The sequence below is a fragment of the Battus philenor genome, unplaced genomic scaffold (genome assembly GCF_028537555.1).
Source record: "Battus philenor isolate CCGP_79_NKW_IND1 unplaced genomic scaffold, ilBatPhil1.0.hap1 SCAF_25, whole genome shotgun sequence".
Classification (NCBI taxonomy): domain Eukaryota; kingdom Metazoa; phylum Arthropoda; class Insecta; order Lepidoptera; family Papilionidae; genus Battus; species Battus philenor.
The window spans coordinates 2,652,798-2,941,155 of record NW_027181688.1 but is presented as its reverse complement, the minus strand read 5'-3'; the positions used below and the strand labels follow the sequence as shown (position 1 = coordinate 2,941,155).

Genomic DNA, 288,358 nt, shown 5'->3' with positions numbered 1-288,358 from the left:
ACTACCTTCAGACAATATTCCAAGAAGGTCGGCGGCTTTCTTCTTTACTTAACAATGACTCGATGTTACGTTGTCATCCGTTATTCGCGCTATGCGGGCTGTCCATTGTCATTTCAATTTGCCAAACCTCTGATCTTTTTTGATTACACCAATAGCTCACTTTGCGTCGTGGTTACGTTCCAAAAAAACACGACGCAAATTGAAACGCCGCAAAATGAATTAAGATTTTCTATAGCAAACCATGTAAAGATCGATGATAGGTTCCAGGGTCACGAAAATAAAACTTTTTAAAAAGAAAATTGAACAAATTAAACATTTAAAAAACAAACATAACTCTGCCAATAAATAAATTGGAAAAATATATACCTTTATTGTAACCAGATACAACACGTTAAAATTTATATAAATTTATTATTTTTACTAAGAAAGCACAACACACTACGTAATTAAAACTGAACTCCAAAATTATCAAAACAGAGTGAAAATAAAACTGTATTAAAATTGCGTTGATTTTTAGTTAGAAAGGGAATTCCCGGGTTTTGATGGCATGGCGCAACAAGAAACAAAAGTGTTGCCGTCTTTTGGACAACAAAAGAAAATTTCAAAAAGAAAATTAAAGACTCTAACCCAAAACAACGCAACCTCGAAAATCTAACGACGCACAGTGATAATTAGTACTAATTAAGCGGCGACGCAACTTCGAAAAAAACACAAAACGAAACGACGCAAAGCGAGGTATTGGTGTACTTCTATTTCTCCACAGATCTCCTCATTCCTGGTTCGACTTGGTCAGGCCCGTTGAGCGTGTGAGCTTATCAATGAAGCCAAGAGTGAGACACCACTTTTCAGGGTCGTTATTGTTTTGATTAGTGTTTCCTAACGTAAGGCCACCCACACCCAGCAGTGGGGCAATTTGATCGATAAGGGATGCAATTCGAAAGTGAACAATACATGAGTTTAACCTTTTCGCTTTTATATAAAGACTATATTTGTTACAAAAGGCACAAAATTTTAGAAAGGCTGTAATGCATTGTACAAAGAAAAGGTTAGTTAATACTGGTGTAGATCATAGTAAATTAGAATGTTGCGTTCAAGCTGACCTGACGAATTAATACATTTGAAATATATGAACGCATCTTTACTTAATTTTACAATAAAGTGACAACAATATTTTTTTTAAGTGTATAGATTATAGATGATATATTTAAAGTTACCAGCAACAACAAAAATTTATTTCTATTGTTTCAGATGTTTATAAGTAACGGTCACAACTATTTTAAGATTTTACAATACACTTCTGTGATTTTTTTCTAAATTTTCCTGTAAAATATAAAAAGATAACCAAAGCGTTGCTAGAGTTTCTTCCTACATTTCTTCTTCTTCCTTCTTTTCCACGAGATATCCCAGACCTTCCGTTCCTTACCTTTAAATCTAAAAATAAAATAATGTTATTAAATAACCTTATTATACTATAAGAAAGTTTTTTGTTGATCTAAATGTGTGGATTTTTTTTTGACTCATTTACATGATTTATATTATAATAAACACATAAAAATAGTTAAATTTCATTTAAAAGAGCAACTGTTGAGTTTCTTGTTGGTAATTTTCAATAGATCTGCATTCCGAGCCGGTGGTAACTTATTGCTTATAATGTTAAAATAGCCGAAGATTCAAAAGCGGATGTAAATACCAATTTTAATGAAGATATTTTGAATTTGATTTTAAGCGCTAATGCGTAAAGTAGGAAATAAATCTATATCTTATTGAAATATATATACAGGTGATTCGATAGAAGCCTTACTGAATGTACAACAAATTAGTCAGCAAATGATTTAGAGCTTGTACTTCTATTTCTAATGTTCTGTATTCGTAAGTCTGAAGTCGTAAAATAGCTACTGAGATATCCCCCCATAGTATCGACTTTACCTACTCCTTTTCAATACAACCTATTCTTCTCCGGAACGCGCTCCCCCTCGATATTAGGATGATCAGGGATCGTTGCGCATTCATCGGTTCGAGAGCTGTCGCTTGACAATCTGACGGAATTTTCACGATAGCTGGACTTTAATATTTATTATATTTATATGTATATATATATATATGTGTATATATATATTTTTTTTCTCAGCATTCTATTAACTCGTTCTAGGACCATTGGGTTCATAGCGCTGTAGGAAGTTGGAATGTGATACTTTTTTATTTTATTTCTCGTGTTTTATGATATTAAATACATTCACCTACCTTTATTAATGTATTTCTACACCGCATAGCGGTTAACTGGTAAAGAAAGCCTTCGGCATTAAGTTCGAATTTAAACGAATATGTATAAATTTGTATTAATAAATAAATAAAATAATTACTCTGAAATATGTCAAATAAATTTACTTTTTCTATTGTAATTCGATCGGCCAATAACATCAGCCAGTATAAAGTCTGTAAGGACAGGTATTTAAAAAAAATAATATGTAGTGTTTCGAATTTTAAAAACGCTTTTGTATATTATCATTCAGTTATTTATTAAACTATTATCTTCTATCATACATTAATTTACAGCTAAAATTTCAGAGATTTTATACTTGCAACCAATCATTTTTTACTTTATAGTTTGTAAAACAAAATTTGTAATAGTTATTTACCTCGTTAAAGTGAAAATGCTTGAAGATATAAACACACGTTAGACCACGGGAAGCCAGACGATAGTGGCCAGTCTTCCCTGAAGCGTTATCTAAGCCATAATACCCAAGGAATGTTAAAGGAATGTATTTGTACGGATTCACGTGTCAAAGTCAATGCTTCGAACGCTCGTTAAAGATATTTAAGTCGTGTAAACATATTACAAATTTAAAATTATATATCTTTTTAGCAGTGGTGGAGTACTGAGAATTACGATCGTAGGTTGCGGGTTCAATTCCCAGGATATAGGCTTATATAATTCCCACTTTGCATTAATTATATGGAATTGCCATTGCTTTCCAGATGATGAACAGTAGCGTCCTCTTCAACCCACCTACCAAGTGTAGCGATTATGGTATGTCCCCTATGTATAGATATATTTGGGGGGAGCCTGTGTTTTGCAGTGAACTAGGGGCAGCAATGGCTCTTGAGAAGGAAGGATTTTCGACTTGGTCAGTTGCTTTTGTCTGACTCATTCATTTCTGGATCATTCCGAAAAGTGTAAAAGCTGGTTGAAGAGGTGGCGAAAGAAAAACCATTACTCTTCTATGTGGCGTTCACTGTAAAGTCGTAGTGGTCTTCATAAATTACGCATTAAAGAAAAAAAGTTTTAAATCTAAAAAGTATTTATTTTGACTTTTAGCAAAGTAACGAAAAGAGTCCATATTAAAAATAACTATAATATTTAATTATCCGGTGTAATCAAATTGATCAAAAAAACAAGTAATTGCGCGGAGTAAGTAATTTTGATAATGGGTGTGAACAATTATTTCAAAAGTCACTTTTATTTTTAAATAACGCGGCTTATCTATTTGACGTCTGACAGATTCTTTGTTTAAATTAATATTTTTAATCTATGGTTCAAAAATACAAACATAATTTAATAATACAAACATGTACAGGAAGTCAATAAACATTCTATCGTAGTACAGAAATGGATAATTATTTTTTTTTTTTTTCTATATACTAGCTGCTCTAAAACTTTGTACTTTCAAAGGTTGGACGTCCAATAGAAAAACTAAAAAATATAAATCTTTTTCACAGCGATAATTCCATTTATAAATTTCGTGTTTTAATTATAAAGATTACTTACTAAATACATTATCTGTTACGTATACTTATTGTATTGTAGTAATGCACACAATTATGGTACACGATATATTTTCTATATTTTTGTTTTATACCTTCTTCTTTTTTTTAATTTGATAGACGGATCTTGGTTCTTCTACGGATCTCCTCATTTCAGCACACGAGCACGAGCATGAGCACAGCCCTCTCCATTGCTCTCTGGTTGACATTGAGCCATTCTATGAGGCCCGTCTAAGTCACCACGTCACGGATTCGTATGTCATTACTGACAAGAAAAGATTAGAATGCAAGAAATGAACCTCATAATGGGTTAAGAACGAATCCAAGAGCATCCATTAGAGCTGCAATGTTGTGGTTTGAGACAGGAGGAGAAATAAAATGGAAGAGGAATGGGAAGCAGAATATGCAGTGAGAAGGAAACCGGTGATAACAATACAGATGTATATTTACGCATATGTTGTTAAGTATGCTGACAATTACTGATAACAGGCCATTAAATGTAATGATTCAATTCTCGATATATAGAGAGATCGCCTCTTTGATGATGACGAAAGAGAAACGGGCGGGATTTTTCTGCAATAATGCAGCAAGATAGTAATGGAAGTTATTCGCCAAAATATAACAAAAAGACAAAGTGAAGTAAAATATTTTTATCACTTTGTTTTTTTTTTTACAAAATTATAATAAAGAAATAAGGAAATAGAATCGAAACGTTTAAAATTCAACTACAGCGTGTTCAATGAATCAAGAAGAAATTAAACGACAAATAAAAAATATAAACTTTTACATACAATATTATAAGTAAAAGAATGTTTAATATGAGATAAAAGGAATAAAGGGATTCATGAAGATTGAAACAGGACGGCGCAATTAAAAAGAACAATTGAAAAAATATGCACGTGAATGTCCTTGTTCTTAAACGTGATAGCGTAAATGAAAGTCATCAATAAATAAATTTTAAAATAAAAATTAAAAAAAAAACTCTAAAATAATGAGCGATAATCCGTAACGCCACAAGTCTATTGGCTTTATCAATGATTCTAATTCAGTGCAATGTGAGATGTCCATCTTTTGGATGGATTACCTTGTTCTTATCGTCAAATACAAATCTTATGCACGTCTAGGCTGGCCATAAATATCGTTGTGATTAAAAACAAACAAGATATTACTTTTGAATTCGGAATCTGTCACTTTTATTTGATCATTCATTCTGTTTTCTGATTTTCGCGCCAATATACCGTAAAATATTTTGTGATATTAAAATGGAGTGGTGTGATAAAGAGAAAGTAGGTATAATGCGAAACACAATTTCTAAATTCCTCCATACGCTGGGTATTAGTCAAATATTTGTATACCGGACTATTGATAGGTACAATGAAACCTTCTTGGTTTTTTTTAATTCTAATTTGTATCGCTAGTGTTTTTTTTACAGTATTTATTTTTCGCTTTAACTAAACGCAGACAGTTGGGAGAGGGTTGCCGCTATTTGATACGGATCTTTCTTCTCCCAGCTGCACGACAGCGTTTTATAATTTTTTACAATTTTTCTTACACAATTTTCTCTTATGGGTAAATACAGCTAAAACTTATACATATTAACAATACAATTTTGAACACTCAATTATATATTAGTTGCTACATTATTTTATTTCAAGTCGCTGCTCAAGCGCTACAGACCGTTAAATGCCTTGAGATTTAGGACAATGTGCCGGGCCAACTCATCAAAAGATTCTGCTGTAGATTTTTTCTTAAGAAGGTCCGGTAAGTTGAACGGAGGTATATTAAGGTTTTCACATAAGGTCACGTGGTTACGTCTTTTGGATGCGAATCGGGAGCAGTGTCTGAGTAAGTGATCAAAAATCTGTACTGTGGAGTCGTCACATGGGCAAGTCTCATTATCGAACCCTCTTGGTTTGTTACAAAAATAGATCTGTCCAATCCATGTGGTGTTGGTGTGAAAAAGGCTATCAAAGCTATAAGGGAAGAATATGAAGAAATTCTGTCCGAAGGCAAAAGATTTGATCTCGGGATATGAAAATAGCATGACAGAGTAAGGCTTACTTTAAATGCTATGATAATAAGTATCTAAAACAAATGTAGTGCATGCTGCTATTGAAAACTGGCCTCAAAGTTTAAAGGTCTGTATTGCAGCCAATGGAGAATGCTTCAAAATAAGTTTTATGTATTTTAGTGATTGTAATAAATGTTATGTGAAATAGAGTTGTTTTTATTAGTATCTATATTTACGGGAAAGCTAAGTAATCTTACAAATGGTAAAATTTTGTGAAGGTTTTGATAAACTTGTAACTACAGAGAGAAATATCAGAATATATTTAAAATTTGAGGTTTTTTGCGTATGAGATTCAAATAGCGATTGGTGTGTAAACAAGCTAGGGTGTTGCAACAATTGACAACGATGCCAATATGAAAAGTATTAAATTTCACCCCACCGTCCATCGACCCCTGGTGTATCTTGTAACTTGTTCTATCGTTTCTTTTTTATAACAAACTACACTTCTTTTAGATATGATATTTAAAATATCATCGTCGTCAATCATCATCATCAAAATAACTAGTCAATTGATAATAGGAAAAATAGAATAAGTAAAGTGTAGCAATATATTATTAAAGCACAACCCAAAGAAAATTGTGATAAAAAATAAATAGAATGAGTCAATAATAAAATAAAGAAAAAAAATGTACCTAGCCACCTAAGAGTAATAAGATGATGGAAGGAAGGCAATGAAAGCAAGAAGGAATGAAAGAACAAAATGAAAGATATGATGGAAATAAGGTAACAATAAAAGAAATTGAGAAGAATGACAGTGAGTTAAGAATAAAGATGAAAGATTTGAGAAACTTATTTGTAAACAAAGACCCTGATCCCAATTAATTAGGGGTACGAGAGGCCTCCAATAGCGACGGCCATAAAAAATATATCATCATCGTAGTTTCAGCTTATATACGCCAAGGCAACGCTATGCTAGGCAGTCAGGTTGGCTAGGACGCTGCTGTCCATCATCTATAGAACCTTCTTTGTCTTTTGTAACGAGTGGCGATCCTATATGATCAATGTACTAAGTGTTAATTATATAAGATTGTATCCTGAGAATTTGAACCTATGACCTATGATCACAAGTCACAGTCCTCTGCCGCTAAGCTATCACTGGTCAACTAAAATATTGTAGTAAAATACGCGGCGATAAATATTGCACATCGAGTTTTGGAAAGAGACAATCGGCTAATTTCTTCGTAGAGCATTATCTCTGTCCCACACTACCTATGTGATGTTTTGTCAATCGTGCGACAGAGCCGATTGTCTCTTTTCAAAGGTCGATGTGCAATTTTTATTGCCGGGTACAGTAATGTTTTTTTCAGATTTTCTACGTCTGCTATAGAGTTTGTATTTATAAAAGTAATGAATTTATAATTTATTTATCAGCGATAATTTTGAAATACTTTTACATCTATTTTTAATTATATAGAATCGTTCTCAAATATGTTACATTGATTTTTTTTAATACAATGTGGCTGGTCAATAATTTAAACAAATTCTGCAAGGATAGATAGTAAACAATATTAATTGTAATATGTAAATAATCCTAACTTTAAACATACTTAGTCTTACTTTATTATCATTACATCATTTATTATTTATGCTTATAGTGTTTTCATTAGTTCTCTATAGATCTGAGGCATTTCATCCGAACAGATGATGACCTCAACATGACGTCAACAATGATGAAGAGATGTAATTCATTCAAATAAAAAAAAATTGAATTTGAATTTTGACATTAGTAACTAACCATGCTACATTACATATAGATCTAAGTAGTATATTTTGAATTCTATGCAGTAAGAAGAATAGATACAATTGTACATGAGTCCATAGGTGTTTGAGAATTGTTTTATATATTAGTGGAAAGAATTAACTAGAAGAACCTTAAAATATGAAATATATTAATATATACAGATATATATATGTTTATGCATGTTTAAGTATGTATGTTTAGGTACGTTTCTTCGTAAATATGTATGTTTTGCACACGTCAACTACCAATTATTAGTACTTCTACATTTTCCATACTATGGTTGTCTGTAAGAGATTGCCTCGTGTGATAAGACCGCCCATTGAACTTTTTTGTATATTATCCTGAAACTATTTAAATATATCCCAAAGTACAATAAAGAATATTAAATAAATAGGTTGGAAGTAACAAGTATCATTTACCGTTCCATCTGCACCGATTTGATTATAAAACATAATGTACCTGTCATAAAACTCTGGGGTACCGCGTTTTCCAATATATTATTAATTCCACGTGATCCGCCCCTGTCGTCGGAGCGTGAAATAAACAAGAAGTGGGCACTATAGCTGAACGCAATCACGCCACATGTGCAGTGCACAAGTTTTGGAGCGCGGTGTGCCGATATCCATTACTGGCAACCCCGCGGTGAAAATTGGCGGGCTCCAAAATGCCAATAGGCATAGATTAAAAATTGTTCATTATATTTGCACGGTTTTCTCATCCACAGATCATACTATTTTTTTTTTAATTTAATTAAAAATTAATTAAAAATATATAATGTATAAATAGAGGTAATTGTAACCGCTGTGATCTATTCTTTTATATGGACCCATTTTTGGCAGCCTCTTATACTTCTCCTTTTACACAGAGAAGACTTTTTGCGTTCTAATCTTTTATCATTCTCAATGTGTTAATTTTTTAACCTTCACAGATTGAACAGGCGAGTCAAAGATGGATCCGGATCCAACCTTGGTTCGCCCACGCTGTTCGCGGGTAGGGAGTGGGCGACCCTAAGAACGGGTGTTGTGGTGTGATGAGCAGTGTTTTGTTTTATTGTGAATGACGCAATGACCTGTGCTAAGTGTCGCAGGTGAAGTGATCGCTGGTGCCATAAAACATGCATTTCAACGTAATGTATCGCTTGTATATCTATTTTTATTATAAAAATCATTTTGTTTTACAATAGATGAGCACAGAAAGTATAAAAAAAAAATTAAAATAACCTGGAAATGTTGACGATCACGCTTAAGGTCGAGACCGCATGATAAATTATTTTCCTTTCGGCTACCGTGCCGCTAGTGATGTACCGTGCATCAAAATATCGACTTATCGATATTATATATTTATTTTATTATATTAGTTCCGTTTATTGTAAAATACGGCGATGTCTGAAGACAAGGATGTTAACCAGTGACGTTGATGACATACGGAACAGAGATGTAGTCGCTTACGTTGTGCCTTATTATCGGCAGAAAGTCCCCCAGAAAGCAATGGAGAGGGCTATGCTCTAAGCTTTGCGAGATCAAATCATAAATGAGAAAATCGTCAAAAGAACTAAGGTCACTGGTGTAGCTCGAAGAGTAGCCAGTCTGAAATGGCAGTCAACGGGTCACATCGCCCATATACCTGATGGCCGTTGGGATCGAAAGGTTCTGGAGGAATAACCACAAGGCTGTAGACATGGCGTGAAAAGGCCTTCCACTACGACATGTTAGGTTTCAGTGAAGCAACTGGATGCAGGAAGTGTAAGATCAGCTATCGTGGTAAGCCTAATCCTTGACGTGGGCGCCTATCTGCTATAATTATGATGATGATGACCGCATAGATTTGTTACAAATTACTTAAATAATAGGCTCACTCACTAATTCAGAATAAACTGCAAAAATTCAAAAGGTAAAAAAGTGACAGTAGAATATGTGGCGGAAGGCATTAGTTCATATCATTACTGTAATTCCTTTTAATAATCCCTCTGTTAGAACATAAACCCTAAGATCCTCTCATTCTTGAGGCCAGAACGTGGGAGAGAGAGTACAGCCTGTACTCTAATGACTGCTTACATTTTAATATCTATATACCAAAAGTGAATTTAAAAAATATTGTCAAATTTAGGAAGTAATACTATATTAGCTTAGGTAATAAAAGATCATCATTTCATTTCAACCGAAGCCTTTGAGCTGTTAGATAGCTAGGTTTATGCACCTTACATTGATTAGGTTCAAGGGTCCTTACGAAGAGACCTTGTCATGGGCTATCATCTCGATCGACGGTTTAGAACAGTGATTCCCAAAGTGGTCTATATCGACCCCTAGTGGTCTATGACAACCTGCAAGGGATCTACGTCAGCGAAAAAAAATTTGGGGGTCCATGAAATGAAAATGGGGGTCCACGATAGTGGATCTCAACACACACACTGATAGTACCTATTTACTTACATCATACTATCTTATAATATCAAAACAATTACATTATTTATAAAAGTACCTAGAAGTAGTATTTTGAGAGGTTTAATTTAAATTCAATTAATAAATGTATAAATTAACATGTGTTTTTACTTTAAGTTTTTAACACTAAACTTCACTACAGTTAGAAATTTACAGGAAATCAATATCAGGTAATTAGGGGGTCTACCCAACACGGAAAAACATGGCAAGGGGTGTACGACACAAAAAGTTTGGGGAGCTCTGGTTTAGACCATAGACCATTGACATAAACCTCTCTTGCAGATATCTATGGGGAGATATACAATAATTGCATCGCTTGGCCGGTGGTACAGCTATTATATTGTGTTGTTACAATACGCAGAGGATTCTGCTGCCCATCCTCTGGAAACTTGTTTGTGAGCAGTGGCAATCCTATATAATTAATGCACAAAGTGTGAATTATATAAGACTATCACGGGAATCAAAACCTACAATCAAAGTCTCAGTCTTCTACCGCCTGGCTACCCCTGCTCGTTTAGATAACATCATTTTGTTCGCTTTAGTATTCTGACTGCTAAGGGTCGAATATCTACTTGGTTTACCTTGTCTTGTCTACCTTATCTAGGTAACCTTACTACTACGTCGGAAAGTGTTAGCTCTGGGAGAAGTGGAGAAAGTAACTCCATAAACGCTTCTAATTAGAATAATCTGGGTTAGCAACCCTTGTGATACATGAGTCCACCTAGTTCCAGACGGGGCCGGTTTTCAAATGTCTAAGTTTAAATATTTTTTTAACGGTTTTATTTAGTTCGACCCGTACGGAATTTGTTTATTTGGGTCAAAATTAGAAATTGAAATTTAAGCACCTTCCCGTTGTCATATTGATCTGAAATTTAGTACACATTTAATTTAAATGACAAAACAATATAATAAAATCAATAACATTATAAATCAAAGATGGCCGCCGATACAAAATGGCGGATTACATATTTTTCCTTAACCCCCTCAATATGAGTATCAAATGAAAGGGCTACACTAGTAAAATACGATGATTATGTCAAAATTTAAAATTCAAGATGGACGCCGTTCTAATATGGCGGACTAGGTACATATTTTTCCACAGCCACCACAATATGGGTAACAAAAAACCGTTTAACTTAAAAGTTTTTTAAAAGTTTTTATTTACTTTCCCCATCTTCATCTTTTTACATACTTACAATCCATGCAATAACCGGAAAGTTTACTAACTAAATTAACTTTTACTAAACTAAATTCACTAACTTAAAATCACGTCGCGTCAACGATAATATTTTTTAAAAGGCACATCACTAGCGATTCTTAATCAAAAAGATTTATTACCGCTTACTACAAAACGGCCATAAAATACGGCGTCCAATTTGTACAAATTATTCCAAAAAAAATATAAAGTAAAAGAAATAATAATAAAAATGTCCACGGCCGGATTAAACGTGATACAGATAAATAAATTTTTGCATTCTATTAGTTTTATTTATCTATCTGTGACGTAATAATTTGGTATAGATTATTTAGAATGTTAGTTTGTTATAGTATCTGTGCTAATAGGTCGGGGGAATAAGTTCCATCGTTATTTTATATGAAAATTCAAAACGAATTTTTTTTCGAAGTTTCATCGGGATGTGTGGTATGATTTTTTTTTCATCGAGACGCGTGGTATTGTGGTAGTTAGAGGATGCTGCTGTTTATCCTCTAGAAACTTATATGAACAGTAGCATTCTTTATATTAAATGCACAAGTATGATAAGTAAGAATGTATCCCAAGAATTGAATCCGCAACCTACGATCGCAAGTTCTCTACTGCTGAACTACATCTGCTTATTCATCAAACTCAGGATTCCAAGCGAAGGTGTCCTTTCGGGAGGCCTTATGTTTGGTCACTTCGTGAAGCGTCCCCTAGGCTATCTAAGAACTCCACTGCCTTCCAATCTGGTAATAAAAAATATAATGAAAGATAATAAAAAAATAAATAAAAAAATTAAATGGGCGCCATTTTAAAAAAGTGGATCCAAATTGGCATATCCTTATATATATATATATATATATATATATATATATATATATATATATATATATATATATATATATCTTCACTACACATGATGGGCTAAAACGACAACGAGAATGAACAATTATTTAAATTTCAGGAACGGAGAATTATATTTTTATTATAATAAAAGGCTATATTTCTTCAATCATTTTATTTTCTTATTTAGAAACCTGTGACTTCATTTTGGTGTCTTTTCAATGGTGTGTAGGAAGGTGCTGAAAGAGAAAGGTAATATTATTACAATATATTATTTATGTCGTCAATGTTTATATTATTCTCTTTAAAGACTACTAATGTCATTCCTCTGCTATATACAGAGTGATTGGAAATAGTAAAACCTTTAAAGTAGTAAATAAATAAATAATTTTCAGTCAATTAATAAAACAGCAAACCTTATTCTAAAACCTGTAGTTTCAGAGATACGACAAATTTAGTGTTTTTTATAAAAACTCAGTTGATAATAAAAATAATTCTAATTTAATAAAAAATTGCAAAATATCAATGAATTATGTAAAACCACGAAAAACCAAAAAGTAATATTTCATGACAGAAGGCATAGAACAAAAAAGTATTTTATACAATTGTTGACATGATTATGGCAAAAAAAAATATAAAAAAAATATAAATAAATACTTCGTTTTAAAAGCATTCTGAAAAGATATATAAAGTTTCTTAAGGTTAATATTACATATTCTAAATTGCACTTGTTTGTTTTTTAATACATAGTTGTAACGGAATAGGCGTTTGTCTCCCATCTCACCTGATAGAAAGTGTAGATACAAAGGTGGTACATGCCCATCCAAAACAAACCTGTTCACTCTACTCTTAAAGGCTCCAGAGTTCAACTCATCAGGAAAAATAGACCCAGGCAGGTCGTTCCAAATCTTGGCGACTCTCACCAGATCAAACAGTTTAGTTCGACTTTTGGGTATGTCAACAACGTATGGATGAAACTTTTGCCTGCGCCTAGTAGTCCGATAAAGGAATGGAGATGGCTCGATCAGTTCGAAAAGAGCCATCGATCACTTTCCAAAGTGTATGCTATAAAAAACCGATAAGCTGGCAACTCGACGATGATGTTAATGTAAATTGTTTATGAGCTATATACACATACGTTTTACACCACCAGTCACCCTGTATATATAGTGGAGAAATAACATATATAGGAGAATAGAATGTCCATATACAGCGGGATATTTTTGTGGTTTAAATTATTGTTTATACCTTCATTTATACCGAGAACTGGCTGATATTCGACATTATTACAATTTAAATAAAAACAACATCTTTCCGAAGATTCTTCTAAATATTTTTCCTCGAACAAAAAATATTAAACACACAGACAAATTTATTTCAACAATATTTTAGGTTTAAAATGCACCAGTGTTACAATGTTAAAATATAATTTATCTTAAAACCATCGACCCTGGTTGGAATTCCGCAATTTCCGGTCTCGGTGTTATTACCGCATTATTTATGGGCAGTTTTTTCTTTCTTATTTCCGCCGTTGCCTTGAGTTATGACGGCTTTTCCACTGTATCTTTAGTTTGTCTATAAAAACGTTACTGTCAACTGTCTGATGCAATTTATCTCGTGTAATACTTATTAAACTTCTCTTTTATTTTGGTTCTTCTATCTCTAACCACAACATTGCAGCCCTGATGAATACTCTGGAACTCGTCTTGAACATGTTTTTTTTTTAACTGCCCCCGCTATTGGGGGCCTCTCGTATCCCTAACTTTTTGGGATCAGGGACTTTATTGTTCAATAATTTTTTTAGTCTTTTCTTTATTTATCACTCTCTCTTTCACGCGTCACAATATCTTTCATTCTTTACTTTTGTCCTTCACAATATCTTACGTTTTGCTCTTTTATACCTTCTTTCTTTCCTCGCCTTTCTTCCATCATCTTCTTAATCTAAGGTAGCTAGGTACTCTATGGGGTTCGTCTACAGCCTTCAATCAACGCTTTTCTCTCTATATACAAATCCTGATGTAAATTAAAACACATGTCACTAGCTGTGAAATATTTGACGTCAAATAAAACAATATTTGAAGACGAAGGTCTTTTTGCCAATGTGTGTTGTCGATGATGACGAACGAATTCTAGACACGATGGAACTCATAAAAAGGCTCAAGGTCACCAAGGGAGGAATGAAGAGATCCAATTAAAAAATGAGGAGTACAAAAGAACCAAGATCATCGACGTAGTTTGAAGATTTGCCCGTCTAAAATGGCAGTAGACGGAGTACATCGTTCAACTGATGGCAGTTGGGGCTGAAAGGTTATCTCCAGTATTTTTCAACCTTTTATATGTCCGACCATAGCTTCTCTAAAATTCTTGCGCCCTAACATATATATTTTTTATATCAACGCGAAAGGTTTAAACTCGTATCGAAGCCACTTTCGAATTGGCCCCCTTTACAATCAAATTGCCCCCCTCTTTGGATCGTGGGCCAAGCGTTAAAAACACTGATCTATAGCAACCACATATAATGTCATGAGAAAAATTCCTGATGATTAATTTGACAGAAACTTAAATCAGATTGAACTTAACTGTATTTGCATTCTTATCTAAAAGCTACGAGAGATCTAAAAAGAGTCGTTCAGCCTAATTGCTAAAAATTGCGTTGGTACCAAATTTCACAAAATTTCGAATGGTGAAATATGTTCATATGCTTGTGGAATGTGCCCGAAATATCTATCTGTAAGCTTAGTATTGAAATCCTTTGCCACTTCGACAACAACCTTCTTCTCCTTCCTTCCCTTTTCCTTTTATTTGGGGTCGGGTCTCCTTATCAATTTGCGCCAGGCCACTCTATCCTGGGTTGTCTCTGCATCAAGTTGAAGGGTTTCCAGTTCCTTTCCGATATTAGACCACCACGTAGCTTTTGGACGCCTCTTGGGAATTCTTCGACAACAACCTTATTATTATTAAAATTAATAAAAATATATCCCTAACATAATAATGTTATGTAGTAATATGATTTGTAACGATACAGTGATGGTGCCGTAACAATATAAAAAACCTCCATAGTCTTCAATTTTAAAAAAAGAACGAACTCGTTTTTTTTTCTTTTTTTTATAAACTTTTTTTGGTCACTTTTACAACAGACAGTAGTAGAGCAATTATCTCTGATAGTTTATTGTCATTTAAAAAATCCTTTACAATATAAAAAGGTTTTTTTGTAGGTCTTTGTTTACTGAACTTAAATTTATGACATACCATTAAGAGAGAGTGTATACAAAGTTGTAAACAAAAGAGTAAATAGTTTTATGGAACCTAGTGTAAGGTATTACACACAACAGGGGTGGCCAAACTGCGGCCCGCGAGCCTTTGTACGATTATTTTTGGCTCCGATAGATTGTCGAATTATTTCAATATTTAAATTTATATAACCTATGTCAGCTGCTGGGAAATCGAAACAAATTACTGGTGTAAATAATTATTATATTTCACCATAAAATTAGCGAAATCCCAACACTGATCATAATTAACTAACCGGCATCTTATGTATTATTAGGAGTGCTGTCATATACGCGTGCCATTATGTCAACTGCAATATACCTATTTTATACTTTTACATATTTTATACTTTTGTCATATAATTTCAATAAATATAAATGCTGTAATTTTCGTTTGCGTGTTTTAAATGCGCATTAAATTGCGGCTCGCGAAATGTTTTAAATTTCGAACAACGGCTCGAACTATCAAGGAGCTTAACCACCACTGGTATATAGCATAATAAAAATAACACTTTTTAAACTATAAACCACAGATATTGACGAGCTTTGATCTTTTTCTTTACCATCAATAAATCGATTTATTTTGACATTTTGGCTTCCGTTTTGGGGATCCCTTGTACTTCCCTACCACGTATGAGCCGGCACATCATTTACACAATTTTGGTTATTTCTCTGTTGTCGTTTTCTTCTCTTCTATTCCTTTTCTTTCACCGTTCCTCCAGAATACTGTAACAATTCTTAATTTTGTGTTTTTAATCTATATTTTGTAATTTTTTAATTTATTCAAGTCTTGTTATTTATTTCTATTTCACAATTTTCATTTAGGCTTATTTGGTTAGTTCGAAATATTTATCTCTCTTCTATAGATTTACGTCATTTCTTTTTATTTTTCTTTCGATTATCCTCCTTTAGTACTTAAAGATCTGGTGTCCTCCCCCTTGGCTAACCAGCGAGACGATCCTCCTATCTTTTTCTGCAACCGAACTGGCAATTTGTTCGTTCCTCACCAAATACGGGTCAGCCTGTGACTGTATGCGTCATGGTCTTGTCCACTCCGAGGTCACAAGAGCATGGAGTACTCTCCTAAGTTTAAACCTATGAAGGTACTGGGGGAATGCCACGAGTCCTGTGAACTTCTGGACCAGAAACGTGTTCAGCTCAATCTGATGAACCACGCTTTGGGCTGAGAAGGCGTCCGGGTAAAACTTTCGCCCAGTTCTCATAAATAAATATAATAATATATGAAAGTGTAATCTAATAACTTGTTAATATTATTTCTACAAAAAATAAAAATGTTCTTTCTTTATCTACCTTCAAACAATGATCTCTGTTAAGAAGTTCACCTGCTGGTTTTAATATTGCAAACGCAATATTCTTTCAATAACAAATTGCTCTTTTTCTACTTCATGTTTATCTCGCATGTATTTTGAAGACCAAAATATTTGTTTTAAGAACCTAATTTTAAATAAACTTTATGCCTTTTATTGTGTACGTAACATTGGAAAGAGATATATTATTAAATAATTAATAATAATAAAAAAGGACTATGTGTGGTCTTATCTTTTCAAGTAAAGACATTTGAAATTGGCACTGGCTGGCATGACAATTCTATGTCGTATATTGAAAAAGTGAAGCAGACTCACTTTTATTACAGCAGAGTAATAAAAAATAAATGCAAAATTAATGAATGTGAGTAGCAATAGGGGTGATCTTATCACAGATTGTGATCTTATGTTAGGTCTCCTTTCTTTCGTCTCCTATCTCCGATATCCCTACTCCGATCTCCAATCTACGTCTCATGTCCTCGGTATCCGGTATTCTGTCTACAGTCTTTAGTCTCTTGTCTCAGGTCTCCTGTATTTTGTCTCAGGTCTTCTCCGTTTTTCTGTCACTGGTCTCCGGTTTCCGATATTTGGTTTCTGGTTTTTTGGTCTACAGTTTATGACAACGTACATATTCAAGAAATGGTCGTTTCATTTGTAACACAGTAATGGAAGAACTCTTATTGTATGAATTAAAATCAATTTACCTCACCACCAGCGGCAGGTCCGAGGCCTGGCAGAGGTTGTTGTGACCAAGTCCACGGCCACGCTCGAAGCCGTGAAGGACGACGGGGGAGCTGGAGCCGATCTGGTTTCGCATCTTTACCGCGCTCTCGTACAACTAAAATTTAAAATGTTAAAAGTCATTTTTCAACATTGGAACTTTTAACAGAACTCTTATTGATCGACACTTTATTTTATTTTTGACTCTACTCTGCTTCTCAAGGTGGTATAGTTGTGTAGAAGAAGAAGGGTGAAACTCTACAAAAACACATCTTATAACAAAGTTTATCAATACTGATTTATATATATACACTTTATCAGATATATACTAAATAAAATCACAATAATAAAACGACACTATTGCCAAGGATTCTTGTCATTTAAATATTCTGTTCTAGTAACTGCCGATTAAATCAGTGTTACTATGTTAGGAATAAATCAATTATGGCTCGACGAATTGCATCTTTGAAATGGAAATTTGACGGCGTACATCATACGTACAACTGTCGGCCTTTGGAACCGAAAGTTTCTCGCATGTCGATATATATATATTTACATATTTATATATATATATATATATATATATATATATATATATAAATTTATATATATATATATGTATATAAATTTATATATATATATATATATATATATATATATATATATAGGTATGCTTTCTTCCAGTTCAGAACATGGAATATCTATACTCCTGAAAGAGGTTATCATTTTCATACCCACCGCTGGAAAACAAGCATCATTTCCGGGCATCAATGTTACCACGGAAACTTAGACCTGGAGGGATTGGTAAATAAAAAGTATTTTTCTGATTTTTCTTTATACTTGTAAATATAACAGGATTATTACTTAGAGTCCAAAGGTTTAAATGGATGAATCTATATTAAAAAGTTTTAATAATTTTACAATCACAATTATAGGTCAACACTTTTTTAATCACCTATGTACACCGGTCAATTTGAAATGTTTTACAATTATTTATTTTTGCATTTTATCAGACGGCAATTACTTTGAAGGCGATGAAATTGATTTGGAAGAATATATAAAATAATTACATTTTATAAACAGATTAATCTTACTTTTTGATCAGTTTCATTAATTTATATTTTCTATTGTAATGCGACATGCCAATAACTTCTGGCAGTACAAAATGTACACGGACAGATAGTAATTCATAATTAATTTTAATATGCAGTATTTCATAGAAGATAATTTTTCTTACTTAAACCACTGATCTTTATATAGGATGTCCTATACATTAATTGACAGGAAAATAGTATATTCATTCACCGTTTTAAAGCCTTTACACCTATAACCAATCATTCTGTATATACTACAGGTCTAAATTTACTCTCATCTTTTTCTACTGAAGATATATATATCATTAAAATAACTACATTGGATCATTTCCACAAAAAAAATGGAATTTTATATGCAAACAACGGTTATAGAAAAATTCACCTTAACAGCTAGATCATAGGGTACAATTTTGTCGCTTTTAGAATGCAGAATGAGGACAGGTACGTTGGGCGCCATCGCGAGGTACTGGTCCGTGGTGAACTTGTACTCCGATGACGCTGCAAATGGCTCCAGGAAGGTCGTCTTGTAATACGGAAGCCAGGACACCAGCTGTTGATTCAGGGTTGAAGCTTATACAATTCTAACTCTTCATCCTCTGCTTACATATCAAATTATAAAATGACATTAAGAAAAACATACATATTATGGGGACCACAAAGTAATGTCGTTTCTGTCGACGTATTTTATAGAAAAACTGATAGATTTGTTACCGCTCCGGCATTGATTTTGTACACTTGACGGTAAAAGGTTGTTGATAACGAAGGTAAACGTATTGTTGATTAGAAGTAAAAATTTGTTAAAAATGTAATTGTGTGAATTTAACATAAGAAAGCAACATTACTTTCCAGTTCCCCTTAAATATATAGCAGCATCTATCAGCAGAAAAGAAGAATGACAAGCTTCCACAGTTAATATTGTAACAAAAGACTCCCATGCTGGGATATTAGCAAATGCTATCTGTAAATCCATTTAATAAACGATCTTTGGGTCTATGGGGTCTTTGGGGCGCTATCTTAATTTTATTATATATATATATATATATATATATATATATATATATATATATATATTTATGTGTGTGTGTGTATATGTGTTTGTGTGTGTATATACACACATACATACAGTGTTAAAAATATGAGTTGACACGACTAAAACCCGTCAAACCTTAGAGAATGGATGGCATTCGATTTCCTCGATGAGGTTGTTAAAAGGAGCCTCCAAAATGAGAGCATAAGGCGGGGGCAGATTTTTCTTTTCTTGGTCCAGGTTTCCGCTTAGCTGAGATAAATGTGCCACGAGATGCGCTGCAACTGCTGCTCCTACGAACCAAAAACATGTTTTTATTTCTTCCTTTCGGACTTATCCTGACTTACTCCTTCACAATTTATATCATTCAGCATACATTTAACATACAGCATTCGCCCACATTACATTTAAGCATCGTCTCCCATTCCTCGCCACACTTTCTTATATACGGTTTTGTTTTGACTAAATACGTCACTTACCACCCTGCAACAAAACCGCGTGTATGTAATATTCAAAAATGGAATGTATTTAAATCAATTCTATTTTTTGTGCTTATCTGTAATTAATCTCAAACTATAAGCAGATCTGTTCCTTTTTCTTTATCTCGTCTATATCAATCCTCAACAGGAGATACCTCATCTTTCATGTTGTTATACTTTATGACGTTACATTCGTTTAAGGAAGGTGTCAATGACAATTATTAATACAGACTACGTAAACAAAGCGTACCTAAAGAATGTCCCCATATAATAACGGTTGGTTTGTTGCCTTTGGAGATAGACTGCAATACCCATGAATACACGTGCAAGGTATCCTCCACTACCCCGCGCTCTGTAGGTCGTATACACGTCGAGTCTCCGTAACCTGAAAAACAGTGTAAAACGAAAGAAGCGATTATCGAAGTTTCGAAAAAAATTGCTGCAGATCTTAAAAATACATTGAGTTATTTGTATGTACAATCAAAGTGAGAAACATGATCGATGTGACCAAGGCAAGCAATGAAATTATAAAATATGTACATCTATTACGATATATAGTGATTGTTTAATGATGGTAGAAGTGTGAGTGGCAGCGATGACAATGTTGTTTAAGCTAAAATTGTCCCTTTGTTTTAATCTTAGCTCACTCTTCTTATACTTCACTTAATATCATTCACTCATTCTTTTTTTCCCTAACATTATCTCTCATTCCCATTCATTCCTTTACCTTTCATACATCGCCTCTTTTCGTTCACCATTCCTTCTGGAATACACCTTTACAATATTCAATTTGTTTTCTATATTTATACAATAGTGGTGTAGCGGTGATGGTGACGATAGAGGATTTTGTGTTGGTGGTAGTATATATGATGATGATTGTAATATTAGTGGTGGTATACTTTTAGTGCGTTTCTTAAACTCGGCTTTTGGTGTCCATAAAAGTAAGCAAACAAAACAGACCTCTGTAGTCGAACGTGATGACGTGGAAGTTCAGCTCTTGGAACACCTTGTACATGCTGAGGCGGTGGGGAGATGCGCGATGGTTGCAGTTACCTAAACGTTAAAGTTAAATTTATACCTAACCGTTTTATTACACCTTAGTGCTTTTTGGCTCTTGGCAAATGCCAACTTATAATTTCACGGGGCTGGCACTGGCGGGACAGGCAGCAAATAGCTTGGCTTAAATCTTGCCGCTGTCACACTAGAAGATGCATACCAATCTTCTGCATTGCAAAGTGGTAGCTTTGACAAACATCGACATAACGGTTGACCTTTCTATTGATACAGTCGAAACCCTTTATGATATATTATTTTCGCAAATGTGTAAATAGCTAGTATAATTTTTTGCAAATACAACCAATTCAAATTGTCAAACGCGCGAAGTTCAAAGCTGGCTGTTAAACGCGCGAATTTCACAGTGAACTGTCAAATGCTCAGTTTTAATAACCCATACATTTCGTTAAATCCTTCAAGTTTTTTCGCAATTTTTAATTTTGTTCCTTTAAGAACCTTCTACGAAATATTAGGAAATTTATTCAAGGTCTATTTGACCACAGATATATAGATGCCTAAATTAAAAACCAATTTATATCACCGCTTAAAGACAAAAACTTTGCAAATTAAATAAAAACCTTACCATGACAGTAAAGTACGACGGCGTTCTTCGTTCTTTTCAGCTCATTCATTAGCCTCGTCTTTGAGTCCAACTCCTTGCGGACCACGAACAGTTCTTTGAACAGCGAGCAGGGGACAATGTGCCATACGCCTTAAAAATACACTACATGTTATGTTTTTATCATTAAATCTATAGCGTTCACTAGAATAATGTTTTTCTTCTTCATCTTCTTGGTTGTTTATCTTCATTACTAAAGGTCACGCGCTTCCTGGATCAAGGATTGGACGAGGTTCCCCTCTACTAACTAAACTAAACTCATTTAAAACAGACGACTCTACCACTCCAGTTCTCTATTTCTAAACCAGTATACGTAACCAGAAGTAGGAGGACTGAGATTATAGCTTTCCACGAGAGATGTAGTACTCACCCAATTTCACTTTACATGTGTCGACTTTCGAGTGAAAGTCAATAGTAAAGTTCCTAGCGCCGATAATGTCGCAACTCGATGGATTGTCGTAGTCTAAATTTCTCGGGTAATTTACTGGAAATAATAAAACATTTATTCATTTTTATTATTTTATCAAATTTTTTTTTTTATTTTTTACAACGACATGTCACAGTAATGATAGCCGCCAGTTACAGTAACAGTTTTTAAATTTTAACAAAATGCTTGCACACAAGAAAAATGAATAAGACATTTACAGTTTAAATTTTTTTATTTGGCTATAACGCTTATTACGCATACCTTTATTAATATATAAACATTAGAATAAAATGAACAAAAAGTTTAGCCAAATTAACCAAAAGTACTCGCCGGCGCCTGTCAAAAATGAATAGCAATTTCGTCTAATAGAAGAAAACTTAAAGTATTCCCAGGCGCAGTAATTATTCAAAATTGTTACGACTAAAAACATATATTACCAATTTAGATATGATGTTATTTCGAATATGCACCAACTAAAACCGATAGAATGTTTCAGATGCTTGACAGTGTTTTATGTCTTTTATTTATTTATTTGATGATATAAACCCCTTGGTTTGTTTGAGGCTAGCCTTTTAACTAGGCTTTTCTATACACACTAAGATCTAGGGTTTTCTTAGCAACTTTTCAGTCAGACTGTAATATCGGCGTGGGATCTCACTCGACAATAACACCCGTTTAGCATTCAGATTCCAAGATGACCGAAAGATCCGTACCTCGTCTGGATCTATTATCAAATTATAGGGAGAAAATTTATCTAATAAATACTCACTGCAATTGGAAAAAACCATCTTCCGCTGCACGCATTTGCTGTATTTAAACAGCAGCGGTAGAACTGCCACCTGCACTACCAGCAGTCCAGCCGTCAGTGACGCGCCAGCCATCAATATACCTCTACATCGACATGAATATGTTTGTTAACATAATATATATAGTCCTTTCGCGTTTAAATGACGAATATATAAAGCAATTTCAGCTTATACTAGAGATTATAAATACTAAATCATAAGCTTTTTTAATGGAATAAACCGACTAGTAACATTCCTAACTTAAGTCCCCTAGCGATTGCAGAGTTCGACGGCCCAATTCGGTAAAATAGTATAAAGTTGTCTGAGCCAAGCCTTCCCTGGAAGCCTTAAGATTCGTTACTTTAAGAGGTCTTAGGCGTCCTCTGCGTTTTGTCACCTTAAACTAGTGGAATCTGCAAATGCCATCTGGGCAGTAGTGACATACACACCAAAAAAAGAAAATGTGAGCATTTTATACGTATCTTTTGGCTCCATAAAATGAGTTACTCTTTGGTCGGTAGTTGTGCATTATTTTACGAATGAAAAAAAAATGTCCAAAAAAAAATTCGTTAAAATCTTCTTACAATTTGAAATAAGTGATTACGAAACTTGCAAATGATTAGCTATGTTCTTGTATTAGGTACATTTTAGAAATATCAAAACTCGTTGGAGATTTTTGTGGACTTTACACATTGAATATAAAGCTTTCTCTTTAGTCTAAAAAGAAGTAAAAATATAATACACTCACCCTAATACCATGATTTGTGTTCAATTGAATTTTATATCTTGTACATTGACTTTTTTTTTCTTTTTACAGTGTTATAATCGAACATTTTTAATATTTACAATTTTTAATGATTTTCGAATTCATGTTGGATATATCAATCATTGTAATTTGTCATTGTTGACGGACGTAATAACATTGACATGAGATTTTCGACTTTCAGGACATAGACTATAGGTGTTCAAGTGTTATTTGCCAAATAAAACCTTTTTTGTGTTAGTAACATTTTTTATTATTATTATCTTGTCTGCATCCAGGGACTTCCCCAAACCTTGTCTATTTCGTCGGTCCTCCTAGTGGGGGGATACCACGCCGAACCTACCACCACATGGTCGTTGCTATTCGAGAACCTTTCGGAAACACTTTGTTCATAACAAAACTGTGCTTCCAAGGGTTTGGTTATAAGTTTTCCACCATAACTTTATTGGCATTAAAAGATTTCGTGGGGTTCCAACAGGACCTCAGCTCGACAGCCTCCGGTAACATTGCATGTGATGTAACTACCAAGTTGAAAGTTTATTCACCCCCAGCCAATTCAACTTGTCAATATTTTGGGATTTGTCAGTTGCTTTCGTCTACGCATCCCTTCTTAACTGATTTAATCGTATATGGTCAGTCAACGCTATCACAGAACACAGAACAACAGGGCCTCGAGGTTCTGAAGTGGAGACCACAGACTAGGAAACTCAACAAGGACAGATGACTTTGTTAATATCATCAGAAGATCCTGGATGCTGGCCGATTTCTACCGGGCCTTTTAGAAATGAGAGAGGCCTATGTCCAACAGTGGATTCAAAGTCTTGAAGGTTCCCTAACGTACTATTTTAACGAATAAAACTACACAGACGATAATCTAAGTTGTTTCGTGTATACTGTGTTCCGTTTTTACGGGAGGGTACAACTGGCGCCCAACATGGGCCCTCTCCTCGAGGTTTCTTATATCTGAAAATATCATGATATTTGGACGAAGTATTTTTGATCTAATGAAGAGTTGGTAAGCCCATGAGTTAGTACAAGATAAATAGTAGAAGATATAATAAAAGTGGTTGGAACACACTTTCACCCAGTCCTATTGGATATCTAATGGGTGGCCCATGTCCAGATGTGGATACCCTACAGATGAAATAATGATTATGGTTCCAATAAGACATTCATCGACCATATATACTTCCTTTAAAAATAAAAAACACAATTTTTGTGAAACAGTTTATTAAACTTAATAAAGATAAATTAAATAAATAGTGTCATAAAGCGTGACGTCATCGTTGCTCTGCGTGCTCCACACTCGAAATTCTAAAGCGAAGCCTTATTTTCCATCAGCGATGATTTTTTACGAATTCTCTGAAATATACAAATTGTAAAAAAAAATATCTATATAAATATGCGACAAACATACAATTAGCAATAAAGAAATGGTTATGTCATTAAGATAAATTATTTATATACGCTATAACACATACAGGATGATCGGTTACGGTTACCAATGACGCATATATACAGTATGATTCTTTACAGCTAATTTGCTTCTTGACGGTTGGTCCTGCGCTGTATTTAGCGATATTTTAACTATGTTATCAATCTACCTAATCCCTCATTACCTCCACCTATGCCGCGTCTACTGGTCTACGTATGGTAGACCATATAAAAATTTAATGGTATCATAAATAATATATCACTTTCGTATTCCTACATATTCAAATTAATTAATGTTTACAATATGTCCATATATACTCTGTACTAACAGAAATTATTGGCCAGTTGCATTACAATAGAAAAAAAAAATATTAATGTAACATATTTCAGAGCGATCACTTTATACAGAATCATTGAAAGTAGATATAAAAGCTTGTCTTTTATATGAGCTATATATTGATCTCTTCAAAGCTTTTACGCCTGTAACTAATCATACTGTATTTAAGCCAGTCTTTTGTAACGTGTTTTTACATAGAGACACCTTTACCTTTGAAAATATAATAAATATTCCTCACTATTGTCGTATTAAGCGACTATAATCAGGCAGAATTTACAAGATATTCATAGAAATGCTAGTTATTTTCATGCAAGCGTAACTTTTATTGGCGAGAAATATGATGGCCCAGATTGATTGAAGAAGGCGTATTCATATGCATGCAACGGCAGAGACTACATCACTGATGGTGTCCGAATTTAAATCGGCGTTCGAATTTAAATTCGACGCGTGTGAATGATTAAAAAAAAAGTATTGTGGTTGTACTGGCCAGCAATATGGAACGTGAACGCTACATATTCAATGACAAATATGACAGATGTCAAAATATTGACACATGTCAAAATATTGACACATGTCATAATCATTTAATGGAATCAAAAAAGGTTGCATCAAAATTGAATTTTCGTGGGCAACGGTTGAGTTCAATGATATGGTTACTTTTACTTGTCGTGTCTTAAACCGAAATTGATTTTTTTTCTTAATAGAATTAAAATGTAGAAGTAAAAAATTGTAACTGTGTTATTAAACAAACTGGTACACATATGTAAAAATGAAAAATTTTAAATAAAATCAGTGATATATTGTAAATAAACTAGAGCTAACTGCAGTGATTGAAGATGAATGAATGGAATAGAATAAAAGAGAAAGATAGATAAAATTGTGGAGTGGAAGAACGGAAAGACAGATCATGTGATGTATGAAAGAAAAACAGGAAAGAAAAAATTAATGAAGTAAAATAAAATCCCCGTTCCCAAATAAAGAGGGGTGGAACGAGAGATCCCCAATAGCGGGGCCATAAAAAATCGAGAATGATTCCCTGAATTGTTAATTCGAATGAAGTGTGAACCTTCTTGTTCTCTGAACCTTGTTGATCTGTTTAGTTTAAAACTCACCCAACCACCTCAGAGAGGTCTGCAGCATTGCAAATCCACTTGTGGCCAAGATTTTCCTTCTTCTCATACACGTGAAGCTTCACCGCCGCGTCTCCCTCAGACCTGGACTCCAGTATCGACTTGTACAACTGTATATTAAAAAAAAAATTACATGGTAAATCAAACATGTACAGTATGATTGTAAATAGATGCAAAAGCATTGTGATGAATGTGTGTGTGTACCTTATAGCCGACAAGGAAGGGAACTATAACGTCGTCCTTGGCGTGCAGGATGAGGACTGGCAGCGAGCGAGCGCGCCGCAGGTGCGTGTCCGAGGTGAAGCTGTGCTCGCAGTCGTTGGCTGCGCGGAACGGTTCCACGAACGAGCTCTCGAAGTGCGGCAGCCATATCACCAGCTGAAACGTGGCTCTGTGTCACCGGTGAACGCCTTCATCATGTCAGACAGACACCCACCATAACTCATAGGCCTACCCCAAAAATCGCCATGATGCATACAGTGACTATTTAATGGAATTCAAACGTTACCTTGCGGAAGTCCATCCTAAGTAAGAAAAGGACTAATATTTAGCAACTTCCGCACATGAAGTTGTAGTCGTGCAATGCAGTGCACCGCCCGCCAGCCCGCTGATAAATGCGCATGCGGCATACAATGCGAATTACACAACTGCCACCGTCAAATCACTCAACACGTGTTTCACCCATCCACGGGGCATCTTCAGGAGTTATGTTGCACCAATTAATGCCAAATAGAGAGTCTTTCATACATACAGTGAATTTCGGACCTTGACATCATTGAGGGTCGAGGGTCGAAAACCTTCCGGCCCAAAACTAACATAGAATTCAAAATATCTATATTCACGTGTGAAGATACGTAAGACTAGCACCGGCTTGAAATGATGTATATAAGTTATTATAAGATTAATTGCCTTTGCAAGTGGATGGTTGGCCACTTCATCAGCTATGTTGTTGAATGGGGACTCCAAGATCAGACCCTTCGGCTGCGGCAGAGGACTCGGACGCTCTAGAATCTCCGTGGACAGCTCTTTGAGGTTTCCGAGAAGATGCGATGAAATTCCCGTACCTGAAATAAAAAATAAATTGAATGATTATATATATATATATATATAATCATACATTGGAATTGTACTGTTAGACCGTGAAGAGTGATACTAAAGTCCATCACCATCCGAAAAAGGGGCTTCACCGTCCGCGCTTGAATGTACGACAAGGAGGCATTCGGTTAAGAAGCTTAACGTTATTTGTACTTTCGATCTTCACGAATCAATCAAACTTGTACTGTTCAATCGTATTGAACCTGTTCTACCTTAAAGAATTATACTTTTAGTAGGATAATCTGAACTGATGAATCATGAGGAATAAAACAGAACTTGTGAGACAAACATTAAACCGTATCCAAGCACCGGTAACATTAAAGGAACGTTCACATTGATTTAAAAATTATTATATTTGCACGTTAAGGTAACATTTGTACATAATTTACCTGAAGAGATGTGAATGGGGCCATAAAATATAAGAGGCTTTTATATCTGTCGTTGGTTAAGCTTATCATCACATATATACCTAAAGAGTGTCCCCATACGAAAACAGGAGGTTTCTCCTCTCCTTTCTCCAAGGTGCTGTTCAACCAATCGTACACCATCAGGGAGTCTTCCACCACGCCGCCTTCGCTTGGAGTCAAATTTGTGGAGTCTCCATAACCTGAAATGAACTATTATCAAATTATAGGAACCTAGCCATCCAATAACTAGAAGAAATCGCTTTTTAAATTAATATTTCCGTTCATACTAATTGCATGCAAAATAATGAGTTCAATAAATAAAAAGACAACTTACATTTTACGCTTAAAAAATAATAAACCTTAATATTTTGTAGTCATGATGCAATAATTTACAGTAGCGTGTAGGGATTTAATGAGTCAATACAAAGGAAGTCGGGGTAAAGTAAGTCAGAGTTTAATAAATTACACTAGTAAATAAAGATTTAATGAGTCAAGACAAGGGAAAAATATAGTGAGTCAGAATTTAGTTATCGTTAAATGACTCGGTGGTTGGCACTGGTCGGTGTAACATCTCCTGAGAATGCCCCGTGGAGCGGTGAAACACATGTCGAGTGTATTAACGGTGGTAGTTGTGTTTCGCATTGTTTGCCGCACGCGCATTTATCAGCGGGCTGGCGGGCGGTGCACTTTGTTGCACGACTACTGCTGCATAGCGGAAGTAGCTATATATTAGTCGCTTTCTTGTTAGGTTGGACTTCCGCGAGGTAAAGCCTGAATCTATTAGAAATAAAATAAAGGAGTAAAGATATAAAATGTCATAATTTAGTAAGTCGTGATTTGTCGAGAAAAAGGGAGTCAAATATAGTAAATCAGAAATTAGCAAGTCATGATTTAATAAGTTACAGTAGTAAATAGGTATTAAATGAGTCAAGACAAATGAGTTAACATATAGTGAGTAAGAATTTAGTGAATCATCATTTAATAAGCTACAGAAGTAAATAAGACTTTAATCAGTCAAGACAAGGGAGTTAAAATAAATTGAGTCGGAATTTAGTAAGTCATTATTAATTAAGTTACACTAGTAAATAAATATTTGACGAGTCAAAATAAAGGAGTTGAGATATAAACCGTCATAATTTAGTAAATCGTGATTTAATGTGTCAAGAAAAAGGGAGTCAAATATAGTAAATCAGAAATTAGCAAGTCATGATTTAATAAGTTAGAGTGTAAATAAGTATTTAATGAGTCAAGACAAGGGAGTTAAAATAAATTGAGTCAGAATTTAAGTCAATTATGTAAATAAGGATTTAGTTGATTAAGATGGCGTCACATAAATAGATATTCAAGACCACAGAAGAAAAAATATTCCTTAATTTTTGAATTTTCACAACTTTTATAACATATCTTTGTTCTATTTTTTACCATGTTACACTCATAAATTGGATTTTAAAATTTCTTCACTATTTTTAAACATAAGAGAGAATATTAGATCAAAAAAGAAATCTGTAATATTTTTGTGCAATTCGTTCTTACGATATGTGTAAGCTTTAGTAAAGAGATGCTAGCAGACATAGTTAAATAAAACATTACCTCTGTAGTCAAAAGCGATGGTGTGGAAATCCATTTGCTGAAAGAACTTGTATAGCTGTATCCTGTGGGAGGCTGCGCGGGAGTTGGAATTACCTACAACAATAAAATACTACTTAATTACATAAGTCATAAGGAAACTACTGGTAAGAAATCGTGCCCCTGGACAAGATATATAAACTTGTTAATGTCATCGGAAGATGCAAAAAGACTACTTCAAACCGTTCCTATTGGAAATCTACGAGGCATATGCCCAGCAGTGGATGTTTCACTGCTGAAATAATGATAATGATATGGAACGAAATACGTCATCTTAATTAAGAAAAGGACCAATATTTAGCCACTTCCGCACATGCGCATGCGGCAAACAATGCGAATTACACAACTGCCACCGTTAAACCACTCAACACGTGTTTCACCCCTCCACGGGGCATCTTCAGGAGTTATGTTACATCGATTAGTGCTAAATACAGAGTCTGCATACGCATTTATCAGCGGGCTGGCGGACGGCGCACTTTGTTGCACGACTACCACTGCATGTGCGGAAGTGGCTAAATATTGGTCCTTTCCTTATTTAGGATGGACTTCCGCAAAATAACGCCTGATTGCATTAAATATGACATCTTAATTTTTTAATGAATACATTAAACTATATAACTTATACAAGGTGATTTATTACGAATTTAAATTAAAAGTTTTAAAGGGGGTATTTATAGCACATTTTTCAGCAGAGTGCTTTTACAATCAGCCTGTATAAAGTGATCAAATAGTATTTGTATGTAGTATATATTTAATTTTGCGGGCATATAAAATATTGACGTCAATTATAGATGTAAATCCAGACCGTAGTCCACCTGGCTGCCCACTGTCCCGCATTCGGAGGACTCCGAGTCGACTCCGAATGCCGGTTAGGCAAAAAGATTGGGGCAGGCGACCATCGCCCCCATCATGTTAGAGGAAAAGAAAAGAAAATTTTTCCTCAACTACTGTAAGAAGGTAGCCAAAATAACAATTGAAAGAAATCTTAATTATAGGTTCAAATATTGTCAGATAGGAAATTAAATACTAAGTATGTACTAAAGTAAAGAAAGAAATTAAATTAAATTGTAAATAAAATTACTGCAATTAGTAGAATAAAAGATAAAAACTTTGAAAAATATATGTAAATAATAGAATGTAAAGCTGCATAAAACAGATATTTAAAGATAATTGTAAATAAAGATACCTAGAATGTAGTAGTTGACGATGGTTGTATGGCGAATAGAACGGAAGAGAATGACTGAGAAAATTGTGGAATGAAAGAAGTAGAAAGATAATAAAAAAGAACGAAAAAAACCAATAAAACAAATTAACGACCCTGTCCTTACCAAACACAGGGGTACGAGAAGCACCCAATTTGGCCATTCAAAAAAAATAGATGTAAATCCATCGTATGATGAATAAAGAATTTTTGAGTTTAAATTTGCTATACTTGAAAAGACACATAAAAACCTAACATTCATGATTTATTTAGTGGAACCAATAAATATTTTTGGGTTTGTTAAACCAGTACCTACCGTGACAGTACAATATCACAGGGGTCTTTGAGTTGGCCAGCTCTTGATCCATGGCTGCGTGAAGCTGCATCTTATCACAGTTGCTACCGAAGCTGCCTTTCATATGCTCGTACGTGCTCTTTGGCAGTATATGCCAGATGCCTGAAAATATATTTTTCTACGCATAAAACTCACACAGTGATATCTGATCATTATCATCACAACAGATACTTGTACAAGATTGAAGAAACTCAGGAAGAGAATGTAAATGGTAATAGCGATATCGTCTCTGTATATCAAGAGAAAGTAGAAGTGGAAGTACAAAAAGTGGAGACCGAAGTCTAGCGTGTTGAAGCAGAAGTGCTGAAAATAGAGACAAAGGTAGCAATAATCGAAACAGAAGTAAAAGCTAGGGACAGGAAAGTAATGTCGCTTTATCAAGTTCAATTCACACGACAACATTTTTAACAATTTTTTATTTCTAATTAACAATATATTTACCGTCGTTATCATATAATTGCATTAAAGTACACAAAATTTTAAATGCGGTAAAAATCAATCAGTTTTTCTATAGAAACGGCTTGACCGACTTTTACCAAATTTTATATGCGTATTCAGTAGGTCTGAGAATCAGCTACTATCTATTTTCCATACCCCTAAGTGATAAGGGTGGTCCACCCCTAATTTTTTTTAGACAATTTTTTTGGTTTTTATTTTATTATGATACAACATACAAAAATACATATAACCCTAAATTTTCACCCTTCTACGATCAACCCATATTTTTTATTTGTTAATAAAAAACTAGTTTTTTTGGCAAAACAACGTTCATCAGCTAGTATATATCTAGATTTCTACATTGAACTGTCATAATCACAACGTGTCTATTCGCATTGAACTAACATATATGGACTCGCAGAGTTTTCTGATGAAGAATAACTTTAATATTCAGTTAAATAACTCACCAATACTAACTGGACACTTGTCTATTTTCGAATGGTAATCCAAGCTGATATTTCTGCCTCCCTCTATACCGTTCGAAGATACATCCTCGTAGTCTATACCTAGAGGCCATTGTACTGAAACAAAAGGTAAAATATCCATGAAGTGACCGTACTGTTGAAATCTGTTAATGAGCTTCTAAAAATGCAGAACATATTACATCGGTCAAGTGAAAACAATAAAATACATATTTATTTATTCGAATAATCCTTGATAAACACTTTTGCAAATATTAAAACATTGATACAATGTATATTTAAATATGTATATATACGTATACTAGTTTTTAATGGAATCAGGCGTTACCTCGCGGAAATCCATCCTAAGTAAGAAAAGGACCAATATTTAGCCACTTCCGCACATGCAGTGGTAGTCGTGCAACAAAGTGCACCGCCCGCCAGCCCGCTGATAAATGCGCATGCGGCAAACAATGCGAATCACACAACTGCCACCGTTAAATCACTCAACACGTGTTTCACCCCTCCACGGGGCATCTTCAGGAGTTATGTTACACCGATTAGTGCTCTACTCTCGTACTCTGTGTTTGGCACTAATGCATGTGCGGAAGTGGCTAAATATTGGTCCTTTTCTTACTTCGTATAATAGTTAAAATTATGTCGATAAATTAACCTAGAAATGTCAGATTTCCAAGCAATATTATTGTTAAGTACTGTGGGTTCTGAAAAAAACACCACTTGTTCACAAGAAATCCTTTATTCACAAATCATATGGTCACCCTACTTTAACGCAAAGTATACTTTCGCTTAGTCCGAGCTTCGCTTTCGAATAGCTCAAGGAATCACTGTCCAAATAACTTACCAAATAGTCACTTTGTATCACTAATCGTAGATATTAATCTTGTAACTCGAAAAACAACACTGAACTGTCTACATGGAGAGTACACCTATTTATACAGGCGTCCCTCGTATAACACGGTTAATTCGTACCGTGCTATATCGAAACCGTGTTATTCGAAACAAGGTATACCGTGTAGTATCGAGACCTTGTCTTGTGTTATATCGAAACCGTGTTATACGAAACCTTGAAATAATATAAATAAAGGCAATGTGTACCGTGTTATATCGAAACCAAATCTTAAGGTGTAAAATTTTATGATAGCTGAAATTTCGTTCCCTTCCGTACCTTCAAGTTTTTATTAAGAAAAATAAATGAAATTCAATTTTATGATGAAATACAAAAATTAAAAAATACAACAAAAAATATATTCAAAGACTAATAATTATAATTACATATTATAAAACAAGTAGAAACAGCTTATTACGATTACAAAATTAATTTTCATCATCACTCTCATCAGAAATTACAGCTAATCTACTTTTTTTTCTCCAGGTTGGTTGAAACTCCTCTTCACTAGTTATTTCTCCATCATGACAAAGGTTATCTGACGTAGTAGCAACTACCTGCCTATTTCGATCTTGCAATTCTTTCAGAATTTCTCTATAAGGAGCTAAAGAACTATTCAATTCTCTTTTAAATTTTCCGCTACGTACAACTGAAGGATCTTTTTCAACGAAAAATTTTTCCAATTTTTTAGCTAAAGCTATTCCTTCTTCCAGATCAATTAAATTTAAATGAGGAACCGTTGTAATATTACAAATGTTTTCCGAATCATCGGGGTAATCGAAGTTGGAGTTATTTAGTAGTTCAATTAGTTCTTCCTCATTCAAAGTTTGCTTTTTTACTATGTACTTTTTATCACTTTTTACTTTACTTTCTAAAATGTTAAAAAGAAAGCAAGCTAAAACTTTATCAACTTCATTTACAAAGGACAAAACGCATATGTACTTTCACTTCTCAAAACGAAATGAGATATTTTTTGTAGCAATAAATTTGGGGTATTCCCCTTATTGAACGGAAAAAAAAATTCAAATTTCCAATGCATATTTTTCAAAATCGTGTTATGTATTTCAAAACCGTGTTTTACCGTGTAATATCGAAACCGTGTTATATTAATCTCAATTCTTGTACCGTGTAATATCGAAACCGTGTTTTACAAGTACCGTGTTATACGAGGGACGCCTGTACTACAGAGAAGGTTCTAGTAAGTTCGAGACAGTACTTGAAAAGAATTTTCGAGAACCGTAAACAAAAATCTATAAATAACTTCAAAGTGACGCGTGTTCACGGCAATTCTAGATCCTAGGGTTCCGTGTTTATTGTTAAGAGGGTTCTGTAACTTATGTTTTGTAACATTATTCTATTCTCTCTGATTTCCGAAAAACGTATTATCACCCCTTTTCTTTCACCAAGTCAGTGTGCGAAACTGAAAAAATTTGTTTAATAATTTTTCCAGTTTCACACGTGTAGCCTCTTACTGGCAAGACTTTACTAGTGCGTCCACACGTTTTTTAACAGCGGACATTCAACTTGTGTGTTTTTATGACCACACTTTTTTTTCTTTAACAATATCATATGCATATTACGTAGTAAATAAAAAAGATGATTTAAAAATTCTTAGGTACTTTTTTTAAAAATTATCATTTACACTGACCAGTTATGTGAACACTTGCACTACACTAACACAGTGGCGGACCTAGGGGGGGCGGTGGGTGCGGTCCGCACCGGGCGGCACTTACCTAGGGGCGGCATTTTTTATATTTACTTATAGTTTTAAAAAGCAACCTATTCATTTCATATTTATTTTCTTTCTTGAATAATAAATGATAACTATGATTATTAGAAGAAGAAAATAGTAAAACGAGATCAGATGCTGAAATATTACTCAATTCTTTTCTATGTTACCTTAATTTATGGTAACCCGTCCTTTTGGAAATTATGGACGCTCAAAAATACCGGCATTTAAGGGTTAAATGTCCACCAATGCCATATAAAACTAAATTCTTTGCAAACACATTTCATGGAACAAAGAAATATGCTGGTACAAAACGCATGATATGATGATATGAAACATGATAGCAGCCAAAATAATTTGTGAAGAGTTGTAGATATCGACTGAGCGTCGAGTTAGAAGGAGAAAAAATATGAGTGGGGAAAATAGAGAAGACGTGGGGCTATCTTTAGAAGAAGAAGTACAAAGAGAAATGTTTTCATCTATGGACAGAATTTTAAAGGAAATAAAAGAACGCTTCGATCAGTTGCATGGCCTTGTAAATAAATATTCGTTTATAATACCGTGTAACCTACTAAATGAAGAATTTAAATGTCAAATAAATGACTTGATTTACATTGATAAAGAACAGTTCCATATTGAAAGAAAAAGGATCCAGGTTTTTATGGCCGTACCTTCACTAAAAAAAGAGGCAAAACATTAGAAAAACGGGGAGAAGGGCCCTCTTGATCTGCTAAAATTTATTCAGCAGTATAGGTTGGAAAATTCTGTTCCCAACATTATAATTTTGTTAAGAATTTTTTTAACAATTTCAATCAGTGTCGCAAGTTGCGAAAGAAGCTTCTCAAAATTGAAGTTGATAAAAAATTATCTTCGTTCTACAATGAGTCAATTAAGAAGACTACAAAATCTTGCAATATTGTCAATAGAACAAGTAATTACAAATAATATAAATTTTGAGAGCATTATACACGATTTTTCTAGTATGAAAGCTAGAAGAGTAGATATTATAGAAATATATTTACGAGTGCATACAAATATGTCTAAAAAAATTACTCTGTGTATTATTAATATTGATTAAATAACTTAATAATTTATTTATGTGTTAATTATTTATTTGTTTATTAATTTATAAAAACCATTATTTGATTGACTTATAATAGAAAGGGCGGCAAACTGTAGATCGCCCCGGGCGGCATAAGTTCTAGGTACGCCACTGCACTAACATTTGTAGGTCGAGGATTCGATTCCCGAGGTACAATTTTATATAATTCACAATTCGTGACAAATATATCATTTTCACTGCTCACTATGTTTATATTTATATGATGAATAGCAACGTCCTCTACGTACCTAATACCACACTACAATCGCCAACCCGCCTGCCCAGAGGCGATTATGGTATATCTCCCCAAAAATATCTTAGGGGAAAACCTAGGAGTTGCAGTGAGTGTATATGAGGTGAAACGACGACAGGCTTCCGCCAGGTTTTAGATGTTGATTCTATGTAGAAGAACCTGACAAGAATCTTGATATTTACTCTTTGATGATTGACCAAGGCTGTATTTACATTTGCATCTGGCGTTAAAATCAGGGAGGAGACAATAGACTCCCTGATAGGCGAAAAAGAAACTAGGAAAGAATTCCTCGCTTGTTGCAAGAAAATAGTTAAAAACGTTGTACAAAAAAATAAAAATCCAAATACACAATAAGAAATGTGATAAAATGTGATAAAATAAAACTCAAATGTGACATATGTATTAAAGAAAATAAGAAAAAATGTAAAATAAAAATGTAAAAAGAAAAGAGGAAAGAATAATAGATGAACAGAGCAAAAGGGTAAGAAAGTAGAAATGTAGCATGAAAGATAGATAATAAACCGAAAGAGAAAGTAAAATATAAAAGAGAGAGAAAATAAAAAATCATGTGAAAAATTAAATTGCAAATAAAGTCACTGTCCCACCATAAATAGGGGTACGAGAGGCCCCCAATAGCGGGGGTCATTAAAAAAAATTTACATTTGCAATAATTTTCCGTTATGCCTTCCAGCTATTACAATAACGCTGACCATTAAAGTTTATATTACCTATAGCAAATATTTATCTAACACTAAATCTAAAACTATTTTAATTGTGTTGTAAATAATACAAATTAAGTTTGAACTTTGCTCCGTCCAATTATATACATAACGAACACTGCATGATAACATATCAATATGATAATCAATACTGTTTTATGTATAGTTTTAATTTCTTGATTTGCACAGTTATTATTTAGAACAGATGCGATTTTATTAAAAATTTTAAAGCTTTAGGCTTAACAATGAGGCGACCTAAATATCGTCTGTCTGTTCTGTGGAGGTCCCACACTGCGGTGTACATTTGTGGTCTTAACTCCAAAATCTAAAGGCCCTTATATGTAGCCTGATATTTTTGTTTAAATCCTGATCTAATCCCATAGAAAAATCTCAAGTACAGCTTTCTCCATTACTCTGAACAATTGAGAGCTTGCCTATGAGGCTAGAGAGACCTTGTATATCAATTTTAATTACTTATGTACAATACATTGTTCTATTTAAAAGATTACTGCGTACGCTATATCCTGACACCGGCACTGTTTAATATTATATATTCCATTTTTAAATTTGTGTGTACCATACACTATTTTTAAAAATATTTCTTAATCTTTGTTTTTACATATTCCATTTTCAGATTTGTGTGTACCATACACTATTTTTAAATAATTTTGTTGTCTTCGCTTGTATATATTCCATTTTCAAATGTGTGTGTAAAAGTGTACTATACACTTTTTTAAAACAATTTCCTAGCTTTTACTTTCTTATATTCCATTTTTAAGTTTGTGTGTACAAACCCATTTTTTAAATTATTTTTAGCCTTTGCTTTAATTTTCCCGGTATTCTGCGATGACTAAAAACCGCTCGATATCATTAATCCGTTCTTATCTATATAGATAGAAATAACGATAAATGACAAAAAACAAACGAATCCGTGAGGTCCAATATTATCACTTGAAACTATTTATTTATCATCTGTAACCACAACAACAACTACAAACTATTTTATCGATCATTTAGAGGCCACTGACCGTTTAATTTTTAATCATAGATTAATTATCACACTGTTGCGGGTCTATTTCTAGATAACAATTTTTCCGTTACCTTAGTTATTAAAATGTCAAATATTTAAAAAAAATGATTGGCCTGTCGTAGTCCAATAGAAAAAGGAACATTTAAAACATATTTTACATCAATCACCATGTTATAATTTATTGATTTAAAACAGTGATTCCCAAAGTGGTCTATATCGACCCCTAGGGGTCTATGACAACCTGCAAGGGGTCAACGTACGAAAATTTGGGGGTCCATGAAATGAAAATGGGGGTCCACGATAGTGGATCTCAACACATACACTGATACCTATTTACTTACATCATACTATCTTATAATATCAAAATATTTACATTATTTATAAAAGTACCTATGAAGTAAAAAATTATGTTTATTTAATATTACGTATATTTTACATAACAGATACAAAATTTTATTTTGAGTAGTTTTAATTTAAATTCAATTAATAAATGTATAAATTAACATGTGTTTTTACTTTAAGTTTTTAACACTAAACTTCACTACAGTTAGAAATTTAAAGGAAATCAATATCAGGTAAGTAGGGGGTCTACCCAACACGGAAAAACATGGCAAGTTTGGGAAACTCCGATTTAAAATCTTAATAACAAAAGAACAGTTCGTCATCATCACATCAGCGTTACATAAGTCCACAGCTGGACATCGGCCTTCCTTCCAGATTTACCATAGGGACAACTTTAACAAGATCATATGTCCACCTTGTTGGACGTCAAATCAAATTGATAGAACAAATTGTTAATATGCATTCGATTTAAATTTCGAACGTCTTTTATTTTTAATTTTAATTCGAACGCTAACATTAACCCTTAATAACCTAGAGTTTCAATTTTGATACCAATCTTTTAAACCGAATGTTCACATTACTATTAGTTTTTTTTTTATAGGTTGGCTGTACGTATTTTACTGTTGTATAATATTCTTTCCAACGAAATAAAAAAAAACTATTTTTCCCTTCATCTAGACCCTCAAACAAACACAGTAATATTTAAAAAAAATGACTTTCGTAAATCAGGCTATTAAGGGTTAAGATGTAATGAGAGAGAGATACTATCATTGTTGGGTCAAAAGATTTGTAACGAGTCACTATAGATATGCATACCACCTCAATCACACCTGGATTTCATTTTCCACGCCATCAAAGAACAAATACCTGTACAGACGGTCCCTCACCGTCACTCGCATGAGTATAACATCATTGTTTCAAACATAGGCCATCCAATACTGGACATAGGCCAAAGCCATATATTTCCAATAGGACGGGCTGGAAGCGGCGTGCGCTGTGTCTTTGGACTATCTGTCCACCTTGTCTGGACTTCATAAGCCTATGCCATTAATCTCATTTGACCTTAATACACCATATTTAATGGAATCAGGCGTTATTTTGCGGAAGTTCATCCTAAATAAGAAAAGGACCAATATTTAGCCACTTCCGCACATGCCCACTCTGTGTTTGGCACTAATCGATGTAACATAACTCCTGAAGATGCCCCGTGGAAGGGTGAAACACGTTTTGAGTGATTTAACGGTGGTAGTTGTGTAATTCGCATTGTTTGCCGCATACGCATTTATCAGTGGGCTGGCGGGCGGTGCACTTTGTTGCACGACTACCACTGCATGTGTGGAAGTGGCTAAATATTGGTCCCTTTCTTACATAATACACCATATTTAAACATGAAGACAAACAGTGACCAAGATAGACTGAACCCAGAAATAGTTTAGAACTTGTATGTTTAATTTTCGGACCTTTACAGAAGGGTCATGACTCCTATTCCAATGACTGGATATTTTCGGCCTCGTCTTCTTACAGTGGTACACCAATACCTCGCTTTGCGTCGTTTCGTTTTACGTTTTTTTCGAAGTTGCGTCGCTGCTTAATTAGTACTAATTTTCACTGTGCGTCGTTAGATTTTCGAAGACACGTTGTTTTGGGTTCGAGTCTCTAATTTTTTTTTAAATTTTCTTTTTTTCTAAAAGATGGCAAAACTTTTATTTCTAATGGCGCCATGCCATCAAACCTTGGGAGTTCCCTTTCTAACTAAAAATCAACGCAATTTTAATACAGTTTTATATTCACTTTGTTTTACTAATTTTAGAGTTCAGTTTCAATTACGTAGTGTGTTGTAATGTGGTGTGTTGTGTCTTTTTTTTAAAAAAAAGAGAATAATAAGTTTATATAAATTTTTACGTGTTGTTTCTGGTTACAGAAAAGATAATTATTATTTCAATTTATTTATTGACAAAGATATATTATTTTTGTTTTGTAAATGTTTACTTTGTTCAATTTCCATTTAAAAAAGTAGTATTTTCGTGACTCTGGAACGTATCTTCGATCTTTACATGGTTTGCTATAGAAAATCTTAATTCACTTTGCGGCGTTTCAATTTGCGTCGCGTTTTGTTTTGAAACGTAACCACGACGCAAAGTGAGGTATTGGTGTATTAAAAGACTTTGACTTTTATCTAGGACAGTATGAACTTGGATTGTCCTGCATTTGAACCCTGTGGTGATTTCGTGGTCATTAAAGTACTCTCAATTTCACATACCCAAAGTAAGTTAAAATTATAAGCAATACAATAACACTCACCAAAATTAGCGAATATAAGATGACGTCGAAAGGCCTTTGAGTATTTAAATATAAGAGGCACGACGGCAACTTGGAGTACGATGAACCCGGCTGTCAGGGACGCACCCAGGAATAGCACCCTGGAACGAATGGACAAAATTATGAAGCCCCTTCATATATACATAGATCTCCCCCAAATTTCAAAAAACTTCCAATATCACTGAATTAAAACGGTCTTCATTCAGCGTCTTCCTTAACAACGCCATCTGTCCACCTTGGACGTTCTGTTGCACTTGCCGACCCGTGGTCTCCATTCCTGAACTTTAAGGCATCAACAGCCATATGTCCTACACTATGTGGCCTGCCCACTATCTTCAAACTTTTTAAAGTCCCTTTCGTGTCATCTATACAGCGAAATGTACATCAAAATATATTACGGCGTTATGTCGTTACGTATGTTATTTTTAAGTTTGTAAACAACACGTATACATCAAAGCTCTGAGGGTTCCCCCAGGAGTCATGAATCGTTAAATAAGATATTACTTTAATTACCAGATAGGGATGAAGCCATACTGTTAGATCTCTCGAGCTGGCGCTCTGTGACCTAGCGCAAGAACCTCCGGGAGAGTATCTTAATCTGGGCTGTTACTAAGTTCGTGTTCTGGACTGACATCAATAGACTGTTAACTAGTTTAGTTTAAGTTTTATACAACTCAACACATCTTTCTTCTATGCCCGGCGCAATAATTGATGTTAAGATGACCGACTCTTGTATACAGTAGAATAGGTATGCGACGTATTAGATGTCGATGGTGAATCTGGAGCTTCCCAGACTGTTGCAAAGTACGGTGATGGCAGGCGAGACTTAATTGCCCTTGGCAGCCTTGATAATTTGCCGTGTGGACTTTTGACTGACAAAGGACGGAAGCTGGAGGAAGTGACTTATTTGAATGAAGACAGTCTGGAGTGTCATGATCTCGGAGACACTTGACACATAAAAAAAACTTGAGATTTGCGTGTTATGTTTTTACAGTTCCCACTGCAGGACGCCCGCCCGAGAGGGTCAAACTTCGATTCTGGTTATTATTGCATGTCTAATGTTACTACTGCTTCAAATAATGTGTGACGACTTATATAATTTGTTCATGAACGCCTTTGTTTGTGGAATAGAACTCCTGGTTGCGTCGTTGTTCGTGAACCTTCGTAAATTTATCGCGTATCTTACGTAATCAGAGCCGGTCTTTGGCGGTGGGTATTGCTTTTGCTACTGGGATATTGAGAAAGGTTTGGACCTGATTTTGACAAGTGCAGGCGTGTATTCAGCCACGTGGTCGCCATCTATATGTAAAAATTGGAAAATATCGAAATATGCCTCGTATTTTCAAGAAAAAGTGGGAGCATTCTCTCATCAGAATCCATATCCTTAATAAATGGGCATATGCAGTACATCTTCTGTAGTCTAATTAAATTGATATAAAGTCTTCCTGATAACAACCTTGCAGTAATTAGAACATTTGTTTCGCGACGCAGCAAAAGCGTAGTGTCGTTTTTCTGGCATCATCTTAAAATCTATACAGGGTGATTTATTGGATATGTAAAAGCATAAAATTAATAAACGGTACACCCTACGCCACAATCAATAGTTTCAAAAATAACAAATATCGTAGTGCAAATGTGGATTATTTATTTAGTAATATTCTTTATTGTACACGCTAGGATACATTTAAATAATTTCATAATAATGAACAAAAGAGTACAATGGGCGGTCTAATCACACGAAGCAATCTCTTACAGACAACCAGAGTATAAAAACAGTAGAAGTATAAATAAATGGTAGGTAAACTGAACAAAACATATATATATATATATATATATATATATATATATATAAATATATGCAAGCATACACATGTATATAGCATATATACTTATAATAAATAACTTATAATACACATATAAATAAAAAAAAAAACAAATTGATTTGGATGCGATCCATCCAAATGTTTTTCTTTTCAGAGTACTAAGTATTAAAATTAATTATTCTTTACTATCTGTTCCCGGAGACTTTGTACTGCTAGAAGTTATTAGCATTTATAAAAGTAACGTCATTTATCCGAATGGTCGAAAAGCTTTATACCTTTTAGTTGGCAAATAAACTACACTCTTTACTCCTTAAAACATTTATACTTATAAATAATCACCTAGTATAAAAATCAATTATTCGACCAAATTTGTGCTAAACGCAAAACTATGAATACATTACTATTGTTTCAATTTTTTTCTCCGTTACGGTACTAATTTTTCATTGGGAAAATAGTTAAATAATTGCGTGGGATAGTAGTAAAATCTTTTTTATCTTATGACGTAATAAAAGTATATTGTGTAAGAATCTCATCTTGTATTACATATATCAGGGGTAGCCAACATATGTATCGTTAACCACACGTGGCCTTTTATAGGATTATTTGTGACATTCGATAAATGTAAGCTGTCTTTTAATTTTTGCGTTTGTCTTTAAAATTTTAAAAAAAATATTGATGTAAAAATTTAGCACTGGCCAGTATTAACTAACTAGCGTCTGAAAAAAATAACAGAAGTGCTGTCACAAATTATTCACCAAATTATATACTTTTATATGTTCTTTTATTTATATTCTGTCAATAAAGTTAATAACTTTTTTACATAAATTTTAAATACCTATTTATTTACGGCTCGCGAAAAATGTCAAATTAAAAAAATATGTCCCGGACAATCTAAAATTCTTAAACTCTTTGGTTCTCATTCTAAAATCTTTGGTTATCCCTGATATTTAGAGTAGTTGATGACAGGTGTAAAAAAATATTAAAATTTTTGTCTGACAAACTACACATTCACTCCTTTATAAATTTTACATCTATTATCAATCATCGTTGATAAAAAGTTATTGCCACAGATATTGCGTTTATCTGTCATTATTTTTTTTCCTATTAACAAATAGTCAACGACCTGGGCAACACAACAGATGTATAAAGCAAAGATTTTTTTTTATAACAATACCTTATGTACCTGATAAGGCGTTGTCGTCATACGCATCTAATTAAAATCTGAACAAAAAGGCAGATTTGATATTTCAAACAAACTGATAAAAAAAACAATTTGTCAAAAACTTTCCCAGGGATATACCTGTTCATATCAATTTTTCACGGCGATTATATGTATAGTGTTTGAATCTTTACGAATACATACAGACAGACACATTTATTTTATATATAATATATATAAATAAGCAGATGTCTGTTTTGAAGTAAGTAATTTCAGTATATATAACCTCTTTGAGTTCAAACATGTTACAGCTAAGCACTATCTGATATACCAAGCCTTTAACACTTTTACTCCAAAATGAATCACCTGTATGTCTCTTTTTAAACCATACATAATGCAATCACAATCTAATTTTATATAGATGTCATGGTGTTGACACATTATTAGGAAAACCCTTCAATAACCACAAACCAAATTTTTCAAATTGCAACCATCATAAAAATTTTCACTTTTCCCTCATAAAAGATGATCTAAATCTAGATTAGAGTCATAAAGAGACATATTTGCCTAAGGTTAATTTGTTAGCTAACTATGGAAAACACTTTAGTAAAGCATTATGTGTAAATTTGAATTAAAAAAAAAATATACCTGCTTATATAATACACGGGTAGAGAATACAATGAATCAGTTTATATATTTATATATTAGTATCGCATTTAAGCCACCTCTATAATATCCTAGCTCAAAAATATATTTATGCAAACACTCAGTATAACATAAAAATACGGAAAACAACTCGAAGGGAATGCTTTTTAATTACCTCAGAGGCTATTTACAGTAATATACCATAATTAATTCCACATAATCTTGACTCATAACTAACAAGACAGTTGTTAAAGTAAGTTCTTTTTACAAGTCTCATTACTTATATGATCTTTATATCTGATGTCAATATGTTACTTTTGAGTTGATGATTCAAAGTAATATACACTACATATATCCAACATAAAAAATAAATCAGTAAAACTTGTATATACATTGTGATTGTTATAATATAATAATTGTATTTGTGTTATTTTTTCTACATGTTTTTATGGCTTTCTGGGTGAATATAATACCTGTTGTAGTTTCAGCCAAGATAAGGCATAGGATGGAGTGGCAATAGGTACAATTAGGACATCGGTGCCCATCCTTATCAAACAAGTGTGAAGTGGCAATCCCATATAATTATTGCACAAAGTGTGAATAATTTAAGATTTTATCCCAGGAATAGAACCTGAGACTAACAATTGCAAGTGTCAGTTTTCTACAGCGGGAGTACCTCATGCCATTAACCATGCCATTAACCATGCCATTAAACATGCCATTGCATGTTTAGTGTGTATAAAAACATTTGGATGCAGTTCACCCATTGGTGAACTTAATGCCTTATTGACATTCTCTATCTGCCAAATGGTGGGGTGTAAAAGTCGAAATTCCAAAAAGAGTAATATATACAAATAAAATACTATTTATTATATATACATAATAAAAATACTCCTGTTATAAATATTCTCTAATAACACATACTAAAGTTGAAGGGTATTTATGTATACATAAAATATATGTAACATATAATATATGTACAAGTAAAGATTTGTTATATGGTATGAATTACCGAATTGAAAGGATGTGGTTAAGTGGGGAGAGTTGGAGGTAAGGAATAGAGATATTAAAATGCACAATTTTCTCTGCTTGCAAATGCTAGCAACCATTTGAGATCAGATTGAGAAGCAGACATGACTGTATATCTGAAATATAAAAATGATTCAAATGCAATTATTGGGAACATGGTCTCATTGTTTGAAATCTGCATTCAGAACAAAGTAGCATAAAGATAAGAGACTGCATACAAATTCTCTTTTTGGCCTGCTGCTTTGTTGCGGAAACCAGCTCTCTGAGACAAAACAAGTCTTGGTCTTGATCAGAAAGAAATTCTTCAAGTAATAAAGAGAATGCTGGATACAATGAAATGCTGGTCACCTATCAGGCGACATAGCTTATTTTAAAGACTCCAGCTTAAATTGGTCTCAATTAGCACACCATGGTCTTGGATGAAATATAACCTATATTGCTAATGAGGGTAAAATTGTGATATACCATTGTGATTAAAAAAGAAAAGTGAAATTTTAAAACTCCTTATTAGGAAGTGAGGTAATTTTTTATTCCTAGGTTGGAAACACATTTGCCAAGCATGTTGTTAAAAGGTTTAGTTATCTCCAAGTTACATATGTTTTTGTCAAATGTTTTAATTTTGTCAATCATCTTGATTGGTGTCAAAATTACTAAATTTTTTTGGAAAGAGGAACCAAAGACTTAACATATATTGCTTCATGTGATTTCCATATATTCAGCAAACTTAAAAGACCAATGCTGTTTTGACCAAATTATGGAGATAAACTAAATCAATGAAGGTCTTAAGAAATTATACTGAGACTATTCCAAGTGTTTTAAGGACTGAAAGGAACATAAGCAAATATGGGTTTTATTGGTTGTTGATAACTTTAAAAGAGTTGAAAGTTTGATTTGGAAGAATAAATTAAAAATTTTGATCCCAATATTATATAGAATATATCTCACAGAATAACAAATTTGTAAAATTTCTGAGTGGATCATATTATACGTAACATTAACAGTAATAAGAAGCTGTGTTGGTTTACATATTTTTTAACTGGACTTTTTAATAAACAGCAAAGTAAACAATACAATTCATTACTAGCTGAACACCTGCTGTATCTGATTATCAGATAGAAAATATAAAGAATCATTGACTACACAAACTACTTAACAAAATACGACTAAGCAAAATACTTAATGTGCAGTATTGTGGGTCTCGTCTGATTTTATAAAGAGATGATATAAACATAATTATTTATACACATTTTATGTTGTTTTAAAACCTATTTTTATATATTTTTAAGTGTTTTGTATATAAAGTTGATCATTTACATTGATTAATGGGACTTCAGTACATTTTTTGTAGATAAAAATAATATAAAATGCAATATACAAAATATAGTGTGTAACGGTAGATATTTTATTGAATGAATATGCATAAGAGAGTCTAGTGAATCTATGTGGTATGATTTTTAAGTGATATGAAACAAAAAGATATTTTAATACAATAAACAAGTCATTGACAAACACTGTTTGCTGCATAAACCCGCTTTATTTGATATGAGTTGGTACAAAACTTAGCCTAGAACTTTTTACAGTAACTATGGACGTGGTCTCAATGGACTTGGTTTATTACATTATATATTCCATCATACAGAAGGTCACCAAGTTTAAAAACTGAGATGTCCAAATCAGATACAAATTGGTACTAACAAATTAAAACATAATAAATGTTCATGTATGTATTGAAGACTATTTCCTACTCAACTAAAGACAATGAGTTGCATCATATAGTAAACCTATATTTATCTCCACACCCATCAGAAATAATGAGCATGCTCTAAAATGCCAATAAAAGCTTGGTTAAAACAATTATAATTTTTAATCAGGTACAAAACACTATCACAAAAACACATTCAAATAATGTCTAAAGAATTATTGAACAGACTTTAAAAGTGTCTACTAGCTGTGCCTGGAAAAAAAATAATTTATAGTTTTTTTTTCAAGGTTTCCAAAACAAATGTAGCCTACATTACTACTTATTGCGTCTGCTACCTACAATTATAAACCCGTCAAAATCCGTACAGCCATTTCAGAATTAAATTTAATTTTGGTGTATGTGATATATACATATTCATTTGCATATAATAAAAAGCAGTTTGGTCAGCAAATAGATAAAGATTTTTATGTTCCATTGTTACTTTTAAATTTATGTTTAAATGTGTCTTCATCTGTAATATATAAGTTTTAATATGTAAATCTATTTCATGTACATTATATTATAAAAAAAATTGTATAAAAGAAAGACAGTATTCTTGAATATAAAATACGTGAATCCTATGTGAATGTCATTATTTTAGTTGGACTGTCTGATATCTGCGAATAAATTATTGATAAAACAAATATAATATTAACAAATTAAAAAGACAGGAAGTTCAGAAATCATTCCAACTTCGTGGTTAAAATTGTAAAAATACATTACGTTCATAGATTTCAATAAAAAAAATAAAAAAACAACTTACAAAATTGCGTAAAGAGGCACACAGATCGTAATCCACAGAGTTTTAGACATTTTAGAAACAATAAGCACTTAAATGTGAATAAGTAATTGAATGTACGGGAAACCCGAATCAAATTAATGCAAGAAATGTGCAAGTGTACTTAAAACCATCCGAGACAGACACGAAAAATGAAAGTAAAGTTACAATTTTTACAGTTATGTGACCAGAGTTAATGGTGTTAAAGACGTTATATTCGTGTAAAATAAAAGACGACACTAACATGAATAACGCGATACTATCCAATATCAGTCGGAAACAAGGCCGCAGTAATTAATGTTTCATTTTCTTATAAAATATCAATAGAACTTTGATCCTTTTCACATTGACAATGAGATGTATGACAATGACAGTGAAAATTACGTTTCGCTATGACAGTTTAATTTTATTTTTTACTTAAGTTTTAAGAGATTTCAGCTACTAGGCTTTTAATTTAAACAATAATGTAAAAAGTTTTTATAGAAATTTGTATAATGTCACAAAGCTCATTGGCCAAAAATGATTGACCTGCATTTAAGTTATATAGAAAAGTTATAATAAACGAGAAAATCGCAATAATTATATTTATTATCTTATAATACTTCTAGCGACGAAAAAGGGCAATAATTTTTGTAGACTTAAAATTTATTAGATATTTAAGACAAAATGTATAAAATAATAAATCATAAATAAATAAAGTTCGTTCTTTATTTACAATTGCAATTATTACATCAAGTTATATAAAATATTTATGTGCAGGTCCGGTCATCATTATTTAAAGTTTTAATGGTTGTTTGCCTTTCTCGTGGCCCTGAAATATAAAGGTTTTTTAAGTATCGTTATTACATTGAAAATAATGAATATGAAAGATACACAAATGGATTATAATTATTGAAGATATTAATTCAAGTTACTTGATGTGTATTTAAATTTATCATAATTTAACATCCACAAAAATATACAGACATTTTGATGGAGACAAATTAAAACAATTATAATCATTATCGTTTTAAATATATTCAAATATAATATTACCTAAATTTTGGAGAGAATCGTCTCTTCCTAGCTTCATTGTTTTCTACAGTCTGCACTGCAGGAAGGACAATCTGCGAACAATATAAGTTTTTAAATAATTTACATACAGATTTTATGTTGTTTTTGCAGTGTAGAAAGAGTTAATAGGCAAATTTATGTCTATTTTGTAATTTATATCGTGTGTTTAGGAAAAATCTGGGTCACAACATTACCTCTGGAGTAGCATTCAGATCTTCTTTAGGTGGTCCATACTCTTTGAATCCAGGGGGACCGTATTCTAAGAACCCTTCAGGAGCCTGTTCAAGAGAGCTGTAAAATGGAAGCGTTGTCAATAATGTAAGTTAAGTCATAAATTAAAACAATTAAACTGGATTTTTTTTGAGCTGTATATGCATATTATGATGAACAAATTGTTATCCAGCCATAGTCTTAATGTTAATTAAATTATACCTATAACCTAAAAGAAGTCACTAACATGGTTATCATAGATAAGCAATAAATTTGAATTTGATACGAAGTAACGAAAGTTTTACATTGAATTTGACTATATTGGCTAAAATTGTGTGTCTTTACTTTAAAATAGATTCTTTATTGAATTTACGGCTTACCATGTTCAAAAAGTTATTATTAATAATATTTAAACTGCACATTATCATAATATTAAAAAAAAAACATTTTTAACAACTTGTATATGTATAATTTTAATTTTGAATTATTTGTGCAGAAGTTAATATCGAACCTTTAATGTCAAATTATTAAATGTCTTACCCGAATGTTTGTAAAGGAAGTTTAGCGAGAGATAATTCTTGGACATTTTCAACCTGAAAATGAAAAACTTATTAAAACTGATGATATTTTTAATATAAGTCTATCTCTCTTGCATTTTTTTGACAGTTGCGTGTCATTAAACCACAATGCCTTATATACTCTAGAGCAGAGGCTCTCAACCTTTTTCTCATATACTTTCAAAATTTAGCTGATTCTGATGGACCGCCAACAGCTACACCTTGTCTCAGCACGTTGAATATAGAATATGCAAGTTTTTGCTGCCTACAATTATAGATAAAGTCAAGTCAACATCTTAGTTCTTCACAATCGAAAACATGTGAACTCCCATTTTTCAGTCACGCCAACTGTGACCCTGGGGGTCTACCTGAACTACATTGGGAGTTAAGGCTTTAGAGGGTATTATGATTAATGATATAATACGCGCTTAGCGAACGGAGCCACCGTCCGAGCACTTTGGCGAGGAAGATGATAGCCAAGAGTGATCGAAGACGATGTATTCACATATGTATGAAGTATTTACAGTTACACGATCATAATCATCTGCAGCCATCGCATCACTGATGATGTCCGAATTCTAATCGGTGTTTAAATTTGAATTCGAACACACTAGAATGATTTATCATAAAAGTATTGTGGCCAGTAACATGGAGCGTGAACGATACAATATAACTAATGATGTAACATTAATGCTTCTAGGTAAGAAACGCAAGTGACGATGGTACACATTATCATCGACAGCTAAATATAAGGTGATCACACCACGTCCTCTTCCAATCCCCATAACACAGCTTTGGAGGTAAATTCATGGATGATATATCGTACTTATGGTAATGTATCGCGGTGGTATGTTTTTCTATAAATATATACGAGCTCCAGTTCAACTCTAAGCCTTTTAGACATAATATCGTGATAAAAACGAAGCTAATAGGCGACAGCGTTCCGATAGTTTTAATGATAGGCGTAAAAAGTAAACTGTACAGTGTTAGTCTGTGGTAACCCTTTCGTTGACTCTATAGCGGACAGGTATCCTATATTGAATAACTCAGAGATATAAAACAAAATCTTTTATAGAATCAGGTAAGAAAACGAAAAAAATACTTTTTTGGCTATGTCGTTTTCATTTATCACCAGCGACAACCATTTCCCGTTTGTACAGGATCTCTTAATAGTATAACTGAAGCATAGGACGTCAATCCATAAGGTTGAAAGAAGACATTGTTAAGATGGCCAGAAGATCGTCTCTGGAAGCAGACCGCTTTCGACCGGTATTATTGCAAATGAGGGAGGCCTTTGGTCAGCAGAGGACGTCGTACTGGTGAAATGATGACAAAGATTATTATAAAAAAATACGTTATTAAGTCTACCTGTTGTTGTTTGATTTCGTTGTCGATATTTATCAACAATTCCGGAATATTTTGAACTATTTGTTCAACAGCTTTTACTTCTGTTTCGAAGGTTTCTACTTTTGTCTCTATTTTCTGCACTTCCGCTTCTACACGCTTGACTTCGGTCTCCACTTTTTGTACTTCTGCTTCCACTGTCTGTACTTCTTGCACTTCTTTCTCTTGATATACAGACAGAATATCGCTGTTAGCGTTCACATTCTCTTCCTGTGCATTTTCGATCTTATCTTGTACAAGTGTTTGTTGGGTTCCGCTAATCTCATTTACTTCTTGTTCTGTAACTTTCTCAGTAACCTCGATCACAGAGGAAATACCATCTGCTACGGATTGAGTTGTCGCTTCGACAGTTTGTTGAAGATCAACAGGTTCTGTGTTAACTTCAACTTCAACAAGTGAAGTTGTTCCTTCAGAATAAGCTAGTACTTCTGTTACAGGAACCACTTCTTGTACAAGCGATTGTTGACTTAGGTTTGCTGAAATAAGTGATAATATATTAATGAAAAAGGAATTGTTGACCCTAACATTATATCGGCGAACAGAAACGAGACCAAAGTGATATTTTGTCGATATATATATATAAGGATTATTACTGTCTAGTGTCTAAACAAATTTATATAGAAAGCTTTTCGACGAATGGAAAAATAAAACTTCAGCCAAGTATTTTTTGGCCTTTCCATGCAATGTCCAGACATTTTTTATAATATGTTTGCCATAAATTTATTGTTTCCATATTTAAATAAATTTATCAGCTATTCATATCTCAACTAAGACTGAGAAATGGTAATAATCACGCTGATATTCACCATATACTTATATGGGGCTTTGGCTTGAACTTTAACATACACAAAACACAAACTAATTAAGCATTAACGAGGTCAAGATCTGGTGATAGAAGCAAATGAAAGCGGTGACAAGTGGTTGGAAAACCTTTTGATCACCGGAAAAGTGAACGGTGATCACGAAGCCGCAACCCTATTCGCTAGCCCGGTCATGGCAGATCCACCGCCCTATATCATAATAGTGTAATAAATAAAAACTGAATAGTGAGGATCGGCGTATTTAGTAACTTTGATTAAATGAAGAATGTTTATTTTGATCAATAAGGGATGCTACTAAAGACAGAATGATATAAATTAATTTTACCTTCCGAATCCTCCACAGTAGCTTCGACTTCAGTAACAGCTGATTCTTCTTTCTTTTCAACCTTCGCTTCAATTACTGCGAACGCTTGCTCCGTGACAATATCTGGTAATCCTTGTTTTGAAGGTTCTAAGAAAATTGTCTCCACCTTCGGCGGACCGTATTCCCGAAGAGAATCTGATCCAGATGCCTCCGTCTCTTGGAATACGACATCTTTGAACTGGTTCTCTTTTGGTTTCTATATAAAAGAATATATCTTTATCAATGAGATGAAACAATGTTGCTAAGCAATCTAGATTATGATGGAAATTTAATGTTAAATGAACTGTTTAAATCATGGACTTACAGAACTTAATTATTAAGGAACGAAATTTGTTACTTGCAATCTTATATTACATGTATGCCCCAAAATGAAGTAAATCCGCATATAAAGAGATATTTCTCATACAGACAGCGTGATAGTTTAGAATCTTGGGTTTCCATTACCTCAACTTCGGATGGTAGGTAGAAAGCAGGTCCCTCTGGCCTCCAACCACTTGGTAAATATGGTCCAGATCCTTTAGCAGCCACCGAGGTAGCAAGAATCGCGATTACTGCAAATATCTGAAAAATTTTGATCGTTAAATTTAAGAAGGGTAACTAGAAAAATAGTTAAAACAGAAAATTTTACCAGAATAAATTTAAACGACGTTAATCATTTATGGTAGTGTGTGAGTGCTGGTAGCAATCATCATCAAATAAGATGCCCTCAAGACATAACGATGATGAATGATGGTCCATCAACTTGTTAAACAGATGACCTTGTGAAGGTCATCGGAAGACGCTGAAGACCGTTACCAACCAGTACTATTGGAAATCTATGGGAGATGCCTATATCCCACGTTCTACAGTTGAAAATGATAATGATGAAAATATTTTTAATAATAAAGGTAAAGGCTTAATACAAAAGAGGTTTCAAGCTAGTTATGATCAGGATGACATTAGATAATTTTTTTAAATTTGGAAATGGAAAAAAAATTAAATGTTTATTTACCTTCATGGCGATAAGTATTGAGATCTTGCTCGAAGACACTGATGTCTTTACTGATAATCCGACGGTATTTATACCATTAATTGCATTAGTATAAAACACTTCCAACAATTCAAGGATCGTACATGGTTAAATATTTGCAGATGGTGTTTTGATTAGTCCATAATTCGATTGGGCAATTTAAATTAGCGATTGATTTTTTGACAAGGATACCAGTTTTTAAATCCGATGTAGATCAATGTTTAATAGACGATATAATCGTATTGTTAAAAAGTCTCTTAAAGAATAAATTTGACAATATGTTAATCGATATACTATATACAGAGCATACTCTACCAGGATTCTAGGATCCTGAATACCGGAATCCTGGACGATTTTTGTCCGGTATGAAAAACCGGTATTTATATAAAAATACCGGTATTTCGATATAACATTAGTTGATAAAAATTGAATTCATGCACAATATAAATATAATTTAAAATAATATCGGTTAAATACAATTTTTTTTTGAAGACAGTAATTCATTGTATTAAAATCTTTTCCGAATAAAAACAGGAACAAATGAAACGTATTTACAAAATGTGTATGATTTCTTAATAACAATAGTGCCGATATGTGTAGAATCAGAAAGAAGTTTTTCGGCGGCTGGTAATATTTGTACGAAAATTCGACCCTCGCTTGATATTGAAACGATTGTTTTAGATTGATTAGAAGCATACTGTATTAAACAAAACGCAAGTTATTTATACTATTTCATATTTCTTGCTTCTTTAATTACATGATGCCATATTAACCTATTAAATGTAAAATGTAACCATACAATTTAATATGTACATTTTTTACTTGCACATTTTTGTGTATCTATCTACTCCTACTCTGTGTAATAAAATAAATAATATCTACTCATTTCAGAACAATATTTATTGGATTTCATATATTCTTTGTTAACAATTCAATATAACAACTGAGGTAAGTAAGAATATAACTAGTAATTTTTTATCAATAATACCGGTTCTGATGCCGGTTTCCCGATATTTCAAATATCGAATACCAGTATTCAGATTTTAGTTCGGTAGATTTAGTAGATTTTAGATACACTATATCTATACCACTATATGTGAGTAGTGATAGCTCAGCGACAGATGACTGTGACTGGCGATCACAGGTCGTAAGTTCGATTTCTGGAATACAATATATAACTCACACTTTGTGAATTAATTATCTGTGATATAAGTTTCCAAAGGACCGACAGCAACGCCCTCTACGTACCATGATATGTATATATGTATATGTATATATATTTTTTATATATTATATCGATTATGTATAGTATAAGAGATTATTGCCTATTCAATGTCTTATCAGGATATCTCTGGAACGATAAAACTTAAAATTTTAAATTTTAAGAAGGTTAAAATTGGTAGGAATATTCGCAATATAGTGGCCACTTTAGATCAGATTTTTTTCAATCCAAGACTTCAGGGGGAGTTCAGTAATAAAGTGTACGTTTTCAAATGATTACTTTAGGTGTAAAACTTGGCAACTATTTTTTAGACCAGGTACTTATAATAATCTAGTCTTTATGCATAGGAATATCAATAAAAGAAAAATAGTCACGTAAGGTTAGCAATAGAAATAAATAATAAGCTTGAATACGAAGGGTTTATAAAGTTAGTAACTTCATTGCGTTAACATCTAATCTTGTCTATGTGCATATTAATAATGAATATAATTAAAAAAATGAAAATAGTGACGTAAGGTTAGCAATAGAAATAAATAATAAGCTTGAATAGGAAGGGTTTATAAAGTTAGTAACTTCATTGTGTTAATATCTTATCTGGTCTATGTACATATTAGTAATGAATATTAATAAATAAACGAAAATAGTGACGTGACGTTGGCAATATAAATAAATAATAAGCTTGAATACCTTTGCAAAGGCTTTATTAAGTTAGTAACTTCATTGTGTTAATATCTTATCTTGTCTATGTACATATTAACTATGAATATTAATAAATAAAACGAAAATAGTGACGACCTTTGCGAAAGCTATATAAAATTAGTTACTCTATTGTTTCAAAATGTTTTACAATAAACTCTCGCGTACAATACCCGGCGATAAATATTGCAAATCGGCATTTAGAAAGAGACATTTGACAAATTTCGACTTCGTAGAACGTTATCTCTGTCGCACGACTGACAAAACTTCACATAGGTAGTGTGGGACAGAGATAATGCGCCGCGAAGCCGAAATTAGTCGATTGTCTCTTTCCAAAGGTCGATGTGCAATATTTATCGCTCGGTACTATAATGACTCTTAATTATTGTGCAATAAATTTTAAAAAGTTACAATTTATTGCACAACAAGTTAATTTTTATTAAAAAGCAATATCTTGTTAACAATACAATTATGATGCATTGGAATTTTTAAGAATAAAACTCGAAAATTACTCTGCTACTTTTATTTCTCTTTTTTCTTATGGCTGCCGCTATTCGTATCTTATTTTATGAACAGGGCTATAATTATCAATAGTTTTTTCATTTTATTTTTATTTAAATTTGTTTTACACATCTCCTCCCATGCTTCGCCACAATTCGTAGAGATTTTTATAATTTACATTTCAAATTTATTATCTCTGTCGCTGTCAGGTTATGGAATAAGTTACCAGAACCAATAAGATGCGCTATCGCTATCAGCAATTAAAAAAAATGGTAAAAAAGCCCTTCCTAGGCTTTTAAAACAAGATATTTTGTAGCGTTTACTAAATCGTATTTATTTAATACCTTTTCCACGTAAATACATATATAGGTATGTATATGTGTAAATATAAGTATGTTTGTATATATTTTTGTGTGTATAGTTACGATATGTATTTGTATATATGTACACCCTCAACTGCCCTCTCCTTCATGTCTCTCATCTCCATTCAAACGATGTCTGGTAGAGATCGCCTCGAGCGATAACACCGCCTCTTGTACTTGTAAATGTAAATTATTTTTTTTTATATTATCTATGGTGTAAAATAAAATGTAAATAAATAAACAAATATAATTACCATTTTTATTTACTTTTATTCAATATTTCTTTTTTGATTTTATGCAAAACAATTTTTTTTCTCTAGTTATTTATGTAATAATTTACACGCAATTAATTGCTGTCCCGTAAATGGAGAGATAAGAGTGGCTTGCTAAGTGGAAGTAAGTAAGAGCATTTGTGACTTGCGTCAACATCGCTTAGCTTTTGGAAGAAAACACTGGACAGGAGATACTTTCTTGCGGTTTTATTTTAAGGTGATGGTTGACGTAATTAGTCAAAACCAAACCGTGTAACACGAAGTGTGGCGAGGGATGAGAGGCCAATGTGTGTGAGTAAAAGAGGAAATAAAGAGAGTAGAATGAGAGAGAGAAAGTGAAAGTAGGAGGGTGTATATCCCTGTTACATTAATAAGATGGTGAAAAGAGTATTTTAAATATAAAAATGCGACAAGGAAAATCGCGGTCCGCTACGATGATATTTCTGGTGAGCTAAGATTTTTTCGGATTGTATTTAATTCATTCATATCCGTTGATGCAGAACCCTCAACCACTGCTTCGTGCAATCTCATCGGTTGATAATTCGAAATCCGCTGGAATTTCTAGTACAACCTCTTTGGATTGGATAAACATATTCCACACATTCAAAATATCCGCTTTGTAAGTTGCGTACATAGACTAGCTTATTTAACTTACTTTAATACCAATAGGGATTGATCTATATTTAATCAAAAGATTAACAATTTCTCTGCGTAACGCCATAACAGTACAACTTTACCAGTTTCATTTAACTTTTTTAGTTGAATTAAAATTTGATATAGGGTGTTATGATAGGTTTACTAATTTTAATTCTAGCGTTTACATGTTGGTAATACAAGTTGTAGATTTACATATAATAATAGTATAGACATATCCAATGTATATACAGGATGATTGGTTATAGATTTAAAAGCTTTAAAAGGTATATCCAAAAACAATGGTTTCATAAATAATAATTAATATATTGATAATATTACAAAAAGGATTAATAAATATTAAAAATAAATATCTTTTAGTATCTGTGGCTGCTATGCAGTCTGCATTGCCTGACAGACATATTCAGAATAAAAAATGCGTGCTGCCTCTTAGTTTAGTTTTATTTACATATAGGATGATTGTTTATTGTTGAAAAAGCTGTAAGGAATAATAAAAAAAATATTTTTTAAATTCGGATTGCTGCATTTTAAAACTAAATATTGTGTTTTATCTGTTACTGGAAAAAAAATGTATTTTTAATGTCCAGCGTTCCAATTTTAAATTAACATAAAGATATAACGAAAACTTGAAAAGTATCAAACTAATAAACTTTTTAATTGACAACACAATTAAAATATATCACGTATCACCGCATCATCTGATTATATTGACATATCTATAGCTAATCGCCTTTATTGTTTGAAGTATATCATCTTGAATGCCCATTAAGAATTGTTTACATTCGTTGCTAGGGTTGTACAAATTTTATTACCATTCTATTTTTTATTATTTTAGTAGAAGCATTGTAAAGTAACCATTCGTGTATGTTTTCTTTACCTTGTATGATATTGGATTTAAGCCTGCGGCTTAAGATATATACTAAATCACAGTTCATCATCGCAAAACTTTCTGGACATGCTAGATATAGCTCCCACCCATAGATTTTCAAAAGATCCGATTGCTAATTCACTGGGCTATATCGGTTATATTCATTCGCCCTCGAATCTTCTCTTTACCGATTCGAATTCGCAACGAATCCCGAATAGTAGAGAAAGATTTTTTACGTATTATCACCATAAATCATCACTATTAACACATATTGTCGTCATTTTTAGGTGATGAGTGTTTTAAAGAATTTATACGATCTACAATCTGTCATCGACACGCAGGAATCCCACACCAGAGAACTCTATATTTACTTCGGGCGAAAGAGGGCGCTCTACAAAATTTTTCACCTTGTTTAAAGGTTGAATATGGTTTTCATACTTTTAAGAATTGGTGTAAACTTTGGACTTCGTATTGTCATTACCTCCAAGACTTACCAGCCCTAAAAATAAATCCCACAAATATAATAATAATTTAAATTGTGAATTTCAAAACACAGCGTGTGACAACCCTAATGTAATTATTGGGAACTCGACTAATTGTTTAACGCGTAATATTTCGCGGGAATTGGCGAACGTATATACGTGATTACATGAAATAATTTTCGTCCCATTATTATTGAAAATTTCGTCGTACTGACTTCTGTCTGTATGTACGTTCTATGAAAGTCTTATGTGAAATAAAGTTTTGTTACAACTATAATGTTTTAAATCATTGCCGTTATCTTTGATTAACGGCCAATCCAAATAATGATCAAAGAATATTAGATTTGAAGAGATAATGTCATCACCATCATGATTATGCCAGCTAATAGACGCCCACAACAAGGCGCAGGTTTCTCTCAAAGATGATGATGATGGTTTCTCTGAAAGATGGTCATATCTTTGATAGAAACCTCATCGGTTTTGCACTACCTGAATGCAATCTTGCCACAACCTTGACTGTGTCGGCTCGTGGTCGTCAAGAATCTTTCGGTCCCAACCTCAACTTCTTCAAATCTCATTTCTACTTTGATCTCGCAGGGAATCTCTGAGCATAGCTTTCGCTATTGGTCTCCTTGTGACCTTGGGCCTTATTAAGTTCATCGTAAACAACCTTAAATAAAGTTTTAGAAATAATAAATAATGTTATAATCGTATAGTAAGTAAAAGCATTTTTTTAAATTCGCACCACAGACTAATAAAATTAATTCATGTTTACTACCTATTCCTGCAGACTGTACGACCGGAAGTTATTAGCCTTCTACATTTAAAAAAAAAAGTATGATAAATTTCAGAGTGATCAATTTTCATTTATCGGAAATTGTCTTTTTGCTGACAAATTAGCTATACTTTCACACCTGTAACTAAACACTAATTGATTTATTGTTACGTACATAAAATAAATGGTGAACTAGTAATAATGTTTTTTACATAAATATATTTATTTAAAACAATTTACATAAATATTTGTAAAAGCAATAGTTAATCTGTACTGGCTGATAATATACAAAGAGGCATTTAAAAAAAGAATGAAATTATAAAAGAGGTTGCGTAGTTAGTAGCCGTTGGAGCGGGCGCGGTGGTTGCCGCGAGCGAAGCCGTTGCCATGGTTACCGGAGCGAAGATTACCAGCGTTTTCGTCGTATCCGCTGCGTTCTTCGGATTCCTGGTAGGAGACGCGAGACTTGAACCCGCTGGTGTCCACTTCTAAGCTCACAGACTGGAAAAATTTGAATAAAATGTTTTTTTTATCTATATATTTATTCAGACGTGGTCAGTTGCTATTGCCTGAATGTATTTATATTTCAAATTCACAAAATCTTTTATTATAATAGACAGATACATGTACTTTTGAATGGTCAATTAGTTAAACATTATAAGTAGCAATCTACCATCGGTTCGGAATAATAAACCACTGTTGAAGCCTCCATAATAACTTTCAGTCAAAATATATTTCTTACGTTTAAAACATATACACCTATACCTCGCTTTGCGTCGTTTCGTTTTGCGTTTTTTTCGTTAGATTTCGTCGTTAGATTTTCGAGGTTTCGTTGTTTTGGATTCGAGTCTGATTTTTTTTTAATTGTCTAAAAGATGGCAACACTTTTGTTTCTAATTGCGCCATGCCATCAAAACTCGGGGATTCCCTTTCTGACTACAAACAACGCAATTTGAATACAGTTTTATTTTCACGTTGTTTTGCTAATTTTAGAATTCAGTTTCAATTACGTAGTGTGTTGTGCTTTTTTAAAAAGAGATTAATAAATTTATATAAATTTTAACGTGTTGTTTTTGGTTACAAAAAAGGTAAATATTTTTCCAATTTATTTATTGGCAGAGATATATTATTTTTGTTTTTTAAATGTTTACTTTGTTCAATTTTCTTTTTAAAAAGTAGTATTTTCGTAACCCTGGAACCTATCTTCGATTTTTACATGATTTGCTATAGAAAATCTTAATTCACTTTGCGGCTTTTCAATTTGCGTCGTATTTTTTTGAAACGTAACCACGACGCAAAGTGAGGTATTGGTGTACATAAGTCGGTGAAGTGATTTTTAATGGAAAATTTCACTATTTAACTTAGAACATGTGATTGTAACAGAGAAGTTAAAAGATGCAAACATTGAGAGGTGCTTCGCACGCTGTAATGAAGATGTTAAGCTGTCTTTGCTTTCTTAACCCTTAAATGCACGACTTTTATTTATACTTTTAAAAAATAAACATCTTACAGATAGGTACACTACAATGCAGAGAAAAATATTTTTATACATGTATAATATTCTCATACTTATTTTTTTTTTCTAACTTTATGTTGCAGCTATACAATACTATGCATTTACTGATACTTATACCGTCTAAGTGGTATGTTGCAGATTTGCATCATTATGCATTTAATGGTTAAAGCCAACTGCCAATGCTTCTATACATGCCAAATCTGGACGTTTTATACGAATGCATCGTACAATGTACGCTTTTTGTATAATTATAGAACAAACAGATACTGCAGCTCTAAGGTCATGTTTGCGCACGCCTGGGTTCCCGATTAATGCGCAATTTTATAGAGCAGCAATCACGTGGAACAAGCTATATAACAATAGCAATGATATTTAACTGTGGTCGCGCGTGATATGTACGCCAGTGGTTTATATCACCAATGGATACACGTACGCAAGAGTGTGAATGGCAAAATAAACAAAAATATATCTTAAATAAGTTTTTACATTAAGCGACTTTTTTAAAATTAGTGTTTATTACTAATCCATAACTGATATACCTTTAAGTAAATCTTGTTACTAACTTACTTATATTCTATGGAATCGCTAGATTCTGAAATAAAATTTATTATTATTAAAATTATTATACATACGTCATCATCAGCCACTGCATTCCTTCCGAAGTTTCCAGCGTTTGAGACATGGATATCTTCGTCATGATCGAATCTCGCATGCGCCCCATGCTCCTGGGCATTGTTCCTAAAACAAAAAGTATTCGATAAATTATTTTTAAAATGTATATTAAAAAATAATATTAAGCACTTCAGTTATAGTTTGTTATTCTATCTAATGGATTCAGGCGTTATTTTGCGGAAGTCCATCCTAAGTAAGAAAAGTACTAATATTCATAGCTACTTCCGCCAATGCAGTAGTAGTCGTGCAATAAAATGCACCGCACGCCAGCCCGCTGATAAATGCGCATAATATATATATATATATATATATATATATTATGCGCATTTATCATCTGTATATATATATATATACAGATATATATTTATATGTATAAATAAATTGTTATTCTGTTTTTAACTAACATAACAAAATAAACATTTAAATTTGAAAATAACTGATATAAATATAATTCTGTATATTTAAAAATGAATCTTTATTTCACGCCAAAGTCGAAACTCGGAAGATAGTTGCGATGTTTGGAGAAGGCCTATACCTTGGAATGGGTGTCTATAGGTTGACATAATGGTGATGAGACGTAAGTAATTAATATCTAACGTCTATACCGAGGTGAAGATTGTTTGAACCAGTATGTTTCATCATCAATATACGAGATTTTTTTTACTATCGACATCTTAGTGCTTGTATTGTCTTAATAATAAACTACTGTTATCTGCGCTGTTTTACATACCTGGCAAATGAATTTACATCATGCTGTAGTCCATGGGTTTCTAGACTTCTGGCGGCTATTACTTCTGGAACACCAGCATTAATACCACCATGTGGACCTCTTGGATATCCTTGTGACCGTCCTGATGGCGGTGGTAGGTAGCTAGAAATGTTATAATCAATAATTTTAACGATCATAAAATTTTAAAAATGACCATGATCATCGGAATTGTCGTCCTATTTCGAAATCTACAGGTGAAGTCTATGTCCAGTAGTAAATGTTCTATGGTTGAAAATATATTGAAAGCAATAATGAAATTAAATTAAAAAAAAAATTAAAAGTATATGTACGAATGTTATCCTACCGTCAGAAATGGAAAATGATTTCATAATAAAACAGTACCTTTTAGACAAAGGCGGTTCAGCGAATGTCATAGCAATCATAGCAGCGATCACAGTTAAAACCTGTAATGAAATATTATAAGATATTATTTAGAAAATATGTTTTCAATGCAATATTACTTGGTCACATCGTGGTCTTAAAAACTAAATTTTAATAAAGCATTTTCTATCTAATTCGAGCGATTGATAGAGCCGTTTTTATTTTAAATTTACTTAAATTCTTGATGAGAAAACATATATATTATTGACTTAATTGTCACTATTTTAAATAGGAACTATAAATATAAAATCTTTTAATCAATATGACACGTATATTATTTATAGCAAAAATTTTAATTTAAGTTAAAATAAAATGCTGAATTAATGCATTTTTAAACTAAATGATTATAAATTCATTTTCTCTTTATTTTACATTAACATAGGATATATAAGAAATTATATGAAATGGGCATAAAAGTCTTGTTATATTGATTTAGTTAATACTGAAAAATAAGGCGATGATCGAATGATCGAAAACACATTATTAAAATAGTAATATAAACTACAATCGTATGGTTTTAAAATTTAAAAATCCATTGAGTCTAAAGAAAACACAAAATCAATATAAAATTCAGGCATCGTGGCGATATTTGTGGAATAAGCATTGCAATGAGCGTTTATCGGCTTACATGATGATAATTCTAACATAGTTACGTTTACAAGTGTATTATAATACTGTCAACTTCTAAAAACAAAAGACTGTGTGTTTTTAAATTTAAACTTGATGAATTTTATTTAATGGAATCAGGCGTTACCTTGCGGAAGTCCATCCTAAGTAAGAAAAGGACCAATATTTACACTCTGTGTTTCGCACTAATCGGTGTAACATAACTCCTGAAGATGCCCCGTGGAGGGGTGAAACACGTGTTGAGTGATATGACGGTGGCGGTTGTGTGAATCACATTGTTTGCCGCATACGCATTTATCAGCGGGCTGGCGGGCGGTGCACCTTGTTGCACGACTACCATTGCATGTGCGGAAGTGGCTAAATATTGGTCCTTTTCTTACTTGATGAATTTTAAATAAATAAATTATTATATCAAAGAACGGCTGGTCAATGCACCATGGAGGGGGCTGTGTTCAGGATTTATCTACATTGGATCACAAATCAGAAGATTCGTAGAAATGGCGAACGGAATTTATCGATATAGCCCAGAAAACAATTGGCAAAATGAAGTGATAGCCACATAGCGAGCAGAACAGATAGAATGGAGACCTCTGAACCACTGAGAGAATAAATGATCCTGTTAATGTAACGCTGGATGCATACTTCCAACTAGTTTTATTTGATACTCCGGGATAATGGTGATGATGATAAAAGAATGAAGATAAATAAGTAATTATTATTTAAAGTTACCTTCATTATTAGTATAATTTTGGCTGCGTTGTCTAAGGAACCACTGTGTATGTCTGATGCTTGTGTCAAGAAGTGTAAGCTTATATAGCGACAAGTGAAACCTGGCAGCAGGGGTGAATTATTACAACTCATTAACAGCACAATAGATGAGCTTTGAAGGGGATTTGTATCAGAACAGAGAATAACTTAGAGTCGCTAGCTAATAATAGTTTTTCAAGTGATCAACTCGTTTTTGTTATTTATTTTGATACTTTATGTTATTTTTAACACGCCAATCATAAGTTGATTCATATTTAATTTTGATTATGCGTAATAAACTTTTAATTATTAATTAAAAAAAAAACTTTAACATGGTTTCTGGTTTAAAAACTCTTAACCCTAAACATGTAGATAAATTAATAAAATTTAAGTTAATAGTGTGTGATATATTTGTGTGTAGATGCGTTACACATTTTTACTTTTCAATTCTTTTAGATCATATCGACTCTATATATCTCCTAGTTCCTCACAAGGATATACCGAAATGACGACATTGAATTAGACAAACAGTTTTAACACAGTCGACCTTACTCCGAATTAAAGTCGTGAAGATGTCGTGAACGAGCCTTTTGACTTCCTTGCCTTATTTGTGGTCGTCTTTTTAATGTTTAACACCTGTGGTAACTAATTTTCAAGTAAAATTTCGTAACAAATTTAGATTTCGTTAAGATATGATTGACGCAGAACAGATGGCAGCTGGGTCCTTAACCCTTTCCACTCCAAGAATGTTATGTAGCACCGATAAAATTTAATTGAATTATAGTATCTTGCGATGCTAGAATATGTTTCATTCATTCGTGATTCAAACATTTTAGTAACAAAAGTCTTTCCTGTTTTAAAATTTTCCGCATAAAGAAGTATTACACCATGTCGAGTATCACTCGACATTGGAGCTTGTTGAACAAAATCAGTGTCGAGTGACACTCGACATTGGAGTGGAAAGGGTTAACTTTCTGAACGGGATACCGTGAAACAGCAAGCGCAGCGTGGAACGTTCACTCATAAGGTAAACAGACGAGCATGTGTTGGCCGCCACCTACTAATACTATTGGAAATCTGTAAGAGAAGCCTTTGTTTCAAATGATGTCGATGATGAACTTTGTAAATTTATGAACTAACATGTATGACATGTTCACATAGTGTACTAAAACACCCTTTATTAGTACTTTTACCTTTTCCATACCATGATTGTTTGTAAGCGATTGCCTTGTGATAAGACAGCCCATTGTACTTTTTTGTATATTATTGTAAAACTTATTAAATGTTTCTTAACGTGTACAATAAAGTATATTAAATAAATAAAACACCACACATAAGCCGTAACATATAAACTACACAAACACAGACATAAAACTGGTTTTACATATATATATTATAAATGTTGCTCCTGAGTAATCCATGTCAGGTAGTCTTCTAAGGCTGAAATAATGGTGACGATGATGGTGAAGTTATTTAAGTCAATAAGTTCATAATACTTTTATAATAAATCCGTTACGCGTGTGACAAGTCTAGATCGCGCGAATCCGATTGTATGTCCAAAAAAATTTTAAAAATTTTACAACTATATTTAAAATTATGAGACGTATTTTAGAATTAAAGTCATATTTAATATTTATGAACTCATTTGTCATGTTTAATTTATCTTTCTTTCTGTAAATCATCATTTTCAACTTCTATCATGACGCGGTTAAGGATGGATGTACCATGCCTGCTGCTTCACTCTTGTCTTGAAGACTCCAAGTCAAAGCTGACTGGGAACAACGATGCCGGTATGCTGTTCCTTGGCAGAATCAAACTCGTCGTGACCTACGTTCGCAAGTCTCAGTCCACCACCGCTTGGCTATCACTGCTCAACTTGTTATAACATTACTACTATTAATTTCCTGTTTTAAATTGAAGTTTGCGTAGAATATCGTTGTGCTAACTAAACATTCTGAAACTAATTATTAGGAGCATTAAGGATAGAGAAATGAGTAGAGTATTAAGGAGTACTCGCTCTCCTTTCAACGATATTGTCAAAGGAGATTTAGACGATGACTAGACGATTACTAAAGTACTTTTATAAAGCCAAAAACATTACTTATGTAAATAATAAAACGCACTTTCTTTCAATTTACATATCTCTGTACCCACCGAATAATAAAATGACAATGGTTTTTAAATATTTACAATCTACGAGTTCTAATGCATATTGTCCTAAAATATGTAATGAACATAAACAAAAGTAACACATATAGTAGCTAAAACAATGAGAAAAATTGTAAAATGTAATGAATGGTAAAATAATCAAATTGTAAAATGTAAAATAGAATATAAGATAAAGTAAAATAATGCGATAAACAAAACCTGTGATATTAAGTAACTAGGCGAAGGAAGTGAGGCGATGAATGAACGGTAGTTAGTTAGGAAAAGAAAGATAGAAATTGTAGAATGTAAGTAGAAGAAAGATAGATCATGTAAAGTATGACAGAAGAACATGGAAACAAAAAAAAAGAAAAAAAATATTAAAGATAAATACCGTCCCTGTCCCATAAATAAGATAGAGGGACGAGAAACCTCCATTAAGCCATAAAAAAATACGTTTTGTCAATTTTTTACATAAATTTCTGGCTAAAAATGGTGGAGATAGGTAAAGTTGTTTTTTTCTCTGATATACACAAAGCGTTCTTTTAAATATTTATATAAATATTCAAAGATTTTTCGGTATAAAATAAGCATTCAAACTATACAAAGATTATAATTTCAAGTATACCAATTTTTGAGATATAACCAATATTTAGTTTTTTGTCTCTCCTTACAAGTTACATTGTCGGACTTATCAATTATTTGAAGTCAGCGGCAATATATGCTTTTCAATATACTCACGTGTTAATTTTTTAATTTAGTGGGCTATGATAAAGTTCATTTTTAAAATCACTAGTTGCAACAAAAAGTTTCAATAGATCAATGAATAATACTCCTTGACTTGGTGGACAGGTGACCCAGCGCTGCTTTCAGCAGATCACCTGTCCCACATTTGACACCATCATGAAGGTGGTACAAGAACCGTCCCCAAGAAATATCTTACGGAATAGAGGTGACATTAAGCCACCACGAAGTTAACATTTGTAGCCTTAATTAAGGAACATCTTAAAAACAAGATCGTCTGTAATTATTCGAAAACAATCTTTGAATTGAAGAATGTTCGAGAAGAAATGGCGGCGGGTCCCATAACTTACCCTTGCAGGCGTGTTTTAGAATACCTTCTGTGTCTTTTGGAAAAATGGTAAAAGTAGTGGAAGGTATTGTCGTCCCCCCCCCCCCGAATAAACTCGTAATAGCAAAAATCAAATTTTACAAAAGAAATAAAAAGCCGAAAAAAGAGAGAGAAGAAAGAATTTCTTTAACCCTTTCGTTACCAGCGCCGGAGTTAGCCGGCGTCCTCCTTGTAATGTGGGCTTATGTGTAGGGATCTACAACGTTTTAAGATTTATCACAGCCAAATAAATTACTATCAATTATCCTAACTTCTATATTTAATTAATATACCAGTAAAATCTTTAAATATGTAACACAAATGAGAAAATTCGAACATCGGCTTACCGCCATGCAATGTGCACACTTCACGGCGCACATGTCCGGTTCAGTAGCGTCACTTCGTAAAGGACTGCGGTAAAGAAAGGGTTAATAACTTTTATTATATTCAATATATGAGGTAATTTATATACCAAATCAAAGCTATTTTTTTCTGCACTAATATCGTACTTGCTCTTACTAGTCTACTTACGAAAATTACATTTTCTTCGTTGTACATTACAAAAGACAATAACATGAACGGAATAAGTTAAGCAATAGAATAATACGGGCTTATTCGCTGGGTGCAACTATATAACCTTATTGTATTATTCGTTATCTCAACAATTTCTTTTATACAGGTGATTGATTGTAGCTGTAAAAACTCTAAAGGTGTTTCTCACCTATTTTCAATTATTCTGTATCAAGTGATTACTCTTACATTAAATATTTTTTTAAATTGAAATGCGACAGGTCAATATCATTACGTTATGTTATTATTTACGAAACTATTTATTTTTAGGTATATATCATATATTGACCCTTTCCACTCCATGGCTGTTATGTAGCATCGATAAAATTTAATTGAACTATCTTGCGATTCTAGAATATGTTTCATTCAATCGTGATTCAAACATTTTAGTAACAAAAATCTTTCCTGTTTTAAAATTTTCCGCAAAAAGAAGTATTACACCATGTCGAGTATCACTCGACAGTGGAGCTTGTGGAACAAAATCAGTGTCGAGTACACTCGACATTGGAGTGGAAAGGGTTAATTGACAGCAAATGTGCTATACATTCATTTAAAGACAAGTAAAACCTTCACAGATGTTTTGTTAACTTTATAATTAATAACTGTATTCTAATAACGATGAAAATAGAATGCATCGAACCTTTTTAAAAATTAGAGAATTACCTCTATCGTCGCTTTACGCGGGTCGGTACCACTTTCATTGTGTTAACAGATTATTGTTTAGACAAAAGTGTTGTTTCACTTTTGTCCCTTAACAAAGCAGTCATTATCATATTTGGAAATGCAATTATTGCGTGATTTTTTATCTATAAACAATCATACTGTATAATCAATCTCTGCTACGCCACTGTATGAACAAAAATAGTTATGTTTCACCTTCTATCATACTAGATAGAAGCATTGCTTGAGTTTCTTCTGCTACTTCTACCGCTTTCCGAAGTGGCAGTAATCATATTACCCAGACAACAGCAAGCGGAGGATCGGCCCTCTCACGCATCCCTATGTCGGAATCGATGAGTGACAGCCCAATCTGAGGTCCACTTGTGGGAACCCTTCAACTTAGACACTCCATGGAGAGTTCGCCGAAGTGAGCTCGAGTCTCGACTCTCCCGGGAGAGCTCTAGCTTTACTTTAAAAAAGTTCTTAGTCTAGGCGTACTCTACGCCCTGCCACTTTATACCTACAGAAGTGCAAATGCCATTTGGGCAGCAGTGACAATCCCTTTAAAAAATGTTATGTTTTATTGATAATTGTGACAGTAATGATATGTAATAAAAGTATTATTCAGCATATTTTATTTTTTTTATTTATTATACATCTCATAAACATAATATAGAAATATTACAATAACTATACAGAAGTTATGTTCATATTTTATTAGGGGAGAGGGTATCGACTTATACAAAAAAAAAGAAATTGTATAAATTACGAAGAATAAATAGTTTTTTTTTTAATTGATTAAGATTGCATTAATAAGTTCATAATAAATAACACAAGTCGTCAATAAGGTCCGTCAGCGGAGAAGGCGGTCGCTGCGTTCGGCGGTTCAACCGATATCCGCGGTCGGAATCCATCTTCATCTGCCTCGTATTCAACCACCTGAAATAAGTTGCGATGTCATACAAAATTTTTTAAATTTTTAGCATATATAAAAACTAACCTAGTAGGTTATAGAATATTTTAATTATTGTTAAATGATGGTTTAAATAAATAATTCTAGAAATTTTGTAATTGGAAAGTTTGTGTAATCGGGAATGACCATGTCTCTGAAGATGATTTGTCGCTATTTTTTTTTTCACCACTATTGGGAAACCGACGTAATCCCACAGTGTACCATCTAAAGCTGCACGCCACTTTAAAGTGTTATTACCTATAACTATTAAAACGACACATACTGACACCTTGTATAAAATGTTTTGTTAAAAATTTGGTTTAATTGTAATTTGTAGAAAACTAGTGTACGTGTCCCATAAATCAACGTCAAGCCAAAATCTGTCGTTTAATTGTAATTTGTACAAAACTAGTGCAAGTGTCCCATAAATCAACGTCAAGCCAATATCTGTCGCTAGGGCAGTTAGTTGATATCGAAACGTCTCATCAAATCCTAGGATGACGACGTAAGGAGGAGGAGGATTTAGTCAAAATAAAATTTGTATAATATCATCATTTTAATTATACGATGTCCACTACTAAGCATAGGTCTACGTATGTTTCCTATAGGATCATAGCCACCAGTTCTTCGAGATGTTGTCTGCCCGCTGGCATTTCAAATCGCCAGTCCACTCCGTCATCTTCTTTCGTTAATCTATTGTACTTTTAATCTCTGATCTCTAAGACAAATACCATGCATAGCCCTCTCCATAGTTCTTTGACCGCCATGTTTTTATAGCGTAAGTCGTCATTGGTAATATACATTGGACGAGATAAAGAGGGACAACATCTCCTCTATAATAAACGACAACCAGCGTATTAGATGTATAGATATTAGCGAAATTAATAATAAGTATAATACTAAGTTTTGGTATTGTATAAGGACATACAGATAATAATTAATATTAAACGTAGAATTCACATATAAGGGTAGATTAATAAAAAATGTAAATAGCTTAAGATAATAATAAGTGGAATACAAGAGTTGATACTATACAAATTTTAGAAAATAATCAAAAAAACTAAAAACTTAATTATAACAGAGCCGACGGTGGGGGATTTTAGTCAGTAAATATCTAACACTGCCTGGGCCCTCCATTCCCAGGCGTCCAATGAGGATTTCCCCCCCGTCTAGAAATTGTAATTTAGTAAATATAGGCTCTGACTAGGTTAGAGGAAAATTTTGTAAAAAAAAAATATATACATTGGTCGCAGACTTTCAGCTATAGACATTGAGGGATATTGTACCATTACTCGAAACTTCGAGAAAGTTCTCGAAGATTCGAATAATGTTACTTTGTTACGCACCTGTTTGCTTCCGTCGGGCAACAGTACGAAGTAAGATCCAGTCGCTTTGTCGCTCTGACGTGTCTCCACATGACCAAAGTCGCTGCCGTTATCGTAGTCACTCACTTTATACGAAAACTCATAGTTAGCTGGTTCCTGTAAAAGAAATTTATTGGATACCCTTTATTCTTTTCCTTGTGAATAGAAGACTGTATTTATATTTTATCTGTACCCTTTAATATTAATTCGTTTATTAAAAAAAGTATCTACAGTGAACACCTGTGTACGATGAAGAATGCGAATGAGGAGAAGAAGTAGCTAGAATCAGATTGAGTTCGCCTATAAATCATCCATCTGATCTGGGAAAATTCCACAACAAACTCAGAGGTCTTTGGCGGTAGAGCGCTGAATGGTTTCCCTTAGAAATTTCAGCTCAGGTTGTTGTTTTCTATTTTACCAAACTGCGAGGGAATATGAGTTCTGATTGTAAGGTATAATACGACTGAATCCGCTGTATTGAGTCTTAAAATAGCACGACAAGGTTGCGTTGACGACGGGTTGACGAAATGGAGCGACACCCCCCTCCGTTTCGCCGCGCGCATACCTAAGGCGCGGTATAGCGGCTTCGGTAATAGTCAAGTTATATAATAACAGAACCTGTACTGTTACATACCTGGTTTAGAAGATCCAAAGCGGCCCTGGCGTATTCATATCCTTGGTCAGAGGAAATTTCCCGAGGCAGTCCGTATTGCTGTGAGGGCATGGCATTACGTGAGGATGGAAGGTACTCCAGTGATGGTGACCTGCAGAATAAGAATGCTTTTAGTCCATCATACGATTAAGTGGGTTTTTAACTCATTTTAATCTCTGGATAATTTGTGATGATGTATATGTTAAGAGAAGGCCAATAGTTGTAGAAAGAACAAAAAGATAAGGAGTTTTCGGTGTTCTCATGCGAGTGTAACAAAAAATTACTATTTAGACTTACTTTTTTATGTTAATCATAATCGTAGACTAAATAAATAAATAGTACTTGTCAACTTTTTTTTGGTTTCGGGGGAAAATTTCTGAATGTTCAAAATAAGTCTGCCTGTATGGAGAACAGGGCTCTTTGGGATTTCTACCCACTAAAACCTTCACGATGATCGGCCTTTGTGCTATGTTAGGGACTCCGGTATATTCATTAGGAACTTTTTAAATCTTTCTATTGTTCCTCCCACTTATTACAACTTATAAACTAACATTATTTGACTTCCATTTACAAAATGCAAAAGGGATATTAAAAGTAAATTTGTCGAAAAAAAGTTCATTATTCAATAAACGAATATTTAAATGACAAGAATCCTTGGCAGTGATGTCGCCTGATTATTTTGATTTCATTTAGGATATATCTGATAAATTGCATTTGTATAAATCTGTATTGTTCATCCTTATTCAAATATGTGTTGTTGTGGAGTTTATTCCTGCTTCAACTCCAACTGTAACACTTTACAAAGCAGCGTAGAGAAAAAAATAAAATAAGTTTATAAGAATAATAAGAGTTCAGATTAAAATTCTAATGTTGAATAAATGAATTCTATCTTTATGTTTATCTTTAATTCACGCCCCAATTTCAGAGTCACTTTATTAGCGGCGTCTTACTATTTCTTCCAACGCTTTATCGACACCGTAATCTATGTTATTAAAATTTTAAAATATTTTATTAGCATTTAAACATACGTACCTGAGTGGAGAGTGATATGAAGCAAGTGCATTGTTACTCAAACTGCTTCTAGCGATATCTTGTTCTATATATCCTTGGGATTTAGTTCTTGTATTTGCACCGTATTTATCGACAATTTCTCCTGAAAGAGCCGTGTTTCTGGCTTGACCTCCATACTGATTCGATGAACGCGGTGATGATTCTTGATTTGCAAAAGGATTACGCTGTGTGTAGGTTTTGGATGATCTGTGTAGATTTGGCTTAAAAGAGTCGCTTTGAAATTTCGGCAATCCGTACTTTTGAATAGGCGCCGGAATTCCTTTAGAAAGATTTCTATTATAAGATGTTCTACCATATTGTTCTGATCTAGCTTCTGGTACACCGTATTGTTCTAACGGAGATGATCTTTGTGATGGAACGCCGTATGAACTTGAAGGATTTCTTGATATTGGAGAACCGTATCTTTGAGATATACCGTTCTTTGCGTTTGCAGATGAAAAGCTTTGATCTAATCTTGATTTCAGTGTTTCTAAGGATGCAGAATTTCTATATGATCCAGAATTGCGTAAATTTGGTGTTCCATATTCTGAAGATAAATGGAAATCTGGTGATTCATAAGCTTCTGAAATAGTTCTAGTGTTAGGTCCGCCATATTGGTTATTAACATTGTCTACGGTATAACTCTCAGCAGATGGTACAGAAAGATCTGGAATGTATTGTTGATCACTTGCAAAATCATGCACAGACTGAGCCGCTTCCAAGTAACTATCTCTGTAAAAAAATATAGAATTTTCATATACAGGAAGATTGATTATAGGTGTGAGATCTTTAAAGAGACAAACGAATTGCTCATTTGTCTGCAAAAAGCTTCCACAACTATTTCTAATAAACCTGTGTAAGGTATACACTCTGATAAAAAGATAAAAATTAAGATAAAATTTGTTTGTTCAACACTGGAACTTTTAACAGAAGTCTTATTGATAGTAAACTTATTATCTATTTATCTTTTTAATCTGTCTTATTTTGGACTCTACTCTGCTTCGCAAGGTGTTATAGTTGTGTAGAAGAAGCAGGAAGAAACTTAACAACAACGCATCTGGTCATCATCTGAAATATGTTACATTAATTCATATTTTCCATCGGAATACGACAGGTCAACAAGTTCTGGCAGTATAGTGTAAAGGAAAACATAGTAAATAATGATTGATTGTAATATGTAGTAATCTGAATTTCGATAACGCTTTATATTTTTGATTTTTGTACATGGTGTACAATTCAAGCTACGTGATCACCCTGTATAAATTAAAATTAAGAACACGAAGGAACAACGACAGTCATTATTCAATAAACGAATATTTAAATGACAGGAATCTTTGGCAGTGATTTCGCTGGATGATTTTAATTTCATTTAGACTATATCTAATAAAGTGTATAAATCTGTATTGTTAAACTTTATTAAAGGATGTATCTTTACACTTCTTCTCCACAGATATTTTACCTTGCGAAGCATAGTCGAGTCATAATAAAATAGATTTAAAAAATTAATAATAATTATTTTAAAAGTTCCAATGTTGACTGAATGATTTTTATCTTTATATGGCTGCAATAAACAAATATTTAAGTTGTTCAGGCCAATAAATATTTTTACGTTTTACTACAATACTTACCCTACCGATGGCTCCGCCAGCACCAAACCAACCGTACACAAAAGTAGAACTAGCATCTGAAAATTAAAGGCGCACAACTTCATTGAGAATAAACATGGTAAAATGTACAAGATATAGGTCATCGGAACACTCTTGATTCAGGGCAATTTAAACTGGTCCTATTGGAAATCTATCGGTGAAGCCTAGTAGTGTTCTAAATGATGGTAGAGATGATGAAATGAATGGAGGAGGTGAAGATGATGAAGAATGGACGACTTACGGCTCAAATGATTATAACGATGAAAAGATAGTGTGCAAACACTTTTATAAATTTGCATAACATTGCCACAAAATAATCTTGAATTATATAAATGGAGTAACGAATAAAAGTTAACTAATATAAAGACAAGGCAATATAAACGGATAATTAAAAAAAAGTATTCTAAAATTTTTTAGTTTGTTGTTCAAAATGGCGTCGATTTCGTACAATTCGCTGCTTTGAAAATAGCATCTATTTGCTACAATCCATTTGGATCTTACTAAAGTGTTATACCTATATTTTTTTTAATATGTATATTCATAATTTAACAAGCTTACAATGTATATTTCGAATTATTTAAACACCTTTTTCTAACTATTTTCATTGTATTACTTTATTTCGTATTAATGATATATTGGAGCACTATACATACAAAGATCTATAATTAAAAAAAAATCTGTTTGTTCTTTTTTTAAATATCTCAAACCGATTTTATTACCACCCACCTTCAGAACCGTTTGAAGTGGACGAAATGTCTAGAGTAAATAATCAAAAATTCAATGCGCTATATATACCAATCGTAACATTAAAAGTTTAAGTTATATTTGCAGCCGAGATTAAATTGGTCAAGAGATTATAAGCTTTAATCCATTACAATAGAAGCGTGAGTGATTTGTTCACATGTATAACGTCGTTGGAAAGCTACGATAGTTGAAGCCTTGTGTGTGACGTCATCGAAGCTTGTGTATTGGATGTTCTGGGCATAAGCCGCGAAACTTTTATCAATTAATTAACAGGTTAAGATTGGGGGAAGTCCCTGGAAGCGGGCAGCTCAAGATGGGACATCATAGTGAGCTTTGAGAAACATGATCATCGCCATTCAATTAATGTCGAAAGAAGATAACTTGCTTGCTTGTGATGCAGCTTCATTAAAATTGACCCCGTGGAAACAGAGGTCCACGGACTAAAAAGTTTTACACTGGCGATCGTACCCCAGTAGCAACGAAGACGTACACACGCGGAGAACTATACCCGTGTAGGTGTATAGTGTAGTGAGTGAGGTGTTGTGTATGTAGCACGAAGCGAGGACTACTCGGCGGTCGGGAGAGACACGAGCCTCTCCGGACCGCCCTCGCTTGAACGCGGGTTAGGCGGACTCGGCCGCCGTGTCATGTGTAAGTAATGAATGACATGTGCATCGAGACCGCTGGGGTTCGATATGAGACGTGTATCCTGGCGTTGAGACGGGAGAGCGGAGATTATTTAAATTCCGCTTTAAGGGCAGCGAGAAGGGCCGAGTGCTCTGCAATACAGGGAAAGCTCTCCGAGGGACCGGAGGCTTTGCGGAGTTTAGCGGCTAATATGCAGACCTCGTCGAGGTCCACATTGGCGAGGTAGCGCGCGAGGGCTTTGAGCTCCTCATCAGGCGAAGAGGACCCAGTTTGGGGTTTGGAGAGTTAAGGAGATAAGCTCGATGATCAACAGTTAACTATAACCTTGTTGTTTCCAGAAGAATGCACTTTTTTTAGTCGTATAAAACAAGTCAGGAGGTCTTTCAGATCTCATAATGCAATGAACGTGTTAAAGTAGATGTTCTATGTATATAAAAAAGTAGAATAGTTCACGTGAACTCTTGTCCGACGAAGCTGCAAAAATCTTAGGGCTAACATTATTAACTTGTTTGGAAACAAAAGGATGAAAATGTTTTATGAATAAAATCGGTTTTCATCATAAAAATAAACTCTTTTTTTCTCTAGTTCATACCATAACTTGAGATTTTACTGATTTCGTTCATCTTTTTATATTTATATTTATAAATGTTCTAATACTTTGTAGTTCAAGTTACGGATTGAGATGTGGGTTGGGACTCCACGAGTGGACCGGCGACATAGTAAGCCGTGGGCTGCATAAGACGGATCTTTGCGGCGTTCTTTGGGAGAGATATAAACGTTATGGGCGTCTATCAGCAGAAAATAAAAAGAAGTATACTCTGTAATAGGTTCATATGCTATGCTACCACTGCTCATGTGGTGTCGTCTGTAATCGATTTCAATTTTTTTTATTCAAATTTATATATTTTTTTATTTATTACTTTGGTATACGTAAAAAAAATTGCAAGAAATATTTATCGAAAACCAAGAAACTGTTGAAAAAAACTAATTATATTTGTTTTATTATAATTGTGTAATAAAATAATCAGATATCTCAGTTTTCTTTTCCTCGTATTAGTTGTTCTGGTAAGAAATAAATCTGCGATCTTTTTTAGTGGCTAGGACATTATTTAACCAGGTCATTAAATCGATGTAATTAATTAGAATTTTAATTTTTCTAATTCAAATTTTGTTTTATATAAGCATACCCGATAGATTTCCTATTGGACAGATTCGAAGCGACATGAACAAAATTATCTGTTCATTTTTGTGATCGTCATATGATATGGCACGTCATACTATTTAGCTTCATCGTCATCATGACAGTCGATATATTATACTCCTTATTGTAATACCATGCACAGTTGGCAACAATAGATTAACTAATTTTATCATAGTTTAGATCAGAGTTCCCCAAACTTTTTTGTGTCGTAGACACCTTGCCATGTTTTTCCGTGTTGGGTAGACTCCCTACTTACCTGACCCCTACTTACCTGATATTGATTTCCTGTAAATTTCTAACTGTAGTGAAGTTTAGTGTTAAAAACTTAAAGTAAAAACACATGTTAATTTATACATTTATTAATTGAATTTAAATTAAAAATACTCAAAATAAAATTTTGTATCTGTTGTGTAAAATATACGTAACATTAAATAAATATAAAATTAACTATAAATAAAATAACATAAGCAATAATTTTACTTCATAGGTACTTTTATAAATAATGTAAATGTTTTGATATTTTAAGATAGTATGATGTAAGTAAATAGGTACTAGCAGTGTATGTGTTGAGATCCACTATCGTGGACCCCCATTTTCATTTCATGGACACCCAAATTTTTTTTCGCTGACGTAGACCCCTTGCAGGTTGTCATAGACCCCTAGGGGTCGATATAGATCACTTTGGGAATCACTGGTTTAGATAAAGATATAACTAGGTCTGTAGCAGTCCAAATTAAACAAAAGATTTAAAACGGCTTTACAATCATATACCATTAGTCTTTCGATATTTTCTTCCTTTACCTTTTAATTATTTATTTTTTAACTCTCAGAGATTTTTTAGAATAATTGTAATTTGTGTCGCTAGTATTTTTGTACAATTTTTTTTTTCGCTTTTACTAAACGCAGACAGTTGGGTGAGGGTTTCCGCTGTTTGATGCGGATCTTTCTTCTCCCAGCTGTTAGTCACAACAGCGTTTTACCATTATTCACAATTTTTCTTATAGGTAATAAACCTAAAAATAATACAATTTGAAAGTTTTACTCAACTATATATTAGTTGGTACATTATTTTACTTCAAGTCGCTGCCCAAGCGCTACAGACCGTTAAATGCCTTGAAATTTAGGACAATGTGCCGGGCCAACTCATCAAAAGATTCTGCCGTAGATTTTTTCCTGAGAAGGTCCGATAAGTTAAACGCAGGTATAATAAGGTTTTCACATAAGGTCACGTGGTGGTCACGTGGCTTTTGGATGCGAATCGGGAGCAGTGTCTGAGTAAGTGATCAAAAGTCTGTACTGTGGAATCGTCAAATGGGCAAGTCTCATTATCGAACCTCCTTGGTTTGTTACAGAAATAGATCTGGCCATCCAGGTAGTGTTGGTGTAAAAAAGACTGTCAAAGCTATAAGGGAAGAATATGAAGAAATCTTGTCCGAAAGCAAAAGATTTGATCTCACGGACAACGGAGGTATATAATTTCTTAGGGATTGCAAACCGATCGAGAATCGAACTTGAAACCTACTGTCATAAGTCACTGATCCACTGTTAGATCAAAATGACAAATGATATTTAATGATTGCGTCCCCGCACGCAATTACTTCGACAAATAGAGAAATAATGCCAAGGCCACGGAGCCTAAACGGAATCAGACTAGATAACAAAGGGACCGTTTGTCACGCTCATCTGTGAAAGAAAACAACACATGACCTCTTTAAACTATTTATTTTCTCATGAAATCATCAGATGACATTCAATTTTACTTTCAAAATGTGCAGCGGTTGAATACATCTCAATTGACAGGGTGGAAAGGTTCGATTCCCAAACAATATCATTAAACCCTAAAAAAACATTAAAAAAATGTTTTTAAAGGTCATCAACATTTGAGCCACGTCCCCATATATTTCCTATAGAACTGTTCTTCATCTAGTATTTTTATGTGGCGTTCTACGGTGCTTTAGAGAAATAAAAACCGCGATGTTTTTAAAATATATTGCTAATTGTAATTGGAATTTAATTTTCCATGTCTAGTTACAGAATAAAACAACGTACGTCTCTTTCGTAGTGCTCCGAAACTATATTAAATCAAATAAAAAACTTATAATTCAGTTTTTATAATGTCTCTCCTGAAACTTTATCATATACTTTCAAACTAGCATCCATAAAGAAACCCATATTGATTGTCTCCTTTATTATAACCTCATTTTCTAAACCACCACTCTTCATCACACTGTCTATAGATGGACCATAGAAATGATGTCCTTTGTATGCTGGTTTGAAATTAACAGCAACATTTCCTCTTAGAGTTGCTTCATATAAAACTTCGATCTCTATAGTGCCTTTGCTTGCTGATAAAACAGCAGTTGCAGCTTGTCCTGGTTGGAGTTCTGTTTCCACTCCACTAGTGGTTCCAACTGTAACAGTTTCAGATTTCTCTTCACTTTCTCCCCAACTGGATGTGAAAGAGAGACCAGTTGTTCCAGAGGCTTTAGCAAATAGTACATTGACGTCATACTCTATCTCTTGTGATACAGTAGTCTCTTTGCTCTTTGACCAACTCGTTGTGATTGTATTCTCAACTGTTTGACTTATTCCTGTGTTGACTTTAATCGTTCTATTCGATGCGTTTTCGAAGTCATGTGACATTACTGTTACCGGTTTTTTAATTAATGACTTCAATTTTGCCGATTTCACTTTCAGAACACGAGAAACTTCTTCCCAATTGTAAGTTTTATACAAATCACCCCAAGGCGTTGGACTTTTTAGGTATACTTTACTGGGTATTCTTTTGTAATGTCTCTTAACCGCTTGTCTGATGTTTGTGTTACCAATATTAAACAGTTTGATTTCATTTTCTCCAATTACGTCGACTTCGTATCCCGTGTATATCACTGTGACATCATTAGAACTTGCACCCACGTTTATATCTAGAGATATTTTAGATTCAACTGCAATTATACAAGTAATTATTAAGATAAGTGAATAGAACATAGTTATAATGTGTAACGACAAGTATGGTATTGAGATGCCCGAATCTTTCTGACGTTAAAATTACATTTTTTTATTCCTGATTTATTTAACCTTTGCTCTTCTTATCATTGTAACATAGTAAATATTAAGATGTTTCGTCCTTATGTGTATTACTGAAATGGATTATTTTATGTAGAATTCGATCAAAGTTACCCACCTTTGACTCGACATCTCTGTTCCAGAACATTAAGACTTTTTTCTGTGCAATATGTGGTCTGCCTACTGCAACTTCTACTTTCTAATACACTAAAGATAATTTTGTTTATTAGTTCGATTATGCTCCTCATTTCTCGACCGAATCAAAATCTGTCTATTTTATTAATAAATAGGAATAATATGACGCGAATAAAAATCATCTATTTCAAGTTACAGGGTACTTGATCTTGTATAATGTTGACAGCTTTACTAGTTTTAACCACCTGGTGGGGGCCCTTGAACGTAGTCAATCTATGGAGGGTCCGACTAGGCGATTTATGAACTCGCCGACCTATCTATCCGTTGAAATTATAATATGTAGCGGTCTTAGCCGAGATCAAAAAGAACAAAATCTACAAATGGTACTTGGGCGGCAATGTTAGCAAACTCAAAAATAGCTTCTTAAACTGTATAAACTATGTTAATTGTGTATTATAAGATACATTCAAACATACTACATAACGAACGCAAAAATTTCAATTTATTATTAAATATAAAAGCAACTGAATCTGTAAGTCGATTGATCATCAATGTGTAATCTTTAATGAGCGTTGTACTTGACCACGATTGATAAGTAGGTCAAAGCTTTATCAATACTATTTACGTTATTCAATCATCATTGATTTACTCGCTATTTCCAATCACAGGGTTAGTTTACTACCGTTAGTTGGAAAGATTGTATGAGTTAAAATATGCGTTTAATAGTTTTTATTGGTTTGATACTTAAAATTGTTTTCTGTGATGCTGATATACAAGTAGTGGTAAAAACTGAATCTGAAAAGGATCGAGTGTTAGTTACATTCAATGGTGTAGATAAAAAAACTGTAACAGATATGGAAGTAAAGTTGTTTAATATAACAGACTACAATCTAAGCAGAGGTGTAAGAATTGAACTAGGTAAAGCGTCTGACGATATATTCTTATACGATCCAACGAAATACGGTAATCTATATAAGAAATACAATTGGTCACCCGTAACCAGAAAACTGGAAATAAGAAAAACAGAAATTGTCGATGTCATAAATGAAGATGTCGTCTTAAAATCACACGAGTATGTTAACAATACAACAAATACAATCAAAACTAAAGCATCAATATATCAGACTGTTGAAAATGTAATCAATTCCTTTTGGTCTAAAGAAGGTTTGCCCGAGGACAACATTATTTTTAAGATAGATTATAATTTCACTGGTGGAAATAAATCGTATCGAAATCTATGGAGGAAAGACAACTTTAGAAGCGCATCTATAGCGTTTGGCACAGTTAAAAAAGGATATATAAATATAAAACCAGGACAGAGAATAACAATCAGGTTAAGCGGAAAGAAAACAATATTGTTAATCAAGATCTATTACGTTGCATCATTAATTGGTAATGTCGTATTAAACTACGCTCATGTATACGGTAAATATCATTTTTGGGCACCACAGATTAAAGATATAATGAAAGCTGCTGGAATTATTAATGAAGTAATGACAACGGAACTAATAGAAGTTCGATGTCACACAGATCCGGTTCTATATATCTTTGACAGTTCCTCTGGAGAACCAGTAAATGTAATAACACCTTTGCCGCCATTTCGTTTTCGGCCTAAATCTAAACAACCTGTGAAATCAAGACAATAATGGTTAATATGAAATTTGTTAATTGAAAATTGGTTAATTGAAAAGTATTAAATAGTGATTGATAAATTAAGAAAACAAAAGTTTTTATTTTTTTACCTACTAGCTGACTATTTCGCGGAGAGAAAAAATATACAGAAAAAACTGCACATGAAAAAAAATATTTTGTTCACGATATAAATCTATGAGGGCTATATTTTTAAGCATGTTCAATCTTTAATGAAGAATTACTCCGTGTCAAAATGATCACGACCCTCGAACATGAAGATGATATGAGTCAAACATGAGAATGATATTAGGGTAAAGATGACAAAGTTGTAGCGCATCAATAATTAAAACAGAGAGGAACTAATTAAATTCTATTTATTGTACACACTGAAAAACATATACATAGTTGCATAATAGTAAAAAAAGCGATCTTACCACACTAGGAAATTTCATTCAGACAATCATAATATGGTAAGAAGAATCAAAAATAACGAAAATTGTTCACTATATTTTCGCTTATTGACCATAGTATAGATGAGATGAAACTGTACTGTCTTAAAGGACGTTGAGAGCGCTGCTTGATCCCTCGCCGCATCAAATTAAAATTGATGACTTACCCGAGCTGAAATTAAAAGTAAATATTTATATACTAAAAGTTTATATTCAATATATTCTTATGTAATATTTAATAAATTTCTAAAGTACATAGGACAGTTATTTTAGCAAACACTGTTCAGCTGCAGATGGCTGTTAGGGCCTTATGATTCTGGAGTGAAGACCAAGAAACGGCATGCGCTGATATCCACCCATAAGGTTGTAGAATTCCTCCTCATCCATCCTCTGGAAACTTGCCGGTAAGCAGTGGAAATCCTGTATAATTAATACACAAAATGTGAATTATATTCTTGTATACCGGAAATCGATTTGGCGACCTACGATCGCAATTTTCAGTACTCTACCACTGTGTCACTACTCCAAATATAATCTTATCACAACTACATTATTGGAGTAAACAAAAAAGAAGACTTTTTTGTTTACTCCAACTTGTTTTTAAGTGTTCTTTATTTATTTTTACGATATTAAATAAATTATTAAAGTGATCGCGATTTTTTTTATTTTATGACGAAGATTTTTTTTTAATTTATTAACTCGTGTATGCCTCGTGTATGCTTAGCCCTGAGTCCTAAGAAGCTGTATAAGAATAGCGTCTAGCGAATATAGCCATTGGTATCTAATAGCTTCATGCGTTACCTCGCAGAAGTCCATCCTAAATAAGAAAGGGACTAATATACAGCTACTTCCGCTATGCAGCAGTAGACGTGCAATGAAACACACCGAGTTCAGTGTTTGACACTGGTCGGTGTAATATCTCCTGAGGAATCCCCGTGAAGGGATGAAACACAGTTGTTTTTCGCATTGTTTGCCGCACGTGCATTTATCTCTCAGGCGGTGCACTTCATTGCACAACTACTGCTGCATAGCGGAAGTAGCTATATAGTCGCTTTCTTACTTATAGCCATTGGATTGCGACAGATCAAAAACTATTGACATTACTAAATAAATTAACAAAATTCGAAATAAAAGTACATGCGTACTGTTGTTAAAATCTACCATAAATAAATTATTGTTTAATTTTCTTAATTAATCTTTATTTACGATTAAGACATTCCTCTTCTACTTTTCAGTTGACGGACGCCCACTGCAAGGCATAGGTCTGCCCCCCAAGTAGGTAACGATCACCGGTCCTGCGCTGCCCGCAACCAACGACTATCGACGACCTATGTCGTTAGTCTACCTAGTCGGGAGCCGCGTCTACCGCTACTGCCACTTCAGATGAACAATCTTTCGCGCTACGTCGTTGATCTTGGTTCTTCTGCGGATCTCTTCATCACTGTTCTTCATTCTCTCTGGGTGACATTGATCCTTATAAAGCCTGTAAGTGACCACTTCTCGGATCCGTATGTCATCACCGGCAATACACATTTGTCAAAGATCATTTGTCAAACATTCTGATATTTTGGTATTGATTAAGACATTAAATCAATAAAAAAGTGGGTACTCTGAAAAATGATATATTTTTTTATTTTCGTTGAATAGATATGTGTGACAAAACTTTAAAGTTTACACAACTAATTAAAGACACGCTGTATAAAGTGATCACTCTGAATTATGTTACATTAATTAATTTTTTTCATATATATAATTTGCAATTATTCGAATTTTAAAAACACTTATTTTATTTTTGTCAACAATTTATTATTTTTTTTTTACATCTATTTCTAATCACCTTTATAAATTGATCACTTAAATTTTATTACAATTCGATAGGTAAATAACTTTTTACAGTATAAAGTTTGCAAGTAGAGATATTAAACAATAAATCATTTTAATATGTAGTAATCGGCATTTTGAGAACTATCACATCTGAAATCATTAATTTTTGAATTGTAGCTGTGAGGTATACCATCACTCTTTTAAGGCTTTTATACCTTTTTTTTTCTTTTATTAATTCTAATTTGTATCGCTAGTGTTTTTTTAAAATATTTATTTTTCGCTTTAACTAAACGCAGACAGATGGGAGAGGGTTGCCGCTATTTGATACGGATCTTTCTTCTCCCAGCTGCGAGACACGACAGCGTTTTATAATTTTTACAATATTTCTACTTACGATTAAATACAACTAAATTTTATACATATTAACAATATAACTTGGATTACTCAATTATATATTAGTTGGTACATTATTTTATTTCAATTCGCTGTCCAAGCGCTACAGACCGTTAAATGCCTTGAGATTTAGGACAATGTGCCGGGCCAACTAATCAAAAGATTCTGCTGTAGATTTTTTCTTGAGAAGGTCCGGTAAGCTGGCTTTTATACCTATAACCAATTTCTCTGTACACAACACTATACAGTCTATAAGTGTTAGGTTTATACGGATTTATGTAAAGAAAAATCATTGAGTGCGTTTAGTTCAAAGTTTTGATATCAAAGCCTAATATTCGACTGCATTCGAACAATGTTTGCGTCTCAACCGCAAAATCACCATCAGCTTTAATGACAACGCACACGCGCTGTGTCGACACGATATATCGAAGGTCCTTATCAACAATAGGAAGACTTCGTGCTTATAATATCGTCATTGGAATTTCGCCCCTATTAACACGCAATAGAGTTCAAACATCAGAGAGGATATCGAAACCTAGTCGACCAATCGGGCTTTCTTCCAGTCGAATTTTGATCAGTATAAATAGAGCTTAATGTTTGAGAGTGTACATTCGACAGCTTTTTCTTATCTAGATCAGATCGACTGCAGTATTCCGAGGTAGGTTTAAATATTTTCGACTGAACTTTATATTGTCAATGTATTTTTGTAATTCATTATTATTTTAGTCTTTATTAAGTAAGTTTAGTAAATTTGATACCTAAAGTAAAAAAAATAATATTTTATTTTTTCCGATTGGTGCGTCACTGTCTTCCCCGGGATATAAGTTTAGACATGTGCTAAAATAAACTATAGTAGTCTGTCAAACTTTCAACCTTTTTATTATGTTTGGTGTGGCAATTGATAGATAAATAAGATACACAGTTTTCAGAGGATAAAGGACAGGGTTATGTACGTGACCCATGTCACTTCATTACAAACTTTTTAAATTCCACAGCCGTTTTATGCTATCTAGATAGCCTATCTCGAGGTATCCGTTGACCACGCTACCCCAGAAAATCTTATAATTCTGTCTGCCTCAAAGTAACTGAAGCTAGAGGAAATTAAAGCCTTCCATCGTAAACACGTTCGAATCCGTACCTACCCTTTTTATATTTTTTTTACTTGTGAGGAATTCCTGGATGGGATACCCGTCCACTTTGGGGGCAACGAAAGACTTATACCGGACTCCTACCAGCTAAAACCTCACGGTCTTCTTGAACGCCTTTTGTTGAAACTACGAAAACGCTTTCGCATACTACTTCTTACTTGCGGCAGATCACCCTGAATTCAAGGCCAAGCTAAGGTTGGAGAAAGGCGCGGTATAACACCATCCGTCATCCAGGTCTCCGACTGCGGATAGTGAGCTCAGATGTTTTTTCTCTCTCTTTCTCCGCTGTCTTCTTCTGCGACAACACATTTTGAAACGAGAGGTCATTCCACACAGTGTCGATGAGTTCTCAGCGCAGCTGTTCCCAAGCTGTACACTCCTCAAGCGTATGCTGTATCCTCTTCGCTACCACAACGGTTGCATATCGTTGACGGTTCCACCTATGCGAAACAGGTGCCAAAGCACCCATGCCCTAAGAATACCTGCACCTGCACTGCCTGGTCATCCGAACCTTCCCTAACATAATACAAACCTTGTTTTTATAAAGCCAATACATATTTTTGTGCCGCAACCTAACAGATCATAATCTGTTGCCTTTCAAAGAACACCTGGAAACCAGTAATACCATTTCTCGTTTCAATGTAACATGGTACAATCTGAAGTTGATATTGTGGTATAAAATCTTGTCTGATCTATTAATTTTTAATAAATCGTAATATATATTTATTTTATTATAAATTGAACAAGTGTAATCATAATGATTGTCTTTGTTACAGGGAATAGTTGAAAATGGTTAAGGTAAGTGGAAATTATTTTTCTTACATAAGTACACCAGCATTAAAAATACATGTTGATTTATCAATAATGCTTCTATTATGTTCCTTTATAAATGACACAACATTTAAAATTAACATTCTAAAAAAATACGAAGAAAAATAAATATCGTAATAAAAATATCCGGCATACGACTTTATATACCAAAAGAGGTTTTAATGTAAAAATATTTGCTCCTGTATCTTCTTCAAAGAAAGTGCCTAAAATATTCAATTAAAAATCTGTTATGGATACAGTGAATTATTAATATAGTTAAAAGGCTGTATAAGAGCCGCGAAAGGCATCAATGGCAGGCAATCGTGAGATAGGAGAGTGTAACCTGACATTTGTCTGATAGTCAGGCCCACGCGGGATGGCTTTTATGGAATCGAACCAGTAACCTATGATCGCATATCTCAGACCTCTACCGCTGGGCACTGCGATCTGGGTCCACTGGGCTAACATCATATAGTGTTAGCATATTGGAACTATCTGGAACTCTAGCATATGTGTATACGTGTGTATGTTTGTCACATATATAACTTTAATATGATTACAGATGATAATCGTGATTCTAAGCGTGCTATCGCTTGTTCTAGCTGAACCACCGCTCGGGTAAGTTATTGTTCTAATTTTGTTCAATTGTTTTATTTGTTTAATGTTCTGCCTGTTTGCCACATACTTTACCAGTAGTAAAACTATTTCAAGTGGTTTTTTATTGAAGATCATCAAGTAAAGAATTACTTGGTGAATAGTTCTACCTACTATATAACAAAATGTTGTATATTTTTTTTTAATTTTGTATCTGCTTTTAAATACACTTAGTAATCTCTCAGACGAGTTTTTATTCTTATTATTTTATATCGTTTACACTTAACTGTACACCAAAACAATAGGCGGTCTTATCGCTCCAGACGATATCCTACCAGATATCCTTTGGATAAGCATGACAGACATGAACATGGCAGTTGAGGGTGTTCATAATAAAAAATAAATATATTAAAATATACTACACATATCAGTATATAATACACTTGCACACACACACATAAACGCTCTACATTAACTCTTTTAAAACCTTTCCACCTGTATCCGATCACCCTGTATAGGCAGTCGTTATAAATAAAATGTGATATTTCTACATTTACAAATCCTGCTTTCAGAGATGGCTACGAACAGGCCCATAGGCAATATCTACCACCAGACTTCAATGTACCATCAGCACGAACTACCAAATCCTCGTATAACGATCTATCCCGCCAATACCAAGAAGCAGGTGATGAAATATCCCAGGAATATGGACCTCCTAGCTTCCGCAACGAAGTATCCCAGGTGTACGGAGCACCTTTATCAAGAAACAACCCTTCTTCCACATATGGAGTACCAAGTACAAGAAATTCCATTCCAAATGCCCACATCGGACAACATCAATCTAACTCAGGAATCTCCCAAGTTTATGGGGTTCCGTCTTCAAGGAACTCCATATCAGATGTCTATGGCGCTCCTGTACAGAGGGTTTCTCAGCAATATGGTGTACCGGATATACAGGGGGCTTCTCAACAGTATACTCTACCCAGGAGTAACATCCAAACACCAGTTCAGAAATACGGCGTACCTCGGTTTAGTCAGTCTTCTAGCAGTTCAAGAGGGTCTACTTACGCAGCTGATGCCTTCAAATCCTTTGGATTAAAGAATCAAGGCTCTTTCACACCTCGAACCATACCTCAAACTTATGGTACTCCAGCACGTTCTCTGTCCAACCAATATGGCACACCTGAGACAAGAATTGGGGATTCCTATTCAAATGCATTAAGCCGTTCTCCTTCAACCTACGGAACTCCTAAATCTCAACAAAAACATTATGAAGCTAATAATAGAAACGCAGACGAAGAAACGACTGCATTGGTGTCATCTTATTCACAAGGACGGTTAGTAAATAATTTAAGATTTTAGTACGTGGTCTCTTTTACACGATTTGATATAACGCCAATAATAATATACAGTACTCGGCGGTGAATATTGAACACCGACCTTTAGAAAGAGACAATCGGCTAATTTCGGCTTCGTATAGCACTATCTCTGTCCCACGCTACCTATGTGACTTTTGTCAGTCGTTGTATTTCGCGCAACAGAGATAACGCTCTACTAAACCGAAATTAGTCGAATGTCTCTTTCCAAAAGCCGATGTGCAATATTTATCGCCGGGTACAGTATATACTTTTTTCACAAAATTTTTTCATAACATTTTTTTTATTTTAAATGGAACGTCCATTAAAATTTATATTTAATACTAAAGAACCCATAAAAAGACTTCATTAAAAACCTCTTTATATATATTTTAACGGTGGTAATATAATTATAATTATACTAAACAAGATAACAGTAGAATAACACGTAACAATAGACTGAGATAACTAACGAACAAGACAAAATGCATCATGACATAAACTGTCAATATATAAAGTATAAAAAATATAAAATATAAAGAGATTTTAAATTCTATAGTCAGATAACAGCCAACAAGTTAATTTATTTTTGGAGACTATGAAAGTATATAGGACTTTTGGACTCCACCATATTGTAGGCTGCATCTAGCGTCTTCCACCATAGCAAGGTCCTCGTTCCACTATATGGGTGTAGGTGGTACTCCACGCCTGCTCCAAGTCCTTAGAAACTCATTTAAGTAATTCAAATAAATTACAATATGTAGGTAGCTTACATAGTGAATTTATACCAGTCAGTATACTATTGCAAACCAAATTAATTTCTTTCTTATGCGCAATATTCTTTCCTATATCAAAGAGTAAAAAAAACTGCTGGAATATACCAAGAGTGTATCTATCGTTCAACAGTTAAAATTATGATACTTATACTAAAAAATACATTTAAAAAACTTTTAAGTTAAACGGGTTTTTGATACCCATATTGTGGAGGTTATGGAAAAATATGTACCTAGTCCGCCATATTGGAACGGCGTCCATCTTGAATTTTAAATTTTGACATAATTATCGTGTTTTACTAGTGTAGCCCTTTCATTTGATACCCGTATTGAGGGGGTTAAGGAAAAATATGTAATCCGCTATTTTGTATCGGCGGCCATCTTAGATTTATAATGTTATTGATTTTATTATATTGTATTGTCATCTAAATTAAATGTGTATTTCGGATCAATCTGACAACGGGAAGGTGCTTAACTTTCAAATTCTAATTTTGCCCCAAATAAACAAATTCCGTACGGGTCGACACTAACAAAGTAAACTATTGTCATTAGATCTTCATCAGCGCAGGAGTATGATGCGACACACAGTGATGGTGCTGGACTGGGTTATGCCTACTCTAGAAATGCATTGGAGGAACTACTCAATCAGGTGATTAGAATAAAAACTATCATAATTGGACTCTGTGTTTGGCACTATTCGGTGTAACATAACTCCTGAAGATGCCCCGTGGAGGGGTGAAACACGTGTTGAGTGATTTGGCGGTGGCAGTTGTGTGATTCGCATTGTTTGCCGCATACGCATTTATCAGCGGGCTGGCGGGCGGTGCACTTTGTTGCACGACTACCACTGCATGTGGGGAAGTGGCTAAGTATTGGTCCTTTTCTTACTTATCATAATTGGCACCAAAGTACATTGAAACCGACACACGTACAACAGTATTTATTTATTATAAATTAAGGTACAAGAAAATAAAATAATTAAGCAAAAGAAGATATGGCGTTTGTATAAACAAAGGTCGTTCGCAAACAGAGATTTCTTAAGTAACAATTGGTTGGACATGTTAATAATGAAAAAATAGAAAGGTCCATCAAGTGAAGGAGTAGAAAATGATACATATATATACACATATTATTTAATTTCTATTTACCTTGGTCACTCTATAACTTAAGAACTCTACCCCTATTTCATGCATCTATATTTTTAGGTTCGTTGATACATTACTAGCAGATTCTAATTTGAAAATAAAACAGGAAAATTGAGTAGAAATTTGAATTTTTTTTATTAAATATTATATTGATTGTTATTCGATTCTTGAAACTTTTCGAATTTGATAGTTTGCATGCTGCGATCTGTTTTAATTTAACACTCACGCAAGTATTAATAGATAGTAAAAGAAAATATTAATTTCACATTTAATTCTTAAAAAAATGACCACTCTGAAATATATTTCATTCGTTTATTTATTCAATTATCAATATATTGTAAATATCACTATATAATATTATACATAGTGATAAGCAGAATTTATTGCAATGAATTGTACACGTTTTACATTAAACAAAGCAGGAACCGGCAAGCTACGAGTTCGGCTATAAAGTGAGCGATTACACAAGCGGCAGCGATTTCGGTCACGCGGAAACCCGACAGGCGGAGCGGGCGGAAGGTTCTTACTTCGTGGTGCTACCGGATGGAAGTAAACAGGTATGTCTTCCTATAATTACCGAGGTAGAAATTAAAGAAGTAAGATTTTTATCTCACAGACCTCAGCTGCACGAAGTTTGCGCCTACCAGCATAACCTTCATCAAATAACACATATAGATGATGTAATGTAAGGGATGCTATTGTATAAGCTCACAGATACAGGGTAACAGTTGTTTAGCGGTCGCTAAGAAAACCAGACCTGAATCTGGTTGCACTGAATTGGAAGTATGACGCGATCCCTTTCTTTTACTCGTGGGGAAATACCGCATGGGATACTCGTCCGCTGCTGGGACAACCAAAGGGTCATTTCGGACTCCATGGTCTTCTTGAACGCCCTTTGTTGAAACTAAAGGAACGCTTCCGCATACTACCGTAGTTGCAACGGTGGTGGTCTAGTGCCTCCACTCCTTGGCGGATCACACTGACTCCATCGCCAAGGCCATGCTAAGGAGGTTGGAGAATGACGCGATATAACACCCTTCGACGTCCAAGTCTCCGACTGCAGATGGGAGGCTCAGATGTTCTTTCTATCCCTCTCTCTCTCTCTCACAGCAGTATTCTTCTGCGACATAACTTTTTCGCAAGTTATACCAGCTCTCCTACCTCTCACTCGATATCTCCTACCGCAAACATTACTTAGTTATAACTAAAGTATACTTTGTCTTATTTATGAAAGTCACTGTAAAGCTGTCGCTTTACAAGCCGACGCAATCATCACGATAATTGGATTTTATTATTCATTATATTAATAGTATATGTAGATATCTAAATATATATATTATGGTATATTTATATATAATTATAGTAAGCAGTATCCATTAATATATATAACATGTTTTTATATCAGTGATTATTTTCAATCTCAAATTGATTTAATTTATTTTTTTGTTTCTTTTATGATATGATCTTGTTTCAACTTCAATCTTCAACAATTTATATCTGAACTGTTCAAATGGTTAACTAGTACCGAATACTTATATATATATATATATATATATATATATATATATATATATATATATATATATATATCTAATACTTACTGCGTCTAATAATTTATCGCATTTGTAGTTTTATTTGTTAAATTTAATAATAAAATGGATTTATATTGCATAATATGTAGACCTGTTACTAACATAGGTAAACAAAAGGTAGTAACTTATACTCTATGGACTCACTGATTTTAAAAGAATTATTATTAAATTCCAGGTGGTGGAATACGAAGCAGATGAACGCGGTTTCAAACCCCGCATCTCGGTTGAAGCACCGGAATCTGGTCCCTACTAACCACAAAACCACAACGACCATAAAACGTTTCTTTACTCGATCTTTGCTTATTTATAACTTCGCTTCATCTACGGGTAATTTTAGAAGTGGTATATGAACAAAATAGTTATTATAAAATCTATAATGCCATCCACATAAATACGCCCAGCTGTACAAATGTAGAATCTTTCTTTAATGTTTTATTATCATTGGTCGTCCACAGCTGGGCGTAAGTGTAAGTCCAATAAGACAGGTTAAAAATGTCTGTTCATTTTGTTTTTATTACTACAATATAAAACTCTCCATATCCTGAGAAAGACCAAAATACGGCAAGGAATGTCTTTTTTCAAATGCAATTTCGTAACAAATTTTTGAAATGTTGCAATATTAACAAATCAATTTATAAAACAAAATTTATGATAGCTATGTAATATTTCACACATAACCTGTTTCCTTGAGTTGAAATTTTTTCTTAGTAAATATCTTCCTTTCCGTCTATACATTTTGGAGGTTCTACATCTGTCAAAATATTGTCAGTTGCTCAAAGAGTCATGTTCGGGATTTCCCTATTATGTTGGTAAACAATATCCCATCGGATTGTCAAGTTGAAAATGCAGTGAACAAGCCATATATCGCGCAGAACAGATAGCCGCAGAAGCCTTAACACGTTCACTGCGGCTTGAGGTCGATTCAGCCTCATGGTAGACTTTGCACTGGTGCGGCGCGTATAACTCGTGTTTTCTCTCTAGTGCGGCGGCTGTTTACACTCAACCGTATGAGGTATGACAAAGACAAATATAGCTTTCTTTATGTCTGCGAAGCATTGACTCAATATTGTAAAAAAAATGATTGAAACATGAGGCAGAAAAGGCTTCATCCGCACTACTAGGAAGTTCAGCTTGAGGCTGATTCGACCTCAGCCGCACCAGCTGAAAGTTCTTCAAAATTGGGCCCGCAGTGAACGTGTTAACTTACTGAAGTTCAGACCACGGAACAGTAAGCGCTGTGTATAACGATCATCCAGGAGATAACCATATATATTTAAGATTGTTCGAAAAGGCCGGGTCGCTAACAACTGCTCTTATTGGAAATATAGATAAGATAGCATATATAGGAGCGCATATATCGAAAAAAAATATAAAAAAATGTAAACTTCTTATTTGTAATTATGTTTAATGTAAATAAATTTGATATTATAGCAAAATATATGATTTTTTTTCTTCCGAAAGGTTTTTAATGCCGATATAATAAAAATTGAATGGCAAATAAAAATTTATATATTCATGTCCTGATATAAATAGATATTTATATTCGGAGGATACATCAGCATTGATTCAAGAGTAACAAACAATTCGCATTAAAAATATTCGTATAGATATTTTTCTATTTATTTTAATAACTTTATTGTTACACTCATATATAATAATCAAACTAAAATTAAGTTTATATTAGTTCGCAACGCGCCATCTGTTGAGAAAAATTAGCAACAAAATCAATAGGATTTTTAATTTTTTATACGAGAATTTTAACAGTTTTTTTTAAATAAATTTATCATGAACATACTCTGATACAGAGTAATATGCCTTTTGACACAGCCTATGCTTAATAAATTTCTTGAATTTACAAAAAGATAATTTAACTGCGTCGTTTGGTAGTTAGATATAAAATCAAATACATTTACCAACAAATGAGTGAGACATCAAGGTATGTCAACACCCGACCATACTAGATACAAGCATGGTTGAAGTTTCTTCAGTTTTTTCTTCTGACACTTTCAGAAGTGGTAGCAGTGATATAAGCCAAACAATAGCAAGCGGCTATTATCGACTGACAGCCATAGCCGAAGCCCTCATAAGAGGTCTTCTGAGTTTAGTCACTCTATGGAGAGTTCACCGAAGCAATCCAAGACCTCAGCGGTCTCCCTATTCGGTAAATAGTAACATGTAGCGACCCGAGCTTAAGCTCCTCTGGTATAGTAACTTCGTACTTTATTATAATTTATCTGCAAATGCCATTGAGGTAGCATTTAATGGAATCAGGGGTTATTTTGCGGAAGTCCATCCAAAGTAAGAAAAGGACCAATTTTTAGCCACTTCCGCACATGCAGAGGTAGTCGTGCAACAAAGTGCACCGCCCGCCAGCTCGCTGATAAATGCGCATGCGGCAAACAATGCGAAACACAACTACCGCCATTAAATCACTCAACATGTGTTTCACCCCTCCATGGAGCATCCTGAGAAGTAATGTTACACCGATTAGTACCAAACACAGTGTGGTATATTTTACTTTAAAAAATTAAAGGAGAAAATAGAAACGAATTGCATTTTAGATAAATATTTCATTAGAGGCAATTCTATATATGTAGATAAATAAAACTAATAGTCCCCCTAAAAATACTAAAAATAATATATAGAAAAATCAGTAAGTATTTATTAATATGCCAGATAAAGTGCAAGTAAATATGGTTTGGATAATATACAAAATAGTATATTAGAATAGTTATAACTAAACTATTTATTTCCATAATGGATTATTATACAAAATAGTCTAAAAAAGAAAATAATATAATTATTAACGAAATAAATCTTTAGTAATATCCAGGAATATTTAAAAAAAATAAAAAATACTCATTTTTTATTTACAAGACCAATGTTTTATTTAAACTATAAAAACTACTAATGACAATAAATATAATAATAGTTACTTCAAATATATTTATTTTTGATAATATAATTATTGTTTCTAAACATAAACATTTATTATTAACGTTCATAACTAATATTAGCTATACAAAATATTCGTAAAGAACATAATCTGTGACCAATTATTATAACATAAGAACCCACATAACCTCAATAATTTATAGTTATAATACCACAAATGATATACATATTTATTTATATATATAAATATATATATGTGTGTGTGTGTGTGTATGTATATATATATACATATATCGACTATGTAAACTACATAGTCTAAGAAAAATAGCGATTTACATAATATTTTTGCTAACCTTATGTACATCGCTATTTTTCTTATACTTATTAATGGTATGTAAATGTTGTACATTGTTTGTAAATTTATGTACGTAGACGAGATTTTAGCGTGTTTTGCAGATATTATGGATTAACCTGTAATTTCTCATTACAGTAATGATATTCAAAATGATTTTGGATGAAGTAAATAGGTCAGAGCGCAAAGGGATGGAACTCTATGTTAGTACTCATTTTAATAATAATCGAATAAGTAAAACAGGCATTACCATATTTATTGCGGCCCCTGTATAAAAGCGATGTGGTAACTTTTATCCCGACAGACAGTTCGGTGTCATTTGCGGGAGGAACATTGGAGAATGAGGTCAATACTAGCAATTGTTCTTACAACCATGTAAGTATATTTCTACATGTAATAAATCTATATACATATATTCATACATATACACACACACACACACACACACATATATATATATACACATAGGCCTTTTGGTTATATTTATTAAAGTTTGAAAAGGACCAATATTTAGCCACTTCCGCACATGCAATAGTAGTCGTGCAACAAAGTGCACCGCCCGCCAGCCCCTCGTTTCATCCTCACTCTTTATTTGGCACTAATCGGTGTAACATATCTCCTGAAGATGCCCCGTGGAGGGGTAATGAAACACGTGTTGAGTGATTTGGCGGTGGCAGTTGTGTGATTCGCGTTGTTTGCCGCGTACGCATTTATCGGCGGGCTGGCGGGCGGTGCACTTTGTTGCACGACTACCACTGCATATGCGGAAGTGGCTAAATATTGGTCCTTTTCTTACTTAGCTATCGTTTATAAACTAGGGCTAAAAATTTATAGCAGGGAGGGTGTCAGGCCTAGGGGGCGCCAGGTTTTCATTGCACACGGGCGCTACACGAGCTAAAGCCGCCCCTGATTTCCTTTCATTTTGTTTACGAAAACTGAAAAAGAAACAAACTAAGAAGCGACTGTCAATTAAAATACATAACATCACACAACATTACCTGTGTATATTGACATATCAAACTCATTCCTTAACGATTTTTCTTATTGCAAAATCATTATATTTTGTTTATTTTGCAACTATAAATTGAAGATTTTACATCTATAACAAATCACTATGTCAATATTAAACATATGTATGTATATATCTACTACTTTTATACACATCAATTCCCTATGTTTATTAAATCTTAACATGATATATAATAATTTGAAATGGCTGTACCGATTATTAGAATAATCCTAGTGATATAGCCAATGTATTTATTTTATGTTAAATATATTTCAGCGCGCTCAATGGCGAAGTACAATCAATTCCGAATTTGCCTAAAGATGGATTTTTCGTGCAATATTCCGACGGAGCCACAACCGACGAGTTCAATGAAAAACTGAAGAGGAATTGGAATAGAAATCGATGCGCACATTGCTATCCCGATTCAGGATCAAGCGACGACGATATACCGACTTACACATCGACGTGGGACTCGAATAACTGCGACGATTGTTATATCGATTCCAAACCAATCGATTACAAAAAAGCCGATTCGATTATGGATAATCAATTGTCATGTAAAGATGTTCACGGAAATATTTTGCCGTGTGATGGTGAGTGGAAATAATTCCTTGGTTATATTTCAAATCTTGTACGAAACTTTTGCATCTAGACCAGTGATTCCTAAAGTGGTCTAAATCGACCCCTAGGGGTCTATGACAATCTGCAAGGAGTCTACGTCAGCGAAAAAAAATTTGGGGGTCCTTGAAATGAAAATGGAGGTCCACGATAGTAGATCTCAACACATACACTGATAGTACCTATTTACTTACATCATACTATCTTATAATATCAAAACATTTACATTATTTATAAAAGTACCTATGAAGTAAAAAATATTGACTTATTGCGTATGTTATTTTATTTATAGTTTATTTAATGTTACATATATTTTACATAACAGATACAAAATTTTATTTTGTGTTGTTTTAATTTGAATTCAATTTATAAATGTATAAATTAACATGTCTTTGTACTTTAAGTTTTTAACACTAAACTTCACTACAGTTAGAAATTTACAGGAAATCAATATCAGGTAAGTAGGGGGTCTAACCAACATGGAAAATTATGGCAAGGGGTCTACGACACAAAAAAGTTTGGGGAACTCTTATCTAGACATAGGTATCCGCCTGCAAAGACAATGTTACTTGCTTGCAAATTGCTGTGTTTATGAACATGGTTTACGAGAAACAGTGAAATGTATGAGTACATAACAGAGGGTGAAGATATCGAGCGCTATAAGCAAAAACGTTTAATTAATACGAAACGTAAGAAAAATTTTAAAAATACTATTTGGCGTGTTATCTACTTTATTTAATGCAATAAAAGCGACTCGGTACCATTTGTCACACTGCTCTATTTTTCAGTTATATTACATATAATGTGAAATATTTTGTAATATATACATTAATATTACAAAATATTTTATATTCAATGGAATCAGTCATTACCTTCGGAAGTCCATCCTAAGTAAGAAAAAGACCAATATTTAGCCACTTCCGCACATGCAGTGGTAGTCGTGCAACAAAATGCACCACCCGCCAGCCCGCTGATAAATGCGTATGCGGCAAGCGATGCGAATTACACAAATGCCACTGTCAAATCACTCAACATGTGTTTCACCTCTCCACGGGGCATCTTTAGAAGTTATGTTGCAACGATTAGTGCCAGACTGTGTTTGGCACTAATCGGTGTAATTTTTTTAAATTTATCAGCGGGCTGGCGGGCGGTGCACTTTGTTGCACGACTACCACTGCATGTGCGGAAGTGGCTAAATATTGGTGTTTTTCTTACAAAATATTTTAAAAACATATTTATTTTTGGACCTATATTCCACAGACGTTAGCGTCCGTTTCTTTGTTTTACATTAGACTTTAATATTTCCGATTATTTTTTGCTCACGTTTTTATACGAAACAAATAATACGCATACGCATTCTCTTGATTATATAGATCTAATTTACTCAAACTTTTGCCAGTTTACTGTACAGTCTTTTGTATTTATAGTGGCGTAAATATTTTTTTCAAATGAGAATACTATAATATAATAATTATATGTTAAATACCTTTATTTCAGAACTTTTGAAGCCATTGTACAAACTTGCATTACAATCGATGATACGCCGTGTTATATTACGAAAAAATACACCGTACACAGCCGTGAGATCGTACAGATGGCAAAAAATTGGCCAAGATTGAAATGACTTCTATCGAAGCAATGTTCTCAGTAATAAATACTCGCAATGGACGCTGATAATTATTATAATTTATTTAAAGTAGTTTAATCGTTTTAAGTAAAAAAATAAATTGTTATGTAAATTCGTTGTTTTATTTATACCAACGTTTTTTAAACTGTGCCGGGATTCCGACTTTCAGCTGCGATCGCGAAGGGGTTTCGCGAATTATATGTACCTTGGTATAATATTCAAGAAAATAACATAACGACAGCGCGGATAGATTTTGATATAATTTTTTATATAAAATAAATATTTTTTAGAATAATTGTCAATTTTGTTGCATATTTACAGAATGTAAATTAATAGAACATTATTGAAACCAACTATGGATTCAACAATGAAAGTGATCACAAAAAAGAGTAGAATTTACCAAAAAGATTAAGAAATAATGATTTACACAAAGATTTTTACTTTCTAATACAGATAATCATTAATAATCATTCTTCCTTGTTTATGGCCAAATCTTTTACCACGCAGGCCGTTCGATTGTGGAATGATTTACCGCTGACAGTAAGACGTGCCAAGTCACTACCTATTTTTTAGAAAAGGGTTAAAAATTATATACTAGATCTATGATTATTTATACCTTCATTTATTACTTTTTCTTCCTCTGTTTCTTTATTTTATCCGAGGCAAGTGCGATCCAAATCAGTTTGATGTTTTTATTTATTATTGTATTATATTTCTAATATGTATTAAACCTTTTTTATTGTAAGTATATATATTATATACGTATATATGTATGTTTAAGTATGTATGTCTATGTATATTTATGTTCATTTGTCTGTGAATATGTTATTTTTTTGTACACGTGAACTACCCTTTATAAGTACTATTATCATTTCCTTACTATGGTTGTCTGTAAGAGATTGCCTTGAGTGATAAGACCGCCCATTGTACTTTTCTGTATATTATTGTATCTGTATATTATGTATCTTAACGTGTACAATAAACAATATTAAATAAACTAAATAAATAAATAATCACTTCATGGTCAAAGTCACTCAGGAACTTATGGAGAGGGCTATGATCCGAGCTTCACTTAGAGATCAAATCAGAAATAAAGAGATCCTCAGAAGAACCTAGATCACGGACGTGGCTTGACTTTCTTGTTTGAAGTGTTAGTGGGCTGGGCATATCGCTGTTTCAACCGATGGCGCTTAGGACCAATGGTGCTTCCTTCCAAGGCGTGGGGAACTTGGCTCGGCAGAGACAACTCGAGGATAGCTACGTCGGCTTGCTTACTAAAGATGCCAGACTGAGTACACAGACCCGACCCGGTATTCAGTAAGGCCCAGGCGCGGAATTTTCGCGCTCCGAGGAGGCTCACGGCTCGGTCCAGTTCTTGCGCCATCACTCACATATCATCCATCCATTCCCATGGACGAGCCAGGGGGCGCGCAGAAGGGCTTTACTGATCTTCCGGAAAAAGTATCTACTAATCTCTTCAGAGAGACTCTCCGACGGCGGGTCCGCAAGCAGACTTTGCGTAGCTTCGAAATTTCAGCCAACCATGTATCGCCCCGCGCGTAGGACGACTGGCCCGGGGTTTCGACACATCGCGAATTTTCATCGGTGTCTCCGGAAACTAGCTCGCTCCTCTTTCCGGTTCGAACAGAACCTCTTCAGCGTTTGGCAAATCGACGGCGCAGGCGGTGGCTTCCAGGAAGCATGTCAGCAGCGATCATGCCTAGCCTGACGGCATCTTCGAGGTCCTTCAGTCAGATGTCTCTCGTCTTCATAGGGCGAGTGATCTGAACGACCAGATCCTGAAGGTTCTCTCCGCAATGTCATCAGGTTTTGGCCGCACTTCTTTCAACCGATCTTCAAGAAGAGCGCTACGGCGACGGCACGTCTTCGGCGAAGAACCTCGATATCGAGATCTGCCAGCCGTGTGTTGGCCTTCGCTGCTTTTATAACATCTGCGCAAGAGGAGGTAGAGCCTTTTGACAGCATTACCGTTACAGCCGCCATATTGGTGGGAGTGCGTCTCACTGTCTTCGTCCCTCATCTCCTAGGTGCGGAAGACTGTTTAACAATCGGACGGGACACGGGCCGTGGCGCCGCCCTGATTTTTCTTGCAACATCAGCTCACGTATTCTGGGCTGTGATTACAGGAAGCAGCACACGTGAGCAGGCTTCTTCCTAGAACGCGTAGACCGCCGCGATTGCGGCCGCGGTGCCGGTTGGTATATGGTTTTTTGACCGTTACCTTAAAAACAGCTGCGGTGCTAATTGCATAATACTTTTTGCTTCGACGTGGGTAGGTTGATTTTTTTAAATTTCAGATTACCGTTTCTTCTAAATTTCTTATACTATTCGTCGTTTGTGATTTCATGCTCTGATATTTGATTGCAATGAATTTTTTATAGCATTGATATATCTTCTATGCGCGACAAAATGTCGGTCACTACGTTCAATATCTTTTAAAACATGATATTTGTAGCAAATATTATTTTAGTTGTTCGATAGTCACAGGAAACGGAAATGAGGTAAATCAATAAAAGTGTAAGAAGCCTTTATTTCTCATAACTATCAGAATAAACTCCAATTCACAGCACAGTAAATACTTTAATTCCACTTTTAATACTCTTAAAGACCTAATAGCATAGTTTCCACTAGACAACTTATCACTTTCATGGTTATCGAACGAGTGACCGAGCTACCGGCTCAGTAATCAAAACGCTGTGTCAACCCCACCACTCACAATCCTTTTACCGGAAGTTGTCACAAAAGAGTGACGGGGTCGAGTGGTGTTGCCATTAAAGAAACATAAAATTACCTTTTATAAAATTATTACATAACATTCTCACTTAAAAGCTGCAGTTCAAGCTTACCTTTATTTGTAAAATAAATGTAAAAATTATATTTCCAAAACTTGATATCCTATTGTCAAGTACAGATATCGTAATTGTTGTTTACGTTCCTTATTGCTGCCCACTACGGTAGTAATACTTTTATGAAAAAACATTTTTGGGCGTTGATTTGAATATGGACGCCATCCGCCGACGCCATATGGACGATTTTTTTTACTTTTTTTTTGCCGTTGTGTTAGGTTCGTGTAAATTGTAAATACTCTGCCCATATGTAAATACACATTTCATCACATCATGTTTTTTGCCAGCTTGCTAGGTCGGTACTTCACCCCCGCCTGTTTGTCGCGTATAACGGGAGAGCGTGAATTCTACATATATCAAGTTTTATTACAAAACTAAGCGCCTGTAGAAAACGTGCCGCAATAATGTTGTATACAAGTTTCCTTATTGTTAAAGGGAAAATATGGAACATTCTCGAAATAAACCGAAGTTGATGATTACTTTATATTGGTAATTGGTAATCACAGTTTTTACAGATGTCCATTGCAAAGCATAGGCCTCGTTGCAACCGTGTTACTCCACCATCTAGCAGAGTTGAAAATTGTTGGAAGAACAAGGTCGGGTGCAGAGTCTTGTGCATGAATGACGTCGGAGCTCGCAAGCAAAGATGATGTAGATCAGTGATTCCCAAAGTGGTCTATATCGACTCCTAGGGGTCTATGACAACCTGCAAGGGGTCTACATCAGCGAAAAAAAATTTGGGGGTCCATTAAATGAAAATGTGGGTCCACGATCCACGATAGTGGATCTCAACACATTCACTGATAGTACCTATTGACTCACATCATACTATCTTATAATATAAAAACATTTACATTATTTATAAAAGTACCTATGAAGTAAAAAAATTATTATATATGTTTATAAAATTGTGTAAGTTGTAGGATGTTGGTATTCGCTTTGTGGTCGCAATACATTTTGAACTTGTAAAAACCTGAAAGTCGCAGTCTCAGAGCTTCGCTACCTTGCACTGACTTGTTCAATTCGTCACTCTATAAATACGAATGTGGGACAAATACGTTTATTCGTTTCCTGAAACTTGAAAATGAAAGTGTTAAGAAAACATTTTAAAAAATATAAATAGATAGTATATCACACAAATTATAGTGAGTCAGTGTTATTTTGTTTGAGAGTGCTGGAGAAAAGTAAGTACATTATTTTTATTAATTTTTAGTTTTGTACTCGTAGTTAGCAAAGATAAATTTACAGGAAATCAATATCAGGTAAGTTCCTACTAGACCTCCTGGTCTACCCAACACGGAAAAACATGGCAAAGGGTCTACGACACAAAAAAGTTTGGGGAACTCTGATGTAGATGCTCATAAAGTCATATTCACAAAAGTGTTAATTACAGTTCAAATCTAACAAGTTATATCCTATAGCTATCCTTCAGACCTCGCCCTTATAAAGCAAGGATGACCGGTCCTGCGCTGCCAGCGACATCCTGCGACCGTGACTATGTCTTCGGTCTACCTAATCGAGGGTGTACCCACGTTGTATCTACCAGCTTGAAGACTCCACAGGAGGACCTTTCAGCCTCACCTAACTGACGGTTGCACAAGCTATAAACATAGCTGTAGCCACTTTTATAAAGCAATTTGCAGCCAATCAAAAACCAGCTTTTGCGAATACTGTTAAGAATGTATAAAGCGTTGCTAGAGTTTCTTCTACCACTTCTTGTGTTCTTTAATAGTAACGTATTTTTTTTACTTACACTGCTGCACAAGTGACATAGATTCCGCGGATGAGAGAGGAGAAGACACAGCGACTGCTCAGCCTCAAACCTCTTTTAAGATAACAAATTTTGAGCTGCTATATACCAAAATTTTACATGCAAAAATGGTTTCAGAAAAAAATAAATAAAGTAATGACAATATAGTAAGAAAAAACGTTTTCAAAAATTGATTTATGTGTATTAAAATTAATTATTGTTTACTATCTGTCACTACATACTTTACTGCCAGTTAATGGCCTATGGCATTTCAATAGAAAAAATAAATTCATGTTACTTGTTTTTTAGACAAATCACTTTATATGTGGCGAATGAAAATAGGTGTAATAGGTCGAAAGTTTTTTTTCTAATCCTATAAAACTTTTTAAAAGCTTTTACATCTGTGTCTAATCACACTATTTTACTTATGAATATATCTGTGCCGAGACGAGCGATGAGGTCACAGCAGTTCATGGTAGTTCGCTAGATCATCCCTAGATGGCGCTACTTCTACAAATAAAAACACCGCTGGTTTACAAAGCTAATTAATCATTTTTAACATATTTTAGTATTTAATTAATATCTAAAATTAATAAGAAACATTTATAACATGTTAATTATGGCGACACAATAATTATACGAACGTCATGCAAAAGGCAAGTGATAAGTCAAAACTTCAATTTCCAACCAGTAGCGCTCATCACTTCAGTACAGTTCGTTTATTCATTCGTGTCGGTTGTTTGTTTGCCTTTGTGTTGTTTATTTTATTTTTGCAATAACTAACTACTCCTTTTTATTGTTTTACAAAACTTTTAAATTGTAATTTACAAGTTTATTGTGGCATGTCTGTGATATATTCTTATTAGAAAGTTGCATAATTGTACCTAAACTTGTCTTGTGATAGTAAGGGTTGTCTTTTTGTGATTGTTTTCAATATTTTGTGTAGTAATAAGTAAATAAAAATAACAGTTTTTGTAAGGTATATTGGAAATTAGCTATTGTGGTAAGTTTTAGAAAGTTAAATCTAATTAATGTAGTTATAATAAACAGAAGATAAGTGTCTAAAAGTTCGTTATGGGAGGTCAACATACAACTTGTTGTTTTTGCCTTTTTTGACATTGCCATTGCAAAATTTTTGTTCTGACGGCATTCGCTGTTGACCTCAATGCGAAATAAAATAACTGCAAAATGTGCATGATAGTACGGTTAGAAATTATTATTTTTTTAAAATGAAGATGTCACATTCCAAATTTTGCATAAATTTTCAAATTACTAAAGACGAGAATTTGTTGTGATTTATTTATAATTTTGCCTTAGTAAAACTTTTTTGTAAATATAAACATTGATGAACTTTTTGCTATAACATCGTTATTTTTGAATATTCAATAGACGGAAATATAAAAAAGCTAACACAATTATATTTGTACTTTTCTAAATGTATACTGTACTGGCCGGACAGATTCAATACTAGAAAAATATGGTTATCTCATTGTTATTTAATAACAAGTTTAGGACACGTTTACATTTGGGTAAAAAGATTGTCTTTTATAAGAGGAGAAAAAATACTGGTGTTGTTTGTTGCCTAAAAAACATGTGACTGTATTCAGCTCAAAAAATTCTTTACCAGTGAATGGTATAGAACAAAAAATAATTACATGAAAGATGTGTAACCAACTTAATAAATCCAGAAACTAACAGTGAATCTGGGAATAATAAATTTTTGGAAATAATTAGAGAGAAAGAATTTTTCTTAAAGTATTTTTCAAAAGCAGGTAGGCATGTGTAAATATAATATATTGTTTTTTGTAATTATTTAAACTCACTACTGATGTTTGTTCATAATCAAATAGACATACTATCAGTAAATATAAAAACTTAGTTATATTTATTTGAAGTACATATACTTTCATATGAGAGGCCGACCTAATGCCAGATGGGCTGACGAGATCGTAGCTATGGCAGGTCATGAGTAGCTTCAAGTTGCCAAAAATACAGAAAAATGGAAAGCTTTGAGGGGGGGGGGGGAGGGTCGATACAAACTTAGCACAAAATTATAAAATGATTATCTAAAATTTTAAATTACAAATTTTGAGCCAGAAAAGTATTTTATATGTATTATAAGTATTTTAAATATTACTGCTTAAAGTTTTAAATTTAGTATTAATTCCAAAATTCCAATATAACAAACAGTGATGAAATTACTTAAATTTCATCATATCTACCATAGTATGTTCACATCTGAACATAGGCCTCCTTGATTGTTTCTAATGATATTGGTTAGAGCGACTTACATCTGATATCTTCTTGAGATTGGCAAAATGTATCCCTGACAAGAAGAGAGTGATATATGTCTTTTTGATCTTGGAATATATATCACTCTTTTATATCTTCAACTTATTTAGCTCAGTATGGATCAGAGAGAGAATAAGGCAGCTAAGGGGTAATGTAAATTGCTATAAAAGCCCATCTCTTTCTCTCCGACTCTGAATGAGCCGTAACTGATCACAAAAATTGACTCGTTAAGAAATAGAGATATAATTGAAACACATGCAAGCTAAGGAGTGATTATATCTTTTGTAAAGATGTATATCTTTCTTGTCTTTTGCGAGCTACCCATCTCTAATTTCTTCATACCACCATAACAAAGTCTTGTCCACCTTTCAGGTGAATATCTGTCCTATGCAGCTCTTGCCAATCTGTGCTCTTCTCTCTGGAATGTTCAATTCCTAGTGTAGTAGTTTGGAATTTAAGGAATATGGTGTGTCATAAAAATCTGTGCATTGAAATTTAAAATTATTTATACTGATGTCATCTATTCATTCAAAGATTCTATACGACTTCATTTACATAGAATTGCAATGTAACGGTCCAATAACTAGCTATGTATAAAGTAAATACTTTTTATATTTGGTATTGAACAATGAACTAGATGTATATAATAGGCATACTATTGGTACAGTATGTGCCATTTGCTTTTAGTACTATAAATAATTGCTTTTAATTACTTTGTATACCAAACCTTTTTTCCTCTGCCCTCTCACTGATGTCTTTTTCATCATCATCTTAGCTAATGCCCATGCAAGTCATGGCTAATCAAACAGAGATATGGACTATTCATATAAATAATATCTTAATTGTAGTATTTAATTTTATATTTTTATATATCATAATGCAATTTTGACTACATCTTATTCTCATGTACATTAAATCTAAATTAATATTTTTATTGGAATTTTAAAAAATAGGATTTATGTTGAAACAGGCCAGTATAAACTTTTCTAGTTTTAAATAATTCTTTCATATATGGCATCTGTTATGGCCGTATCCCACTGTAAAGGTTAGGTCTGCCCCAAAGGTAGACTTCAATAATAATGTTATATTTTATATTATTTTTCTAGATTCATAATGCTATATAGTGCCTAATATGCCACATTGCTAGTTTACATCTTAATGCATTTATGAAGTGGATTGAAGTCAAATGTATAACATTTAGGCACATGTTTTTATATACTCTGTGTTTTATATGGGATAAAAAACTTTTGTTTTTCTGTGGGAGTTTATACTTTTTTTCCATTAAAATAAAATAATAGGGAAATCGGTTGAGCATTGCTATATTTTATTTTAATGAATACATTTGACAATTTATTTTTATTGATGTTTTAATATGGAGCAGACATGAACAGATTTTTTTGTCAAAGACCTCATTCATAATTTAGCTGGATCCCCTACAGCCACTATTTTACTGAAATTACAAGAAATGTGAACATGTCCAGTAATTAAGAGATTAATTCTAAATAATTGACAGGTTAAGACAAGCAAACTTTTTGTCACATTTAGCATCGCTATATTGAAAGTGATTTGAGAAAGTAAATTGTGAAACCTCATTTTTGGTCACGCTAATGTGGAGTGAAGGAGGAGGAACGCCCCGTGGAGTCTCTCGTTGACCCCTAGGCCTCTGCTTTCGTCGGGCACGATGCACCGAACAATCATCACACTTATACTCATGACACGGCAGCCGCGCCCGCCTAGCCCGCGTTCAAGCGAAGGCGGTCTGGAGAGGCCCGTATCGCTCGCGACCGCCGAGTAGTCCTCGCTTCACATAACTTACACTACATCTCATTCACTTCATTATACACCTACACGGGTATAGTCACTCTTCGTGCGTGCGTCTTCATTGTAACTGGGGTACGATCACCCAGCGTTCATTTTTAGGCGGACCTCCTGTTTCCACGGACTTAACTTCGATGAAGCTGTAAAAAGACTATATCAGCTAGCAGCATAACTTCAAACACATCAAATGGCAATGGCCCTAGGGGTGTGTGCGAGCATAAAGAGGGAGAGCATCTCCTCTTTTTTTATAAGCCACGACCAGTTGCTTTATAAGCCACGAAAAATTCTCTTAAAATTCTGCAAATTTGTCATAAACAAAACAGTTAGTAGTAATAATACTCAGCCTACCACTAATACAAGATAATGTAAGCAAGTAGTATAAGTTAAATTATACAGCAGTATAAAGAGTGGAAGATATTGTGATGGGTGGCAGTAGACAGAATGAATGATAATGTGACGTATGACAGAAGAAATAAATTAAGAGTGTGAATCACTTATTGGAAATAAACATCCTTAACCTTACACATGTTAGGGAAGTACTAAAAGCCTCCTATAAAGGGGGCCATTAATAAAAAAATGGCCCTAGGGGTCCACCTAGACCGATTTAAGAACCTGATATAGAGTAAGAGAAGAATGTGAGCAAATTAAATAAAAATATTATTTTATATACGTATTTTCGTGTTGAAGAGAGCTTCGATTTTTAGTGCGAGTGTTTTTAATTAAACTTATAACAAATATATTTTAATTTCAAACATATGGTGCTAAGTCATTGACTGGTCCATTAAATTATGTGTGAGTCAAATAAAACGCTTCCCACATACACAGCACCAAGCCGAGGCAATTGTGCGATTGGGGTGACCATATACGAAGTTGAATCTAGGACAACACAATTTGATATTTAACACTAAGCATTCGGGCAACTTATTTTAATTTGCTTTAAATGATCATAAAAAATATATGAAGGTTTCGTACGTGAAAACCAAAATAAATATGACCAGACCTCCGCGTGATTCTACAAAATGCGTCCGCTGCACGCTGATGGCGGCTAATTATACACGCAAGGCAAATGTATGTTGGCAAAATGCGCAAGAGAGAAAAAGCCAGGAAAATAGAATATATTTATTCAAGAAAATATACTTTACTTGTGTATTATATAGTATATGTATCGCATGTACACATATATGAAATTCATGTATTTGTATATTGTTTTATCCAACCATTTGTATCATAAATCTTGGGCTCTTCTGGCATTGAAAAATTGAAACGCCGCAAAGTGAATTAAGATTTTCTATAGCAAACCATGTAAAGATCAAAGATAGGTTCCAGGGTCACGAAAATAATACTTTTTAAAAATAAAATTTGACAAAGAAAATATTTAAAAGACAAAAATAGTGTAACTCTGCTAATAAATAAATTGGAAAAATATATACCTCTTTTGTAACCAGAAACAACACATTAAAATTTATATAAATTTATTATTCTCTTTTAAAAAAAGCACAAAACACTACGTAATTGAAATTGAATTCCAAAATTAGCAAAACAAAGTGTAAATAAAACTGTATTAAATTTGCGTTGTTTTTTAGTTAGAAATGGAATTCCCGAGTTTTGATTGCATGGCGCGATTAGAAACAAGTGTAGCCATCTTTTGGAAAAGAAAGAAAAGGTCAAAAAAAAATTAAAGACTCAAACCCAAAACAACGCAACCTCGACGACGCACACTGAAAATTAGTACTAATTAAGCAGCGACGCCACTTCGAAAAAAAACTCAAAATGAAACGACGCGAAGCGAGGTATTGGTGTACATAATTAGTCGTCGTATCAGCCTATAGACGCCCACATATTTGTGTTTATTAAGTGATTGAAAATAAGTGCAAAATATTCAAATCTTTATGCCTAAAAAGAGACCACTTTTAGAGCTTTTACAACTATAGCCAATCACCCAGAAAAAGAATAAATCGTGTCGTTGTTTCAGTCCAAAGAATTCCACTTCAAGTGATAGGTATCCCCTGAAAATATCTGTAGGAAGATATACCATAATCGCCACGTTTGGCAGGCGGGTTGACGATTGTAGTGTGGTATTGTGGTACGCAGAAGACACTGTTGCCCATTATATGGGGGGGGGGGGGGTTGCCCATTCTTTCTGTGCAGTTTGGTACACACTGCAAGTGGCAATTTTATATAATTAGTGTACAAAGTGTGTATTATATAAGATTGTATCGTAAAAATCGACCTACAATCGCATATCTTAGTCTTTACTGCTGGGATTCCAATGCGCACATATCTGGTCAGTGTAAATGGTCCTTTGTAGGGATTAATATGAAAATTTCAAGTAATTTTAAAATTTTGAAAATTTGTTGTAATTAATGTAAAAAAGTGGAATATCCGTCAATAATTAAATCATGGAAACATTAGTAAAGTCTCGTATGGCCAGTAAGAGGCTACACGTGTGAAACTAGGACAATAATGCAGGATGCGTTTGCGTTCAATTTGTTTAATTATCACACACTGAATAATAGACAAGAAGATGCGAGGCGAGGTGATGATACGTTTCTTGGGAATCGGAGACAATGGAATAATATTGAGTTAATTATTTGAATTTGGATTTAATAAGTTTTGTATTGGTTGTTTGAAATGGCAGTAGTTGCGAGACATTGCTATTGCAATCTATGGCGGTTGGGTCTAAAAGATTCTCTGGTGATGATAGTTAGGCAGTAGACGTGGCGTGTGTAAACCCTCCAATGGTTCGATCGACGATATAGTCAAATCGCGGGTAATCCCCACATGTGCGAAGCGCAAAACCGGTCATCGTGACGATCTTTGGGGAAGGCCTCTTTTATTATAACAGTAGCAGAGGGTCATTTACAAATTTCCAATTAAAAACAGTACGATATACAGTTAAAAGATTACAAATTGTTTATACAGATAATATTACGGCTAAGATTTATAATAATAGGGGACCATTATAGTAATAGACATATAAATGACAAAATTTTTGTACTATATAAATAATTGTATGTATCAAACAATACATACGTAATCTAATATATAAAATTACCGTGTCACGGTGTGCGTGATTGATCTCCTGCAAAACGGCTCGACCGATTTTTGTTAATCTTAGCGGGCATATCGGCCAGGGCGGAGAATCGGACAACATCTATTTTTCATCTCCCTAAATGTAAGGGTGGTCCTCCCCTAATTTTTTTTTGATAATTTTTTTATTATGATGCAGCATACATAATTTTCCCCTAATATATCTTTACTTGCTTGGAGCTGGTTTCTAGATGCCTTTCAATTTCAAAATTAGCCCAGGAGAACATGATGCCTTTATAAACCTACTCAAGATTTTAATATACTATCTTTCATTTATATCAGTGATTCCCAAAGTGGTCTATATCGACTCCTAGGGGTCTATGACAACCTGCAAGAGGTCTACGTCAGCGAAAAAAAATTTGGGGGTCCATGAAATGAAAATGGGGGTCCACGATAGTGGATCTCAACACACACACTGATAGTACCCATTTACTTACATCATACTATCTTATAATATCAAAACATTTACATTATTTATAAAAGTACCTATGAAGTAAAAAAATTATTGCTTATGTTATTTTATTTATAGTTTAGTTTATGTTCATTTAATGTTACGTATATTTTACATAACAGATACAAAATTATATTTTGAGTAGTTTTAATTTAAGTTCAATTAATAAATGTATAAATTAACATGTGTTTTTACATTAAGTTTTTAACATTAAATTTCACTACAGTTAGAAATTTACAGGAAATCGATATCAGGTAAGTAGGGAGTCTACCCAACACGGAAAAACATGGCAAGGGGTCTACGACACAAAAAAGTTGGGGAACTCTGATTTATACTGTACAAAAAATATGTATATTGAAAATAAATAGAAGGCACACACACGTAAATAATTTTTTGAATTTGAAAAAAAAAAGTCTTTATTACAAAATACGTATTAAAACTTAGTTTATTACCGTTTAAATAGAACGCGACAATTCGTTCGTAAATTTATACTTGCTATACCTTAATCGGAGTAATTTTAAAATAGTTTCTTATCCCACTACCAACAAGTAGTCGCCCGATGACATCATACTGAATGCCGATGAATCAAGGACTGTTCAACGGAAAGATTAGTTCAATCTCTTGTGCAGTTCAACGAATAAAATTCAATTTTAACCCATCACGTTAAGTACAGCTTTTGCACGGCATAGTACATGGGGACATAGCGAGGCGTTAGAAAGTCAAATAAGACAGTTTTGTGTATGGAAGAGTGGCTAGAGGATTTCTTATCCTTTTTACTGTTTGAGGAATTTAGAAAGAAAATCACGGAAGCTCCTAAATAGATGACCTGTGAAAACAGCATAGTAGAATGATGCCCTAGACCTGTATATATATTACGTATTTATTAAATCATTTTTTTTACCATACATAAATTAACAGCAAATATGCGTCTTTTTCCATATATGTACATATGTGTGTGTGTGAGTATGTATATATAAGAAGTTATTAGGGACAGTCTGGAATCATATAGACAAGACTAGAATATACTATAAAAACTACAAATTATAGGAAATTACACGAATACATACTCATATAACTGTATATATATATATATATATGTGTATATATATCTAGTCTTCCCATATGAAACATAATTGGCAGTCAACTTTGTGAAGCTATGTGTAAAAAAAAGTATTTTACATATTTATTTACAAATAGACGTATAGCATATTTGCTATCAATGAATATATGGTACAAAAAAAAATTAGAAAAAACGTAATTGGAACATAGTAAGAAAAAGTGTGTACACAATTCGGATAGCTAAAAATTAAAATTAATTATTTTTTACTTATTATTAGCAGAATTTATACTGCCAGAGGGTTTTCGCATTTCGATATAAAAAATAATAAATTATATATATTTCAGATTGTTTACTTCATACAGGGTAATTGGAAATAGGTGTAAAAAAAAACTAGATTTATTGCTGACAAATGAGGTATACATTCACTCATCTACGGTAAACCAAATCATCCTGTATAAGATGTAAAACTAAATATACTAATGTATTTCGGAACGCATCCGAATGTTTCCGTTCGACATTTATCCGAGGCGGGAAGTCTAAAACAGTAACGGTTGCGGGAATCGCTCTACGAACGTGACGGTTTGTTTTTGAACGTCAGTTAAAGGCGAGGTATTCGCTTTTATGTTCAACCTAGCGATACCACGCGACTTCGCTCGATGTTTTTTTTACACTTCACATCTCCAGCATATGTCTGGGTTATATAAACATTTTTTTTTTTTTATTAATCCTTAATAGTCTGATTTACGAAAGTGATTTTTTTTAATATTACTATGTTTGCTTGAGGGTCTAGATGGAGGGAAAATTAGATTTTTTTTAATTTCGTTGGAAAGAATATTATACAACAGTAAAATTCGTACAGCCAACCTATAAAAAAAATTAATAGTAATGTGAACATTCGGTTTGAAAGACTGGTATCATAATTGAAACTCTAGGCTATTAAGGGTTAAGAACCTCAACTAATGGATTGTTAAAAAAAATCAAAAATTAAAATATTCATTTGTTCTATTTACACATAAAAATTATATATAAGATTCGTAGACGAACGAAAGCGTGACGTAGACCTGCGAAGTTGAAGTGGAAGGTAGGCAGGAAACATAACGCGTAGAACAGATGGCAGCTGGAGCTTTAATTTTCTGGAGTCAAGAACACGCACCGGCGAGCTCAGTATTGTAGTATAGTAGTGTAGTAATATAGTAGTTAGAATACGACAGGAAATTGTTTTACTTTTTAGTGTATCGACAAAAAACACCCTGTATATATAACAAAATGACTAAAGTGCGGTGCTTTGAGCGTAGAGCTTCGTCTATGTTATACTACCGTTACCTCTTCGGCTATAGCAAATGGTGGAACGATAGTAAAAATAAGCGAATATGAATCTTAAGTTGATGGAAGTAGGTCTTTTATAAAATACCGTACCTCCAGTAGTTCAAGCATATTTGAGATCCATTTTAAATGGCATTAGCTAGTACTGGGTTGATAATACAATTTTATATCTGAATGTGACGTATATATTGCAGAAGTTCCTATAAAATAACAGCTGCAACCGCCACTAGGCGCATCAGAGGGCGATCCTCGGAGAATATCTTCTTCTTTTCAGACCAAGCATAGGTCTCCCTCAAGACCCTGACGGCCACCGTTTGCATGAGCAAGTGCCGCGCACACTGTCACGTCACTAGCAATTCAGGCTACTTCGGTGATCTTGGTTCTTCTGGGCATCTTCTCGTTTCTGAATTCACCTCGTAACGAAACACGAGGCAATTTGAAGTGACAGTAATTAGGCGACATAACGCGCGGTGATGACCTCTAGAGCCTTAAAGGTTTTTGAGTTCAGATCACGAATGATTTAAGGTTCCACAGGTATCGCAACTACAATTTTTTTTTCGATATAACAGATTATTACGTACCGACTTGATATAAGAAGAACGCAAAGAACTTATACGAAGTTCGTTTAAAAATATATTGTTTTCAAACTACCCTCATAAAACAGTACGGGCCACGCGATAGACAATTTGTTCGTATGAGATAGTGGAGAAATACAATGTACTACAATGTAATACATTAGTTTAAATAAATTCATGAAGAAGCATTCTCAAATAATTTATATTTACATGCGCCTCCGGCTGCCTGCCAAATAGTTGGTATCGGCGCCAATAAGTCTAGCCACATTTATACTAGACTTCGTTTAGATTCTCAACGAATGCCTGTCAGTTACTAGAAGAAACATATGAAGGAAGCCTAGACGGAACGACATTTATATATCTAATATATAAAATTCTCGTGTCACGGTGTTCGAACTTGAACTCCTCCGAAACGGCTCGACCGATTTTTACCAAATTTTATATTCGTATTCAGCAGGTCTGAGAATCGGCTACTATCTATTTTCCATATCCCTAAGTGATAAGGGTTGTCCACGCTTAAAAATTTTTTGACGAATTTTTTGACGAATTTTTATTTTTTAATTTATTTATCATACAGCATACAAAAATACATACAACCCTAAATTTTTACCCCTCTACGATAAACCGTTATTTTTTATTTGTTAATTAATTTTTTTTTGCAAAACAACGTTTGCTAGTATATATATATATATATATGTGTGTGTGTTATTACTCATGAAAGATAAGGCTATGCTCGGAAATTCTGTACGAGATAAACATAGCAACATAGTCCAGCTAATTGGCAAGTTGAAATAAGCAATACAAACGTAACCGCTGAAGCCTTAAGATGAGACCACAGACCAACAAAAGCATGTGTTATTTTTTTTAACAGATGGCCGCTGTGGTCTTAACCCTTTCAATACTGTAGAGCAGTGATACAACCTTTTCTTATTTACGCCACACAAAAATCTTTTCGGGAATTTCGCGGCACATTGAAAGCTAAATTCGAGAGACAAATGAACGTGAAGTACCACTTTGTTTCAAATACAAGATATGGACTATGAAAAATTGGAAAATTTAAATTTATTATTTTTTTACCGCGGTACACTTGTATCCGACTTACGGCACACGAATTGCAGAGCACTGCTTTTCCCAGAAAATTTGTAATAATTAATTGTATGTTGCCTGTTCCAGTGTTGGAAAACCATCAGACTTTTTAGTCTATGCGCCAGGTAATCAAACAAAAAACATCGTATATCAAAAAGCGCTACGATAAAAATAAAACCGATTTTTGGTAATAATTATGGGTCACATGATTAACAATATAGCGATTACTCACTTTTATGTGCTTATATGCAGTGGCGTACCTAGAACTTTTGCTGCCCGGGGCGATCTCCAGTTTGCCGCCCCTTCTATTATATGTCAATCAAATAGTGGTTTTTGATTTAAAAACATTTTGATATATCACTTCAAAGTAATCATAGAAGCTTTTCAAAAGAAATGACATTTATAAACTGACATCAAAAAATTTTAGTTAGGAAAAATTGCCGAACAAAGTCGTTAAGATCCTTTTACGAATTCAACGAATTTTAATGAATACAATAAAATAAAATTATTATCTTGTTCTTGAATTAGAATCCAAAATTTACACTAAAACGCATTTATATACACCGAGGAATAATATTTGAAATCATAAAGTTAATTATAATTTATATAAATCAAATATTAAACTTATAATAATCATTTATTATTCAAGAAAGAAAATAAATTTAAAATGGAAAAGTTGCTTTTTACAACTATAAGTAAATATAAAAAATGCCGCCCCAAGGTAAGTGCCGCCCGGTGCGGACCGCACCCACTGCCCCCCCCCCCCCAGTTACGCCACTGCTTATATCTGTTTTATTTAATTAGTTTTTTTATTAACAACGCCTTATCACCAGGATGACGGTTATGTTCAGGAGAATTTATGCTCAGACTATAAAATAGGTAGGAACAAAAAATTGCCACATTATAAATCTTTTTGACAGGATGAAGTCGGGTCATTTAGTTTGTAATAATTACCTAATACAACGTAATAAAATGCATTAGGATCTAGAATTTTAGTAATGTGCAGACACAGGGTCGTAAACAAGTCCAAACCTGTCTGCTTTGTTGCCGTTTGTTGTATGTTTTTTTTTCTATTAAATTTTGTCAGTCACACGCGGCAAACACGTGGAACGTCATTACTATGTTTTTATTTGCTGTCGGAATTGCCAAGTGAGACATTTATAATTTTATTATTTTACTTAGTGTACTGTGTAAGTATTTATAAGTTTTTTTTTTTAAATAAAATTAAGACTTATATACCTAATAGCGTTAATCATAGGGACAATATGTCCCAATTATCATTTTGAAATAATCAATAAATGATATGATCATTTATTTAAATATTTTTGTATAAATATTACATGAATTAAAATAAAAAGATCGTATTGAACGGGTTAAGGATCTAAACGGTAAACGCAACGCAGACTTTTTACGCGCTAAAAGGACAGACAGACGGATTTGTTAAGGACGTCGAAAGACTGTATGTAGATCGTTTCTTACCGATCCTTGAGGAAATCTTTAAGGGATTCCTATGCCCAACAGTGGATATCCTACCGCTGAAATAAGGTGAAACTAATTTTTTTAACTTTTTGTACCTTGTCCCCCCCCCCGCCTTTTTTAAATTCTTACCACGTAATAACATACTTTATTTTTAGATTAAAGTGAAATGGTTAAACTCTTGCCGAGTCCGCTATCGAATTACCCCTCTTAACAAACGAATTGCCCTACTGTGGGTGGTGGGTCCCACGTTGGAAACACTGATCTAGATGCATACCGCTTCCAACTGGTTTTTTTAGAAATAAAAGTGGGAGGTTTATGTCCAACAATGGTCGTGCTACAACAATAATGATGATGAATAAATAAACATTTATTATTGTATCGTGAATTCTATATTACTGTCCCCTTCGAAAGAATACCTAGCCAAGTATAAATACTCATTATTAGTTTAAAAAAATAATCTGTCATTACTGTCAAAAGCAGCGATATAAAAACTCTTTATTAGAATCGATTATTTTTAATCAAGAACTCGACTCGGCAATTATGTTATCAACATATTTAAATGTCTAATACATATTTATCTGTACGATTTGTTGTATATTTAATGAATATTGGAATTAAACTCTAGTATACATAAGGTTGTATTTCGATCGGCATGTGATTTGAAATTTTATGTACGAAGAATAAAGTTGCGTTTGGACAGTGGAATGACGGTTAGTCACTATGAATGTATAAAATGCGTGATTTTGTAGAAAGAAAATCTAATATTTAATGGAATCAGGCGTTACCTTGTGGAAGTCCATCCTAAGTAAGAAAAGGACCAATATTTAGCCATTTCCGCACATGCAGTAGTAGTCGTGCAACAAAGTGCATCGCTCGCCAGCCCGCTGATATTTGCGTATGCGGAAAACAATGCGAATTACACAACTACCACCGTTAAATCACTCAACACGTGTTTCACGCTTCCACGGAGCATCCTCAGCAGTAATGTTGCACCGATTAGTGCCAAACATAGAGTCAAAAGACTCCAAGGTCCTTTTCTTACTTAGAATATCTAATGACTTTTAATACAATTGATATTTTATGAGATTAAGAAAGATATCGATACAGTTTACAAAGAAGTTACTGTCGAAGATTTTTCCGCCATTTCTTATCAAGTTAAAAAAAATTAGCTTCGAAACTTTTCCCGGTAATTCAATGTAGTCATAGGCTCTTCTTAGCGCCTTTAAAACCCTTTGTAACTTTAACTTAAAGCGTTACAGAGGATCTCAAACTGATACTAGTTTCAATCAAATTAAACTACTCTGGCATTTTATATGACGTCAAGTGATCACTGTAAATGATATTTAGTAGATAAACAATCATTTCAGCTGTATGTCGTACTTAACCATAGATATCTAATAGATTCAGGCGTTACCTCGCGGAAGTCCATCTTAACTAAAAAAGGGACTATCATATAGCTACTTCCACTATGTTATCCGAGTTCGGTGTTTGGCACTGGTCGGTGTAACATCTCCTGAGGATGCCCCGTGGAGGAATGAAACACGTGTGGAGTAGATTAACGGTGATAGTTGTTTCGCATTGTTTACCGCACGCGCATTTATCAGCGGTCTGGCGAGCGGTACACTTTATTGCACGACTACTGCTGCATAGCGGAAGTAGCTATATATTGGTCCCTTTCTTAGTTAACTAAAGATGTCTAATAAGACTGGCAGGACCTGGTCAGCATCCAGCCTCTTCCGAAGATCTTAACCAGTTCATCTATTGTTTTAGTGAGTCTATGTTCTAAGCCGCAATTGCAGGTACATCGATAATAATATAAATAAATTAATAATCTAAATGAAACTGTAAATCTAAGAAAGCAAGGTGTTTATTCGCGTAAAAAATAATAATTTTTATTACTTCGTAAAATCTACATAGTTAATTAACCGTCAATAGGAAATATAATTCAGATATTACATTCTAGAATCGTGACCTCAAATAGCACCGCCTAATGTAATAGACAACTAACAATATGATTTAATGTCAACCATTTTAAAAATGGAACGTCAAATTAAAAATATAATATTCATTTCGTTTTTTCTTCCGCGTCATTATGGCGCTAGCGGCCAGTGATTTAATATTTTTAATTATGAGGCAACGGTAGATTACCGACAATTAAAATTTCAATGTATACGGTATTATAATTATTATTGTAATAATTAACAAAAAAAACCCTCTGAAAATAGTTAATTAAGATCTTGTATGTAAGCGTTGTTGTGTAAACATAACGGAATTTTACTGAATTACTAATTGTATTTGGATGGAAAAAATAAAATCATTAGTTTTCGTAAAAATTTATGAATGTGTTATTTCTGCCGCCATGCAGCCAAAAACATTATGTTCGGATTTGATTTGTCTTTTGATACATCCTTTATTTGAATATGTATTCATAAATAATAGCATAATGATGATATATTAAAAAACATTTTCAAAATTGGAATGACTAAACATTATTTTTTTTTTCTTGTTCACTGTCACTGTTTGTGCCTGCAGACTATGTATTGCTAGATGTCAATTAAGTCTTATTTTGATGGAAATCATAATAAAAAAAAACAATTATAATGAATATAGATCAGATGAATGAATGAAAGAGAAAGACAGAAGAAATGTGATAAGAAAGATAAAGTACGAAAGATTGTAAGAAAAATGCAAGAAGAGCGCGCAAATAAAAGTATCGTGAAAAAAATTATTAAATGAGGTGAAATGACCCTGTCCCTCCCAAAGATAAAAAAAACACATTTTAAAAACTTTTAAGTTAAACGGTTTTTTGATACCCATATTGTGGTGGTTATGAAAGAATATATACCTAGTCCGTCATATTGGAACGGCGTCCATCTTGAATTTTAAATTTTGACATAATCATTGTGTTTTACTAGTGTAGCCCTTTCATTTGATTCCCATATTGAGGGGGTTAAGGAAAAATACGTAATCTGCCATTTTGTATCGGCGGCCATCTTAGATTTATAATGTTATTGATTTTATTATATTGTATTGTCATCTAAATTAAATGTGTGTACCAAATTTCAGATCAATCAGACAACGGGAAGGTGCTTAAATTTCAATTTCTAATTTTGATCCAAATAAATTCCGTACAGGTCGAACTAAATAAAACCGATTAAAAATGGAGGGACATGAAAAAAAAACATATATCGGAGTGATAATTTTTTACAGGGTAATTATAAATAGGTGTTAAATGCTTAAAACTTTTTGGTAACCAAAACTTTTGGTATCAAAATCACCCCTTTAAACCTATAACTAGTATATAAATTTTATTCCGTGCTTGTTCTGTGTCGTATCGCATTTTAATTTAAAAAGAAAAAACACCTTTTACTTTATTCAGTTAACAATGAGTTCTGTTATATAAATTCATTACTCCAATGGCTCTATACCAACATTTCCATTGACTGGCTGGAACAACTTTCTATAATGGCTGCCAGCTCGCTCGTGTATGTCTTGTAATATAAAACAATAAATCAAAGTCGATAGTGGAAGGGCAAGTGATATTTATAATAATATAACTTAGTATTTGCTCATTAAGTTTAAAAGCTATTATTATTGGTAATATATCTACTAGTAATACCGAGACTCTCGAATTATAAGTTCCCTTACATGATCATCATGATCATTTCACCTGATAGACGCTACCTACAAGGCTTAAGCCTTCCCCAAAGACCGCCACGGTGACATATATCGTAGGTCCATCTAGTGATGGTTGCCACTCTAGAACCTTTCGTCCCCAACGGTCATCAGTTGCACTAGCAATGTGCTCCCCCTAATGCTACTTCAGACGAGCAATTCTTTCGAGCTACGTCTGTGATCTTGGTTCTTCTGCGGATCTTCGGGTAGCGGCCCGCATCCAGCGACTACCTTGGCGTGGCTCGTGGTCGCCACTGGAGAACCTTTTGTCCCCAACGGTCATCAGTTGCACTAGCAATGTGCTCCACCTACTGCCACTTTAGACGAGCAATTATTTCGAGTTACGCCCGTGATCTTGATTCTTCTGCGAATCTTCGGGTAGCGGCCCGCGTCCAGCGGCAACCTTGGCGTGGCTCGTGGTCGCCACTGGAGAACATTTCATCCCCGACGGTCATCAGTTGCACTAGCAATGTGCTCCGCCTACTGCTACTTCAGACGAGCAATTCTTTCGAGCTACGTCCGTGTTCTTGGTTCTACTGCGGATCTTCGGGTAGTGGCCGGCATCTAGCGGCTACCTTGGCGTGGCTCGTGGTCGCCACTGGAGAACCTTTCGTCCCCAACGGTCATCAGTTGCACTAGCAATGTACTCCACCTACTGCCACTTCAGACGAGCAATTATTTCGAGCTACGTCCGTGTTCTTGGTTCTACTGCGGATCTTCGGGTAGTGGCCGGCATCTAGCGGCTACCTTGGCGTGGCTCGTGGTCGCCACTGGAGAACCTTTCGTCCCCAACGGTCATCAGTTGCACTAGCAATGTGCTCCGCCTACTGCTACTTCAGACGAGCAATTCTTTCGAGCTACGTCCGTGTTCTTGGTTCTACTGCGGATCTTCGGGTAGTGGCCGGCATCTAGCGGCTACCTTGGCGTGGCTCGTGGTCGCCACTGGAGAACCTTTCGTCCCCAACGGTCATCAGTTGCACTAGCAATGTGCTCCACCTACTGCCAGTTCAGACGAGCAATTCTTTCGAGCTACGTCCGTGATCTTGGTTCTTCTGCGGATCTTCGGGTAGCGGCCCGCATCCAGCGACTACCTTGGCGTGGCTCGTGGTCGCCACTGGAGAACCTTTCGTCCCCAACGGTCATCAGTTGCACTAGCAATGTGCTCCTCCTACTGCCACTTCAGACGAGCAATTCTTTCGAGCTACGTCCGTGATCTTGGTTCTGCTGCGGATCTTCGGGTAGCGGCCCGCATCCAGCGGCTACCTTGGCGTGGCTCGTGGTCGCCACTAGGGAACCTTTCATCCCCAACGGTCATCAGTTGCATTAGCAATGTGCTCTGCCTACTTCTACTTCAGACGAGCAATTCTTTCGAGTTGCGTCCGTGATCTTGGTTCTTCTGCGGATCTTCGGGTAGCGGCCCGCATCCAGCGGCTACCTTGGCGTGGCTCGTGGTCGCCACTCGAGAACCTTTCGTCCCCAACGGTCATCAGTTGCACTAGCAATGTGCTCCTCCTACTGCCACTTCAGACGAGCAATTCTTTCGAGCTACGTCCGTGATCTTGGTTCTGCTGCGGATCTTCGGGTAGCGGCCCGCATCCAGCGGCTACCTTGGCGTGGCTCGTGGTCGCCACTAGGGAACCTTTCATCCCCAACGGTCATCAGTTGCATTAGCAATGTGCTCTGCCTACTTCTACTTCAGACGAGCAATTCTTTCGAGTTGCGTCCGTGATCTTGGTTCTTCTGCGGATCTTCGGGTAGCGGCCCGCATCCAGCGGCTACCTTGGCGTGGCTCGTGGTCGCCACTCGAGAACCTTTCGTCCCCAACGGTCAGCAGTTGCATTAGCAATGTGCTCCGCCTACTGTCAGTTCAGACGAGCAATTCTTTCGAGTTACGTCCGTGATCTTCGTTCTTCTGCGGATCTTCGGGTAGCGGCCCGCATCCAGCGACTACCATGGCGTGGCTCGTGGTCGCCACTCGAGAATCTTTCTGCCACAATTGCCGCCGATTGCGGAAATGATATGCACCAATTACTGCCACTTCAGACCAATCCTTTTCTTATTCTTTATTAAAACATAAATAAACATTAATCATCAAATGTGTGCCTAAATGCAAAACAACAAAAAGCTTGTCTGGTAGAGAGCGTCCGATAAGATCGCTTTTTGTACCATATGAATTGTCTCTTTTTATTTATTTATTGTCAATGGTGTACAAATAAGTGTTAATAAATAAATAAAAAACAATAGAACGGCTTAATTGACTAGGCAAATTATTAAGATAGAAAGAAATTTATAATAAAAAGAAAAATGGGATATATAACACAAAATAAACAATAGGTTGACATATGTATTACACAGATACAAAAACACAAATCAAAGATATTTTTAAACTGTATTAATAACAAATAAAAACATAGGCTTTATTATTCTTCTGGTTAATTTCATCAAGATAATGTTACGAAATTACAATAAAAAAAATGTTTTTATTGCTGTTACAATGTGTCCTGCGATTTCTCGCAAACTTAAATATGCCGACGTTCCAGGTGAACATGTTATAATCTGCTTAAATTTATTTTTATTAGATTCAAGCGTCTGTTCCATGAAGCTATTTCATATAAATAAACGACTCAATAGACAACATTATGCGAAACAGTAATCGATTCTAGGAATCTTGCATTCGAATAAGCTAAATCGATTCTGGGTATCGGAACATGATACGAATTTATCGAGTTACAACCCGTATCTGAAATAAATATTGACATAGCGAAATATATAGTTATCAGACATCATACCTTTATATATCTTTTGATTGAATGCGTCATAATGCGTAAAATTTTGCGTTTTATAGTATTTACAGTATTAGGGATTCCCCTTTCTTGATACTGATACAAAGCACGTGTTACAGAACCGTCTAAACAATAAACAAGGAACTCTAGGATCAAGAAGTGCCGTAAATACGCGTTACCTTTAAGTCATTTTTTTAAATTCTAACCGAGTACTATCTCGAACTTACTAGAACCTTCTCAGTAATATAAATAGGTGTACTCCCCATGTCGAGACAGGTCAGTGTTGTTTTTTGAGTTATAAGATTGAGATCTACGATCAGGGTGCATAATGACTATTTGGTAAGTTATTTGGACAGTGATTTGTTGAGCGATTTGGAAGCGAAGTTTGGACTAAGCGCAAGTATACTTTGTGTTAAAGTAGGGTGACCACCTGATTTGTGAATAGAGAACTCCTTGTGAACCAGCGGTGTTTCATTTCGTGTCAGAACATTACGTAACATTAAATTAGTGACATTTTGTACCGTTTTCTTAATAAGATTATTGGTGTAAAAGTTTTCAAAGGGTGAATGTATAGCTTTCACTGTTAATGTTTTTTAGTAATAATAAACAATTCATTGATAATATAGTAACAAAAAGGTTTTTACAAAATTCGGATTACTACATATTTTTTTTACAGTCTGCCAGGAGTTACATGTGTCGCATTCAAAAAAAAAAACTTATTTCAGTGATCTTTATACACGGTGTTTGGAAATAGATGTAAAACCTCTTTAAAGCTTTTATATTTATAATCAATCATCTTATGTAATTTGATTAAAAATTTTCTTTAACCGCTATATAAGGAACATAGTAATGCCTGGAAACTATGTTTGTATGTATGGGTGAACATACAAAATTTCCTTGAAGTAATTTATATATACAATGTTATCTTGACACATGTCTGTGCGCAGAATGTGTGGGTTGTTCTGATACAGTGAGACGTTGTCGCTGCAATAGATAAAGTTGGCGGATAAGGGTGTATGTACACTATAATTGTAATTATATTAGGGTGGAGACAGACTATCTTCTTCTTTTCAGCCTCCTTTAAAGATCACCAAGATGACTGGTCTTACGCCGCCCACATCTAGCGACTTTTCGCGATATATCACCGGTCTACCTGGTGGAAGACTATCCACGCCGTGTCCACCATCTCACATAGACTTTATTATGTTTGATTATATCAAATCTTCTAACGTATAGGTATATTTTGTTATATTATTATTATATTTGAACTCATCATCAGTTCAACTGTTTGACGTCCACGGCTGGACATAGCCTTTTCCAATAGAACTTAATAAGATCTTGTCTGCATTGGATATCCTCCGCTGCGTTTGCCGTTAGGATGTCCAGAATGTAATTAGCGACCAGGTCAACTCCCGATATGACCTGCCTATTGGCACCAAGACTTAATGCCCTGAGCTATGACGGTAACTTTCTTTCGTCTATGGATCTCATTCCTGATCCGATCTCATGGAGAAATTAAAAATAATATGAGAAACTCTTTATTTGTTTGTTAACAGAGTGATAATTATTATTTTATTTTTATTTTTACAACTTTATATATAACAAGTTCTGAAAAAAGAAATGTTATAGGAAAATGCATTGTACGTTGTCCTCAAGACAAGAGAATAGGTTTCTTCTAGTTAAGCATATAGCATCGTGGACCTCGTCGTCGCCTGACATCAAAAGCAGAGGTCAAATGCTTGGCCTATGTAAAGTATAAAAAATGAGCATTCTCACGTAATGAAACCGTATAACGCGCTACGTATATATTTCCAATCGTTTGCAGAGTTTCACGATTTTATTCAATTTTAATTATAGAGAAAATAAATCATTATAAAAGTGGGTTTCGTTACTTTTTTACTTTTAAATTTAGAACAAAAATTGTAAAAATAAAATCTCTGGATATTTTAGTATGTACTAATACCATCAATCTAGATGTGTAAATATTCTTGTGATTAAAAAATAGGAACGCACTTTTATTAGTTTTTTTTTTATTTAATTTTATGAGAAGAATTAGTTTGCAGACATACGCGAAATTAAAGAACTGTCCAAATCAAATGTAAAGTGGGGAATCCCCGCATGTCTTTTGTCAACTATGGCGTTTATTCGACATAATAAAACATGATTTTACAGCAAAGATTCTCTTGTGTAATCACTTTGATTCTTTGGTTATTTGCAGAGTAATGACGCTATCTAAACCAGAGATAACCTACTCCAAATTAATTAGAAAATTTTATTTACATTGACAATGTATACACGAATAATATAGTGTAATTTGAGTAAAGATTATTTTGAAGTTGTATTGTAACAAATAGAAATTGAGTACGCTTAGTTCTTTTATGTTTATAATTACCGCAGTAATGCTAGACTACTTTAGATAGATAATAATAAAATATTTAAATATATTAAGAAAAAAAAGGTCAACAGATCGAGTTCTGTTATAAATGTCTTGTGAAGTCATTAAATTAGCAACAAATCGAGATACATGGATACAACTCAAGTATATGTGATGTGTATAGTGTCATGCTGCTAGCAGCTTTTAACTTTGTGCAGCGAAAAACTTTAACAAATCGTATCACAGTTACAACGAAGACGTTTGTTGGAAGAGGAACTATACCCGTGTCGGGAGTTTAGGGTAGGGGCCCTAAACTCCCACTAGCTTCGGCGACTCTGAGGCGGACGATGGTTCGACGTGGTCTCGAACCATCGTGATAGCACCACGAGGGTTTCGGGGGTAGCGTATCCACGCATACATCGGGACGGGCTATCGAAAAATAGCACGGCGCGAGGGAAAACCGTGTGGCGATCCCTGACCGGGAGATACCGCGGTCCCCCGTTTAGCGCAGAGGGCGACCACCGGGGGGGGGGGGTAGGAATCCCACATACCCCTGTCCTCCCCCCAGAGGCAGGGCATCTTGAATACCGGAAGATTTCCCCCACCGAAACAAAAAAAAAGGAACTATACCCGTGTAGGTATATAGTGTTGTCACTGTAGTGTAGATTTGCGAAACGAGGACTACCCGGTAGTCGGAAGCCACGCTTGCCGGTCCTGACCGCTCTGGCTTGCACACGGCCTCGATGTGACGTGGGTATCGTAGCGTAGAAATGAAGAGGGGAACTTATTTGAATTCCGCTTTTAAAAGCGACGAGAAGAGCCAAATGCTCCGCCACCACCAGAAAGCGCTCCGATGGACCTGAGGCTTTGTGGAGCAACTTAGAGAAAGAAAGCATCAGACATTGGATAATGTTAGTCACGACCCACATAAAAGAACTAATAAGAGACAGACTTGTTTAAAATTATAGCATATATTTAACCCTTTCGTTACCAGCGCCGGAGAAAACCGGCATCCGCCTTGTAATATTGGCTTATATGTAGATCCCTGTTTTAAGATTTATCACAGCCAAATAAATTACTGACAATTATCCTAACTTGTATTTTTAATTAATACACCAGTAAAATTTTTAAATACGTAACACAAATGAGAAAATTCGAACATCAGCTTGCCGTCATGCAGTGTGCAAATTTCGCGGCGCACATGTCCAGTTCAGTAGCGTCACTTTGGAGGAAAGGACTGCGGTAAGGATAGGGTTTTTAAAAAAAGGTTGACGTTTCGAATAAAATAATAAATTTAAATCTGTGTTATTGGCCACGTGGCTGTGAACGATAGAACTGGATTCCATAATCTTTTGGGGTTGAAATTCACGACACATTAACACCGTGTTTACCGTTAAAATTGCATCATGACATCTGATGCGTTTTTAATTTACGTAAGTTCAACGACCTTGATTTGATCTGACCAGTACATGACGATCTTTTATTATTACACCAGCAAAAACTTATGTTTATGTAATAAGAGATTAAATACAGTTAAATGCTAGGATTACCGATACCTATATACGGTTGAAATACTTTCAACCCGTACTATAATATGTTTTGCTACTATTATAGTGTGAAAAGCCAAGTGTAGTGCCAGACATTAGTGACCTGTCGCATTTTAATTCAAAAATTAAATCAATGTAATATTCTCTATAATGATCACGTAGGACAGGTGTGAGCAACCTTTTTTGGTCGGAGGGCCGTTTCAAAAAGAGCAGGCCATGAAAAAAAAGGATATGTTCAAGGTTCAAAACGTGTTCTAAACGTAATTTATGTTCGTAATCAACCGATTTATAACTAATTAGAAAATTTTTTTTATCTTTAAAGCCTTGATTCTAGCATTAAAAAATATATATATATTAAAATTTACTTGCCTCAAGGGCCGCATGCGGCTCGCGAAGCCGCGGGTTGCTCATCCCTGATGTAGGAGATAGGTTGAGTAAAAGTTCGTGGAGTTTGTAATAAACACTGTATTCAATGTTGCTAGTCGAGTTAGTTCTTAATTCTCTTCTGGCTTGTTCCTTCTCTTGGTTCTGTATTGTACCTGAGAAGTTTTTGCTGTTAGACCTAAGGCTTTTACAGCTTCATCGGAATGGAGTTCATGGAACGGAAGGGTCCGTGAACTATACAAAACTAAAGCGTTCGGGTTTCCCCTGCATTAGACATTCAGATAGAGGATTAGGCAGTAGCGGCGAGGCTTACCTGGTCGAGTCAGTGTTGCTGTTCGTGTGCTGAGTGTGGAGTAAAAGTATGGAAGGCAGCGTGGACCACTCGGCAATTTAAGGAAGGATACTGATCCTAGACCAGGTTTTCGAATTGACTTCTTTATTTTGTCGCTATATACACTTTGCATAGTACAACTCGTGGGTGCGTGAACGCGCGCAGGTCTGCGTGTTGGTACTGTGCGAGCGAGACAACACTAGGGTTTAATGTTTGACGTACTATTGGTTGGTTGGTAAACCCCATAATCATTTTATAGTGTGCTATCTATAAGCTATTCATTCACCTTATTAAAGCCGTTACACCTAAAATCAATCATCCTGTACATTTATAGAAATTTGACGTAATGTTTCCGTAATTCACTTCAACAAACCTGACAAACATCACACTATTTAAAGTGCGTTTCTGTCGATAGTCTGCCTAAGCAACACGCCCATGTAATGTAATGTATTAAATATTCCATAAGTTCGCCATTACATTCAATTGTCCGCATGCATTACCAGTATACGCACGTATGCAGTTTCTCCGGCTGTGTGTATTATGCTTAATTTGCCTAAATTGACCACATTGTGATAGACGATAGCTTTCTAATGTTTGTTTAGGTTCAAGTTATAAGATTTTGGCGTATTTTTTTCATATATTTTTGTATTATTATCCACTTGGTAGATGCAGTTTGGGTAGATTCCCTCTACATGGACCGACGACATGGTCAAAGTCCTGGGAAGTCGACGGATTCGGGCAGCGCAAGTCAGGTCATAGTGGCGATTTTTGGAAATGGCCTAAGCCTCGCAGTGGGCGTCTATAACTAGCTAATATTAGCTATCAGTATTTATTTACGTATATATTATATTGTATACGCAGCTTGCATAATTTTTTATAAGAGTTTGAGTTTTTTTCAGGACAAAATTTTTATGTGAATGTTGTTATTTTACTACAGCAGCAACCAAACAAAAACTTAGTAATGTGTCTTAATGGAATAACCACAGAATATTTTAATTAATTTATTGATATTTGTGTACGGGTAAAGTCCAATATAAAATAAAGTAAAATCAGATTGAATTCTACTATAGTGAAATCCTTGAAGTTCAAGCTACGAAACTCTGAACTACTCATTCTCTAAATGAATGATAAAGTTCATAGCGACATTACATATTCAGTTTTAAATATTAATCATACAAATCTCTTCAATTCCATTCGAATGTTGTCAATAAGAAACTGCATAATGTGATTTGACCGCAAAATGTACTTATGTATTCTTATGTTAACAAAATGTGCGACAAAATAGTCGGTAGAGATTTTGCGATCATAGACCGCAAGTTCGATTTCCGAGATAGTCTTGCATATAATTTAAGCTTTGTGCATTAACAATCACTGCAACAAGTTTCCAGAGGATCGACAGCAGTATCCTCTGCGTACCAAGATACAACACTGCGATCGCATCCACATGCCAAGCGTGTCGATTATGGTATGTCCCCTTATAGATATCTTTCGGGGAGACCTAAGTCTTGCAGTGGGTGTCTGTAGGCTGAAACCACTACAAAGTAGTCGTCTTCATTATTTCAGCATTAAGACGTCCACTGCTAAACGTAGGATTATTCCAGAGAATCTTCAATAGGATATTTATCTTCCGATCTTAGAAAAGACATCTATGTACTTTGTACGGTGGATGTTTTGTGTTGTTTTTGCTGGTCGGTGATCTCCTCACCGAAATATAAAGGCTCAAGTGGCCATCAATTTTACGTGTTAAGTGGCCTGCTGTGATAATTACTTTCATTCATATACAGATCTCCTGTTTCATGATTAGGTCAGTCAGAGAAATGCCGGGCAAAGCTCTCTCTATGAAACTGTACGGCTATTAAATTTCTAATAATCTTTTAGTTTTCTATTAAATGTGAAAAATCATCTAACTACTTAAAAAAGTAATAAATAATGAAATCGCTTTCGCTTATCGCTTGTACCACACACCGGTGGCCAATAGCGCGTTGTCCGCTATTATTCCGTGCAACGCGCATTGTTCAGTGCGTTATCTCACGTTGTGTAATCTGCCGGGGAAATTGGAACGGTGGAGTCGCTGTTTTTATTTACTTTTTTTTTATTATCGTTAATTGTATGGTTTATACAATGGGCAATTCTTGTAGCGTCCTATGATTATACCATAATATAACTGGAGCTCACATTTACAATCAAGATATAGCTTTGCTTATCTTTTTATATGCAAATGAAAATGAATCATTGAATTTATTGCTAAATGTAAACGTAAAAAAACTGGCGGGACTTGACCAAGTCGCTTATAGTTTTTATTTTAATATACATCTAGACACGAATCTTATCGTTAAGAAAGAAAATGGGAAATGTGCGGGGAAAATAGTAACAAACATCAATTTTCTCTTTGTTTTTTCTCTTCATTGCTATAAAAAAGTGAATTATAATTCCCGCGCAAAAATTACATGTTAAAAGTTTAAAGAAAAATATGTAAATAAATTGTTCTGAAATTTGACTTATTTTTATATTGGTCTGCGATAGCCAGTAACTTTTGTTTACTGGCTATCGCAGACCAATATAAAAATAGTGCTACTTAAATCGCAGTACCGCGCCTTAGGTATGCGCGGCAAGACGGGGGGGGGGTTTGAAGTATCGGTGACTCCGTTATGCCTGTCAATGTCCGCAGTAGCGATTATGCTTTTATTCCTCGGCACACCTAACTGCGGTTTTATAAAGCGCGGTACAGCGGTTACGGTAGCAATATAATAAGAACTCTACGAGCCAGTTTTAAATTAAAATCAGCGTTCATTCACACGAAAAACGATGTTAAATAAACAAACAACATCCCGTTAAAAGTAACCGTAATATTTGATGTACGACTAAAATCCAGATCTAGGTTATTTGGGTGCAACCTAAACCGGTTTCGGACTAGACTAGATTTTAAGAACCATAAATTTTACATCGGCCCCGTTCTGTTGATTTTATTATTGTGTTACCATTAAAAAAACAAATAAACCCAGTTAAAAAGTATGTTTGTTTCATTAGTTTATTTTATATAGGGATGAACGCCCACTGCCTGTATTTAGTCGCTTCGCGATCTTAGCTATGTCATCGGTTCATCTAGTAGGATGCCTAGCTATATATAGTTTTATATACAGATGTATACAATACCCGGCGATAAATATTGCACATAGATCTTTGGAAAGAGACAATCGGCTAATTTCGGCTTCGTAGAGCGTTATCTCTGTCGCACGACTTATAAAACGTCACATAGGTAGTGCGGGACAGAGATAACGCTCTACGAAGCCGAAATTAGCCGATTGTCTCTTTCTAAAGGTCGATGTGCAATATTTATCGCCGGGTACTGTAGCTCATTTCACAAAAATTACATCCTATTTCCAATTAATCTGTATAAAGTGATCACTTTGAAATATAAATAAAAAAAAAATAGAAAAAAGTAATTATTGTAAATTACTTTTTTCTATTTATTTCTAAAACCATTGATTTTTGAATTGGCTGTAGCATTAATGTTTACGGTAAAATTGGAACAATGTTTTAACTGTTTGGCTCTAGAAATAAATAAAATTATAGTATTCATTCCACAGAGTAAATAACAAATTAAAAATTAAAAATTCTTAATTTTTTGATGGATTACTTCTTTTTTTTCGTCAAGTTCAGTGTACCGCATGTTCGTATAATAAAAGCCTTATACCTGAGAAGAACAACCACCTATAATGTCCATATAAAGGCATATATTTAGTTATATATACTCATAATAAATATTGAACTATGTTCTTTTAAACGATATAAAATAGCCCGCAGGCGAATATATCACTTCCAAGGTATGCTATCTCCTATGAAGTCATAGTACAGTGTAATGAAGTTAAGAATAAACAGTGGTAGGCCAAAGGACTGCGACTTGCAACCGTTGGATTGTTGTTGTTTGATTTCTTTTGACGAATACAGGCCGGTTAAAATGTTTTTCGAATGTTTTTTTTTAATCGACGAAGCGTTTATTTAAACAATGTATATTCTTAAATTAAAACACGGTAATTTTTTTTAAATGTGAGCATTGGTAGTCCAACGGTAGATGACTGAGAATTGTGATAGAAAATCACGGATTACATTCCCGAAACAATGTTATATAATTCACAATTTGTGCATTAATTATATAGGATTGTACACACTGTTTATAAATATGTTTCCAGATGATGGACAGCAGCGTCCTCTGAATACCATAATACCACATCACGATCGCCAAACTGCCAGCCAATCGTGGCGATTATGGTATATTCCCCAAAGATATCTTTGGGGCAGGCCCATATCTTGCAGATATAACGGTTTACATAAGGTTTTTCCTAGAAATAGAAATTAAAATTAATAACTCTTTTGCTGCCAACTGTGTACGATATTAAAATATAGTCCTATGTAATATCTATCAATTCGTATAATTGAGGGAAGCATATACCTTGCAATGGATGTCTATAGGCTTCTAGATCACATTGTATTAAATTACCGTTTCAATCGACGCCTTACCACATTGGTTACGCTATTTAACCCTTTCATTACCAGCGTTAAGTTACCTTGTCATGTGGACTTGTGTGTTATTCCTGTTTTAAGATATATCACAGTCAAATAAATTACTAAGAAAAATCAATAACATCTTTAAATATGTAAGACAAATGGAAAATTCAAATATCAGTTTACCGCCATGCAATGTGTACACTTCGCGGCGCACATGCCCGGTTCAGTAGCGTAACTTCGGCGGAACGACCTGCGGTAAGGAAAGGGTTAATGCATAAAAATTGTTAACAGCTGTTAAATATGATAATTACAACTACCCACGGATAATGAATTGTGAGTCAGTCTGTCACGCGCTGTTGCGAGATGCACAGATAATTAGCGGCAATGTAATTTTGTAGAGTTGTAATTTTGATTTAATTTGAAAATTATGAAACTACCCTCTTTTAATTAAGCGGGTACTGTATTTGTAAATGTCAAAAGTAACCTTTTTACAGAATTGATTATAGGTGTAGAAGCTATAAAGGAGTCAAAGTATGGATCAAGTAATGACTCTGAAATATGTTACATGAACTGGGTTTTTTAATTTCACATGCGAGTCTAATAATTTCAACCGTCAGCCAAGTCCTAATCAACATTATTCCCTTCCGATAAAATGTACTTTTGCCGATGCTTTTTCTAGTCCTCTAAACAATTGGGATAGACTTTTTTTCGATATAGCTTTCAAGCCCTTAGGTTTTTCTCTCCTAAATCGTGTCAAAATGGCGTACCCTCATTCACCTGTTAAGTTTACTGAATACCCAGAAGTAGCACGGAGTCAAATCAAGTGAATACGGTGGTTGCGGAACGATAGATGGAAAATAATTGAATTATTTTGGCAGCAATCGAAACTTGACGCGTTTGACAATATTGAAACATAAAAAATATAACTCGGAGATAATTAATTAAATCTAATGACGAAACATACGCTTGGCAAATGTTATAGACAGTCCTACCAACTTTGAAAAAAAATTACCTGCCTTCCTAATGCTTGAAAGTTTTAAATGACAATTTCATCTAAATAATTCGAATTTTAAAAACGATTATTCTTACTAAATCATCATTATTTTAAATTTTATTTCTCAAACCTGTTTTCCAGATAGAGTTTAAAATATATTAATTAATAAAATGTGCTATACATTCACCCCTTTATGTTTTTTACGCTTGTTTTCAATCCACCTTGTATAATGTGATCACTCTGAAATATGTTTAATTTATTTTTCTATTGTAATACGCCATACAAAGCACTTCTGGCGGTATAAAATCTGTTGTGATACTATCACACACAATATTTAATTTTATTATGTAGTTATCCCAATATTGCAGTCTTACTTTATTATAATTGCGATGTCTAATTTCTGAAACCATTGATTTATGTATAGGGTACTATATTTTAATTCATTCACTATAAATGAGCAATATATTAATCGCTTTATAGCTTTTAAATCTATAACCATCAAAACTTATGCTACTATTTCAAATAGGTTTATTTGTTTTGTTTAAAATGATCGGAAGTGTAAAATAAAATCTGACCAATCGCATACATTACAACGGTTTAATATTTAAAAAAACAAACTTTTCACAAAACCACAACGAGTTGCGACTTTTAACCAATATGGTTTTCATCTCATTTACGGTTATTACATTTGATATATCACCGGATAGTGAAGGTGCAGACCTCTTAGATCGCTTGGGCGGACATTTCATAGAGTCACTTTGCTACAGAACCTCCGAAAGGGGACCTCTAGTTGAGACGTCATTCAATACGTATTTAATATAATGCCGGCTCGTTATTTTAGATATTTCACGGGCCCGTATATTATATATCATCCATGTCAAACCAACAGCGTGTGAAAGGGCTGGTTTTAACGTTGATTTATGGGACACATTTGCATGTAATATCTCAAATTTAGTGTATCAACTCCAATTTGTATTAAAGTTTATATGTCAGGTTTTTGGCAAATAAATGGCATTTTTACAAAGGTGGTTGGCTGGTTGAGAAATTACACCCACACACTTATACACTAAAACTATTTATTTCTAATTAAAAACATATAAAATTATTAACAACATAGAAAAAATTAGATGACAAAATATCACAATTAAAACATAAAAAAGTTAAATAAAGATTTTGTACGGAATATTTAATATAATGTATAATACTTTTAAACTATTATCTTACAAAAGACTAAAGATAAATAATCTATACGGTGTCTGCATATATAAGACTGTTGAGTTGTGACATCGCTTGGGCGGAATCTTCATGGAGTTACTGGGCTTCAGGACCTTCCAGGAGAGAAGTACCTCGACTAGAGTCGTAGTATTTAAGGATGTCTGAAAGAGCCAAATCTTAGCTCGATCTTTCTTACAAGGATAGGTAGTTTTTAATAATTAAAAAAAAGACAAAAGGTTGTTAATTCAATAAGCATATTTTAATTAGTGTCGACTTTATAAGTAGACAATGTTAACCTTACTCGCACCTTAAGTGGGTCATTGTTGAGAAAGACTTCAGGCTGTTTGTTCACTTGACGCGGGCGAGAAGTGCAGGCTGTAGTGTGACGTAATGTCGTTACCATGCGGGCCTGGTTTTACGTTCTTTGAACGCATTAAATGTTTGATCTTAAGAAAGATGCTAGGCTGCAAAATTAAACAAAAAATTATTATAACTTTGACAAGCAAAAGGATTGTAAAATAATATATATGCAAGTAAAAAATAAAAATTAGGGAACTAAATTTTGATAGTAGAAGAATTGTGAATGAAACAAAAGAATGTAAAAGAAAATGTAATGAATGAAAGAAGATATAGTAAAAGAACTTGTGAAGGTTGACAGAAGAGAATGCGGATAAAAAATGTACTATTATGTACTACTTATTTGAAACTGAAATCACTGTGATCGACTTAAGATAGGGGACCGATATATAATATAAAAAAGACTGACTTCATAAAATTATCACGTGAATATTTTTCTATTTTTGAAAGTAGAAAGTTCTATTTTAAAAAATCGTAGTTTATGTAACAACTACTATATAACTACTGCTGCATGGCGGAAGTAGCTATATATTGGTCCTTTTCTTACTTAGAATGGACTTCCGCAAAATGACGCCTGAATCCATTAGATACAAAGTATACTTTCGCTTAGTCCAAAATACGCTTCCAAATCGCTCAAGAAATCACTGTCCAAGTAACTTACCAAATAGTCACTTTTATATCACTGATCGTAGATCTTAATCTTATACCTCAAAAAACAACACTGAATTGTCGTCATGGGGAGTACACCTATTTATACTTCGGATAAGGTTCTAGTAAGTTCGAGATAGTACTCGATTAGAATCTCCGAGAACTGTACACAAAAATGCGTTCATGGCAATAGGGTTCAGAGTTTATTGTTTAGAGGGTTATGTAACTACACCTAAGCATTTATATCTATAACCAATAATCATGTGTGTTCCGTATTTTAAAAATATATATCCATTACAAGAGTAGCTTTACTCATATTGTATATTGATTTATATATATTATTTTTTGATGCGTTTTAGAATGTTTTTGTCTATTTTAGTACGCACTGTACGCGGATAGGTGGTACAATTATTAAAATTGTGCAACAGAATATAATGTTTGGGAAAAAACGTAGTCACGCAAACAGTAATGGTATTATAATGTTTACGAAATAGATGTCATGTGATAGTCTATTATGTTTTTATTGTTAAACACGTTCTGTGCCGCGGCAATTTTTGAAGATTTTTCATTCAGGCCCCACGTATATAACGGGGCGTATATGATCGACGCTTTAAAAATTAATAAATACATTTAAAAAACTTTTAAGTTAAACGGTTTTTTGATACCCATATTGTGATGGTTGTGGAAAAATATGTACCTAGTCCGCCATATTGGAACGGCGTCCATCTTGAATTTTAAATTTTGACATAATCATCGTGTTTTACTAGTGTAGCCCTTTCATTTGATACCCATATTGAGGGGGTTAAGGAAAAATACGTAATCCGCCATTTTGTATCGGCGGCTATCTTAGATTTATAATGATACTGATTTTATTATATTGTATTGTCATATAAATTAAATGTGTGTACCAAATTTCAGATCAATCTGACAACGGGAAGATGCTTAAATTTCAATTTCTAATTTTGACCCAAATAAATAAACAAATAAATTCCGTAAGGGTCGAACTAAATAAAACCGTTTAAAAAAGTCGTTTAAGACGTATGCTTTACACTTTTTCTGTATAGCTATAATTAGCGGGAAAAAGTTATAAATTTTAATATGCATTACGTACGCGCATGCGTGATGTGAAGTTGTCTATATTAGAGTCTACAATTTATTTGTTTAAGAATACTTTGTTTTTCAATGACTACTGCGAATGTCCTGAACGGAAAGTACAGCGCCAAGCGAAAGTATACGCCCCACATGCCATGGAATGTGTTAAGGAATATTAGACGCAGCCTTGGTATTTTTATTGTTTTTTTTTTATTAAATTTATTTTAATATTATTTTCCAGTCGGAATTAAACCTGTTCTAAGTTCAGTCTAGGCCAATATGGGGACTTGATGTGGTGACCTCACGTTTCAGTAATAAAGCAGGCAAAAGCTTTTGAGGGAAGCGTCGACTCTTTGACTAAGTGCCATTAGCGTCATGACCTCTCAAATCCGCTTGTAAATGCTATTATTGCTACAATTGTTCTCTATTTCTTTCAAGGAAATAAATATCTAAAGAAGTAAGAGGATTTAGTACATACAATAAATTGCAAAAGTCAAAGTTTGAAAATCAAAATGTGAACAAAATGACAAAGAGGATGAATACACACAATACAGAGTACATACATTATTAAATACACATTATAAGCGAACAATACTCTACGCCCCTGACACAAAAGTGTCATAGTGCTCCCACTGCAAATATCTTGCGCAATTCGCACTTAAAAAGGCTTCTCTGCCCGCTGAGGCCGGGCCTTGACAATTAACCGGTACGCGGCAATTTTTAAAATTCGAACGATATATTTATCAGTCGCCAGTTACGTGTTCTATTTTTAATTCATGCACGCTTTTAAGAATGAAATAACGTTAAAATATGCAATTTAAAAACGACAAGCGCATACGTCCGACTACAGGGTGAACAGAAGGCCATGTTGAGGTTGTCGGTAGACGCTGGATGCAGTTTCCTATTGGAGATCTATGAGGAAGCCCTGTCCTGTGTGTAATGACGATGATGCTCTTTATATAGACTCAATGAAAAATTATGATAATACACAGTAAATACGTATATGTATATACATACGTAGAAAAAAGGTTCTTCAGATGCGAACGCGGCGTGGGTAAGCCCTCTAACAGATACACCAAATAATTACTGTCACGTTCTAAATCACGTAAAATATTTTAGCATTTTGAATTAAAATTAAATCTAACAAAATATCAAATTCGCCTCCTCGATAGGATAATTCGAATATCTTTCACATATCATAAAATTGTACAATTTACATTTCCTGTTTTTTATTACATTTTATTATATATACTGGTCACAAGTATGAAAGAGATGGTTAGAAATAAATATATATGCTTATTATACTTAATATCTAGGCTCCATAATATCATCCAATACATTGGTATCTAGTTGTATAGACACATTAATAATAAACACCTTTATTATGCTATTAAATTATCATGCAATAAATGAATTAGTTTTATCTATCGACTGAAAAGGACAAGAAATTAGTGAAGTTCGAGTTAGAGGAATGTTGTTAAAAAACCCAAATACGTTTACGGGACTGTCTTATTATTGAGACAAATTGTTAATGCGACTACGCGTATCGGTCTGAATTGAAGGACCTTTTAAAAACAGCCAAGTAAAAGAAAATTACAAAATTTTTGAAACCATTATTAAAGCCTTAAGATAATTAAAATGTTTAAAAAAAGTTTAAATGGATTTATTTAGATCGACCCATAAGGAATTTATTCGGGTCAAAATTAGAAATTGAAATTCGAGCACCTTCCCGTTGTCAGATTGATCTGAAATTTGGTACACACATTTAATTTAGATGACAATACAATATAATAAAATCAATAACATTATAAATCTAAGAGAGCCGCCGATACAAAATGGCAGATTACATATTTTTCCTTAACCCCCTCAATATGGGTATCAAATAAAAGGGCTACACTAGTAAAACACGATGATTATGTCAGAATTTAAAATTCAAGATGGACGCCGTTCCAATATGGCGGACTAGGTACATATTTTTCCACAACCACCACAATATGGGTATTAAAAAACCGTTTAACTTGAAAGTTTTTTAATGTATTTATATCACCTAGGAACGTATCACCTATAATCCTATATAAATTACCTATAGCTGTATGAGTTTCTGTATTCTCGGCATATTTACGGAATATATACTCCCTGAATGTAGCTTGTAGTTGATAACGATGTATGGAACATTCCATATAATTTAATATTCACAGCGCTAAAATTCTGCGAACTCGAAACAGGTAATATAAATGGGCAATAAAATGTCGTTATTATTTGAACGTATATAAACAGAGTTTTAATTAAAACATTGAAAAGATTATGAGATTTTACATCGACTGTTATGCGTTACGATGGTAATAACTTAAATACATCTGTATTGGATTATGCTTGTATAATTCTATTAGTGTATATATATAAGATGTTACTTTATACTTAACCCGTATTAAATGTACGCAGAAATATGCCAAGGTACTAAGACAGCAGGCAGATACTTCACAATCGACTTCATTCTTCGACTCTCCCTACTGACCGGGAGGCACGAGTTCATTGCTGGTTTTTTAAGCCAGAAATAGGCGCTCACTAGTGATTGCTGCCCAAGCTCATCACCTTGGCATTCACCATTCACATCAATTCGGCACAATGCGTTTTCCGCTTGGAGAGTAAGAGGACTTTGGGCGCTCTCCGCGGTCCGTGATGATTATAAACCACGTCTACTAAGGACGATGGCATCATGATGGTGTACGCTGAAGGTTTCTATATTGTTGATATCCTTTCGAAATGTTATTGTACCTATATTGTGACCGACACATTAGCGAAAATCGCGTCGATTTGCCACCTAACACGACCGAAAATGTCATCGACCGCAAAGAGTTCAGAACGGATTTTCAATGCTGATCAAGTGATATATTTTTTGACTCTTTTTTCGGGACCTCTCGTATAATTTATGCCGTGGGTGGACGGTGTCTTTAGTTTACATAATAATTTTTTCACATTTTTATACTCATTTTTCGTGCTTCACAATATAGTTCATTCTTTCTATTAATATACGTCATTCTTTTTCATACTTTCCTTCTATATATCGCTTCACTTCCTTCGCCTTCCCTCAAAGGTTAGGCAGCTCAAGTGGTATTTCTGGATTTCGCAGGCCAGCGCTTAAAACGTCTTGACGATAACTATGACGAGTATTTTCTATGCATCTTATCCTTTGCATGCCTGGCCAGTGATGATAGAGTACGGTTATTGATTGATCACACCAGTAGGTAGGTGATCGTTTACGTGGTCTTTTTTCATCTCCTTTTCTTAAAACCTGTAGTTTGTCGATGTCTACTCTTCCTACAGTCTATCGGAGTTACTTGGTTGACTTTGGACAATGTGGCCAAAATAACTTAAGACTCGTTGGTAAGATATTGTCAAAATTTTTGTCTTGAACGTGATTTAGATAGAGTACGCACTTCTTGGTTCGTCTTTCTATCGATGACATTCCACATTTCAACTTCAACTTTTTCCGGTCTGCGAGTTCATTTTGAGCGCCAGTACAGTCAAATAACATAACTAGCACTCGAATTGCTTGATGCTATATTTTAATGGCGGTATTTTAAGTATTTTATAATTTTTTTTTATTTTGCCAATTACAAAATGTGTTTCTGAACTCAAAACTGGAGAACTGTTCTATCAATTCAGATAATTATTATTATTTTTATCAAATGGATTCAGGCGTTATTTCGCGGAAGTCCATTCCAAGTAAGAAAAGGACCAATATATAACACAGAGTATTTGTTTGGCACTAATCGATATAACATTACTCCTGAGGATGCCCCGTTGAGGGGTGAAACACGTGTTGAGTGATTTAACGGTGGTAGTTGTATAATTCGCATTGTTTGCCGCATGCGCATTTATCTGACTGGCAGGCGGTGCACTTTATTGCACGACTACTGCTGCATGGCGGAAGTAGCTGTATATTGGTACTTTTCTTAATTATTATTTTTATTAAGGCATAAGGAAAATAGACGCTCATATATATATGATACAAATCTGGATCCATTATATTTAGATTAAACGTCGTAAATAGGACTTGTGACATAAATTTAAATGTTTACACATTTTTAAGGATTTCAAACATTAACATAAAATATGTATGGTTCTTCAGAGTTCAGTAGAACTTGGATGTATGGTCACATTTTTTCAGAAAGTCTACTTTGGTAAATAAGGTAGTAAAATAATTTTGTAAGAAAAGGACCAATATTTAGCCACTACCGCACATGCAGTGGTAGTCGTGCAACAAAGTGCACCGCCCGCCAGCCCGCCGATAAATGCGTATGCGGCAAACAATGCGAATTACACAACTGCCACCGTTAAACGACTCAACATGTGTTTCACCCCTCCACGGGGCATCTTCAGAAGTTATGTTCTGATGTCACATATTTTTCTTGTTTCACCTGTTTGGTTAGATACTTATAACTAATGGGTTGTAGACTTTTAATTTATTTGTATATATTTACCGCTTGATTGATTTAAAATGGTGAGAATATATAGTGTATTTGTCAGTAAAAAGATTTAACACCTATTCCTGTGTATAAAGTAATCAGTTGGAAATATTTTACATTTATTATTTACAATGCGGTAGGCATATAACTCTTGACTGTATGAAGTCTGCAGGGACAGGTAGTAAACAATAATTATTTATATAATATAATATATATTATTATTACAGATACCATTGATTTTTGGATACCATACGTAAGCCAGAAAGTAAAGCAAATAAGCTTTACATTCATATATTATTCAGTAATGCATGATTTCTCTAGTTCATATTCAAGTCCGTATCTCGCTCATCGTCTCGGACCGGCGTTAACAATTATTATAATTGCTTCTCTGATGGCGTATAAGGAAAAAGGAGTAAACATAGTTACGGGAAAGGTTACAAGGAATTCCTTTTTAGTTTGCATTTTAAGGCCGCTGCGAATATCGGCGGGCGGCGAATTATCGGAACGATCGCTTGCGCGTAAAAATTGCCATTCCGATCGCGTTCTGGCGTGGTGCAAAATATAAGCTGAAACGATTTAAAAATTACTAAGAAAGGGACTAATATATAACTACTTCCGTTATGCAGCAGTAGTCATGCAATGAAGTGCACCGCACGCCAATGTTTTTGTCTAGAATGTTCAGTAGTCAAATTTTTACATATAAGTAACAAAAAGTATTTTATCACACCGCTTATTGTCTATCACTTGGGACAAACGCGCCCTCGTCGACGGTGTGAACGAGGAATCGCGCGCATTTCAATTGCTTATTTACGTGAACCATTGTGTTTACAAAGCGAAGGCAATTTATTTAACGATCTGCGTCTGCGCGCCTCGCACGCGCTATTTGTTTCACGTAATAAAATATCATCAAAGAATTTTAATTTGTTTTAAAAAGATTCCAAATTTAAAACTATTGGCTTAATGAGACATTATCGATGTTATATGACTTCATTTGTTCATATTATTCTCCAAATAAGATCTTTTATACTCATGGTTTTTTTTTTGGGCACTTTTAAAGTACCTTCTGGGGTATTAAATTTATTTAATCAATAAACAGCCTATATATTGTCGGTAGATAAAATAGAGCGTCTATTTTTAAAGTCACATTGTCACAAGACACAAATTGAAACGACGCAAAGTGATTTAACATTTTTCATAGCAAACCGTGTAAAGGTCGAAAATAGGTTCCAGGGTTTCGAAAATACTACATTTTAAAAAGGAAATGGAACAAAGTGAACATTTAAATAATAAAAATAGTTACAAAATGTTATAACATTACAATACACCACGTACAGTAAATGGCGATAAATATTGCACATCGATCTATGGAAAGACAGAATCGCCTAATTTCGGCGTCTTAGAGCGTTATCTCTGTCCCACGCTACCTGTGTGACGTTTTGTCAGTCGTTGTATTTCGTGCGAAAGAGATAACGTTCTACGAAGCCGAAATTAGCCGATGTACTGTAATTGAAACTAGACTTTAAAATTATCAGAACAAAGTTAAAGTAAAATTGTAATAAAATTGCGTTGGTTTTAGTTACAAAGGGAATCCCCGAGTTCTAATGGCATGGCGCAATGAGAAACAAAAGTGTTGCCATCTTCAGTAGTTATTGGTCAGTTAAATTCCAATAGAAGTAATAAATTAATGTGACTTCACTTTCCTTTTTATCATAGTAATATATACAGATAATTATAAATCCTTTTATAAAGGTTTTATTATCCCGCTTACGGAACTCTAAAATCAGTTCTAACATTCAATTCAACAGACACCTCTGTTAAACGAAAACAATATATTAAAGTCTATTGTGGCTCGTTGAATGGGGCAATGTAGCGCAAGGCCACGGGGTCGAATCCGTCAGTATCAGTTGCTAATGCATCTAATTGATTTACTTATGCGGGTGAACCGAGACATTCGATTTTGTATTCTATTTCCTTTTATATAAGGCTTAAAATGACTTGTGTAATCGTGTTGATTATTTATTCAACTTAAATTATTTACATCCGACGAAAAAGAAAAAGAAATGGTACGCTTAGATTTGATAGGCGCAGTTATGCATTTTCATTTATACGGATAATATCCTTATATATGTTATACAAGAAATTACCACCTATACTGACTTATCACGATATTTCTGGAACCATGATGTATATAGACTAGAAATTTGGAAGGAATATTCCTTTCGCCGAGTAAAGAGCAGCTAAGATTCTATGAAGTCAAACCACGGGGGGGGGGGGGGTAAAGGAGGCGTTCGTTAAGTATGTGAAGCAGGCGAGGTAGTGCTAGTTGTAAATAAAAGGAATGCGTTAGAAAATTTTAGTCACAAAGTCTTTTATCGATATAAAAAAAGTTCTATGTTTCGTCTGTAACCAAATGTCCGGACTATTTAACATACATCGTCATCCTTTCAGTTGTAGAACGTTCACAGATGATCGAAAGGCTCTCATTAAATTTCCAAGAGGACCGGTTGGATGTGGTCTGCGTCCAGCGTCTTCCAACCATATAAGAAAAGGACCAATATTTAGCCACTTCCGCACATGCAGCGGTAGTCGTGCAACAAAGTGCACCGCCCGCCAGCCCGCTGATAAATGCGCATGCGGCAAACAATGCGAATTACACAACTGCAACCTTTAAATCACTCAACACGTGTTTCACCCCTCCACGGGGCATCTTCAGGAGTTTTGTTACACCGATTAGTGTCAAACACAGAGTCTGTGTGCATGTACGGAAGTTGCTAAATATTGGTCTTTTTCTTACTTAGGGCGGACTTCCACAAAATAACGCCTTATTCTATTAAATATTCCAACCATCTTATGGGTGGATGTCCTTGGTTGCGCTTGGTTGGCGTGGTCTTCGCTCTAGAACCTCTAATTACAAATGAATTTTTTGCAGTTGAAACTTTGATACAATCAGTTTTTCACGGTGCTTTGTAAATACACTTTTGACGTTCCTTACTTTTAGAATTTATAATTATTGTTAACGTACAATACATTTTTTTTCTTTTTTTTAATGACCCCCGCTATTGGGGGCCTCTCGTACCCCTATCTTATGGTGGGACAGGGACTTATTTTACAATTATATTTTTTCACATTCATTTTTATTTTCTTTCTCTTCTTTCTTTCTTTACATTTTCATTTTCTTTCAGTCTATTTTCTCTCTTTCATACAACAATTCATCTTTCTTTCTCGTTCGCTCTATTCAACTTTCATTCTTTCCTCTTTTCTTAATCTCTATAATTTTATTTCTGTTTATTTACATTGTTTTCGTTACACATTGTTATCACAGAACGTACAATACATTATAATAAATATATTTCGAGCCCACAGTAAGAATATTGACCTCTTTAAACCGATTTCTCATGGAGATTCTAAACTCTAAGTCGTAAATAGCTCGGATGGCTCTGCAGCGCCTTGATCTGAGACCTCTGAGGTCTCTTTTTGCTATAAAAAAGGCAGTGCGTAATGACGGCAGTGATCATCCATCACCCATAAACCAGTATCGTGTTACATTATAACATAAAGTATCGAGTCAACTCCATTACATTCATAAACAACGGATTGCTTCGAGCGTAACATAATCTCCGTATGTTTTGCGAGCACGTAATGCAGATTATATAACATCCGACCATCGCAACGAGGAGACGATGCGTGAAGATTGACTCGTTCCTTGGCAGAGATTTCGTACAATTACGTTCTCTATATATCGAATATATTTCTACAATTTTTTAATTACAAGTGATGGATCCACGAAGAGATATAAGATCAGTCATCTTGGTGATCTTCACGGTAAGCCTATAGCAGTGGACGTCTTTCGACTGATATGATGAAAAGAATTTTCCACCTATGTACTGACTCGTCGCTATATCTGAGAGCATAAGGTTATTTTCATAGAAACATTTCTTTCGCCAAGTAAAGGTTTTTTTATTGGCCTTCTTGGAGGCCGCTAGCTTGTTGTGGAAAAGGGAATTTTACATTTTGTAATAAATTTTTCAAGTGTCTTTTATTTTCGTTCTTTCTCTCTTCTTTCAGTCTTCACACAATCGTACATTCTCATTCATTCTAAATTTCCTTCTTTGTATCGCCTTTCATTCGGTGTGTATGTTTATTAGCTAACCTCTTCTCGGCGAAAAGAACAAAGTAATAAAATAAATATATAAATTTAAATTTTGAAATAAAGAAAGAACAGTAAAATACACTGTGGTAAATATACATACGTCTGTAATATAAATAACTTAAGCTCTAACAAAATAAGAATAGACTGTGACACATTGTTACGGATAGACTGAGTATATATATATATATATATATATATATATATATATAAAATTTTCAGGGCCTTTCATCATCTCAAGTATTACAGTCTAAGTCTATCTAATTATTTTTAATTTATATATATACATACACACACATGTATATATATATATATATATATACACACATGTGTATATATATATATATATATATATATATATATATAGTCAGGCTCTACACTGTTGCCTATTGGCATTAACAAATTCCACAGGCTAAAGTGGGCAGAGCGCAAAAGGCACTTAGCATGAACCTCGTTTAAGTAGCTTAACACATAAAAAATCATTCTTGGATTGAAAACGAAAAAGACTAGCCCCTCTTGAGGTATTCGACTAGGATGGGAAAAGTAAACAATCGTTAAATTGTCTCTTGACTTGAGACATCTCATGTGCGTCTTACCACTACGACGAACATGTAGTCTAATGGAACTTGTATTGAAAGTACAAAAAAAAACGTAATATTACATTAATGTACATTTATAAAAAATTAAGTTAATAACTTGTCTTTACTTGTAATATATTCAATTATAATCATTTCAAATAAACATTTTATGTACAAAGATCATATGGCCACATTCAACGAAAACCAGATGACCACGTGGTAAAAACTGCCTTAAGCCTCCCAGAATTCCCAAGAGGGAAGGAAAGGAATTAGAAACCCTTCAACTTGATGCAAGGACAACCTAGGATAGAGTGGCCTGGCGCAAATTGATAAGGAGACCCGACCCCAAATAAAGGGAAAAGGGAAGAAGAAGATGTACAAAGATCATAAGAAATCTATTCATATGAACACACGTCGTAAGGCCAAAAGACGCCAAATACATGTACGAAACTAATCGATATAGCCTAAAGGATTGCAAGGTTAAAGTGGCAGTAAATTACAGCGCGCAGAACAGATGATCGCTGTGGAATTTACATTATGGTATCACAAAGTGGACAAACAACCTTGTTAAGGCCGTCAAAGGAATTCTATGGGTGTGGTCCAGTTGTGAACGTATTACGGCAGAAATAATGACGATGTTAAAAAGAAATTAAGCAGATAGCTATCTAACGTCCTAATTATACTGAGTATGGAAATAAAGTTTTATGTTATACGTCAGAGTTCCCCAAACTTTTTTTGTGTCGTAAACCCCTTGCCATGTTTTGCCGTATTGGTTAGACCCCCTACTTACTTGATATTGATTTCCTGTAAATTTCTAACTGTAGTGAAGTTTAGTGTTAAAAACTAATTAAAAACACATGTTAATTTATACATTTATTAATTGAATTTAAATTAAAACTACTCAAAATAAAATTTTGTATCTGTTATTTTGAGTAGTTTATGAAACGAATACCAAAATTCTTCAACTTACACAATTTTATAAACATATATAATATTTTTTTTACTTCATAGGTACTTTTATAAATAATGTAAATGTTTTGATATTATAAGATAGTATGATGTAAGTAAATAGGTACAATCAGTGTATGTGTTGAGATCCACTATCGTGGACCCTTTCATTTCATGGACCCTCAAATTTTTTTTCGCTGACGTAGACCCCTTGCAGGTTGTCATAGACCCCTAGGGGCGATATAGACCACTTTGGAAATCACTGTTATACATGATTGTAGATTATATAAGTATGTAAATGATGTTTTACTTTTTTTTTATTCGAAAAACGTCCAAGGAAATCCGGTATGAGATAAGAAGTAAAAACAACTTTAAGAGTCGTTAAAAGTTGTTTCTTCATTGAGTTTCATCGTGACAAGTTTTTATTTTAAACATTTTAATTTTTTACTGGCCGTTATTAAATGATGTAAGAAAGATGTAAAGTTTTAATAGTCAAAAATGCTTTTACGACCACCTTCAGATCATAACACACATCCGCTATTTAATTGTAGCTGTAAAGTTAAAATCGCGCGTTAAATAACGAAACTGTTATAACACTAATCGTAAGCGTTATAAGGTTTACCGTCCATCTCGCATTAACACGCCGCGAGTAAAAGAGATAGACGAAGGTACTCTATATTTGATGAACAGTTACGTAACGGCACGCGCGAAATGCAACTTCCTTTCGCCATATTGGATAAGTTATAATCCGCGTTCCGAATTTAAATTTTGTTCAAATCTTTGCAGATATGAGCGGTAAAATCTGCGGCGCTGTGATTGGTCAGTTCCGTGACGTTATGACGTGACGCGTCTTCCTATTGGCGGAGGGCGAATTCCCGCGTTTTTTTGGTGAAAATGTCTGGACTGCAGACGAGGAGCGAGGATAATATTAATGGTGTCGACGTCCGAGAACAAGGAAGCGCATTAAGGTGAGTTCTATTAACCTATATACAGTCTACATTGCTATGGAACCTTTAATTCTGTTTATTTGCAATTCTGCTTTTAACATTTATTAAAATGTTACAATGTATAAATTTTAAATTTAGAACAATACGTCAATGTACATTTTAGAAACATTTTTTTTGTATTTTTGGTTTGTTTATGTACCCAAAGGCAATAAAATACATATTTGTATGCATATAGGTAATTATTTATAAAAGTAAAATCTTTAAGAGCGTGAATATATAGCTGATTTGTCAATAAAAAGAAAGCTAACCCTTTCCTTACCGCAGTCCGTTTCGCCTGACGCTACTGAACCGGGCATGTGCGCCGCGAAGTGTGCACATTGCATGGCGGTAAACTAATGTTCTAATTTTCTCATTTGTGTTACATATTTAAAGATTTTACTGGTATATTAATTAAAAATAGAAGTTCGGATAATTCTTAGTAATTTATTTGGCTGTGATAAATCTTAAAAGTGATCTACACATAAGCCAACATTACAAGGTGGATGCCGGCTAGCTCCGGCGCTGGTAACGAAAGGGTTAATTTTAAGCTTTTATACCTATTACCAATCACTTTGTTTAAAATGATCGCTGTGAAATATATTACATTATTTTGTACGGGAATGCGAAAGGCCTGTAACTTCTGGCTGTACAAAGCCTGCAAGTAACAATAAATAACTTTAATATGTAGTAATCCGTATTATGAATACATTTTTTCTTACTTAACCCTTTCCACTCCAAGGCTGTTATGTAGCATCGATAAAATTTAATTAAATTATAGTATCTTGCGATTCTAGAATATGTTTCATTCATTCGTGATTCAAACATTTTAGTAACAAAAATCTTTCCTGTTTTAAAATTTTCCGCAAATAGAAGTATTACACCATGTGGAGCTTGTGGAACAAAATCAGTGTCGAGTGAAACTCGACATTGGAGTGGAAAGGGTTAAACCACAGGTCTTTGTATAGAGTGTACGATATATTAATCGACAGGAAAATACAGTACCCGGCAATAAATAAAAAACATGTTCACATTATGTTTACGCATTAAATTATTTTTTTATTTAATTTTACCCCAACCTAAAGCCACAACTTATAGAAAAATTGGTGTATTTTATATAAAGAATAAAAATAATTATCAAAAGAATCAAATGATACTTTGTTGTAACAGCTCTTAATAGATACCGGACTGGTTGTATTTCGTACGACAGTGATAGCGCTCTACGAAGCCGAAATTAGCCGATTCTGTCTTTCCAAAAGTCGATGTGCTATATTTATCGCCGGGTATTGTAGTTATCATTATCATATATTTAAAGCCTTTACACCTATAACCAATCATCTTGTATACTACAGGTCTAAATTTACTCTTACCTTTCCTCACTGAAGATAATTTAGTTGTGTATATATTTACATTTGAAAATGTTCATAAAACCTTTATTTTTTATATATTTACGTTACGGTATATATAATTACTAAAATAATTTATTTTTGCATAGGGTGTACCATAAATTTTACACCTTTAAGGATTTTTAACTTAGAACTATTCTATTATATACGAAAGGATTCTTAAATAGAGTTTTGTTTAATAAAAGAAAGTGTCAAATAGTGTGTTTATACAATGAGTTGCAAAGCCTCTCCGAGAAGTTAACATCGCCTAACTTGTAATTACTTTAAGCTATTCAGTTTTAACTTAAACTTAATTGCTCCTCAAGTACATGTAACGCCGTGAACGTTAAACTTTTTACGACGGAGATTAAGATAAACATAATCACGTCGCGCGTGGCCTAAAATTAATGAAAGATAAAAAATAATTTGGAGAGAAAAAAGCCAGAAAGAAAATACGTAGTTATAAATATAATAGAAGTAATGTAAATAAATTGAAAACCATACTTGTGATAACCTGCGTTTAATAAGTATAGGAAATAAATATACAAAATAGTATAGAATAAAAATAAAGCTAAAAGCGAAATGTGATAATAACCTAAACCTGTGATATTTGAGGAACGAGGTGAAGGAAGAGAGACGATGCATGAAACGAAATTAATATGTAGAGGAATACTAGAGAATTATACAATGAAAGAAGAGAAAAGTTAGATCATATGACGAATAATAGAAGAGTAAAGAATTAGAAAAGTATGTGAAAAGAATTATTAAAATATCTAAATAATCTGTCCTAAAATCAGATAGGGACCTACGCGAAGTCCCAAAAATAAAGGCCATTAAAATAAAAAAAAAGCAGAGACCGGGTAAGCGTAGTGTAAGATTCACAAGTTGAAGAGATGACCTTATAATGCCGTCTGATAACACTGAATGAGGCCGCTTCCAACCTGTATTGGAAATGTATAGGAGATGTTTATATCCAGCTATGGACATTCTACAGCAATGATAATGAGATGATGAACGATGATGATACAGAAATGATGAAATAACACTTTTAAATATCAATAAAGCAATTAATGATAACAACAAGTAACGACATTTCGTAAAGACTTTTAAAAATCCTGCAACAGAAAAATGTTCCAACGTCGAGATTTAGCCGTTATTGAGATGGTAAATTAATTCAAACGATAATAGGCTTTTGTGTTCCATAAATAAATATTAGTTTCGGATGAGGTACAGCGTCCCGGATTGCATCCGGGGACGGTCAGCGATGCGAGAAATTGCTTGCAACGGTGCGTTCATTTTGTAATGTTCGCGAAATTGTTATTTCAGAAAAAAAATTAGGGTTAGGACAGACTTGCACAAATACCTTAGATGTTATAAATAGTTTATTAATAAGTAAGAAAAAGACTAATATAGCCACCCTATGGTGCACTTTATTGCACGACTACTGCTACATAGCGGAAGTAGCTATATCTAGGGGGGGCCAAAAATTTTTGCAAATAGCAACACGACACACGAACAATAGTCGATTACAAGAATGCCAACGGCGAGACGGAGCACATCTCGACGATGTAATTTTTAAAAAACAAATTTTAATAAATGATAATTACGGTAAATAAATCATAAACAAAATAGCATTTGTACTTTTATTTCTACACGTGTTTCAAAAGAGCAAAAATTTATGGCCCACCCTATATATTGCTCCTTCCGCTATGTAGCAGTAGTCGTGCAATAAAGTGCACCGCCCGCCAGCCCTTTATTGCGGCAATAACATAAGTATAGTATTCTTGTATAGAATAATATACTTCTTCCGATAATATTTTCATACTAGTTTTAAATCTCCAGTGGCAGATATAAGATGGATTGTTGTGGGAGAGATTGTTTCAATATATCATCTTTTACTCAAGCTATGTAATATCACGATGGGTCTTATAAGAAAGCTCAAAGTCACGCCTTTACCACGGCAATAATTACAGAAGCCTTCGATCAATAAATTGTATAAATGAATATATATATATATATATATATATATATATGTGTATGTATGTATGTACATAAACATCTTCACTACCCATAGATATCTTTGGGAGAGACTTATGCCTTGCAGTGAACTATGACTGGCTGAAACGACAATGAGGATGAATAAATATATTAAATTTCAGGAACGGGGAATTATATTTTTATTATAATAAAAGACATTTCTTTTATTTAATCATTTTATTTTCTTATTTAAAAACCCGTGACTTCATTTTGGTGTCTTTTCAATGGTATGTAGGAAAGTGCTATATATATATATATATATATATATATATATATATATTTAAATACATATCGCGCGTTAGGTATTTAGGTGAACCTAACGCGCGGTACATTTGTTCCGGTCTGACTGTACCATAAAGTACATAGTTATCTAATAAAAATTATACTTGGTTTTCATTGTACTTGCATTAGTGCATCGACAGTAAACGTTCTATTAGATCATTGAAGTGTAATTGGTTCCTCGTCCGCCCGCATTCGGCTCACGTAGCGACCAGACGTTGTCAGCGTTGACTGGACACATCCAAGGCACGCATTATACCTTGTTAAGACAATATTTCGTACAGAAGACTGAAAAATAAGGAAATGCGCCGTGAACCAAGTGGTAGAGGTTATGTCACACACGCACAAGTACGCACACAAACATACACACGCACGCACGCACGCACACAAACACATACACGCACGCAAACATACACACACACGCACTCACGCACACATACAAACACACAGAGTGAGAGAGAGAGAAAGAGAGAGACGCACGCGCACACACGCGCACACACTTTATGGTTAAGAAACTTTATAAATTAATATATATATTTATTAATATATATATATATATATATAAATATATATGTATATATATATATATATATATGTATATATATATATATATTAAAAGAATGTAATACTGTACACAGTTGCCTACAAGAGTAACTATTTTTTATGAACTTTCGAGTAATTTGGTATAACAACCGACATACATGTCTATAAGTATTTTAAGATTAAATACATAAACTAAAAAATTAAAAAAAAATTTTTAAATATCTGCTTTTATAATATTGGATAACAGGTCATAGCGCGTACACTTGATGGCCGCTAGAGCCTTGAGTTTCTAGAGTAGACATCACGGATAGGGAAGCAAATCATATGACGTCCACCCCCTAGGTAACCTAATAAGGTTATCAACGCTCCCTAATAAGGGAGCTTTGAATAACGCTGGATGTATATCGCTTCCAACTGCTATTGAAAACATGTGGGCTAGATCTATGCCCACCAATGGGTCTCCTATTGCCAGATTACGACAAATGTAACATAGGCCGTCCCACAAGGTGGACTGTAGACCTCAGTAAGTTTTTTTTTTTTTTAATATGGTACCCTTTATTGGGGACCTTTCTTACACCCTATCTTATTTTTGGGAACAAGATTTTTTGTCTTCAATAATTTTTTCACATTTCTTTTCATTGTCATTCTCTTTTATCGATCTTCATATTATCATTCATTCATTCTTCTATCATACATGCTCATTTTTTCTTAATTTTCTTCTTTGCATCGTCTCTCACCTTCTCCTCTATCACAATTTATCACAATATTTCTTATTCTAACGATTTAATTTTTTTTCTATCACTGATTTACATTTATCAAAGGACATTGTTTTCTTTTGCTATTTATTTTGTTATATTATTTACATACATACAATTATACTTATTTTTATTTACCTCAATAAGGTTGTCGAAGGACAGTCGTTAAAAGAAGGTTGCTACCAACCGGTCCGGAAATATCTGAAGGAAGTCTATGAACAGAAGTAAACATCTTACGGCTGAAATAAATACATTTAATAAACTTTTAAGATAAACGGTTTTTTGATACCCATATTGTGTTGGCTGTGGAAAAATATGTACCTAGTCCGCCATATTGGAACGGCGTCCATTTTGAATTTTAAATTTTGACATAATCATCGTGTTTTACTAGTGTAGCCCTTTCATTTGATACCCATATTGAGGGGGTTAAGGAAAAATATGTAGTCCGCCATTTTGCATCGGCGGCCATCTTAGATTTATAATGTTATTGATTTTGTTATATTGTATTGTCATCTAAATTAAATGTGTGTACCAAATTTTAGATCAATCTGACAACGGGAAGGTGCTTAAATTTCAATTTCTAATTTTGACCAAAATAAATTCCGTACGGGTCGAACTAAATAAAACCGTTTAAAAATGACGATGAAGGGGTAATCATATGATAAAAAAACATCCTCTATTAAAGGCTATAATGTAAACACCAGTTCGTTCAAGGCTTTTAATTACTATTCGAGATATCAATGAATCGAAACCGGTTTTCGAAACAATTACGCGCAATTATTACGTAGCGCCGGCCTTGGACTTACGGCGCTATTTCCTTTGTCTCCGCTAAGTGTCGTTAGGTAAACTATAAAAAAAAAATGAATTGCCTCGGTCGTTTTTTGCAACGTCTTCTGACTAGTGTCCGATTGATTTGTTCTTGAAAACGTTTTCATCGTTTATTTATACACCAGCTACATGATTGATTGGTGCATCGGTTTTATTTATAACTAAATTGTTAGTAAACTTTGACATAAGGTAATTATTCAGAAAGTGAACAGACGATTTTGTTAATGTCTTTGGAAAACGCTGGAGATAATTCGCTTTCAAACGGTCCTGTGGCGTGCATATCGCGCGCCACTCATACGCCAAGCTCTTACCCACGTGACCGTCAATCGCATGGCGGCGGCGGCAGTGAAACAGATACATGACAGATGGCGCCACAGTAGACGCAACGAAAATCTGCATCGCGCTGTTGAGAGTCTCCGCGCTCATTATAAAGGCTAGCGGAGATGCGGTCAACGCAGGAAGAAGCAACCGAAGAACAAGAAGCAACTGAAGATCAAGAAGCAACCGACGAGCAAGATACAACCGACGAACTACCGAAGCACAAGAAGCAACCGAAGAACAAGAAGCAACTGAAGATCAAGAAGCAACCGACGAGCAAGATACAACCGACGAACTACCGAAGCACAAGAAGCTACCGTACTACGACCACTCCTACACTACCGACGAACTACCGAAGCACAAGAAGCTACCGAAGAACAAGAAGCTACCGTACTACGACCACTCCTACAGTCCTATTGGAAACAAATGTATCTGTAGGAGGGAGAAGGGGGATCTGTATTCAACAGTGGACGTTCTTTGGCTGAAATGATGATGATATATATTTTGGATTAGTATTACTCTCTTTATGTCCTATTTCCTCACTATATATTTTGGATCGCTGTTAGAAACATCAATAGAAAATACTATATAGAAGACATAAGTTTATATGAATGTATAATTGTTACATTTTCATTGCATCTAATTATAAATGGAAACAACATGAGCAAAATATGTCTTAAATAAAATTAAGTTGCAGTAGTGATATCTAGGTAAGCATACTTAAGATTATGATCAAGAATTGTTGGGGAACAATTCCGGATCCACCTATTTTGTGCATTGTAAGATTTCGCTATGAGTTAGATATTATATAATACACATAAAGTCAGGCCATATTAAGGGTCCAAAAATTAGGTTATCACTTCCTATGGACAGAACAGGGTAAGGGTTATTACGACCACATCGTCGCATTCTATCAGGCGAATTAGTCGTCAAACGCGGAAAAACGTTTGAAAATAGAACAAATGTCATATATTTTGAGTAAATAATAAAATGACCGTTTTTTATTATTTTTAATGAGGTACAGTAACTTACACAAAAAATAATATAAATTTTTTTTAATACATGATAGTGTACGTATACCATACATGTTCATTAGAAGTTTTTACCGAGTCTTCATTGCATTTTTTTAAAATATTGTGACGAGTACTGAAATATCCAGAATAAAAAAGGTTTACGATCGAGCCAGTCGGGGCTGACGATGCTACATACAAAAGGTGCAGGTTATTAAGGCAATAAAGATATGCAAGCTTTATTGCAGCTTTAACTGCAGCTGGCAGACGGTTAATCTTCATGCATCGAAACCTACTCGTTGCAACAGTCGGATATTATATAATCAGCGTTACGTACAAGCAAAACATACGGACAAAGATTATGTTACACTCGAAGCAATTCGCAATGTTTAAGGATGTAATTGATATAGAGATGAAAAAGCTCAGTCCATGGTAAAATCCTATATCGGGGCTCTTACGTGTGGTCACTACTTAGTGCTCCCGCCTGAACAATCTAAGAGCTCCATGGTCTTCCAATCCAGTGAAACATTTAAACAGCAGCTTAAGTCGAAGCTTCCGAGGTCCATGCTTGATGCTTGGTTTCGGATAAAGTTTATAGGAGTGGTCGTGGTACGGTAGCTTCTTGTTCTTCGGTAGCTTCTTGTGCTTCGGTTGTTCGTCGGTTGTATCTTGTTCGTCGATTGCTTCTTGTTCGTCGGTCGCTTCTTGATCTTCAGTTGCTTCTTCCTGCGTTGACCGCACCTCCGCTAGCCCTTATAATGAGCGCGGAGACTCTCAACAGCGCGATGCAGATTTTCGTTGCGTCTACTGTGGCGCCATCTGTCATGTATCTGTTTCACTGCCGCCGCCGCCATGCGATTGACGGTCACGTGGGTAAGAGCTTGGTGTTTGAGTGGCGCGCGATATGCACGCCACAAGTTTATGCTATTAGCCCGGGGGCTTTTACAGCTTCATCGGAACTGAGTTCACGGAATGGAAGGGTTCGTGAACTTTAAAATAAAACAGAAGCTGGACAGACGCATTCCAGTTGTACGATGTCGTTCGTTAGTAAACCGCTCTACCAGAGTAGAGCTGTGTAGTGTTGATGTTGTGTATGAAGCTTGGGACGGCAGCGTGAACCACAGGCTAGTTAATGATAGATCCGGGTCTCACCTCGGTTTACCCACGCTGTTCGCGTGTAGGGATCAGGTGGCCGCCTCCTAAGAACATGCGTTGTGGCGTGGTGTGAGTAGTGTTTTGTTCTATTGTGAATTGTGAATGATGCTATATCCTGTGCGGAGTTTCGCAGGTGAAGTGATAGTTGGTACTGTGTGGTTAGTGCTTGCAGTGTTGTGAGTATCTGCAGCGAGTGTGGTGTAGTGCGTGTTTAGTAGGAATCCTGTGATGGGCGTGAGGAGTAAGTCTTTGGGATGTCTCTTGCCCATTGTTGAGGTTCGGGGGGAGTGGCGAACAGAACTCGCTATGAGAGGGTTTGTGTGAAAAGAGGCCGACTCCGAGAACAATTGCCCACATGTGGTAGTCTCAAAAATACCATGTATACTACAAAGTTAAAAATTGTATTACCATTTACGCTAATATTTACATGTTCGTCTTGTAGTCTTATGTAATACATTTTTTTAAATATTGAATTTCCTGAATGTTATGTCCAGATACATCGACACCTGACAATTAACACATACATGCGAACAAGACGTGATGCAAAGTATTAATACAAACCAGAAATGTCAGTCTTTCAAGCAGATAACGTTTTAATTGTATCTTCGCTTCCTTATAAATATCGATTTACAAAAATAAAGATTATTTTTAATTACGTAACGGTTGATGGTGTTTTGTTTTTGGTTATTAAAAAGGTTTAAATTACAATTAATATAATTGATAATAAATTACTTCATTTTTTTTTAAATAGGTTTGATTTGTTCATTTTTTTTTAAATTAGTATTTTTAAATAGGTTACAATCTATTTATTCTAATTACAACCTGCGTAGAATCATTTAAAGCATGGATGTACAGACAGCAAAAATTATACTCTCGCACATTCGAAAAATATTGAATTCTATTCCAGAATAAAACCAAAAAAAATTTAATTACCTATACTTCTGGCGGCCGGTCCGCCATCAGTTCATGATTTACCCGAGTGGCCCATAGTCTTGATAAGTCTGTGCAACCATGATTTAAAGTGACCATATATACAGGCGTATATGCGTGCCGTAGAAAAAGTGTCTCAAAATATTTTTTTTATATATTTAGCTTACTATATCAACTGATCGAGTCGGATATGAGAATATCCGTAGTAGTACGAAAATAACTGATTTATTCTAGTGATGTGGTAAATTGAAATTGTAGTTGTGATGGCCAGACGAGATCTGTCTGGGTCCATCTACCAATCTCATCTATGATTAGATTTCGTAGAGAAATACTGAACACAATTTTCTCCATGGCTCATTTGTATTTTATTATTCACAAATTATTCTGTTCTAAATATTTAATGGAATCAGGCGTTACCTCGTCGAAGTCCACCCTAAGTAAGAAAAGGACCAATATTTAACCACTTCCGCACATGCAGTGGTAGTCGTGCAATAAAGTGCACCGCCTTCAGGAGTTATGTTACATCGGTGTAACATAACTCCTGAAGATGCCCCGTGAAGGGGTGAAACACGTGTTGAGTAATTTGGTGGGAGCGGTTGTGTGATTCGCATTGTTTGCCGCATACGCATTTATCAGCGGGCTGGCGGGCGGTGCACTTTATTGCACGACTACCACTGCATGTGCGGAAGTGGCTAAATATTGGTCCTTTACTTACTTATTCTGTTCTAAATAAAAATTGTCCGCTATTTTATTCAGATACTATTATTATATTAGGTATAAAGGAAAGTAATGTCGCTTTCATAAGTTAAATTCACACGACTACATTTGTTATAAGTTTTTATTTCTAATCAACGATATATTCAACTACTTACTAAAATCAATGCCGGAGCGGTAAAAATCAATCGGTTTTTCTGTAAAATATGTCGACAGGAACGACATTACTTTCCAACGTTTACTGACCCAGTGATTTCCGAACGCGATCGTATACACTTACTTCATCGAGTTGTTTACAGTGCAATCACCATGGCTTAGTGTAAACAGTTTGACATGTGTCCACATTCATTATTACGTAACAACTGGTGTTGTCAGCGTACAAAATGTCAGAGGTATTCATTTATGTGTTGCCAATCGTTAAAATCACGCGGTAGAATGTTCTAGACGGAAGTCTATTAAATATTTAGTCCATAAGTGATATGTGAAGGTATGTGGAGACATTATCGTTTACCCTAAATATGTTTACACCACAATTATTAATCTTTTTAGACCGCGACAATAATCAATTAGTTAAAGCTACGTATACCTGCGCTTCACTACCACAAAATCGGAGACTGTGAGGATGAGATTCGGAGACATTGCGTCATGGCTAGATCCTCAGTCAAAATGCTCACAAAGATCTTTAAAGACCGCAGAATAACCAGAAACAATAAGGCTCGACTCATGAGAAGCCTGTTCTTACCAAACTTTCTATACGGGGCTGAAAAATTGATGTCCTGTAATTTTGGTGCTGAAGACGGATGCTGCTTAAAAACGTCAAACCCAAAAAAAGAAAACTGTGATATAAAAAATAGGATAAGTAATAATATAAGGAATAAAAAAAATGTACCTAGCCACCAAAGAGTAATAAGATGATGGAAGGAAAGCGATGAAAGCAAGAAGGAATGAAAGATATTGTGAAGGAAAAAAGTTAAAAATAAAAGAAATTGAGAAGAATGAAAGTGAGTGAAGAATAAAGAGAAAAATCTAAAAAACTTATTTGTAAACAAAGACCCTGATCCCAACAAATTAGGGGTACGAGAGGCCTCCAATAGCGGGGGCCATAAAAAAAAGACGGATGCTCAGAATCCTGTGGACAGCGCACCCAAGTAAAGTTTCGATCATCAAAGAACTCAATATAAAAGAGGGATTTTAGTCCGCTGTGCAAATTTAAATCCTCAAGTTCTTTGAGTTCTTTTTCGTTATATTTTTGGTATCTGTTTAATCTCGTTGTTTTTAATAATCGACTAGTTGACCACGTTGGCGCTATCCTTAGGGCTTGCCTCGGTATATATGTTAGTACTTTCGGATATTTAATGGAATCAGGCGTTACCGGAAAGTCCATCTTAAGTAGGAAAAGGACCAATATTTAGCCACTTCCGCACATGCAGTTGTAGTCGTGCAACAAAGTGCACCGCCCTCCAGCCCGTTTATAAATGCGTATGCGGCAAACAATGCGAATCACACAACCGCCACCGCCAAATTACTCAACACGTGTTTGACCCATCCACGGGGCATCTTCAGGAGTTATGTTACACCGATTAGTGCCAAACACACAAACTCTGTGTTTGTGTCTGTGTAAGTATTGGTCCTTTTCTTACTTAATACTTTCGGAGCGCGTGGCATGTCCAGTTTAATTTCCGGCGTTTAATCTGCTAATTTATAGATGTCTTTGGTCTTACTCCCTTCCGTTGATTTTCTCGGCCAATAAATATCGATAATTCGACGGATTCATCGGTTGGCGAAGCTTGAATATAAATAAAAATATTATATATGGGATTTACACATTTATAACTGACGATATATAAGTAGTGGGAAATCGCCCAATGCCGGGAGCACAAAATAGGTCTTCGTGGGCTTGCAGGTTTCTGTCATCTTACCAATATCAACACATTTATAATTTTTGTTGGTAGGAGTTCCTAATAATAAGGTCTGTGAATTTAGTTCATGTTAAACATTATTTTAAGATCTATAACAAATCAAGTGAGACGCGTGAAGCAACTTCGTGTCGTTGGCTCAGCAAACAGTGCGCGTGTTTCACTGTAAACAGTTCGACGTCTGCGCAACTTTACTCACGACATCTTCGTTAAGTAGGGTTGTCGCTTTATAGTTGTATTAAATAACTGTGCTAAAATATTTTATATTTCAAAATTCGAATAAATAAGTGGTATAGAAGAAAAGTTTTTTTTTTCAGGGCGTTGATTTGAAAACTATGTTATAAAATTACTTTATATTTCATAGAATAAACTAAATAGCATCGTTAATCTTACGTTTATTTTACTGCATTGAAGGATTTTTTATATATGTAAACAGTTTTGTATGTTCAAACAAAATTGAATATTTATAGCACCGACAATATATCGTTGTTTTTTTTTAAAAAAGAAAAATATTAGCGGTCATTAGTTTTTGAGGCCTTTCGTTCCTTCTGCCTTGAGTGGAGCAGACATCACAAATTCGTGTAAAACGAATTTTTCTATTTTGATTCTAAAAACTCTCGACTTTCACAATAACCTTTTATTCATTACTTTTAGGCTTCACACGATCTGTCGATTTTCTCTTGTAGATCATCCTTGCATCTGCTTCCTTTCTCATCTACATTCCTAGATCACAGGTTTTTACATTAATTATTACAGATTATTTGTTATCACAAGCTCTTTATATATATTTTGTTTATTTATATTTTACTATTCGGCACTATACTACTTTTTTAATAACTTCACTCTTGATACTTTTTCCTTGTGCCTAAAATACGGTACTTATTATTTTAATTTATTTTCGTAATTTTTATAAGTTTCTTAGTTTGTTTTACTTTTGTTGCCTATCAGTGTATATTGTTGTTAGTTTTTTTAGGTACATTTGTGAAGACTTTCAAATGGTCTTATTATATTTATGTTCTATGAATATTATATATTTTATCTGTATATTTGTAGCGTTACAACACGCGCGGGGTGGTAGTTATAAAATTAACAAAATGAATCAGTTGTCATAAAAGGAGAAAGAAAGATTTGTTGCAAAACCATTGATTTGCATAGTAATAACTTCTCTATTACAAGTTTCATTAAAAGTGTATAATATATATAATAATGAGTTTATTAATGTGGTGGCCTTCTATGATATTATATTTTGTTCACCTACCCTCATCAATTAATCTTTTTTTTTATTATCGCCTAACGGTTAACTGGCAGAGAAAGCCTACGGCATTAAGTTTGCCGTTACACATATAAAATGTATAAACAGTGTTTTAAATAAATAAATGGTAAATAGAAAAGTGTGAATGTTATATTTTATTAACATCAAAAATTTACACAGTATGATTGAAAATAGGTGTTAAAGCTTTAATGTATGTAGCACACTTGTCAGCAAGAATCTAAATTTTTTTGCACCTATTTATAATCATCCTTTATAAGTTGATTACTTAAATCCTATTAGAATGCGATAGGCAACTAACTTCTGACAGTACAAAGTTCGCTGGTAGAGATATTAAACGATAATTAATTTGAATATTATAATTACGTTCTTTATTTAATATTTCTGAAACTAATGATTTATTGGATTGGGTGTACTGTACTATACATTTATTGACAGGAAAAGAAGTATATATTCTATAATCATTCAAGAACAATGTATAAAATTGTTTTATTAAAGAAAAAAATATAATAAATAATGTTACTAGTGACAACCCTATTTATTTTTAACTTGGTAATGGCTGACAGCGTTTTACTTATCAGCGATAACCTAAATCTCTTAACGATAGATGCACACGTGATACGAGTACGTCTTCTGGAATGATCTAATGTTTAGTACTGTACATGTTGTCTTATGTAATATCCTTATGTTTAGATATGACATCGCAAAATATATATTGAAAAAAAAAATGTGTACGTGTTTGTTACGAATTAGTGTCTTGTCATAGAGGACGATTTATATTTACAAGTCGGCCACTTTCATGATGTCTAATTTTGAGTGAGAGAAGGACCAATATTTAGCCACTTCCGCACATTTAGTGGTAGTCGTGCAAAAAAGTGCACCGCCCGCCAGCCCGCTGATAAATGCGTATGCGGCAAACAATGCGAATTACACAACTGCCACCGTCAAATCAATCAACACGTGTTTCACCCCTCCACTGGGCATCCTCAGGAGTAATGTTCCACCGATTAGTGCCAAACACAGACTCTGTGTTATAACAGGTTGTCAACCACCAAGGGCGTTCGCCATGGACAGGAACAGGTGGTAATCACTTGGCGCTATGTCCGGGCTATATGGTGGATGTGATAAAACCTCCCATCCGAGCTCCCGTAGCTTCTGACGAGTCATCAACGAAGTGTGTGGTCTGGCGTTGTCCTGGTGGAACACTACACCCTTCCTGTTGACCAATTCTGGACGCTTCCGGTCGATCGCCTGCTTCAAGCGATCCAGTTGTTCGCAGTAAATGGTAAAATTAAGCGTCTGGCCATATGGGAGCAGCTCATAGTGGATGATTCCCTTCCTATCCCACCAAACACACAGCAAAACCTTCCTGGCCGTCAATCCCGGCTTGGCCACTGTTTGGGACGATTCACCGGCCTTCGACCACGACCGTTTTCGCTTGATATTGTCGTATGTGATCCATTTTTCGTCGCCAGTCACTATCCGCTTCAAGAATGGGTCGAGTTCGTTCCGTTTCAGCAGCATATCGCAGGCGTTGATTCGGTCCAGAAGGTTTTTTTGCGTCAAATCATGCGGCACCCAAACATCAAGCTTTTTTTTGTATCCAGCCTTCTGCAGATGGTTTAAAATGGTTTGGTGACTAACTCCCATCTCCTGGGCGATGTTACGAGATGCCACATGCCGGTCTAACTCGATGTAGTCCATGATTTGATCGGTATTTGTCGTCACAGGTCTTCCGCCGGCTGGCTTATCCATGGTGTCGTTTTCGCCGGCTCTGAATCGTCGAAACCATTCCTCCGCGGTTCGAAGTGATAGAGTACCATCCCCCAAAACACCATTAATCTCACGGAACGTTTCTCTAGCGGATTTGCCTTTAACGAAGGAAAACTTTAAAATAGCGCGAATTTCGGCGTTAGTAAACTCCATGTTTACACGTCTATAACTGTTGAACGCAATATCCAAACTAATCATGCATAGCGTCGTTTTGTAGGTTATGTCAAGACCTTTCAAATTATGTATAGTATTGCCAGATACGAGCTCTGTAGCGCTTTGTACATAGCCGCGAAATTCAAAAGACAAAAAGGCGGAAGGGAGATATTTGACAACCTTTTATATTGGTCCTTTTCTTACTTAGGATGGACTTCCGCAACGTAATGCCTGATTCCATTAAATGTCTAATTTTGAAAAAGGAAAGATATTCTTTCATTAATGTTTACCTAGTGATGGCCACATCTAGTCATAGGCGTGTCCTAAATATCGCTATGACTTCCGATCTTGCACTGCTCGCATCAAGATGCTTCCTGCGACCCTAACTATGTCGACCATCTACCTAGTGGAAGGTGTCTCATTTGCCTAAAAACATGAATATACAACACCTGGCGATAAATATGGCGCATCGACCTTTGGAAAAAGACAATCGGCTAATTTCGGCTTCGTAGAGCGTTATCTCTGTCACACGAAATACAACGACTGACAAAACGTCACTTAGGTAGTGTGGGACGGAGATAGTGCTTAGCGTAATCGAAATTAGGATTAGAATAATTTGTTTTTGCTTCGTGTATTTATATAACGATATAGTTTTTATTGTCTATGGCAATGCAACCACTGTTGCTATATTGAAGAGAAATTAACCAATGGGGATCGCCCAATCAACCAACATTACCTACCACACGCAAACCTTTGCGGGTTCATTCACCCACTAGTTGTACTACGCAAAATGTATATAGCTGCAAAATAAAGAAGCTGAATGAAGCTATATTAGCTCGCGGGTCTTCGACCCGCGAGCCCTGTAACCGACAAAGTTGTGAAAGCCCGCAAAGCTAACAACATGAACATCAACAGAAAACAGCTGAATGAGCAAGCATCATTAGCAATCACTGCACTTGCAACACTTCACACAGATCGCTGCGTTTTACATAAAAAAAAAAAACAAAATATTACCCACCACGCCACAACACCCGTTTTCAGAGAGCGGCCGCCCGCTCTCTAACTGCAAACAGCGTAGGCGGATCCTAGTTGGATCCGGATCCATCTTCGGCTCGCCTGTGGTCCACGCTGCTGTCCTAACCTGCAAGCACACTCCAGCAACATACCCCGTCAAAGCTCTACCGCGAAGAGCCTTAACAATGTACGAACGTCATCGTGCAACTGGTAGGCATCCTATCAGCTTTTAGTTTCTAGTTTTAAATCTAGCTCACGGACCATTCCGCTCCGTGAACTCAGTGCCGATGAAGCTATGAAAGCCTTAAGGCTAACAGCATTTACATCAACATAGAAGCAAAGGACAAATAAGCGCAAGAACAAGCCAGAAGAGAATCAAGAACCAAATAGACTAGCAATATTGAAGACAATGTTTCTTATACGTTCGACAAAATTTTTACTCAACAATCTATATCTACAAACCCAATATGTATCGTAAAGCAGCCTTTGTATCGTCGCTTCAGGCTTAAAAAATAATGTCTTCCCATGATAAAGCTAATAAGAAACATGATGCAAATCCTTGAATTTACATACACAAAGTATACTGTAAACTCAATACGCAACCTGTAAGGCTTCAAGGATTAACCTTGACTGCATACTGTTCCATAAACACATGCATCTTGTAAACACATTGTAACAGATTATAATATACACCAGGGGTGGCCAAGCTCTTTGATAGTTTAAACCATTTTTCGAAATTTTAAATATTTTGAAGCCGCAATTGAGTACGCACTTAACATGCTAACGAATGTTTTATTTACAAAAATTATATGACCAAAGTACAAAATATGTGTATTGAAGTTAGATATAATGGCACGCATATATGACAGCACTCCTAATAATATTTAATGGAATCAGGCGTTACCTCGCGGAAGTCCATCTTAAGTAAGAAAAGGACCAATATTTAGCCACTTCCGCACATGCAGTGATAGTCGTGCAATAAAGTGCACCGCCCGCCAGCCTGCTGACACAACTATCACTGCATGTGCGGAAGTGGCTAAATATTGGTCCTTTTCTTACTCCTAATAATAGTTAAGACGTCGTTTAGTTAATTACGATCGGTGTCTAGATTTCGCTAGTTTTATGGTCGAATAGTAATTATTCACACCAGTAATTTGTTTCGATTTTCCAATAGCTGATATAGGTTATATAAATATTGAAATAATTCGACAATCAATCGGAGCTAAAAATAATCGTTCAAAAATACGCATGTGGCGCGCGGGCCGCAGTTTGGCCACCCCTGATATATACATTATAATAAATACAGTAAATCTAAACATGACTTGTGGGTGCTCTTTTGTATTCTCTATGATAACTAAATAAAGGATCTTCCGTTTTTTAAATCGGCTATAGGAAAAACATTTGACCTCTGTCTCGTTTGATCTTAAGAGATGACGAGGTCTGCGATGCTACATGCTTGTCTAGAAGAAACCTATTTACTCTTGACTTGAAGACACCCAAGTTGCGTACGCCTGTAGATTGTTTAATATCTTGGTCATAAGTAGGTACCAAAATGCACATAAAAAAAAGAACTAGTCAATTAATACGAGGGTGGATTGAAAAGTACTCGGCCTAACACAGATCCATTCAATTCTAAAAATCAAATCTACGCACATTATTTAGTTCAGTTCAGACTAGTTCATTGTGTGAAGTTCGAAACGTGTGCGATAATTAGTTGTGATTCTATAAATTTATTAATAAAATCGTAATCGTAATAGCAAAAACAGACTAATAATGTAATAAGAAAAGTGTACTATTGTATTACAAAAGAACAACCTAAAAAAGCAAATTGTGATATAAAAAAGAAGATATGTAATAATATAAGGAATAAAAGAAATGTATCTAGCCACCTAAGAGTAATAAGATGATGGAAGGAAGGCGATGAAAGCAAGAAGGAATGAAAGAACAAAATAAAAGATATTGTGAAGGATAAAAGGTAAGAATAAAAGAAATTGAGAAGTATGAAAGTGAGTGAAGAATATAGATTAAAAAAATTTGAAAAACTCATTTGTAAGCAAAGACCCTGATCCCAACAAATTAAGGGTACCAGAGGCCTCCAATAGCGGGGGCCAAAAAAAATATCTTGGTCATATCCTCACTTGTCGGTGTGTGGTCTTCAAACCAGAACCTCGATGTCCTAGCAGTCATCTGCCATAGCATCGTCTACTGTCACTGTAACTTGCTAATCAGGACTCTGTGTTTGGCACTAATCGGTGTAACATAGCTCCTGAAGATGCCCCGTGGAGGAGTGAAACACGTGTTGAGTAATTTGGTGGTGGCGGTTGTGTGATTCGCATTGTTTGCCGCATACGCATGCATTTATCAGCGGGCTGGCGGGCGGTGCATTTCAATGCACGACTACCACTGCATGTGCGGAAGTGGCTAAATATTGGTCCTTTTCTTACTTAGGATGGACTTCCGCAAGGTAACGCCTGATTCCATTAAATACTTGCTAATCAAGTGTACTCCGATAGACGCCAACTGTATGGCGCCGGTCTTGCGTTTCCAGCGACTGAACTATGTCACCAGTCCACGTATATTCTGCATAAATAGCGTTATTCATGTATTTATATAATCTTACGTTTTATTAAGATATGAGTACAGTACAGACAAGCGAATTGAATCATGCCGCTAAATAAACTTTCGCGACATATCAGCCGGCTCGACCCTCGACCTGTACAGAGCGCGTGATATGCCATTTTAGGTATCAAAACTTGCGCCGAATATGTATGTTGAGGTTTTCAAATGGTCATGTTTTAGCACGCAACTCCCCGTTACAGTGGTAACATGCTTATCTTTAATATAGCAACATTTTATATTTTGACTTCGTAATGCGGAACTAATATTTTATCACATAAACGTCATTCCTTTAAAATATTTAATGGAATTTGGCGTTACTTCGCGGAAGTCCAACCTAAGTAAGAAAAGGACCAATATTTAGCCACTTCCGCACATGCAGTGGTAGTCGTGAAAAAACACAGAGTCTCTGTGTTTGGCACTAATCGGTGTAACATAACTGCTGAAGATGTCCCGGAGAGGGGTGAAACACGTGTTGAGTAATTTGGCGGTGGCGGTTGTGTGATTCGCATTGTATGCCGCATACGCATTTATCAGCGGGCTGGCAGGCGGTACATTTTATTGCACGACTACCACTGCATGTGCGGAAGTGGCTAAATATTGGTCCTTTTCTTCCTTTAAAACAGTCTATACAAATGAAATAGTAGTGCCAGTTTGTAATATTAAAATTACCGCTTTCTGCTACGTGCATATGAATATATACATAGCAGTCAAACAATATTGCATAAGATACATTATAGTAAATACAGTAAGGTGTTGCGGTACTGTCGGATAACGGCCTCTTGCAAAATACATCGTCACAGATTCAAACTCACTACCCATGGTTTCGCTGCCCACTGCTCGGTAAGATAGCTCTGTCATAGTTCATGAGGACATTTTTGGTCATTGACACAATCTAATAGCAACTGTAACCCAGTGTTTTTTTTTATGGCCCCCACTATTGGGAGCCTCCCGTACCCCCTATCTGGTGTGGGACAGGGACTTTTTATTTACATTTATTTAATTTTTTCACATACATTTTTTTTATTTTCTTTCTCTTCTTTCATACTTCATATTATCTTTTGTTCATTTCTTTCCACAATTCCACTGTCTCTCCCTTTCGCTCTGTATCGCCTTTCATTCATTCCTCATTTCTTTTTACATTTTCTTAAATTCTATATCACATTACTTCATTTTGCTTTTATTTTATCTTTGTGTTATTTGTTTACAATTTTTTACTTTTTTATTCTTTATTTTTATCTATTGCTTTTCCTATAATTTTTTTACAGAGGTGAATGAACTCTTTTTTTAGTTTTTTCGTCGCATATAAGGGAGGCTATTAACTCCTCCCTGATTTTTACGCCAGACCGGCACTCGAATTCGAGCCGGAGTCTCCCGAATGCGGGACACCGGGCCGAAGGTGGATCACGGTCTGTTTCACGCCCGGTTCACAGAAGCACGAGGGGTCCTCCTTGAGCTTGAACCTGTGGGGGTACTCAGAGAACCCCCCGTGCCCCGTGAAGAGCTGGGCCGAGTCCGCGTCCACCTCGATACTGCGGAGCACGCGGTAGGCTGAAATGGCGTCCGGGAAAAATGTCCTCGTTACTGAAGCCGTCGTTCCTTCCATATACCTCCTGTACCATTCGTCGAGCGACTCCAATCTCTCCTGAAGATGCCCCGTGGAGGGGTGAAACACGTGTTGAGTGATTTAACGGTGGTTGTTGTGTAATTCGCATTGTATGGCGCATGCGCATTTATGCTTTGTTGCACAACTACCACTGCATGTGCGGAAGTGGCTAAATATTCGTCTTTTTCTTACTTAGGATAAACTTCAGCAAAATAACGCCTGATTCCATTTAATACAATTTTATATGTTTCAAACTTTGTTCATTAATTGTATAGGTCTCAAAGAAGTTTTTAGAAGATGGTATGCTATATATATATATATATATATATATATATATATATATATATATATATAACCCTATATTATGGTTTATCCCCCCTAATAAAAAACTTTTGGGGGAAGCGTATTCCATACAGTGGGTGTTTATAATTTGAAATGACCATGATGACATAATTTAAAACCGCTAATGATTGAAACAAAACTGTATATTTATACTCTCTCGATAGATATATCTCTCTATAGAATCGATGAATGATTTCGCAATATTAATTTTTAAATTTGATAATATCGTAGTTGCACGAGCCAACTGCCATTTCAGATGAAGAATTCTTCAAGGTATTGTCGGTGATTTAGGTTTACTGCGGATTTCCTCATATCTGATGATATAATCCAGGTCACGGGAAGTCGCTGGGTGTTAGCGACGCGAGAAGAACAACCAACGGTCACGAGGGGTACGAGGGGTGAGTGCGGTGTCTCGAGGCGTCAATTATTTTTTTTAAAAATAGTACGAATGTACGAGCTTCACGTGCTGTCCTCGTTTCTGTTTTTTCTTCTGCACTTTTTTTTACAATTTTCAAAGAATTTCCCGAAGTTACTTTATCTATTTCTATTGCGAGACCTGGGTAACTTACACTGGGTGTGCAAGACCGATAACCGTTACGTCTTTTGGAAATGGCCTACTGCACATAAAATAACTAGTCAATTAATAATAGGAAAAATAGAATAAGAAAAGTGTAGTAATGTATTAAGAAAGCACAACCCAAAGAAAACTGCGATAAAAAAATAGAATATGTAAATAAGACACCTAAGAGTAATAAGATGATGGAACGAAGGCGATGAAAGCAAGAAGGAATGAAAGAACAAAATGAAAGATATTGTGATGGAAATAAGGTAAGAATAAAAGAAATTGAGAAGTGTGACAGTGAGTGAAGAATAAAGATGAAAAATCTGAAAAACTTATTTGTAAACAAAGACCCTGATCCCAACTAATTATGGGTACGAGAGGCCTCCAATAGCGGGGGCCTTAAAAAAATGGCCTACACCTTAAAATGGGCGTCTATCGGATAATTTAATAATGACGCTGGAGTATATATATATATATATATGTATATATATATAGTATATATTTTGGACGATATTTCTGTGGTTGCGGATCTATTGTTCCCAATGAAATTAGTGATGTCAACCCTGGGTGCTTTTTCAACTTCATCGGAACACATTTCACGGTACGGAAGGATTCGTGAACTATTCAAATTTATAGGCCCTCGTATTTCAGCTTGCGCAACTTTTAACACACAAATGAAGCGTACCTACAATAGTTTGTTAGCCGGAAGAGATTCTTCAGTGACATCAAACGCAACCGGACGGGCGGTTCGGTCGAGCCGAATGCGTTAACAATTAAATTGATGCTGCCTGATGCGGGGTCAACGGCCGACGGTGTTTATTTCTAGCCTCTCATAGATTAACTGTTCGTAGATACGAAACTAGCGTAAATACGTCACTGTAACTGTTTATAATGTGTATAATGCTTTATACCAGAGTTCCCCAAACTTTTTTGTGTCGTAGACCCCTTGCCATGTTTTTCCGTGTTGGGTAGACCACCTACTTACCTGATATTGATTTCCTGTAAATTTCTAACTCTAGTGAAGTTTAGTGTTAAAAACTTAAAGTAAAAACACATGTTAATTTATACATTTATTGACTTTAAATTAAAACTGTTAAAAGTAAAATTTTGTATCTGTTATGTAAAATAAAATAACATAAGCAATAAGTCAATATTTTTAACACTAATTATACCAACACTTATTGGGTCCTACTAGAACGTATGGAATATGGTAGTTAGGAAGGAAATACAAATATTTTTAGACAAAAAGGTACGTTGATCATTTCTTTTACAAACGCAAAATACAAAAATTTTTGATCCATAGCTCATCATGTTGTTTAAATTTTTAATGCAAAATATCAAAATGGGTCATTTGACCCGTAATGGTATATTTAGTGTTAATGAGAAGGATGAACCTGATGCTTTAATAATAAATTATCAACATTTGGCGCCAATTTTGTAAGAGTTAATCTTAAATCTCCTCGGCTAATGATGTTCAGTCTGTGGACCCCCATTTTCATTTTATGGACCCCCAAATTTTTTTTCGCTGACGTAGACCAATTGCAGGTTGTCATATATTGGGAATCACTGCTTTATACAGAAATTTTTATGTCTAAATATTTTTTAAACTATATCAAATCACTTTTTGGACCGATTGAACAATGCACTGCAATTTGTATATCGAAGTCCCACGACTGCAGCCGTAGAACTAGACGTTGGAGGGAGTTACATCGCATCCTTCTTCAAACTTCATATCATGGCCTTGGCGACGGATTCGGAGTATTCCTGCAATAGTCCTGCGGTAAGGACCTAAATCTAGCGTGTTTATCTATCTATTACAAGGACTTGATGCACTAAGCTATGTATGTCTATGTATGTTTATGTTCCTTTGTTTGTGAATATGTGTTTTTTGTACACGTAAACTATCCTTTATTAGTACTTTTACCTTTTCCATACTATGGTTGTCTGTAAGGGATTGCCTTGTGTGATAAGACCGCCCATTGTGCTTTTTTGTATATTATTGTAAAACTTATTAAATGCATCTTATCGTGTACAGTAAAGAATATTAAATAATAAATTAAATAAATAAGCCACCGCTATTGAAAATACAGCTAGGTCACGTCTTCCTATACCCTTCTAGAGTCTATAGCTTATGGCTATGAAGATTCGAACGACAGTTGTTGTGCCATCGGTTTGTTATATATACTTACAAAAATTAGTTTATTTAATTATATTCACGAGAGATACACGACCTGATGTCGGGTAAGTCTTTTAGCAAGTACGTATAAATTTATAATAAAATCTTAGGCTGTACTGTTTGAATCTGGCTGGTTTTTGATGACATTAAAAAGGTTACATTAAAAAAAAACAGTCACTTATATTTTGTTTCTACCTTTTTTACTTTTTTCTGTCAAAAAACTTTATGTTAACTAAATTATTAAAAAATTTCAATCCGGAAGAAAAATCTTGTACATGTCGTTGAACAAATGGGTTATTATTACATAATTGCCAACCCAATGTTACATGTAACTACATATGCGGATCGCAATATGATGTCTATCTAATTTCAGACATCTTAGTGACAAATCAGGCGCCTTGCAAGCCAGCCTTAGAACTAGCTCTTGTGAGCAACAATTCAAAATGACATAAAACCAATGCAATTATGTATCAACTCGAAAGTTGGCCACTTGAACGATATATATTTTAACCAATTATTGTCATCAATATTACACTTTCAAATGAACATTTTTTAAAAAAACAATTTTTTTTTTTAATTTGTAACAAAATGGCATCAGGTTCAAACTATGACATTACTTTTGCACCACCTGTTATTTAAAACTAGAGTCTTCATACAGCGGTAATTCATTAATCCACTAATTTTACAATATCTAGTGCTGTAACACTTGCTTGCACCCCTAGATGAAAGCAAGAAGTGCTTACACCCCTAGATGAAAGCAAGAAGCGCTTACGGTGGGGCAGCACGGGGTCCAGGTGTTCAGGCGAGGACTGGCTTCTGGCATTACTAGTACTTTGCTGTTTATATAGGAAATATAGTCTTGTGTTTATGCTTCATAAAAAAAAACCTGTAAGTAATTTTTACCTTAACAGCTTAGCTGCCGATCTCGCGCCGGCGCGTGATGCCTACCGACTAACTTATGTGAGTCAGTACGATGTCGGCATCGCGCGAAGTAACATGTCTGTACTGCGCTTGAGAACATTCTAACTTTATAGGCGAACTATTGGTTTTCATTTATCTCATATGAATTTTTTATTGCGCCTACAATATTAGTACGTGAAAGTGTCCGCCATGTGACAAAAATCACAAGACCCGGCAACGATAGTAAGAATTCCATTCGCAGATGGCAGAGAGATTACTCAATTTTTTATTTTAATTACCCTATATATGCAAATTCACCTAATTAAGAACATTTAAATTCTTTTTAAACCAATAAACAAGTAGAAGAAAGTCGGAAAGTATGAATCCCATGTTAAAGATATTGGCAATGAAGTTGTAAACAATAAATAAAATAAAATATTATTAGCAAATAAATGTAAAATTGTTATATTAGTTATTGTTGCTTTCAAAACAATTAAGACGTATTATCAATCAACGCTTCTCTCAGCCGTCCTTGCAGTGCACTTTGTATGTAAATAAAATCGCTCTTATTATAGATCGTGTTTTAAAACGTCGATCCTATATATACATCGATTACTCATCGGTAGATGACACTAGCAATTTTTTTTCTTTTATTTAATAGCTCTATTTTTAGACCCTTTCGTAATCTTATCATGCACCACCATTACACCATTTTAATTTTTTTTTTACTTCGTGGCATTAATTTGTTCATACTATCACGATCATGGTTTGGGGATAAAAAAACATAGACTCTATAAAAATAAGTCTTATTATATTCTAGAGTTCGGGCAACGAAATTGGCAGCGAATTTTTCTTACTCGATATTTTTTTGTTTTATTTTTTTTACCTTTTTTATTACTTATCCGCCATATTATAATAACACTTTTATATTTCGAAGGTAGACAGGCGTTTGTGTATAATGCGCCAAGTGCATTGATTGCCCAAAACACTTTGAACACTTGTACCTAACGACTTTAATCACTTGTTAATGGAATGATTAGTTTGATATTTCACTGCGACGTATGGGTATCTGAACAAATAATACGACGTCAAGTGTATTAATTGATGATATTATTTTAAAACTTGTATAAGGAATTTAATATTTTTTATATAAATAATAAATTTAATATACTTAGTCTTGCTATAAATATTATTGCAAAGTTTTTTTATTTTACGTAACATTTATCACAATTATAGTGTGTAAGTTTAATACATTAATACATAACCGTTAAAAAACATAAAGGTTATTTCGAAGCGATCTCAATTTGCTGCAATACAGTCCTTTAAACTTTGAGACCAGTTATCAATAATAGCACGCATTCTTACTGTGATAAAACTCTTCACTGCCAATCGTTTAGACTCGTTTATAATAAGCTTTACTCTTCACAAGACCATAAATAATCATCCAGTAGATCACGACCAGGACTAGATGATAGCCAGTCTTTTCTGATGAAGTCCGGAGCGTTCATTTCTAACCAAACATTAAGTGGATCGACCGTTATGGTTATTGAACATGGTCTAGTGTCGATGTTTTGATAGTTTTTCACAAAAATATAGCTCTAGTCGTTCTTCCACAGCTAACACGTACCAAACCATCACTGAAATCAGATAATGTCCTTTTTGTACTTTCTTGACTAATTTGAAAGCTTCTTTAGAAGTAAGAAAATGACCAATATTTAGCCACTTCCGCACATGCAGTAGTAGTCGTGCAACAAAGTGCACCGCCCGCCAGCCGGTTGATAAATGCGTATGCGGCAAACAATGCGAATTACACAACTGCCACCGCCAAATCACTCAACACGTGTTTCACTCCACGGGGCATATTTAGAAGTTATGTTACACCTAATCGGTGTGATCCTAATAGGAGAGAGAAGTGGCTAAATATTGGTCCTTTTCTTACTTAGGATGGACTTCCGCAAAGTAACGCCTGATTCCATTAAATAGCTTCTTTAGAGCTTCCAGCATATGTACTGTTAATATGTTTATTAAAATATTACTCAATTGTGATGGTGATGGTGATGATTGCGTCATACAGAGATCCTGGGAATAGAGATGTAGAAGTGGATAATAAGTCTACGATATCTAGAACGTACATCACAACCTGTTTAATCAAGGTATTGATTTTTCAGCAAGCTTTAGAGCTTTTATACCTACTTCCAAACACTCTGTATAAAATTATCTAATGAAACACATTACGTTTTACGTTTACGTTTTTTCTATTGAAATACGACAAGCCAATAACTTACGGCGATGAGACACATCCAGAGTTTATAAAGTATTGCAGAATAATTGGAACACAGATAATAAATAGAAACAAAAGTTAAGTTTTTAAAATAAATTAAGAAGTAAACAAAACAATATTATAAAAAAAGTAAACCTAGAATAGACCAAATGTGAGAAATAAAATTAAAACAAGAATTGTAATAGTTGTGATATGAAGAAAAGAACGAATGGGTGAATGAATGGAAAATGAATGAAAGGGAAAGGTAGAAGAACTGTAGACAGAGACAATAAAAGAATGAAACATCATATGAGGAACGATTGAAGAACGCGAAATAAAATGTTTATGAAAAAAATATTAAGAAGAAATAAAAGTTAGGGGTACGAGAGTCATCCAAAAGCGGGCGCCATAAAAAAATAACTTAAGGTAGTTCAAAGTCTGCAGGAATAGATAGTAGTCAATAATTATGTATGTTATATAGTCAACCTTATTTTGACAACGTTTTTCTTACTATGTCATAGCTACATTATATACTCTTATTAAACGGTTTTATTTAGTTCGACCCGTACGGATTTTTTTTATTTATTGGGTCAAAATTAGAAATTGAAATTTAAGCACCTTCCCGTTGTCAGATTGATCTGAAATTTGGTACACACATTTAATTTAGATGACAATACAATATAATAAAATCAATAACATTATAAATCTAAGATGGCCGCCGATACAAAATGGCGAATTACGTATTTTTCTTTAACCTCCTCAATATGGGTATCAAATAAAAGGGCTACATTAGTAAAACACGATGATTATGTCAAAATTAAAAATTCAAGATGGACGCCGTTCCAATATGGCGGACTAGGTACATATTTTTCCACAACTACCACAATATGGGTATCAAAAAACCGTTTAACTTGAAAAGTTTTTTAAACGTATTTATTATATATGAAATTATTAATTCTTGAATAGGTATATGTATTATAAAAAACACATTTTCACTGATATTCAGAAGCAAAGTAATATGAAAGAATGTTGAATTGCTTTGAACGAAACGCATAAATCCCTTTTTATAGATGGCAGACGCATTTTGAGTGACTTTAAATAGGACTAAATTCGGTAGGGTGTTAAAATGGAATACTTTGAAGTGGAAAGTGTGTCGGCTTGTGCGCGTGTTTTTGATCACGCGTCGGTTATTTGTCGGGACCTGATCGCAGGGCAGTGCTTTCATATTTTTATACGTACACCAATACCTCGCTTTGCGTCGTTTCCTTTTGCGTTTTTTTCGAAGTTGCGTCGCCGCTTAATTAGTACTAATTTTCACTGTGCGTCGTTAGATTTTCGAGGTTGCGTTGTTTTGGGGTTCGAGTCTTTAATTTTTTTATGAAAGATGGCAACTCATGTTTCTAATTGCGCCATACCATGATGATTCGGGGATTCCCTTTCTAACTAAAAATCAACGCAGTTTGAATACAGTTTTATTTTCACTTTGTTTTGGTTATTTTAAGAGTTCAGTTTCAATTACGTAGTGTTGTGCTTTTTTTAAAAGAGAATAATAAATTATATACATTTTTACGTGTTTTTTCTGGTTACAAAAAAGGTAAACATTTTTTTAATTTATTTATTGGCAGAATTATATTATTTTTGTTTTTTAAATGTTCAGTTTTCTTTTTAAAAAGTAGTATTTTCGTGACCCTGGAACCTGTCTTCAATCTTTACATGGTTTGCTATAGAAAATCTTAATTCACTTTGCGGCGTTTCTATTTGCATCGTGTTTATTTTTGAACGTAAACACGACGCAAAGTGAGATATTGGTGTATAGGTAAATAAAATTTAAAGTTTATTTTAAACTGATGTAATTAAGATCAGGTTTTTATTTATAAAACGACGACGATGGCTGTTGAAGCCGGAAGGCTCTCATGTGGCGACCACGAGCTGGATTGATCACGGGAAGTCAGTAGATGCGGGCGGCGCATATCAGGTCTTGGTGATCTTTGGACGAGGCTTATGATTGCCGTGGGTGTTCATCGGCTGATATGATGATGATAAAACTGCGTTCATTTATACCATCAGTAACGGAATAAATCATATTTAATGGAATCAGGTGTTACCTTGCAGAAGTCCATCCTAAGTAAGAACAGGACCAATAGTTAGGCACTTCCGCACATGCAGTGGTAGTTGTGCAACAAAATGCACCGCCCGCCAGCCCGCCGATAAATGCGTATGCGGCAAACAATGCGAATCACACAACTGCCACCATTAAATTACTCAACACGTGTTTCACCCCTTCACGGGGCATCTTCAAAAGTTATGTTACACCGATTAGCGCCAAACACAGAGTGTAAGTAAACACAGAGAATAAATCATTTGATTGACATTCAATAACGATATAAACAATAAATTACCAAGAGATTTTTTATATTAAAGTCGTGTTTGGTATTGAATTGTTTGGCCTCCTGTAAGATCGTCGTGGTCCAGAAGGAGGACTGTAGAATGGTGTTCTATTTTCAAATACGGAGTTTTCGGAGTGATGGATGTTTATGGTGGGGACCCTAAATATTCCACTAGCTTGAAAGACCGTGGCAGACGATGAATCGACGTTCGAACCATCATGATAGCCTCATGAGGTTTTCTGGATTTAGCGTTAAAAACACTTTGACGGGTTTTCCAGAATATCACAGCGCTTGGGATTGCGGCCACAATACCATGTCCACCCCCCAGAAACAGGGGTATTTTGAACATCCTGAAAAATTACCTTTCCGTACCAAAAAAAATGTATTTAACTGAATTAAACGCCATTTAAACAATAATATTAAATGATTGCGAAATTAATTATATTAGTAAATTATGAATTTCGTATTTAACCCTTTCTTTACCGCAGTGCGTTGCACCGCCGCGCCGCAAAGTGTGCACATTGCATGGCGGTAAGCTGATGTTCGAATTTTCTCATTTGTGTTACATATTTAAAGTATTTACTGGTATATTAATTAAAACAGAAGTTAGGATAATTCTTAGTTATTTATTTGGTTGTGATAAATCTTAAAACATGGATCTATACATAAGCCCACATTACAAGGTGGACGCCGGCTAACTCCGGCGCCGGTAACGAAAGGGTTAACATAAAAATTAAAAAGTCCATACTTTTAGTTTTATTATATAAATACCAGTGCCCTGCGCGCGTTGTTACGCAACCATCTAAAATAAATGAAATGAAGACTTTACACAAATATTCAATTCATTTTGAGTTATTTTATTGATTATTATATAAAATAAAATCGGGCTCATGCACAACAACTTTGCTAAAGATCATCACATGATCAAATGCATAGTTTTCGATTCTATAAAGGATATGTCATTGTTTGACTATAAATCATTAAATGTTCTTAGTGAGATAGTTATAAGGTAGCAATTGTAACTAATTTTATATTTCTTAGTTTCTTAGTTTGCACTTTCTTACTGCCTTTTGTTGCTGTTTATCTCCAATAAAGTAAATAAATAAATAAGTATATAAATATATATATATATATATATATATATATATGTATATATATATATAAATATATATATATATATATATATATACATATATATATATATATATATATATACATATATATATATATATATATATACATATACAGATGAATGCCACAAGCTACTAGCCGATTCATCCTGTTATTTCAGTTTATTTTCGTTTAGCCCGAATTTAGTGAAGTCACACATCGCTAAGAAGAAAAGTGGGATATAAATAACCATTTCATTATAAATTAACCTGTAACGAACTTCCGATGAGCGGTCAAAGTGGCAGTCTGTTTTGTGTGTCATCGACATATAAAATGTATTTTTCAGGAAACCGATTTATACAGGGTGAGCCAGAAAGGTGTGAGAATTTTAAAAATCTAATCGCTATAAATCAATTTTGACGTAATATTTTCCCCACAACTGCATTTTTAGAACAACAGGATCTGGTTCTAAAAGTTCTCTCTTTTTTTTGTGGCCTCTGCTATTGGGAGCCTCTCGTACCCCCTATCTGGTGTGGGACAGGGACTATTGTTTTCATTTATTTAATTTTTCACAATCTTTTTTTTATTTTCGCTCTCTTCTTTCATACTTCATATTATCTTTCGTTCATTTTTTTCTTTCTACAATTCCACTGTCTTTCCCTTTCGCTCTGTATATCCTTTCATTCGTTCCTCATTACTTTTACATTTTCTTATATTCTATATCACATTTTTTACTTATATTCTATTATTATTCAATATCACATTTTTTTACTTATATTGTATATCACTTTATTACTTTTCTTTATTTGCAATCATAGTTTGTCTATTAGTTAATCTATTCAATGGCCTTCATTGTATTATCTTCCTTGCAACATCCGAGTTTAACTATTAAGTCTAATTAATTTGCTTTATAATGTAAGTCGAGATGTAAGTGAATGTGCTTACCAAATCAAACATAGTTTATGTGGTGCAATATTTTAACACTTTGTTATTTGTGAAACGAAATTTATAAAAATATCTATTAATTTAAGATTTTTATTTTCGTAGGCCACTGTTAACCTCGTGGTCGTTTCCAGAAAACCTTTCGACTCCACCGGCTCAGACGAGCAATTCTTGGAGCTGTGTTGGTAACTTTACATCTTATAGCGATCTCATAATTTCTGTATTGATCTCACAGAGAAGCCGGGACACGCAGCGTGGGTATATCTTCTAACTTACCCGTGCCTTGTATCCCGTTGCTCTCCGAAGCTAGTCACTCTATAATACCATTAACCCTTAATAACCTAGAGTTTCAATTTTGATACCAATCTTTTAAACCGAATGTTCACATTACTATTAGTTTTTTTTTATAGGTTGGCTGAACGAATTTTACTGATGTATAATATTCTTTTCAACGAAATTAAAAAAAATTCTATTTCTCCCTTCATCTAGACCCTCAAGCAAACACAGTAATATTAAAAAAAATCACTTTTATAAATCAGGGTACTAAGCGCATTTTATGTGTGTAACAAACAAAGCAAACAGAAGCGTTGTTTTAGACAGTCTGCCTAAAACAACGCTTCTGTTTCCACTTGAAATGACTGCACCGGACATCATGTCAGAGAGTCTTCACCGCTTGGCAACATGACTTTGCTCAATGGGTGGTTGCAAGATGTGACGTTTTTGTTTTTATCTAATAGATTCAGACGTTACTTCACGGAAATCTATCTTAACTAAGAAAGGGTCTAACATATAGCTACTTCCGCTATGTGCACCGTCCGCCAGCCCGCTGATAAATGCGCGTGCGGTAAACAATGCGAAACACAACTACCACCGTTAATCTACTCTACATGTGTTTCACCCCTCCACGGAGCATCTTCAGGAAATGTCTAACATCTATATTAGTCCCTTTTTTAGTTTTTGTTTTTTTTTTCTCTTTCGCCCCAATCTTATTTTTGGGAGAGGGTTGTAAACTTTCTTCATCCTCTTTCTCTTATCATAGTTTCTCTCTTTTTTCACTCTTTCTTTCTTGATATTTTCTGCACTGCATTCATTTATATTACATTCACGCATCGTCTCCCATTCTTAGTCAGATTTTTTGTTACAAGGTTTTCTAGTTTCTTGTCACCCGTTTGAACACCACCCGGTGTTACATCTCCTGGGTAAACAAACCTATGGATGTGAGGACTCCAAGCATCATCAATTGATGCGGGTAAACATCAGTCTTCGTGGTGATTTAGGCGACACCTATACCTTGCAAAGGACGTTTATGGACTGAAATTGTTAATCTCAGGAGTTCTTTCGTTATTTTTTTATTCATATATTAATGCAGAGTTCCCCAAACTTTTTTGTGTCGTAGACCCCTTGCCCTGTTTTTCCGTGTTAGGTAGACCCCTTACTTACCTGATATCGATTTCCTGTAAATTTCTAACTGTAGTGAAGTTTAGTGTTAAAAACTTTAAATAAAAACACATGTTAATTTATACATTTATTAATTGAATTTAAGTTAAAACTACTCAAAATAAAATTTTGTATCTGTTATGTAAAATATAGTAGTAACATTAAATAAAAATATTTTTACTTCATAGGTACTTTTATAAATAATGTAAATGTTTTGATATTATAAGATAGTATGATGTAAGTAAATAGGTACTATCAGTGTATGTGTTGAGATCCACTATCGTGGACCTCCATTTTAATTTCATGGACCCCCAAATTTTTTTTCGCTGACGTAGACCCCTTGCAGGTTGTCATAGACCCCTAGGGGTCGATGTAGACCACTTTGGGAATCACTTTATTAATGTTTAGTTATATATTTGCATAATTATAGCCACAGTTGAACGGCATAAGTACATCTTCGCTTCGTTTAATTTGGATGAAACATTTCAGACTTTTAATTGCAAACCACAAGTCGAGGACATAAATAATTGCAGTCCAACTATAATTACGCAAGAGGTTTGGAGGCTCGAAAATGGTCCGTGACGCATAGGGCTTAGTCATCGCTTGCTTTGTCTTGTTGCTCGGTTTGAATTAACAACAGAATATATTCTTGCTTCTATTTAACGGTCTGCCCGTAAAGTGTAAGGACGATCTTGTTGAGTATCTAATAGATCCTAACTAAGAAAGAGACTAATATATAGCTACTTCCGTTATGTTTCGTAATAATGGAGAGGAGGAAACATTCATCTGCTCGTTAAATATAGTTCCAATACCCCCGTGTCTTATTTCTAACCGTTCCAACACGTCTACCCGTAATCCTTTGTTACAGGTATATAGTATTATAGGAATGACCGTCTTGGTAAACTATGTCCCGACTCTAATAAATGTTTAGCAAAATGAGATCTTTCAGGACGATCATTTAAAGGAACATATTTACGCGTATAGGAATGATCATTCTTATTGTACATACCTGTAACAAAGGATTACTAGTGGACGCGTTGGAACGGTTAGAAATAATAAGATAGGGGGGTATTGGAACTATATTTAAAGACAGGTGAATGTTTCCTCTTCTCCATTATTACGAAACATTGCGGAAGTAGGTGTATATTAGTCCCTTTCTTAGATTTTATTAAGGTCAGATAAAGACAAGAATCAAGGTTACTAGGCCGCATCCAACTAATGTTCTTGGAAATCTTTGTGTTGCGCATTCATATTCCATAGAAGTGCTTTGACTTCAATGTTTATAATCTTTAGGAAGTAAATTTCAAAAGAAACCCGTAGTTTTATTAACACAGGTTAAAAGTACTGGCTTAAATACAAACAGAAACTAATTTATACAAAAACTGATAATACTATATAAAGTACCTAGTATCTAAGATAGTGCGCTTGGATTGACTATATTCGATAGGTGCTGGGCGCTGTTATATTTTTTAACTTATACAATTTCTTCGGACTCAGGGTTCGGGGATTTTGGATCCGATAAAAAATTAAAAAAAAATCTACGTCAGATGTGACGTTGACATATTGCATTGGTTATATATGCTATCTACTCGATTGTCAGAGAGTGATGTTGAACCTTTTCTCAGAAGACGTTTAGCTGAATCGATATCAGAATTAGAATGGAATCGTTCTGAGTTCATAAGTGTGGTACTACCACGCACATGGACACGAGGGTGGCGTGTTTCAAAACAGATTCGGTTATCGTTCTTGCACCAGAAGATTTGAGTGGGCGTGTGACGTGCATATACGATGTCTCGGATGAAGTTAGTGAAGTGAAGAATTCACACTTTGTGCATTAATTATATAAGGATCGCCACTGTTCACAGACAAGTTTCCAGGAGATGGGCAGCAGCGTCCTCTGCGTACCGTAATACAAGACTACGACCGCCAACCCGCATGTCAGGTGTGGTGATTATGTTATATCTTTGGGGGAGCCCAAATGCCTTGCATCATCTATGGGGAACATCGACGACACTCTATACAGAAATCAATATTTTCAGAATTAATAACTAACGTAATGATACTATATAAAATTAATAATTTTTTTATAATCTCTCCCTGCAGATATTGCACCGTTACAATATATTAGCTTATCGCATTGTAATAGAAAAAAAAATTAATGTTACATATTTCAGAGTTATTACTTTACACGGTGATTGGACTTTTAAAGCCTTTACACCCTCACCATAATCAATAAGTTTGTATAAGGATTTCTTTTCAAGAGTAGATCACAGAGTGTTTAGTAAAATTTTCCGTCTACCCACTTTTGAAAGAAGTTGTTTCTCACACGTCCATTAGAGATTTGAAATCTAAAGTCACACTTTCTGTTTACAAAGCGCAGCAGCGACATGGATAACTGCAAATCCTCTGAATCATCTTCGGTGAAAGTATATAAATAGAGGCAATGTGTCTATGGGTCATGATTCATATCAGTTTGAATCGTTCCGCGCCCACGGACTAAATCACGGCCTCGATTCATTGAACGTGTAGAAAGATGTTACCGTTTTCTATGTATTGTCCATCTTTGTCTATATTCTATCCCTATCTCTTTCTATGTCAGATGCTCGACTACCCTCCCTAATCCAGAGTATGTTTTTTTCCTTTAAATTGTTGGACTACCCACTTCTAACCGCAAACAGCGTGGACGAATCAAGGTTGAATCCGTATCAATCCTTGGCTCTCCTATTGTTCACGCTGCCGTTGAAAGGTTTACTACGTGCGAACGTCATCGTACAACTAAAATGCGTTTGTTCAGCTTCTGTTATATTTTTAAATTCACAGACCCTTCCGCTCCGTGAACTCAGTTCCGATGAAGCTGTAAAAGCCTCCGGGCTAACAGCATCAACTTCAACCGAAACCAAGGAAGCCAGCTTAATGTGAACTCTAGTATTAGGACTGTAACACAACTTAGTAATAGCGTTTATGACTTCACAACATATATAGTGACGATTTGTTTTTGATTTTTTCTAAATTTGAGCTTATTTTCTGGACATAGGGTTATTGGTTATATCCGTGAAAACTTTATGGGTGAATGTATATCTCTTTGTCAATTAATGTGGGTGGTTTAAGAAATAATAAATACGTAATGATAATATAAGAGTAGAGGTTTATCAGTGATTCGAGTCAATCTCTTATTTATTTATTTTTTATTTGCGCTAATGTTTGAAGTTTTATAAATAAAATAAGACCGTTAAATGATAATGTATCTTGTGGGCATTTATAGTTATTAATTGTTCTAGAAAAACTAAGCAAAAATACTCTCTTAACCATTAAATATAATGTTAAACAGTTGAAGCCAGATTATAAAGTACCATTATTGTAGGTGTGACCTGATTCAAGATGTGGTTGCGTACGGTGGGCTTTATATCAAGACTCGAGGTCACCCAGAGGGCAATAGAGAGCTATGGTCTGAGTTTCGCTGGTAGATCGAATCATAGATAAACAGATTCGCAGAAGAATCAAAGTTACCAACATAGCAAGAAGAATTGCCGTTGAAGTCAGGTTTGCAGATATACGCGACTTGCATTGAGTAGGGTAGGGGATAACCCCCCTGCTAAGGGGGCTGACGACTCAGTCACGTGACCGATCACGTGGACTATTTTTATTATACCCTCTCTTACGCGTAAGTTATATTTGCGATTTTACGTAATAGATGAGTGCTTTGCGCGAGTTCCCTGGTAAATTTGTAATAATGGAAAGGAGGAAACATTGACCTGTTCGTTAAATATGGCGTATATATAGTGAGCGTAGAGGGGAAGGAAGGTGGCATATAAATAACAAAGCGGTGACGGACTGAGCTCACTCTGTGTTTGGCACTAATCGGTGTAACATAACTCCTGAAGATGCCCCGTGGAGGGATGAAACACGTGTTGAGTGATTTGACGGTGGCAGTTGTGTAATTCGCAACGTTTGCCGCATGCGCATTTATCAGCGGTCTGGCGGGCGGTGCCCTTTGTTGCACGACTAAATACAGGTCCTTTTCTTACTTAGGATGGACTTCCGCAACATAACGCCTGATTCCATTAAATAAGCATAAATCGTGGAGATCTATGGCGAGGCCTATGTTTAGCAGTAAGCGTCTATTGGCTGATATAATGAAAAATGAATTATTTTTCATAAACAACAAGGTCTTTCTGTTCGATATCACTGCTAAGAGAGAGAGAGAGATAGCTGAGAAAGTAGCCAACTTCATCGCAAACTTTCAAAGTTCAAACAAACCACTGTAGGCTATGTTTAGCTTTTTACCAATCAGATATATTTATAGCCAGTTCATAGTGATATCGCCAAAGCAACCATCATTCCTTCTACATACATTTATAAACATACGTGTAATTGTAATTCCAATTGCGAACAATACGGTGAACCCGATTGTTCTCAGGAAAACGTCACACATATGGCTGAAACTTCCTCTGATCATATCAGGTTGTGCTCGCAGCGGTCGTGTATGGTCGTATGCAAATAAATAAAAAAACCTTTAAAAAATATTGTGAAAGACGTTGATAAAAACCAGTGTCATATATAGATAAACGGAGACAAAAGATAGCACTTAACAACAATGATGATAAATTGTATTCTTGTAGAATTAAATCGATAAAAATATTTTTCGTCTTATACGCATATACAAGATGATTGGTTAAAGGTGTGAAAGATTTAAAAGTGTGAAAGTATAGCACATTTAATGTCAATTAATACATGGTAGAGTTAATCTAAAAATAAACAGTGTCAGAAAAATTAACATAATTATAATATAGTAAGATAAAACCGTTTACAAAAAACAACGAATGATAAAATATTAAAATTAATTATTTTTTACTATCTATCCCTGCAGACTTTGGCAGAAATGATAAGCCTGTGCCATCCTAAATTTTCATCATCACGATTACGTTTTATGATCACACATTGTCGGTCCCTCCGAATAAAATGTTAAGTTCGAAAGTGAAATTTTTGAAGAGAGACGAAAAACTAAACATTGAATTATATTAGATATATGTAAAAAATTGATACACTTATAATTATAATCTTTGTATAATTTGAAACCTAATTTTGAAATAACTTCATCTTGTTTATTTAGATAAAAAAAAAGATAATCTTATCTCCGACATTTTTAGCCAGAAATTTATGGAAAAAGTTGACGAAGTGTATTAATAAAAACGAGATAAAAATTATCATAAATGATCCATTTTTTAAAAACTATGATCCTGCAGGATTTGAGAAACGTATGCCTTTCTATATCGTTAATTTTAAGTACTCTTTCTCTAAGACAGAGATGTACACCCTCCCTCTCTCATCCTTCACAATTTCTCTCTTTATTCCCTCTTTTATCGTACATATTTTCCATCATTCAGCGTGCATTCAACATACAGCATTCACCCACATTCCATTTACTCGTCGCTTTCCATCCCTCGCCACATTTCCTGTTACAAGGTTTTGTTTTGACTAATTACATCACCCACCACCTTGCAACGAAACCGCAAGAGGCCCTTGTCTAGTGTTCCCTATCAAAAGAGAAGCGATGTTTTCCACTTCAAGCCACTTCAAGCCACTCCAAGCCCGCGTGCACCACGGTCTGGTCCACCGCTAGCTCACAGATGCACGAGGGAATCCCTTTAAAGTTATACCTATACAGGTACTCTGAGAGTCCTCCGTGTCCCGTGAACATTTGGGGCAGACACATGTCCAGCACCACTGTGCGCAGTACACGGTAGACCGTCTCGGCGTCCGGGTAGAACTTCTTCATTGTTGTGATATGTAATATTGTTTAATGGAATCAGGCGTTACCTTGCGGAAGTCCATCCTAAGCGAGAAAAGGACCAATATTTAGCCACTTTCGCACATGCAGCGGTAGTCGTGCAACAAAGTGCACCGCCCGCCAGCCCGCTGATAAATGCGTATGCGGCAAACAATGCGAATCACACAACCGCCACCGCCAAATTACTCAACACGTGTTTCACCCCTCCACGGGGCACCTTCAGGAGTTATGTTACACCGATTAGTGCCAAACACAGAGTCCACTAAGGCACAGAGGCACTCCGAGGGCGAAGGTGGCTAAATATTGGTCCTTTTCTTGCATATGTAATGTTGGACAAGTAGCAGATACACGTTTTCGTTAACACCACCAGACCCTGAATCAATGTTACAAAATGAGTCAGTACACGGCAAAGTATGTGACCATAATCTAATCAACGTTTGCGAGATATGTCCTTCGGGGAGCGCTAAGTTATTTCACGACGCAGATAATTTATGCAGGGCTGTCTCAGTTCAATAACGAACTAATTCTTTTTAAGGTTCTCTTGCTATTAGATAATCTAAAAGGTTGTAGAGTGCCGACAAGGACCCGTAGACGGCTTAGAATCCTCCTTCCTCCACTCCCCCCTTATCTATCTCCCCTTTCCCCTTATCCCCCTCCCCTCCCCTTCTCCACCCTCATCTTCTTAGGTAGACCGAAAACTTAGGTAAAGTCGCGGGAAATCGCTGGATGCAGGTAGCGCAAAATTATTCATCTTAACGATCTTTTATCCGCTGGAAGGAAGAAAAAGAATTATATCGTTTGCGTGCTCTATATATGTAGACATTATAAATATTTATGTCGAAACATAGCCCTTCTGTTATATTAACTTTTAGCCGCAAACGAGTAATTATTAATATTAATTTTTACTTGTAACTTTATATCTGTTTATTACCCTAAAATAAGAATATAAATAAATAGAATTTTATGGAATATTATTTTATTAGTATAATACTCTTTCTACCATAGTAGATGGTAGCTAAAGACGAAAGTCTACGTACGACCAATGTGTGTGTATGTTTTTATTTTTCTCAATTGGTCCCCGTTTTGGTGGATCTCTCGTACATTACCCTTTCTTAGGTACTTATTCACTTTGTTATATTGTTGCCTCGCTCTTTTTCAGTCATTCTCAATTTACCTCACTCGTTCCTTTTTGTTTCATTCAATTATCATTCATATGTAACCTCTTTTACTTAACCATTTCCTCCTGGACTGCGTTTTAAAATTTTCAATTTTTTTTCATCTGTATTTCTTTAACATTTCTGCTTTATTATTTTTATTGGTTATTTCTTTATCAATATTGCTCTTTACTTTCTCCGACTGATGGAAGATACAACCTAGATATGTCACATATATATATGTAGTTTAATAGAGATTTATGAATTTTTTAAAACTTTGTTTGTGTTTGTTTTAAAAAAAAATGTGTACGAATGATGAAGTTTTATTTTTCTTTTTACCCACCCGTCGCGAAATAGGCAACCCTACAATGTTTATTTTCATTCTTCGGCCTTGCTTCGAATTGTTATCTGCCGGCGTCTTTGAGAACCAGTTACTCCTCCGTGTGGTTAATGTTCCGTATTATTCCAAGTTGCTAACTTTAGTGTCTCAAATGTTATGTGGTCAGTGTTGTTCAACCATTTCTGTAATAGATAGGTATGTTCATTATTTTGAATTACTTTTGTACTATTTGAGAAGTAAAACTTAAGTTAGCATAACTTGAAAAGATTTTTTGTCACTTTTTGGTACACTATCATTGTCTAATTTGGGTTAGTTAATAATTTTTTTGCATACCTAGACATCTCTTTGGAAATAAAATGTAAACTTATGTTAAGGTTAGTAAAAACTTGAATAATTTTTCATCAATTTGTGAGAATTTCGTATAACGCGGTAATTGTTTATAAAACATTTTTTTTTGATAATTTTGAACTATTGTCAATAAAAAAAGTTAACCAAAGGTTACCAAAGTAGACTTATTTTTTCATAGCAATTTTTCGATATTTTCGAAATTTCTTCGAGTACCCCAACTGTTTTTAATTAATTCAAATTTGTTTCGCTAGTATTTTTTAGCATTTTTTTTTCACATAGAAAGAAAAGGCTATGATTATATATGAGAGACACAAAGTAGAAGGTTATGCAAGAAGCGAGTTGTTGTTTTGTACACAGTCATAATGTTACAATAAACAGCGTGCGAATGGAATATAACGTGTCCTGTGAGTCCTTATATAAAGTCAATTAACCATCCTGTTTTTAAATATGTCATCAGCAAATTCATAATATCTTTCTTCAAGAAGACATTTACATGCGCTTTTGAATCGATTATTTTAACATTAAAAGCATTAAGCTATCGACTCCGAATGATGGTCTGTTGAGAAGAGCCGGCAAACTCAACAATTGCTCTTTTTAACCCTTTGGGGCAGGCTGGTATTAAAAATGTCCCACCTTTTTGATGCGTAATAACGCATGGTATGACATTTCTCGACCCACCTGGAAATATTGGAATAGTTTGCGCTGGCAAGGTTTATCATCATATGACAGGTTCATCAAGTGTTGAAACCGAAAATTTAAAATGTTATTAAAATGTTTTTCGAACCAACCGTTAAAATAATTATTTAAAAATATCTCCAAGGGAATCTATAGCTTTTAAGTTATAAATGCGTGATAGCATTCCCTATGTTGAAACGTAGGTTTTAATATTGTTAATCTCAATTCGCATATCATTACTAAAAAAACACCTACCAGTGTTATTAAAAATAAGCACAGAGTATATATATAGTTTTTAAATATACATAAATTAAAATTAAACGCGTAACGTATTGCCAAGTTCAAAACTCATTTACGTCTCTACTAACTCGGCTACTATCTTTATTGAATCATCTGTCGGGGAAGAATTTTTCTAGTATGAAAAGTAAATTTTTAGTTTTCTCTCTTAATGCTTAAAAACAGTTAAAATATACACTTTTCTTGTTGCATAAATACCATAGATTAAATTAAACATTAAGATACACACGCACACAAACACCCGTGCACACACACATTAACACACACACAAACACGCACACGCATACGCATATACGCACACTTTTCTAACTTTTGACATTTGTAGTGTGTGTAGTTAAACAACTGTTTATAGGTGTCATAGCTGGTGTTTATAGATGAAGACGATCAGCATACTTCGGCTTCGTAGAGCGTTATCTCTCTCGCACGAAATACGACTGTCAAAATGTCACATAGGTAGTGTGGGACAGAGATAGTGCTCTACGAAACCGAAATTAGCTGATTGTCTCTTTCCAAAGGTCGATGTGCAATATTTAACGCCGGATGCACAATTGTATTAAATATTTATTTAATTTTAACATTGGGCCTCAGTCGAATAAATCTGAATTCTAGCACTAGCGGTGAGATCATTCGTTGACGTAACCGTCGATGGACGAGGCATTGAAATCGGCGCCGACACTCGAGCCGGTGTAATGGTTCGTAAATCACTCTCCTGTCTTTACGAGATTACATTATATGTGTTATAGCTTTACGAACTGTTGTACGGTAACTTGAATATTTTGCATCTTGTTATATATATACGCTGTCCTTTGCATTTGTAATATAAGACTATATTATATAACTTCAACATCATATGTATGTAAATAAGAGTTCTTTTAAATGTTCCAATGTTGAATAAATTAATTTTATCTTTGGGGGGGGGGGGGGACATAATCGGCACACTTGGCAGGTGATTTGGCGATCGCAGTGTGGTATCATGGTACGCAGAGTACGATGCTGCTCATCCTCTGAAAACTTTTTTGTGAGCAGTGGCAATTCTATATAATTAATGCACAGTGTAAATAAGATTATATTTCGGAAATCGAAAGCCTAAGTCGTCTGCCGCTAGGCTACCTGGGGCTCCACTTTCTCAGTACTAACCTTCAAAAGACCCGGACGCTATCTCAGCCTACCGCGTGCTCCGCAATGTTGAGATGGACGCGGTCTTGGTCCAGCTCTTCACGGGGCACGGGGGGTTCCCTGGGTACCTTTACCGGTTTAAGCTCTAGGAGGACCCCTCGGGCTTCTGTGAACCGGGCGTGGACAAGACCGTGGTCCACCTGATAACTCACTGGACATGGATAGCACAGATGGATAGGACACCGGGTCGACTCCGAATGCCGGTTACGCACTAAGATCTACGAGGATATATGAAATATGGATATAATAAATGACAAAGGGAAGAGACCAATATTACTTTAATTTTGCAAGGGAATCGCGGCAAAAGTAATCATTAAAAACAAAAGTTGAAAAGTAAATAGTAAAATACCAAGTAACTTAAAATTAAAAGAGATGTAAATCGAACAAACTGTGTAAAAATAATTAAAGATAAAGCAATGTAAAAGTGAGGAATGAAAGGATCGAATAAAAGATAAAGGTAGAAGTAAAGTAGAAAGAAGAAAAAAGTACGAAAGAAAGTAATATTAATGAAAGAAGAGCGCGGAAGGAAATAAAAGTATTATATGACAAACTTATTAAAAAAAACAAAAGTGCCTATCCCAAAAATAAAATGGAAATACAATTAAAAGAAAAAACCTTCAAAAGGCAGGTTGTTAAAATTTCATGATATGAATAGATCATCGTCATTATAACATTTATTGTTTTAATTAAACATTGCTTCTTGACAACTACAGCTCAAGCGAAGCTGTGGCTTGAAGTTTTATGGGAACTCATTTAAACGTGGCAGTAGATATACCGAAGCTGAAAAATAAATAGTATATTGTATCACATGACTGTGTTTAGCACTAATCGGTGTAACATAACTCCTGAAGATGCCCCGTGGAGGGGTGAAACACGTGTTGAGTGATTTGACGATGGCGGTTGTGTGATTCGCATTGTTTGTCGCATACGCATTTATCAGCGGGCTGGCGGGCGGTGCACTTTATTGCACAACTACCGCTGCATGTGCGGAAGTGGCTAAATATTGGTCCTTTTCTCACTTAATTTTAAAATGACACAATAGAAAATTTACAAAATTAGCTTATAAATTGAATGCAGAATATTTTGCTTAAATATCCATCTACCCACGTTACTAGAAGCCTTGATTAAGGTCGTAGACACTGGCTGATAAGCGGGTAAGGCCAGTGTTGGTCTTTTTAATAAATGCCGTGTACAGTCGGGTGGACTGGTGCTTTTTAATTGGGACCGGTTTCCACGGGGTGGCCGGTTCCAAAGACGATCTGCGTTTTAATTAAACCATTGCAAGTGACTTTTAAATGCGGGCTGATTTTATAAACATAACATACTTGACGAATTTTTATTGTCACTTTTACTCGTGGAAGCTCTGAATCAGTGATTCCCAAAGTGGTCTATATCGACTCCTAGGGATCTATGACAACCTGCAAGGGGTCTACGTCAGCGAAAAAAAAATTTGGGGGTCCATGAAATGAAAATGGGGGTCCACGATAATGCTATTAATTTATTATTAATTTATTATTAAAGAATCAGGTTCATCTTTCTCACTAAAAATATTGACTTATTGCTTATGTTATTTTATTTACAGTTTATTTAATGTTACGTATATTTTACATAACAAATACAAAAGTTTATTTAAAATAATTTTAATTTAAATTAAATTAATAAATTAACATGTGTTTTTACTTTAAGTTTTTAACACTAAACTTTACTACAGTAAGAATTTTAACTTTACTACAGTTAGAAATTTACAGTAAATCAATATCAGGTAAGTAGGGGGTCTACCCAACACGGAAAAACATGGCAAGGGGTCTACGACACAAAAAAGTTTTGGGAATTCTGCTCTGGGTGTTCAGCTCGATGTAAGATCATTATGTCCGATACAACCTACTGCAAGGCATATTCCTCACCTCATTACGATGACCGACATCTTGCGATCTTTTCTATTTTCTCGGTCCATCTACAGGAGTACGTATCCATGCCGCGTCTATATATGTAAAGAAACTAGTTTCTTTACATATCTATATTTTGTATTATGTCGCGTTTATTTAATGTCGTATTAATTATTGTAAGATATAGCCTATACAAAAATGAATAGTTTTTGAAATAAGATTTAAGGTGATGATAGTATGAAAAGCGCTTTTAAATTTCGGATAACTACATATTAAAATATTAAAATTATTGTTCACCATATATCCCTGCAGACTGTACTGTCAAAGTGATTGCCCTGTCGCGTTCAAATAGAAACACTAATTAATGTAACATATGTAAAGAAACTACTCTCTTTAATAATTCTATTATGTATTGCGCCGCGCTTATTTAATGTCGGTAAAGCAGTGGCTGTTTAACATTGACACTTCATAGATGGCGCTGTTAACAATTGTGTTATGGTGGCGCCCATTGCGATCGCCGGTCGGTAAAGCAGTTGGTATTTGTAATGGCAAAGGCATAAAAATTTAAATAATAACTTTAAATGTGGTTTCTCTGTTTTCATAACAACGTATTATTGTTATACTTATGTATATACTTACATAGACGATAGAAACTGTTTAATATATATTTATAATAGAAATTAGTTAACCCTTTCGCTACCAGCGTCGGAATTAGACAGCATTGACCTTGTAATATGAGCTTATGTGTAGATCCTTGTTTTAAGATTTATCACAGCCAAATAAATTACTAAGAATTATCCTAACTTCTATTTATAATTAGTATACCAGTAAAATCTTTAAATATGTAACACAAATGTGAAAATTCGAACATCAGTTTACCGCCATGCAATGTGCACACTTCGCGGCGCACATGCCCTGTTCAGTAGCGTCACTTCAATGGAACCTAAGTCCACATTACAAGGTGGATGTCAGCTAACTCCGGCGCTGGTAACGAAAGGGTTAAACATCATTCACACTATAATATTTTTTTCACGAGTTCTTTTTTAAGGGATATCTTAAATTTATTACGAGATACTTTAGATTTATAAAATAAGATTGTATTGTAAAATGTGCGAATGTATTATTAATGACGTGTTTTAAAAATTCAATGCTATCCTTATTTGGTAGACTACTTATCAAAATCCTCGAAAACAAAAACATAACTTTTATGTATAATAAATTTTTTTTAGCAAGTATAGGTACTGTACCCGGCGATAAATATTGCACATGAACCTTTGGAAAGAGACAATCGGCTAATTCCGGCTTCGTAGAGCGTTATCTCTGTCGCACGAAATACTACGACTGACTAAACGTCACATATGTAGTGTGGGACAGAGATAGTGCTCTACGAAATTAGCCGATTGTCTCTTTCCAAAGATCGATGTGCAATATTTATACGGGTACTGTATGCAGATTGGTTTTAAAGAGAACAAAACGTCGGTAAAACAGTACTAAGTTTATCTGTCTTGCCGTCTGGTATGTTTTTATAGAAAATGTAATAAAACAGATATAAGTTGTTTTTTTTTAAATTTCACATTCGTAGTTGTCTAATTGTATCATAGTGGCCTATGGTATATTACTAATAAGTGATGCATTTGTATTTATGAGTAATGAATAGGTGTTAATAATTTAAACCGCGAAACTAGATGAGATTAATGTGAATTGCCGCATCCACCGCAATTCGATCGGTTCCTTGTTAATTACGCAACTCGTGTACATCCCACATAGCCGCTGAAGCTAAACGCTAAAACCTCTAGCGTTTCATGTAATCTAGACTATCGCTTACAATACGGCGTCGGGTTTCACGGCCGGTTCTGCGGTCGCTTCGATTTAGTATCACGGTGCGCATGCGCGGCGCTACATTTTACAGCTATACTGCCACCTAGCGCCGCTATTATAAACTATACACTTGTTTAGTTATAGATGTATAAACTTTAAAAGTGTGAAATAGCTAAAAATAATATAACATTAGGAATTTAGAGGTCAAAATATGAACACAATACGAACACTTTGTGAAGAAGTAGGGAGGCTGTTAAAACTAAATAAGGTACAACTCTAAAAGCCAGTTTGTTAAGCGCCTATGGAACGGGTTGAAATATGTACATTTGACTATATCTCGCTTCACCTTGATTTCTTTAAATTCGTAATTTTCCTTGATCGCAATTGGAATTTAAAATGTAAGCATAACACCATATATATACACACTCATGTATATAATGTGTCAGTTACACTATTAACATTACAAGTAACCTACTTTGTGTATTAAATTTGTATTTATATATATATATATATATATATATATATATATATATATATATATGAAATATGTGTGTGCATGTAAAGTAAAGATAAAAGAATTTTATATACTTATAACTTCATAAGTGTACCTTATTTCTCACTTTTGCCAAGGAATATATATATATATATATATAAATATATATATATCGGGTTGTAGGTACGTGCGTATGTGTGTGCAGATTAAAATTAATGTAAACAATATATACACCTAAAGCCTCTCAATTAAGGTAAAAGGTATCGATCTAGTTAATAAAATAAGTTAGTAAGAGCGAGAGATATAAAGTGAAATCTATACCCTGTTAAAGGATTTAGGATTTAGAGCCTGAAATTTTTGGAACGAACTATATATATATATATATATATATATATATATATATATATATAATAGGTTGTCAAATATCTCCCTTCCGCTTTTTTGCTCTTTATTCAATGCTTTATAAAAAGTGTTACAGTGATCGGATTTAGTTCAAATATGCGCCGTTTTGTTCGATAATCTGTTTCCATCTAGACGGCAACTTCATAATACCTCCCTCGTAGAAGCCCCCCTCCTTATTTGCGAAGAACTCGGACAGCCACTTTTCACAAACCTCTTTTGAGTTCAACTTTACACCACCAAGGGCGTTCGCCATGGACAGGAACAGGTGGTAATCACTTGGCGCTATGACCGGGCTATATGGTGGATGTGATAAAACCTCCCATCCGAGCTCCCGTAGCTTCTGACGAGTCATCAACGAAGTGTGTGGTCTAGCGTTGTCCTGGTGGAACACTACACCCTTCCTGTTGGCCAATTCTGGACGCTTCTGGTCGATCGCCTGCTTCAAGCGGTCCAGTTGTTCGCAGTAGATGGTAGAATTAAGCGTCTGGCCATATGGGAGCAGCTCATAGTGGATGATTCCCTTCCAATCCCACCAAACACACAGCAAAACCTTCCTGGCCGTCAATCCCGGCTTGGCCACTGTTTGGGACGATTCACCGGCCTTCGACCACGACCGTTTTCGCTTGATATTGTCGTATGTGATCCATTTTTCGTCGCCAGTCGGATGGTGATCCGCTTCAAGAATGGGTCGAGTTCGTTCCGTTTCAGCAGCATATCGCAGGCGTTGATTCGGTCCAGAAGGTTTTTTTGCGTCAAATCATGCGGCACCCAAACATCGAGCTTTATTTTGTATCCAGCCTTCTGCAGATGGTTTAAAATGGTTTGGTGACTAACTCCCATCTCCTGGGCGATGTCACGAGATGCCACTTGCCGGTCTAACTCGATGTAGTCCATGATTTGATCGGTATTTGTCGTCACAGGTCTTCCGCCGGCTGGCTTATCCATGGTGTCGTTTTCGCCGGCTCTGAATCGTTGAAACCATTCCTCCGCGGTTCGAAGTGATAGAGTACCATCCCCCAAAACACCATTAATCTCACGGAACGTTTCTCTAGCGGATTTGCCTTTAACGAAGGAAAACTTTAAAATAGCGCGAATTTCGCCGTTAGTGAACTCCATGTTTACACGTCTATAACTGTTGGACGCAATATCCAAACTAATCATGCATAGCGTCGTTTTGTAGGTTATGTCAAGACCTTTCAAATTATGTATAGTATTGCCAGATACGAGCTCTGTAGCGCTTTGTACATAGCCGCGAAATTCAAAAGACAAAAAGGCGAAAGGGAGATATTTGACAACCTATTATATATAGCTAAATCAAAAATTCAAAATCAATTTCAAAAAGGAATAAATACGTCAATTCGTTTTAAATTTAATAATTTCTTTTGACGTTTATATGATCAATAGTGATGTATAGGGTGTCCGATGGAAGAATTATGATTTCAAATTGATTATATCAAATATAAAATATACTACCTATAATTAAACATTTATTTCTCTTAAAATTAAAAAACAAAAAAATAATTTTTAATTTATAGATATATCGTTTAAATGCTGACTATCAAATTGGATATACTCCTGGTATTAGTTACAAATATCATCTGTATTTAAAAGGAACCTCCAGCGACGTATTATTGTAAACAAAAACCTTATTACGTATATAAAAATATATAAATAAGCTTTTATAATAAGTCATTATATATTTACCGGAAAATATAAAACCTCATTCACATCTCCGGACGTCATCGGGTATCGCTGAAACAAAATATGCTCAAAGGTAATAAACCAGAGCAAGTGTAAGGTCAAAACCGCGCAACCGAAACGCCACACTTCACGCTCGTCTGGCAGAGGCTTTACTGGGTTATTGGTCTCGTCGAGGTCGCCTTTTAAAGGCAACTTTAATTTATCATCCATTAATCATTGTATATATTACTTTAATATTAACTGCTAGATCAGTGATTCCCAAAGTGGTCTATATCGACCCCTAGGGGCAACAACTTGCAAGGGGTCTACGTCAGCGAAAAAAAATTTGGGGGTCCATGAAATGAAAATGGAGGTCCATGAAATGAAAATGGAGGTCCACGATAGTGGAACTCAACACATACACTTATAGTACCTATTTACTCACATCATACTATCTTATAATATCAAAACATTTACATTATTTATAAAAGTACCTATGAAATATATAATTATATATGTTTATAAAATTGTGTAAGTTGTAGAATGTTGGTACAATAGATTGATTTAGTTGGTATAGTAGATACAAAATTTTATTTTGAGTAGTTTTAATTTAAATTCAATTAATAAGTGTATAAATTAACATTTGTTTTTACTTTAAGTTTTTAACACTAAACTTCACTACAGTTAGAAATTTACAGGAAATCAATATCAAGTAAGTAGGGGGTCTACCCAACACGGCAAAACATGGCAAGGGGTCTACGACACAAAAAAGTTTGGGGAACTCTATGCTAGATAGATAGATTTTGGCTGACTTGTATGTCTTGTTTTCCATAGAAAAATAAATAATAATATTTATTTTAGAGTGATCACTTTATTTAGTGCTTTAATGTCATATAATAAAGATTAAAAAACAAGCTTATTTCACATTTTATAAGACTTCACCCTTTCGTAAACAGCGACGGAGTTAGCCGGCATTTACCTTGTAATGTGTGCTTATGTGTAGATCACTGTTTTAAGATTTATCACAGCCAAATAAATTACTAACAATTATCCCAACTTATATTTTTAATTAATATACCAGTAAAATCGTGAAATATGTAACACAAATGAGAAAATTCGAACATCAGCCTACCGCCATGCAATGTGCACACTTCGCGGCGCACATGCCCGGTTCAGTAGCGACAACGAAACGGACTGCGGTAAGGAAAGGGTTGATGAATAACGTGGTTATAAAGAGTGTTTGGTTATAACTGTAAAAGCATTAATAGTATGAATGTGTAGTTCATTTTTTATCATTAATGTATAGTACACTGCTATATTGAATCAGAAATGATGAGATCCAAAGAATAATCGAGATCATCGATGTAGATTGAAGAATTGCTCGTTTGAAAGGATAGTGGGCGGGCACGAGCGATGGCCGTTGAGGTCGAAAGGTTCTCGAGTGGAGAACCACGAGTAGGTAGACGCGACGTGGGTAGGCCTCCCACTAGGTGGACTGATGACGATCTTTGGGGGATGAGGGGGAGATTGGAGTAGGGGGAGTGGGAGGCTTATGACTTGCAGTGGGCGTCGTTCGTCGTCAAAAGAAGAATGTATAAACTATTTAAAAATACAATGGTTTCAGAATAAATTATATACAATGATAACTATATATTAAAAATAATTAATGTTTACTATCTGTCCTGCAGATGTATTGCCAGAAGTTGTTCGTCTGTTGTATTAAAAAATATGGGTGTAAAATATTTTTAATCTTTAAACCTTTTCACTAAGTAGTGAGCTATACATTATATCAACCCAGTGTTAGCCAACCTTTTCTGTGTCATATGTAAAATATAATTTTTATATGAAAGTAAAAAGGTTGAACTCTTGTCGAGTTCATTTTCGATTTGCCCCGCTTAACAATTTTTCACTGTAGGGTGTGGACCCCACGTTGGGAAACACTGCAGTAAACCTTTTGAAGCTATATCCAATCACTTTGTATATAACAACTATTGCTATAATTAAAAGATGTTACATCTGTTGGTGTTAATGATTTAATTACTTAGAGAAGTGAAAAAAAATAGTTTTTTGAACGGTTTTATTTAGTTCGACCCATACGGAATTTATTTGGATCAAAATTAGAAATTGAAATTTAAGCACCTTCCCGTTGTCAGATTGATCTGAAATTTGGTACACACATTTAATTTAGATGACAATACAATATAATAAAATCAATAACATTATAAATCTAAGATGGCCGCCGATACTAAATGGCGGATTACGTATTTTTCCTTAACCCTCTCAATATGGGTATCAAATGAAAGGTCTACACTAGTAAAACACAATGATTATGTCAAAATTTAAAATTCAAAATGGACGCCGTTCCAATATGGCGGACTAGGTACATATTATTCCACAACCACCACAATATGGGTATCAAAAAACCGTTTAACTTAAAAGTTTATTAAATGTATTTATTTTCTTCCGACTTAATTCTAGTAATTGAAAAAAATACACATTTGTCAGTACATAGATTTGTATACATCATTTTTAATTCGACAACAATTTAATAAAACCAAAACAAACACCGCCGATCTATTTCTAGAGCGAACTGAAATAAAACCAATTTGACATCACGTGCACATATTCATAAAACTATAATATTTAATGTATAAACGAAAATAAACCTTATACCATAACATATTAAGACTAAATTACGAATAAATAAATAAGTTATATTCAGGAATTCTGTATTTTTTTAATATATTTCGAACCTAATGGCAATAGTAATAAGGTGGTAGTAAAATGCGGTTTGGAGTGTAAAAATAACATTGCACATGCGGTCACGAGGTGGGGACAAACGCGAGTCGCGTTCACGCGATGACATCTGAAATGTTACAGCAGGCGTCGCCAAATTACGTTTCCTGTTATTTATTTAATTAATTGATTTATTACTTTATTTTATTATTTATAGAACAATTATGTACCTTAATATAAATGTCCCGAAAAAGGATAGACAATTAATTATAGATTTTAATTTTCTAGTTTGGAAGTACGCAGGAATAAGCAAGCAGGAATCACCAACATGCGGCCCGTTAAACATATTTACGCGGCCCGCTTAGTATTTCTAAAATTTAATTTATTTATTTGACTTTCATCAATATGTTGTTATAAAATTAATTGATAATAAAATGGTGGTACGTTATAAACTGAAATCATTATTTATAATAACCAACGATTAAAACTGTGCGACGCGGTGTCAAATTTCTATATCTTGTATATATATTTTTTAATAAAAATAAAGGTTTGTAAATTATTAACAAATGTTACATTATACGTTGCACGCGAAAAAGGTTATTTTATAGATATTAAAAAGGTTGCCCACCACTGTCATAAAGTATGAAATATCAGTTGTAATCGGTCGCGAAGACGAAAACGTCATGCAATTTTCTTTCATCATATCAGCTGATAGACGCCCACTGCAAGGCCTAGGCCTTCCACCAGGGTTGTCACAAAGATCAGTCTTGCGCTACCCGCGATCTTAACTATGAGATATGTTTATCTAGGTTCTACCCACGCTGCATCTACCGGGTCTTGGTGACCATTCGCCAAGCTTTCGAACTCAACGGGCATAGGTTACACGAGTGATGTGCTCCGTCGCCCGATCAACATCTTCAGCTCCCGCGGAGAAAGTTTTAAAGCCCACTTAGAAACCTCTTCTCCCTCTTCGCTCCCAGCCACTTCAGCTTGGACGAAGCCACTCTACTCGAGAAGCAAGCCCGCCACCCTCCATACCGCCTCATTGGTGGCTCACGAGCAACCGAAGCCCACCAAACCCTATACCCCCTTCGCCTGCCGAGAAACTTAAAGCCCTCGCGTTCTACCTCGCCAATGTAGACCTCGACGATGGATGCCTCCGGTCCCTCGGAGATCTTTCTCTGTATTGCGGAGCACTCGGCCCTTCTCGATACCCTTAAAGCGGAGTTTAAATAATCACCGCTCCCCCGTCTCAACGTCAGGATACACGCCTCACATCGAGCCCCGGCAGTCACGATGCACATGTCATGCACTACTCACTTACACTTGACACGACGGCCGCGTCCGCCTAACCCGCGTTCACAGCGAGGGCGGTCCGGAGAGGCCAGTGTTTCTCCCGACCGCCGAGTAGTCCTCGCTTCGTGCTACATACACTACACCTCACTCACTACACTATACACCTACACGGGTATATTTCTCCGCGTGTGGACGTCTTCGTTGTAACTGGGGTACCGATCCCCAGCTTAAAATTTCTAGTCCGTGGACCTTTGTTTTCACATGCTCAATTACGATGAAGCTGCACAAAATCTAGAGCTAGCGGCTAGCAGTATAACTTCTAGTACATCAAATAAATGTTCCCTGCCCACTGTGACTTCACACGAGCAATACTAGGAACTACGTCGTTGCAGTTTTTTTTTTATAAAGCCACTTGAAATCCCCGTCTATACCTCGGAAGAAATTTTTAAAAATATTTACAATCATAGTTAGAATTTTTATATGTAGGTCTAGAATCCACGAACAATACTAGGAACTACGTCGTTGCTGTATTTTTATTAAACCACTTGAAATCCCTATACCTCGGAATAAACCTTTAAAAATATTTGCAATTATAGTTAAAATTTTGTATATGTAGATCTGGAATCTAGAAAAAACTTAAATGAAAATTACATTAGTTTAAGATTATTCGTCTAGACGCAATAGCGTTGACCTGTTGACTGCCTATGGAGATATCTGCCCGAAACGAAGTAGGCCATATAATATCAAATAACCTTAAAAATACGATTTAAAATCGCTTGCTCTAGATCGGAGTTCTCCAAACTTTTTTGTGTCGTAGACCCCTTGCCATGTTTTTCCGTGTTGGGTAGACCCCCTACTTACCTGATATTGATTTCTGTAAATTTCTAACTGTAGTGAAGTTTAGAGTTAAAAACTTAAAGTAAAAACACATGCTAATTTATAATTTTATTAATTGAATATAAATTAAAACTACTCAAAATAAAATTTTGTATCTTACGTCCTTATACTCGTATCTCTAATGCAAGTCGTGTTCATATCGATCAGGTTGCTCCTTTTATTTGTACATATGTCTCAAACAATACTGTGTTTTTAACAGTTGTTGTTAGTTTGTGTATATAAAATATTATCGTTAGTAATATTATATTAAAATTCACCTCGACTAAATCTAAGCGGTTGATTTCAATACAAACGATGGCGTGCAAAAAGGGCAAAAGGTGCGCCCGCGCGGCGCCACTGGAAATAGACGCCGCTTCCTGTCCCGTGACGACGCGCATGCGACTTGCGCGAGTACAGTGACCACGCGCCGGAACATCGACGGACAGTCCCGTTCATATAGTGCTACATAATATTGTCACCTTACCAAAAATTATCTCGTGAATTATAATCGAAACAATATATACACTTTGTTTCGTGTATTACATATATTTTTCTTTTTTATATTTGACTACTCTGCTCTGGTATTACAGTTGTCAAGAAGAAGGGGAAAGAAACTGTATATATAGTACAACTACAAGTAGTACACACACATACATATATATATATAGAAATAAAAAAATATATCTATTGTCATGTAAATAAATCTATTGTCATATGGTACAATTATGTATTTATATGGCAACTTAGTTTGAAGAGTGCCTACAGATGGCGCTAGTGGAATAGTCGAATATATTCTAATCTAATATCCGTTTCTTTTTCGTGGTAAGGAGATAGCCAGAGGTGATGTAGGCGGTGTGTTTACATGTATACATAGACTTTAGGATTTCGATCCTAATACAACGATATCTAAAAATAAAAAAGCAGAAATAAATAAAAACGTAAAATTTACAATAAATGCATAATGTATAAGTATAATACAACGCCGGTTGTGAGATTCGAACAGAACTAACTTTTTATTATACGTTTAGAAACATACATACATTTTACTTTATAACAATGATGATAGGAACACTATACAATCTATGTTCCAATAGATGGCGTTACATGTATATTAATTAATAATTATTTTTATATAATTTCCACAATAAGAAAGTGACAAAAACAAAGTAATACAGAACCTGTAGAATTCGGTGAGGGATGGTAATGAAAGTGAGGTGAGGTATGAACGGTAAAAGGAATAAAAAGGAATGAAAGAATATGTAAGGAATAAGAGAATAAAGAATAATTGACATTCAGATGGAAGAAAGATGAGAATATAAATAATAGAATACTGTAAATTTACCCAAGACAAGGGGGCATATGGAAAATATGGAACAGCGGTAGCAACAACATTACTGAAGACGTTTAAATTTGAATTCGAACGGTTTAACAAAAAAGTATTTTGACCGTAGTGGCCAGTAATATGAAGGATGAACGTTACAAGCTTTTGACGCATCAAGTTTTCCGTGTTGGAAAAGCATCGAAGCTATTTATGGACCTTAAAATAGAACTAGCAATGTTGTGTTTCAAAATTACTATATTCGTATTGATTCTTCGTCTTTCCAGCCGGTAGACTCCCACTGCAAGACATAGGCCTCCGGCAAAGATCCCCACGAGGTCCTGCACTGCACGCGTCCAACGACTTTCGACCACCTTAATTATATCGTCGGTGCAATTAATGAAAGATCTACCCACGCCGCGTCTACTGTCTCATGGTCATAACTCGAGAACCTTTCGTGTTCATTACTCATAGCTAAAACATATCTATATGTCTGACGCAGTACATCTATTCCAATAGCACTATACACAAATACCTCACTTTGCGTCGTGGTTACGTTCCAAAAAAACACGACGCAAATTAAAACGCCGCAAAGTGAATTAAGATTTTCTATAGCAAACTATGTAAAGATCGAAGATAGGTTCCAGGGTTACCAAAACACTACTTTTTAAAAATATAATTGAACAAACAGAACATTTAAAAAACAAAAATAATATAACTCTGTCAAAAAATAAATTTGAATAATATTTAACTTTTTGTAACCAGAAACAACACGTAAAAATTTATATGAATTTAATATTTTCTTTTAAAAAAAGCATAACACACTACGTAATCGAAAATGAACTCTTAAAATTAGCAAAACAAAGTGAAAATAAAACTGTATTCAAATTGCGTTGTTTTTAATTAGAAAGGGAAGGAGAAGGAAGTTTTGATGGCATGGCGCAATAAGAAACAAGTGTTGCCTTCTTTTAGAAAATTTCAAAAAAATTTAGACTCCAACCCAAAAACAACGCAACAGCGAAAATCTAACAACGCACAGTGAAAATTAGTACTAATTAAGCAGCGACGGAACTGCGAAATAAACGCAACACGAAACGAAGCAAAGCGAGGTATTGGTGTATATATATACCTCAAACAAGATAATACAATTCAAAGAACATACCTCCGTATTACTTAAACTTATTATTATTTAATAAATAAATCAAATTTGAAGTCGTGAAGTTATTTGAACACAGCCACGCCAACGCCGCCTTCGCTTTTCTTATCTTAACAAGCGATCTCACGCGAGCTACATATGGAAACAAATTATAACAATTTTTTCGATCGCAAGCATAGATACGTACGTTTTGCCTTCAAATGTGCCGGTGCCTTGATAAATTTATAAACAACAAAAATATTTTATTGCATTATGGCCAGACAGATGGCCGAGGGGTTTTAAGTTTTTGAAGAGAACAATTCTGACTAGTAAAAGAAATGTGGAATGTACATTCACAAAGTGGACAAACAAGACCTTATTTATAGCATAAAGTAACCGTGTGTACAATAAAATCTAACACTGGAGAAATTTAAAACGAATATACCGACTCCACCGTATTTTTAGAAGTAACCTGGACTCGAAACTTCAGTCGCCTTTTCAGCTGATGGACGCCCACGACAAGGCACAGAATTCTCCCAAAGATGCCCACGATGACTGGTCCTGCGCTGTCCGCGTTCAGGGAGTTCCGCCTATGTCCTGTACCTTAACTATATCATCAGTACACCTAGTGGAAAGCCTTTTTTTTGGTTTGCGGGGAAATCTTCCGGATGTTCAAGATGCCCCGCCTCTAGGGGGAGGACGGGGGTATGTGGGATTTAGGAATCCCACATACCCCCGTCCTTCATGGGTAGCCCCATTAAAACCCCCCCGGTGATCGTCCTCTGCGTTATACGGGGGACCGCAGTATCTCCCGGTCAGGGATCGCCACGCGGTCTTCCCTCGCGCTGTGCTATTATAGATAGCCCGTTCCGAGGTACGCGTGTATGGTTTACGTAACCCCTGAAACCCTCGTGGCGCTATCACGATGGTTCGAGACCACGTCGAACCATCGTCCGCCTCAGAGTCGCTGAAGCTAGTGGGAGTTTAGGGCCCCCACTCTAAACTCCTGCGACTCCGAAGGCTTCGTTTATGGTAGAGGAACACCATGCTTTAGATGGCCGTCGCGAGGCGCGTCCCTGCGCTGACGACGTCGTCTCCGAGCGGGATCCTTCCTATGTCGGTCCCGTTTGGCTGCCTCCTTCTGGACCATGACGGTCTCACAGAAGGAAGCCACGGACCTCCACGCCGATGACCCGCTCAGCGTCGCCGACACGACTGCTGGCAAGGAAAAGTCCTGTCCGATCTCGTCCGGTAGGATCCACAGCTCCGACTGCCACGCCGGAGAGTCCGATCTAGTGGAAGGCGGACCACAACGCCTCTTGCCGGCCCAGCCTGTAGTCGCCACTCGAGAACCTTTCGGCCCCAACGGCGATGTGTCCTACCCACTGTCACGTCGGTGTTCTTCGTTCTTCAGCTGATCTCCTTGTTTCTGATTCTATTCGCTCTCCATCATCATCAGCATCTTTGGATAAATTCCCTCTTGGAATTAAACTCAGCGTTCCAGAATGAAGAGCTCCATTGATTTATGTACTGCAGAAGACAAGCTACAAAGCGGACTTTGAGACAAGCGGGCCAAATACGTCCACTTAAAATATGACATACGATCACATTAAAAGCACCAAAAGTCGCCGGATGCAAATCGCTTTCTACGATATTATTTGAAATCTATAGGGAATATATGTCTAGCGCTGCATGTCCCACGGCTGAAAAGATGATGATAACCATAATACGTTCAACAGAAGATTGATGATCTTTTGGCAAAAAATATGGAATATGGAAAGATTAGTTATAGGTGTGAAAGCTTTGAAGAGATGAACGTTTAATTCATTTGCTGTCAATTAATATATGACACTCCCTACCCAAAAAACAATGGTTTCGGATGTAATAAAGAAAGCGATAATATAGTACGGAAAAGTGTTCAAAATTTAAATTACTATGTATTAAAATTAATTATTTATTATCTGTTGTACTTCAATACAGTTTCAGTATGTGTTGAAGCATTTTGCTAACAAATGAGATATAAATTCACCCGCTTATAGCTTTGCAAATATAACCGATCATGCTGTATATAAATAATATTAATAATGGAATTGTATGATTGTTTCAGAGTGGCGAGTAATACTCCGCACTTGGTCAGCCTTGGTACGGGCCGTCTCAGCACAGCTGTCACATTACATCCTATCAAACAAGGTAATTGACACTCGTTACTGAACATCTTGTTATTTGTAATTTGGGGCTATGGCAATACAAACGTGATTTTTTATGGCCCCCGCTATAGGAGATATTTTATTTATTTACTGTTGTTTATTAAAATATTTTACATTCCAATTTTTTGATTATAAATGCTCTTTTTGCTTTGTTAAACTTGATATTATATACTATGGCAGTTTGTTTTACTGTTCTAATTTTACTCGACTAGGATTTAATGCTTTTAATTACCTTATTTATTATCTTTTTTACAATACTCCAAGAAGATTTAGCGTATTTTTCTTCCTATAATAATTTGGAAATGTTTCTCTCCTCTATATTTTTCTGAAACTGGCTGTCCATACGTTCTGCGCTAAATACAGCCGGTGATCAGCCCCGGTCTGACCCACCGCAGGGTCACAGGTACACCAGGGACTCTCCTTGAGTTTAAACCTATCAGGTACTCAGCGAATCCCCCGTGCAGTGAACATCTGGACCAGAACCGTGTCCAGCTGTAACCGGTGATGCACTTGGTGGAATTAGACGGAAACGGTGTTCTGGAAAAACATCTGCGTCACCGAAGACCTCGTGCCTTCCACATACCTCGTATTCCATTAGTCAAGCGAGTCCAGCTTTAATAGCTTGATTAATGAAACAGAGCATCTTTTGGAGCCTGGTTTCATTTTATTCTTCAATAAGTGTAGGTTAGTCTATATTGACTTTTCCCAAAGTATGGACTTCCAGAGATTCACGGGAAATTTGACGAAGGTCTACATTTCCATGGATATATACCGAACGTTTTAATTCAACATTTCTTATCCACACAGCCTGTATGGGATGATCTGCCAGCTTATTTCCCGAAAATTGTATGCCAGGTCTCTTCAGGGTTAATGTGAATAGGTGACTACTGATCCTGCGTGCTTCATCTTCCACCACATCTTCGTTTTCAATCAGGCGAGTTACTGGTCCTGGTAATTCGTAAGCGGAGGTCTCAGATCTCAGGGAATCCTTAGTGTAATAAAAGATATTAATTAGACAATCATCAGGTGGCTAGCTCTCTTTTATTTCTAGTTTGTGTAGTGTTAAAATCTGTTAATACAAATACATACACATATCAGACTATGTTGAATTTAAACGTAATTCTGCTAGAATTATACAAATATTAGATTTAGAAGTCGTATTGTGTCTTTTGCTACGACTTCGGAAAGGGTTAGCTCTGGTAGAAGTTGCAGGAGAAACTCCAACAACGCTTCTATCTATGACTTGATCCGTTGCTGCTTGGATAAAGGGCATCGCATTTTTTGAACAAGATTCTCACTGTTTTTTTTTTTTGTTTCTTTAATGGTCCCCGCGGTTGGGGACCTCTCGTTCCCCTATCTCGTGTGGGACAGGGACTTTTTAATTCTAGTAATTTACTCATTTTTTTACTTATTATCATTCTTCTTTTTCATATATCATCTTATCTGTCGTACTGTTTCTTTCATTCTACAATTTTCCCAGTCTTTCTCTTTCATTCCATTAGCCATACATTCATCGTCAACCACTAGATTCTCACTGTTGTCTTAGCATCTGTAGATTCCGGAGAATAGATACAGTCTCCTTAAAGTGTTTCACTCATTCCTAGGTCAATGTAAAAGGTTTCTAACAAACTATCAAGTGACAAATATAATGTGTTAAACATAGGCTCTGCCATAAGGCATATTATTTTATTTCGGAGTATGTTCACCAAAAATATTTTTGGAAATTAATTGTACTTGTTAAAAAAAAAATTAAAAATACGAGCTGTATTGAATTTCATCTTAGTTGATGTTGTAAACATAATTTTAAGCTGATGATTATAGTGGTCTCATATAATAAAGCTATTTTCGTGGCGCAGAGGATGCCTAGTTTAAGACCTCATAAGGTAGCGAAGGTTCGACCACGTTCTGCCATTTCACCGGATTTGGAATAGTATAGTTGTGGCAATGTATTCCAGGTCGTGTGACAATCGGCTCGGACCCGACATGCGACATCTACGTGGTGGGCACGGGCGTAGCGTGCGTGCACTGCCGCGTGGAGAACTCGCACGGTGTCGTCACGCTGTACCCTGTCAGCGGCAGTACCCTGCTCGACGGTCTGCCGGTCGACAAGCCCACGCGTCTTTCCCAGGGTAAGAACACACTGCAGACTTATTCACAAGAACATTGTTATTCAAGTTATAGTAAATACAGACGCATGTATTTGTGGCGTTGCCTAGCAACGAGCTCTTACCCACGTGATCGTCGATCGCATCGCGGCGGCGGCGGCAATGAAACGGATAAATGACAGATGGCGCCACAGTAGACGCAACAAAAGTTTGCATCGCGCTGTTGAGAGTCTCTGCGCTCATTATAAGTGCTAGCGGAGGTGCGGTCAACATTAACAAGAAGCTACAGAAGAACAAGAAGCTACAGAAGATCAAGAAGCTACAGAAGAACAAGAAGCTACAGAAAGACAAGAGGCTACCGAAGGACAAGAAGCTACCGAAGAACAAGAAGCTACAGAAGAACAAGAAGCTACAGTACTACGACCACTCCTACATATTCAACAGGACTGTGGTATATGTCGTTCAAAGCTGGGGATATGGGACTCTGCCGTAGATTTCGTAGATACGTGAAAAGTAAATATTGTTTAAAATAATAAATGTTAATATACATATTAAAAAAATTGTCGGTTAGTACAAAACTTCAATGTTATTCCTAAACTTACTCATTGATGGAGTTTCTCATGTTGTAAACGGCATTGCCACTTGGAAAGCAAAAGAAATGTACAAGGTGTTTGGTTATAAGCATAGATGCACAGACCGCGGCCCGCCGGTCGAATACTGGTGGCCCGCCGACAGCAAAAATAATACTCACATACATTCGAAAAATATTGAATTCTATTCCAGAATAAAACCGAAAAAAAATAAATTAAATTTACATCTGGCGGCCGGCCCGCCATCAGTTCATGATTTGCCCGAGTGGCCCCTAGTCTTAATAAGTCTGTGCAACCATGGTTATAAGTGTCAAAGCTTAAAAGAGAGAATGTGAATGAGAAGGCGATAGAAAGAAATAAAACAAACAGAGTATAAAAAGATAAATAGATTAAAAACGTAAATAGAAACAAAACTGTGATAGAAATAATTATAGAATATGTAATAATGTGTAAAAAAAAATGTAAAATAAAAATATAAATCAAAAAATGTAAAAAGAAAAAGGGAAGAATAATAGACGAACAGAACAAAAGGGTAAGAAAGAAGAAATGTGGTATAAAAGAATGGAATGAAAGATCATGTGAAGAATGGAAGCAGAGAACGGAAAGAAAAAAAACTAAGAGAAAAAAAATTGCCCAAAAAAGACCCTGTCCCACCACAAGATAGGGGTACGAGAGGCCCTCAATAGCGGGGGACATAAAAAAAGAGGGAATGTATAGGTCATTTGTTGTCAATTAGCGCAGTGCTCCGCAACCGGTGTACCATAGGTCGTATACAAGTGTGCCGCGGTAAAAGTTAATAAATTGAAATTTTACAATTTTTCTTTGTACGTGTTTTGTATTTGAGACATAATGGCATGTCACGTTCACTCGTCTCTAAAATTTAGTTTTCTGTATGTCTTGAAATTCTAGGAAAGATTTTGGTGTGCCGTAGATGGGAAAAGGTTTCGGAGCAGTGTATTAGCATATGGTACAGTCTCTCCAAAAATTAATATGTTCAGAAATATTAAATAACGTAATGATAGCGTAGTAAGAAAAAATATCTAATAGATTCAGGTGTTACTTTGCGGAAGTCCATCCTAAATAAGAAAAAATGTTTTCAATATTCGAATTACGGGATATTAAAATTAATTATTATTTACTATCTGTCCCCGCAGACTTTGTATTCCGAAGTTATTGTCTTGACGTATTCCAATAGAAAAAAAATAATTAATGTAACGTATTTCAAAGTGAACAATTTATACAGATTAGTTGGAAATAGTTGTGAAAGGTTTAAAAATTTTTGCTGACAAATGAGATATATATTGACTCATTTAAAGATTTTTATATATAACTAATTATTCTATACAATATAGATTATTTTTTTGAATCTGTGTTGTAAAATTTTATTTCATAAAAATTACAAACAGAAAATACTTTTAGTTTTGGGTAATCAGACTATACAATATATCTAATGGATTCAGGCGTTACTTTGAGGAAGTCCATCCTAAGTAAGAAAAGGGCTACTATATAGCTACTTCCGCTATGAAGCAGTAGTCGCGCAGTGCACTGCCCGTCAGCCCGCTGATAAATGCGCATGCGGCAAACAATGCAAATTACACAACTACCACCGTTAAATCACTCAACACGTGTTTCACTCCTCCACGGGGCATCCTCAGGAGTAATGTTACACCGATTAGTGCCAAACACCGAGTGTTTTCCGAGAGACTAGAGGAAGTAGTTATATAGTAGTCCTTTTCTTACTTATACAATATGTACTTAAACCTGCTTGCGTCGAATTCCAGGCAGCATGCTGACAATTGGACGCTCCAATTACCTTCGTTTTAACCATCCGGAGGAGGCGAAACTCATGAAGTCGGTGCTGCCATCTGGTCACGTGTCCATGGCACCGATACAGTTCCAGCCAAACGAGCAATGCGTACCCCCTGGTAAGTGTGCCCATTGTATACATATAACCCAACCAATTGGCTTTGTTAGGTTTTTACTAAGACAGGCCTACCCAGAAAGATAAATCAAGCCAATATTCAACCGTCCAGCCCTATTCAACCGTTGCACAATTCTATTTATGATTATCACTTACTTTCTAATTCATGGTATCAATCGAAGGTTATCATCGGGATTTAGAAAAAAACAATGTTAAATTATGGTCAACATAAATTTCCCAAAGGTTGGAAACTGTCTTTTTAAGACAATGAAAAAATTTGACTAATTTCATATAATTCATATAAACATCATAATGTTAACCGCCAAGATCGTTAAGATCACAGGTCTTATGCTACCAGCATCCAGCGAATTCTTGTGACTTTCACTATGTCTAGGGTCTAACAAGTAGAAGCCCTGCCCACGCCGTAGTCAACCAGTATCATGGTATTCCACACAGCGCGCAAGAGAGATGGTCACTGGGACCCTTAGCTTCTGGAGTAGAAACCACATACTGGCGAGCATGACGTGGAAAGTCGAACCATAAGGACGACCTTGTTAAATAAGAAAAGGACCAATATTTAGCCACTTCCGCACATGCAGCAGTAGTCGTGCAACAAAGTGCACCGCCCGCCAGCCCGCTAATAAATACGTATGCGGCAAACAATACGAATTACACAACTACCACCGTTAAATCACTCAACACGTGTTTCACCCCTCCACGGGGTATCTTCAGGAGTTATGTCACACCGATTAGTGCCAAACACAGTCTCTTCCAATCTCATTGTTTGCCGCATGCGCATTTATCAGTGGGCTTGCGGGCAGTGCACTTTGTTGCACGACTACCACTGACATTTATCCAAAGTATAACATTTAAAAACATATACGTTCTATATAAAATATATACATACATATACATTGTTTATAAAATATAACACGTCGTAAACATTCTATAATTATATAAATCTCTATTTTACTTTGTAATTCGTAAATCGTCGTAAATACTTTCGTTTCCTCAGGTTACATCAATCACCACACGGATACATCACCTCGCTACCAAAACAACATCCAAAGGATCTATAAAGATACCTCCCTTTCTCAATTAGATCAAGAACTCGATATGACTCTAAAAGAAATGTCCAGGAAGAAACCACCCGCGGTCCCTAAGAAACCTTACAGAGATATCGATCAATCTGATTCGAATTCCGACCAAGAGACGCGGCCTAAAATGTCCGGAATAATGGCGAAAGTTTCAAAATTCGAATACTACGCTAAACAACAGAAATGTGTTGGACGTAGCCAGTTTTATACGACAAACGAGAACGAAATATCGCCGAAGGTTTTCAGCGCAAACTCCTTGACTGTCAACACTCCAGCGAAAGACGTCTTAGTCGGCCGAACAGTTCCCAACTACGTAACGAAATTCAAACACGAACAAAAGATGATCGTCCTCAACGAGAACAACTTCGACACCAGAAACACATATAGCAACGTAGCGATCAGAAACAAAACCAAAATAGACGATATCGTGAGAAACTTCGACGACACTAATAAACTCCCGAAGAAAATCAACAACGAAACGCGAGCAGAAAACATCTACGGAAAAATCAACATTAAAGACAATTGCGAGTCTAAAAGCAATCTGGATTGCAAGAACAATCTAGAAAGCGATGTGGAAAGTTCTAGAAGAGACCAGAAAGTTAGCGCGCCTTATGATAGAACTCCGCAATATCTACCAGTGTACAATAGCCAATACGATAGGAGTGTAGAAGCAGAAAATATGAGAATGAAGGTAAGTTTCACTCCATTTTTAAGACATATTTAATGACTATCTAAACCTGTAGAAGCATTTATATAGGTGAATGTGTATCTAATTTCCCAGCAAAAGAAATTAAAGCTCATAGTGATCGCTCTGGAATATGTTACATCAATGCAATGCGAAGCCAATAACTTCTAGTAACAAATGTGAATTATAAAAACCCTTTTTCGTACTATATTATAGCTGCGTTATAATTTCTAAAGCCATCTATTTTTGGATAGAGTGTGTTCATACTTCACAGAAATTTGCTAATACATTCACCCTTTAAAGCTTTTATACCTATTTACAAATATATCTAAAAAGGTGCGACACTTTTCCGTTATTTAATGGAATCAGGCGTTACCTTGCGGAAGTCCATCCTAAGTAAGAAAAGGACCAATATTTAGCCACTTCCGCACATGCAGTGGTAGTCGTGCAACAAAGTGTACCGCCCGCCAGCCCGCTGATAAATGCGCATGCGGCAAACAATGAGAGTGGAAGAGACTGTGTTTGGCACTAATCGGTGTAACGTAACTCCTGAAGATGCCCCATGAAGGAGTGAAACACGTGTTGAGTGATCTAACGGTGGCAGTTGTGTAATTTGCATTGTTTGCCGCATGCACATTTATCAGCGGGCTGGCGGGCGGTGCACTTTGTTGCAAGAATACCACTGCATGTGCAGAAGTGGCTAAATATTAGACCTTTTCTTACTTTTCCGCTAGCCTTTCTCATGCGTTCATTCATAGTATCATTAATAAAGAGCGGATATTTTTTTGACATTTGAAAAATAAAATAACCTCTGAAATTAATTGGTTTCAGTAAAGATTAAAATTTTTAGTTTTTTTATGGTCTTTGTTATTTAGGGCCTTTCGTTCCCACTGTCGTATTTGGGACGAGTACCTTATTCAACAATTATTCTATTCATTATTACTCTTTTATTTTCGATCTCTCCCTCATCCTCCACAATTTCTATATCTACTTTCTCTTTCACTCATCAGTTTCTTTTGTTCTTATTATATTCTGTAATATCGTTCAGTTCGCAATTTAAAATTACTAATTTTTTTTTTCTTAGTATACCCTTTTTAAATCTAATCTTTATTTTTATTTATAACCTTTGGATAACCTTTCTGCAATAATCTAGGAATTTGCAGTTTTTTTTTATCTGCCATTAGGAAGGTGATGCCACTTTCCATCTATTCAACTCCACTTCAAACACATATTTTTCTTTTGAGAGTACGTGACAGCTCGCTAGTGGGTGGGCCATGGTCTAGTCCACTGCTGGGTGAGAGATCTATGATTCTCCCTGTACCTATATAGGTACTAAGCGAATCCCCTGTGTCCCGCTATAGAAGAAGTTAAAAGACGCCTACTTCTACCGTCTCCCGACGATTTACTAAATAGTCTTTTCACTTTCTGATCTTCCTTCTTTCACTGTGCTTTCCTGGCCTTGGTTCTCAATTCAGAACTTTAAAGCTCCAGCGTCCTTTCTTTGATGTTAACTGTTCACCACCATTTCATCTTGTCAATCTTCTTGCTCAATTCTTCTGCGGATATCTTAATTCTTAATTCAATGTCACAAGGAAATCCTAAGTATAGCCCTATAGAGTTCCAAAGTGAGAGACTACATTTCACTACGGAGTCATCATTGGTAACTCATTTCAGCCTATATACTCCTTCTGCAAGGCATAGACCTTCTCTAGATATCTCTAGAAGGATATCCAATCCATAATCCCCACGTTTGGTAAACTGGTTGGCAATCGCAATACGGTATTATGGTACGCAGAAAACGCTGCTGTCTATCTTCTAGAAACTGCTGTAAAACTAGTGGCAACCCTATATCGCGATCTACGGTCGCCACTGCCCATTTAACACACATTAGTTGGTTAAAAAGCTTGAATTTGTAAATTACACGAAGCCTTAGATAAAGGTTTACTGACTCAAGATAATTATATTGAATATTATTTAAACACAAGGTGGACAATCGACCTTGTTAATGTCGATGGATGCAGGAAGGTTTCAACCAATCAAATTGTAAATCTAAGGGGGAGACCTATGTCCAGCTGTGGGCATGTTAGCTTTGAAATCATGATGAGTTATCCCACTATCTAAGAAGTGATAAATTTGAATAGCTAAATTAAAAAATAACGTTACGACAATAGTCACTAATGAAGTAGTTACGTACGCACCGCTATCAGAACAGATTTCTCTTTCTAAAGATTAATAACATAACTGATAAGCGATAAAATTAAGAGACCGTAATTGAAATTAAGGAAACAATAGCCGCTATCTGAAGATAAACTTTGACGTTACGATAAATATTCTGCGGTGCTACAATGCGGCAAATGTGGCAGTAAGATCTCGTTTCTTTGTCGTGTTGGATACCCGATTTAAAAAAAAAACATCTGCCTCGCAAAAGACCGCGAAAAAAACATGTCTTCCGAATTCAGTGTCAGTGTGGTGCAGTGCTACAGAAAAATATAGTATATTTTATATAGTCAATTTCTGTGCAGTGAATTATATGTATATATATAAACGAACCTCGAAGATATTTAAATTATCAAAATGATTATAACCTCAACAATGTCAGATAAAAAACGATTATCACACAAACGTGTATTTAAACTATTTATAAAAAGTTTAAAACAGAACACATTCGCACTGAAACAGCTAAAATTTTCAATAGATAATAAATCCGACGTGCAAAAGGATAAAGATAAAATATTCGATTTAGCTAATTCAGTTAACGAAAAATTAGACATAGTTCACAAACTCCGAAACGATATAAAAATATATCGTACCATAAACACAGTACTTACAAATCACTATATAAAAGAAACAAGAGACCACGAAAATACCATAGACAATAAAATAATAAAATTAGAAACACAGATAAAAAAATCGTACGATGACTTAAAGTCTTTGATATCCAAGATGGCGGACGTGAAATGTGTTGCCAGAGACAATACAAATATTTCGGCTCCAATTCGAAATAGTAATGTTTTTATGGTAGGAAACAATTTGAAATTTAAACAAGCAAACGAATTTTATGCGAGAAATGAGATTTATAACGATATTATCAGAAAAATTGATAAAATGTTTTGTGGTTTGGTAAGTTTAAATGTTGGCAAATATATTCCTTAATTCTTTTTTCTAATAAACTTGTATAAAATGACCAGTCTGAAATATGGTACATTAATCTGTTTAATTATTCGGATAGAAATGCTAATAACTTCTAGCAATATATAGTCATAATATTAGTCTACAGGAACATATTAAAAACAGAATTTAATTTTAACATATGATAATTCGAATTTGAAAATGTTTTTTTTTCTCAGTAGAATTAAATAGTTTCCGCGGGTTTTAATAATAATATCTAAATCTAATAATATATTAATAAAATCTAATAATAATAAACGTCATTTATATACGGCATTTTCTAAGAAAAAATATATTTAAACTATCAGCCTTATAATAAATACACAGGGTGATTCGTTATAGGTGTAAAAGTTTTAAAGGGTGAATGTACACGATGTACAAAAATCAATGGTTAGAAAAAATAATTATGATAAATTTATAATCTGTACGTACTGCCTGAAGCCATTGCTATCTATCTTGTAATCGCGTTTTACATGGTGATTAGAAATAGGTGTAAAAATTTTAAAGGTTGGCTCATTATTGAACTTTAATTCATTAAAAGTTTTTAAACCTGTAACCATTTTTCCTGTTTAGTATGGTAATATTTCATAATAATCTACGGAACTCTAAATTGAAATAAATAAATCATATCTATATCACTGGCCATCGCTAAGGAATATAGATAAAAAAATCACAGTTAAAAAAATTTTTCTTACCAGTGGGCGGTTGCTTGTGAGGCCATCGAAGATTTTTAAATAAAAAAAAAATGTGTTATTATTTTACGTTGGAGTAATTTAAGATATTTAAAAGTAGTATAAGTGACATATGTAATACAGTCCAAACAAGTAAATATATATTTTATCACGTTAGTCATATATATATGCAACACTATATGTTATACATCATTAGTCATCTACCTCTCCATTTGTCAGCTTTCGCCTCAAAGCGCCCTAAAACTACATTATTGTTATTTTAACTCAATCACGTGGTTTATGATTCTGTTCTGTTTCAGGCCTACCAGGATAGGATAAAAGAAGAAGAGCAGAAGGAAGCGGAGACAGCGAGGTTAGAAGAAATACTCAACATGTGCGCGGAGTATGAAAGGCAAATTGCCACAGGTCAGTGATGTTTCATTTTCATCATCATTTTAACCGTAGAATGTCCATTGTTAGACATAGATCTCTGCTGTGGATTTTCAGCGGAAAGCGACTTGCATCTATAGCCTTCTGACTGATCACATAGCGTAAAAAACAGATGGCGCCACTTTAACCCTTAATAACCTAGTTTCAATTTTGATACCAATCTTTTAAACCGATTGTTCACATTACTATTAGTTTTTTTTATAGGTTGGCTGTACGAATTTTACTGTTGTATAATATTCTTTCCAACGAAATTAAAAAAAAAATCTATTTTCCCCTTCATCTAGACCCTCAAGCAAACACAGTAATATTAAAAAAATATCACTTTCGTAAATCAGACTACTAAGGGTTAAGTTTCTGGAGTTAAGACGGGAAGCACAGTGTAGTTTGCCTTTCATTATGATTGTCATAAAAACTGTCTTTAATTTATTTATTTCCTTACTTTTCTAAAAGCAATGATTGGCTCGTTCATAGTAAGAGAGAAAGAGATGGGCTTAAAGAGCAATTTATACGTTAAAGAGGGAGACGGATAATTATTGTATGTTTGTATTTAAAATATAAATTACGGATTTTCACAGGCGCGGGCGTTTAGTTTTTTTTTGTGCTTTATGACAAAATCATGAAATGCTTAATAGGAATATAGGAGTTTTAAGTCCGAAATAAAAGAGCCGAAGATATAAAGGATATATTTTTAGTCTGATCTGTCTTATTCTCTCTCTGAGCCGTACCGAGCTGAATGAGTCAAAGATATAAATTAGTGATATATATTCCAAGATTGAAAACATATGAATCACTCATTTCTTGTCTGGGATACATTTTGCCCGTGTCTAGTTTCAAGCAGTGATGTGGTAAAAAATAAATCTAAATATGTTATGAGTGTAGTATCAAGGGAGATGCATATCTAGGAGCAACAAAAACACTTTAAGGTTCTGTATTAGAGGCCACACACTGTAAATTGCAGCGAAATTTGCTTTTGCCGGTCTTTAAGAGTCTTTCATTGTCATGGTTTTACATTTGTTAACCAATAAAGTCACTTGTATAACTTCGACATTTTTACATATGTATGAAGTTTATCATTTTTTGTACTATTTATTAATCAATATAAGTTGACGATACTTAAATATTGATTTGCGCAATTTGTCCTAATAAACCTATTGACATAGATTCTGTAGTCGTTATCATACAGACGTAATCGCTTGCTTAATACAAATAAGTATTATATCAAAACAACTTTCATATTGTATTATTATTTATTTTTAATATAGTTTATTGTAATATGTATAGATAGAAACAGGTCAAGGGATGTTACATTGTTCTGAAGAAACATAGTACAAATTTAGTACAGAACCCGGCGGTAAATATTGCACATCGACCTATTGACTATTGCCTATCGACCTTTGGAAAGAGAAAATCGGCTAATTTTTTGAGCACTATCTCTGTCCCACACTACCTATGTGACGTATTGACAGTCGTTGCATTTCATGCGACGAAGATAACGCTCTACGAAGTCGAAATTAGCTGATTGTCTCTTTCTAAATGTCGATGTGCAATATTAATCGCCGGGTACTGTAAATACATTTAAAAATGTTAGATGCGTACTGATTTAACTCTATATGGTTGTACGCCGCAGTTTGATTTACAAGACACTCTCATACATTTTATGACGTGACGGAAGGCCACTATTCTCTTGGGATCTTTATCTCAGTATGTCACAGAATTAGTAGTCCATCGAATTATACCTCTCAGGCGTGTGCACCAAATAATGAACAGGAGCAACGGTCCTAGGAAAGATATCAGAACTTGACTCATAAAAAAGACGTGTTGGTTGTTATGGAAGCCAAAAATCACATACATTTATGTATAAATATATATATTTGAAGTATCGAACAACTAAAAAAATACATTCAAGAAACTTATATCACTTTTGAGAAGAGCATAAAATTTATATTCCCATACATTTTGTATTTGCGACAAACCTAAGAAAGATTGGTTGTAAATGTGACTATATATATATATACGCATATATAGTGATCAAATCAGTTTCATCCATTTCAAAGTAATCCCAGTCTCATAAAACATAATACTATGGCCAGCACTTTTTCCACTCCTCGAAAATCGGAAAAGTCTTTTTTCGGTCAAGCCTTCAGCGTTCTCTTTGATTCGGTTTTTATCACCTGAATTGTGTCGAAACGGCGTCCCCGCATTGGCTTTTTGAGTTTGCTGATTAACCAGAAGTCACACGGAGTCAAATAAGGCGAATACGGTGGTTATGGAACGAAAAGTGTCGTAAATATTTAATGGAATCAGGCGTTACCTTGCGGAAGTTCAGCCTAAGTAAGTAAAGGACTAATATTTAGCCACTTCGCACATGCAGTGGCAGTCGTGCAACAAAGCGGCCCGTCCGCCATCCTGCCGACAAATGCGTATGCGGCAAACAATGCAAATCAAACAACACAGAAAAAAAAGAGTTTGGCACTAATTGGTGTAACGTAGCTCCTGAAGATGCCCCGTGGAGGGGTGGAACACGTGTTGGGTGGTTTAGCGGTGGCGGTTGTATGATGTGATGATGGTGGCGCTTTGTTGCACGACTGCCACTGCATATGCGGAAGTGGCTAAATATTGGTCCTTTTCTTACTAAGAAATGAGTCGTGTTTTTGACGATTTAGAAAAAAAAAACTGGGTATTTTGGCGCCAATCGTGACTTGAATTGTTTGACAAAAACACGTGTTAAAGAGATAATTAAAACCTTTTGACAAACAGACGCTTGGAGTATTTAATAGAAAGTAGTTTCAACAGAGTCTTTTTTATTTTAAATGACGATTTCACACTACTTTTTCATCACAGTAGTATACAAGAATTATTGAAAATAATCAATAACAAATTAATTATAAAAATATATATTTTTATTACAGGCAATCCTATATCACCTACAGAGAAGAGATCACACAATAAAATAATTACGAATGGATCACTGCCGCGAAGTGTTGCCCTCAACAATCCAAATTTTATACAGACAAGTGAAGGATATTACAAGTAAGCTGTTTTATAAACTTAATTTATAAAAATAATTATTAAAAATTTTAATAAAAAATATTTATATGTATAATAAGTAAATACCACATTAAAACTACATATCTAATAAAATAAATTTATACATATATGATACCGATACAATTTATTAATATTTGAGATTGTAAATATATGTTTAAATATATATTTGAATTATAATTTAAAAAGTTGAAACAAAGATATACAGGCTGATTGGAAATAGGTGTAACACTTGTTACATTTTTTTCCAACAGCCCTATATAAATATAACACTCTGAAGTACATTCACCCTTTTAAAGTTATTATATCTATTTCTAATCATCCTGTGAAGCACTTGTAATAAAATTACAATTAAATTCTAGGTTCGATACTAGTCACAACCGTAACGCCTCAATGAGTAACTCGATGCCTCTCCAGAGAAATTTATCCAGTTACGAAAACTTCGATGACACCCAGTCGCCATCACAAATAGAACAGTTGACTCCTGAAATAACCATAGGCCAAAACTACGAGAACGTTGGTCGCATGGATGAAATAGGCATACCTGTCTTCGATGAGAATTTTACAGAAGTATCTAGTCCAATTCTAATAAGAAAGAACGGCGAAAGAGTAATGTCTTCATCACCTGTGGGTAGCCCGTACGAGAACATTTATTACAAAAACAATTCCTATGCGAACTTCAAACCTAAATCGCCGAACACTCAAAGCCCTAGGTCTAGAATAAAGACAACTTTTGCGCATAAAAATATCTCATCACCCCAGTACTTCGTATTCCCTACACCACCTCCTACTGAAGATCAACCCAGTTTCAATCCAGAGTCATTGAATTCTAATAAAGATACAATTGATAATAATTCAGAAAGTCAAAGATGTGGGGGCATTGAAAAACAATTGAGTCTAGAAGAAGAAATACCAATGATAGACGACGCAGATCTGACTAACGATATAGAATTTAGATATTCAAAAGTATTTAACGAAAAACCGTCCGAAGATAAAGCAGTTCAACAGAACGAAAAGAACCCAAGTCCTGTAGAATTTGAAGTTGAAAAGACATTAATTAAAAATCAGAGCTTCGACGACGTAAAGAAAGAGTTAATGGCTGATATTCCAGAACTAGAAGAATTTGAGAAGGACCTGAAACAGAATAAACGTAGTAAAATAATTAAGAATATAACTGATGATACGAAAAAGATGGATTTAGAAGCTAGTTCTATAGACAGTGCAGTGTTGGACGACAACGTTGACGATTTGAAATCTAAATATGACAGTTTGAAGGAGGAGAGAAGAAAATTGGTTGCTGAAATACACGATATTAAATGCAAAATGTCCGAGATCAGGTCCCAGGAAGACGACATACTGCGAGAGGTATCCAAATTTATATTTCTTATTATTTTTCATCCCATCTATCCTTCTTGCTAGAGATGAATAAATAACTTCCTTAGATGTTTGTTTTACTGAGGACAGACAGATCTTTATGAGATAAGTAAACTATATTTTTCTAATGTCAAGCATTGTTAGCATTCTTTCAACCGTAAATTTGAGATTTACAAATGCACCTGTTCTTAAAGAGTAAACAAATACTAATTTAATATCAATAAGTATTAATCTAAATTAATGCCAAAAATACAGTTCAAAACGCATTGTTGGGTTTTCTGATGTACTGGCCATCGATATCCGAACACAGTAACAAATTAAAAAATAGTCAATGTAGCAAAACACGAAGTCACAGATTAAGTAGATATAACATTAATTATATAATGAGTTATAAAAGCATCTATCAATGAAAAAATACTTGAGTTAAAAGTCAAGTTAGTATTGAGGATATCTTTTATAGCTAACATTGGTATCACCTTCTGCACAAGCACAATTTTGTTTATTTCTACAGATAGGTTATTAACAACCCTTTTTCGTAAATTTATATTAAGTGAAGGTCGCCCAAGTTATAAGATAAGTTAGTAACAAGGCTAAATACACGATGTAAAGACCATCTAAGCGGCGTTTATATTTACCACCAAACAATAGCCAGTTAACAGTTTTAGCTTGTCATCAATTTTACGATAGCAGATATCGAATCATTGGTGTAATATCAGGTACTATATTATGTTACAAGGCGATTAACTAAATTGCAGTATCTTGTATAATATAATCAAATCCAACGGTGCATTTGTTACAAACCAATGCTAAAGTTTTGTTAGAATATAAACTAAAAATCTTAAACTTTTGATTCAGTTGGAAATGGAAAAAGCCTTGATCAAAGGCGAATATGATTCGGAAATAGCGATACTGAATATAGAACAGAAGAAGAAGGCTGAGTTGACAGAAAACGCTAGAAAGATAGAAGAGGAAATTAAGGAGCTGAAGGAGAAACAAGAGGCACGACAGAACGAGATGAGAGATAGAGTCGAAATCGCTACAATGAAGGTTGAAAGGTATGTTTACATTTTCCGTTAGAACTATAACCAAATTTTTAAAAGAACGTTAATTTATATTTAAACTTTTTTATACAGGTTAGAAAAAGACTTCAAAAACAATGCGGCCACGTTAGAAGAATTACAAAATGCTCAAGACATTTTAGATAATGAAACGAAAATCTCTGAAGATTTAGAATTCCAACATTTGGAAGAGGAGTCTGAGTTGTAAGTCTTTGTTTTCTTTGTGAAATAAATAATAGTAATACTAATTTAACTAAAACCAAAAATTACTTTCAACAGGCTGGCAAACCGAGAAGACCTACAAAATGAAATTATAAACCTGAGTAAGAAGATCGAAGCGCAAAGAAGTCGAATATTAAACCTGAAATCGGAAGCCAATAACAATCTAACATCTGCATTAGACGAGACAAAAATCTTACAAGCGGAATACGTCAGACTGTTAAACCAAGTGGAAGTTCTAACTGGCAAAGTTCAGAGCATAGAGAAAGAATTGAAACCGATCGTCTCTAAATTGAACGATGAAAGAACACAATCTCCAGATAGCGCATTCTATACAGATCAAACTAGAGCAAAGTCCGGAGAGTTCGGTTATTCCCCGCCGAGCTCGGACAGTGATGATGTAGACGTCAAAATTACGAGCTTCGAAGACCACACGAAACAGATCAAAGACAAATTCAATTCAATAGATCAGATGTCGCAGTCCATGATAGTGGATATCGAAAGGCGCCTCGGTGACGTCACAGAAGCGAACGACAACGAAAATCGCTTAAGCGAAAGCCCGTCTAAATCTTCGACTTCTTCTAAAGAGAAGAAAGGATTTTGGGAGAGGAATTTCGATTCACTAAAGCGGAAGAACAAAGATAAAAAACCTAAATCGCCTGAGAAAGTCGATCTGATGTCGCAGAGTTTCAACGAAAACATCTTCTATAACAGCGAAAACATTGAAATCGATCTAGACAAATTCAACAGCTTGCGTCACTCAAAGAAGAAAGATAAGAAAGATCACGGGCCCATCAAAAGCAATTCATCCTCGAAGATTCCCACTTTCGCTGCATTGGGAAAGATAATGAAAAAAGATTCCTTTAATAAGAAAACACAGAATAACAAGATAGACGAAGTAGAAAGGGAAATAAAAAATCGTTACGTCAAAAACTTGAAACCTGTCACAACTGAAAACAAATATGTGAAAGCTAAATCTCTTTCTCCCGATAAAATCGCTGATATAAAAGAAGAGTCGGCTGAAGTGAAAAACGACATTGCAAAAACAGTGACTTTCGAAAGGAAAACCGATTTCTCTGATCCAGTATCAAAGATTCTACATAGAAAAAGTTGCGGGGATGAACCTAATAGAAGTTCACTGGAGTTTAATAAGATGACAGACTCCGGAAAGATTCCGTCTCAAGATGACATAGATAGGATTTCCAAAGTAACTATAGACGCTCCTATTCTATCAAGTGATACTGATATGAATTCGTTGGGAAAAAGAACACTGGATAGCTTGATGGAAATTGAGAGGAAACGAATTGAGATGCTAGAAGAACGTGGTAAGTTGAATAGAACGAATTTAAAGAATCTTAATATGTACTGTCATTTTCAAATTCAGAAAAATCATCATCTCAGTCCATTGTTAGACATACGCCTCTCCTATAGAATCCCAAAAATGGTCTGTAAGTTTTAGAAAATGACCAAAATTCATATTACGTTTTTTTTTAATTTCCTTATATTTCAGGTTTTTTTTTACATTAACATAAGGGTCAATCTACATTATGCCCTATTTATTTTACAGAGTTAACAAAGCACTCTTTTAACCGTTCTTTTGAAAGCTAAAATATTTTAAGTAGACGTTAAACAATTGTAAAGACGCGTTCACTTAACACTTAAAAAAAACTTTACTATCAATTTGTGGAATTATTTCAATATAACAGACGATGGATTTAATCTTTGGTTCTGCCTCCATAATCTTTGAATCACAGGTTAAATATAAATCAGAGATTTTATCCAAAAACACAAGTTGCAGGGCAAGAGAACACGTTCACACTATTCAAATGATAGATATAGACTGATAAACTGTCCAAATGTAAACACGTCCTAACGTCGTTATTATTAAAGAGTGAGATCAGTTGTTTGACTTCTGGTATAACTTCTGTCTGGTAAATACAGTAAGACGTGCTAATATAGTATACTTGTTCAATAAAGGCAGATATCGTTGTATGTGCTATATAACTATGCTACAGTTTAAATATAGCGAATTATTGACGTCTTGACACGATTATTAATGAAACAAAGCAAAGCTTTGATTTCTTGTACTTAATTTTTGACAGGCTCATGCAAAGATTACTTTCTTCCAGGATGCCAAGTGATAGAGAATGAGCGAGAGAAGATATCGGAGCTGAAGAGGAGAGCTCAGGACGAGACCAAGAAACTCTGGGATCAGAAGAATCGCACCGAGCAAGCCAAGTCGCTGGACAGTGATACATACCTCATGAACGACTACGAAAGCTTCCGAAACGACGCGGACAAGTTTGACAGGTCCGAGAGGTACGGCCCTGGGCTCGACGACAGCAATCTCGCCGAGGATACCTTCAATCTCACCAACTCCACTATTTTTGAAGAAAGGTAAGTTATTTAGAACCTTATAGTAATATACATATGGTTGTTATTGGATTTAGAATATTGCTTGGCTGACATTTTTAAGTCCAGGATGAGTATAGACCAGAAATGGGTAGCTCGCGTGTGTTTTTAGAGAAGGGTTAGAGAGAAAGAGATGGGCTTATATAGCGATTTATACGTAAAAGAGAGAGACAGATAGCAATTGCATGTTTGTATTAAAAATGTAAACTACGGATTTTCGGAACGACATCACACGTGCCGGCGTTTTGGTTTTTTATGCTTTATGACAAAGAAATAGAATACTTATTAGGAAGCAAATGCAACCAAAAAAGCTCACTAATCCTCCACAGTTTTCAAGATTCCATTATTACAATTTCACACGGTTTATTCCGCTTTACTGAGTTCTAAGTCTGGGCTAAAAGAACCGAAGATATAAATGATATATTTTTAGTGTTATCTGCTTTACATTCCCTCCGAGCCGCGCTGATCTAAATGAGTTGAAGATATAAAAGTGTGATATATCCCAAGATCGATAACATATAAATCACTCTTCCCTTGTCAGGGATATATTTTGCCCATCTCTAGTATAAACTTTACAAAGAATCATATACTACCAAAACCACTGTACCGCCCTTTAAAAAGCGCTACGATTTGAAGTCCTAGGAAGTTTTAGCATCGACAGCTATTGGTCACCGATTTAGCGTTACGTGTTTAAAGAAAGACGTTTCGTTTGATAGATATATTATTTCGAAACATGACTTCTATTTATATGTGCGAATGGGGCGCTCCCTATTTCGCGTCCCTCTCGCACGCTTTAAGAAGGAAGTACCGCATAAAACACGCATTCGCAGGAAGTTCGGTCGGTTACGGTCCTCGGTAACTGTCGAACGGCGCATGCGCGCGGAGCTGCTACAATGTAAACGCATCCCTACCTTGTCATTTAGTAATAAGATAAATTATACGTTGTCTAATATTAATTCTATCCGAAGAATACGGTACAAAGATGGTTTAATAGGTATCTTAGTGCCATATTTATAGTGATACCTAAACTGCTATGCCACGCCTTGGGAAATGGGGCGAAGTGGGGGCTGAGATAGAGTTTAAGATAGAGCTGACGGTAAACTGATGTAACGCAGCAACAAATACTGCCCTTTCTTTTTTTTTTCATTGCGATAGACAACTATTTAGTCCGATACGTGGCCGAAAAATGCCAACATTTTCTTAAATGTATGCATCCTTTGATTTCGTTCGTGACGGCGGCATCTAACAAACAGTTTATTATATAATCTATATAACCATAGGTTTTACATTAGTTCATACATAACTATAAGTACATAGCGTTAAAAAAACTTTCATTAAAACAATCTCAGTAATGTAGTTTGCACTATACTTTCTTTTAACAAAAAAAAATTATAAATTTTTAGATTTTTATACAAAATAAGTAGTTTATTTTATAGCTGGTCTCCCTGCTTCATGCGGCTTGCACTGTTTTTTGTGGGTGTAATTTCATAAAATAGATTCTTTGTAAATATTAACATGTTGAAAAAATTCTGACCAAGTTTTATATCTATAAGAAATATGGTTTATTATTGAAAGTATGCATTTTTTAAGATCGTAACTATCATCCTCTTCGCCTTGCCCTCCCCCCCTTCCCCTCCGCTTACCCCTCACCCTCCTCCTCTCCCGCACATTTCACCGAAATCTGCATTGTGAAATAAATAATTCCCTATACGTGTTTTATAGCAGTGAAAAGTGGTAGGTTCAATTCCCGGATTATAACAATGTATAAATATGATGATGCCATAAATAAGAAGGTCAATCTGATTCTAGCTTCTTTCTGATTAGTCTTTACTGGCATGCTTATGAATCACAACTGTTCACTGTAAATGATTCTAATGTGACATGATCTAATGAATAAAATAAAGAAGAAAGAGAGAGCAGTGGTACCTCCGCGGTAGAGGACCGTGACATGCGATCACAGGTCGCAGATTCGATTTCCGGGGCAGCAGCGTCCTCTGCGTACCATAATACACTCTGCGTTCGCCAACATGCCTGCCAAGAGTGGCGATTAAGTTATATCAGCTCACAGATATCTTTGGGGGAGATTTATAGTTTGCAGTGGGTGTCTATGGACTGACGCGATTTATTCCTATGCCCCCAAGATGGGGTAGAGTGTCAAGTGATCGCCATCTCGAGTGTTTTTGAGCCTCGCGCTTTACTTCGCTCCACGTTATTCCAACTACCTTCACTTCTGCAGTGATAGTCCGCTTCCAGGTTTGCTTTGGGCGGCCACGTCTTCGCTTTTCTTGAGGATTCCATTCTAAGGCTTGGCTCGGTATGTGATCAGGGTCCCTTTGTAGCGTGTGGCCTATTCAATTCTACTTGTAGCGTTTGATCCGCTGGTGGATCGGTATCTCACTGCAGCGTTTCCAGAGATCTACGTTGAAGATTTTCTTAGGCCAGTATGTACCGAGAATATGTCGAAGTTGTTAATGAAGACTTGGAGTTGGTGCGAGATATCTTTACTCACTATATATAGTGAGTAAAGATATCTCTTTAATATATATAAGATATCTACATAAGAGAATATATTTAAATGGTCGTATAAATGGTTACTTTAAAATTTTTTAGCCTGAGAACATATGGTGTTTGCATTACTAGTTCAAACGAAAGTCCTGCATCCTTTCACTCCTCTGCCGTTGGGTTACCATTGCATAAAGACAGTGCTCTAATAAAATACTAAGTAAAGACTTAGTAAAAAACGGTATAACAGTACTTTATCTGCAGAACCAGGTACACTTTAAGAAATCAATGAATCAACGGCCTAATCAGCTGTGATAAGATAGTCAGTCGCATCGCCCGTCGCGTGCCGAGGTGACGTCCTCACGCGTCAACCTTAACGCGATTTTTTTATTTTTTTTTTTTATTTACCGAATTAAAACTCGTTGTGATATCAATTGTGAATATTTTGAACTATTTAGGAGTTTATATAGTAATATATACATGTGGTTTTTTTATAGATATGAAAGCAATAAAGATGTGAATGTATTGTTCATTTGCTGTCAATTTGTATATGGTACACCATATTGAAAAATCAATTGTTTCTGTAATAATGATATATGATTATATATGTAAGAAAAAGCATTTTTAAAATTCGAATAGCTACATGTTATAATATTTTTTTATTATCGGCCAGTCGCATTCAATTAGAAAAAAATAATGGAACGCATTTAAGAATGATCACAATACAGAGTGATTGTAAATAGGTGTAAAAGTTTTATGTAGGTGTAAATATAGCTATACATTCACTTCTTTAAAGCTCTTACAATTATGGTTCACTTTGTACATTATTGTTAACGAAATTATAATTTTAATTTAAAAAAGGAACATCAATAATGTCAAGAAACACGTGTTACACGTTTGTAGGCATTTTTACAGCTTCCCCTGGCTTCAAGGTTACCCAATGCTCGTAGACCCTCTCGTGAACGGACTCGAACCTTTACATCTATTTCTCTGAATTGAGAGCCTGCCAGATGTTCCCTATGGAATAACTGGCTGTATGAAGTATCGAGGGAAGCAAGACTGACTGTCCCATAATTCGGGTTCGGTTGCTTTTATTGGACATTTTAAAGTTAATAATACAATAATATTAATAATTCGAAAAGCGTTACTTGTAGTAAAAATATATGTATATATATATACCACACCCATTATATATATTATATATATATATATATATATATATAAAGAACTAGCTACATAACAGTTTGTAAAGTTCTTTTTCTCCGTACTATGCCATAAAAAATTCTCATAATTATTTTACCCATATGTTTTGTTTTCTTTACATACATTTTGGGTCACTTAGGTGGATCACCGCATGAGCTTGTAAACGCCCACTGAAAGGAATAGGCTCTCCTCCAAAAACCACCTCGCCACGGTGACCGCAATCAGCTGATTGCCGCGACCACGCGTCTACCTGCCCGTGGTCGCCACTCGAAAACGTTTCGGTTCCAAAGCCAATGGTTATTCCGGCGATGTGCCATTCGGATGAGCAATTATTTGAGCACTCTTGGTGACCTTGGTTCTTCTATCGACCTCCTCATTTGTGATACTCTATCGTATTACAGCTTCAGGAGGTCTAAGATGAACAACCACTGAAAGCAATTAGTCTGGACCTCTTTGCAGTAACTCGTGAGATCTTTCATAATATATGTATATACGCATGTGTATGTGAGTATATGTTTATATGTATCTTGCAAGACTTTGTTCCTTATCCTGTATGTGCTATTGAGTTTATTGAATAACTTTTTTCTATGTAGGATTATCATCCTTTTGCACGTCCTCACAATGTATGTAATAATGCTAAAGGCGGAAACTTGTAATGACACCTTGATGTATAAGTCGCCTGTTAAAATGTAACTATTTTTTAAGTCCCCTGATCGAGTAAAAAAAATTAAAATTAAATAAAATTAAAAAAAATCCTGGTCAAGTAGTCACATTAAATACTCCACCGAAGAAAAGTCGTATTGATGAAGATTCTCATTTTTTTCATTCACAGTATGAATGTAATATCCAACAGAATTCATTTTCATATAATTTAATCAGCAAAGATATAATGAAAATAGCTAAAATACATTTGGCTATAAATTTCTGTTTAGCTTTTTCCATTTTATTTTAATATACAATCTCATTCATGTATCGATGTGACCTTGTATGACCTCCCCTATATCAATATAACCCTATCCAGGCCAAAGGAAATCATATCAGCGCGCAAATGAAAACAAATAAATTACGTGCAAGCGATTTCGTGTCGTATTAACAAGTTGGTAAGTGAGATAATAGATTATATATTCGATGACATCGTTCCATTACCGCGTGCGGTTAGCGAAACGCATCAACTAATATGAATCCATTATGACGTGTTCATTTGGGACAGTCTTGGAAAGTTGTTTCGTGTACAGGATGTTCTATTTTCTAAATAATCATACCAAAAATTTATTGCACACTCTCCTGACAGAAGTTGTTCTGAACTGTCTTAGTTGTGAGTAAAGATTTGGTGTTTTTTAGGTGGCAATGAGAAATCACACCCATTTTATTTTATTTACTTTATTGGAGATAGACAGTAACAAAAGGCAGTAAAAGAAAGTACAAACTTAGAAGCTTAGAAATATAAAATTAGTCACAGTTGTTACCTTATAACTATCTCACTGAGAACATATAATGATTTATAGTCAAACAATGAGAAAACAAATAAAAACACTACTAAACAGGGATCAAAGACTATGGTTTATATATTTATATTATGTTTGTTTGTAAATTTATATTATATTTATATTATGGTTTGAATTGCATTATATAAACCAACCGTCTTGTCGGTCAGGCCGGATCGTTTGCACCATTCCCTGATGATATTCCATAGCAGAGTTGCTAGAGATTCTTTCTCCACTTCTTTCCCCAGCGCTAACACTTTTCTTAACATCGGTTATGTTAACCAGGCATTAGTACCTGACCAAGTTGAGGTTGGACCCTCTCGATTGAAGACCCAAGCTGGGATCCTCCCTTCCCATCAGTGTAGTGACTCCACAAAAAAATAGCTCGGAGACTTCCCAATCCGGAGAAATAGTAGTTCATATCCACCCTAGTTGTGGCTTCTCAGGTAGTGCTAGAGCTTCGTTACCTTAAAAGAGATCTTAAGCCTTCTGCGGTCTGTCATCTCGAAACCGCGGAATCTGCTAATGCCAATTGGGTAGCAGTGTGAGTCCGGACAAGAAAAAGTAGCAAAGCGCAAAAAAGCTTAACACCCGCGCGTGTTATGTCGTTCCAAAAATCTGTAGTTTTTTTAAATGGTTTTATTTAGTTCGACCCGTATGGAATTTATTTGGATCAAAATTAGAAATTAAAATCTAAGCAAGCACCTTCCCGTTGTCAGATTGATCTGAAATTTGGTACACACATTTAATTTAGATGACAATAGAATATAATAAAATCAATAACATTATAAATCTAAGATGGCCGCCGATACAAAATGGCGGATTACGTATTTTTCCTTAACCCCCTCAATATGGGTATCAAATTAAAGGGCTACAATAGTAAAACCCGATGATTATGTCAAAATTTAAAATTCAAGATGGACGCCGTTCCAATATGGCGGACTAGGTACATATTTTTCCACAACCACCACAATATGGGTATCAAAAAACCGATTAACTTAAAAGTTTTTTAAATGTTTTAAATTCATTTTTAATACAAACATGCAACAGCTATCCGTCTCTTTTACATGTAAATTGCTATATAAGCCCATATTTTTCTTTCTAACTCTAAACGAGCCGTAACTCGTCACGAAAATTGAGTCTTAAGTGTAAAGAAATAGAGATACAATTGAAACACTCGAGCTGGAGAGTGATTATATCTTTTGCAAAGATATATATATTATCTTTAGCTCGCGATCTACCCATCTCTAAAATGCATATACCATTACTTAAATACATTTTAATGGTCACCAATACAACGCAATGCAAGTATTAAAACATCATTAAAAATGTGAACAAAACAGAAGAAAGTGTTACCCAACAAAAGACACAAATATTTTATTACTCCATATCGTGCGCGCTCATAAATCTAAACATCCTGTATATACACCGGTGCATTATGACGAACATCCTTGTCCTATCGCGATTGGCTAGCCAGATGTTTTCACATGCCCGCTACGTACACGAGTAAGGACATCCTTTGTCTGGAGAAACGCTTATCGAAATTCCATTGTTGCCTAAAAGGTATATCGATTCTATACCTTATTCAGAGAGTCATTATAGCTCTCTTTCACTCGCACTTTCGTAAGCGGAGTCAACAATAGCAAAAAATGTATATAAATATGCGTTTACACGTGGCTACTATTTCGGAAACGTCTCTAGTAACTATTGGTTGTTTTTGTTTTGTTTATTTATTTATCACACGTATATAACAAATATTAACAAATATATAAAAACTGTGACGATGTGAATGTGACGGGTTTTTTTATGGCCTCCATTATTAGAGGCTGCTTGTTCTCCTATCTTGTGAAAGGACAGGGTCATTTCTGTTTTTATATATATTTATTAATTCCGCACTCTACATCCATTCATCTTAAGTTCTTTAATTATTTTTCTTACTTTTCACATTTCTCTGTCTTACCCTTTCTTTCCACATCCCTTTTTTCCGATTCCTTTCTTCCGTCACCTAATTCCTTTGTTTTACAATTTATATATTTTTATATTTTATTGTTAAAATTTTGTTTTACAATTATTATTTTGTTTACAATTTTTTTTTTTTTGGTTTTACAATTTTTCTGGAGTCTAATTTCGTTTTATTATATCTTTTACAATTTTTCTTACTGTGACGGATTTGAGGTGGCAGGGTGTAGAGTGCGCCTAGCCTAAGACGTCTTTTAAAGTGGCGTGGACTCCCGGGGGAGTCCCGGGTCCGGCTGCTATATACTAGTATTTTACCGGATTTGAAAGCCAACGATCTCTTAGATAGCTTTGTTGAACGCTTCATGAAGTTACTAAGCCCAAAGGTCCACAAAGGGACTTCAACTTAGGCTTTTATTCATCGATAATACCCGCTACGCATTCCGACAGAACCTGAAAAACGCCAAAAAATGTTCCTTGTTTAAAATTTTACTTACAATACGTCTTTCTACATTTAAAATCTAAAAAAAAACCTCATTTATAGTTACTTGTTTTTTATATATGAATAATAAAACTTTTAGTATTTTTTTTAATAATATTACGTTAAATTAGGTGATATATTTTATTACGAGTTAAAGAGAAATTAATCTATGAACATGCCAAGTTATAGGATTAAACGGAACAATGAACATGAAATTAAGAATATACGACTTTACAGTCCAAAAATCTGAAGCAAATGAAAAAGAAAAAAGAAAATAAAAAAAAGATAAGAGAAGCAAAAAATAAGGAAAAAAGGAAAAAAAATTGTCACATGTAACCTCGTCTTTATGTTATAGTTACTAGCCAACGAGATTTGTGCATTTTTGATGTTTAACCTTTAACTGTGGACGCGCGGTCTCACAGACCGCTTGCAGTTTCTAATTTTTGTGTTTACCCCTTTCCCCTTGCTCCCCGCCTTTAATGCTGTCAGTAGCTTTAGTTTTAGCGCCGAAACGTATATTGAGATGATAGGTTGTATCGGCGGACACAAATTGGCTGAGTTATTTTACTTTATACTTTAACCGCGGTCTGTCGGACCGCACGTCCACGTTTCCTGCGTAAATAATATAAACGGTGACTTTTTTTAATTTGATTGTTTTATGTTATTTTCCTTCAAAATGTCAATGAATATTGAACGAGAAGATGGCCTATGCTCATTTTATATCGCATTCTTGACTTGTGCGATATAAATGCCCATGTACTACACAATGAGCATCAGAGCAAAAAAATAAAAAAAGGAGTATTCCTTAAAAAATAGCACGATCTTTAGTGATGATCTTCCGCATATGCAAAGACGAGCAATAAAACCAAATATACCAAACGAATTGAAAATGTCAATGAAGCGAGTTCTAGGGGCAGATATGCTCCTTGATGAACCCCCTAGCCAGGAGAGTGATTCATTAAAACGATAAACATGTCGTCTTTGTCCAACAAAACTAAAGAGAAAGTCCAATTACACTTGTATAAGTTGTAGGCAGGTCATATGTTTACAGTGTTCCAAACCCTTGTGCAAGGACTGCCAATAATTTTAAACAATTGGACCAATGTCAAAAATTTTGTATTTTAATTTGAGAAGACTTTTATTCGTTTTGATATTAGGTTAAACCTTAGATTTTTAGTTTTGATTGTTATTTTTTCTAAAAAGTTTAATTCATTCGAGTTTTTCGTCCTACAATTGATCTCTAGTAAATGTATGCCAAAAAGTGCCTTTAATTGTTGGTATGCTTTATTTTATTTACAAATAAAGAAAGATTGATTAAAAGCCTCGAAATTATTTAATTTTAATATACCTAAAAAACAATAAATACAATAGTGTACAAATAAAATTAATATTTACGTAATATTTGGACTTCAGAACATAGCAGTCCGAGAGACCGCGCGTCCATGGTAGTGTGACAAAAAATTGACGTCCATAGTTAAAGGTTAAGTAAATCAAGTTCTGTCATATTTTTTATTCTTTATTCTAAAGTAATTAAATTAGTAAAATTAAGAATAGATGTTTTACTGTGCGCTATTGCATAATGTCGTTTATTTTAATTATGGCATTCAATGTTTATCGTTAAAAACTAATTATGTTTATTAATTACGGTAATATAAAAACGAATAAGCGCGCAAATGACAACAAGTGAATCTTTTTAATATTTTTTATATCTTGTTTTTTATACTCTATGTAATATTATAACACAAAGAAAACTATGACCTCAGTTTTTGTGGCTTATTAAACAAGGTCTGTGTTTTTATATTGACCTTATAGAAAAATTGAAATATTTTTTACTATTGTGAAATTGTAATAAATATAATTGTATAAACTTTTTTATCGGAAGTTCACTATTATGTAACTAGTATTTGTTTATCTGTGGATTTCATAGGAGGCAGCTACATATTTTTTTCTTGAATTGAAACCATAGCTACATACATATAACTATAGCTACATATTTTTTTCTTTTCTTGAAAAACCATAATGGTTTGGAAGATGGAACTCACGCTCGATCGGATTAAATTGACATGACACGTTTAACATTCCAAATTAAGGGCAGTCAAGAGGTCTAGACCTTGATTTAGTCGATTGCTATTGTCCCTTTAACATTACTGCCACTTTGGGTTGGTGTCAGTTTTGAGAGAAGTCGGGGCAGCAATTCCAACGCTTCTATCTATAGTAATTGGACGTTATCCCCTATAGTTCATGTTCCAAAGGTACCAGCGATAATGGCTTGTTTTTGGCCACATAGCACATAAGGTTTTGGAGTGAAGGCTTGCGCAGCATAGAACTACCTCATTAATCGGTCCAAGTGTAAATCTCTGGAGAAGCCTTATGTGCAACTGTAGACAAAGATACGCAGGTTTAAAATAATAATTTTAATACAATCAATAAAATTTTAATTCTAATACAGGCATATACGATAATATCGGCTGCGGTTTGAATTAAAAAAAAAACTTGCTTTTATCACGTCGCCGTTTAGTATGCTGTCCTTTTCTTCTCTTTAGCATTCTATCCTTGTCTCTCTATAATTCAACGAAAGACTAACTTGTACAAATTCTACCAGCGATTATGACTTATTTTTGGCCACATACCACACAAGGTTCTGAAACACACAAGACCTTATTAATTTCGTCAGAATACGCCAAATACCCCTTCCAACCGGTCTTATTGATGTATATGGTAAAGGCCTATGCCCAACAGTGGACGACAAGCTGAATTAATAAATAGCAAGACTTGCATGATGTCGGCGACGGTTTAAAGGAAAAACTTGCTTTTATCACGTCGTCGTTTAGTATGCTGTCCTTTTTTTTCTTTAGCATTCTATCCTTGTCTCTCTATAATTCAACGAACGACTAACTTGTATAAATTCTACCAGCGATTATGCCTTATTTTTGGCCACATACCACACAAGGTTCTTGAGTGGAGGTAATCTCCCATAAGGTAGACAGAAGACCATGTTAATTTTGTTATACGCTAAAATACACCTTCCAACTGGTTTTATTTAAATGTATGGGAAACGCCTGCGCCCAACAGTGGACGACAAGCTAAAATAATAATTTTCAAAATTTGCATCCGATGATGTACAATACCCGGCGATAAATAATGCACATCGACCTTTAGAAAGAGACAATCGGATAATTTCGGCTTCGTAGAGCGTTATCTCTGTCGAACGAAATACAACTACTGACAAAGATCACATAGGTGGTGTGGGACAGAGATAGTGCTCTACAAAGCCAAAAATAATTTAATATGTAATTGCAACATTTATCGCCTAGTACTATAGGCTGCGGTTTAATGGAAAAACTTAATTTTAACACGTGGTCGTTTAGTACGCCGTCATTTACTTCACTTTAGCATTCTGTCCTTGTCCCTCTATAATTCGACAAACGACTAACTTGAACAAATTCTTGTCGAATAAGTTACATTAACTCGATAACAATTCGTGTATTGCTTCTGAAGTTTGCGATAAAATCGCTCAAATAACCAAGTGTTTAAAGTGAATAATGTAAATGAAGTTGTGTTACTGCAAAAATGTCGAAGAAAATCAACAAGAAACGCAATCTTTTGTGTTGGTAAGTTATGTAATGTTTTATGAAAGTATTTTTTATCTAAACTATTCATTGCTTATTATATATTTATATATTGTATGTCTAGGACTCTATTTCAAGTTTGTACTTATTGAATCATATATCAAGCGCTTTTACATTAAAATCCGAGGTAATAATCAGAAAATTTCCATTGCTTGATTGTAAATTGTCAAAGAAAGTTTGAGTATATACCAGGGGTGGCTAAACTGCGGCTCGCGGGCCACGTGCGCCTCTTTATTTTTGGCTCCGATTGATTGTCGAATTATTTCAATATTTAAATTTATATAACCTATATCAGCTCCCGGGAAAAAACAAGTTAGAATTAATAAATTAATAAATTAGCTAAACATTGGCTCTAATAGACAGATGCTAATGATTTTAAAAAATAATAATAATTAGTTTACTTCATCTTTCATCTGTCTTTTAAATAGTTTACGATCTAAGTTAGTAAATAGTTTAGAAGATTTAAACATGCGAAGTGGTGGGCATAATTAAAATACAGATCCTAATAAAAAATTGGTAAATTAACCCTTAATATTTAATTTACGAAAAATTAATTTGATTTACGAATAATTGATTTACGAAAGTTATTTTTTTAATATTACTGTGTTTGCTTGAGGGTCTAGATGAAGGGAAAAATAGATTTTTTTTTAATTTCGTTGGAAAGTATATTATACAACAGTAAAATTCGTTCAGCCAACCTATAAAAAAACTAATAGTAATGTGAACATTCGGTTTAAAAGATTGGTATCAAAATTGAAACTCTAGTCTATTAAGGGTTAATACAGTACAAAAAATAATACGTATTTTGTTTAACAATCTCCACTTCAACATATTCAATCACAACTAATTCTGACATTTTATACAAAAACAATCTGTTTTAACTTCATTACAGTTACGTTTATGAAGTTATTCACAAAGAATGCTATATAAATATTAATAAAAGTAATGATTATTGTTATGAATGAATGTTTGGACGATTGATGTGCTTACAAAGAACGAGTTACATCTGTTATGAACTTCAGAACCCTCTAAACAATAAACACTGAACCCTACGATCAAGAACACACGACCTTGAAGTTATTTATAATTTTTTGTGTACGGTTCTCGAAAATTCTAACGGAGTACTATCTCGAACTTACTAGAACCTTATCCGTAGTTTAAATAAGTGTACTCCCCATGAGTACAGTTGTATAGTTCGGACTCTTCCCTCCGTAAAAAGCCTTAGGGCGAACAACAAAAATTTCACAGATACTATAATATATATATATATATAATACAAATAACGACGACAGTTCAGTGTTGTTTTTCGAGTTATAAGAATAAGATCTACAATCAGTGATATAAAGTGACTATTTGGGAAGTTATTTGGACAGTGATTTCTCTAGCGATTTGGAAGCGAAGTTTGGACTAAGCGAAAGTATACTTCGAGTCAAAGTAGGATGACCATCTGATTTGTGAATAAAGGACTCCTTGTGAACCAGTGGTGTTTCATCTCGACTCATAACCCACAGTACGTAACAATAGTGTATTTAAAGAAATAAAATAAATATTTGTCGGATTCTTACTAAAATATTACATTCAAGTCTTCGACTCTAGTTAGAGCCAGATTGCATTTCATTCATAACACCTCCATTGTACTTTGTGGTATAATAAATTGACAATACTTCGCACCATCTTTGTTGACCTATTGCTAGAATGTCTTTAAAATGAACATCCAGTTACATCAAAAGGAAGTATGAATTGCACTCATGTATTTTCCTTTTGAACCGCTGTATTTTTTATGTTCCATTATATTATGTAGAATAAAGAAAGAAGATAGAAAAAATATTAAAGATATACACTTGTAGTAATTTGCGTGGTTGTTCGTCTGTATATTGCTTTAATAATAATAATAAATTGTATATCAGAATCTAGTGAGTACATAGAATATTAGTTAGTAACAAAATTTACTTAAAGGCTATATTAGTTATGGTTTAGTATGTCATACAATTTTAACTATTATACCAATTTTAAAAAAGTCGCTTAATATAAAACTTTACTTAAGATAATTTTTTGTTTATTTTGCCATTCACGCTCTTGTGTACATGTATCCAGTGGTAATATAAAACACAGGACATCACTCGCGACAACAGTTAAAATATCATTACTACTATTGCGTAGCCTGTTCCACGCGCTTGCTGCTTGACATCTTAAAATTGCGCAGTTATCAGGAATACTTAATATAGATCAGAGTTCCCCAAACTTTTTTGTGTCGTAGACTCCTTCCTATGTTTTTCCGTGTTGGGTAGACCCCTACTTACCTGATATTGATTTCCTGTTAATTTTTAAAAACACATGTTAATTTATACATTTATTAATTGAATTTAAAATAAAACTACTCGAAATAAAATTTTGTATCTGTTATGTAAAATATACGTAACATTAAATAAACTATAAATAAAATAACATAAGCAATAAGTCAATATTTTTAGTGAGAAGGATGAACCTGATGCTTTAATAATAAATTATCAACATTTGGCGTCAATTTTGTAAGGGTTAATCTTAAATCCCCTCGGCTAATAATGTCCAGTCTGTGTCTTTTTTTCTTCATAGGTACTTTTATAAATAATTTAAATGTTTTGATATTATAAGATGGTATGATGTAAGTAAATAGGTACTATCAGTGTATGTGTTGAGATCCACTATCGTGGACCCCCATTTTCCTTTCATGAAATCCCAAATTTTTTTTCGCTGACGTAGACCCCTTGCAGGTTGTCATAGACCCCTAGGGGTCGATATAGACCACTTTGGGAATCACTGATATAGATAATAACAGTTTTAAATGCTTAACATTGATTGCTATAATAAAAATAAACGACATTATGCAATAGATTACAAGTAATAAAGCATCTGTTCTTAATTTTACCACTGTAAATGCAATTTAGAATATAGAGTAAAAATGTCGGAACATGATTTACTGACACCAAAAAGACTAAACTGTCAAAAAGTTAGATAAATAAGGCGTATACAAACCTGTAGCATTTCAAATAATAATGTCACTTTTATTTTTAATATATAATAGTTTGTAGGTTAAATTCAAACGACTACATTTTAACAAGTAAGAAAAGGACCAGTATTTAGCCACTTCCGCACATGCAGTGGTAGTCGTGCAACAAAGTGCACCACCCGCCAACCCGCTGATAAATGCGCATGCGGCAAACAATGCGAATTACACAACTGCCACCGTCAAATAACTCAACACGTGTTTCATCCCTCCACGGGACATGTTCAGGAGTTATGTTACACCGATTAGTGCCAAACACAGACTCTGGCACGACTACCACTGCATGTGCAGAAGTGGCTAAATATTGGTCCTTTTCTTACTTAGGATGGACTTCCGCAAGGTAACGCCTGATTCCATTAAACATTTTAACAAGTTTTTATTTCTAATCAACAATATATTCACCTACGTTATCAACAACCTTTTGCTGTCTAGTATACAAAATCAATGCCGGAGCGGTAACAAATCAATCGGTTTTATCTGTAAAATATGTCGACAGAAACGACATTACTTTCCGGTCCTACTAATGTTTTTCTTGATATTTTTTTTTGTATATTTTATCTCGCCGTTAGGAACTTACTTGAGCCTGAACAAAAATATGAAAATATGATTAGTCGTTTTTGTCGTGTCGCTATCGAATATTGAACTAAACAAAATTAGTCAATTTATTTAACCCGAAATTTTTTTTTTTTTAAGTGTAGAGGATTTTACAGTCACATACTATTGTATTGGTTAAACTTAAAATTTATTGTATTTTCTTTTGTTTCAGTTCGGGGTTTATGTCGTCGTCAATTGAAGAGGTGAGTCGATATATATATTTACATTTACTTTTATTGTCCTTTTTATATAATTTTGATGTATATATGAAACAGGTGCAATGGAGATTCAATATATTAGGATGACCGGAAAATAATGTCACATTCTTAAGTTAAATTCACACGACTACATTTTTAAATAGTTTTTATTTCTAATCAACAATATGTTCACCTTCGTTATCAACAACCTTTTGCTATCTAGTATACAAAATCAATGCCTAAGCGGTAAACATCAATCAGTTTTTCTGTGAAATATGTCGACAGAAACGATATATATATACTTTCCGGTCCCCCTAATATAATATTAGAGAACAATATGTCTACTTTTCAATAGGTGTTTAAAATTTTACACAATTTTTTTTTGATCTGATAAATTTTAAATTTAGAACACAATTTAAATAAATCATAATTTAAAAATGGAATCATTTGTCCAATTCGTAATATATACGTCAGAAACGTCACATTACTTGTCAAAGTTTTTTTTTTATTTTCGTTTAATTACGTCCAAAAGCGTAGAGTCGTGTGCGGTGTCTTTTAATAGCCTAATTTATTAGCCGCTTCCACGGGACGTTAAAATGATGGGACGCATCTAACTCGCTTCCGATGTCGTTTCTAGTTTCCTTTTACACATCTCAAACGTTTATATTTAGACGAAATTTGGTATTATATTTGTGGGTGTACACATCCTGAATTTTATTTCTCTCAACTGAATAACTTCGAGAAACTACTGCTTGTAAGAAAATTAGACGGTTAAATGTGCTTTGGAAGATCAAATATACGCAGGTCTAAGTGCAATACGCATTTTCTCTTTCTTTTCAAACGATAGACGCTTACTGAAAAGCATAGGCTCTATTTAAATATTACCACAATGACAGGTCTTACACTGCCGGCTTCTAGCGACTTTTCGCGACATTTACTATGTCCGAAAAGGACCAATATTTAGCCACTTCCGCACATGCAGTGGTAGTCGTGCAACAAAGTGCACCGCCCGCCAGCCCGCTGATAAATGCGTATGCGGCAAACAATGCGAATCACAAAACTGCCACCGCCAAATCATTCAACACGTGTTTCACCCATCCACGGGGTATCTTCAGGAGTTATGTTACACCGATTAGTGCCACTCTGTGTTTGGCGGGCGGTGCACTTAGCTGCACGACTACTACTGCATTTGCTGAAGTGGCTAAATATTGGTCATTTTCTAACTTAGGATGGATTTCTGCAAGGTAACGCTTGATTCCATTAAATATTTACTATGTCGTCGGTCAACCTTGTGGTAGACCATGTGTCCATACATTATAAAGTTCCACTAGATATCTTAAACCTTCCTTTTCTTTATTTTAAATCTAAAATTAAAGATATTTTATTAAGTAAATAGCTTTCAAAAGTTTTTAGGCGAAATGCGCTGAACTTCGTCAGTTGTCTCATACACATGGTTGATATTATAAAAAAATCAAAGTTGTTAAATTTCATTTAAAAGAGTAACTGTTGAGTATCAGGCTCTTTTCAACAGATCAGCTTTTCGAACCGTTGGTAGCTTACTGCTTATAATGTTAAAATAATCGACGATAGAAAAGCGCATATATATTGAATTCGGTCCGATAAAGTTAATAACTGGAATCTCTAGTACTAATGCTCTGGGGAACGCAACGATAAGAATAATATGGAAAGAACTTGTCTTTTATTCCATAAAGGCGTTTCAAAATAGTCATGGCCTTTACAGATGACGGAACGACTTAGAATAAATCAGTTTACGTTATAGAATTACAGAATTTGTGTCGCGTAAAGTAATTCATCGCCATCGTCATCAATATATCAGCCGATAGAGACTCGCTCCAAGGTATACCCCTCCCCCCTCAAAGGTTACAAGGATGACCGCTCTTGCGCTGCCCGCATCATTGCCTCGCCTGTGTCTTCAGTCTGCTTCTACCGTCAAAAGAAATACAATCTCTCAAAAAGCAGCGGACAATATCTTCTTCATCAAGTTCCCCATTGCTGTATTACCACTAAAAGTTTGATGAACTAACTGGAATCAAACCCATAACCTACGATCATGAACCCACTCACGTTGCATCTGCTCGTTCAATGATTTACTAAATACATATTCAGTTATTAATTGAAAAAAAATGAATTGCTTTGTATATATGAAACAGTGACCAGAATAAAAAACATATATTGAAAATTGGATCTATACGAGAAAGAAGAATATAAATTCTTCGTCAGCTATGTTGTTCATATATGTAGATAACGTTTCCATTAGCGAAAGCAAACATTAATTACTGACGCTATCAGTGCCTTATCTCATTCGCGGAATGTACCCGGCGAGTCGGTTTTGAAAGCATTTTGCGTTTTACCTTCATACATTATAGTGTAGATCAAATATATGTCCTATATACATACATATACTATGTATGTATATACATACATAGAGGGGACATTATTTACACATGTCTGGTATATTTACAATCGTACTTACTATATTTAGTTTGTATATTTACGTAAAAAAAGGACCAATATTTAGCCACTTCCACACATGCAGTGGTAGTCGTGCAACAAAATGCACTGCCCGCCAGCCTGCCGATAAATGCGCATGCGGCAAACAATGCGAATTACACAACTGCCACCGTTAGATCACTCAACACGTGTTTCACTCCTCCACGGGGCATCTTCAGGAGTAATATTACACCGATTAGTGCAAAACACAGAGTCAACTCTGTGCACTTGTTGCACGACTACCACTGCATGTGCAGAAGTGGCTTAATATTGGTCCTTTTCTACTTCCGCAAAATACCGCCTGATTCCATTAAACATTGTATATTTACTTCACATCACAAGATGTCTTAGTTTGAGACTTTCGTTTTTCACTAAGTTTTTCAGTATAGTTTTATTTATTTTTCTTCTTCCGTCCATTACATTTTCTTTCATTTTTATTGCTTGTATTTACATGACTTTTATGCATTGCCTTCCATTCTTCAATTTAATAATCAAAAGAAAAGATGTAGGTCTTTGGCCAATGTAGGTTGCCAGTACGAATTTGAGACGTCGTCACATAAGAAAGATCAAGGTTGCCCAGAGAGCTATGGAGAGGAATATGCTTGGAGTTTCGTTATGAGATCGAAACAGGAATGAGGAGATCCGCTGAAGAACAAAGATCACTGATGCAGCTCGAAGAGTTCTCGTCTGAAATGGCAGTTGACGGGGGAACATCGCTCGTGAAAACGACGAGCGCTTGGACCAAAAGGTTGGACGCGATGTGGGTAGGTCTCCTGCTAGAGGAACCGAAATATAGTTCAAGTCACGGGAATTGGCTAGTCTACGGGCAGCGCAGGACTAATGACCCATAGTGGCTTTGGAGTAAGCCATCGACTGAAAAAAAAGAAGAAAATTTTTCCAGAATATTCAAATTCCTTTAGTAAACAGTGCCAAATATAGAGATACATTCAATGAAAATTTAATGTAACACAAGTCATCGAAGACGTCAACAGATCCCTCAGTTGCGGACGATAAATAATACAGTTGAAATAAACATGGCATCCGTATTTTCATTTTACGTATGTAAACAATAAACCCGAACACGCCCACGCTTTCCGACAAACTGTGATTGTACCGTGCTAAATAAGTATTGTTCTAAAACTGTGACGACTTATTTAAATTAAGGCTACCTTATGTTTTATATTATAATCATTCTATTGATGTTTAAGAAGCGTATTCCATATTTTATTAACAGGTTAATCTAATATATAAAATTCTCGTGTCACGGTGTTCGAACTTGAACTCCTCCTAAACGGCTTGACCGACTTTTACCAAATTTTATATGCGTATTCAGTAGATCTGAGAATCGGCTACAATCTATTTTTCATACCCCTAAGTGATAAGGGTGGTCCACCCCTAAATTATTTTTTTTATTTTTTATACAATTTTTTTGGTTTTTATTTTATTATGATAGAGCATACAAAAATACATACAACCTTAAATTTTCACCCCTCTACGATCAACCCTAATTTTTTTTTGTTAATTAAAACTTTATTTTTTTTGCAAAACAACGTTTGCGGGGGAACAGCTAGTGATGTATAAAAATGTCATCTGAACTAAGTTACACTGCTATACTCGCCTCCCCCAAAACACTACACCAATACCCTCACTTTGCGTCGTGGTTACGTTCCAAAAAAACACGACGCAAATTGAAACGCCGCAAAGTGAATTAAGATTTTCTATAGCAAACCATGTAAAGATCGAAAATAGGTTCCGAGGTCACGAATATACTACTTTTTGAAAAGAAAATTGAACAAGGTAAACATTTAAAAAAATATGTAACTCTGCCAATAAATAAATTGTAATTATATATTTTTTTTGTAACTAGAAAGAATACGTAAAAATTTATATAAATTTATTATTCTCTTTTAAAAAAAAGTACAACACACTACGTAATTGAAACTAAACTCTAAAATTAGCAAAACAAAGTGAAAATAAAGCTGTATTAAAATTGCGTTGATTTTTAGTTAGAAAGGGAATCCCCGAGTATTGATGGCATGGCGCAATTAGAAACAAGTGTTGCCATCTTTTAGAAAAGAAAGAAAATTTAAAAAAAAAATTAAAGACTCGAACCCAAAACAACGCAACCTCGAAAATCTAACGACGCACAGTGAAAAATAGCACTAATTAAACAGCAACGCAACTTCGAAAAAAACGCAAAACGAAACGACGCAAAGCGAGGTATTGGTGTACATCACAATCGCTAGATCACCATCTTCCCTTGATTTTTTAATAACTAACATTTAAATAAATTAATAATTATCTGTAATATATAACAAATCGACATTGATATATCTCAACGATGATTGACACGTTTACTTAGACAAACCCTCTCCCCAACCCTGTCTCACGTGTCATCTCTTGTCACATTAATCTTTGGGAATTATTTCTACCATTTTGGTTCACCGAATTGGTAGAATGTCAACAAGGTAATAACAACCGACCAAGTCAAGGTTCAGCACCCTTATGGGGGCCCATGATTTTAGTCATAGTTAGCTCGGCAGGTTTCTGATCCCGTGAAATTGTAATATATACGCTCCGCATAAAGCCTTCGAGCCTCGCTACCTAAAAAGAGGTTTTAAGGTAGCGAAATATACAAATACCACTTGGACAGGAGTAGAAGCCAGGTAAAAAATAGGTAAGCGCTGAGTGGAATGGTGGAAGACACTTCATCAAAGATTCTATCTAAGATGATCATGGGTTTACCTCCCCAGTACACGAGATCACCTCACCGTCGTAAATATTTTGTTCTCGATTGCCCGCAAATTATTTTACAACTTCTTTGCTTTATAGTTGTCTGAAGACAAGAATGTATTTCGGTCTCTGGAAAACATTATTCCTAAAATCATTGATTTTTGGATAGGTTGCACCATAAATTATTTAACAACATTTAAACTATACATTCACCACTTTAAATCTTTTACACTTGTGTTTCCCAAAGTGTGGCGCACGCCCCACAGGTGGGACATTTACTTATTTCGAAAAATGACTCGATACGAGTTTAACCCGTCGTAAGAATTTAAAAAAAAATAAGGTGGGGCTTGCCACATATATGGTTGAAAATTAAGTTTTACACCTATAAGCAATCAATCAACTTTATATGTTGATGTATACAAGATTGCAACCAGTTTATTATTTAATAAATAAAATAAAATACATAAAGTAAAATTAAAAAATATGGCTCCATGATTCTACGTCGTAGTACGGAGTTATATATAAAAAAAAAAAACCTACGACTTTTAGTTTGAGCTTTGACAAGACAGTTGGCGCGAAACACGCACTCGGACGCACGCGTGCGCGGGAAATTAAAAATATTCGTTTCGTATTGTTTTCGTGTATCACAAGAATAAAAAACTAAATTTAAATATAGTGAACGGCAACTTGTATGTTTTTAAATAATATTAATTACGCTATTGGTGGTAAAAACTATATATATTTATATATTTTTAGTGTACAATATGTTTGTTTATAAATATGAAATTAATATATAGTATATACCCTTGTCAGAAATAATAACATATTGGTAATACAGTAAGAAAAGGCATTATTTACTATATATCACTGCACTGTACTGCCAGATGTTATTTGCCTGTCCAATTAAAAAAAAATATTACATATTTCAAAGAGATAAATTTATACAGGTTGATTCGAAGCATTAAAACTTTTATATCTATAGTCAATCATCCTGTAAAATATTAGCGCAAACGTTTTTATTAATACTAGTTACTCTCATAGAATTCGGAATATTAAAAGTGGTAATATATATACTTTTTGGAGTATATTAAAAAAAATACGTTAATAAAAAGGTAGTTCAAAGATTTATATTATATATTGATTTATTTAATTTCTTGAATAACGATTATTTACGAAAATAAATTTAATGTTTTCTCAATATAAAAACATTATTCAATTAATAATATTTCTTTAATATTTAATGGAATCAAGCGTTACCTTGCGAAAGTCCATCCTAAGTAAAAAAAATAACCAATATTTAGCCACTTCCGCACATGCAGCGGTAGTCGTACAACAAGGGCGGTGCACTTTGTTGCACGACTACCACTGCATGTGCGGAAGTGGCTAAATATTGGTACTTTTCTTACTTAATAATATTTCTATTGTAATGTATCATTTTGGTTAGTTACAATTTGAGACAACAAAACTAATCCTCTGCCTACTGCGATGTGAAGACAACACATCTGGTACATTCAAACGACGCTAACATTATAAGACAGGCCACGTGAAGTGAGTACCGTCATCATCACCATTTGATGAACAAGCGGTCTCGTCAGAAATGAGCTCAGATCGTACCCCCACCCCCTGTAATTCAAGATAGAGGCTTTACTACAGTTTCTTCTGCAACTTCTTCCAACGCTTTCCGTAGTAGTAGTGATATTAGCCAGGCATTAGCGACCGATCAAACCAAGATTCGACTCTTCTCTGGCACCCTTGTCTCGGTACATTAAGCGGATATAATTAAAGAGTGACAACCCAAGGCAAGTACCACTTATGGGGGCCCCTGGCACTAGTCACGCTACGAAGCCTCCATCATAACGATCTAGCAGCCTGCCAATCCGGTAAAATAGTATGTACCTGTCCGAGCTGATGCTCACCTGGTTGTACTCAAGCTTTGTTACTTTAAAAGATGTCTTTAACTAGAATCTGGCAGCAGCTTTGGGTAGCAGTAATAAACAGGTTTTGATAAAAAAATCATCTCAAAGTGAAGAACTCAAAGGTGAAACGTAAATATTTTTTTTAAATTTGATTTCAAATGTTTGACAGCTACGAACAGTTGTTTTAATATACTCTATGGTTCGTACAGGATTAAAATAAAAATGGAAGACAAAAAGCAGTCAAGTCAACTACGTAGAATTTTCTTTTTCTCCATAATGAACTCTGAAAAGCCAAATCGGTCGAACCATTATCACTTTTGTAAAGTCCTGTTCGTTTATAAAGATATAATTAATTACTGGTACTAATATAGTAATGGTCACTTGATTGTTGATTAAAGAAATCGTGTACAAGGTAAATAATACCTTGTAACATTATTTCTTTACGTATCAATTTACGTAGCAGAACGATTTGAGTCAGTTATTATTTTTGTTCAAACATGACGTTAATACGCAAATGTAATGTAGAGAGAAATTTTAGGAATATAGTGTACACACACAGAAACACACGCAAATGCAGACTCAATTATATATATATGGAAAATGTGAAAAAAACTATATATCTAGAATACTATGTACATGACTTTAACGAGGTCGCCATAAGACGCTGAATGCAGCCCGTTCCCTAGCGGTCCTATTAAAAGTCTGGGAGGTCTATGTCCAGCGGTGGGCGTAATATGGCTAAAATACTTATAATAGTAAATCCTTTACAATTGATTATAAGAGTCTTAAAGATAGATAAGTCAGGTGAAGCCAACCTACGGTTCGCAAACCTCACGCGACACAGAGATTATTTTTGGTTTCGATTATTTCTGAAATCATTTCATTCTTAATTAAATAACTAGTTATCTGGAAGAATGATTGAAAATTGATGTCACCGAATATTAAAACAATTTTTTAGTATTATTAGAAGATGTAAAATTAGTGTGTTTATTTTCAAAGTTAAATACACATATTTTGTTTCGTAACTTATTTGTGAGCATTGGTAGTTCAGCGGTAAGGACTTAAAATTGCGATGGTAGTATAATACAATATTATATAATTCACACTTTGCGCATTAATTATATAGGATTTCCACTTCTCACTAACAAGTTTCCAGAGGTTGGGCAGCGGTGTCCCCTGCGTATCATAATACCACACTGATCACCAATCCCCAATATATTCCCCTATAGTTATGTTTAGAGGAGGAATATGCCTTACAGTGGTTGTCTACGGGCTGAAAGAAATTAATATCTCTTGTATAAGTTACATTTAAATACGTATTTATTTGATTAAAATTTTGATAAATAGTTCGAAATGTCAAATCTGTTGGTCACCCCTGACTTAGTTAAAGATACGCAAAATTTATAATGTCAACATCGCCTAGTTATAATAGTTACGAGTATTTCAGTTATCACACATCTACTGCTGGGCGTAGATCTTCACCATATATTTCCAATAGGACAGGTTAGAAGCGGTCAGCATCGAACATCTTCAAGAGACCTTGACAGTCTTCTGTTCTACTACCCTTAATAGCCTAGAGTTTCAATTTTGATACCTATCTTTTAAACCGAATGTTCACATTTTTATAGGTTGGCTGTACGAATTTTACTGTTGTATAATATTCTTTCCAACGAAATTTAAAAAAAAATCCATATTTTCCCTCATCTAGACCCTCAAGCAAACACAGTAATATTAAAAAAATCACTTTCTTAAATCAGGCTATTAAGGGTTAACTTTCCAATCTGATATCATTTCTGATTCGTTCTCATAGAAAAATCCGTAACATAGCTCTCTTCATAGCTTCTTTAATGACCGAAAATTTCGAACGTGACTCAGGGTGGGGGACCTCGTTTCGTTGTCGTACGTCATCACTGGTAACACACATTGATGATTAATAACAGAATAATAGAACGTAGATTAAATAATTCACTTTTTTTTCATCTCTTTAAAAATCAGAGCAACTTTATTCTTTGTAAGAAAAGGACCAATATTTAGCCAATATTTAGCTATAAATGCGTATGCGGCAAACAATGCGAATCACACAACCGCCACCGCCAAATTACTCAACACGTTTTTCACCCCTCCACGGGGCATCTTCAGGAGTTATGTTACACCGATTTATCAGCGGGCTGGCGGGCGGTGCATTTCATTGCACGACTACCACTGCATGTGCGGAAGTGGCTAAATATTGGTCCTTTGCTTACTTAGGATGGACTTCCGCGAGGTAACGCCTGATTCCATTAAATACTTTATTCTTTAACAGTGTAGCTATAAATGTAGATACCAATTTAATACCTAATTTCATTATTACTCTATGACGTTGACAGTATTTTCCCGCCGAAACAAACACAACACGAATATAATTACAATATTTATGAGCTGTTACATTAATGTCAAAATTTCGCGCCAAATTTCGGTTTTCGTGCGGAAAACAATGGCCGACGTCGCATTCCTGGAAATTTTGGTTTATCGAGCGTAATTCGTGATGAAAGATTACTCTGGAGCTTTGACATATATTCCGTGTAGGTTACGGGGTAGGTTTGGCAGTGTTTACTAATCATACCGTGAACGTAAAACTAAGGTTTCAGACAAAAATGTATTCTTTGTCTTTCATTTCTTGTCGACGACCGTTGGGGACCTCCTACGACGTGGGAATGCCCCCCCCCCGCCTCCCCCACCAGGTTGACCGGCGACGAACTTAAGATCGCAAGTTGTCACTGTGTGGGGTTACATAGTTCACGGACCCCTCCGTTCCATGAACTCGTTTCCGATGAAGCTGTAAAAGCCGCAAGGCTAACAGCAAAAACTTCACATGAGACAATAGACAATAGACTGTGTGGATCAGCATGACCTTTGGGGGAGGTCTATTTAAAATAGCATGATACTAATACGAACACTGGTATCCCAGCTGTGGATGAGGCTTGCTATCGGAAGTCGCAAGTTCGATTCCCAGGGTGCAATCTTGCATAATTCACACTTTGTGCATTAATATATAGGATTGCCTTTACTCAAAAGAGTTCCCAGAGGATGGGCAGCAGCGTCCTCTGCATACCATAATACCACACTGCGATCGCCAACCCTCCTTCCAAGCGTGGCGATTATGATATATCCTCTCATTGATATCTTTGGGGCAGGCTTTTAAGTTGCAGTGGATGTTAAATGCCTGAAACAAAATGTTTGTCTTCTATGGTCTATTGATCAATCTTTTCTGAACATAAGTTTGCCAAAAAGAGTTTCTATAGTTTGGTGGTACTAAATGAAGCTTTTGTTCAAACAATATAAATATTAGAAAGTTTACAAAAAATAATAATTTGATTTTTAAATTGGGCGTTGTTTGAACATTCTTATATGCGAATAGCTAGGGGCGGCTTTACCTATAGTGCAGGGTGTGCAATGCACACGGCGCCCTCATCTCAGGGGGCGCCGCGGCGCGCAACTAGACCATCTTAGTACAACAATGATATGACAGAAGCGGCCAGCCAGTGGCGGCGGTTACCAAACGACAACGAGATGTGCTACAGGCATCAAAACAATGAGTGTTATTCTGCCGTCATAAGAAGAAAGGCCGTAATTAACCATACTGTAAGCTATACCTACTTATAAAATAGCTTGTTGGAATATGAAAAAGCTTTCTTGTTACGACGGCAAAGTTAATAGTTATAGCCGTAGGGGGAAGGAGGGGGATTAGGCCTAGGGGGGACGAGGGTTTCATTGCATATAGGCGCTACACGAGCTAAAGCCGCCCCTGCGAATAGCGTTCAATTTTACATAAGTAATTCATTCACAAATATAGCCATCGATACGTTTTATTTGACTTGTGAAATTAACATGCGAATAAAAATGTTAGCATTTCCGCGAGTTATAAACGAACGTAAAAATCACCAAAACATATCTGCGGTCATCTTCAAAGATGGCGTCGACGTTTGGCTGTGTGCGTTTAGCCGCAAAACAACGACCTTGGCATTCGCTGTCTAAATCCGAGACGCGATATAATTGTGAATTGTATTCCGGGAAGATTTAAATGTCCACGACTTGTAATACGTACATGTGTCATCACTCAGATGTTTATTTTATTTATTTATTTATTATTCTTTAATGTACACGCTATGATACATTTAAATAGTTTCATAATAATAAACAAATGAGCACAATGGGCGGTCTTATCACACGAGGCAATCTCTTACAGACAAACATAGTATGGAAAGGGTGGAAGTATAAATAATGGCTAGTTCACGTGTACAAAACATATATATATATATATATACGTAAGTATAAAAAGTATATACATATAATAAATACGGTACAATTATAAAATAAAAAAAAACATCAATTTGACTTAGATCACACACAAATAAAGAAACAGAGGATGAAAAAGAAATGAATTAACAGATAAATAATCATAGATCTAGTAAATAGTTCTTAAAGCTTATCTAAAAAATAGGTAGTGACTCAGCATGTTTATCTACTATGGCTAGATTAAATATGTTGCATCCACTGGCGGAATTTGAATTTTAAATTTAAATTTTAAAAAATCTACTATAATAAATAATTTATTACGATAAAGAATAAAAAGAAAAAATGTTCGGATTTCATTTTTTTAATTATCGTATAAATGTTAAACACATGTCGGGTACACTCTTGAAATCTGGTTTCGATATTTCATGTCAAACGCTCGCAGACTACCCTTCAAAGACCCCCCACAAAAACGTCCATGGGAGTAAGATCCGATGACCTGGATGACCAGGGGTTGTCACCAAAACGACATCAATATTTCAGGGAAGAAATCAAGAAGAATGTGACACTATCTCGTTGAAACTGTATGCGAACTAATTACAGATAAGATATATAGGTCACATATATTGTTAGCCCTCGTATGTTTTACAATACCCGGCGATAAATATTGCACATCGACCTTTGGAAAGAGACAATCGGTTAATTTCGGCTTCGTAGAGCGTTATCTCTATCGCAAGTCTGACAAAACGTCACATAGGTAGTGTGGTCTGTATAAGACCGTACTCTTTTATGCAGAGATAGGATATTTCCAACCTTTCATTCTCCTAGTACCTATTACTCACAGTTTACATTACCTATACTGTATGTGTATGTATATTTACTATTGTACACCTAACCTATACCTCGCTTCGCGTCGTTTCGTTTTGCGTTTTTTTCGAAGTTGCGTCGCTGCTTAATTAGTACTAATTTTCACTGTGCGTCGTTAGATTTTCGAGGTTGCGTTGTTTTGGGTTCGAGTCTTTAATTTTTTTTCTTAAAGATGGCAACACTTTTATTTTTAATTGCGCCATACCATGAAAACTCGGGGATTCTCTTTCTAATTAAAAATCAACGCAATTTGAATACAGTTTTATTTTCGCTTTGTTTTGCTAATTTTAAGAGTTCAGTTTCAATTACGTAGTGTCTTGTAATGTAGTGTTGTACTGTAGTTGTAGAGAATAATAAATTCAAATAAATTTTTCTGTTCTGTTTCTGGTTACAAAAAGGTAAATATTATTCCAATTTATTTATTGGCAGTTATATTACTTTTGTTTTTTAAATGTTTACTTTATTCAATTTTCTTTTTAGAAAGTAGTATTTTCATGACCCTGGAACATATTTTCGGTCTTTACATAGTGTTCTCTAGAAAATCCTAATTCACTTTGCGTCGTTTCAATTTGCGTCGTGTTTTTTTGGAACGTAACCACTTATTGGTGTAATTACTTTGAATATTTTCGTTTAGTTTACTCTTACACCTATAACTAATCACCCTGTATTTGTTGAAAACAACACGCGCATGTTTCAAGGGAATTTTTCGGTAAAGATACATTTCCTATCAAACAATTTGCAGTCAATTCCGTTTCTGGCGCATTCGTATATTTTTTTAAATGTTAAATATATGTTATTTAAATTATTAAATCCGTTAAAACTAGCCGTTTGTTTAAAGTGAAGTTATTTTAAACAGAGGCGAATGTTAATTCATTGGTTTATTATAATAAAACCCATATATATATCCAGAAAGGTTTTCTAGTGGCGATCGCCAGCCAAACGCACGAATAGACCCCCATTAAATAAACCGACGTCATAATAAATCGCAAGAATGCGAGTAAAGCAAGATTAAAAACAAACAATTCGTGTCACGATCTAAATCACGTAATATATATAATTATTTTGAATTAAAATTGAATCTAATAAAATATCAAATTCGCAATCTCGACAGAATAATTCGAAAATTTTAACATGTCATAAAATTGAACAGCATACATTTCCTGTTTTTTATTCCACCAATTTACAAAACCGTCACAAGTTTCACGAACGATCCAGACAGCGTGACTCGCGACATATCTTTATATTTAGTGCTGCGACGTTAGATTTTTTTCGCTGACTTTGATTTATCTTATTAAAAATGATTAGAGAAAACTGACAGATGGTTAATATATTAAATTACGTTGTTCTGTACAGCTGTTGCAGATCTGTACTGTTTATTTCTCAAAATTTATATGATTTGTTTTTCGTAGCAATTCACTTTCGAGGATATAGAAGCCGATAAACCTATCGGTAATATAAGCTGCCTTCTCTATTTGTAGGTACCACTACCTTTTTTAATTTCGGGGGGGGGGGGATCTTCAGTATGGACATAAAATACCCTGCCCTCTGGGGGTAGGACAGGACTACGTGTGATTTTTACCCACTAATACCCCGTAGATGGTCATCTTCGGTATGTTTGAAGGGGCGGCCGGATCTTCTTCGCCGCACCTCCTCAGTTATGTATCAAAACTCTTTCCAGGAGGAAGCAGTGCCTCTTCCGGCATCATCGGTGTTGCTACTCTTCTTGGATTCGCATTAAGCGGACGATGAACCCCATCCCTCCCCCTCCTCCCCCTCCCCCTTCAACGCCCGATGTTCTTTCAGTCGTCTCTCACGACAGGCAGGGGATACCTTAGCCATGTTCTAGTAAACACGGGCTAGGTACCACCATCAACAAGACGATCTATTAATGTACTTCCACACGCCGCCATGTTGAAACCGCGATACATGCTCGAGTACTTAGATGACACGCTTGCTTCCTTTTTGCTATCAGTTGCATTTATATCAATCAAGCTGGTATTTGATACCCAGGGCCATTGGGACCGAAAGGCTCATGTTTGGTGACCAAGAGTCGGTAGACGTGGCGTGTGTGGACTCCTCATTATGTGGATTGACGACAAGGTCAAGTCGCGAGCAGAGCAAGACAGGTTATCCTGGAGATCTTTCAGGAAAGCCTGTGCCTTGCAGTGGGCGGTTTTTGACTGATATTATGATGATTTTTTTTATTAATCCTAATTTGTATCGCAAGTGGTTTTTTTTTTACAATATTAATTTTTCGCTTAAACTAAACGCAGACAGTTGGGAGAGGGTTGCCGCTATTTGATACGGATCTTTCTTCTCCCAGCTGCGAGGCACGACAGCGTTTTATAATTTTTAACAATTTTTTTTTCACACAATTTTCTCTTATGGATGGATAAATACAGCTAAAATTTATATATATTAACAATACAATTTGGAATACTCGATTATATATTAGTTGCTACATTATTTTATTTCAAGTCGCTGTCCAAGCGCTACAGACCGTTAAATGCCTTGAGATTTAGGATAATATTATCCCTGAGACATATATAGTGAAAGTTCTACCTTGCAGTAACACAGTATAAAATATAATGCCACCTAATTACTCATAATGTTACACAATTATCACACTGCGAAATTTTCAGAGCCATATGTCAGTCAAAATTAATGATGTTATTGGAAGCATTAAAAAGAAAATTTTGAAAAGCATAGCCGTGATGCCATCAAAGCCGTCGCTCTGTCCCGAGAAGCAAACGATCTCTGAATTAATAACAAAAGTAAACAAAACTGTTTACATTGCGCTTGAAAAGTTTACGCAAAGCCGGATAAAGGGCGCGTTCAAAGTTTATTGACTTGAAATTCTATTTAACATTCTTTATATGAAATGCTCATCTGCCCAAATAGCATTCGTAGATTACGCGGGAGAGAGGGTACAGGGCGCTAACACCACTTTTAAGGTAGCAAACCTCGAAGGCTTTCTGGGAAAACCGTCCATAAACCATAATCCAGTTGATTAAAATACGGGACGGGAAGGACTAGATGACGGATAGTCTTTAGCTCTGATGAAGTCCAGAAAGCTTGTTTCTAACCAAGATTGAGTTGATCGTGCTTTGTGATCCGAGTCTTGAAGGTTCGACCATTCTTGATTATTTTGCATGGCGTTGTTAAGGTGATTAGATACCTTCTTAACAATATTTACTCTGTTGACTAATTGTAAAACTTTTTTTTGAAAACATTACGAATAAAATAATGACAGATTCCAAATTCAAATGTAACATATTATTTTTAATTACAGCAGTATTTATGGCCAGACTAAATACAGCAACACGTTTAAATCGTTCCACTGAAACATAGATATTAAACAAATGTATTCTGATACAGTGATGTATCAGAATACATTTGTTTATTATCTATCCATCCCCTTACATCACAGACTATCTCTACATTTGTTAGAGCATGTAGTTGTTTATAAACGTTGTTTAAGATCGACGCGCCAATGCGATGAATTCTGGGTTCAAATTTAACTCCTACGTTAGTCAAATGACTAATTGTATAATTATTTGACTGCAATGTAAATGTATATAAAATTGGAGGGCGGCCCGCCCGCCCCCGCCTCCGGTAACAGCGAAGGCTTTCCGAGGTAGTATGAGCAAACTACCTTAGATTGCAGAGTGGTCCTCGCTGCCCTCCAAACCGTACACTCTCATTCACTCAACTAAAATATGATAGCCTATTTTAAATTTTGAATAGTAAACATACCCTTCCGTTCCGTGAACTCTTCCGATGAACCTATAATAGCCTCCGCGAAAAACAGTTATACCCTCATTCAAGAAAATAGCAGTAAATACAGTGGTCTAACTTACAAAGCAGTAACTATTTAGTTATATATACAGGATGATTTTTTCAAGTAAAGTTTTAGGTGAATGTATGTACATGTCGTGTTAGGGGAGTCATTAGTTACACTAGAATTCTCCTACAACGCGTTTTTATGTAATTAATCTACCGTTTTAAAGGAATTTTTGTAGTTGTTTAGCATATTTTTTGTAATTTTTATAGCTATTGGCAGTTATCAAAGTCTGAAGTTGCTTGTGCTATATGTATGGATATGTAGTATCTTTAAAAAAATGTTTCCAAAAAAAAAAACCTTTACATTGCAATTGGCTAAGAGGCTTTAATAAATTATGTCAATTAATTATACGAAATAATTGGATTTTTTAATTATAAGTGTAAAAATCATCCTGCATGGGCCCCATTGTCATACAAACATTATGTTACTATCTTCTATATCACGAATGTGCAGAATCTTTCTCGGTACTTATAGAATCTTTAGAAATCATCTTAATAATTCACTGTATCCATAACAGATTCCTATTTGAATATTTTTAAAGGCTTTTATTTAAGATTGCACGCCGGAGGAAAATTTTCAAATTGCTAGAGATATAGAGCTGCTGGTGTTTAAAGTCAGATGTTTTCTCTTACGTGCGATTATTTCTACAGTGTTGTGTATAGTAAACTTTTAATGTATTTTTAACTTATACCGTTGGTGTACCTAAATAAATAAGCTATAATATAGAGAAGTGATCAAAATATCAGTGTAACAGAAGGACAAGACGAAAGTTATATATTAATGTGAGTGGACAGTATGTCTGTCTGGCTTATGCTAATAAAAAGTTCGCGCTGGGGTATCACTTGTCCAAGCAAACCCGTATTCGTAAGTATAACTAGAATTTTTTTTGTATTTTACACATATAATGATTGATTTATATGTTTAACCCTCTTGAAAATATTACGTCATATCATAAAAGCTAGAGACGAGTTGGTTTTTACATGCAATTTTGAATCGTGAATTATTTTAATATCATGAATGGTGATTTACCACCGTTTCGGCGCCGTAAATTTAACAAGAGCACATTTAAAATTAAATCTATTAACCCTTTCGTTACCAGCGCCGGAGTTAGCCGGCATCCACCTTGTAATGTGTACTTATGTATAAATCCCTGTTTTAAGATTTATCACAGACAAAAAAATTACTAAGAATTATTTTGTTGTATTATTTTATTTATTTATATCCTACTTTTCTCCTTGGCGATGTGTGACTTCACTAAATTAAACGAAAATAAACTGAAATAACAGGATGAATCGGCTAGTAGCTTCTGCCACTCATCGAGATATATATATATAAATATATATATATATATAAATGTTTTTGTATGTCCTTTATAGAATTGAAAACTATGCATTTGATCATGTGATGATCTATAACAAAGTTGTTGTGCATGAGCCCACGAAGGTTTTTAAGTTAATTGATTTTTATTAATCAATAAAATAACTCAAATTGAAAAGTGCAGTCTTCACTTTATTTATTCTACTTGGTTGCGTAACAACGCGCGCAGGGCACTGGTATTTATAAAATAAAACTAAAAGCATGGACTTTTTAATATTTGTGTTAACCCTTTTACTACCAGCACCGAAGTAAACCGGCATCCACCCTGTAATATGGGCTTATGTGTAGATCCCTGTTTTAAGATTTATCACAGCCAAATAAATTACTAAGAATTATCCTTACTTGTATTTTTAATTAATACACCAGTTAAATACTTATGTAACACAGATGAGAAAATTCGAACATCAGCTTACCGCCATGCAATTTGCACACATTACATAATAAGATACCATTACATATACGTAAACAATTCTATGTCTAATCAACCTGTATGTCTTAGGACAGTTAATAGCTTTTATAGAATTTATTATATAGTTAAAATCAAAAGAGATTCGAACAGCAATGCAATACAATGTGCACACTTTGCGACGCACATGTCCGGTTCAGTAGCGTCACTTCGGTCACGAAGTGCGGTAAGGAAATGATTAAAAGCATTTATTGATTTCTTAAACAATATTTTATGTGTATATTATAATATCAATCATGTAAATCAGTCAACAATACTGTTCCAGACATAACCGATCAACCAAAAAGTCTTGAATGCCTTTATATGATTTATTTAAGAACATATTATTACGTTTATTTTGTATTTAAAAGAAAATGAACGTCATAAATGTGTTACGAATTTTTATTATACATGCGTACACTCAGATTCATAAAGAACTCAACACAACGTTTCATTGTCAAAAGTCTACATTTAAAATTCTTTCGTACAATAAAAATAACCTTGTTTAACGATCGCGACAGTCGAGAGCTATCGCAGATATGTCGTCGGTAATTAAATGCTATTTCCGAGCAACCGCTAAAATAACACGCTATTTTCGATTCTCGCGCGCAAATAGCGGCGGCGGAGCAAATGTTTTCGATCTGCCCGAACGTTAATGGCCAATTGCTCGTATTCCTCGGCGGCGCTAGAGTTATGCGCGGTCAATTTGTAAAGATCAGACATATTCTTTAATGGATACTTCAATTTAAATTTAGAACGAATGCTTTTTTACCGTAGATTTATGCTGATATTTCTTTGGATGTATTTTTTAAAATTTAATTTTAAACAACAGATCGTATAGTACAGTATCCGGCGATAAATATTGCACATCGAACTTTGGAAAGAGACAATCGGTTAATTTCAGTTTCGTAGAGCATTATCTCTGTCCCACACTACCTACGACGTTTTGTCAGTCGTGCGACAGAGATAACGCTATTTTTACTATACAGATACAGACAGTTTTAACCACACAGATTTATGTATACATACTTTCTATTAGATATAACTTAAATTAAATCAAAATAATTAAGCGACATCATTACTAAGGTTTCTTGTCATTTAATTATTCGTTTGTTAAATAATATGCCTTTATTACATTTAATAAACAGTAGTTCAATAATGTTTTGCGGAATTTTATTAAAATATCTTATTCCGGAACTTGTTAAAATTTAAAATTGGTCGATTATAAAGAATGTCAAAGATCCTCTGGTTTAAGGGAAACTATAGCTGATTATAATATTTGACATCCACTTACAAGGTGGAGACGACATGGTTAAAAGCGGCTCTGTGTTTGGCACTAATCGGTGTAACATAACTCCTGAAGATGCCCCGTGGAGGGGTGAAACACGTGTTGAGTAATTTTTCGGTGGTGGTTGTGTGATTCGCATTGTTTGCCGCATACGCATTTATCAGCGGGCTGGCGTTCGGTGCACTTTGTTGCACGACTACCACTGCATGTGCGGAAGTGGCTAAATATTGGTCCTTTTCTTACTTAGAATACACTACCACTTCCAACTGCTACTATTGGAAGTGTTTGTCCAGCTGTGGGCTTCTTATTATCATCATATCAGCTAATAGACACCTACTGCAAGGCATAGATCCTCCTCTAAAAATCACCACGATGACAAATCTCATTCTGCCTGCATCGAGCGCCTATCCACAACTTTGATTAAGTAAAGATGACAGACGTATCGTAAATAATATTAAAAATATATATTAATACTAGCTGATCCTGTAAACGTTGTTTTGCAAAAAAAAATTAGAGGGTTGATCGTAGAGAGGTGAAAATTTAGGATTGTATGTATTTTTAATGCCACATTATAAAAAATTGAAAACAAAAAATTTCGTCAAAAATTAAAAAAAAGTTTTTAGGGTGAACAACCCTTATCACTTAGGGGTATGGAAAATAGATAGTAGCCGATTCTCAGACCTACTGAATACGCATATAAAATTTGGTAAAAATCAGTCAAGCCGTTTAGGAGGAGTACGGTAACTAACATTGCAAAATGGAAATTTTATATATTAGATTATATTACCCAACGGTCATATATATTGGACACTAAAAGGTTTTTAAGTGTCTCCAACACCTCCGCGCGACGAAACGCGTCATTCAGTTCGGGTCATTAAACATGTTAATATTAAATTTTATTCTCAACTCGTTTGCCATTAACATAGATCAAAGCGTCACTGAAAAACCAACGTCTAATACCAACACCGAATGTTTGCCAAAATTAATGTATAATTTTTTATCATAACATCGAATTTTTCCTATACATTGAGAAACATTAGTAATAAAATGAGCAAACTAAGCAAGAAATGATATCCTAGACTTTCCCTAGTGGAATAAGCTTTTTGCAGTGAAGGACAAAAGTAAAGAACGAAAGATATTGTGACGCGTGAAAGAGAGTGATAAATAAAGAAAAGACTGAAAAAATCATTGAACAATAAAGTCCCTAATCCCAAAAAGTTAGGGATACGAGAGGCCCCCAACAGCGGGGGCCATTAAAAAAACTGTTTGCAAGACTATGTGAACATCCAATGTCACTTCCAAGAAACAAAGAGACATCAGATGGTAATAGAGTCAGTTCTGAGTTAGGCTCCAGAATCGCTGCTCTCCAGGGCACCAGCTCAAACTCACAGAGTCCCTAAATCGACTCTTAGATAAATAGAATAAGAAATAAATTCTTGTGTAACTGTTTTTAAAAAAAGAAGTCTCAGATTTATGAAACTTGACTAGTTGAGAAATATGTTTAGTCGTCAGCATGTGATCGTATAGCAAGTGTTTTTAATATAGAGGACAAAAAGCGACTGATACGAAAATTAAGATTTATTTATGGATTGGTGTGTATATATGTAAAAGCCATAAAGTGGTCAATTCGTAGCTTATTAGTTAGCTTTTAAAGTTTTTACATATTTCCTATTTCCAACTACCCTGTGCTTTCAACATGTATAAGACAATTTCTTTCGAATGTGTAGGTATATGCTGCAAATAAACAATAATGTGTTGTATATGCCGCAATATTTAAAGTTATCACTTTGATATCTCAAATGCCAACTGCTTTACCGATTGGTGGCCGCAATGGACGCCACCATAACACAGTTGTTAACAGCGCCATCTATGAATTGTAAATGTTAAACAGCCACTCCTTTACCGACATTAAATAAACGCGGCGCAATACATAATAGAATTTTATAAAATTTTTATTAAAGGGACTAGTTTCTTTACATATGTTATATTAATTAGTTTTTCTATTAGGTAGTACAAAATCAGCAGGGATATATAGTGAACGTATTTATTATTTCAAAAACTTCATTTTTGTATAGGTTTTACCATATACACACGCACATATATATATGTGTGTGTACATATTTATATATTTTTTACACTTTAAACATCTTAAGTTTTCTTTTTTGTCACAGCTTCAAGTTCGTAACTCCCGCACCGAGTCGACGGAAGACGACAAGCGAAGCGACGAGAGCCGACCCCTCAGCCATGCTTCCGATTTCAGCAGGGATAACATACGTAAGTATATACGGAAACTTTTACGATTTCTATTTTATATTCATTATTTGTCGCCATACACCTAGGAGTCACAGGTCGTATACCAAGTTTTAAGTAGATTTTTATTTAAAATTCTTCCCTTTTTAATTTCTTATCCTAGTAACTAATGTAACCTGTTATATAGGCCTCTTTTAAAGATATCTATGGGGGATACATCATAATCGCCACGCTAGGTAGTCGGGTTGGTGATCGCAGTGTGGTATTATGGTACGCAGAGATCGCTGCTGACCATCTCCTGGAAATATATTTGTGAGCAGTGGTATTCCTATATAATTAATGCACAAAGTGTGAATTATATAACATTATATCCCGGGCATCGAACACATGACATACAATCGCAAGTCTGATTCCTCTACCCTTGAGCTCCCACTGCTTACTATGTTACATTACCCTAACTCTATCTATTGTCACTATAATTTTACGGTCTTCATATATACGAATAAAAAAGAAAAATGTATACGAAGAATGTATGTGTATCTGTCTGTACTCAATAGATTCAAAAACCATACACTCATGGCCGTGAAAATTACATAAATGATCAGGTTGATCCCCGGGAAAGTTTATGAAATTTTTCTTTTATTTCATCGAACGAGCTGCCAAAGCAACATTGCTAGAATCATTAAAAACTTGGTTAATTTAAGAGAGAAGTCCAGTTGGTGAAGATGAACATTTATGCAATGAAGCCTCTCTTAATCTGGTACGTGTGAACATTTCATCAACATCTACGTGGGTCAACCTCAGACACCGTACCTGGTCTCCCTGATCCATGAATACACGTTATATTTTTAGTAATTTTCATCCAAGGGAATTATCATTGCTTACCTGAAGACAGAAAGATCAACCAGTCTATCTACCAGTAGTCCACAGTACTGAAGAAAGAAAGAAAAGAAGAAAGAAAGAAAGTAACTCTGTTCTAAACAGAACCATGTGAACACGCCACGTGAATAGTAGAAAGCGGTCTGCATCCGCTGTTTCCTTTATGTATCCAATGAAAATCAAAATCACAAATTCTTTATTCAAAATAAGATGGATTAGATCTATTATTTACGACAAAATACGTTCGCCTCATTGGCGACGATAAATGTCGCCCTACTCAGGTTCTTTAAACAAGTAGCACAACAAAACAACTGCAGGAATAGAACTAAATAATAAATTAAACATCTGACTAAAAGAACACAAACTAAAATAAAATATCGAAATACCAATCGATGTTATTAAATAAATAAAAAGTTGTTAATAAAGAAAACAAAATAATAAGTAAATATAAATGTTATCAGGAATACAGATGAGGGAAAAAGGTGATGTGTGAAAAATGATCAGAACGCGATGTATGAAAGAAAAAGTGAAGTATGTTAGGAAAGTGAAAAATAAATTTCGAAGAATGAAATGATAAAAATTGACTAAAATATAAAAGTGAAATAAATATTTTACTCGAAATTATAACTTCCCACACATGCAGTCCCAGCTGTGGGAACGACAGGCTGATAAAAACTGAGTCCACCAAAAGTTTCTGAAATAAACAACTAAGGGTTAAGTTATGCGCACTTTAGATAATGGGTAGATCTCTATTAATGAGTGGATCTCTTATATGTCAATCTCTTGTTCCAGTGGCGCTCAGCAACGCGCCACGCCGCAGCCGCCGGGGCGTGGCCCCTGCGCAGGAGTGGCAGCGTCCCCTCACCAGGTACCTGCCCGTCGACCGCGACGACTTCGATCTACGCAGACATGTGGAATCAGCTGGTATTCACTATACTTATTATATATACAAATAAATACATTTTGAGTATCTGTTTCTAATATTAAAATATCTGCTTTTTACTACACAAATATGAAAATTATTACATTAATTTTTTTTTTTTTTTGTTAATTTTTCTGTCCGTCTGTTCCGGCTAATCACTGAAATGACTGAACCAATTTTAACGGGACTTGCATTGGCAGGTATCTGATATAATAAGATGGCACTTAGGCTACTTTTATTATACAAAAATCTTGGATAAAAAAAATAATCTAATTATTTTTTTTAGTTAAATTCCACGCAGACGTAGCTAGTTAAATATAGTATGATTAGTTACAGGTGATGATGACGATAAAGCCTTATAATTTCAGAGATATCGTGATGAGATAGATGAGATAGAACATAGGAGGAAGTCTCCTTTATACAGGGTGATTAATTATAGATATGAACAATAAAGAGGAGTTACGTATAGCTTATTTAACGGAAAAAAGTTTTTATGATTTTACACTTACTTGCATTCACTTCGTGTAAAATGTTCACTGTTAAATATATATGTCGTGTCGTTATCGAGTCTTCTTTATTTAATGTGGATTCTTCCGCGCGGTGCCCCTTTTATATGTATACGGGCAACTAGCGCCATCTGTCGACGATGGCCGAAACTACAGATACATTTTCTATTGGAATGCGACAGGCCGATAACTCCTGGCAGCACAAAGTCTGACAGTACGAAGTGACAGATAGATAAAAAATAATACATATTAATATTTAGTTTGTAAGCTGTACATTCTTTTTAAAGTTTTTAAGCCTATAAATAATCACCTTGTAGCTTAACTAAGCGTATTTCTAAGTTGGAATAAAAAAAATTAAACTTAACCTGTCAACTGCCTATGGGAATGTCCGACCAAACTCCCCGGATGCGTGCGGGTCAGATCTGTCAGAAATAAAGTAGGCTACATTATATCGAATCACCTAAAAACCAGTTTAAAATCGCTTACTCTTGATGTACTACCACAGATGATAAACACATTAAAAATAATATTTAATTAAAAAAAAATCGTTCCCGACACTGACAGGCGCCGTGTTGCAGCAAAGTTAAGAAACACAACACATTGTTAGAAATAATTATGGTCATTAATAGAACCTTTAACTAGAAGCTGTAAAGGAAATAATGTTAGAGGTTTTACCGATAGTGATATAGCTTTTATTATATAAATCTAAAACTTAAATAATATTTTTAGGGTAGTTTTAAAAAATTTCAACTTAACCATAGATATTGTTCACAGGCCACCAGATCGAGTTGTGCCCCTACGTGACGGTGAACTCGACGACCTGTCGTGGATATTTACATAAGCTTGGAGCTAAGTTTCATACCTGGTCCAAAAGGTCAGTACACCTGGAATTAGGAACAAACTCCTCACAAATACACGCACTACGGTCGACAATTGCTAATCCATCATGGCGTCGTGTTAGTCGGCGAAATGTAAAAACATCTGCCGACTTAAATACTCCGTTATGCTATCGTACTACTTAATTTTGTTACATAACATTCTTCTTCTTATCAACAGACGCCCACTACATGGCACAGAAACCTCTAAATTAAAAGTTGCGGGTAGAGTAAGACTGGTTATTGTATCGATTTTTGTGGGAGACCTGTGCCTGGCGGAGGGCGTCGAATGAAAAGAAGAAATTTTTTTTTATTTATTTCCATGAAAAGTGTTTTGGACCTGTAACACTTTTTAATAAGTAAGAAAGGGACTAATATATAGCTACTTCCGCTATGTTTTTTTTTAGCCACCACTGCCCTAACTGCATTACCTTCACCATCATTCATGACTCTGCGTTTGGCACTAATCGGTGTAACGTAACTCCTGAAGATGCCCCGTGAAGGGGTGAAACACGTGTTGAGTGATTTGACAGTGGCAGTTTTGTGATTCGGATTGTTTGCCGCATACGCATTTATCAGCGGGCTGGCGGGCGGTGCACTTTGCACGACTACCACTGCATGTGCGGAAGTGGCTAAATATTTGTCGTTTTCTTACTTCACCATTCATCACGCATGCAATCTTTGAATCTACTGCTATTTCCTCCCTCCTATTTTGTGTTAGATTCGGTGTTATGTTATATTTGATATCCATCTTCAGAAATATTAACTCTTTGTTGGTTAATTGTATACTAGTCATGTTTTATACTCGTGGGTAGAAAACATGATCAGACTGCCCGTCACCAACACCAGCACTTCCACCTTTAAGTTCCCGACCTACTTCTCCACGTACACCACCATTTCTGCCACCGATTCCACCACCATACCACCATGTTGAGCTAATATTAACCTACGTAACTTATGTGTCTTTTTTTAATGACCATCGTTTTTGAGGGCCCCTGGTTCCCCCTGCTTTATGTGGAACAAGGATGTTAAAATATCGGGTTAAAAAAAATTCAGTATATATATTTAACTGTAACACTTTAGCCTGTGAAGATGTTTATTCTGCGCTTGAAGTGTGGTTTCAATAGAGACTCGCAGGGTAGCAGTTATAACATGCAGGTTCAAGTGTTCTAGCTATGGTATACGAGGTTGATGAAAGGTTTCTTAATATTGCAGGTGGTTCGTTTTCGATCGGGAGACGAAAACGTTCGTCTACTACTGGGACAAGAGTGAGAAGAAACCAAGAGGTGGTGCGTACTTCCAGGTATTGTCAACATTTTTACAACCAATTATTGATAAGAAGAGACAAATAATAGCAATCATAGCCCAATCTTTGAATGGGGCCGTAGGCCGAAGCTTCTCTCTCTCCCCCCCCCCCCTCCAATTAAATGGACGATGACATAGTCAAGGTAGCTGGATGTGGACAGGTAGACCTATCTTTGGCTGAGGCCTATGCAATGAGCGTCTATTGGCTGATATATGATGGGTTTTCCTCAAGTAAAACAAAGACTCTCAAGCTGAAGTCATTCTCTACCAATTTAACATTTGGATGGTGCAAAGATAAATAAATGAAACGAAATGTTATAAGTTTATTTGACAATCTGTCGCCCGCCCGCTTAGCGTGACTCGCGCTGCCTTTTTTTTATATGAAATGAAAATACATTCTTGGACTACCTCATTTCTCTTACTAGTGGAATTTCGTAAAATCTGTTCCTAGCTGAACCCTACCAGGCGAAAGGAATATTCCTACTTCCTAAACCTCCTCGCGGGTCGAATTTAGAATAAAATGATAACATTTCTGATTGAAGAATTATAAATTTTTTTCTTAGCAAATCTCTACTTGTCAAAAGTAATATTCTCCCATAATTTCAAGCATCAAAGCCTTTTAGTTTCAGAGATACCGTGATGAGCTTGTACTTAGGTGGAAACTTTTATATACGGGAGGATTGTTTTTAGTTGTTATGAACTTTTAAGATACATTTGTAAGCAAAAATATTTAAAGTTCTGCACCTATCTCCAATCAGCTGTATAAAGTGATAAATATGAAACATGTTACATTTTTTTTTTCTTTTTGAATGCGACAGATTAATTACTTGGGCAGTACAATGTCTGCAGAGATTGTATATAATAATTAGCTGATCCCGCAAACGTTGTTTTGCAAAAAAATCAAAGTTTTTAATTAACAAATAAAAAATAAGGGTTAATCGTAGAGAGGTGAAAATTTAGGGTTGTATGTATTTTGATATGCTGTATCATAATAAAATAAAAACCAAAAAATTTGTTTAAAAAAAAGTTAGGGGTGGACCACCCTTATCACTTAGGAGCATGGAAAATAGATAGTAGCCGATTCTCATACCTACTGAATACGCATATAAAATTTGGTAAAAATCGGTCGAGCCGTTTCAGAGGAGTTCAAGTTCAAACACCGTGACACGAGAATTTTATATATTAGATAGATTAATATTAATGTGTAGTGGTCCTAATTTTGAAAAATGCTTTTTCTTCCTATATATAATTATAAGCATTAGATTATTTATTATGTCTGAAAGATTTAGATTTTATATAGGAAGTACTTCATTCTACTATACTTCATATGGGTCTATCAAATCTTATTGGTTGTCAACTTTTTTTTTTAAATCTGTTTTATATTTGACTACTCTGCTCTGGTGTAGCAGTTGTGGAGAAGAAGGGGAAAGAAACTGTATATATAGTACAACTACAAGTAGTCCATATATATGTGTGTGTATATACATATATATATATATATATATATATATATATATATATATATATATATATATATATATATATATATATATGTGTGTGTGTATATATATATATATATCATTTTTATTATTTAATTTCATCAGGTAATCGAAGAAGTGTACCTAGACCACGGAAACACTTCGAAATCTCCGAACCCTCAGACCACGTTCATAGTGAAGACCAGGCAGAGAAGGTATTACCTCATGGCACCTTCCGGAGAGGCAGCTAGGATCTGGATCGACGTCATTTTCACAGGAGCACAAGGATATACCGAATACTTGGAGTGAATATACGAAGTGAAAAGAAAATATCTGGATTTATGAATGGCTTGTCATATATACGAAGACATAACACAATTATAGATCAAATGCATTTAAAACAATTTCGTCCAATTTCAAACATGCATGCAACAATCGAATTTATTCCAACAACATACAGTTGAAACTCGAATAAACGTTAGTTTTTTTTAATAAGTACTTACAAAGTCACGTTGCAGACTGACATACAGCCATTTGCATTTTGCTATAGATTAAATATCTAGTTAAAATATTAAGATTGCATGGCCTTAATTTGTACGGGGTTGCCATAATGAAGGCATTAGTTCGGATATATTTCGACTTATATTAAATTTTTTTAACAGTATTTATATATATTTATATGTGATTTGTTGTAATGTGCCAAGTAAATATATAGAAGCTAATATATGAAGCAGCTATTTTTTATATAAAACAATATATGGATTGGATTTTATTGGTGCCTTTTGAAAGACTGATGGATTTACAGAGCATCTCTTATGAAATGAAAACAATAAAAATCGTCAATTATGTATTATTTTTAAATAAATCGCGAAGATTGTTTATTGCACGCTTTATTTTAATTTAATGTTACCATGTAGGGTTTTTAATTCGAATAGTTTTGCTTTTTTAAATTAGGTTATTAGAGAATAAGACATAATTTCAAAATATATTTAGTTATAATGTTCAGCTTCCTAACACTTATACCTATTAATGTAAATAAACGTATAAAATTAAGATATATATAGAACGTTTTTTACAAGCAAAATAATATATATAGCTTCAAAGTATATAACTATATACAGATCTTTTATTTATAAATTCACTTGCAGTTACTCCACTACACCAGTTTTAGATAGAAAATTTAGATAAAATCATACAAATTATATAAGAAAGTGTAACATTGTATTTTAAATATAGTTTAGTACAAATTCGTGATTTTATTTTGTTATGTTAAAGTTTACTTTCAGTATATTTTTTTTGCATGCAACACTTGTTTAAGTGAAATGGCTGATACCAATTATTTTAATGTAAGGTCACATTATAATTAACAGCGCGATTAATAAACACTATTAATAAATAAATTGTTTTCTTATTTCAAAATTAGCATATATGAAATCATATGCATGCATATTCAAGCTGGCACCGGTTTTTACATTTCCCTCCATAGGTTTAATAGATAAGAGACGACAACCAAAATATTAAAAACAGGTAAGGTATTTCAAAAGCTCTGATTCCATAGCGTAGAACAAATAACAAAGTAAACAGTGCTGCCGCAATAAAGTTCATATTGATACGTTTAGTAAGTTTGTTATGACAAATTTTATTTATTGAGCAAATATTAGTGGGTCACTCCAAATAAAACTCAAAAACAAATTTACCAAAAGAAAAAACGTGACGTATTTATCTCTTTATTTTTTTTAATTGCTGTTAATTGATCTTATAAAAAACTATATTCGAAATAATAAATAATCGATGGTCATTAGTATTCAAAATAGTTATGTCAAAATGTAAATAAATCGTAAAGTTCCCGCCAACAAATCTAACTTTGGATAAATAATTAACAATGTTTTATTGATTAATACTCCCCGGCAGGACCATTAGTGAAATATCACTACTTTTCAAGTTTAACCTTTCACGTACTTGACCTAAATTTCTTAATAACTTCTGTTTTCATACTAATTGATTTGAGGAAGCGGAGAGCGTTTCTTAAACCAAACGTTCTGAGAATAATTTACAAAATCATATCAAACCCACCAAATAGTAGGGTTTCTTCTAATGATCCTTGTCTTAAGTATACAAAAGATTAAGTTTTGAAGATAAAAATTTTAGATTAGTTTAGACTTAACCCTTCTTTGCATGGTGATGGAAATTTCCATCATAACATTTAGTCAACAAAAAAAGATACTCAAAACCCTTGTAACGTAAATTTGTTGTTGCTCGCAACTTTTTAAGCGACTATTGCGTACAACAAAACGCGGTTGTCGAAAAATAGCAAAGGTCACTGTGAATTACCAGACCTAGAACTTGTCATGCTGCTGTTTGTTGAGACTGGAAGAAAGGAGCGAGATTTTAAATTGTTTTATGGAAATAAACGGAGATATAAAATACAATAAAAAATGAAAATGAGTGGAAAAAAGGTTTGTTTTCATGTTTTTGTTATTTTATGTACAATTTATATCAAAACACTATAAATGAATTTCTCAAAACGTTGTGATAGAAATTTACATCACTATGCAGTAACTTCACTTGTAATGTGTGGGAATTTTTTTTTGTAAATGTTTATTTTATGTTGTTTTTTGGGGAAACTTGAATGAAAGAGATATTGCAGATTATCTTTGTAAGATATAAGGCGGTTGGCTCCCAGAAGATGGTCTTAATGACCAAGATTCCGATGATGAAAACCATGATGCTGATGAAATTATAAGTGTTGCAGGAGGAGAATGATGATGACGATGTGGATAAAACTGCTGACGTTGAACCTCCTCTTGTAAAACCAGACGATCAAGAACCCTCTCACACATCAAATTCATCTAATTTGCAGTCGTCATCCAGTTTTCTATTTGACAAAAGAAACTATTTGGAAAAAAAGGAATCTGGTGTGTGACACAGATAAAATTACTTTCTTGGCGAGTTCTGCTGCTTCAGGTGGTCTATCACACCTAGAAACTCCATATCAATGTTTTAACCATTTTATCACTGAAGATTTTATCAAAACATTACTAAAGGAGACAAATTTATATAAAAAACAGAGTAATCCCAGTTCATCTATATCATTTACAGAATATGATTTGTATAAGTTCTTTGGTATATTATTATACATACCAGTAATCAAATTTCCTAGCACAAGATCATACTGGTATACATACTGATATAACTTGTCCGTTTATTGTCCAAGAATACAATAAACATATGGGAGGAGTAGATCTCATGGATAGCTTTTTGGGCAGAAATCATATAAAAATGGGGTCTAAAAAGTGGTATTTGCGTATTTTTTTCATCTATTTGATCTTGCTATTATAAACTCTTGGATTGTTTATAAAAAAATGCTCAAGAAATTGATGAACCTAAAAAGAGTCTGCTTACAATGGGCCAATTCAGAAATGAATTGTCCTTTGTGCTATGCAACAAAGGAACCACCAAAGCAGCTAAAAAAGGGGCGTCCTGGTACCAGTGTACTAGAAGAAGAATTACAATCAAAAAAAGAAAAGGTTCTCCAGCTCCACCACCTCCAAAAGCCATAAGAAAAGATGGTGCTGAACATTGACCAAAAGTAGGTGGGTCACCCCGGTGCAAATTTCCCAAATGTGAAGGCTATTCTACAATTTCGTGTAATAAATGTGGCGTCAATTGGTGTTTAAATAAAATAATTATTGTTTTTTGAATTATCACTAAGACTAAAGAAGACTACCTAAACAACTTTTTTTGTTTATTTAGTACCGGGCTAAATATGTGAAACTGCATGGTGATGTAAATTTCCATCATATTGTTTTTTACATAATACATATTTTTATTCACACTAGGTTTTTTTTTCAATATTTTTCCTTTAATCTAGAGCATTAATTACATCACCCTGATTTATTTTAAAAAAATAGTAAAAATCATGCAAAGAAGGGTTAATAATTTAGATTAACTACATACGAAGAGTAAATACCGCGTGTTAAAGACAATCATATTCTTGACTCTTCCTTGAAGCGCAATTGTAAGCAATATAACTTTTTCATAAAAATATCTTTTTTTTAAACTAGTTTCTTATTTTTAATTTCTGTTCTATATACAATAGATTCCCATGACTTTTGTATGAAAACTAACTTTAAAAAAAATTATGTCAATGTCAGATTGTCAAACGTGACATTGCTTATGGTTTTAATTTTCAATTAGTATAACTTTATTAAGTATTTGCCTGTCGTAAACATTAGACGTGTGTACACGCAATAAGCATATTTAAACATTAATAAAGTGTTAAGGTTTAAAATCTACATTTATTACTGTTTTGTTATTAAGATATTTTAGTTCGTAAAAAACAATGTCTAACAACATTCGTAAACTCGCAAATCGTTGGTATGTTAGGTACTTGACGACTACGGAGCTGTACATGGTTGAACCTTGGGAAAGAGTGGTGATTCGTATCCTTTTATAACATCGAAAGGTGATCTAACGTTTTTAATGCATCAATGTTCATCATGATTTGTGTAAAAGAGAACCATACCACCGTATCCGGTGGCATTTATATATGTATTAGTTTAGTTAATAAACTTATCTAGAACCTCAATCTGCCACTAAAACAATATCTAACTAAATATAATGTGTGATGAAATCCTTGGATCACTACAGTTCTCCCTTATACATTTATTTTCTAGAAAGTTGGTAAGTTGATTTTTCGGATTATAATAAAAATTGCAAGACCATGTTAAAATGATTAAAATATGTTGTTTCTATAACTTTGTAGTTGCTTACTAAATTGATGGTTGATTATAAGTGTAAAAGTTTTAAAGAAGTAAATTTATAGTTCATTATATAGAAACTGCTACTACTGCAGGGAAATTCACTTGATAAAGCCAAACACTTACTTGATATTTCATTGCAGTCTTGTTAAATTATACCTAATAATTATACACCACAATCATTAAATAATTTGCTTTTTTCACCAAATTTTGCACTTAGACTTAGGTCTAAAATTTTAGTCTAGATTCAAAATTGCTTGTAAATGCCTACTTCATTAAGGAGTTTTTGATTTTTTTTTAGATTTATACCGGGTCACATGCCCTCTTTATGATAGAATACCCCTAAACACCCTAACCTCAAGTGGACTAACTGCTAGGCAAACGGAATATACTTATCAGATTTCAAGTTTTTAAGGCCTTATGGTTCTACAGATATTCTGATGAGTCAGTAAACATGTTGCAACTATGTATGTATGTATAGATAGATTGAAGGTCAAAGCGAAAATATATACATAATAAAATATGGTTTTTATAATGATTCATACCATGGCCACAATATAAAAACATTCATATGTATGTATTATGTAAATATCTATGTTATCATTAAATATAATACTATAAATGTTTTATGTCCAACAGTAGTTTAATGTTATTACTGCACACTGATAAATTTTATGCAGAAAATGATAAGGCTATTTGTAAATGAAAATAGGATCTTGTATTTTAAACCATCATCATGCTCGGCGAAAGACTACAAGCCACAGGCCACCCCCAAAAGATTTGGTTGAAAGAAAAGTTGAAAGGTTGATGATCAGTTTTGAGCCCCATGCAACAACTTTTCATGACCTTATGTCGTAGATACTCCTGGTAGATGCCGTAGTCACTTGAACATTTAGGCTTGATAAATTCCCAGATGTTAAGCATATCAATGTTAAAACGTCACATTTGAAGAGATATCGCATTTAATAATAATTTCAACACGACATTGTATATATATGTTTCCTAATGTGTAATCAGTAATTACTTGGTCACGATGTTTTCCATTGTGAATTATGAAGTGTTACTAAGTATTTTCCTGTTTTGTTCGTTTATTCAATCTTCCTTACAGTTAATTATTATTTAACCTGATGCTATTAACTATTTGACTAATTTAGTCATTAAATCATTCAATTCAAAGAATATTTATTTATAGCAGCACATACCTTAAAACAATTGTATCATTTTTTTGTAGTGTAAGTCTGAACGGACAGATATTAAATAAAATTTCAATAAGTCTTTTTCTTACTATATCATTATTATACTATCTATTATTTCTGAAGCCATTGATTTTTGGATATGCTGTATAATATATTGATGGTAAATGAACTATACATTTTTCTCCTTAAAGTTTTTACACCTATAACCAATCATCCTGTATATACAAAATCAATATATTCCTTAATTAAACAATCCAGATGTTCTCTTTGTGTTAATATTTAGCCTGTTCTGGTATTTCAACTACTCCATCATATTAAATGGAATTTTGAAGATGCTCGGATCTAGGAGGCATGCAGAAATCTTGTGAAGATCGATAACAGAAGGAAGGGAATGTTTAACATTATATCAATACTTACTGGATGTAGTATGAACTATTTTAAAAATCATGATTGTTTAAATAGTAGAGCTTTGTTTCAAAAACTGAATGGTCTGGTACTATAACATGAATAGAGTAATAAGTCTGTACAGTGTAATAATAATTATTATGAATCATTATTTTAAAATGGCTCATACGATGTTTGTGGTAATATTCCATTATTGTGAATAAGGTTTATTGTTAATTATATTATTAATAAATGTCTATTGAAAGTTTTAAATTCGTTTTCCTTCAATTGTGGTCACCTACATACTTATTTTAATATATATATGAAGTTGAATTTAGTGCCTTCACAGCTCTATGAAAGTTCATATAATGTCGATATTTGATGTTAAAAATACTAAATTACCAAATACAAACTATCGTCATCATCAATTCACCGTAAAATGCCCACTTCTGGACATAAGTCTCCCTCAAATATTGATAATACCTTTATTATGCTTCTTCAGATGATGGATGGATTTCAAATATTTCCATATATATGTCATATCTTAAATAATTATGATGTGACTGGATCATATATCAACAAGGACAGTAACGCCCTTTACTATGCAGTAGACATTATAATGGGTTAGCATGTCTAAAATAGAAAAGGGGCCACCAAATATTTTAAAATTTATACCGCGAGAAGCACAATCATAAAGAGAAATGAATTTTAGTACATAACACTTAAAATTGGTATAATCAACTACACTGTATTTGTTCTTAAAGTTTATAAAATTTACACTTAAAAAAGAGTGCCATCCCTCAAGTTATAGGACGATGCTGTACATAAGTTTACCTTGAAATTTACTCATGGAAACAGTTGCCTTATTATCCACTTGTACATGAAACAAGTTTATTTGAGGAAACTACACAATATTCCTGGTTGGATGTGGTTTCATGATAATGTTCACCTTTTAGTCGCTTTATCTCAAAAATTCGTTTTATTTCTACACGTGATGGGGACCTTGAAAATGGTGGTGGCAGAAACTGACGAGCTAGGCCAAGGCACTCAGTCATGAGGAAGTGAGGAAGGAGAAAAGGAGGAGCATATTAGAGATTTAGTTGAGGAAATAAAAACAATATCAAATAAAACGAAACTGCTTCACCAATTATATTATTCACATCTTCAAATAACTGATGCTATAGCCATTTGTTGTACGGAATGCCTCTGGAACCTTCTGCGATATGGCCTGCAGGTGTTCCATACCCCGGTAGAACATGTTCTTGGATATATCCGTGGACACCACCGCGGGGTCAGAAAGCCATGTCTCCACTTCTTCGTTCAATGATGACTCCACCTTGTAAAGTACTTTGGTAAGAAGACTCGACTGCAAAGTCACTCTCTCACTCTCTATCTGATCAACGTTTCTCAACACCTGTAACTCCTTGTCCATTACCCACACCAACAGATACTGTTTACTTGTCGACGATATAGAACATTCTAGAATCAATTTACACATTACAGAATATTGAACGCCCAAATTAGACTCCCTAGTTAGGCACTCGATTGTATGTATAAAATCATCTATGCTTACACTATTTGTTTGGTTATTATGCGTAAATACTTGTACAGATATATCACTCGTTTGGATTTTCACTTCCGAATTGTATAGTTTTACATTGTTTTTAGTTTTGAGGCCTAACCAAGCGAGGCAACGATTGCAATGGTAAATATCCCTTTTGGAGTTAAATTTATTTGTTTTCTCTGCGAGCAAGTTGTTGTTAATAACGAAATATGTCAGTCTGTAGAGAAAATCATTTTTATTTGGATTCAGAACCGGCTGAGATGATTCTCCATGACAATGGCCGTGACAAAACCACTCCGACATATCTAAATTTGTTGTGGGTAGTTCTAAAATCCTGTCAAATTTTACCCAATCATTCGATATCACATTAGAACAGTTCCCGCAGATTATTCTTACGTCGCTTCCAGCATCCAAATTAATTTTCAAATTATTCTTAAGATTATTGGTCAGGTTATTAGCGGAGAGAAATTCGGTATAGAAATTTCCACCATTTTTCGGTTCGGTCAGTATGCGAAAGGATATGGTGTTCTTGTCGATCTTCAGGCAGGACATGGAATTCGGAATTATGTGACAGAATTCATGTATCGGTATATAGGAGTAGTCCTCACATTCCTCATCAGAGTAGTCTGTAAGGCTATCAATGGAAGATAGACTGTTTCTCCTACTACAGCTCTCTCCATAGTAATTTAGCACAATGCAGTCGGATTGAATGTTTATCTTTAAGTTACAGTCTTTATTAAGGTTTACACCTGCTGTAATATAGACATTGCAGCTTCGCAGTCTTGAGCGAAGCTCCATTAAAATATTTTTAATCAACATTTTTGGACCCCTTGAGGTGAACCTCTGGGGGTAGGACCTTGGGATTCTAGGGACTATTTATCTAGTGGAGCGCTCTTGATGCGCTCAACATGGCCATTGGTTTCAAAAACATTAAAAATTCCATCCATTTCTCGGATGGTGAATGGTAGCGTGGCTCGCTGGTAGTATGAGCCCATCATTTGTATGTTATCGATGACTGTGTCGAGGAGATGCGACTTCTCGGCATAGATGCCGGGCGCCTCGTGTCGCAGGTACGTGAAGTGCACGTGTAGATGGTAGAAGGAAGGCTGGTAATGTAGGTAGATGCGAAGCTGGCTACCCGCTACCTTGTACTTCGAGTAAATTGCTTTCTAAAACCAAAGCCAGAATTTATAATCCTCTGTTATATTCTATAACTACATATTGTGTTCTTTGATATATGGTGATTAGAAATGAATGTACAGTTCATTTGCTGTCAATGAATATATTGTGTACCTTAACCAAAAATCAATTGTTTGATATAATAAATAAAATAAGGAAAGACATTTTCAAAATTTGGATTACCTACATATAAAAATAAATTACTGTTACTTTCTGTGCCAACTTTGGAATTAGGTTTAAAGGGGTAAAAGCTTTAAAGCTTTTCCACTTGTAATGATCACTGAAATGTGGTACATTATGTTGTATTTATTAAACAAAAATTATTTTCAAATGTTACCTACATCCTAATTTTGAACTGTATTTGTATTTTAGAAGTTAACATTATATTAAAGAACTAAAAACCATTGAAAAAATTTAAAAATAGAACAAATCAAATAGATAACAAGAGGGTAAAAATATAATTGATAAAACTGTACTGTAATAAAAACAAGTAATTTACTGTAGTATTTTAGAAGCAGAAGAAAAGGAAGCAAAGTGGTGTGTATAAAGAAACAAGTAAGCCAGGAGAATAAAATAAATTGTGAAGAATACAAAGGAGAGTTAGTGAAATAAAAATAGGAATGTGAAAAAATTATTTAACACAATGAAAAACTCACTAGATAGGAGGCGAACGATATAAAAAATCTCAACACTGGAAACGCTTTTCTTTTTGATTTTTGAACATGGTGTACTACACAATAATTGACAGCAAATGAACTAAACATCATCCTGTATTTAGTATATTCCAGGTTTTGAATTGTTTTTTATCACACTTACTAAGTAGAGAATATCTATAATGCATTGAGTTAGTCTTGGCACAAAGTATAAAGAGTAAATAAATAAATAAAATTGTTCACAAACCTTTCCTTCGTCGCGGACCCTTTTCAAAAGCGGCAGATGACTCTCGTTGAGGTCCCTCAAGCTTTTAATGCCTCTCTGCCTTACGATCGCCAACAAATACAGTGTCTCCTTGCTGACACCGTCCCACTTCAAGTCTGGCAATAGAACAAAGCCCTCCTTCTCGCACTTATTGTCGTGCACTATTCTGTCCTGCTCGCTCCTGCCTTCTAGAATGTTGTACACCCACTGGAAATATAAACAGAAATTTATTGTTCATGTCAAGTCTGTTCTTGATAATTCTTTAGACTAACGACAGTCTTCAGTCTTATCTTGTCTTTGTCTAGGTTTAATAAAGTCGTTAAATGCAAACATAATAATGTATAAACTTGAATATTTAACTAAATATACAGCACAGGACTTGTCATGGCTATCTTTGATGGAGGCCTATGCCAATTGGCATCCATCTGGTGATATACTACTGCTTACTTGCATGTACTAAATACAGCATTAATTTTATGATAATTTTTTTCTGTTCATTCATATCAATCTTTATTAACTTTACATATACATGGCTACCATTTATAAGGCTAATACGTTTAAATGTTATAGGATAAGCAATAAAATGTAAAACCATCGGTTTTTTGATAAAATAATCAAAGAAGATATATATATATATATATATATATATAAACTAACATTGTTCATCAGTAGCGAATTAAACAAAACTTGAGATTGCGAATAGCAGATTTGATTCTTATGTAATGTGTGCACTTTGTGGATTAATTATACAGAATTGCCAATGCAACAACAGACGAATTCCAGACACACACCTTTCAGCAGAGTTTTCTGCATACAATAATACTACACAGCGATCTCCAATCTGCTAAGAGTGGTGATTATGGTATATCACTGTCCAGTCCCCTTGCAGGAGGCGTCTAGAGACGAAGAAACGAATAAAATATTTTTAAAATAACTTAAACATGCAGCATTGCTTAAATGGTTATCTAAAATTTTAGTATATCGTCAAAAAACACAAATCTAGTATAGCGTCAGACAACATTCACACATTCACCTTCCTGATTACCAAACAAATTTTTCTGATATTTGTACTACTACTACTACTATTGGTATTGTAAGAAAATCTCCTCGTTTTATCAATTTTTAGTTCCAACTTTTTCTTGTCATGCTTCTCTCCGTTGCATTTATAAATATAATTAAACACACATCACTAATTTTTAAGTATTTAATCAATATTTTACAAATGCCATCAAATTTTAAAGCAAGTCTTAATGATATGACTAGTTACACAAAAAAAATATTAAAACACTTATTATATATTTCTTTTTTATTTTGTATGTGTAGGTAAAAAATAATTATGTGTTAATGAGACTTAAAATCTAAAGGTATATTAACACATTCCATGCCATATGGAGAGTATAAGACCTCCGCTGCACATTCCCTTCAGGCCATTTGCAGTTCTCATTAAAAAACAAGGGATTCTTAAACAAATGAACAGTAGGGTCGAATAGATAACTTCACATCACGCATGCGCGTATGTAAAGCAGTATTAAATAAGTGCAAGGCATACGTCTCAAAAGACTTATTTTAATTTTTAAAGTGTGGGTCGAATACGCCCCACGCGGCATTAATGGAAAATTTTCAAAAATAGCCGTGGCATGGAAGATGTTAAGTGACTAGATTTAATACATAGAACGTCGACACATAAAATCAACCGACAACTTTGTTAAGACTAGATATTGACATCTTCCAATTTATTAATAATCTCCAAGGAGCCCTATGACTAAAATGAGAATGTAACAGCATAGATAGAAACGCTAACTAAACTATCTTGCTTAAAATATGATGTTCATCAAAGTTTGTTCACAGTTTAAGTGGCTAATTTCAATGCAATTTTTGTTTGTATATTATTGTTCTACCTCCACTTTATATTCTACATCCAACTTTACAATTTAGAATGTTCCTAAGAAAATTGTGTAATATAATGATAATATTCTAATAATGAAATATCTATTGTATAAGTATTTTATAAAGCAAAAACAATATTTTTATTACAAAAAAAATTAAATTAATGCACTGTCAAAATTCATAAGTACAAAACATAATAATTCAAATTGAAATTAGGAATAAATAAGAAATATTGTGTAACTTATCAACGATACATTATAATAGATGATCAAAAATATCATCATCAGTTGAAAGGTCAGATATGGCTTTGAAAAATTTCACATTTCTCCAATTATACTTTGTTAATATATATCAGGGGTGGCCAAACTGCGGCTCGCGAGCCACATGCCGCTCTGAACAATTATTTTTGGCTCCGATTGACTGTCGAATTATTTCAATATTTAAATTTACATAACCTATGTCAACTGCTGAGTAAACAAATTACTGATATAAATAATATTAATTATTATTCCACCATAAAATTAGCAAAATCCAAACACCGATCATAATTAACTAACCGGTATCTTTAGTATTATTAAGAGTGCTTTTATATACATGTGCATATATCTAACATATATTTATATATATTTTGTACTTTTGTCATATAATTTCAATAAATATATTTTTTGTCAAAAAAAAATATTCGTTAGCGTGTTTTATATGCCTTTTTAATAGCGGCTTGCAAAAATTTCAAATTTCGAACAATAGCTCCAACAATCGAGACGCTTGGCCACCCCTGGTACATAGAAAAGTTTGTATACAACACAAAATTCGCATTATTGGAAAATCTTTTTTTAAAAAATCAAGTAAAAAGATGTGTGATTTATAAATAAAATTTATAAATTGGAGTGTTTATTAGAAATTATGTTATAGTGTAAATAAACACGTAATTTTCGTATCTCCAGAAATTTCAGCATTAGAACATGACGGTATCTGTACTATTGTATAGTTTGTTATATGTTCTCCGCTACTCTCACACACATATTCCTTCTGTCTATCTCTATAGCTCTTTGAATTCCTCCTCCATGTACTTCTAAGTCCTTCTTTCTGTTCCTCGGTTAAATCTTTAATTGATTTCTTCTTCGCTCTCTTATGCGTCTGGTTGTACTCTCTGTCCTTCGCTTTCTTAAGTTCTCTTTGCTCTGGGGTCATATTATCTAAAAACTTCCTTTTTCTCTGATTAGCTTTTTCTCTTTGTTTTAAATATGCGACTACCTGTTCATCAACTTCTTCTGGTTGTTCTGGTTGAATAATGAATTGGTAATCCATATTTTATCTGTTAATATAAAAATTATTTTTAGTTGTATATTATATTACCATTAAAATTAACATGTTGACTGTCACAGCACTTTTAAGGATTCCAAAGCCTATTTAAATTCAATCATATTATATTATTAAAAACATTATTTATAGATTTTAATAAAGTTAAGTTTAAAATCTAGCATCAGTACTAGATATACATATAAATAGATATTTAAATGTACATTATTTCATTGTCTTTACTTTCGAATGTACTCAGCAAATAATTAATGAATATTTATTTTTTATAAGAAAAGTTATAAAACTTTTCTTATATTCTCTTTACTTTAGCTCTTTTTTTGGTTGGACACCAAGATTTGTCTATTCATCCTTAATACCAACTATTTTTGTTTACTTAATTATTATTTAATTTGAGTCTTAGCTGAATAAAATTGATTTTAAACTTTCGATTTAATTCTTTAGTTCTCAAGATGTCCAGGTGGAGCTCCATGAATCTATGGGAAACTCGATGAGTATTTACCAATGGTGTTACAAAAAATGTGGGTTTACAATATGTAAAGGGGGATCCTATAGAATTTATCTACTTTCTATAGTGAAGAATTAAAATCTTGACTTGACTTCACCATCAATGAAATATCTACTTCAAGAAACTCGGAGAGAATTACTTGTAGTATATTACCAAATTCCATAACATTTTATATTAAATTTTATGGAACCACTTTTTGATTGGCAAGCCTTAACTTTTTGAAATCCACTCACAGTAACAATAAACCAATAAATTTGATGTTTTAATAAATTTTTTATTCACTTTGAACTCAAACGCAATAAAAATTTCCATAGTAACAGGACCAGCTAAATTTTGAGTATGATATATGATAAAATATCCGGGAATTTTTAATTTCACTCAAAATTGACAGTCAACATGTTAAAAAAATTATAATTAATAGAATCTCATTGTCTCATATCATTAAAATTTCCTTTAATAAACGAAAAAATGACTATTAACAAAAATATACTTGATTATGTACTTACCATATAATGTTCCTTTCTTTCAATAGTCACAAATATTTCGAGTCACTCATCCATAGTTTTCATGGTTTACTGCAATACCATAAAAACTTGGTCACAAATGTTGGACCGATAAATCACATACATCTATACTTTTGTACATGCATCATCAATTATCTCAAATATCAAAAAAATCGTTTGAAAGATAGAAGGGCGCAATAAATACAACGCACGTGAGATATTTGAGTCTTCTTAATAAGGCTTGATGTTTATTTATTTCCCCTACCTTCCCCCTTACGTATTTCAGGTTGAAACTCTCACACACAATCTAATTATATCTGCCTAGATTTATGGACATATTAGACCAGAGTTGCAGAGGTTAGAGCTTGGCAGAGAAAAATAAGGGAGAGGCATATTGGCTGTGTAAAATGATTATAGCAAAAACAGTAGTGAATTTGTATTTATTATTATTACATTGTAATTACACATAAATGTGCATCGAACTAAGCAACATTTTAAATTAAATGTTATTAACAGAGCAAAAAAATGTTTCAAGACACATGCAATCAAAGGAATAAATATAGTGCATCCCATATTATACTAATATTATACTAATATGCATAATTTATTAACGTTTTACATTTTACAACCCATCAGTGGGCCTAAACATACAACTCTTTTCACACCGTGCAAGATATATTCTAAAGTATATAAAATTTAGATAGTTTCTAATTTTACAGATAAAGCAAAGAAAAACAACTAATAGCTTTTAATAGATTTAAAAACAGTATTGCTCGGTTTGGCAGCAAAATGCTTGCTCTTATGTGCATTTTGTTTGGTAGTTACAACATGTGGCTCATAGAAAATGTTTCTGATGAACCTTACATGGCTCACATGTCTTATATAGTTCAGTTAGAGATAGCCCACTGGTGACCCATGTGGCATGCATGTTTAATTTACTCAAGCATGCAAGTCACTTGGATCACAAGTTTCTCTTACATAAGTTTGTATTTTTGTAACAGCTTATGCATCTTAACTTACATAACATACATACTGTAAGAGAATGTCGAACCAATTAGAGACTAAGATGACATAACCACAATTTATATATATTTAGATATATGTACGTATTATCTAGTATATATATTTTAACCATCATTTCTAACAAAGGAAAAAATAAACTTCATACTTTGGAATAAAAATATTTTACCGCCTTTAAGAATTAAAACTAGTCAATGCCACCAATCTGAACGCAAGATGTCATATAAGATGTCATAAAAGGAAAGGAAAGATTCCTGGATCTGTAGAGAGTTAGCCACTCTGTATGTTGCATGTGTTATTTTAAAATTAAAAACAACACAAACATGGTGATATGTTTTTTTATAACTAAATTTTAACTTTAAACAGTGTAATTCCCAAAAATGGAGAAGATAATAACAGTATTGATGATGACCTAGAATTAGAAGTACATAATGAAAGTGATGATAGTGACAATTACATAGTTCCTCCTAAGAGACAGAATGTACTAATAATTGACAGTGACATTGACAATAGCGAAGATAATGATGGAGAAGCATTATTAAACACAATAAATAAGTTTCAATGAATTCTGTGTTTTCTAATACCCATATAAGTGTTTAGAATATACAAGGGAGAAATAACTCTTTAAAGCTAAATTTTCTCTGACTACTTGGTATGCCCATCAGAGAAATTCGCCACTGAAAACTGGGATTACTGTTTATAGCTTAAATAAAAAAAATGTTACCTGCAAATTAAACTGTTCCTTCTCAATGTATGGCAATGTCAATTTCTCATACAGCTCTGGCGTCTCCAACACGATATGCACTTCCTGCTGGCTGAATTTTGCAATATGCTTCTCTGTAGCTGGGTAGATGATTGTAGTTTTTACACCTGGAAATGAGAGAAATAAATTGATAATACTGTATTTAGCTATCAAAGAAATATAAACAAATGCCTTCAGTTTTAAGACAATTCATGAGGAATGTTACTGACTATGAAGGCATCGATCATTGATCCTGGGCTGTCTGCATCTAGTGACTTTCCAAAACCTTTACTATATCATTGATCTACCTAGTAGGAGTTCAAACAACACCGCATCTACCAGTGCTTGCCACTTGAGAACTTTTCCGCCCCAATACCTAACAGCTATACAAGCAATATGGCATGACCACTGCCAGTTGAGCAATTTTATCTGATCTCATTTCTAATTTGATCTTTCCAGCATGTTTACTCTAAACTACCAATGCTCTAAAACCCTGCTCTGATTAATGCTCCCCCAATTGCTTTTGGATTACTGAGGGTCTTAACAGATTGTGGTTTTTTCAACAAACATCTGTTTACTTTTGTGTATTACAGACAGTTCTCTGTTCTTGGCAAGCTTGGAAGAGAAATATACTATTGCCCAGAGGTAGTAACATCCTCAAGCCCCATCTACCCTAGTTTACAATCTTTCCAAGGTTGCAACCAACTTTAAAGATCTATTGGGATAGGGGTCCTCAAGTTGGGTTAGTTAGATTAACTGCAACCCTACTGCGAAACAAATACAATGTTGCTGAAAACAGCACAATCTCACAAGACAAAGCTCTTAGTTTATAGTATGTATACAAACTGTACCAAACATTGCAATAAATATACAAATATAAATGAAGTGGCAATTATCCTTTTGAATCTAATGAATATTGTTGTAAAAACATAAAATGGAACTAAGTTTGGAAAGTTTGTGTTGTAACACTATGTCAAGAATTTTTAACATTACATACAATTTCTGTATATTTTTTTTAATCTGTATATTTTTTTGTATGTGCCTATACGGTACATTTAATTAAAAAAAAAATTATTACCTTACACTTTCTAAGTGAAGAATGAATTCTTAATAAACTTTCCATTCAACAGAGAGAATTGGATTGCATAACATTAGCCACACAATAGTAAAGAATCATAACTATATATTTATTAATCTCAATGCATAATATATAAAATTCTTGTAAAAATTGTATTATAATATTTAAATTCAATTTTACTTCTCTTGTATTTGCAGAAATATCATTATTAGAATGTCTAATTACCATCTGTATTAACATCATTACATATAATTAATGTTATCAGAATAATAATGCCTAATAAGCGAAATTTAAAAATCGAACAATTATTTTTTTAATTATAAATCAAATGTATTTTGAATTTAGAATAAAGAATTTACAATTTAATTGTATAAGTGTTGTTAAGTGTTGAGCTGAGGTATTATACCAATTAATTTTTGAACAATCTGACCTTTACCTTTCGTTGTTCGACAAAGACTTGTTTCTTTATCTAATCTAAAACAACACACAGCTGCGACGAAACGATTACAATTTAATCAAATTTATTCGAACTACAGCCATTTACATAAGTCACAAAGAAAGAAAAGTAGAATGGACGTAATAAACGAGGAATAAAGTGAAATTAATATAAAATACAGTGACTAATCACTTAAATATGGAACCTTGAAATTTCGAAAGTACGCTCAGAGTTACTACTCACCATTTAAATCCGAGCGCGGGAAGCATTCAAAGTTTCCATAAATATCGTTCTGGAAAAACGTTCGCAGCTTCGTATCTACAGAGAAATATCCTTTATCGTCCAATTCTTCTTCTTTAAAAGCATTCTTCTCAAGTATCACCAGAGCCACACCACTCTTGTCTCTATATGTACCCTGAATACAAACTGTTTTTCTATTAGTATTATTGTTTAATATTTTCACCGGAACAAAGTCTTTCAGTTCTAACTGATCACTGCTGCGGCCGTTTTCATTTTGATCGTCAATTTTAATTTTCTTTGAGCTAGGCGGCTCTAAAACGTCATTTTTAGATACAGCGTCGGACATTTTGTAAGAGGGCTACCAGCGTTACAAATTTTAACAATTGTAAAATGTTGCCATTTTCTAAAAATTATTTATATGGAGTTAAAAAATACAACGTGTTATTTAATCAGCTTAAAAAGTACCTGGGACAGCATTAAACACGTCCAATCAATTAAAAGTGCTCTGAGGTATACTGATCAATTTTTTATAGATTTAATTTTCGGACATAATATTACAAAAAGTCAATAACATGGGTCATTTATAGGAACATTGCTGTACTCGATCTCATAAAACTAATACGGAATTAGGTAATGAAGTACGTCACAATAAATATTTTGTAAAAAAGAATATTATTTATCACGGTGTTTCAAATATTATGAACGTGGAGGAAAATAATTTTATTAAATATGTTATTGAAATTTTTACACTACGTAAAAATTTAAACCATGAAAATAATAACGGAGATTTATTTCACTAATATAAAAAAATCAAATAAAGACAATTTTTGAGAACATTAATATAAAAGATTTCCTTACTCCTCATTGACAATCTAAAAATGACAGATGTTTGTTTACAACACACTTGCTTACAACAGTGCGGATGGAAGCGCTATATCAAATTAGTCCAGCAAATATAGCATATATAAATCATTTTTGGTATATTATAGGACAAATTCCTTCTCTAACTTATTTGTTATTAAGTATTAAAATACGTGAAATATTTTGCTAATGTATTAAATGACAATATTTTAAAAGTTTAACATTCAATAAATGATGAAACTGCATTTTTATACAAGCACATATAAAATAAATAGTTATAACAGTGTACAACTGCGTGCGATAGAGACAGAACTATAGATTTGTAAAATATTATTTGTGTAGCAAGTAATTCAATGATAAGCTGTAATACACACAAATACTAAATGCTTATATAAATAAAGAAACTATTAATAGAATCTAAATTAATGTATTCATCTATATATACACACAAAAAAACTAATATACAAACAGAGTGTAATATACGTACCGAATAAGTAATGTAATAAAGAAAGTTTAATGAAGCCCTTTTGAATGTGCTATAGATTCGTCGACACCGAGATGAATTGGTCACTTACTGCTATTTGAATGGATGGTGGACAATAAGCTTAGCAGAGGATCATTCAAGAAGCTTCAATAGATTGTTACATGCTGTTTCGAAATGCATATGCAATCTTTTGTAGCATTTTAATGATTTTCTTTAATTTACTCATACAAATCAGTTTCTTTATAATTGTAGTTTGCTTTGAATGAATAATATCTTAAATTAAATAAAAGTTTCACTTTATTATAACTTTATGAATATATTGTATTTTTTATGTACACCAGTAGAAATAATAATTAATAAATTAAATATATGTAAATTAAAATTATAAATAGAGGTTTTGAAAAATCACATGGAATGGGAGAACCCCAGCGCTTATTTAATAATCTGTTCTGTCAAAATACAATAAAGTGGCAACACAGCACGCGAAAAATCAATACCCATGTACAAATTTTTTAATTTACAATTAGAACACAATAAATATTTTTCTTATAGCTTCCGAAATGGCGAGTGATTGAAAATCACATAAGATTAATTTATTTTTTGCCTAATTTACTGTATACTTATAATATTTATATATAAAATATACAAAGTGCTTACACTTTGTTGTTTAATCTAATGCAATATACAAAACGACTCTTACAATCTCTCCTATTAGAAATATATGGTGGAATTCTATGTCCAGTACTGGACAATTTACTGTTGAAATTATGATGTTACATATGTCTTAAACCAATATTACCATAACAGTGTGCATTTCAATAAGACATTAAAATGTAGTCCTTCCGTAACAAACGATTGATTTTAAAAACAATGTCTCCACTATCACTTTCTAAACTTAGGGTAAGTTAAGTACATTTTCTAACGATGGAAGGGATCGTAAAATATCCTCACTTCTAAGTACCTAACATTTCAACTAATTGTAATGATTTGTAACAATTATGAATCAGTGTTATTAATAACAGTGAAATAAATTAAATGATGATTAATTTCCCAACATGACTACACATTATTAAAGACGTAGCGACACCAACCGACTGCAAACTGCGTAGTACAAACTATGGCTATGTTCGATTGGTGCTGAACGCTGGCTATATTCGAATGTTAATGCGCCTTGTTAGCCGTTCTGGCTTTTACAGCTTCTTCGGACACAGGGCTCGAGCTAAAAATTTTAAAAGAAATTTCGTCATATGCATCGCCTGACGTATTGTAGCGCTTTAAATCTATCATCGTTTCTGAAGATGTTAATGCTGTTAGCCTTTTACAGCTTCATCGGTACTGAGTTCACGGAGCGGAAGGGTCCGTGAACTAGGTGCGCTATAAACTGTACTGTACTGTATCTGAAGAAGTTAATGCTGTTAGCCTTGCGGCTTTTACAGCTTCATCTAAATGAGTTCACGGAACGGAGGCGTCCGTGAACTTAAAAACTTAACAAAGTTTGAGTGTCGGAACTCGTATCGGTGCTTGGAGAGACGCTGAAGACGAAGAGCAGGATGCATCCCAGCCGGTCCTCGAAGACACAAATCAGGCGCGACCTTGCTGGCCGGCAGAACTCACGGTTAGTGCGCGTATCTGATCGGTGTTGCTGAAGTGTACTGCATGGGGAGTTAAGTGTTAACGGCAGCGTGGACCACTCGGCAATCTAAGGAAGGATGCTGATCCTACCTCGGATCGCCCACGCTGTTCGCGGCGGCGACGCCGGAAGGCCAGCCCCGTTTACTTATCGGATGATGAAAAGTGTGATGTTTGATTTTTGTGCCTGCCTCGCACGCGTATTTTCTTGCGGTGAGCGGACGCCAGTGGAGTGGTTGCTGTAGTAGGAGAGTTTGGTGCGCTATAAAACTACGAGCCTTCGTATTTATGTACACCTTTCTCTGTCGCACACATCTTCCGTAGCTTCACACAGACGACACGTGATTGGTTGCAAAATAAGGATTGTGAATGGTTGCGTAATTAAAGTTAGTTCTCTGGGACTAATTAAAGCAGTTTTAAGGTTTTGTATAAATATAGGGTTTCTGTAAATAAAATTCATTCTGTTCTTTGGCACTCGAGTTTTAATTTTAACTCCAAGTTTCTCTATCCTAAACTAAATGAAACACTATTGTGTTAATTAAACCGCATGACTGCTATACGGAACGCCATAACGGAATGCTTATATTGATGCATTTGCATTTTATATATTTGAAGTTATGCTAGCCGATTTAGGCTTTGTGCAGCTTCTTTAAAATTGAGTTTGTGGAATCAGAACTCCGTGAGCTAAAAAAAACTTTACTATGATAGATCGCATTCCAGCGATAACGTGACCTGTGTAGGCGTATAGAGTAGTGAATGGAGTGTTATAAAGGTTTCCGAAGCGAGGACTACTCAGTGATCAGGAGCGACATGGGCCTCTTCTGATTGCCCTCGCTTGAACGCGGATACGGAATACGAGAGTGACGATGTGAGTGATGATGTGGAATAAGTATCGTATCGAAGAACGAGTAGAGGAATTTATTTCAATTCCGCTTTAAAAGCGGCGAGAAACGCCGACTCTAAAGCGCTCCGATGAATCGGTGGCTGCACATAACTTTGCGGCCAAAATAAATACATCGTCGAGGTATATTTTGCAAAGATATTGCAACAGGGCTTTAAGCTCCATGGCAGGAGAGGGAGACCCGGTTTATGTCTTGGGAATTTTGGTTGTTCGGTAGGAGCGGCCAAAGATGTAGTTTTTGACATATGCCAACAAGCTTTTTTATAGCAATATTTAAAAAAAAATCTAGTAACTTACTTAAATATATTTACAGATTATATTAGCATATATTATTGCTCAGTTAACAGAACACGCTATAAGGAAACGGACGGTGCGTCGAACAGTGATTTAGCTAACGAATAGTGGCGGCCACACACAAAACAGAGGTCAAAGGTCGTGACAATCATTTACAAATGGCGACGTTGTACGATGCTCTAATAATTGCATTATTTGAAATGAATACAGAAGCATATATTCTATACCTGTTATTTCTCCGACGACTTTGTTTATGACTAAATAAGATATTTATGAAAAGGTAAACATTTTAATTTCAATGTGCTCAAGGACATCTTTATCTACACGTAATTATATTTCACCGCCAAATCAAAAAAAGCCTATACCAATAAAATTTGTAACAGGATAAATATATCTTTTGCAAGAGTTTGATTTATGTTATAATTACATGTTGTTAAAACCAAT

General features: G+C 34.6%; 12 protein-coding genes across 13 annotated transcripts; 4 read left to right on the top strand and 8 right to left on the bottom strand.

Moving 5' to 3' along the window:
- Positions 1-17,347: 17,347 nt before the first annotated feature.
- On the bottom strand, positions 17,348-23,610 carry LOC137924858 (lysophosphatidylserine lipase ABHD12-like). The gene is made up of 9 exons (XM_068768240.1): positions 23,600-23,610; positions 22,836-22,957; positions 22,010-22,123; positions 21,604-21,732; positions 20,928-21,020; positions 20,218-20,352; positions 19,627-19,781; positions 18,844-19,011; positions 17,348-17,485 (listed from the first exon to the last, which is right to left on the bottom strand). The coding sequence occupies exons 1-9, from the start codon at positions 23,608-23,610 to the stop codon at positions 17,348-17,350; spliced, it is 1,065 nt and encodes a 354-aa protein (XP_068624341.1).
- A 1,230-nt stretch (positions 23,611-24,840) lies between these two features.
- LOC137924984 (lysophosphatidylserine lipase ABHD12-like) lies at positions 24,841-48,020 on the bottom strand. The gene is made up of 10 exons (XM_068768412.1): positions 47,660-48,020; positions 40,482-40,600; positions 32,105-32,218; positions 31,161-31,301; positions 29,608-29,700; positions 28,080-28,217; positions 27,425-27,579; positions 26,720-26,893; positions 26,498-26,625; positions 24,841-24,976 (listed from the first exon to the last, which is right to left on the bottom strand). Exons 1-10 carry the CDS (start codon positions 47,707-47,709, stop codon positions 24,952-24,954), a joined length of 1,137 nt encoding a protein of 378 aa, XP_068624513.1. The 5' UTR covers positions 47,710-48,020; the 3' UTR covers positions 24,841-24,951.
- A 353-nt stretch (positions 48,021-48,373) lies between these two features.
- On the bottom strand, positions 48,374-53,080 carry LOC137924857 (uncharacterized). Its single transcript, XM_068768239.1, has 8 exons — positions 53,075-53,080; positions 52,528-52,644; positions 52,045-52,279; positions 50,863-51,374; positions 49,478-49,530; positions 48,922-49,018; positions 48,710-48,780; positions 48,374-48,485 (listed from the first exon to the last, which is right to left on the bottom strand). Exons 1-8 carry the CDS (start codon positions 53,078-53,080, stop codon positions 48,458-48,460), a joined length of 1,119 nt encoding a protein of 372 aa, XP_068624340.1. The 3' UTR covers positions 48,374-48,457.
- A 6,107-nt stretch (positions 53,081-59,187) lies between these two features.
- LOC137925022 (uncharacterized) lies at positions 59,188-63,660 on the bottom strand. Its single transcript, XM_068768450.1, has 5 exons — positions 63,619-63,660; positions 62,224-62,285; positions 61,843-61,983; positions 61,073-61,178; positions 59,188-59,425 (listed from the first exon to the last, which is right to left on the bottom strand). Exons 1-5 carry the CDS (start codon positions 63,622-63,624, stop codon positions 59,261-59,263), a joined length of 480 nt encoding a protein of 159 aa, XP_068624551.1. The 5' UTR covers positions 63,625-63,660; the 3' UTR covers positions 59,188-59,260.
- A 5,302-nt stretch (positions 63,661-68,962) lies between these two features.
- On the bottom strand, positions 68,963-73,851 carry LOC137924856 (pro-resilin-like). The gene is made up of 5 exons (XM_068768238.1): positions 73,769-73,851; positions 72,123-72,872; positions 71,073-71,202; positions 70,421-70,555; positions 68,963-69,061 (listed from the first exon to the last, which is right to left on the bottom strand). The coding sequence occupies exons 1-5, from the start codon at positions 73,849-73,851 to the stop codon at positions 68,963-68,965; spliced, it is 1,197 nt and encodes a 398-aa protein (XP_068624339.1).
- A 4,609-nt stretch (positions 73,852-78,460) lies between these two features.
- LOC137924993 (spherulin-2A-like) lies at positions 78,461-79,400 on the bottom strand. The gene has a single exon (XM_068768421.1). It carries the CDS (start codon positions 79,365-79,367, stop codon positions 78,489-78,491), a length of 879 nt encoding a protein of 292 aa, XP_068624522.1. The 5' UTR covers positions 79,368-79,400; the 3' UTR covers positions 78,461-78,488.
- An 893-nt stretch (positions 79,401-80,293) lies between these two features.
- LOC137924855 (spherulin-2A-like) lies at positions 80,294-81,226 on the top strand. The gene has a single exon (XM_068768237.1). It carries the CDS (start codon positions 80,294-80,296, stop codon positions 81,224-81,226), a length of 933 nt encoding a protein of 310 aa, XP_068624338.1.
- Positions 81,227-85,815: 4,589 nt separating this feature from the next.
- On the top strand, positions 85,816-91,760 carry LOC137924854 (pro-resilin-like). The gene is made up of 6 exons (XM_068768236.1): positions 85,816-85,824; positions 86,399-86,454; positions 87,003-87,767; positions 89,111-89,207; positions 90,126-90,260; positions 91,471-91,760. Exons 1-6 carry the CDS (start codon positions 85,816-85,818, stop codon positions 91,546-91,548), a joined length of 1,140 nt encoding a protein of 379 aa, XP_068624337.1. The 3' UTR covers positions 91,549-91,760.
- An 11,462-nt stretch (positions 91,761-103,222) lies between these two features.
- Positions 103,223-267,391, top strand: LOC137924890 (pleckstrin homology-like domain family B member 1). 2 transcript variants are annotated; one of them, XM_068768274.1, is made up of 19 exons: positions 103,223-103,416; positions 146,422-146,603; positions 204,562-204,644; positions 206,617-206,790; positions 209,138-209,281; positions 210,293-211,065; positions 215,219-215,324; positions 218,258-218,378; positions 218,756-219,758; positions 220,623-220,822; positions 220,901-221,029; positions 221,105-222,369; positions 223,174-223,441; positions 238,521-238,551; positions 259,970-260,072; positions 261,720-261,851; positions 263,130-263,229; positions 264,446-264,533; positions 266,140-267,391. In XM_068768274.1, exons 2-19 carry the CDS (start codon positions 146,530-146,532, stop codon positions 266,320-266,322), a joined length of 4,977 nt encoding a protein of 1,658 aa, XP_068624375.1. In that variant the 5' UTR covers positions 103,223-103,416; positions 146,422-146,529; the 3' UTR covers positions 266,323-267,391. The 2 variants fall into 2 exon arrangements, with proteins under 2 accessions (XP_068624375.1, XP_068624376.1); XM_068768275.1 differs by lacking the exons at positions 103,223-103,416; positions 146,422-146,603 and adding an exon at positions 186,442-186,513.
- A 2,809-nt stretch (positions 267,392-270,200) lies between these two features.
- On the top strand, positions 270,201-272,583 carry ghi (ghiberti). Its single transcript, XM_068768437.1, has 2 exons — positions 270,201-270,455; positions 272,228-272,583. Exons 1-2 carry the CDS (start codon positions 270,356-270,358, stop codon positions 272,335-272,337), a joined length of 210 nt encoding a protein of 69 aa, XP_068624538.1. The 5' UTR covers positions 270,201-270,355; the 3' UTR covers positions 272,338-272,583.
- An 895-nt stretch (positions 272,584-273,478) lies between these two features.
- On the bottom strand, positions 273,479-274,736 carry LOC137924900 (uncharacterized). Its single transcript, XM_068768292.1, has one exon. The coding sequence runs from the start codon at positions 274,734-274,736 to the stop codon at positions 273,510-273,512; it is 1,227 nt and encodes a 408-aa protein (XP_068624393.1). The 3' UTR covers positions 273,479-273,509.
- Positions 274,737-274,789: 53 nt separating this feature from the next.
- On the bottom strand, positions 274,790-284,096 carry Dcps (Decapping enzyme, scavenger). Its single transcript, XM_068768293.1, has 4 exons — positions 283,749-284,096; positions 281,974-282,119; positions 275,997-276,221; positions 274,790-275,086 (listed from the first exon to the last, which is right to left on the bottom strand). The coding sequence occupies exons 1-4, from the start codon at positions 284,089-284,091 to the stop codon at positions 274,790-274,792; spliced, it is 1,011 nt and encodes a 336-aa protein (XP_068624394.1). The 5' UTR covers positions 284,092-284,096.
- Between the last annotated feature and the right edge of the window lie 4,262 nt (positions 284,097-288,358).

What these genes read in the sequence shown, in the direction of transcription:
- LOC137924858 (XM_068768240.1), bottom strand. An exon ending in GATGGTTTTTTCCAATTGCA is followed by an intron (nt 22,124 to 22,835) that starts GTGAGTATTTAT and finishes TATTATTTCCAG; the next exon opens with TAAATTACCCGAGAAATTTA. An exon ending in TATATGGGGACATTCTTTAG is followed by an intron (nt 19,782 to 20,217) that starts GTACGCTTTGTT and finishes TTTGGTTCGTAG; the next exon opens with GAGCAGCAGTTGCAGCGCAT.
- LOC137924984 (XM_068768412.1), bottom strand. Translation starts at nt 47,709, where the DNA reads ATGTCTAAAACTCTGTGGATTACGATCTGTGTGCCTCTTTACGCAATT. An exon ending in TCTTATATTCGCTAATTTTG is followed by an intron (nt 32,219 to 40,481) that starts GTGAGTGTTATT and finishes CTTTTGTTTCAG; the next exon opens with TACAATGGCCTCTAGGTATA. An exon ending in CCAACCATCCACTTGCAAAG is followed by an intron (nt 26,894 to 27,424) that starts GCAATTAATCTT and finishes GCCACGTTTCAG; the next exon opens with CTGGTGATATGGCTGCCGCA.
- LOC137924857 (XM_068768239.1), bottom strand. An exon ending in ACGAAATCAAACAACAACAG is followed by an intron (nt 49,531 to 50,862) that starts GTAGACTTAATA and finishes TTTCATTTTCAG; the next exon opens with GTTGAAAATGTCCAAGAATT. An exon ending in ATCTGAATGCTACTCCAGAG is followed by an intron (nt 48,781 to 48,921) that starts GTAATGTTGTGA and finishes TATTGTTCGCAG; the next exon opens with ATTGTCCTTCCTGCAGTGCA.
- LOC137925022 (XM_068768450.1), bottom strand. An exon ending in GAACCGCCTTTGTCTAAAAG is followed by an intron (nt 61,984 to 62,223) that starts GTACTGTTTTAT and finishes TAACATTTCTAG; the next exon opens with CTACCTACCACCGCCATCAG. An exon ending in GATGTAAATTCATTTGCCAG is followed by an intron (nt 61,179 to 61,842) that starts GTATGTAAAACA and finishes TTTTTGTTTTAG; the next exon opens with GAACAATGCCCAGGAGCATG.
- LOC137924856 (XM_068768238.1), bottom strand. Translation starts at nt 73,851, where the DNA reads ATGAAGTTGTGCGCCTTTAATTTTCAGATGCTAGTTCTACTTTTGTGT. An exon ending in CTGGCGGAGCCATCGGTAGG is followed by an intron (nt 72,873 to 73,768) that starts GTAAGTATTGTA and finishes ATTTTTTTACAG; the next exon opens with AGATAGTTACTTGGAAGCGG. An exon ending in TCATATCACTCTCCACTCAG is followed by an intron (nt 71,203 to 72,122) that starts GTACGTATGTTT and finishes CTTATTCTGCAG; the next exon opens with GTCACCATCACTGGAGTACC.
- LOC137924993 (XM_068768421.1), bottom strand. Translation starts at nt 79,367, where the DNA reads ATGTTCTATTCACTTATCTTAATAATTACTTGTATAATTGCAGTTGAA.
- LOC137924855 (XM_068768237.1), top strand. Translation starts at nt 80,294, where the DNA reads ATGCGTTTAATAGTTTTTATTGGTTTGATACTTAAAATTGTTTTCTGT.
- LOC137924854 (XM_068768236.1), top strand. An exon ending in TCATCTTATTCACAAGGACG is followed by an intron (nt 87,768 to 89,110) that starts GTTAGTAAATAA and finishes TATTGTCATTAG; the next exon opens with ATCTTCATCAGCGCAGGAGT. An exon ending in TGGAGGAACTACTCAATCAG is followed by an intron (nt 89,208 to 90,125) that starts GTGATTAGAATA and finishes TAAACAAAGCAG; the next exon opens with GAACCGGCAAGCTACGAGTT.
- LOC137924890 (XM_068768274.1), top strand. Translation starts at nt 146,530, where the DNA reads ATGTCTGGACTGCAGACGAGGAGCGAGGATAATATTAATGGTGTCGAC. An exon ending in GCCCACGCGTCTTTCCCAGG is followed by an intron (nt 206,791 to 209,137) that starts GTAAGAACACAC and finishes GTCGAATTCCAG; the next exon opens with GCAGCATGCTGACAATTGGA. An exon ending in CGAGCAATGCGTACCCCCTG is followed by an intron (nt 209,282 to 210,292) that starts GTAAGTGTGCCC and finishes TCGTTTCCTCAG; the next exon opens with GTTACATCAATCACCACACG.
- ghi (XM_068768437.1), top strand. Translation starts at nt 270,356, where the DNA reads ATGTCTAACAACATTCGTAAACTCGCAAATCGTTGGTATGTTAGGTAC. An exon ending in TTGGGAAAGAGTGGTGATTC is followed by an intron (nt 270,456 to 272,227) that starts GTATCCTTTTAT and finishes TAAACAATCCAG; the next exon opens with ATGTTCTCTTTGTGTTAATA.
- LOC137924900 (XM_068768292.1), bottom strand. Translation starts at nt 274,736, where the DNA reads ATGTTGATTAAAAATATTTTAATGGAGCTTCGCTCAAGACTGCGAAGC.
- Dcps (XM_068768293.1), bottom strand. Translation starts at nt 284,091, where the DNA reads ATGTCCGACGCTGTATCTAAAAATGACGTTTTAGAGCCGCCTAGCTCA. An exon ending in CCCGCGCTCGGATTTAAATG is followed by an intron (nt 282,120 to 283,748) that starts GTGAGTAGTAAC and finishes TCTCATTTCCAG; the next exon opens with GTGTAAAAACTACAATCATC. An exon ending in GGGTCCGCGACGAAGGAAAG is followed by an intron (nt 275,087 to 275,996) that starts GTTTGTGAACAA and finishes CTTTGGTTTTAG; the next exon opens with AAAGCAATTTACTCGAAGTA.